The sequence below is a fragment of the Synchiropus splendidus genome, chromosome 6 (assembly GCF_027744825.2).
Source record: "Synchiropus splendidus isolate RoL2022-P1 chromosome 6, RoL_Sspl_1.0, whole genome shotgun sequence".
Taxonomy (NCBI): Eukaryota; Metazoa; Chordata; class Actinopteri; order Syngnathiformes; family Callionymidae; genus Synchiropus; species Synchiropus splendidus.
The window spans coordinates 15079266-15360804 of NC_071339.1; the positions used below are offsets into that span (position 1 = coordinate 15079266).

At 44.1% G+C, this 281539-nt stretch overlaps 20 protein-coding genes and 1 long non-coding RNA gene across 54 annotated transcripts in view; 10 read left to right on the plus strand and 11 right to left on the minus strand.

The window, feature by feature from the left end:
* Window positions 1-9854: 9854 nt before the first annotated feature.
* Window positions 9855-87093, minus strand: slc2a9l2 (solute carrier family 2 member 9, like 2). Of its 7 annotated transcripts, none has more exons than XM_053867242.1 (13): window positions 86943-87093; window positions 72463-72539; window positions 64395-64493; window positions 63797-63957; window positions 61347-61471; window positions 59611-59756; window positions 54104-54236; window positions 49881-50068; window positions 49001-49111; window positions 42181-42282; window positions 41865-41940; window positions 24895-25022; window positions 9855-10946 (listed from the first exon to the last, which is right to left on the minus strand). In XM_053867242.1, exons 2-13 carry the CDS (start codon window positions 72520-72522, stop codon window positions 10704-10706), a joined length of 1572 nt encoding a protein of 523 aa, XP_053723217.1. In that variant the 5' UTR covers window positions 72523-72539; window positions 86943-87093; the 3' UTR covers window positions 9855-10703. The 7 variants fall into 7 exon arrangements, with proteins under 7 accessions (XP_053723217.1, XP_053723214.1, XP_053723215.1 ...); XM_053867239.1 differs by having other exon boundaries at window positions 64395-64496; window positions 86943-87092; XM_053867240.1 differs by lacking the exon at window positions 86943-87093 and adding an exon at window positions 84159-84179 and having other exon boundaries at window positions 64395-64496.
* Window positions 87094-87467: 374 nt separating this feature from the next.
* wdr1 (WD repeat domain 1) lies at window positions 87468-94813 on the minus strand. The gene is made up of 15 exons (XM_053868229.1): window positions 94676-94813; window positions 92128-92249; window positions 91574-91664; window positions 91156-91303; window positions 90851-91031; window positions 90450-90527; window positions 90298-90378; window positions 89789-90022; window positions 89591-89680; window positions 89332-89483; window positions 89143-89227; window positions 88951-89061; window positions 88652-88822; window positions 88431-88575; window positions 87468-88082 (listed from the first exon to the last, which is right to left on the minus strand). Exons 1-15 carry the CDS (start codon window positions 94695-94697, stop codon window positions 87976-87978), a joined length of 1818 nt encoding a protein of 605 aa, XP_053724204.1. The 5' UTR covers window positions 94698-94813; the 3' UTR covers window positions 87468-87975.
* A 1111-nt stretch (window positions 94814-95924) lies between these two features.
* On the plus strand, window positions 95925-101702 carry idh3b (isocitrate dehydrogenase (NAD(+)) 3 non-catalytic subunit beta). Of its 2 annotated transcripts, none has more exons than XM_053867840.1 (11): window positions 95925-96043; window positions 97125-97298; window positions 97388-97508; window positions 97586-97646; window positions 97719-97851; window positions 98544-98677; window positions 98758-98860; window positions 99013-99159; window positions 99249-99343; window positions 99423-99483; window positions 101299-101702. In XM_053867840.1, exons 1-11 carry the CDS (start codon window positions 96002-96004, stop codon window positions 101374-101376), a joined length of 1149 nt encoding a protein of 382 aa, XP_053723815.1. In that variant the 5' UTR covers window positions 95925-96001; the 3' UTR covers window positions 101377-101702. The 2 variants fall into 2 exon arrangements, with proteins under 2 accessions (XP_053723815.1, XP_053723814.1); XM_053867839.1 differs by lacking the exon at window positions 101299-101702 and adding an exon at window positions 99880-101263.
* A 1398-nt stretch (window positions 101703-103100) lies between these two features.
* On the plus strand, window positions 103101-130362 carry ptpra (protein tyrosine phosphatase receptor type A). 2 transcript variants are annotated; one of them, XM_053867398.1, is made up of 22 exons: window positions 103101-103473; window positions 117497-117543; window positions 117934-118015; window positions 118090-118512; window positions 123062-123161; window positions 123240-123313; window positions 123618-123754; window positions 123916-124006; window positions 125101-125177; window positions 125256-125292; window positions 125366-125463; window positions 125577-125696; window positions 126188-126354; window positions 126426-126561; window positions 126636-126782; window positions 126849-126942; window positions 127005-127081; window positions 127149-127283; window positions 127751-127876; window positions 127947-128098; window positions 128169-128304; window positions 128948-130362. In XM_053867398.1, the coding sequence occupies exons 2-22, from the start codon at window positions 117523-117525 to the stop codon at window positions 129020-129022; spliced, it is 2505 nt and encodes an 834-aa protein (XP_053723373.1). In that variant the 5' UTR covers window positions 103101-103473; window positions 117497-117522; the 3' UTR covers window positions 129023-130362. The 2 variants fall into 2 exon arrangements, with proteins under 2 accessions (XP_053723373.1, XP_053723374.1); XM_053867399.1 differs by lacking the exon at window positions 103101-103473 and adding an exon at window positions 103689-103950.
* Window positions 130363-132259: 1897 nt separating this feature from the next.
* Window positions 132260-133161, plus strand: gnrh2 (gonadotropin-releasing hormone 2). The gene is made up of 3 exons (XM_053867401.1): window positions 132260-132433; window positions 132501-132584; window positions 132646-133161. The coding sequence occupies exons 1-3, from the start codon at window positions 132299-132301 to the stop codon at window positions 132682-132684; spliced, it is 258 nt and encodes an 85-aa protein (XP_053723376.1). The 5' UTR covers window positions 132260-132298; the 3' UTR covers window positions 132685-133161.
* A 192-nt stretch (window positions 133162-133353) lies between these two features.
* zmat1 (zinc finger matrin-type 1) lies at window positions 133354-137036 on the plus strand. Its single transcript, XM_053867866.1, has 7 exons — window positions 133354-133387; window positions 134544-134644; window positions 134722-134783; window positions 134848-134993; window positions 135070-135291; window positions 136175-136261; window positions 136861-137036. The coding sequence occupies exons 1-7, from the start codon at window positions 133354-133356 to the stop codon at window positions 137034-137036; spliced, it is 828 nt and encodes a 275-aa protein (XP_053723841.1).
* Window positions 137037-138483: 1447 nt separating this feature from the next.
* Window positions 138484-143266, plus strand: cd8b (cd8 beta). Its single transcript, XM_053868525.1, has 6 exons — window positions 138484-138688; window positions 140537-140887; window positions 142259-142345; window positions 142455-142544; window positions 142964-142997; window positions 143063-143266. Exons 1-6 carry the CDS (start codon window positions 138640-138642, stop codon window positions 143079-143081), a joined length of 630 nt encoding a protein of 209 aa, XP_053724500.1. The 5' UTR covers window positions 138484-138639; the 3' UTR covers window positions 143082-143266.
* Window positions 143267-150535: 7269 nt separating this feature from the next.
* LOC128760273 (uncharacterized) lies at window positions 150536-154914 on the minus strand. The gene is made up of 3 exons (XR_008414823.1): window positions 154852-154914; window positions 154150-154222; window positions 150536-151869 (listed from the first exon to the last, which is right to left on the minus strand). It is a non-coding gene; the product is annotated as an uncharacterized LOC128760273 (long non-coding RNA).
* On the plus strand, window positions 150604-152667 carry cd8a (CD8a molecule). Of its 3 annotated transcripts, none has more exons than XM_053867517.1 (6): window positions 150604-151012; window positions 151209-151507; window positions 151603-151704; window positions 151770-151877; window positions 152075-152114; window positions 152417-152667. In XM_053867517.1, exons 1-6 carry the CDS (start codon window positions 150723-150725, stop codon window positions 152445-152447), a joined length of 870 nt encoding a protein of 289 aa, XP_053723492.1. In that variant the 5' UTR covers window positions 150604-150722; the 3' UTR covers window positions 152448-152667. The 3 variants fall into 3 exon arrangements, with proteins under 3 accessions (XP_053723492.1, XP_053723493.1, XP_053723495.1); XM_053867518.1 differs by having other exon boundaries at window positions 150701-151012; window positions 151209-151526; XM_053867520.1 differs by having other exon boundaries at window positions 150710-151146; window positions 151209-151526.
* A 644-nt stretch (window positions 154915-155558) lies between the features above and the next one.
* ubap2a (ubiquitin associated protein 2a) lies at window positions 155559-167994 on the minus strand. Of its 3 annotated transcripts, none has more exons than XM_053867515.1 (27): window positions 167979-167994; window positions 166318-166455; window positions 166133-166210; window positions 165898-166008; window positions 165618-165780; window positions 165456-165536; window positions 164436-164499; window positions 163361-163458; window positions 163187-163245; window positions 163042-163112; window positions 162598-162778; window positions 162171-162441; window positions 161792-162096; window positions 161493-161704; window positions 161145-161427; window positions 160997-161036; window positions 160733-160907; window positions 160296-160341; window positions 159875-160175; window positions 159715-159806; window positions 158022-158072; window positions 157857-157950; window positions 157386-157796; window positions 156873-156977; window positions 156745-156812; window positions 156478-156669; window positions 155559-156288 (listed from the first exon to the last, which is right to left on the minus strand). In XM_053867515.1, exons 1-27 carry the CDS (start codon window positions 167991-167993, stop codon window positions 156193-156195), a joined length of 3801 nt encoding a protein of 1266 aa, XP_053723490.1. In that variant the 5' UTR covers window position 167994; the 3' UTR covers window positions 155559-156192. The 3 variants fall into 3 exon arrangements, with proteins under 3 accessions (XP_053723490.1, XP_053723491.1, XP_053723489.1); XM_053867516.1 differs by having other exon boundaries at window positions 158022-158069; window positions 164415-164499; XM_053867514.1 differs by having other exon boundaries at window positions 164415-164499.
* Window positions 167995-169605: 1611 nt separating this feature from the next.
* dcaf12 (DDB1 and CUL4 associated factor 12) lies at window positions 169606-175985 on the minus strand. Its single transcript, XM_053867887.1, has 9 exons — window positions 175597-175985; window positions 174469-174741; window positions 174074-174352; window positions 173909-173969; window positions 173639-173832; window positions 173340-173405; window positions 172144-172306; window positions 171462-171640; window positions 169606-171372 (listed from the first exon to the last, which is right to left on the minus strand). The coding sequence occupies exons 1-9, from the start codon at window positions 175651-175653 to the stop codon at window positions 171214-171216; spliced, it is 1431 nt and encodes a 476-aa protein (XP_053723862.1). The 5' UTR covers window positions 175654-175985; the 3' UTR covers window positions 169606-171213.
* Window positions 175986-176605: 620 nt separating this feature from the next.
* On the minus strand, window positions 176606-183724 carry ubap1 (ubiquitin associated protein 1). Of its 2 annotated transcripts, none has more exons than XM_053868465.1 (7): window positions 183563-183724; window positions 181631-181679; window positions 181347-181471; window positions 179609-180421; window positions 179048-179206; window positions 178594-178695; window positions 176606-178510 (listed from the first exon to the last, which is right to left on the minus strand). In XM_053868465.1, the coding sequence occupies exons 2-7, from the start codon at window positions 181668-181670 to the stop codon at window positions 178370-178372; spliced, it is 1380 nt and encodes a 459-aa protein (XP_053724440.1). In that variant the 5' UTR covers window positions 181671-181679; window positions 183563-183724; the 3' UTR covers window positions 176606-178369. The 2 variants fall into 2 exon arrangements, with proteins under 2 accessions (XP_053724440.1, XP_053724439.1); XM_053868464.1 differs by lacking the exon at window positions 183563-183724 and adding an exon at window positions 182910-183070.
* ube2r2 (ubiquitin-conjugating enzyme E2R 2) lies at window positions 183120-190111 on the plus strand. 3 transcript variants are annotated; one of them, XM_053868468.1, is made up of 8 exons: window positions 183120-183243; window positions 183416-184136; window positions 184463-184476; window positions 184631-184813; window positions 186328-186414; window positions 186666-186763; window positions 187207-187341; window positions 187404-190111. In XM_053868468.1, the coding sequence occupies exons 4-8, from the start codon at window positions 184637-184639 to the stop codon at window positions 187687-187689; spliced, it is 783 nt and encodes a 260-aa protein (XP_053724443.1). In that variant the 5' UTR covers window positions 183120-183243; window positions 183416-184136; window positions 184463-184476; window positions 184631-184636; the 3' UTR covers window positions 187690-190111. The 3 variants fall into 3 exon arrangements, with proteins under 3 accessions (XP_053724443.1, XP_053724441.1, XP_053724442.1); XM_053868466.1 differs by having other exon boundaries at window positions 183416-184476; XM_053868467.1 differs by having other exon boundaries at window positions 183416-183619; window positions 184463-184813.
* An 899-nt stretch (window positions 190112-191010) lies between these two features.
* Window positions 191011-192193, minus strand: nudt2 (nudix (nucleoside diphosphate linked moiety X)-type motif 2). Of its 2 annotated transcripts, none has more exons than XM_053868555.1 (3): window positions 192147-192193; window positions 191947-192077; window positions 191011-191533 (listed from the first exon to the last, which is right to left on the minus strand). In XM_053868555.1, the coding sequence occupies exons 2-3, from the start codon at window positions 192071-192073 to the stop codon at window positions 191211-191213; spliced, it is 450 nt and encodes a 149-aa protein (XP_053724530.1). In that variant the 5' UTR covers window positions 192074-192077; window positions 192147-192193; the 3' UTR covers window positions 191011-191210. The 2 variants fall into 2 exon arrangements, with proteins under 2 accessions (XP_053724530.1, XP_053724529.1); XM_053868554.1 differs by having other exon boundaries at window positions 192143-192187.
* Window positions 191800-195856, plus strand: rfesd (Rieske (Fe-S) domain containing). Its single transcript, XM_053868553.1, has 6 exons — window positions 191800-191854; window positions 193270-193371; window positions 193618-193762; window positions 194456-194610; window positions 195363-195397; window positions 195468-195856. Exons 4-6 carry the CDS (start codon window positions 194466-194468, stop codon window positions 195753-195755), a joined length of 468 nt encoding a protein of 155 aa, XP_053724528.1. The 5' UTR covers window positions 191800-191854; window positions 193270-193371; window positions 193618-193762; window positions 194456-194465; the 3' UTR covers window positions 195756-195856.
* A 2906-nt stretch (window positions 195857-198762) lies between these two features.
* rhobtb3 (Rho related BTB domain containing 3) lies at window positions 198763-223601 on the plus strand. Of its 2 annotated transcripts, XM_053868066.1 has the most exons (13): window positions 198766-199360; window positions 199491-199722; window positions 201226-201418; window positions 204256-204413; window positions 206523-206631; window positions 209589-209784; window positions 210135-210331; window positions 215119-215228; window positions 217040-217145; window positions 217636-217809; window positions 220058-220224; window positions 220304-220400; window positions 221548-223601. In XM_053868066.1, coding segments are annotated over exons 1-13 (1860 nt in total). In that variant the 5' UTR covers window positions 198766-199358; the 3' UTR covers window positions 221667-223601. The 2 variants fall into 2 exon arrangements, with proteins under 2 accessions (XP_053724042.1, XP_053724041.1); XM_053868067.1 differs by lacking the exons at window positions 220058-220224; window positions 220304-220400; window positions 221548-223601 and adding an exon at window positions 217989-220020 and having other exon boundaries at window positions 198763-199360.
* Window positions 221016-225531, minus strand: glrx (glutaredoxin (thioltransferase)). Its single transcript, XM_053868068.1, has 3 exons — window positions 224962-225531; window positions 224232-224355; window positions 221016-221678 (listed from the first exon to the last, which is right to left on the minus strand). Exons 1-2 carry the CDS (start codon window positions 225166-225168, stop codon window positions 224242-224244), a joined length of 321 nt encoding a protein of 106 aa, XP_053724043.1. The 5' UTR covers window positions 225169-225531; the 3' UTR covers window positions 221016-221678; window positions 224232-224241.
* Window positions 225532-225946: 415 nt separating this feature from the next.
* ell2 (elongation factor for RNA polymerase II 2) lies at window positions 225947-239215 on the minus strand. The gene is made up of 12 exons (XM_053868959.1): window positions 238963-239215; window positions 235234-235281; window positions 232798-232922; window positions 232548-232711; window positions 230557-230816; window positions 230340-230464; window positions 229737-229809; window positions 229035-229668; window positions 228631-228694; window positions 228264-228435; window positions 227795-227839; window positions 225947-227733 (listed from the first exon to the last, which is right to left on the minus strand). Exons 1-12 carry the CDS (start codon window positions 239128-239130, stop codon window positions 227617-227619), a joined length of 1995 nt encoding a protein of 664 aa, XP_053724934.1. The 5' UTR covers window positions 239131-239215; the 3' UTR covers window positions 225947-227616.
* A 4280-nt stretch (window positions 239216-243495) lies between these two features.
* LOC128760970 (globoside alpha-1,3-N-acetylgalactosaminyltransferase 1-like) lies at window positions 243496-246761 on the minus strand. Its single transcript, XM_053868774.1, has 3 exons — window positions 246674-246761; window positions 245167-245229; window positions 243496-244896 (listed from the first exon to the last, which is right to left on the minus strand). Exons 1-3 carry the CDS (start codon window positions 246705-246707, stop codon window positions 243971-243973), a joined length of 1023 nt encoding a protein of 340 aa, XP_053724749.1. The 5' UTR covers window positions 246708-246761; the 3' UTR covers window positions 243496-243970.
* Window positions 246762-246981: 220 nt separating this feature from the next.
* Window positions 246982-257623, minus strand: pcsk1 (proprotein convertase subtilisin/kexin type 1). The gene is made up of 14 exons (XM_053867776.1): window positions 256804-257623; window positions 255787-255891; window positions 255586-255708; window positions 252524-252670; window positions 251885-251961; window positions 251728-251816; window positions 251397-251569; window positions 251047-251259; window positions 250878-250978; window positions 250576-250809; window positions 249591-249748; window positions 249395-249528; window positions 249156-249317; window positions 246982-248683 (listed from the first exon to the last, which is right to left on the minus strand). Exons 1-14 carry the CDS (start codon window positions 256990-256992, stop codon window positions 248279-248281), a joined length of 2310 nt encoding a protein of 769 aa, XP_053723751.1. The 5' UTR covers window positions 256993-257623; the 3' UTR covers window positions 246982-248278.
* Window positions 257624-260956: 3333 nt separating this feature from the next.
* The window catches only part of cast (calpastatin), a 32696-nt gene continuing 12113 nt past the window's right edge, over window positions 260957-281539 (plus strand). For 7 of the 17 annotated variants that reach the window (XM_053867738.1, XM_053867739.1, XM_053867744.1 and 4 more), the window contains exons 1-2: window positions 267638-267804; window positions 280951-281019. In XM_053867738.1, coding sequence (XP_053723713.1) covers window positions 267730-267804; window positions 280951-281019 — 144 coding nt within the window. In that variant the 5' untranslated portion in view covers window positions 267638-267729. Of the gene's footprint in view, window positions 261058-261570; window positions 261703-261926; window positions 262103-267637; window positions 267805-274758; window positions 274926-280950; window positions 281020-281539 lie in introns of those variants that run through there. The other 10 variants (XM_053867746.1, XM_053867750.1, XM_053867755.1 and 7 more) reach the window with 5 other exon arrangements.

Genomic DNA, 281539 nt, shown 5'->3' on the forward strand with positions numbered 1-281539 from the left:
GTTGAAGAGCTGAACAGACCGAACCTCGTCTGACACACACATTGAGTACACACAGCCTGTACTCAGCTTTTCTGCCGAGTGTCACCTCACATCATATTCTCACGACTAAATCTTGGATTTGATTTGGGATTAACGCCCAAAAGACTCATTTTGAAGAAGATGCTGACTCGTGCAACTCTTTAAGCAGCTCAGTGTCTGTGGTGAATGTCATCCGGGCCGGAGGAAGAGCACGACACCACAACACACGAGTGAGAGAAAGTGCTGAGGATACACCACACGCTTTTGTGAGCAGAGTGCTGGGTTCTTGTGATCGGGTCCTTCCTGAGGTGCCTGTGGGTCTGTCGAATCGATCCAGAGAAGAGTCCTGATGAGACGCTCACGCTTGTGTAGCATTGTTCACGTCACAACAGGCAAGGTTTCAGTTACTTCATTTCAGGGTTAGGGTTAGGTTTCATTCAAGGAGTTCGGAAGTGGTAGTTGACTCACAATTGATCTGCTCACAACAATGTTTTTAAACCATCCAGTCACTCAAGAAGACACAAACCCAGGCTCTGTTTTCTTGAGGAATGTTTTGGTTTTTTTTCCTAATTTATTTATCATGCCAAAAGGGGGACTTGTTTTTGTTGTTCCTTATAGGATCTGGAATTTGACCTCCTGCTTAAAATCAATGAAATCTCTGAACCGTCACCTTCCAGCACATGTTTGGATCATGTTTGTCTTGTAGATGACATGAGTCAATTTCAAAAGTTTCAAAAACGTTTCAAAAGTGTCTGGTCTGTGAGTTGGTGGTCTCTTATATAATTCTAAAAACTGAGACTAATAATGGAGAGAATCCTGTGGGGTTGAGCAACATCTCAGGACGAGTTACAAAATGTACTTGGATAAAAGGGAAAAAACGTGTGAACAATCTTTACTTGGCATTTACATCTGTGGTGCTGTCGTGGGGGCAGCAAAAACACTTCTGAGGATACCTAGCCTTCCTGAGCTAAAGGTGTCACTAAAGTATTCACACACACAGGTTTGTTGCACCACCTTTCTGTGGTCCGGTCTTTGCCATAAACCTTTCTCCAGCTTCTCACCCTAAACCTAACCATCCAAAACAAATGGCTAACCAGAACCAAACTGAAACCCAATTATATTGACCCTCTTATTTTGAAGTCTTCATCCTCAAATTGAGGCTTCATTTTGTGGGGTCCCACCAAATGTCCTCACAATGTCATATGGTGTATATGATGCCATATAGTGTTTTGTCAAGAACCCAAACACACACACACACACACACACACACACACACACACACACACACACAGTCCTCCAAATAAGTTTTGTCAACAATCTTTAGTTGTTTAAAAACTTAGCAGTGCCGTCATTTTGTGCCAACTACTAACCACAAAATGAATTGCTTTGTTTTTATGAGCACAGAATATTGAAAGCTAAGTAGCACCCTACCTGATGTTCTCTTTATGTGCGGGAAAACTTTTGGCTGAAAGGTTTCACTCATTAATTTTTAAAGGCCAGCGCTGAAACCCGACGCCCCAGAGCGGCTATATTCGTGTAAGAGCCCAAAATAATGCCCCACGCTGAACATTTGTCTGGAGAAGAAAACCGATAACCCAGCCTGTGTGTTGTCTGTACAACAATGCTTCTAATTGTGAATGCTTATTCCTGAGCATTTTGGGAGACACAAAACTGACTGTTGGAGAACAAAGAATTTATTTACATACTTACACCAATTATCCTCAGAGAAAGACAGAACCCGCTGAGGCTCATCTCTTCTGAATGTTTGTTTCTGTTATCTTTTCTGGACTGTTTGGGGGATCAGCGGGGGGTTCAGTAGAAGCAGTATCACCTAAACCAGCTGGCAGAGCACTCAGAGAGTGCAGACCTCCATCAATCTCCTTCAACTCATGTTGTGATTTTATCCTCACATTGTTCTGCATTCATCTGCTAGTGGTCACCCGGGGTTCGAGTTAGGTCATAAATGGTTTCCTATTGGTTTAGCCACTCCAAGCCCGGCTTGCTGCCTGAGATTTGATTTAGTTAGTGCTCCACCTAGTTAAGCTCCAGCCTCCCAATAAAACCCTGTCTGGTGAACAGAGGGCTTCACAAGTATTCATAGAACCAAAGTTATATTTAGGTAACTACGAGAACAGGTTGCAGAAGGACAATTGCATTTCAAGTGATAACAGACAGACAATAGTTACTTGCCGTACAAGGGTGCTGGAGCTGGAGGACAGGTCACCACTCAACCGCAGGGCGCACACATCAACCACCCACACTTGTGGACACCTCACAGCCGCTGCAGGACATGAACTCCCACAGATGCAAAGACAGAACTCCACAGCTGAACTGACCCAGGTTTGCTTCTAACATCGCCAGACAAAATACCTTCCTGCTGGGATGCTCCAGCATTAATTCTGAGTGCACTCACTTTTGTGACCATTTCTCCCACCAATCGAGAAGCCAACATCCCCTTGCTTTCCTCTTTTTCCTGCTTGTTTGACCTGAAACCTCTCTGGTTTGCTTGATCGGTAGGAACAGAAACCCACAGGCCTTTGAGGAACGGTTTGCCCACCCCTGAATTAGACTGGGAGAAAGTGAGCATAGGAAACCCATATAAAACAGTATTTTTCTAGCTGTAAAAGCAGAGGTAGTAGTGCTGCGAGTATTCTCCGTAGTGCTGTAATTGACAGGGAATATTGGTTGTTTGCGGAGAATATGTTTTCAATTTCACTGCCAGTTCTCCTGCCACCAGAAGGGCAAAGATTGCTTCCAAATCCTCCAGCGGTCAGTTCTTCTCCTGCCCTGCCACACTGATGCCACACTAACATCCACATTCAGTGCATCGTGCTTGCAATGCAAACCAGTGTGCCGATCAAGTGGCGCGGCTGTGACAGTTAATTGATTCCCACTGTATTGTGAAGCTCATCTCCTCTGGCCTTTGCTGCACTTTTCTAAACTGCTCATCCCGCTGGTTCCCTCCCCTGGACATCGAGGTGACCAGATGTCAGTTAATTTGATCTGTAGCGATAAAATCCAATTCATTTGCATGACTAATGGATGCGCTGGCGTCAGTGTTGAATTCCTGACATCACAGACCTTTCAGAGCCCAAACCGCCTCCCTTCCTCGATAGTTTCCAGATCAGACCGCAGCGGAGGGAAATGAATATGCAGTGACAGTGAGGGGAACATGGGAATGTGAAGGTGAACAGCGGCGTGTTACATGCAGGGGAATGAAACACAACCGCACTCAGTTTATGTCGCACAGAATAGAAAGTCCTCCTCCTCACCTTGAACATAGCGGGACAAAAGCTACTGCGGGTGTAGTGATTTCCAGCTCCTGTCTGTGACTTGGTGGTTTGAGTCGTTTTGGCTATTGAGGTCTCAGGTGAGTGGACAGACCAAGGATGGGTCAGAACCACGGATTACCCAACAGGTGACGGTGAAGGTCTGGTACTACTTTTTGAACTGTATGTTGTGGGGTCAAATGTGTGGAGGGAGGGGATGGTGAACTTGGATATTTTTCTTGTTTTTGTTGTTTGTTTTAAGCAGAGAAATCTAAATAACTAAATGGCACAAGCAAAACCGCTGCTCACGGATTGACAGTAAAAATACAGACAGACCAGGTGAAGACTTCGGAGTCGTTCTGCTGGTCAGCGGCACTCTCACACATTTGCTCACACGCCACCTGACCTTTACTGCCGCCAGCATAGCACGCTTTTGTAATATGAGATGAGCAGCAGACGTAACTCTGTCAGAGCACAGGAAGCAGGGATGGAATGTCCCCGCAACCCTGCGCTGACCTGCGTGATGGAGATTCGAGGAGACCAAAAATAACTCCTTTGATTGTTGTCCATCAGACCAGAGCCTCAGCGACAGACAGACACAGACAGACAGACAGACAGATAGAAACTGTGCTCTGATTTTGTGGTTGCGAGTTGAAGAGCCACTCTTCAAAGCGGAAGCATATAAGAGTGTGCACCACTGATGAAACAAAGAGCCAGCACTTGTTAGCTTTCGAGGCTTTCCCTCTCAGAATTGCAGAGCTGTAGAGTCATCAGGTCCAGTGATGTTGTCTGTCGATGATAACATCATCGGAAGCTGCAGCCTCCAACCTAAAATCAGATCCTGACATGACTTGGGAAGCAGCCTGTGACTGACGGTTTTAGTAAACAGAGTAAGAAAAGTAAACAGAAGTCACGCACAGGCTGTGTAGCCGAGAAACAGTGAGCGATGACAGGACAGTTTTTGCTTTGTTTCACACTCACCTTTACATCTTTATCCACTCAGAGTCTTACAGCAGCCCCAAGCTTGTCTCAGATCAGCAAGGGGGACTCTGCCGTGGATCCAGGGTGAAGCTCAATTGATCATCTGGAATGTCAGTCGCCTCTGTTTATCTTTTTGTGTTGCTTCCTCACTTAAGACATGAATGTGAGCAAATCTCTCAATGCCCTTCTAGTCTCACGAACGGAAGACATCAGAGAAAAATACTATGCAAGAATGTGAAAGTGAAGTGCCATCAAGCTAATTCTGAAGGCCTTGGCTCGAACAAGCAACGCCAGGAAGTCGTTTCTGCTTCAACACATTCATCAAGTGCCGGTGACAGACTCGGAAGCCAGTGTCTCTGGCGGTTCTATCTTTGTGTGTCATCAAGAAACACCTTCATCATTTGAAGGCTTGTTGAAACAGTTCATTTGAATATCAGACAGAGTTCCATTTGGCACTCAATTCCCTCTGTCAAGAAAACGTTTTCCTCGGCTCCGCCTGAAATCGTTGTGGAAAAGGCAGAGCGAGGTGTTGATCTCTTCTGTCAATAAGTGTCTCTGCTGGTAAATTACAGCAGCGAGCTCCAACTTCATTTTAACATCAGATCGGTGAGACATTCAGCATTGTCAATTAAATCAACCGATCCTTCCTGGAAAATGTTACGTGGCCGTGTGTGATGAAACCAGAGCTGTAAGTGTAGTCACACACTCTGTGTGGGGATGTGAGGTCACAGCAGCTGCACAGAGGTGAAGCTCCCTACTCTGGTCCCTGAAGCTGAAGGGTCCGGTAATGAGGAGGGATGTTTATCGTAGCGCTGCAGGGAACTCATCCCAGGTCAGCTTTTCTTCACTGAAACTATTGGATTTTTAAGCCTCCTGGAGATCCAGTTGGAGCTGAGGTGGAGTCTAAGTGACTTGGGGAAGGATGGAGACAGACACATGGGTCCATGCAGCGTCTTCAGTTATGAGGATTCAAGAGGATGGATACAAGCAGAGGAAATTAGTTTTCTTCACAGGCTGTCTGGACTGTCTTTTAGAGAAAAGGTGAGGAGCTCAGCAATCTTTGACAAGTCCTTGATCTTCTCAGTCAAAATGATATATTTACATGTATGATATGACTGCGCTCAATAATGCCAACTCTGCCCTGGCTGCCCACACCTGCACCTTGATGGTGTAATGCAGTGGACTAACATTAGCAGCTCACTGAAATCAGCTGAGCACTCCAGAGATCTTCAGCAGGAACACACGGAAGTCCTCACTCAACTCTCACGTCCTGCAGGCCGTCAGAGGTCGTCGTGTGAAGGAACAAGTGAACAAGTGGACAAACCAGAGATTCAAACAAAAGACAGTGACCTTCCTGAAGTTCATTTCAAAGAGTTAATTTTGATGAAATGGTTTTTATTTTATCCCCCTACCAGGTAAGCTGCGAGGCCGTTTGAGAGTTAAAAAAAAAAAAAAAAAGAGATTCCAGGTACCGCTATACAGATGGATACATTGCGGGGTGCTCCAGTGTTTTGGATCCAGGACATCCGTGGTCTCGCGGTTTTCCATGTCCACACATAGCTGTGTCTCTCTGAATGCTTTTCTGCTTGTTGTTTGGTGGTGGGGTCAGAACTGCAGACTCCCAATCTTGGACAATCGGAGCAGAGGAGTTCTCCGTTTGGTTTTCTTTCCTCCTACTTTCTTTCATGAGGTATTCTTATTTCCCCGCAACTGAAGAGGGCTTCAGTGGAGATATAGATTATTTTTTTTAATATATTCTCAAGGGCATTTTTTTCTTTATCTTTTTGTCAACATTTATTTTCTATTTAATTTGACTAAATACACATTCATCATTCTTTTATTTTACATTATTGTTAAGGAGTTGTTTAAGCAGTTTTTATATTTTTATTATCTTCTTACACCAAGCATGTTCCTGATTTTATTTTATTTTTGTTACACAATATTGTCAGGAAAGGCCAGAATAACTGAGGTGAGGTTCTTTTACCTGTGCAACACCGTGGAGGCTGCTGTAGAAGAGGCCTAGACATCCTTCAGCCTGGTCTTAGTTTTTTTTTGGTTTTTAGTTGGAACCTTGAGAACTGTCAAGGAGCCGCTGCTCTGCTCTCAGTCTCTGTTGCTTAGAACCAAAGCCTTGTTCTTTCGGTCCTGACCCAAGGCTCGTAACTACCGGCACAGTTGGGGCATGAGAGTCCAGAGAGTCAGGAGGTTTGAGGTGAGGGTTTCAGATGGCTGCACAGCACCGCAGGCCGACTATCCTGGACACACTCAGACGCAGATATAGTCAGAGTTTGCTTCAATCCAACTTCACAGCTCACATACAAGAACAGCTTCACTAATAAATTGAATTGAAAAGGATCACAGAGAAGATAAATAATGTATGATATCTGTCCCCTTTTCCTGTATTTTCTTTTCCCATAAACACTTTCCGCTGTATTTTGTTGTTGTCCAATCTGCTTCCGGAGTCCTGTCAGTTACAATGAGGCGGGTGAGATGCCCTCACTAAGCCGAGTTCGATTTTCAATTTCTTGTTGCCTAAAGAATATTTCAGTCTTTATCAATGGCTTTTTTGACTGAAATTCATACAGTTCATAGAGTGTCAGTGAGTCAATTCAAGATCTCCTTCATGTCCACTCTTCAGTAGAACCTCTTCGCTCCTAAAATGTGCCACATTCTGGTCATGTTCCGCTCCTGTGAACTCATTATGATGCTCAGCAGAAATCTGTGGTCTGCCGGGCTCATTTGCGTCCCCTCTCTCAGAATTTGCTCTCAGAATGGATAGAGTCACCCAAAATTATATTAAAATGAAGCAGTCTTCTTCAACCTGAGGAGTGTTCGGAACCAAGAGTTGGATCAGGATAAGGAACTGCCGTGGTTTCATTGATCAACAGCGTGATGTCTCAGTGGTGACGTCTCAGTCATCCTTCAGTGGTGTGAAGGCAAAAGTCAGACTGACCAGCAGCAGCGGCCTCCGTCTCCCCAGGATTTAAGCGGCCAACTTTCATTAACCGTGTCATGAGAAATGGAGCCTCCGCACGACATGGCAGGAGCATTGCAAATTGCCTTTGAATGGACTTGCGAACCCGGTCAGCCGGCCGGCGGTGACACAAGACGAGATGCCCAGTTTGGTGTCAAGAAGAGACAATGAGGAGTGAAAACCACTTGACCAGGGGTCAGCTATTTTTAGTGTTTCTACCAGCACGTCTTCTGCGCAGCCTCTGCTGCCCCTGGTGGCCCCCAGGAGCACAGACTCAAAATTTGATTTGACAGACTGAGATGCTGTGAACGGGTGGAAGGACGTCAGGAGTCAGAATTAGTCAGAGATCTCTTCCTTCATGATGATACCGGCCTAAACCTTTGAGCCTGAAACAGAACACAGAGCTCCGACATATTTTTCTATATTTCTCTTGAGTTTTCTTGACCAGATGAGAGCTTTATCGGACATGAGTATGTCTCCTGTAGGAATGCTTAGATACATAAAAAGACCCACGTTCAAGAGAGAGGCAAGTTCCTCAGAGGAAGGCCCTCTTTCATGTTGGAAGGAATCAGAGAGAGAAGCCCAGAACACTTTGCAGAGGGCGATAAAGCAGGTGAGGTGAGGTGAACAGTGGGAATATTTGAGAACAATAATGTGATCATGAAGAATGAAGAAATTATACAGCAAAAACATAAGAAGGTAGACAATTAGTAACTTGTTTTTGGCAGAAATGTAGCAACTCAATCAGCTTCTTCCTGAAGAAGATACAGCTGTTGATACTGGGCATGGTTTGACTGAAACATTGACTGAAACAGCAGCAAGGGACGAAGGGATGAAATCCCAGCCTTAATCCTCCATTCTCTATTTTGAAAAGAAACAGCCTCTAAGTCTCTTTAATAGGGTTCTCTTTTGAAGAACAAACAGGATCTCCTCAGATGTCTGCAGCAGAGCCTGTCTTTGCTTATTTGTTAACATTATTACCATCATTCTTTATCGCCGTTTTGTTTTCATGGTCAGGACTCTGGGAAAGTGGAACAGAGGGGTGTCATGCGGCTCAGGATGGTGTGTTAGTCTTTGAAAATAAAATAGGAGTGATGTGAATCTGGATTCTTTCATTCTAATAAACCATGCACACAGCATGGTGAGATCTAGTTTTAATAATGCTGGCAGAGTTTTTCTTTTTTTTTCTCAAATTGAGAAATTTCTGTCTCCTCTGTTGTCTGGAGATGTTATTACCCTGCATGAGTGAAGAACTGTAGGTGCTGAATCAGCAAGAAACTTCATCGTGACAGCGAGATCTTTTATCTTGTCAACAAAAGTGATGCCTGCCTGACAAACCCACCAATGAAGGATGAGGATCCTGAAGTGCTTTCCAAGACTCCATCAACAACAGGGCTAAAGCTAGATCAAAGCTAGCATGTGCAGTAGACACAGATGCAGACTGAATACAGAAGGTGTCCTGGTTAACACAGTTCCTGCAGATCTCGTGAGGCAACATGAGAACGGAGGTTATTCACAAAACTATTTACATGCAAATGTGTTCAGAGCGTGTTTTTCCATATTTGAATGTTGTTGTATTGCCATGATAAACATGTCCTCAGGGTCTCAAAAGCAGTCCAGGTCTGGTCCAAGTGCTTACCTTTCTGTGGGAGAGAGCAGACATGTTGACTGGCTGTGCTCTTGTTCTTTGGGTCGGTGCTGGTGACCAGGTGAAAGAAGAAATCAATCCTCTGGACAGTGGAGAGCTTTGTCTTGTGGCTCAGCTCTTTCTTCACCTCAGGACGGAAGACTTCTGTCCATCTCCACCCTCCTCGAGGATACTTCAACTCCTCCTTGGAGAAGACACCTTTTTTTTCCAAGTAATTCACATAACTTTATCCTGCTTGACAGCAACGATCCTGTGAAAAACCACTGACTCACTCTCAGCTTCGCCGGCATAAACTTGAGCTACAAGAATGAGGCTAAAGATGGAAGCAAGAAAATAGACTCCAATTAAAAACCAATATTGCTTGCGGAATGCAGCGTAGTTTTCTTCATCTTTGTCCATTCTGAATGTTCTTTTTTCTTCCAACACCCAAACTTGTGAGGCCCCAGTGATGGCCACCCACTTTGAGAGCCACTGCAGCAGGCTCTTCCATTCCTCTGTCGTGAACAAGAACCCACGACGGTGGAAGCTTTAGGAGGGAGAACTGACCATCATCGTGGCTCCCACCAACAGGAACATTGACAAACTGACCAGAACAGTTTCCACACACAGCATCCTGCTGCTGCACAGCTCAGGTGGATCTATGGAACTGTGAAATGACCGTCTCAAAGTAAGGGAAGTGAGAGATCCATGGAGGAGCACGGCATGTGCTCCCTGGCTCCCCACTGAGTTGACCTCTGTCCAATGCCACGCTTGTCTGCCTTCATCACGCTGCTGCCACCAGTGAAGATGGCTCGGAGGAAGTTCAACACTTCCCAGCTCATGAAAGCACTTGCCACTTCTGTGACAGTCAAGCGCAACCCTGGAGTCTCATGTGCATCGAAAATTCATTTGCGCCGTCACCCACGTGCAACACCTGGACAGCGATTGATACACACTCTGGACGAAGGGAAATTCAATGTTATTTAATACATTTCTCATCTTCTATTGGAACATATGCAAAGAACCAAATCACAAACAACATTTGAAATATTTTGACTGTTGATTTTCACAAATAAAACAATAATTTATACACAAATGAAACATTATCACTAAAAATTGTGCTGAAGTTTGTCATCTCAACATTAGTGCCACTAAATGAAGGATGAAGTTTCTGATGAGAGGAAGATGCAGAGCAATGAAAAAAAAAAATTCACCACTCCTCATGTTGTTCTCGTGTCTGCATTCTCTGTGAGTACACATTTTAGAGGTTATTGTTTAAAGTACAACACTGTCGTAAATCGGTCCGATGGTATCCAGTGGAGCAACTTCTGTAGTACCAGAAACACTTTATCAAAAGCAAAAACAAAACCGCAAACACACTTCAATAAAATTACTATCAACACACTGAAATGCCACAAAGGTGTTTTTTAACACTTAAAATGTTTTCAGAAAGTAATTAAGAAAATCGAACCTTGAGCACAACCTAAAAGGTTGGTTCAGATCTTTTTGGCACAGAGCACCTCTACTTTAACACTGGCTCACAATTTAATGTGAGAACAAAGTTGCCTGACAGTAGCTGTGAGTAAATGCATTTGTATCTGATCGGAAAAACCACATACGAATGTCTCATGTTAAAGCCTCATGTGCCGTTCAAAGATCTGATGCAGCTGTATGACAGGCACCTAGTGACATGGAGAGTCCCTCAGGAACAGAGGAATGGCGATGTCAGAATACACGTCACTGTAGACATAGTTGTACAAAGAATATTTACATTCACATAAATACATTCAAACAACATTGCGGTAGAGGTTTTCAACACCGGCTCGGGCTCTGCTCAGAAGGAGCTCTCCAGCCGACACGCGTCCTGAACATTGCCGTTGGCATGAGGCTTGATGGACAGAACCATCTCCATCTCCTGGCTTGGAGTCGGCACCTGGATCTTGTTGATTTTGGCAAAACTCTGGCTGATGTCCACGAAGGTTTTGTTTTTGGTTTCAGGGAGGACAAAATAGAGATAGGTGGCGCCCAAGAGACAGACCACCACAAACACCAGGAAGGCATAGGTCTGCAGGGATTGCTGTAACGAAACAAAGATGGGTGATGAGTTCTTTCAGTTCTCACCAAGTCAGACCATGACCTCCTTAAACAGCAAGCTCTCTCTTCTCTCTCTCTCTCTCTCTCTCTCTCTCTCAGTAGCAATTTTGAGGACAGTAACTGGTTCGACCACTGTATGGAAGCGCTTACACTCAGAAGTGAGTGGGTCTTCGTCGTCAGGCCTATTATTTAAAGTTCAGCAGGTCCCAGTGAATGACAGAGAGGGAGCTGTCCACCTTAAAATGGAGTGTGCTTTGCTGATTTCCCAAGTGTGATGACGGTGTCTCACATGTCAACGTATTTGTGTTTCAACACTGATGCCTGGAAAAACGACGAGAGTTTGATTCACACGCCTCACTTGAGGGCTCTCTGACGATTTGTAAAAGGGACATTAACTTTATTATTTTTATTTATTTGCGCCCCCTCAGGAAGAGGTAAACGTTCCAACTCTCCACCGCCTCTGTAAATAATATCATTTGTATATAAAATTATTATAAGAACACCACTGCATAACATTGTATCCTGATGAAAGTGGAGGAAAAAAAGTAATATAGATGAACTAGAATAACTTTATTAACATTGCTTTTGTCTGTAACAGAAAAGACTTAAAGTGTGCCAATTTGTCTAAAATAAAAAAAAAAAATCATGAGTACAGTAAATGCTCCCGTATGCTCCCCGAGGTCACATGCGCCCACACTGGCGTCGCCCGCCCCACTACTTGAGAAGGACTGACTTAAACATAATGTGAAGTACCCTGTCCATCGACACTTCTGCAGTCATCAATGTGAGCGCCACCATGAGGATTCAGAAGGTTGTGACAGTATTGAATTACATGTGTGTTCTTGATATTATCTTGGCAGTAAAGAATGGCTTTTAGTTGCCATGGTGACCCAGTTCCAGAAACAGACTCTTGTCCCACTTCTATAAGCCCAAATCCGCCCCACTGAACAGGAGCCAACTTCAGAACGTCGTCCCCTGCGCGTGCGGGTCACGCAGAGGACGACATGACATCAACAAGTCAAAAGGCCAAGTGGGTTTCTGCTCGGGGCGACGGGTCCACCTGAGAGTTATTGACCATATTTATCCGATGTACATCAACAATGGAGCTGGGCCGGCGAGGGATGCCAATAATGGAGATTAGAGGCAGATTTAAAAATACACAGACTGATTACTCAGAGAACTGGAGCATGTGTGTGTGTGTTTTGCTAGAATATATAACCTGATTTTAGGAAGGCAGTCCTGTGGAAGCTCGACTCCCTCTTGGCTTTTAGCTCTCACGGCCCAGCTGGCCCTCTCATTCTGTGTTTTTTGTAAAAAAAAAAAAATAGAGCGAGGTCTGAAGAGCCTGACCCATTTTGATGCTGTGTCCATGATGTAACGGTAGAGTTGACATCCTGTGTGTGTGTGTGTGTGTGTGAGTGTGTGTGTGGCTCCCCTCCTCAACAATCGGCAATTGAAAAAGACGGGACATCTCTGCTTCGTCAGTTTGTCAATAATCTGATTTCCACAAGCGTGGTGGACCGCTGGGAACAAGGCGGTCATTTTGGAAGTCAGGAGGGGGCGACGGGGGCAGATGGGGGAGAGAGACGGGCCCTGAGCAGATCTGACATGATGGAGAGGAGGCGGCGTGATGAACACTCGACAAGACGGGACCTGATATGGGCGTTATTGATCGGCTCAGACAGATAGAGAGTGACTGCAGCGATACGCTCGTGATCCGAAAGAGAGGAACACCGAGGTATTGCTGGGAAATCACCCTGGCTGGCGTCTCACTGAGCAAGGATGATTAGCATGCGCGAGGGAGGACACTGAGATTCTCATGAAGCTGGTTAGAGATTCCATGCATCACCTATATGTCAACGCTCCCAGGCTACTCTGGTCAGACAGTAATGAAGCGTCGCTGCTATTGATTCCATCTCAGATCATTTAAAGTCTGAACAATGTGTAACGAGTAAATTAGCATACCCTGTGGTGCGGCCCAACAACAATGAGTTATGAACATCCTGGGACAATTGAGTGCACCGCCCAGTGTTTCAAAGACAAATAGAAACATGAAAATAAAAGTACAGTATAAGCAATGAAACCTGGAGTGAGTGCTACAGCCGAGCAGTAGATCAGAGAATAAACCGTCCCTGTTTACATGACATGGAAAGGTAGTCTCCGATGTTCATGCATCACATGTTCAGTCTGAACTGCTCTGACATGCATAGTGTTGCACTAAGATGGCCGAATGTGTAGATGAGGAGAATCTTCCGCTTCCAACAATCTGCCACCTGTAGCATCACACTCCCAGAGAAGGTTCAGATCTGTATTTTGCTCGGGCATCACTATACAGGGAAACAGTGGCACTGAGGAAAAGACAGGAGGCAGAGCTGGAGGTAGCAGAGATGAAGATGCTGAGCTTCTCTCTGGGAGTGAGCAGGATGGAGAGGATCAGGAAGCAGTAGATCAGAGGGACAGTACATGTCAGGTGTTTAGGAGTCAAAGTCAGAGAGGCTAGATGGAGATGGTTTGGACATGTACAGAGGAGAGAGAGAGCCAGTACATTGGTAGGAAGATGTTGAGGTTGGAACTGCCAGGCAGACGGTGGAGAAGATTTATGGAGGTGGTGAAGGAGGACATGAGGTTTGAGAGAAGAGGAAGCAGAGGACAGGGGGAGATGGAGGAGGATGATCTGCTGTGGCGACCCCTGAAGGGAGAAGCCGAAAGGAAAAGAAGAAGATCACTATACAAGGATGTGCATCCAGTGCTGAGAGCAGCCATGTTTGTGGAGCTGCTGAGGGACGTGCTGGAGGACTCTTGGTGTTAGGATTCAGTCTAGCATCCATGTCACGTGGCGCTAACAAGCACAGCGATACAAGGATCCGCCCAGAGAGAAACGACAGGATCAGGCGTGTACACGGACGCCAGCCCACCCTCTCAAACCAAACAGAATTTCATTTGGAATGTTGCGGATCGGATTCCGATCTAAAAGTATTTTCATTCCATGTAAATGCAGTTAATGACAATGACACAATGATGTTGACAATTTTTAAAAAATAATTTCCCAGTCATTCTGGGGGTAAATCAATTCAATATCCAAGTCCAGTGAGTTAAAAGGAGGAGAAACAGACTTGCTCCCAGATGCTCAGAGTTTGGGTGTATTCCACAGCAGGGCCACCATGAAATCGATCCAACGTAGACTCACCACCCCTCAGAGAAGTAAGGTCTTAGTTGGGATCAGGGGACCACACTATGGAAGCTGTTGAAGTGCACGACAGCACTCAATAAAGGGCAAAGAGTAGCCACACACCAGAAAGAGCAAATGACTTGGAACACCACCGTGAGTCACAGAACACACAGAAGTTCAATATCTTGGTCCCGGCTAGTCTAAAAATAACCGTACCTTCAGAGTTATTCCCTCCGTCTGCTCATTTCTCATCTGGTGTTTCCCCCTCACGCGGCAGTGGGCCTCTTTGTTGTATTGATTCCTCATCACTGTGTACTTTACAGTCAGCTTAACTGTTTGTCACCAGTCACAAGGCAAACCTTTCAACAGAACCCCATCCTTTAAACAGCAACACCTCAGCTGTCTTTGAAGTGTGGGACACAGCCGGCTTAATCTTAAACAAATAAGATATTTCCGGTCAGGTCTCTGAATGTTGAGAGAGTCATGGATGCAGTATATAACAGCTGAAGAAGAACAATGAACACTGAATACACGATTACACGTGACAAATTTCCTGACACAGTTTCTCTTCCAGCAATAATAACCAGCAGTTTACAATGACTCACAAACAGGTTCATGTGACTGTGAGCAAATGTTTGGAAGTCTTGAAGAGCAGAGTCAGTATTCAACAGAGATGGATCGATCCGATCCAACAACATTTTTTGCCTGCTGACATTTCTGCGCTACTGGCTCACTGCCAGCTGTGGAATGGATTTGCTGAACATTGGCAGGTCTCTATGAGACCCAGAGCACTGTACATGCCTGCAAATCCATCCCACAGTTTGCAGATATTTAGCACGCAAGCATCAGCAGCACTGGCACCTACTATATAGGTACCTTCCAGTTTGGCTCAGAACTGGGAAATTCCTAGTTACTGTACACGCCCCCATGACATCATCTGACATTGCTGGTTGGAAAGTCATGTACACAATCCAAGACGGCTTCCCCAAAGTTAAACAGGATGTAGGAATAAGAAATTTAAAAATGCAACAAAAACATTTGGTGAATTTGTAATTCCTCTTCATCCGGCGGCTTGACAAGAAGCAATGCGTATTTATCAAGGAGTTGCTTCTAACCAGACAAGGCACGTGTGAGAATAGCTATCTTGTTGTCCAACTTCAATGACTGGAACGCAGAGATACTGAACTCAGCTGTGACATCATTCCCTACTCCGACTTCCGACTTCCCAGGCAACTGGGGCACAGCATGAACAAACATGGCCACTGTGTGGAATTGCCTTAGTTCTATTTACGGTGTATGTGAGTCAGACTGGACCCAAAGCACACGTAAATAAAGCTCAGGAATCAGATCAGAGTCACATTGTGTCAACAGATTTCCCAACTCAGGGATCGAAAGCTAACATTGGATTGGTGTATTTCTAGCATTCAAATCTTTTTTTTCTAAGTCACGCATTGTTATAAGGCATCCTGGCATGTTCCTGGGTGTCAGTGGGCCGTACACAGAGCATTTGCCCCAGTAACATGGGTCAGTTGGTCCTGACAGAGCTGGTGCCAGAGCTGGGTCGTCATTGCCAGTAATAAGTCAGACCCATCCCCAGTGACGGCTGGAAAAAGGCCTGGCCTCTGTCCTTGCCTCTGTTCATGGCTCTCATTGACTAGACTGAAGGTTGTTTTGGGTTGAGCGGCCCCACATTCTCATCTCACCAGCCAGCAGTCATCACCACAACAGCTAGCAGCCGACTGAGCTCATCCTGTGGGCTTTTAGAAGAATATTATAGGACCCCAGTGGAGCACTACAGTACGCGGCTTTCATAAAACACTAATATATTATTAACAGAAGAAAACTGCAGACTGAAACTCTTTTCTGGAGTTTGGTTCCGTCCATTTTTGGTCAATCAATACTGATTTCCTTTGATCCAAGAGACGCGCAGTCGGGCTGAAAACACCACAGCAGCAGCAGCTAATGGTCATTTAACACCAAGCTTGTTCTTGTGAGACCGAAGAGGAGGAGGTGGTCAGACAGAGAATCCTAACATTAAGTGTTAACTGGTGGATCCAAAGATAAAGAGAAGGGTGACAACGCGCAAAGACACGTGGAGGTCATGGGCAGGGTGTAATTGACACATGGACCGGGATGTATGAAGCATGAACGACATTTTTAACAGGTCCATACGTGAGTCCTGGAGTCACTCGGAGCATCCACAAAACACACAAACAGGCTGGTGACAAACATCTGGAGACATCACCCTCATAAATGTCTCTCTCTCAACGACGTGATCTGGTGGAGACGGATTGGATGAACTCCAGATCATCAATCTAAACTAGGCTTTTATGGCAGATAAAGATGAGCTCAGGTGACGGGTGAGAGGATGAAAACTGACTGTTCACCATGGCTGATGGGACTGTCCATGGTTCAGATGGAAAGAAAAGTAACAACACATTCTGAAGCCAACCATAATACAGTGCAGTAATATGAATCCACTTATCTGAGGCCAGACCTCGGGGCCAACAGCTTGGAGAGACCTGAACTTCATCGGGGAAAAACAGTAGACATTGATCCAGCTTCATCACGATTGGTAAGCTGACCTTCTGATACTTCCCAGTGTTCCCATTTCTCGCCTCTCGCACAACACAATGGTGGCCTGACTGAAAAGGACAGAGTTTATCTGCGGGGGCTGCAGACAGGCGGAAGGTGAAACTGACGTCAGCACCACATTTGGTCTGCCAACGGCAAAGCTTTATTTCCATACTTGGGATTTTGTTGCTTGACATTTAAGGTTCAACACAGTCAGCCCACACCGTATCAATGAGAAGTTACACAAGAGAACAAACAGTTCAGAAAGTGTTAATATGTTGTTGCTACATTAACAATAGATGCATTTTCATTACATTTATCATTTTTGAGCATCATGTCATTTTTGGGCTAGGGCCATTCACAGCAGTCTGAATGACTGTTGGATATGAATGGAATATTGCTTGAATTGCAGCTTATTTAAGCTGAGCAAAAAGAATTCAGTTGGTGATGGACCCGTATGAGGACAGTGAGACAGTGGGCGCAGGACTAAGTTAGCCACGATGTTTGTCGATGAGATGAGATGAGGTGGAGGAGAAGCTGGAGAGAGGAGGAATGAAAGTTGAGACAGAATACGTCTGTGTGAATAAGACAGGCAGGAGGAAGACTGAAGGTGCATGGAAACGGTTCCACGATCCAGGCACATTTATCCAGAGTGATGGGCAGAGATGAAGGATCTGAAGTCAGAGCTTCACAGGACAGTCGTGGCCATAATGTTTAGAGACTGAGGGGTCAGAGTCAGGAGAGTCACAGATGAAGATACTGAGACTCTTAGTGGTAGAAAGGAGAAGATCAGACATGTTGCACTAAGAATGTTGGAGATGGAAAGCAGGATTACAGTGAAGGTGTGACAAGAGGAGGATGAAGATGGTGAAGGTGAAATGATTGGACCTTGGCAAAGAACACAAAAAGAGGTGACATGGGATTTTACAGGGAAGATGTTTCACCTGCTATCCAACTAACCAACCAACTAACCCAACAAGCTGAACTAACCAACTATCCAACTAGCTGTTAGAGTAGATATCCTTCATTTGTCCAACAGTGGGGACCAAAGTGGTGCAACACTGCTGATTGAACTCGACAGTACATCAAAAAAGACGACTGCATTTAGCACTGGGACATTTAGAGATACTGGTCATGTATCCTCCACAACGATTCTGAATCACTCAGCATCATGTAATATTTATGACCAACCAGATAAGAGCAGCACTAGGTGTCTGTGCTGAGCATGTGTGTCGGGCTTGACTACATCAATTCCAACTTGAACAGCCACGCAGCAGAGGCTGCAGTCGACTCCCATTACATTATGTAAATGTCTCCTACAGCACAATGATATGGTCATTTACTCCTAAATCTTTGTTAAGATGTTTCCAGACGTGCATGACACAGCCTGCTGTGGCAGAGTATGAAAGCCAGCAGAGGCTTTAATGTTTAATGTGGGGCTCAAAGGGTGACAACAGTAGAGGTCACCTGCCTCTCAGAAGTACACAGAACGTGATGTGTAAATTGTAATTTTCAGGCAAATAGATGATCATTCTCTGAAAATTGCTTCGTGCCTGAAATGGTTTTCAGAAGATATGAGTTCATATTCCAGCTTGACAGGTTTCAACAGGGAGTTCATGAATTGTGGTTTCACCTATGACTCATACTGAGGGATCCAAGACACACCAGAGTCAGACTTGACCAGAAAACAGACTTCGGTATTATGAAGTAGGAAAAGGAGAAAATGTATTTCTAGCACGAGATTTGGAAAAATAAACAAATACAAATCTAGGAAAAGATTTTCGAAATTGCAAATAAAATGATTATAGTCAGTTTCGCCCTCACACAAAGTCAGATAAACACAGCCTTTTCTGCTCATGACTTCCAAAATCTCTTAAGGTTGTTATTATTAACTACTACCTTTGAGCTATTGCAACTTGAATGAAGACAAAGAAAGCTTCAGGTGATAACGCAAAATGACGGCAGTGATTTCTCCACTTGCATCAAAAACTCATTCAGGATGAAGCCTGCTGCAGACCAAACATCCCACACCTTTCTTTAGCAGCCTTGCTCAACGCTTCATTTCTTTAAACAAGCATTTGTTGGAAACCACTGCTCTACACTACTGACTGAAACAGGACGCTGACGGATCACTGCGCCGCAACACTGGGATTTTTCTCGCCATGTATCCGCTCAGGAATGAAAATCACATTGCTTTAATCTCTCCTGCTGCATATGTTCAAATATATTCTAATTTAAAAGCTGAAAGGCAGAAGCCAAACATTGCAACAGGCACACATATGTATTAGCAGTAAATTGCTGAGGAAGCGTCGACACAGCGCAACTGTTCAGTAGGCTGCCGGCGTGTAACAATAAGTTTTAATGAAGCTGTTGGCACGACAGAATCTCTATCTGGGTGCGCAGCGTGACCTCACACTGTCCAAATGACACGGGAAATGTCAAATACCATTAGTCTATAATGAGGGACAAACGGACCATCGTGTCCACAGGCAGCGCGCTATAATAAGCAGAATGTGACTCGTGTTCCATGACCTTAGTGTCAACGCAAAAGTGGAGGACGCACAGACGCTGTCCATGAAAACATGTTAATGCAGTTATTGGTCCTGCAGTTGAACTTGTCGATTCAACTGATGACCGTAACGTCACATGAATGGAAACAACTCAAAAAACTATGTCAAATTCAAAACCTCACGTTACACCGCTTTCGACAAGATATAGATACTTGCAACTCTGACTTTAAGACGTGATGAGAACATTAAGTTTTAAAGTAAACAAACCAATCTCGAGCCTTTGTTACAGTATGGTAGATTAAAAATCACTGTACAATTGTTGAAACAGGCTACTGCTACTGGATCCATGGTCCATCATTTCCAACCAAAGCGCTTTACACTAAGTCCATTCACCCACACACACATTCAAACACTGACGGCAGTAGGCTGCAACGCAATACGCCATCTGAACCGTCAGGAGCAAACCAGGGTTAAGTGTCTTGCTCAGGGACACAATGACACAAACATGTCACAAACCGAACCGGCCACCTCTTACTCACAGGCGGACCACGCTACCATCTGAACTAGACTTAGACTTGGACATAGACTTAGACTTTCTTTATTATCATGGCACAAAAACATATCACTATATGATGGCAACGAAATTTCGGTCTGTGGCCTCCGGTTTCCAAAAACAAAACTATACGTCCAAAAATAAATAAATAGATAGATAAATAATAATATAATAATAATAGATAAGTACTAGTCTAGAAGATGTACAAATAAACAGTATTGTAGCTACTGTAACATTCAGCAGCCTAACTATGTCGCCCCACATTAGAAACGGTTGTGAGGGGCCTTCATGCCAAAAGAAAGAGCGATGACTACAAAACATGATGGAAAAATATCCAAAACATATATTGAACGTACGATGAAATGTAATTAAGGATATTAAGTGTAAATATGACACAAAAAGTATTGAAATATTTCATTTTATATGCACTTCATTTCAACATAAATCAACTATAGACGTAAAAAGGCAATTTATTTCACGATATATTTTCTGTATTCCTTAAATGTATTTTGAGGAACCAGAAAAACACAAAAATGGCCAATGAAAAGAAAAAAAAATTCTTAAAATAAGAACATGCTATATTTACTGCTGAAGTGGTGGTGGTGACTAAAAGAGAAAGAACAAAAAAAAGGCAGAAAAATTAGGACATATTGGTTTTAGTTTTGGTCTGACGTCAAACGGGCCTAGAAAATGCAGGCATCGGGCAGCATATGGCCCCCGGGCCGCACTTTGCCCAGGTCTGTATATGATAAATATCATGTTGGGCGGTGCTACAGGACGGTTGAGAGAAGCACGCTACCTAAAGTGCTGGATTGAATGAGCGAAGTCACTATATTGTGGATCGCTTTGCTTTTTTCACACTGGATCAAGGACTGGACAGTGAGTATAACTGGGGTGACTAATCTACATTCATAAACACTACCGTGATCACGTGCTGGAAGATTCACCGCGCACTTGCTGAGAAGTTACTTCATTCATTATAGTTAGTGTTGGATCTAATGCCAATAGCGGAGTTCATTTGGGATTGAGTTGGATATTTGAGGGTTGAATACAAACATTTATCGAGGGGGTGTCGTACAGTACGCATCCAGTCTGTCTCTGTGACTTTTTAGTTGAACTGCTATTGTCAGACAGCGGAACGCTTTGTTTTGACTGGGCCAAAGACACTTTTGCGACTCTTTTTCTGATGCCTCATGCATATCTTTGTGTGAGATGTATGAATGAACCTGATTCACTTATTTCAACTGACTTGCCCCATGAAAATATGTTGGCACAACATCCCCTTTTATATGTTCATGGTGGTTTGTCACAAGTCAACACTGGGTTAAACTTTACTAACTGTATTGCAAAGACTAGAACATTAAACTCCTTCATTACAGTAGAATCCAGGATCTCCACAGTATTGCTGTCTAAACACTGAACACAGTGTCAACCATTCTGTCATCTTCTCCACGTGTTTGAGTCATGAAAAGATGCTTCTCAAATCTTGGCAATCTAAAATCATTTTGGGGACAAAGCAATTGTGAAGGCATGATAGACGTTATTTCACACAGTTACAGATACAGAACACACTGAAATGTACAATGTACTATACAAAGGTTGGATCACTCGGGCAGTGGGCCGAGACTATAAGAATCTGCTTGTTCTGGTGTGACATCCGTTTTATAAATCCCTCTCCACACACTGTCAGTTGAATCTAGCTAGAGACAACCTTGGTTTGGAGTGGTCCTAAACTGCCAACCGGTCCTGAGCTGAGGGGATCAGCTCCACTCTGAGACTTAGACCACATATTGTGCACAAGCAGAATCAAGGGATCGACTAAAAAGAAAGAGTTACATCCCACCGACTGACTGACAAACTGCTTGAACACCAAGGTTAGGAGTACAGGCTGCCTCAGTCTCTGGGTCTCCTGGGCAGAATGCAGGATAAATAAAGACACGCTCAAATTTAAATGACTTGTCAATGGAAGAAACAAGGATCGACTGTGAAGTTGTTAACAAGAAGACGTTCGACCGCGCAAGGCTTGCTTTAATTAAGGTAACCACACAGTTTGGAATTAATCATCTAAAAAATAAAAATCAGTAAAAACATTAGCATAAGAAAAGGATTCCCAGGGCTCACGTCCTAATTGTGTTCTGCCCGCTGAATCACAACAACCCCGGGACAAAGATGTGGGAGACTGCTGCTGACGCACTCTTCTGTTTCGCGGTAAATGAAAAACATTGGCTGGAAAAATAAATCTTAAATTGCTGTTTGCATGCAGATCATTTAGAAGGGCAGAGCGTTGGCCACAAACTGTCAATGCAACACAGAGATACAAAGACACACAGATTCACGTCCCAGAGTAGCCATTTAGGTACGGTGTCAGCTGTGACATTTCAAAGAATAAATACTTGTTTTGCAGATTATTTATTAGTGGAACTCAGAAGGTCTACATACAGCATTTGATGATTCAAAAGAAAACTGCATATGGTTTGGGCAGACTTTTCTACACTCATGAAGGTTAGTATCTTCACCAGTTTTAATTAACTTTAGCTGTCCATTTCTTTCCAAAGATAAATTTAAAATGAATTAGTTTTCAGTTTGTCTTGCAGTTATTAGTTCCAAACTTGTGTCACCTCCTTTGAACCAGACTTTTAATTCGCACACATCCATCCTCACTCACAAGTGGACCTTCAGCAACACGAGGCGTGGGGACATGTGGCACTCAGAAAGACACCGTGACTGAGACGCACAGTGATGCGCTGTCAACGGCGTGCAGTGCAGTGCAAACAAGCCCACACAGACGGGTGTTTGTCTTCATATCTTAGTGGCAAAACTGAACTTTTATGCCGACTAAAACCCGATTGTATATGCAAGCTATTTTGTAGTTTTCACCCTCAAAATGAGTCTTGACAAAGTGATGACCGGCCAAAATGTCCTCACAAGGCAAAATGTAAAGAAGGTGACATGTCAAGACTCGGTACTAACAAGTATGGCAAAACATGCTCGCACACGAGTCATTCATGTCATGTCAGTCAAACACATGTCCTGTGGGTTCATATCCGGGGCCTACAGGTGAGGGGCCGTCAAATGGAACGGCAGAAGCAATGGATGACATGAAATAGAAAAAGGATCGAATATCAATAACAATATAAAATGTGAGGACTCAAATCAACAGTAATGCTGCGGCACAGATTGAGAGTGAGAAGTCATTTTGGAAAAGTGATCATTTCGCTGCTGCGACCCATAATCACAGACACTTGAGTCCTCCAGAAACTACTTTGTTAACCTCAAACTTTCAGAAGTTATTCCTGCAATTAAGAAGAAGGATGAACTTGAGGTGGACTTGTGGAGAAATGTGAGCCAACAATACATCAGAGAAGAAAGTAGGACAGAGAGAAGTCAATTGGTGCGGCTGTTTCCAGACTCCACGTGGATTCACGTGCAGTAGCCCAAACAACAAGCATCACAGGCAAGGAAGCGACTGACGGAGAGGTTTTCTTTGGCCGTTGAGCGTCATTTCCACAGTGTTGAAATGGAAGAGCAGCATGGATGATGTCTAGTGCTCTAGTCTGTGTAGAATTAACATCCATACAAATGACTGTGATTTTCTGCTCTGAAGTTGGCGGAGGACAATTTCCCGCAGTATATTAAACAGCTTCACAACAAATGACTGGCTGGGCAAATGTTGGGGGTGTTCAGGGTGCAATGACACAAATCTGTCTGGACAAAAGTTGATGATAATGCCGCAAACACAGGTTTGGACTGAAATGGACGCCACCAGTCAGAGTTCAGGGCTGTGGAAGGTATTTTGTAATACAATACGCGACGCAGAAGTGGTGATATAAAACATTGTGATACTGTAATATTATATATATATATATATTGAAACCATATTTTAAGGGGGAAACATCAGATACTGCAGTACAATATCATGTCCAGTTAGACTTTCAGTTCAATTTCTCAGTCCAACAGAGGAAAGAATCGCCCCCTTAGTCAACAAAATGACTCCAGTGTGCAAAAGCAAAATGCTAGTATAAAACAAATGGAGCAGCATATCCAAGTCCACAGTATGTGTTAAATATCGATGTAGACAACTTAAAATATCAAGACAAATCAATTACAGTACAATCAAGTACTGTAATATCTCAGCAAAAATATAAATACAACATTACGGATTCAGGTATTGCAATGATTTTTCACTTTTAATTCCGGCTCTCAAACCTAGTGGGTGCCACATAATAATATATGGAAACATTGGATGAATATATTAACATACACACCAAAGAGTGTATAGCCGACAACACAGATTTCAAAAAGTTGAGGTGGAGGAATGTCGACCTGTGCAGACACGACTGAATGACCCCTAGCTTCCCGTGAAGACAGTAAGTCAGACAAAACTCAAAAAGCAATCGCAACTGCTCCAACAGAGAGCCTGAAACGACCAATATTATTTTCTGTGATTCACAACTTTTCTTCTTTTTCTTTTTAACTCACCCGTACAGCAGCAGTGCAGTAACACACATCGTAGATGCATACAAGTGGCTTTTTTCTATTTGTGTTGGGAGGCTTCAAGCAATGATCGTGACAATGTGAAAGAACCTGACTGCATTACAACTGCAGCAATAAAAATAAATGTGGCATGAAATACATGTTGCATCTGTGCTGCAGAGTTGATTTTGGTAGTGACTCAACCTTACAGTATATGTCTGTATTGTATTGATTTCATTCAGACGGGGTGGGGAGTCTTTCATGTGGGAAAAGTTTTTCTTTAAAAGTCAAAAGCAGGGAAAACAATCAGTAATGGGATTTTCTATAATGGCCACCACATCGCCCTCCTCCTCATCCAGGAGATATCACCACAATTGTCTTCTCTTGGAGGAGTAAAGGTGCGACTGAGTCCCTACTGTATGACTGAGCATCTCTTCCTCAGAAAGAGTGCAGACAGAGATGGGAGTAGAAATCCATGACAGCTTGTCTTTTGGTGACACAGAGTCCCTGTGAATGAAGAAGCTGCACTGATCTGATCACTTGTGAACAACGCTGAAAGATTCTTTCACTTCTCTTGCAACATACTGTAATATACAATCTTAGCGACCACTACAGTAAACTGAAGCCCCGGCTAGGTTACGCTCAAACTCACCTGGATGAACGGGAACAGCAGCCCCAATGTGAAGTTGGACAGCCAGTTGACGATGCCAGCGATCATGAAGGCAGCAGGCCTGTAGGACTGTTCGAAGAGTTCGCCCGTCAAGACAAAAGGGATGCCCCCTGGGAACCAGGACCAGGACAGTTAATAAAGTGTTCAGCTGCAAGAGGCACGCTTCTTCCTCCCCTCTCATTCATGTTGCCAAACACAGGGAATCAAAACAAGAAAGACTAACACACCGACAGTCACACACCAAAAAAAAAGACCTCACACAGACACAATTTCACACACAGTCACATTCAACCACAAGTGGGGATCAGGGGCAGAAAAGATTTGAACTGTTCTTCACTCTGCTCTTTTAAAACCAATGTGATGCAATAGTCAGATGTCATGTAATTGTTGAAATGTGTTAGAGGAGTTTGAAATAAACATTCATCAATCACGAGGTCAAAAACAAAACAAGGTGTTGATGTTGGTGGCAGAGCTTCAGGGGAGCTGAAGGAGGCTGCCTGGGGACACAACAGTGCACTGACTGCTCTTCATCTTCACGCTGCCAAGGCAACCTTGGCTGGAGCACACTTGTGCCTTGTCCAAATCATCGGAGATCCCTTCTATTTTGAGAAAATTTGCAGCTACAGCCACTGGAGGATGATGGGAAGCCGAAAATAATTTGTTCTCAAGATTTCCAAATTGATTCTGTGAAATTGGATAATATTCGCTGGCACACCTCACGGCCTCTCTCAACAGACTGGATGAAAAACCCTGGTTCTGGGTCAGTCATGACTCTTAACAAGCTGACATGACTCAGGTAAATAGGTTCAAAATATTAAATAAAACGTTACACCTCAGGATCGGCTTCTTTCCCTCCGTTTACTTTCCACTCGTCCCTCAGGTGCATTCTCAGGACAAACTGTCCTGTCAGTCATGCCATCACCAACTGTGAGAATGACTTTCCCTGATGTGGCAGCCTCCAATGCAGCGCACAAAGATAGTAACAAAGGAGAGGAGGGAGCAAGACAAGGGAAGAAGATTTGGGCATATATTTTGTTTGTTTCAGTATTGAGACCCGCCAACCCTGACAAGAACCACAGACAAACGCAATCACTACACTCCAGTGTGCGAGTCTAAACTGCTGAAATGGTGGTGATTGTAATTTCCCAGCCTCTCTTAGAGTCTCAGTTGAGTAGAGTCACAGCAGCTATGATGACAGGGACTTGGCAGCTCCACGCCAGGCAGTACGTAGCTGATGATTATGACGGCCTGCCAGCCATCCATCTTCTCGCGTCCACTTTACAAGGCTTCCCCAGACTCTGCCTTACTATTTATTAGTATATGTCAGTTCTTTTGTCGTCAACTGCCATGTTGGACGAGGCATGGCCTTGATTCACACACATTATGAACTCTCAATTTATGAAGATCACTGAAAAGTATAGTTACTGTGCTACAGATATCATCGTAGTTCCTTGTGAAGTAGTCACTCTGCAGTTGAAGGAGAACCCTTCGAGGTCGGATTCCTCGCAGTTTTCCAGTTATGTGCTCGTGTTTTGAGGAGGTTGGACGGGACTAGCTGGAGGCTGGAGTCTTTAGGAGCGATGAATAGCTTTATGGACTCGTCTTTTTCGATTATTCTGCTATTAGACACTCTGAACCATCCAAAGAAAGACTTTAATTTCCGCACTTGGGTGGACCGTGATGCGCAGTGTTGCAGTAAACAACATCAGCATCAAATCAAAATGCGACGGACACTTCCCCAGACAACGCAGAGGTGCAGGCATTTCACTTGAATAAGGGCAGGGTCACAAGAATGAGGCACAACAGAAGCAATTTACGTGTGTCTGATCTGGAACCACGTGTGAAGTCTTGTTTCCACAGTCTCATTTCAGAGTGACAGCTGTTGATGCCATTTGCTTGGGAGCATCAATGGCAGGGATAATTGAACCGCAGAGGTTGACACCACGAAAGACGACCCAGGCACTGTGGGGGGAATTGACTCCACGTGTGGCTGTCATGTCGCACGAGTATTTCATTCTGAGGTATTTTACAAAAAACAAAAACTCATTAATCACCAAGCCGACGTGTCCTCGATTATGACATGACTATAAACCTGTTGCTGCACAAAACAAAATCGATGAAAGCAATATCCTGCGAGTCTGTCATTAAAGAGTGAGGAGTCCCTTCAGTCCCTTCAGTAGAGGCGAGAGATTTATAGCAGGGAATGTTTAATGCATTGTCAACCAAGTACCTGTTCATGTGTTTCTACCACACGATCAGAAACCTTTCTCTCCAGAAACCTCCGGCTCTTCTCGGGTATACCGACTGAAAAGGCTGTTTTTTGCTTTGGGCAATGTGGCCAACCACCCAGGGAGGGCAAGGACCACCTCTGCCGATTGATGTGGGCTGCATTTTACAACAGGGTTCCAGGCAAAAACATTCCAAAACCAGAAACCTGAACAGAACTTTAAAATTCTGCCGCAACAAAACACAAGGGGTTGGTGTTACAAGCTGGTTTGGGCTGGTCAGAACTGGCAACCCTAATCCATACTCAATACCTGAACCATCTCAACTGCCTTCTCTCACTGTCGAGAAGTAGTGGTTCTACTCTGAGCTTCTGCCAGCTGCCTCAGTGGTTCACCCCGTCTTCAAGAGAGTTCAGACACCCAGCTTGTCTTTGTCATGCGATGTATCAAGGACATGAAAAGTGAACAGCAATCTGACCAAGGGATTAATGGCGTCTGCAGAAAGCACATTACGGGAAAAATAACCTTTCAATTCCAGCACAATTCATGATAAATGTACAACTCTGTTGCAGACATGCATGAGAGTTTCACATGTGTATTGATGACAAGGGTCTGAACTGCACAAAGTAATTCATACATGCTGTTTTATCAGTTATTACCAGAGAAAGCCACTTGGCAAACCATGACTGAATAAAATGAAAGTATTTCCAGCTCCGATGAGAGCAGCTTTAAGTTTTCAAATGGAGTCACACACAATCTCCACACAACTGGCTCGATCTTTGACCTCAAAACAGAAGAGCTTTCAGATGAAGGAACGCATGAAAGGATTCTTTTCAAGGTCCTTCCTTGTTTGTTGATTTAAAAAAATCATCTGAAGTGACGGTGTGAGATCTGTAAACACACACAGTTGCCTATCTTGTTACTTATTCCACAGAGGTGCAATGAGCTCGAAACGCAGGGGCGCCGTGGGATCTTAACGCTAATGGCTTGTGGAAATGAACACATCATTTGTTATAAGACGGTGAGAGCAGACTAACACAGAAGCACTTTTCAAATTAGTCATTCTCCATTTGCTATATATTTAACCCTCCAGCAAATAGATAGTTTGGGAATGTAATGACTCAAGAAAAACATGATCCGTCGCACAGAAGAAACAAGCACCCAACACCGGTGCGTAAGGACAGAAACCTCAGGGGATCAGAGAGGAGTTGCATTTTACCCCACAGACTTTCTCAGTGGAGTGGAACAGAAGCCAGTTAGTGGCGAATAAGATATTCTGTAGCAATGGTTTGGACCCTGCACCGGCGTAGGAGAAACTTTCATTTGAAGAGAATCATTTTCATGCATCAATTCAACCAGTTACCTTGAACCTTAATAAAGTTACACACTGGAAACAAGAACGACATGTAGTCAGGATACAGTTAAGAAGCGAAATTGCCCAGGTTCTATTTTTTTGAGAGAACTTGAGCACTTCGTCTCAACGTTCAGGGTCGTCTCTGACTCCGCACTATTTAATGGGCAATTTGAAAACCAACTCTTCATCTGGCTGTTAATTAACAGATGAAAAAGGCTGGAACGAACAGTTCTGCTAACCATCAGTGGTCGGACATTATGAGTGATGGGTTTTTTTAATTCAAGGTTACTTCACTCTCATTTGCCTCCTTCAAACTGAGAGAAATCCATAAAGTAAAACACTATATAATAACTTCAATAACTGTAAATGTTTAACGGTTAGGCATAAAAAAACAAACAGCTGCACACTTCAATAGGGAGGAGTCCAAGAGACACCATGACAAGACTCCTGAGTCAATCCAACCATCCCCACTTGATACACAGGAGCAATAGTTTAAGTCTCCAGGAAGACTTGAAGCTCTCTCTGGAGGAGAGTCCTGCCATCCAGCTGCTCTCAAACCGACCACTTTTTAGTCTGAGTTTTCTTCCAACAGCGACACTCCTTCCTTCTGACTCATGAACAAAACCAGACGATGTTTGACCTCTGCGGCTCAGCCAATGACAGCAATGTGATGATCAACTTCATGTACGATCCTCAAGGCATCAAAACAAAGATCTATTGGAATTCAGGCCATGTAGAGATCGACAGTCATAACCTTGTATTTACCTTGGTAGCAAGAGCTGATGCTTGTACAAGGGTGGATCGAAGGCACAATGGGGAGCAGATGGTACAGAGGCACTTGAGCTCCATTATCATTTTAGTTCCGATTCACTCCCTAAAGTTTGCCTTCTGTCTTGCTCAAGGAGAGTCATTGACTAAAACCACAGATCACAACAAGAACCACTCAGGGAGGAGTCAATAAATCAATTAGTCAAACAACAGCGTGACTGAGTCGGAGTTGAAAGCAAACAATCTCACAGCGGCACATTGTCCGTCAGCTTTCACGAGAGGGGCCTTGTGGGTCAACGAGTCTGAACAGCATGTTCTGAACAGCATGTTCTGAAGCATAGAGCGGCACTGTCATCCCACCAGTGTCTGCTGCCATCCACTCATGAACAAGAAACTAATGAGTCCATTTTTACAATGTAATTATGGGTAACATGAGCATAATGCCATGCTTGCATGCTTTCTTCCTGGCATTCAGTTTTCTTACAACATACAGAGGTAAATTGAGGTCTGTGTCTGTGTTGCCTGTGGGCTTGTTTATACTGCCTCGTGGGGACCAATTCCTGACAAAACGCTATGATCTTTTGCCGGTCCCCACAGGTCCAAACCTTGATTTGAGGATGAAGACTTCAAAATAACTGGGTCATTATAGGTCTAAGTTTGGTACAGAGTCCTGGTTAAGGTGAGCCATGTGTTTCGGATGGTTAGGTTTAGAGAGAGAGGCTGGGGAAGGGGTTATGTCAATGTGTGTGTGTAGGCATGTTTTGCCATACTTGTGAGAACCAAGGCTTCGCAAGCCACCTTTTCCTTTGAGCGGACATTTTGGACTGTCCTCACAAGGTCAGAGGGTTAAAATCTCAGTAACATTAGTCCATTACAATCGAGCACAAGTTTGGTTCAGGGTCCTGGTTAAGGTGAGCCATGTGTTTTTGGGATGTATACGTCAAGGGTGAGAGGCTGGGGAAAGGGTTATGGCAATGAGAGGTCCTCACAAAAACAGCAAAACAAACGTGTCTACTTCTATTCTTGTATTCTAGAACCTGAGTTTTTAATCAACAGAGTGAAGACATTTCCAGGGTTAAAACTACTACATAATAGTTTGGTCATCACAACCGTGTTTTAGTTTGGTTCAGAGTAAAGGTTAAGTTTAGCAGATTGTATTAGATGGTGAGGTCGAGAGGCTGCGGTAAGCATTGTGTTACTGACGGTCCTCACAAAGATAGGAAGACAAACGTGTGTGCGTGGGTGTTTGTGTGTGAGCGTGTTCACTCAGAGCCCCAAGTTTTAAAAGCACAGACAGAAAAAACCTAGTTTTAATTAACTTTCTTGAACCATTAAAGAAGACCTTGTTGATAATGGCTTAATGACAGGTTTCATTACCTGCAGATCTCAGGTCTTCAACATTAGAGCAGCAATTCATGAACACACTTCACGACTGAGATAAGCACAGTAATTGCAAATATATAAATTGGTTCCAACAAATAGCGATTTTACCAGTTTAAGAGTCTTTAACATTATACATTCCTAAAATCTTGATCAGAAAAATGGGCTGCTTTAAGGATGCCTCAAGGCCACATCACACCAGGAGGACTGAGCTAGCCAGTGCTGAGGAGTGAAGACTTTGGTAGGTGTGCTGATGTACATTAATAAGTTATCAGTTATGGCTCAGCAGTGACGACAAACCCTTTTCACAGATGAAAACTAAACACAGATTAAATAACAACAACAGTGATGGCGACGACGGCCGAAATACTAAGGCTCACAAATAGAAACAGGATGGAAATATAAGGATGGGAGAATAACCAGATTCCACCTTTTACATCCGTACGGATGAACAGGTCCAAGTGACGACAAAGTGACTTCAGCTCACGCAGTCCTGCAGCAAATGATCAAAAAAAAAAAAAAATGTGTTCCTGCTCACTTGTGTTTACCGTTTCTGTTTCTATCATTCGCAGAGGGGTTTGTATGCTATGAAAATAAATCCAAAACGTGCCTCCATAATAGAGTTTGTTTGTTTCCCTTCAATTTTAGCGCAGCCACACTTCATTTACGGATAACACTTTGGAGAGTGTCAGTTCATTTTCTTAATAGACTGCCATTTGTACTGACAGAGCGAAATAATGAAAGAAATTACATGCTGCCCAAAACAACAGTCTCTGTGCTGTGCATGTAATGCAAAAATTAGACTGTTGTGGGGTTTATTTTTGTTTTCTGGCCATCGGTCCGTCGTGTAAGTTGTCTATAAGTCATCGGATTGCTCTGTAAAAGCTTATGAATGAGTCCAACTCGGAAAAAAACTAGTATGCAGTACTGAATAAAAGTGAGTATTTGTACTTCGGCATATTTTTCTGTGTGAGCTCATTTCAGCTCATTTCAGCAGTGCACGAGAAACAGACCAACCAGTAAACAAGGGGTGTCAAACTAGTCTTCAAAGAGCTGCAGAGGTGCAGGTTTTCGTTCCAACAAACCAAGGACACCTCCTCACCATTAGGTGGATCATCCCCGCATTAAGCAAAATAGCTTTGTCTTTTCGCTCCATCGATCCTCGCGGCTGAAGATGCTGCACCAAACACTCCAGGATCTAATCATGCTGGAAAGCGCTGCACAGATAAACCTCAAATAATTGTGTTTCATTTCCTCAGGGTGACTGCTATAGTACAAAGTCTTGACTTCGTACAAAGACGTGAGGCAAGGGACAATAGTGATGTGTAAAGGAGATTACCCGACTATTCAGTTAAGCTGTTCCGACATGGTGTTCATGGAGATTAAGGTTCTGAATTGGCTCCTTGAACAGCAGGATACCATGCCCCCTCACCCACATTGATATTTTTTTCTCTTAACTCAAGTGTAGGTGGTAAGAGATTGTGTCCATACATGAGGAAATGAAAGTGTGAAAGTATTTATAGCTGGGCTCCATCAGCAGGAATAGAAATACAGCGTGATGAGCAGAGTCACATTGTATTTTCATGTGACAGTTGGCGATAAGCAGATGAAGACAGCTTCAACACAACAATGATAAGAAGGATGTAGATAAAGGTGATAGATTGCTGACAACCAGCCCAGGTGGGGAACAGGAGAGTGATGATTCCCAGGAAACAGCTTGGGGAGCTCAACAAATGTGGCGCCTCTCTGTCCCAGGATTGGTTTCATGGGCATTTAGCAGAGTCGGCAGATGAGGTTATCCGTTTGATCAGAGTCACTCCTGCCAGTGATTTTGCTCTCACAGAGACTGTGTGTGAGTTGGAGGACTTGCAGTATGTTTTTAGGGAGGAAACATCCCAATAGCCTGAGGGCTGAAACCCTCCTGTGGTTCCTCCAGCTCCCTCATGTGGACAGTTGCTTTGGCAGAACCTCAGCAGTCTGAATATCCAAGTTGTTCCTCGTGATGTCCTGTCTCTCATCCTTCAGGTGAGACAGGATTGTGATGCAACTATGTGTTCCCTGACAATGAACCTGTCAGGTTGCTGTCTGTAGAGCCAAACAAGGAGACTCTCAAGATGGATCAGGAGGCCTTGAGATCTAGACGTGCCAAAGCAGTGGAGCAGTGGAGGACGGTATCTTAGGTAGCTATCACAGCCACGTTGAGATATTCACACGGCTGATACCATTTCATATCAGGTTCTTCGACAGAAAGCAGCAAAAGTCAGGCAGGTCATAGATGGAAGTCAGCATCAGTGTTGTATTGAGAGAATCTTTTCTTTTCTCTTGACTCCTTTATTTCTGTGTAGGGTGGAGCTTTTGGTTGTGAAGAAAGTTACACAACCAACAAGCCAACCTTTCTGTTTTTCTTTTTCTCATGAACATCACTGTTATTCAGTCCTTCACCTCCAACCTTCTTGGTCCAACTCTGTCTCCATCTTCAACCACTTATCCGTTGCCAGGTTGTGGGGGCAGCAGCTTCAGAAGGTAACACCAAATGCTCTTCTTCCCGGCAACATTGACCAGCTCTGACTGGGGGATACCGAGGTGCTCCCAGGCCAGTGAAGAGATATAATCCCTCCACCTGGTCCTGGGGCGACCAGGCTGCGCCTGTAACAGAGGCGTCCAGGGGCATCCTCGTGAGATTCCCGAACCACCTCAAGTGAATTACTCCGAGTCTCTCCCTAGTGACAGAACCCCTCACCTTATCTCTAAGGGAGACGCCAGCCACCCGTCAGAGAAACAGCCGCTTGTATCGAGGATCAGGGACAAATAGAGAGCATTGGCTTTTGGCTCAGCTCTCTCTTACACACAACAGTGGGGTAGAGACTGCAATATCTACTGCACTGATTCGCCGACCAGTCTCCAAGTACCTTACCCCCCGACTCGTGCACAAGACCCCAAGATACTTAGACTTCTCCACCTCAGTCAGGAACTCATTCCTCCCCCAGAGAGAGAAATCTGTCCTTTTCCTGTGGAGAACCATGGCCTCGGAGTAAGAGGTGCTGATCCTCCTCCCAGCTGCTTCACACCCAGATGCAAACCGATGTTTATTGACCAAAGCTAACCTACTTGAAAGTAAATCATGTAGTGCATCATGATAGATCAAGTACATCATGCCTTACATGTGATCCTAAACTGAAGGAAATACAAGCATGGAAATCCACTGCACTCACAAGTCAACGGCAGAGTTAGACAGAATTATGCAAGCTTAATGAATCTGCTGGCATTTGAGCAGTCAATAGAATGGTTATCTATTCACAGTCTGATCAATCAACTTGGAGAGAAACTCTGCCCAAATGGGACCCACTCACTCAGAAGCACCTCTGAAGAAGATCTTTATTCATGAGCTGGATTTGCCAAATTTGCCTGCTTGGGTAAAAGAAAGCCGCAGTTCCCTCTCTCTGGCTGCTCCTGACAACCTGCTCGGCTGCTGGGACACAGGCTTCGCCCGAGTCTCTCCTAAAACCACTTCCATATTCCCAGGAAGCAGTGACAGGACACCGCAGCGCCGAACTCACTTTCTGCCCAGTGGAGCAAAATAACAAGTACAACGTCGCTGCAGAGAACTCCGGCTCATTCAATGACCTTTCATTACATGACACGCATTGATCCTAAAATTCACACACAGCCCAACAGGCACACACCAATAAATGCGAGGCAGCAGAAGGACAAATACAATTACAAACTTGACAATTAAATCCAGTTAACTGGAGAAATATCCTGTTTGGAAAGGGCAACTACCACCTGGAGAGGGATTTACTGTGTAGCAAGAGAACCAAGTCCCAGAAGACTTGAGCGTCTGTCGTGATGAAGCCAAAAGGAATAAAACTGTTTTCTGTCCTCCTGCCTGACTTTCTGTGACTCGGTACACAGTAGCTCAAGTGTTTACAGAGCTGAGCGCAGACTTATGAATATTGATGGCACACACAGTCTCAGGCTTAAATTATTAACGTCTACTTGACTCCAATAAAAATTCATTAGATTTTAATCAAATGTCAAAGGGAAGAACGGATCGCGACGTGACAGCTGTTTCTGCTCTTTTTTTTTTTTGAGGTTCAGATTTACACGCAGGCGACAAACTGCAAAGCATCAGAACTCAGCGGGAGAGAGCTAAGCACATCGATTGATTGAAGAAAAGATGCATTATTCCGGCATTAAGAGGGTCTTGGTGTAAGTCCTGGAGTGAGTAGGTCTGGACCACAAATCGCAGGGCACATTTTGAAGGACACACGGACCAAAACAAACAAACGTCTTCTGATTTCAACGGATCTACGGCATGAAAACAAAATTGTTGCTCTGCTGTTGCACAACAATATGATCTGCTTTATCAAACTAAATAATACGGTTTTAAATGTTACATAACTCTTAGCAGACAGACATTTCCCATCTGCTGTCTGTGTTTGAGCAAAACAAATCACTCTAATGACTGCTATATATGCGCAAGTATAAATACCTGCGAGGTGAAGAGGGATCAGGGAGTCAAAAGCCGAACAAGGACCGTCCTGGCCAAGCACAGATCTCACTTCCATTGCAACACCGTTGGGAATGTCAATGACACCTCTTTTTTGGGCCTTTGTTTGGCAAAAGTATACTTCTTTTTATCAGTTTTTTTATCAACATGCATTGAAAGTCGGTGCTGCACAGTTACCATCAGGCTCAAATGTGTTGCATCATCAATGTGAGATCTGAAACCATTTTGTTGAGGCCCATAGAGTCCACCATACAGATCTATATAGCCAATGCTTATCTGAGGGCCAGAAATTTAGGGGACCCTAACCCAGGACTGCCAGGCTTTCATATTGCCTGAAAACCTCAGACTGGAAAGCAGAGCCACCTCGCCCTTTGCTCAATGTAGCCAGCCACGAGAAAAGTGAGAGCCCAGAGACCCTTCAGAGCATGGAGGAGAAAGAAGCGCACACACTTGTGTCGGTCCCGGTTGTTGCCAGCAGATGATTCAGAGGTAGGCTTAGATCTCCGAGGCAGACTGGAAGAAGCCTTGTCTAATTTAATAAAAGGGTCCTTAAAAGAAAGTCGTTTTGGTTCTTTGGTTTCATGCTGGGATACTGGAAAACGTTTGGTCAGTTTAGGACCGGACCTTCAGGAAATAAGACACCCTATTGCTTCTCTTGTTTATATTTAAAAGCTTATCCTCCAACGCATCACAGGACTGGCCGTTCCAGAGGTGTCAGTGACTGAGGTCTGTCATGGACTGAAATCAGAATAATCGCAGCAGAAACAAAGCGTGACTGCACCGATGATCCACTTCAGGGGTGATGGAATTACCTTGTTGTCAATGCAAATGCTGGTGCTCCATAGAGATCAGCTTCAGCCTCCAACCGAAACCCGGGAATATATCAGCAAGTTACAGCTCCTCAAGTCAGTACATGGCCGCTACAGACGTCATGGACAATATATCTTGGCTCAGTGAACAACATGTTCGCAGAGGATCACAGCAGTGTGTGGGTGCTGTCTGGTCAGCACCTCTCAGGGGAGGGAGCTTGTAGGGCGCTCTTTTTCAGAAAATATATTCAGTGCAGCACTCTAAGAGATGAGTCTTGGGACCGAAGATTGAACGTATACACTGTAGAAATGAATGAACTGGAGGAACATTACGGTGAATCAGTTCCCCGTTACAGTAACAATATAAATGGCTTATGATAATGGCTTATATTTATGTAGCACCAAGCATGAGACCCAAAGTGCTTCACAAAAACCATTATTCGCACGGCAGTCGCACCGTAGCCACAGCTGCCATGATGATCACTGATACACACACATACTGGCAGGGCGGGAAAGTGTCACCTGAGTCCCTCTACAAAGATTAAACCAACAACATAAATAAGGGAGGGCTACATCTATTGCTTTAAATCTCACAGTCACTTAAAATGACCACCTCAGCAAACAATGAAATCTCATATTACACATCCTAGTGGTGCTTGCAGACAATCAACCACCATTCACCCACATCCTTTTTTTGTGATGTGATCTGACACCTTCAACCTGGGACACAGCTGAGTCAAACATCCGCACACTGAAGGAACTTTTTTTTTTAAACTTATTTCAGGAGTAGATTTGTCCTCTCAGCACAGTTGACTCGGACAGAAGAGGGTCTGGTCATACATACTCAACAAACAGATACATTTTACCAAGATGTCTCAACTATGTACATTAATAGTACATTCATGAGACATTTATGACAAGATGTGAATTTTTATAACCAAGTATAAGAAGGTTCACAATATGAGAATAGTGTTACATGTGATAACACTCCTGTGTGGTTAGGTGTAAGGTCAGTGTAATGGGGTCCTTAAGTCTTCATAACAAGACTAAGCTAAGTCTACAACTTATGATGTCTTATGAATGTACTGAGTAATAATGCATTATGAATGAGCAATGTTACCCAGACAAACTAGTGAGCGAGGAGTGTGTGTGTTGAGGCGAAAAAGTTCAATGAATCAAACAACAAACACAATGTGTTACGATGTGACAGACCCAAGAAACTGATGTTAAGTCATGTTGATCACTGATCAGATCCAAGTCAGACCACTCGTCTGAAAACTCATCTACACAGCTCAGTGTAATAAACCACCAGACTCGGATTCCCAGTGCCTTCTAACATCACCATTGAGCTAAAAGATGTTTAAATCCAGGAAACTGTTCTTGAATCCAAAATAGTATCAACATAGCGAAAACAGCTCATTTTACTTAACCTCAACAATGTATGAGCTAGTAGCGAGAGTGATGCTTCTTCATCACCTTGAAAGAACTTCAAACACGTCCCATAAGTGTCACTTTTCCATGTTTTAGTCAAGCTCACACACATCAGAATAAGCTGTGGCCAGCGTAATGACTTGAGAGGTCGTGACAGACCAAGACAGAAGAGGAGCAGCAGTGAGGTTTTTCCTCTGTGTTCATTATCGAAGCAGAGAATTGATTCAATCCACAACACATTAACCAACATTTCCACTGGAAAAAAGCTTTAATAATTTATCCATTGACAGGTAAGAAGGCGGCTTGAGGTCCGATCTCTCCTTGCTCATCAATCTCTGCTGCTCATAAGGCTCAGATTATTGTCACACTGCTGTCTGGGCCAGTTCCTCCTGTTATTATAATGCATCGAAATATGCTGGAAATGCCAGCTGTCAGTCTTCTCTCCACTTAAGATGCTGAAACACAGTCATTACAAGATGCAAGGTGTTTGTGGTGTCAGCGCTTGTGAGTTACAGCAGTGAAACAAGAACCCTCACTCTTTTTCTTCTTGTACTTTGACAGGAGGACAAGTGGTTGCACACATTCATGAGCCCAGCAGAGAAGTCTATTGACTAAACCCGAGAGAACCAGGTGAATGCGAGGCGGCAATTTAACTTCCTGCCAGTGCCAATATCAGCAGGCTTGAAGCTCTAATTACAGAAGGACTGAATGTTTCAAAGCACAACAAATCTCTCCATCCAGGTCCAGATCGCAGCTGGGCATGTCAGGTGGAAAATCAACATTAGCCTCAGAAGATCAACGGCTTCAACCGGCTCCTCTTATACTACAAATCGTAGCTTTGCTCCAAGTCTACCATCCCATAATTGTAATGGCTTCAAACATAAAGCTAAAACTACCAATTATTCACAGCGCTGTTACATACTGAGTCTGAGAATTAGGATGAGATATGGAAAGATATCAAAACCACACAGATACCATGAACCATAACATGAATAACCTGATTTCAATGCTGATCATCTGCATGTTGAGAATACTCAGAGCCTCCCAGCTTTTCTGCTACCAAACTAAATAAATGAGCTCGACTGCCGGAAGGCAAGCCAAGGGGGATGATGTCTGCGAACATTAGGTAACTTCAGTCTGGACCACAGGAGGCTGTTACAGAACTCTGACAACCCAATGATGTAAAGAGTGAATAACCTTTGGCTACAGATCATTTTAATTGAGGTACAAATCCATTCATGCAAAGAGAGTGCACCCAAATACTGACTCTCTGTTGTCAAATTAGAAGCAGAGTTGCAGTCATGTAATTTTCAGTTGTGTGTATCAGTGAAAAAGGCCCACCCACATGTGACTCTGAGTTACTGGAGCCATCTCTGTGGTGACAGCTGAACAAACGGCAGTCCCCGGGGTTCTGTGTGCGAGGACTGCCGAAGCCTCCAGCACAGAAAGGACCTGATTAAAAAACAAAGGAAGATCTGTGCACCACAGGTTCGACCACCATCGACTCGGTGGCACAACAATATATTCGTTTTCGCAATCTGCAGCTCCGTGTGTCAATCATGTGAGGAGACACATGAAAATACATCAACTTGAGAGGAGGGTTGTTTGCCACTGCGAGCCGCATTCTTTTGGTCAGCCCCAGGGTTTGTCTCCAAAATGCTACATGTTCAATCAAAGAATAGAATGGAAAGAATAGTTTAATGTTGAACTGATGGAACATTGCATGAGAGTGTTCATGCTGAAAAGCAAACCCTACTATCATTATGACCAGCAGACTGAACCAAATCTGCTCTGCATTAAGTACTTATGCCGTTTACTAACTTTGAAAGCCTGTATTCTTTCTTTCTTTCTTTCTTTCAGTGGCCTCTTTCCATGCGCTGGTGGATTCCAGCATAACAAAAAGGCACATTTAAATGAATTGGCGGTCGAAACAGCGGCAGCAAGCCAAGACCAAGAGGTTGGTGAACAAAAGCGAAGATACCTGACTGAGAGCAGCATCTCCGTTCACAAAAAATTGTTGCCAGTCTGAGGAACATATTTTAGGTTCTTGTTCTCACTGTGCCCTCACGCTGGTGACCACGGTCCCCTCTATCCCATCTATCGTGATTTCAGAGTGAAAGCTCAGCACCACCCAGACTAGCTAAAACACCAGGTTATGATATACCAGGAATTCTGGTTCAGGAAATCCCTACATTTATCTATATATATACATTTACAATAAGTGTTCTCCAAGTTTCTGTCATGATCCACTTTTATTTTGTTCCCTTGACTCCTGTTTGCTTCTCTCTCCTTCCTTCCTGTTTGTGTGGCACACGGCTGGAGCCAATGATCCCAATTACCTGTGTATAAGAACACCTGAACACCAGCAGCGTGTGCCAGATTGTCTCCTAGATTTCTGTGGTAAAGTGGCTCTCCAAGTTCGTTCTCTCTCTGCGCTCTAGTTAGCGCGTTTTTTACTACTCACTCTGAGACACTGGTGCCTGAGTTAGTGTTTCATTCCTTCCTCTGTTGGCGCGCGTTTCCTGGTTTGTTCTATGATTTACTATTTCTGTTCATTGTGTTTTTGTCCCCGTGTTTGCAGATTTAAGTTGGTTTGACTCTCCCGGGTTGGGTGACGCTTTCTGTTTGGACTCTTATTCGTACCTGTGGACTTCTGTTCTGGTTTTATTGTTTAATGATTTTCTCATCACTGCACTTGGGTCCCACTCCGTGTCTCGACTCATAACAGTTTCCATGTATGAGATAGCTCTGGGAAGTTTCAACAAAAACAGTGAATGGGAACAAAACAATATTGTTTGTCAGTGAGGAGGTTTCTGATAATGAAAGGGAATCCATGCAGCTCTCTTGGACAGTTGCTCATTAATCTGACCAAACTGGGCCACTCGTTCCAGGGAGGGAACCTTGAACGGGGCTTCTCTTACCATCCAACTAACTGGAATCACAGAGGTCATCCCTCATGTGTATTTAGCTCTCGCCTCCTCACAGCTCTCTGTCCTCTGAAAGCAGTGATTCACTGCATGCTGGTCATTAATCACAACTGTTAACGGCAAACAAATGAGGAAGGATCACGCCGCTGTTGTCAGCGAGGTGGACTCCAGTTAGAGCCAGAGGCTTCTGAGCAAAACCTAGTGGCACACAGGAACCTCTTCACGTAATTGATGACAGGAGAAGCTGCTGTTTCTCGACACCACGTAATGTGCAGGCGATGATTGGACAGTTGAAGCCTCCCGCTGGACGCTCCACTTTCCAGGAGAACATCCATATTCAAAAGGTATTAACAGAGCAAAACGGTGTCACCTTGATGTCAACCTCCCACGAAGAAGCAAAGCCACATGACTCTGTGGCTGCTCACACACCAGTTATTGACCCCCCACTGAAAAGTGCGTCTTTCCCCAGAATGAAACAATCTATCACTTCACTTGCAACTGTTGCAAACAAAATTCCACCAATGAATCGAACATTTAAAATTATAAGTAGACCTCAGCCTTTTTGGTTTTCTTCCCATGCCCGACACAACCACAACCAAGGTGCTGTGCATCAACAGGAAGCTGCTTCTCAGAATTTGTAGTTCACTTAGTATTGTTTTTCATAATCTTGCACCACAACTGCTACCTAGGCATTTTTAAATTTCACTTTCAAACAAAGACGGTTTGTAGGTTGCAGCAACCCTTGATATTCATAAAGCTGAGATGTGGGTGAAGAAAAAATCTGACTTTTAACCACTCAGAGTGAAAAGAAAACCTCTGTCATTGTTTCTTTTCAAGTAAAAAGAGAATGAAGAAGCATTTAGAGATAAAAGCGTACTTATCAGACTCACTAAACGTCACAGTATTGTCATCTCAAATATGCTTTGTCCCTTGGCTCACTAGTGACTTTGACCCGGCACATGGTGAGTCAGCTCTGTCCACCTAAGTTAATGAAAGCCTCATTCAAAACATCCCTGGAACCCATGTTTCCCATGTCCACATTTGCCCTCATGGCTCTGAACCACAATTCAGACTTGGGTGATCAGAAAAGAGCTGAGATACCAGTCACTCTTGTAACTCGGCTGTCACTTGCTCCTCACTTCCCCCAGACTTTTAAAGAACAATACGAAAATGGAAGCGCCAACTTGGGACCAGCATTTCAAAGGTGGCACAGTGGAAGATGACGTAAAAGATATTTTGTCAATGTACACATTCAAAGAATGTTTAAGCACACATTTATTTTATTCATTCATTTTTCTCCCTCTAAAAATATAATTTCACTTCCTGTAACACTAGTTTTGTGCAAAAATATATCCACAAAAAAAACATTGGTCTCGATGATTGACAACTGTGGTCTGAGTCAATACCACCATTAAAGGCTGAAAAAGTAAAACTACTACCAACTGGCCAATTCACATGGGCTCTAAACTATATATGTTAGCATTCATATGTATGAACATGAGTCCGAGCAGGATGCAGCAGCGAGATAAGAGAACAGCCGGGTATTACCTGGACCAGAACAGAAGGAGGCGATCACAGCCAGAATACAGATGTAGCTAAGGTAGGGCATCCACGACACTCGGTCCTGAGAGGAGGCAAAAAACACAGCAAAAAAAACATTACACTGTGACTGCTGACATTTACTTCCTACTACTTATTTGGTTGATGGTTAGTATTTAGTGACACGGATTTGATCCACCATAACCTTGACATACTGTCCTAAATACAGCAGACTCTCGGCCATTCAACCACTTCCAAACTGGCCCACATGTGAGCTCTGGGACGACTCTGGACTCAAATGAGGTCACCAGGAATGGGGGCTCACCTGGAAATTGAGGAAGACTGTCAGCAGGCTGAAGAACACAGCCATGGCTGTGAAACCAAATATGAGGAGAGGTTTCCTCCCGATCCGTTCTATCACTAAACCCTGGAGACAAGAAGATGAAAACAGTGTAAAAGGAGCGAAAAAGAAGGTCATTCATATTCATAGCACACAGCAGGTGAATCATAGCAATTAGCTCGGCCTAAACACCTTTTTTTTTAACTTAACCACAGCTGGTAATTTATTACAATTCTTCACATTAATTATGTAGATTTTTCTTCTCTCAACAGTCTAATAGATGAAATAAAGTTTGTGCCTCTTTTACCATCACGACTGGTTTTAAATAATGCCAATGGTCGGAGCGCCACAGGTGCCCAGTCTACATCCTGATTTACATAATACACGACACAAAACACATTTCTCTCTTATGTACAGTGGAACCTCGGTTCTCGACCTCAATCCCTTCCAGATGGCCGTTCGAGAAGCAATTTGTTCAAAATCTGAATCGATTTTTCCCATTACAATGAATGGAAAAAGAAACAATGCGTTCCAAGCCTTAAAATAGGCTTTTGTAGGAGTGAATGTAGAGCGTCTGCTGCAGGTGCGCTGTTCCTCTATGTGTGTGGCCGCTGCATGTGGGAGGGGTTGCCGAGTGAGTGACGTCTCTCCAGAAGGGAAGAGGTGCCCGGTGCGTGTCCAGCTCTGAATGTGCGCTTCTGTGCAGTTTGGCTGTGACAAAGTCATAAACCAAGTAACGCTCTGTCTCAGACTCGCGCTCAGACAGCGCTCCAGCCTCGGAGGTGTGGAGAGCGAGCACCTCCCCTGTGACACTCTACCACGGTCCAGTGCGGAGACAGGAAAGGTTTACACCGCAATATGAAGAACAAACAGTCAGTAAATGTAGCTAACAGGACACGTCTGCATACAGAGGCTGCGTTATACACAATAACAAAGCATGTCGTGGGTCAGCTGATCGGCCTGTGCACGTTATGTTTTTTTGGTTGGAACTCCAATATGTTCGAAGTCCGCGAAAACCGATGTACCACTGTATATTAAAGTAATGACACATAATCCAGGAACATGTATTAACTCTGTGAAGCATGAAGCATAAAACAATTGACAGAGAGCTCCAGTTCTTAAAAACTGAGGTCTTTATTGGTCCTTGAGAAGAATTTAAAATCATCACTATACACGTGTGTCCCATATAAAATATCTGATCAACATCAAAAGGTCTTGTTTGAATAATAATCTAAAACGATGTGTTCAACATAGCTCCCTAGTTCAGTTCCAGTTATTATTATTAGGAGGAGAGACACTGAGGACACTTCACTACATGGCTGTAAAAAAAAAATCACTCTATTATTGCGGATGTGACATGTGTGACATCATTAAAAACAGATCAATCTCCTCTTACAAGTTAGCGCCGTGCTAACCAACACATGCTAGCTGTTAGCTCGATGACGTCAATTAATCGTTGCAGCCCTATTGAAAACCACATGTGCACTATTAACATTTCTAACAATCCCAGCCCTGAGTAATTTTCCACTTTGTAAAACAAGGCAGTTACACTTGTTGAGCTCAAAAATGAAGCCACGCAAGACAAACCACACATGATTCTTCTTCGGGACCAAAGTGTGAGCACCTCCTTCTGCCTCGGTGAATTCTACAAGTATATCCTATTTACAGTTAACTATTTCATTTTTTTATTTAAATAACAAACACAGACGTTTAATCCTGGAAATATCTCACATTGAACAGCAATCTGTGTTTGGAAAAACTTCTGGATTTCCTCCTCATTTATCAAACCTGTTGGTTTGACTGAATCGTGAATTAAACTGGCTTGTTTTTTTGTTCGTGTCCATTTCGAACAAACATCCATGTCTAAACAAATAAAGCCCGAGCTTCTCCAGTGTCAAAGACCCTCCTTGAAAATCCTTCCTTCAATCCTGATTGAATGATCATGTGAGATAGAACCTTCAAAATGCTTGTTTTCCTGACACATCCAAATCCAACCATTATCACAGCCTGCACGACAAGTCCTGTGAACATTAAGTATTCATGGCGCTGCACTCGGCACTCGAAGCAACTGGGATTTCACACGGCTGTCGAAAAGGTCACTTGTATTTGCGGGCGTATTTCCCTATACCAATGTACGTCTCAGAGGAGCGCTGCGTAGGAAAGATAGGGAGAGGTGGTCCCCTTCATGACTGCGGGTGTCAGGTTATTTCTGGACCTCGGTGGTGCAACTAAAAATATATGACGAGTGTTTGCCAAATTTTCCACTTGGCTGCAGCTTCCAGAAATTCCACAAATTGTCTGCATGTTTGTATCTCCACACGTCCAGCCGGCCCCTGAAGGCAGAGGGCATTCCCGCCAAGACACAACCCACACCGTGGAGCAGACGTACAGCACACACACGGCTGCAGACACCAACAACCACCCCACCAGGATCTGAGGTGATGTCAGTGAGTGTATACTTATGTGTTCATATTTCTGTTCACGACACCGCATGATGTGCATTATTCAAACGCAGCATGATCTTCTGGGTCATATCATCGACCTGAAGGACTGTTCATGTATTAAGACACTTCCCACGAGCATTAATTCGACAAGGGAGGTTTTAATTCCACTCACACACTTTGACTGCGACAACTCTCATTCCTTATTATTTCCGACACAAACGGCACATGAGTGTGATTCCTCATGCCACTTACAAACAGAACATGTCACAGGTGGAGGTGCTAACCTGCTATCCTGAAACAGTAAACCATTACGGTGGTGCGTCTGGTCATGCAGGCGATGACTAGTCACCGTCCATTTGTTGAGAAATCCGTCATGATGGAAAGCCACCTGGTGTTTCCCCAAAAGATTATAGAAGCTTTTCATTTGGGTTGTGCTAACTGTTGTCATGGACACAGTCATGGCCCAGAGGATGTTGGACCAGCGCGGAAGAGGAGGAAAATGATCTGTATTACTGTTGTTTTGGGCTCACACTGTCACAGCTTTGACTCGGTGGGGTGCACTGGAGTGGTTTAGTCTGTTCTGAAGTCTACTTCATGAGTCCTGGTAATCTGTTCCTCCACTGACTCAGAAGAAATTCTAGACACACGGATCAGGGTAGCCAGGTCGTGGGGTACTAGTGTGGACCCTAGCAACGGGACACTGTGTGGATGAGGATCAGTTCCTCCTACTCCAGGTTAAGGGTGACATTTCTTGGGTTCTTCAGAATCAGCTTTATTACCATGGTCAGTGGGATCCCACCAACAATAAAATAAAATAAGAAGTAACTAATAAATAAATAACCCACTAACAACAAGGGCTGATTCTCATGATCAAATATGAAGCCTGGGATCACTGCAGTGTGTTCATTCATCCAGACTCAGAGGTAAAGAAAGAGCTGAGCCAGAAGACAAAGCTCTTCACGGACCGGTGGGTTTCTCCTCTCACCTGTGGTCACAAACTTTGCAGCAACTCAAAGAACATGGTCTGGACTCTCTTAGAGAGAGAAGTTGGATCTGGGAGTGGCTCAGAGTAGAACCACTGTTCCACCAAACCTAAAGAAGGGCTCTCAGGGCGTCTCCTGGTTGCATCCCTGGTGAGTAGTACCCTTTATAAAAATCATCAAGCTCCACCTGTTAACTGCATTTTCAGTTAATGGGAGCCAGGGAGGGGCTGTAAAGGCACCCCAGGAGGTGCCCCCTTTGGCTCTTCTAGAGGGGACATAAAGAAGGTAAACTAACTACAACAAATGTATAGAAATTTGGGAAAACTAATACTTGTCACCTCTTTTTGTCTTTACTTCAGGACTGGCTACAAAACAGCGGTTTTGTTCCTCCTGAATGATGGATTCAGCTTGAGGTAGAGAATTCCAAATGAACTTGCACATCAGAAGTCATGAGATGAGAATAGATCCAGACAGTTCGATGTTAGCCTCCGGCGCAACGAGTCACATGAAACTCAAATTTGCCTGAGATGAAATCAGTGTGAGGGTCAGCTGGTAAAAACAGTCCGAGACGTCAGAACTTAATAGAAGCACACAGTACCAGTAACAGTACCCTCGGGGGGAAGTAACACAACATTGATTTGAGTTTTGTGAGGATAATCTTCAGCCATGCTCTTGAAACAGAACTTCTTTACAAACAAAGGAGCACAGTAAAGCGTCTTATTTGCTGGAGGACTGACATTTATATAAAGATTTTAACGGGTGAGGGACGAAATATAACTCTCTCAGCTACAATCAATTCTTACATGGTCAGGCAGTCAGATTTTTTTTTCTCACAGGTCTTTCAATTTCAAGTCATCCGTCTGAATTTTACACCCTGAAAAGACCTCCACGAATGACTTTCATTTTCTGGCATACAGTTTATAAAATGTTCCTCATTTTCCAGAACTGCTCAAGAGGCTGTTAAAATCCCCAAATTATCATTTACCTTCCATGATAAAGTACAATAAAAATGGCATGAAACTATTAAACTGAGGAGAATATATACCAATTCTTAACTCATTATAACGGAGAGTGGAGTCAGGAGGAAAGGGGGAAAGTCGTCCTCTCAAATTATTCATCATGAAAAATTTTTTGAAAATTAAAAAAAAAAAAACAACTTAATAGCACTCACTTATGTGCAGGTCATAAATAGCTTCCTTACACAAACACAAGAGTCAAAACTGAATTCTAATTTAATGCAGCTTCTTTTTCGAATCTTCAGTCATGAAGAGAATCTTAATTTCCCCCAACAGCAAGGCTAATAAATGACACTGCTGCCAAGGTTCCCACGACGTATTGACACATCGCTCGTGAACTCACCGAGAAGCGTTTAAAAAAAACATATTGCAGATGTACGGCAGCTTATTGGATCCGCCGAGGCGGGGTTTTCACCTGCGTCAATCGGTTCCCATAATAACTTGGGAAGTCATGAACAGATTGCAATGAAATTCTCAGGAAGGCGTCGCCATCTTGCCCACACCATCAGGCAAGAACAACTGACTTTTATGCAAACAAATGCTCATGTCCAACTTGAAATAAGGGATATCAAAGCAGGAGAATAAGAGCTTTTATTTAGCTTTCATTTACTTCTTCAAAGACAAAATGATCTACGACAGAACATTTTCATTTATCAAACCAAGCTAAATATTTTGAAGTAAAAAGCCTGACTGACTAACTGTTGCCAGCAGAGGCACAGCTCATGGGAAGGATCCAGAAATATCTTTTTTCATCATTTTCTTCATTCATCCTGAGGCAAAACATCACTGCTGGGGCTAAATTGATAAGAAACGTGGCAGCAGACACGCTGCTCTGCCCTGAAAGTTGCAGCAGATTGAAGCCATTTCTTTTCAATAAGGCCAATTTACTCAGCAAGATTTCCCTCCGAGACTGATCAAAGATCCGCTCTAATCTTCTGCAGCATTCAGAGGAAAATCCCACCAAAATGAGCGCGTCCAGACTGAAGTGAGGAGCCAGGGTTCACGTCAGCAGGGTTTAGATGATTCCTCTCTTAAGCACTGAATAACATAACTTTCCACTCCTCTTTTGTCCCGACGGAACTTATGAGAAGACAATAATGTAGCAATAATTATAGCCATCGCGAACCGCTGTCAGTCTTTTGAAGCTGCAGCACAGTCAATATCTGCACAGTCTGCATCAAGCTCATCTGGATGAAACCTCAGTTCTGTCTACCAAGTAAAGCACCTTAAAGACAGACGGCAGTTGTGCTCACACGATCACGGACAACATTCAGCTTCCTTATCCAGAAGTCGGTGAAACAAAGTAAGGAAGATGTGAAGGTTAGGGTCCTGAGGCTGGGGTACCACTGGCATGTAGCCCAGCCAGTCACCATCATATGGTCTGGGTCAGACCCTGCCCTGACAGCAAAATGTGCCTAGCCTGGATGTGCACTTACTAATGAACCACAACACAAATAAAACAGGGTATTTCTAACTCAGCAGCAAACACACCTTTCACTTTCTTCCTCGACAACTTATCATGTAAAATTAGAACACCTTACAGCTTTTAGCCTCATTTCTAGTGTTGTAGTCAAGACCACGTCGAGACCAGCGACCAAAACCGAGACCAAACTGAACACAGAAGAAACAAGTAGTTCCAGTGAAAGCATTTCAATTCTTGATTTTTTTTCGGAAAAAAAAGTTTCTTTTGCAGTCAGAAATAAATGTGTCCACATGACTAATAGACATGTGCTACTATATTCTGGATTCAGCTTAGTCTTATATGATCTACCCTCGACTCGGTTTTGACTAAAACATTACTGATTTCTATGAAATCTTTTCCTCATCCACTGTTAGCAATTTGTCCACCAACAGTCCATTTTCTTTTTCCAAGTTACTGCACTGATTTAAAGCTCAACCTGGAAATGTTTGCGGCATATATAGATGAGTTTAGGTGCAGTGTTCAGACAGAATCTCCTGGAAGGAGCAGAGTACTGTACAAACGAAACAAGAGAAAGATGATAAAGTCATAAGTGTGCAGACATTTTTCTTCTGGTGAAACACACTCAATTCAGAAACATGAACTGCCACGAGACAGATTCACAAAATAATTATGTGAATCCTTATGTGACCTTTACTCTGCCAAGTAAATGAAAAGGAAATAAATAGAAAAGTAGACCTCATCAAACCTGGACCACCATGGCATTTTTTATTGATAAATAGAAAAGAAAATCTGGCACAATAGATAGAGCTGAGCTGACCATGAGGAAGATCTAGAAATGTGACCTCTCATACTTCCATTATGACAGCAGACACCGCGAGCAAAGCAAACGGCTGCCACAGAAGTGCGAGGTGACTGTTGAGCAGCAGCTCAGATACTCACAGAGACGATGGCTGCCAGAGTCTCAATGGCTCCAGTGCTCAACGTGATGTACGGGAGAATCGACGGAGCGAAACCAGCTTCTGTCAGAATCCCATTAGTGTAGTACCAAATCTGAAACCCAAACGCAGATCATTTGCACAACACTTGGCCAATATTTCACACAGCATTAGCACAGGAGGGAACGTTGCCCCGAACATTCCATCCAGTCAGTTTCAAAAGATGGCGCCCTGTTAAATCGGATTAAACATCTGATTCAGAGTCGAACATAGGCACACAATAAAAGCACAACAGCTGGCGAGCACAGACGAGCCGATTTAGCCGACACATCAAGGTGCGTTCGGCTTTTCAGGGCGTACAGCGAAACATAGTAAGCAAGTGCGGTGAGGCAGAATCATTGGTGACATGAACAAGACGGCTGCAACAGATGGCGCGAACCCCACAGAGCCTGAATCTCACCATCATCGCCCTTTATTGATGTGACAGAAACAAGCGAGAGATAAAATCCAGAGGGGCGAGAACATACAGAGGAGGAAACACGCAGCATGTTGGGCGGTCTCGTTCATCACCGGAGCGATCTCACCATCGAGGTTTTTACCACGTTTTCCCCAGTTCTGCACTCATGCAGCGGTCGATATGAAGTGGTCTAGAGCTGAAACTGTAATGTCACACTAACTGGGTGTTTAAAATCAGTCTTCTTTCAGCAGATGACATTGGCATATTCCACTCTTCCTTTAGTGCTTCCGATCAGGAATTAGGAAATGCAGAGACAAAGGTAACTCATTTCCCTCTTCCACCTCTCCTTATCATCTTCCTTCACACACTCATCAGTTCAGATTTTGAGCGGCATTACTGAGACCTTTCAATAAGAAAAGACGCTCACAGCATTGAGTCCACAGAGCTGGTAGCAGGCCATGGTGATGATGACGGTGATGAGCTGCCAGCGAACCGCTGGCGTCCTCAGCAGCTGCAGGACAGAGATGGTGTTCAGGTTCTCCTGAGCGCGGGCCTCAGCGTGCACCTCTTCCAGCTCCTGAGACACATCCTTCTTTCCCAGGAACCTCTGGAAAGCTGAAGACAGAAACCAGATTGAGAAAAGAAAGCCACTTCAAGACAAGAGGTTCCTCTGCGGCCCGGAGATGAAACAGCCACTATAGATGGTAATGAAGGACATTTGGGGAAGCCATTATTATTATTTACATGTATTTCAGAAACAGCGGAAGAGGACAAGACTTTTAGAGTTCATCAGTTACACTGAGTCTGTCCAGTGAAGAGGGTGAAGCCAGGGTGGAAGAGGTGGAGACGTGGAAGAGCGAAAGGCAAACTTAGTGGAACAGTGATGTCCAAACATGTTTTTTCCTGACTCACAATAAGACAGTGAGACAAACAATTCCTCGCAATATAATATTCATATGTTTGGGATCTCCAAGAGCAGAGGAGTCAAACTCAACCAGGCATGGGACCAAACTGTTTACACAGTTGTGAGCTGGAAAGTGTTTTGATTTATTTAGTTAGTTAGTTTTTGTGGCACAAATATCTATGTTGGACACCAATTTGAGCGTATTCTCAACTACGATGTTTAACATGATTAACTTCTTGGCTATTGATCTTATACCAGCATTTTTTACACAGCATTGTGAGTAGAAATATGGGGTCTTTCCAGCTTGTTAATTCTCAGCTGCTCTCATCCCTCCATCAGTCTTTCCCCACCCTCAGTGCTCCTTCACGTCCGGAGTCCAATAAGTGCAGCACTTTTTATGAATCCCACTGAAATGTGGATTTCATCACAAGCAAATTAAAAACAGAGAATAATGTCAAACAGCAATGAAAGCCTTATTAAATGAAGCGGGTGTCATCTGTCATGCTGTCAACCTCCAGTCCTGAAGTAACTGGTCCAGTCCTAAATATGTTTTCTCACCACCCCACATGACCACAGAGGTGGAAGTCAGTTATCTGTGGGATATAAGGGTCATAAATGACCGACAAAACTAGCACATAACCAAAGTGGCAACGATGCATTGTGAGTCAGCCTGGACCCACGTTTTAATGCCCGACAATGTGTCGACCCATACCGATCCAATGCCGACACCAATCTGATACCTCCTTCCTGCACCTCCGAGAATAATTTTCTAAAAACTGAAAATGTAAAAAACAAAAACACACATTCAACACGAAACATCAACAGCATCCTGGGGAAGAGTGTTGAAATAACTGACAATCTTTCTGCAGATTATTATGCGGTCAATCACAGTGTGCTTTATTTACCAGCAAAACAAACAATGTGACTTCTAGACAGGCCACTGGCTTTATCATATTACTAGCAGCATCGTCATGTGACAAAAAAACGTGCCTTTCGCAAATTTCCACACATTTATTATCTCCTCAGCTGCCAGTATTTTTTCTCCAAGGGAGAGACACAGCCGCGTGTAGCCTGCAGCACAGCTGTTTACAAACCAAAACTGGAATTACCAACTGCGCTGTCAAACAACGGACAAGCTAATGAGCTTCAGCTTCAGTTCAAAGAACTGTGCTCCTGGGCTGGGCGCACAGGACCTGGGTCTGGAGCCATCAGAGATGTGACATTATAAACTGGACCTAATGTGATGGTAGCTGAGCCCAACAGCAGAATTACCGAATGGGGTGGGGGTGTAGTTGGAGACGTGGGTGGCCTTGAACTGTGAGGAATGAGGAGCTAGGAGGTTAATGAACGATGCCCTGATGAGTTTTGAGCAAACTGGAGAGTGAGACTGGAGACTAGTTCCGGCAAGAGCAAATTCATGAGTGTGTTTGAGCAGGATGTACCTCAACGCATCACTTGGCCGCAATAGCATGAACATAAGAGGGATGACTTTGCTTTCACCTCCCGATGGAACAAATCAGAGATTATCTGTTGAGCGCCTGAGAAGGAACTGCAGAGTTTGCATCCACAATGCCAATGATACGTTCAAGAGAATCCCTCCCTCAGCAAGTCAACTCCATTCACTGCTGAGGTGCCACAACATGAGAGCAATTAAATATTCAACACACGAATATAACATGCCATCCGTCATCCGGAGTCAGGCAATGTCAGACGGATGATATTGTATTAATATTCATGTGCAAGGAGAGATGAAGCGGAATTGTATTTTCCCAACAGGGGTCAAGCAGACGACTGCTTTGTCCATCGTCCGTGGATGAGCGGGGATGGCTTCATCTCTGAGGATCCTTCTTCTTCTTTGACTCGCAGGAATGAAAACTGACCAGCCACTTTGGAATCACTCATTCATAAGTGCTACACGGGCGACTCCACAGTTTGCTGGTCCCATATTCGTAAATGATGCTGTGCTGTGTGTGTGGGCTTGTTTATCCTACTTTGTAGGGACCAATTCATGACAAAACACTACCCTTGTGAGGACTATATGACATTGTGGGGACATTTGGCTGGATCCCACGAGGTTAAGCCTCATTTTGAGGATGTAGACAAAATAACTTGGATGGTTAGGTTTAGAGTCAGAGGCTGGGGAAAGGGTTATGTCTATGAGAAACCTCACCCTCACAAGGATAGAAAAACAAACATGTGTGTGTGTACTTGTTCATGCTGCCTTGTGGGGACTAATTACTTCTTGACAAAACACTAGTCGCTGTATGTCCATGGGGATAGTTCAACCGGACCCACCAAGGTCGAGAATGCAGACTGAAAACATCAAGATCTTGATAATTGGGTTTAAATTTGGTTCAGAGTCCTGGTGAAGGTTAGCCATTTGTTTTGGATGGTTAGGTTTAGAGTCAGAGGCTGGGGAAAGGGTTATGTCTACCAGTGGTCCCCACAAAGACAGCGTGAGTGTGTAAAGCATTGCAACAGAGTGCGTCAGCGAGAGCTGGAGAATGAGGAAACAAGCTCCTGACTTCCCCAAAAGATTCTGAAAATTACATGTTTATGGACAAAAGGTTATATTGCCACGCAGAACAATTGCAGGACTATTAAAAATAGCAACAGTCAACTGAAGACAAGCAATGTTCACAGCTGCCACACAGCTGCTGGGGCACAGATTTGTTATTGTTTGTTTTTCACTGCACCAATTGAGACATTGAGTTATCAAACTTCCTGAGTAATGGACAGAGATGAAGGAGGTGAAGAAGAGAGTGCAGCAGACTGGAGATGCTTAGTCAGGAGAGGCAGAGATGAAGATACTGAGGTCGTCGTTGAGAGAAAGGAGCAGATCAGAAATGAGTATTTGAGGGACATGTGGGGAAGTTTGGAGACAAAGTTAGGGAAGATAAATGGTTTGAGGAGATGGTGGAATGGTCATGTGGAATATCAAGACAGATGGATGATATTCTAGTGAGCAGAGCCTTGTTTTAATGGCATTAGCACAGAGCAATGAAAAAGTTCAGAAAACATCTGTCAAACTTTTATGGGAAGAGTCCATAAACCATGTAAGCAGCAGGTACGTGCTGCTCGGCACATCTGTAAGATTCTCATGTTCATCTGAGATATCAAATCCCAGGTGGGACGACAGCGGCGAGCATCAGGTCACAGTCTAGTTAAGCTTCTGTCGGTCGGCACTAAAACACCATCGCTGAACAGGTGCAGAGAGAAAATAATTCCTCCGCTACTGAAACAAGATTTAGGTTTCCAGACCTCACCAGGATTGATTTTCTTCTGCTATGTGTTATAAGTTTTATAGTCGAAAATTTAGAACACAACTAAAGCTGCTGTGAGAAGCTGGCTGTTTGGTTTGTGTCAACAGAAGAATTAACTGGTTTGTTTATTAAAAGTACTGTTTCAAAAGTCACTGGCAAAGGTGAGGTGAATGTGGCACTGGCCTAAATGAAAAATGGAGAAGACAGTCAAGGGTGGATGGGTGATGAAGTCCAAAAGAGGTTCTCAGGAAAAGAAGGCATAAAGCAAGACAGGTAGTATGAAAACTGCCACTAAACTAAAAAAAATGAATGATCAAACATGCAGTTCTCTGCATCATGATTGTAGCATGGCACTTGCTCCACCACCTCACGTGTTAAACAGTGATTGAATTAAAGGTGTTGCATAAAACTCATTCAGTGCAGCAATTTCACTCTGGTTCAGCTCTCTGGTCGACACACGCCACCGCTGCTGAAGGTTTGTACCTTTTTCTGCCGCCGTCTCGTCTCTTTTCTCGATCAGAAGGTAGCGAGGACTTTCAGGAAGGAAGGGAAGTACGCACATCTGCAGCAACGCCGGGAACGCCAAGAAGCTGAAAAGGTAGTTCCAGCGGGACTCCTGGGAGCAAAGCAAAACATTTTGACTCGCAGATTTCAACATGAAGCTGAGCTGCAGAGGTGGAGAGGAGAAAATCATCAGAGCCGCTTCCTGTGTGACACATAACAGATACAGTAGGTGTTTTCTCGCAGCTGCTGGATGTGTGCATTGCATTGTAGTACGTGTACAATCTTTCCAACCAACCTGTGTGTTTACATTGACAGTGTGACATGTGTCTCAGCTGTGGCCAGTCGAAGTGGATACATGTAACTACTTTTTTTATACGGTATTTAGCTCCTCGGTTACTAAGGAGGAAGTGGCGGGGCAACGGCTGTTTATCTAGGTAAACTCAGAATTAAAAAAACATCACATGCCAGAGCAACGATATGCAGTTGTTATGTTTTTAGCAACAAACCAAAACGCCATGGAGGCCCTTATCCTCGAGAGTATCCGCTCCATTAGGTGATCAAATAAAAGCTGACTGACAGCAAGATGTTTGTGTTCAGCAAAGCAAATGCAAGAAAGGACCAACACAACACAAATTCGACTGCCAATGCGATGAAGCGTCTCCCTCAGAAATCCAGGTACAACTTGGGAGGCCACAGAGATTATATCCAGCCTCCGCCCCCATCCTGGGTCCTGACTGCTCTTTGGGGCATAGTTTATGGTTCATTGTTTTCTTCCACTAACTCGAGGTGGGAGACATCTTGACAAGAGTCACCGCACCATCTTCACTGAAATCTGGTGAGAGCATTTCAAGTCACAACAGAGAGGTAAAATTCCACTGCTGTGTGAGGCAGTAAATACAGTATTTTTGCAGCCGTTTGACTCAATCAATCAAATCCAATATCCAATATGGATTAGGCACGTACAGGTTTGGGTGAATTAAATTCAGCGTGTGCTTTGTGAGTGAGTCAATACTGCGCAGGCTGACCCGTGCGACACCCCAGTGGGGGGCCACAGTGGGTGAGCAGATTAAAAACGCACACAGATGTTCTTAGAAATTAGGCTGAACATTGTGAATGGCATTTAAATAGCCTGTTTATATAGGGAGAGAGAGAGACAGAGAGAACCATCAATCGGGAATTAATAGAAATGCTGTTTTCCACCTGGCAGCAGTTAAGACAGGGAATTCACTTGTTACATGATGATGAATGCTGGTATTCAATCAGCGGCAGAACGTGCACTTCCTCTTCATTACTGTGATGATTTCATTTACTGTCACATTTTTGGACGCGCACCAACATGAGTGGGGGTAACCACCTGAGGGGGTGAGAACATCTTTGTCTTCATATCAAACCTCACAGCACATTCTGGTCAGGGCTGTGTGGTAAACTCCTGGGAAATAGCAGGTGATCTGGTGAGAAGCCAGGGAAAAGCCCTTCATCCCGGAGCTGCCGGCTGCACGCCAGGAAAGTCACCTTTGCTGTCCGCCCATTTTCCCCAGACTTTCAGATGTGATGTCTGCAGAGGTCTTATTAGAGTGTTGGGAAATATCCCATTACAGAGTCAACTTAACTTTCCGTGAGCATGACAGTTCTGAGGGGTGCGTCATTTAAAGACAATTCTTTTTTTTTGTCTCCTTCACCTTTCTCTTCCTCTTGTCACACCTCCATCCATGACCCTGATCATTGTCTTCCTCATCTTCATCTCCAGCACTCTTGGTCTAAGTCTGTCACCGCTCTTCACAAGCCATCTGTCCTTTCGTTCAACTCATTCCTCCCAGTAACAACCTCAATATCTTCATCTCAGTCTCTCCTGGATGTGACTCCTGAGTCTCCAAACATCATTTCACAGCGGTCGCCACCGTGCGGCACTCTTTTCTTCACCTCTTTCATCTCTATCCATTACTCTGATGGCTGACCCCAAATACTTAATTCGTTTTCACTCGTGCACCTTCTTTCTCCTCTCCCTTCTTCGCACATGAGTTTCATTCCTCCACCTCACCAGCTTCCTCTCCTCAGTCTCAACCAAACATCATAGTCCATACACTGACACTAACACCATCAGTCAACCTCTGGGAAGAAACAAAAGGTACTCGCAACAACACACAAACACAGATAGCTGCCTCTGGAATGGAACCTGCAACCTTTCTAGCTGTGAGACTACTGCACTAACCATGGCAGCACTGTGCCACTACACATGAAACCGAACTCAGTCATTATAAATTCATGTAATTTCATGTCTTTGATATCAAGCATGTGGACTTGAATTACTGATTTAAAAAAACGCAGCAGCCTTTATTACGCTTTGTCCTCCTAAAGGACTGAAATATTGACACGAGAGTTTGAATCATCCACAAGAGGCGCATGTCGGTTAATTAGAAAAAGTGGGATTCCATCATGATAACCACTTTAATTTAATGGCCTTCAAGTATCCATCCACGCAAGGATTGATTTCTGAGCAGCCTCCACAAGCCACACTGGGCCAGGCTCATTAAAGGGAGGCTGGAGTACATATGTAGAGGGTCATTTCTTCCATCACAGCAGTGGTGGAGGCTGCGTTTGAGAAATACTGATGACCGCGGTGTCCGGGAGAATTTGGCTGTGAGATTGGCTGCTGTGGGCTGGAGTCCTGGAATAATAAACATGCTTCCCAACCTGGGATAAATGTTGAAGGTGAGAGTCATTATCTTCTGCATGGGCTCACTGCCACATGTCACCCCAGATAAGGTACAGCTCTAACTGTTTCACTTCCAGCCCACACGGGCCAATACGCAAAAGTGATAGCAATCCATTCTCACACTCCTGAGATGCTCTCCGTGACATGGAAGCGTGTTTTCTTAAATGGTAGCTCGGGACAAGGACTGAAAATAAAGCACACGTCCTGTGATATTCATGAAGGGGGCTGAAATACAAGAGAGCAACACTTATGAATGAAAAATGAGCTTGTGATTTGATAAAAGCCAACACTCCGGTGTTCAAATGCCAGAGCAAAGAGGTGACAGCAGGAATCGATCTCCAATTTACACTCCGGCCAGCATATATAATTGAAGAATATTTGAAAGGATATAGTGGCAAACCCGCAAATCAATGGCAGCCATCACTGTCATTGATTGTTGCTTCACTTCAACCACGTCAGAAACGTGACGTGAGATTAGAAAAGAGGCTGCTAACAGCTGCGTCTCTGGGATTCTACCCAGCAGCTGCAGTCCAGAGACTGTCAAGAAGGAAGGTAGCTTCCCTGAATTCAAAATCAAACATAATGTTCAAAGAAATGTACATCATGTACACGTCCTGTTTTTAACGTCCGCTTCCTGATGTTCTCATGTCAGAACCCTATTTTATAAGGTGATCACGGGAGTTTGTCCTTAAGCTTGTTAACTCCAAAAAGGATTTCAACAAATCGTTCCGTAAATGTTGATCAAGGAAGAAGAAATTGGGGAATGAAATTCCATGTCCTGAATATCAATCAAATATTGGTCACCATTATGTAAAGCAGGGGTCTCAAAACAGTCCTCAACATGTCTCAGTGGGTTTTTGTTCCAGCCACACAAGCAGACGTGAGTGAACCGTTAGCAGCACCAGACTGACATGTCAACTTATTTCACTGTTAACACACCTGATTGGTGGAAATGCGTCCCCTTGACTGGCTGGAACAAAAACCAGCCCCACTGTAGCTCTGAGTGGATCAGTTTGAAACCACTGAGGTTCTTCTTCCTTTGACTGGTCATGTGCAAGTTCCTGAATGCTACTGCCACCTGCTGTTCCACCGCGTTGTATATCACTTCTGTTCTTTGCCTTTTCCCAGACTCTGGGTCTAAAAGTCACTACCAGGTCTTCTTACATTTACCTCATTTCCTGTGTGTAGAAAGGTGGTCCAACTAACATCTATATATCAACTGTGCTTTGGTATGAACTAGCCTAGTTATAACACGTTTATAACAGCTGTTATTAACATGTGTGTATCTTTTCGGGGATAAGAAACATGGGCAGCAGAGAAGTTTTATTCATGACTCAAAAAAGACTTTATTTAAGATTTAGTTGCTGAAAGGTGACGGACCTATTTGGTTGTCGATACTCGCTTGGTCCACCGTCTGCTCCTTCTGTGATCTCAGGAGCCCCATTAGGATGAGACCTTGACTGACTCCAACAGCTTATTTGGAAGAAACTGCAGGCATAAGTTTTTAAAAAAAAGGTTGACTGAGCCATGCAAGATGGAATATTTGATTTAAAGTTCTGAGCCCAGGCGCCCAGCAGAGAAAATACTTGTACAAAGAATGGGCGGCTCTGTCTTTTCGCTCACACTGTTGGAGTCACTCTCCAGCACGTTTCCCACCCCAATCCTCGCCTCCCAGCCTGTTTGATGCTGATGCGTGGACCTTCCAGTGGAAACACATCAACTCCACATCAAAAGGACCAATGAGCTGCAGCACTAACCACTTCACCACAGTGCTGCCATGTTTATGTAAGACAACAGTTCCTTTATATCTACCAAATGTATTTGAAAAAACAGCCATAAAAAAAACTAATGAAGTCAAGTCTGGAGTCTCCATTTACCAGCCATTTAAACTTTAAAACTTTAAACTTCAGTTCACCTTGTTTTAATGGAAATGCCATTTTTAGACTCTGAAAGAATCTAAACTGAATTACCCTTCTTTGACAAGCAGAGAGCTCTTAAACTTATAGTGTGTGCGCGTGTCTGTGAGGTAAACAACAGCAAACCCTTGCCCAAAAAGAACCTCCGGCTCCCTGTTAGTTGTTGAAAAGGGAGAGCGCTGCATCCACGATACTGAGAAAGAGATAAGCTAGAATGTTCTGACTTTAGGAGGCCATTCAAGATTACATGCATTTGGAATCATTTCTTATAAAGTGCCAGACAATGAAGCGTAAGCAGAAGAAAGTGCCAGGAGGAAAAAGTTCTGCATCACTGGCCTCCTGACAGCAGAACACAACTAATCTTAGTGTAAAAAAATGAACAAGCCCGAGGCTAATGGCACTGTTGGGCTCTGAATATGAAACTGGAAACGAAATTTCTGTTGAAAGTGTGGGCACACTGAGGTAACATCAATTGGCCGATTCAACAGGAATTTCTGCGCCATTGAAATCAAGAGCTTTATGGGTCACAACATTTTGCACACAGACGACATGTGTGGACGACATGTGTGGACGACATGCGTCAACTTCTGGGACGGTCACAGTCAGAGAAGATAAAATCGCTGCGTGGCAACAAAGTGTGGCCTGGACTTCCTTCAGAGGACCAAAGTATGTCACCCTTTCCGGTCATTGTGAAATGTAAAGTGTCAGAGTAATCATTTTCAGTGATACTTGAAAGCAACTGAACATTGATTACGACTGAGGGCCTGAGCGCTCTGGCAGCAGCGGGAAAAACACGGTCGTCCTCTGCCATCGATCCAGTAATGACTCAGAAGTGGTGAAGGCTGGAGAGTACTTACGTGGCCCAGCAGCTGTGGCAGCCCCAGCACCTGTCCGGTGAACACCCCGGTGCAGATCAGGATGGAGTTGAACTGGCCGATGGAGCCACGGATGTGTCTCGGGGAAATCTCTCCCAGGTACATGGGCAGGGCACTGAGGGCGATTCCTGTCCAGCGGAGGAGCAGAAATGAGCTGTATTAGATTAGCATTCTAACATACTGGCATTTAACACGTTTTAAAGTCAAGGAACAAGTGGCAGAAATCAGTGGATTTTATTAATTATTTTCGCAGCTCAGCTGGTTTCCATGAAATGTCATTGGATCTGTTCACAGAATGTGAAGCAGTACCTTCATGGTTCTGAATCCCACGGTACTAATGTGGAGTAACAGGGCAGTGAGACTTGGAGACAGAGAGAATTGGGGCTTATAAAAACCCAACCCTCAGGGATCAGAAGATGAAGTGTCATGAAGCAGTGTCTTGAATTTCACAGCTCACTAGATGGCAGTCTCTGATCATCACACAATGACCCACAATTCAGCGCCACCTACAGAAATCACTTCCGCTCATCTGCAAAATAGAGATGTAGTTTCGCTTATTGCAGGTGAATATATTAAGATTGTTTAACACATTGACTGAGAGAAAATGTATGTGCAAAGGCTCCATTTTTTTCTCTTGGTCATGTGGAATAGACATTTAGTTGGTTGGTTGTTATTTTATATTGTAACGAAATTTCATTCATTCATTCATGACAACTTCTAAAAAAAAAGTTCCACATCCATGTGGACACGTTTTACCCTGCTACCCAGATAGTCACCACTTAAAATGATTTTATATTGAGAGGCTGTCTTTAAAATGAAGGGGTACATAATCAAACAACACACTTTAAGCATAGAACATTACAGCATCAATCCACTTCATCCCATTTTCTTCTTGTTTACAAACATTTTCCACTTTTTTGGATCGATGGCACCTCTCAGCAGTCACAGTGGGAACGTCGTCCCCACGGAAAAGGAACCACCCACCCACGCCCTCGGGAATGTACATGCAACTGGAGTGAGGAAAGGTGTACTCTTACGAATACAAACTTGTGGACAACATATGCTCATATTTACACTCATCATGACAAGATGGCACCTTTCCAAAACACTTGCTTACTTCCTATCCAGGACTAGAGGCCTGACGTTGAGTGCTGAACACCTAAAACACAACTCATAACAATGGATGGGCTGTAGTTTGCTTGCGAGAAGACTGAATTACTCTACATTAATCTGGAGTCTTTTATTTGGGGATGTGATTATCAAAGTAGATGAGCAGGAGTTGCGGAGCACAAAGGGGATTTACAATATATTTTCTGGGTGAAGAGAAGATCTAATGAACCACGGTCGCTTTGCACTGCTCTTCAGCTCTGAGATTATTAACCGCAGATAAGGTGGTCTTCAATAATGCAGCACAGATTCTTCAGAAAGTGCAGCACAGGTCAAAAGTAAAGACAAAAAGAAAATGGAATTTCTTTTTTTTTTCGTACATCGTTTATGAAACGGCTTCAGGAGCTCACAGTGAACGACCTTAATGTTGTCAGGAGTATTTCCAACTGAAGAAGTCGGAAAATAACATTCCCTCACTCAGAAGTACATAATCAGAACAACACATACTGATGTGTTCATGAGGTTTTGAAGCGCATGAATGAGAGACATGCAACTCAAAGTAAGGAAGACTGTTGGATTTTGCAGATTAAGAAGTGAAAGAATGTGTTTACCGGAGTCCACTCCCATGATGAAGCGGCCGATGATGAGCATCTCGAATGACGTAGCCGTCTCCCCCAGCGACAGCAGCAAAGCAGCGACCACAGCAAAGCTGTTGTTGAGCAGCAGAGTTCCTTTCCTGAAGTTTGAAGAGGCCATATGAAACACCGTCTCAGACAATGTCAGTGGCGACACTCACTAATGTCTCGCAGGATCAGTACAAGTTAGTGACATACATGCATCAAACACAGAAGGAAACATGGCCACCATCGTGCACCTGATGCTCAGGTGACTGTGATGGAAAGTTCTCGCTCCGACTTCTGTACATTGTGGAGCTGGGATTAGAAAGAGCCGGCCCATAAAATGACGACATACAGCCAGCAACAACAATTCACAAAGTGTAATATTAATGGGCTGCGGCTGACACGACAGGTCTCATAATGCACTGCAACAAATGAAGCTCTTAGTCATCCTGCACACAGCAAAATAAATTATTTCATCAGGAAGAAAACCAATTTCCTTGCAAACTAATGAGAGGAAGTGAATTTCTCAGCAGTGGACTTCATCGCTGATCATTTCTGTACACGCTGCACACATCTGCACTCGTCCTTGAAACAGAATGTTGTTAACTCTTCTAAAATTCAGTCAGGTCCGCTGCAGGGCAACATTTGAGGAGGAGAAGCCTTCTTTACTTTGAATCAGCTTGAATTATCACGGTATGTGAGGGGGGCTCGTGACAAGAAGGCAATGATCACAACAAGTCCTAATGATCCCCAGTGGAACCAGACCCAAACCTCCAACTCCTGACAACTTCTCAAGAGGCACAGGCGTCTTATATGGCTTTTAGGTTTCATGTTTTTCAGTGGCACATATGTCCTCTCTCATTGTGTTGGGGGTCGTGTGGGTGCTGTGGGAGTCTCAGGTGATGTTGTTCCATTGACTGTGGAGATGAACCTGCTTAGACTTCTGTTAGGATGGAGTTATCCTTCATTCAGACCAGATTCTTGTTTGGAGTTGCTCTACAGTACTTCAGCTTTCCAAGTCATGCTATATCTTCTTTTTTCAGCACTTCTCCTGCCTCCTACCTTCTCCTGCCCCTCCAGTCACACCATCATCACAACCCTAACTTTTCTCCTCATCTCCTTCATCTCCAACATTCCTGGTATGTCTCTGCCTCTACTCTACACACGCCTAAACATCTGTCCTCCCTTTGTATCCAAACTGATAGACTCACTTTCTCCCGATGTCAACCTCTTTATCTTCATCTCTGACCTTTCTGACTCTGACTCCTGAGTCACAAAACATACATTATGGCAGTGACCACTACTGTTCAGTAAAACTGCTGCTCTGTGTCACCACCCTGCTTCACTCTCTTCTTCACCCCTTCATCTCTGTCCACAGCCAAACCAGGCAGCTAAACAAACGTGTCGCTTTGGAAGCTCTAAAACATTATTAAAAAGAAGGAACATGAGAACAAAATGGCATCACACAAAAGCCAGTTCAGAGAAATGCACTTTTGACACAGACCCGAAAAGAGACGGTCTCATGACCTCTGACTCTTCTCACTCTACTACTCCTGTGATGTCCAGTTCGACCTCGCTACAGAACTCTGCTGTGTTGTCTGAGTAAATGTTGTCCCAGTGACAGCTAAATTATTTTATCAAGTTGGTGAAGGAGGACAGTGAGTCAGGCAGACAATTGGGAGGAAAATTGCTGTTTCATCTCCGCTGCAGAGCACACTCAGGAGCTGAATCAGCATAAATCTGTGTTTCCAATGAGAGAGAATATTTCCATTAACATTTAGGATGTCAATGTAAATCCTATTTGAACCATTAAAACAGTGACATTTTCTGATGAATACTTAAGAGAGCTTGTCACTAAGGGGCGTCGCCTCCCTGAGAATTAAATCAAAAATGCTGTAATGCGCCAACTCATTGTAAACAACACTGGCTGCATAGGTCACGTTGTTCTGCAGTGTAAAGTTCCACAGGCAGGGGCCACTACACTCTTGACAAACATGGTACCATGCTGCTCTCTTTGGTTTCCTGACTAAGCAGAAGTGACCTCAAGGCCAGCCCCACTAGAGGAGCCCAAGTTAAAGAGAGTAGAGATGTGGTCAGAGGAAAGGGGAAATGTATGTCTGAGCTTTCGACCTAAGGAGTGTTACAGTGTTGGCAGGAATACAGTCTTCAGTTCTGACTAACAAGGATTGCTATTTCAAGATCCCTCCTTCGGTCGATCTACAAATTCTGTTCTGTTCTTCAGTCTGCAATGACTATCAAAGCTACACAACCTTCACCATGACGAGGGTGATCGAATTTAATATTGCAGATTGACAATGTAGCTGTATGTATTGTATGCGAGGAGAGGCAACTGCTTGTGTGTTGCAGATGTTTCAAGGACAGCCTGAGGCAGCAAAGCTCTCACCCACGCTTGAGGATCACCAGGAGCACAGATCTCTCACCTCCCAAGTATTTTGATGAAGAAGGAGACGGACAGTGCCCCGCAGAGCCCCCCGATAGCGAAGATGGACACAGTGACGGACCAGAGCAGAGTTGTTGTTTCCGATCCGATGGGTTCCCCGTATCGATCGAACCATGTCTTGTTGTAGAATTTTTTTATGTACTGTGGAAGGGAAACAAAATTCACAATGCTGACGGATGGCAATTAAAAAGACTTTGTTTCTGTCACTTCCTCCTGCTCAGGGAAAACACTGTCATCAGTATCGCTGGGGTTTGGACTCCAGATATTGAACACAGTGAAAATCTAATTAAAGACACTGAGCTTCCTTTCAGTGACACTATTGATCTGGATTGGCTCCACTGAGTAAACACCCACACATAAGGAGAGCCCCTTGTTTGTCCATGAGCACTAAAAGCTGCTTAGACAAAGAGGCTAACAATACTAGACATGTATTCTAGTCTTGTTACCACGACATGTTTGTGTACTTTAAAAGCACCAGTGCAGCAAGTGAAAGAGAATCTAATTCATTGACTGCTTATGGATGCTCATCGGATATGAGACGGCGATGAAAGGAGCCAATGATTCTCGGAGGCACTGACCTGAGAGGGGGCGTTGACAACGGACAGGTTGTATCCGTAGAGGAATGATGACCCCAGGGCCCCAAAGAAGGCTGCGCTCAACAGGCAGGCAGTGATTGGCTGCTGAGGAGGGAACACAAACGTCACATATGCTGGTGAAACACGCACAGTATGGGTCATTCTAATACAACCCCTGACAACAACACTATCAAAGCCAAACACAGGGAGGTCTTTCATCTGGTGGCGCGTATGTAGGGTGGAAAAGTGGGTTATTCACCCGGTGGTGTCCTTGAACACATTTCCACAAGATAAAGCTGAAGAGCCGTGGTTGTGAAAAAGGTTCAACCGATTGGCTGAAACTCCACTGCGTTCCATGACACTTCACTGACAGGAATATTGACATAAAGAGGGGAGAGGCAGTAAAGTAAGAAGTGCCTCACGGTTGGTTTGGGGCTCACTATAGTATTGCCCCGCCTGCTTGGTCTTGGTCTCTGTTGGCTCTAGTCACGGTTGTAAATACAACACCCAAGACAGTTATAACTGAACAGGCAATCCAATATTGTTGACAAATAAAAATACGACTAAAAGCGGTTTACAAAGTGAAAGCTGATAAAATGCCATGCTTTTCCTTAACTAAAAGAGGTTCCATCTCACTTGTTCCAGACAGTAAACCGACCTCAAGGCTTTGTTTAGACGACGCAACTGCACTTCAGAAGTGTTTAGTGAGAATTGAAAGTTTTTTTCAGAGTCCATTTTCAGAGTCCATTTTCAGAGTCCATTTTCAGCGTCGAGCCATGTTAACATAGCCCAAATAAATATGACAGTTTGACATAGAAACTTACAGAGTGTCTTTTAAAACAAAGAACATAGGACGCATGTACTGATGACAATGGAAGTAAGTAAATATTTCGGTGGAAAACCAGCCAATTAATAAATCCTTGACAAAATAATGGAATTTTGTCATTTTCAGATGGCAAAATAAAAACGTGAGTTACATAGATTTTCTATTTTACCTTCCTTGCCGACAACCTAACAGACCACTAGATACTATATTGACAGCACTAGCTACTATTTCCTTCCTAAAATGGGACAAAAATGCACAGATTCTTTGTCAGCTGAAGCTGTACTAAAACATGGACGCCTTCTTCAACTTAACAAAGACTGTATGGACCGCAATTTCATATTTCTTTCTTTTGACACTTTTGGCTTCCCACATGTTCCAATCTTCAATGGTACATCACTCCCCCAAACATGAAATGTAAAAACGATAATTCCTCCTGTGCTCAAGAAGTTACAACCAAGGACATATTCTCTTCCTCTTTGATGACACTTTGCTGTGTAACCATGCTTGGCAACTGCTGTGGTCAGCAGAAACTCCCACAATCAATTGAAAAGCAGCAGTAGATTAGTGAGTCAAGGTTTTATCCCGATACCTGCTTGCGACGGGGCGGAAATGAAAATGTGATTTCAAGTGCTTCTTTTGCACACATAAATACTGTGAAGGTAGACATGGAAAAAGAAGGCCTTGATTTATGAATGAATTATTTTAATTTCATGCTTCTCTGCCGCATGAAATCTCTGGAACGCTGTGCCTGAACGTGCTGTCTGGTGTTGCTCAGAGGACAAAAAGCTCCCGGTCAAGGGCCCGACAAACTCAAACCATTGCAGCCGGAGCAGCATCAGACGTGAGAGGAAGGATTATTGAGCGCAAGCTCAAATGTAACTGGGGCAATGTTGCACAATCCACGCTCGGCGTCTAGAGAAAAGGCGACTGCCCGGGACGTCCAGCCGCTCCACTCTCCTGATCCAAAGCTTAGGTAAGTCACAAAGCGCTGTCATTGAGAAAAGAAATTGGGGCCATATAAGCGCATCTGTTTTCCCATCATATAGATAATAGATAATTTGCTTTAATCTGATTAGATTGTTACACATTGACAAGAAGTGTGAGGACACCCTGCTCATGTCATGTCCAGAGTGTCCTTCACCTGCTGCACACTGCTTCGACTGCGTGTCCCTTCTGGACGGCTTTGTTTCCCACAGACTTGTTCATGCAATCCCTACCCAAAGATGGTGACCTTATGTAGGTGAGCCAGCAAATGGAGAGCATTGCCTTTTGGTTGAGCTCTTATTTCACCACGATTCCTTCTCTCTACTCTTCCACTCGAGTAACCCAAGCAGGACAATCCTGTACCAGCTCATTACCTCAGTCAGGCTTCGCCAACAGCACCACATCGTCGGCAAATCTCTGAGGTCACCATCCCGTCAACCCATATGTGGGAGGTTCAAAAAAAAAAATTCCATAATGGATTTAAGTCAGGCCTGAAGCCCCAGCTCTGACAACTGTGCAACACAATCGCATATATAAAAGCATGTAGTCAGTTTGAAAAAAATCCAGCTGAAAACATCCCAGATATATGACAGTATTAAAATGCCTGAAGCATGTCTGTTGAACACCTCACATTTGACTTTTATTCACCTAACTTCGGTGTTTACTTTGACCATCATTTAAGGCACATTATGTAAGATGTTTTACCACTCCATGGAGTGAATCCCAAACTAATATTGGCAATCACAGCTTGAACACACATTGCATCAGAGGCCAAAGCCAGACATGAAGGACCGAGATAAGAGAGAGGACGAGAGATGGAGGCCACAAATTTCTGCCCCAATACCAGATGCAATCGAGTGAAATAATGAGATCATTTGAAGTCAAATATAAAACTCTTTGATCAATCTGTTTGAATCGATGCCAAATTAAAAAAAAACAGGCAGGTCTTGCCCAGTTTGTGGAAGAGGTGGAGGTCTTGTTCACGAGTGAGGGAAGGATAAAGCGTGACATCTTTGACGGATCGGAGCAGAGCAGGCCCAAAAGACAAAGCCCTCCATCCTAATCTTTCTGACTCTCACAAGATCAAGAGTTCTGGTATGAGCCACTGAAATAGAGGGTTTTTTTTATTTTAACAGTCAAGTAGCAATGTTTACAGAGAGCAAGAGCCGCCCTGGATCACACCTCCTCAACAGTGTGTTTTGGATTTGGTGCTGGTTAAATTAAAATGAAAAGCACGAGACACTGCATGTCTCTATGCTTAGTGACGTCCATAAGAAAATGCTTCATTTCTTGAGCGACTGCTGTCTGGAGAGTGAGAGTGAAGACACTTTACCGAAACCACCAGGAGCAAACTGGAACCTGCATATCTTGCAGTCTAGACAGGGTGTGTGACATACAAAAAGCGGGAGACAAAACATACCTCCCTAACAGCAAGGCTTCTGAAACGGGGCCGAACAGAAACCCTGGCTGTCAGGTAGCAAAGACGGCTAATCCCCTTTGTTCTGAGCTTTTACATGCAAACTGGAGGCGTTCATGCATAATCCGGAACTGATTCATGTGTGGCCATACGTAACAGCTCTCTGTGACATTGATGAGAGAGGATGAGCTGTGTATGGACAGGGACGGGGCTGAGGGCAATGACATGGGGTCATTTTTGTGTTCGAGGTCAGAGGAGTTGGCTTGATGTCTGACGTTAAACAAACTTTGTGGCGAGCACCGCTTGTAGCAGCATTTTCCAACCAATGTGGCGTGAGAGCCTGTCACATGTGCCGTGGAAATGATCCAGTTTCGCTTTATTTGATAGAGGTGGGCAATAAGATAACATTAAATCGTGAACAACAAGACCATATTGACAAGCTACCAATGTGAGAAGATTATGTGGATTGGGCCATATTCTTTCTATGCACTACAAATCTATGCTGATGCGTTGTTTCATTCATCACTGGCGGAGTCACTGTGTGGCCGCAGCACTGGTTGTCCTCTTCCCACACACACCCACAGCGAAGAAACCTGTCAAATGCGCAAAGTTGGGTTGTTCTTAAACCTGATATGCCTCTAACTTGACCACCCACCTTCACAACGGAATGATGGAGCGTTCCTTGTCAGAACCGCAACACCAAAGACTGTCTGCAACGCAGTGCAAACAGAGTGAACTACTAACGTGATGTCTCATTTCAAAACTTTAGTGACACTCGTAGACCATCACCAAGTTTCTCTGTGGTTTAAAAGTTGGCTGAATACTAAATGCAGAACCAAACAAAGGCCCGCCAACAAGTGAAGAGAGAAAGAATTATTGTAGTTATGAAGCAAGCTGAGACAAAGAATGTAAGATTTGTCTGGAAATTCTAGAAATATCAAGAAGTTATTTGCAAAAAATTTTCAGAAGCATGTAAGTTAGTTTCAAATATGACAGATACATGCAAATACATGCGAGATTAAATTACATCAAAACAGAGATTTAAAATGAATTAATAATAATACATTAATAAAGTTTGCCCACCATTTTCTTTTTAAACAAATACATTTTTTGCAATTTGTTTCCACAAAAAGCAGCGTCAAAGATTTTCACCAATTAACGGGGATTTTCAAGGTTCCTTTGCTGGTCAGCCTCTGGACTTTTTCAATAAATGTGAAGTGTGCCATGGCCGAAAAAAGACTGAAAAACACTGGCTTACAGAATGGGCAGACCACATAGAGTGGGAGCATCTCAACCCATCCTCTCATCCTGAAGACACTAGAAACCATCCTGTCCGCACAGTGAGGGGACGAGCTCAGGACGCTGAAGTGAACCTGTATGAAGTGACGTCAGTGAAGCTGCCGTTATCTTCAACATCTCACACGATGAACTGATCACCTTTCCAGGGTGTCCCTGCAACTCAACCTAACTGGGGCATCACTCAACTGTCAACATCTACAGAGCCATTGAAAACATTTTCTTTACTCCAGACAAAAATAAACCCTTTGAATAGTCATTTAAAATTCAACTAGTTATCAAAGAAGAAAGCCATGTTTACAAGCAGCGGAAAACAAGATGCAGATGAAGGTTGCACTGGACCAATCCGCCGCAAGATTCCCAGTGGCATTCCCACGGGGAGCAATTTACCAGCCTCTCGTGTTGCGTGCTCCCACTCGGGCAGATCAGACATTAGCAGCAGCATCTCCCACCACAGCTGACGCTAGAATCCAATTAACAACGACCACTACACGCTACTGAGGCGGTTTGAAAACGTGGCGTATAGAACAGGTCATTAACTGGAACTAATAAACACTCACACTCGCGACACTCAATAATGAATATTTACAAATGTCAGAACATAGAAAGATGTTCTCATCATCGCCCCAAGACTTCAGCACGTTCAACACCTCCAGTGGTTGAGAGCAGGAAAATGGGTTATCTTGAAGTCCGGGTTCAGGAATGAGCTACAGTGCTGGCTAAATAAAATGGGTCACTGACTGAGGTGCACATGGGAGGCGTGTCGAGTAGGGTTCACGAGGCCAACGGCAGAGAGGGAGAAACCTGTCTTAGTGTGGGAGGTTTTTCCTTTAATGATCTTGGATGGGTGGGCTCGGCTGGAACTGTTGCGTCGAGTCCTGCAGGTGCACAGGTCGGGGAGGGAAGGCGAGAAACCAGTCGTCTTCTCTGCAGATGTTTGTGAGAGGGCGCAGATATCTGGGTCATCACACAGCAAAAGGTTTGAGGGTTCTCTGCAGATGATCTACAGCAGCCGGTGTCACAGTCATAAATAGGAGCAGCCCAATACCACACAGTAAAGGAGAAGGTGATGACGGCCTCTAGTGTGGAGTTCTGAGAGCCGATCTCACTTAGGTCTCAGGTGAGAAGCTATCAGTTCAACTCCATAACCTCAGAGTGTCTCAGGGAAACGGCTATTATCAGTCGCCATGGTCTTTGAAGTGGCTTTCCCTCTGTCAGGCTACTAAACTTAGATATTTTATCATAGTTCTTCATTTACAAACTCACGTTTTGTTTTTTTTTTTATAATCACTAAACTATATACGACTCATTGACAGATTCCGTGAGTGAAAGCAACAATACTTCGGCGCTCTAGGACGTTCTAGCTCAGGGGTCACCAGCAGGTACCAGGTAATAATAATTTACATTTTCATGCACTGACCATCGTATTATGCTTCATTTTGTTAGCCCATTGGTAATTGTTGTCACAACTCACTCGCAATGAGACCAGAATTTCAGGTGAATATCATTTATCGTCCATTATATATCGTGATTTCAGAAGTGTTTACTGAACAGATGGCAGCCCTCCGGGTTGGTGACCCCTGTTCTAGCTGCACTAAGTCACCAGTCATTCCACAACCCTCAAATGCTTAGCATGTCTGAATCTGAGTCTGGGCACTCTCCTTCCTAGTCATCCACCTCCACCACTAACCTTCTTATTGTACAGACTAGTTAGCATTCCCTCCAGCCACCTGCTGCCCGACATAGCAACTGTACAAAGCCTCTGCAGCCTCATAAACACCAACCTCATTTTAATGGTATGCTCTTGTCTTTTCCCCTTATTCACCTGCTGCAGCCTCCCATATCACAGTCAGCTCCACCACGAACAGGAATGTTTATGAGCTTGGCATCAGCTGCTGCAGCTTCAAGCAGTAGTATCAGCACTAGTAAACAACATGGTGGTAAACTGAAGAACTCACTTCAGTCATCCAGCCTTCAGAGTCCTCATGTCACCCATGAACTACAGATTACACATTAGCCATTACTGCTTTATTGAGTCGTGCTGAAGCGATAAAGAAGGGACAATAAAAGGGATGTCAGTTGGACACAAGCAAGGGTCCCATGTGGCACTTTGATCGGCTGACAGAGAACATGTACCGGGATTCGAGAGGAACTGCCCAGCTGATGATGTAGCCTCGGAGGTGAAAAGGGAAATCTGTCTTCTTCTAACAATGTGGCATGTCCCCTAGTGGTCAGCAATCACAAAGTATAGATCTTTTATGCATTTTATCAGTGGCTTCGAACAGCCTGCAACCTCTTTCCAGAAAATATTCTCAGCAGAGTCTATGATGAATTAGTCCATCCATTGTCCGCCCAGAGAGGAGGCATCTTGACAGCCATTGCTATGGCTTGCATCAGAGATCCAGCTAGAGGCATCAGCCTCTTCCGAGTTTATTCGCATTTAATTGGACTCATTAACGACAAATGTTAAATAGAAAATGGAATTGTTGGGGAAAAAAGGGTCAAGATATCATGCATCACACATTTGAACGGGACCGCACTCGAGAGAGGTGGGGGGACACCCTGGACAGGTCTCCCATGCACCTGTGTCTGTTAACCTGTTGTATGTTTTTGGACTGTAGAGGAAACCAGAGTGCTGGAGGAAACCCTGAGTTGTCATATTCCAACTTTAGAATCACAAACCAACAGCTGTCTCAAGCTTGAAGTTAGTTCCATTAGCACAACTGGAACACAACGGAAACAAGCAGAGGAGCTGAAGGGTGTGCAGTAAGAGCAAAGAAAATCTAACCCAAGACCCTCCAGAGCAGTTTGCGATCCCCAGTACCTCAAGAAGCTATCGTGAGTTGCACACGAGAAGCCCATTCTGTGTGGCAGGTGAGCACTAAACATGATGAACGCATTGTGATAGAAATGATTTGACATTGTAGCTCTGTTAACTGGATTTCTATTATTTATATAACTAGTTCTGTTAAAAAAAAAAAAAACAAGTTGGCAAACAGATGCTCCTCTGACTTGACCACATTCACCTGCAGAAAGTTCTCTGCACCAATGACTACAGACCGTCTGCAGAGCTAACTGCTACCTCAATACTTAATTTTAAACCACTTCTAGGGCATCGTAGGGCATCAAGGATGACCACATTCACAAGGACAAAGACATGAAAGAGGCACAAGCCAGTAAAATAATGTTAGTCCCTTCACCTCATCCCAAAGTCGAGACACAGTGCCAAATACTGGCCCCGCAGAGGTCATGTCATTAGGCTCACAAAATCTTCAGTATTCGAGTTGGCTTAAAACTAGATGCTGTACCAAAAATCTGTATACATATAGATAATGGTTATTGGACTGGTCTGAAAAATCCCCAAAACACACGTGCACTTGCCACTCGACTAAACTCACTAAACTTTGGTTTATTTATATCAGTTTGCCGTATCTCTAGTAGAAAGCTTGGCCACCTCCGCTTAAGAGGGATAGGCTTGTTTAGAGCATTAAAGAGCATTTTAAAGAGTCACTTCCACTGCAACATCAACACAAGCATTTGCCACTGACCTTTTGAGGGGGTTTCTCCAAGCCACTCATCTTGTTGTCGCCACTCTTCTGTTTGTCCATCTGACGTTTCGGCGAGCCTGCAAGCACAAGGGTTACCTCATTTTTGACAGAGCCGTGAGCACGCTGCACATTTCACAAGAGCCAGAAGAGGAAGTGTTTTTGTGAATGAAACAATGTCGCTGACAATGCACAGAGCATGTCACATGACTGAGATTTGCCTCACAGCCATCGGTCCCAAGGGAAGGGAGAATGCTTAGTTGCTTCTCGTAATGACATTCCAGTTACAGTTTGACCCCTTGTAGTTCTCTCAAATGTCAGATGACAGTTCTAAACTTTCCCTTTCCCTCAATTCAAACATTCCAGGTTGATGACTTCCACATGCTGGGACAGAGTGAGCCTGCCCCCTGCTGTCGTCTGTGGTAACTACAGCCAACTACCTCACCAACACTGTTATATTTAAATAGTGAATATTATCATTTGGAGCAGCATTCAGTCATCAGTCATATTGAATCTTGAGAGAACAGGATTGCTGATATCAAATTGACATAAAAAATCAGAGCAGCTGCATACTGTGTCGTTTCCTCAGAGAAGAACAAAGTTGAGATGATTTAAAGAAATGATGAAAGAAGGCAACAAGCCTCCAGTGAGCCCTCATTCTGTCATACTCGCCCAAGGCCTGTGTGCTCCACTACCTCAGTTGTGTACAGTTGTTGACTGCTAGATGTCATTGTTAGCTTTCAGTTGTATTTTATTTGTCCCTCCCTTCCCTGTCTTCTCTGACTTCACAGTCAAAGGCACCAAACCACACAGCAAGCAACACACACTGTCCGGGTTTTCCGAAAAAAAAAATATATAAAAACTATATATTTTAGATCAGACGAAAACAGCTCACTCAAACTTTTGAAAAACAAAGTGGAGATTCCAGAGACGGTGTTTGAGCTTCTCAAACATAACAGTATGCACTAGAAAATGTGTGACCATTTGTGCGCCTATAGCATGTTCACGGTTTGTTTGGCTGCTGATCATGTTAGCACTGCTCCCCACATCAGTGTGTGTTTACAGACGTCACCGCAGCGCTGAGACACACAAACAACAAACTGATGGTGAGCAATGTTCTCTGCAGCGCTGGAATCAGCCTCTAAAATGAATGACACCTATGTTTAAATGCTGGCAATAGCAGTGAGGGATGGCTCCGATCATTTCACGTGATCCTCTGGTTTTGTTTCACCTCTACTTCACAGAAATTGGACCAAGAGAAAAACGCTTAGAACCTTCGCTCCTCTGCTGTTTCTGTCTGATCATCTGTGAATACTAACTAGCACTGTTGCTGCATCTGTCTGGTGCCCATTGAAAGTCATAACCTTTCGTCTTTATCCAAACATCAAACTGTGAGGGGGGGCAGTTTTAAGGGCAGCAGGTTGCATCTTCAGGTTGTGAACACAAGATAACCCGCAGCAGAGAGGAAGGCCACTGCGACCCAATGACCTTTTCTCACTTCTCGACAGGTAAAAACAAGAAAACCTGAGTCCATAAACAAGTGCCAGAGCAATTCAGTTACGAAATATTTTCAGCCCTTTCAAGCGTCACATTCAAGTTGCCAGGTAACAAGGGTCAGAGCCATCAGAAACAACAAGCCGGATCTGACAGCTTAGGACCACCTGCTATTGAACGCAGCACATCTTCAAATTAACATAAAAGTCATAAAATAAAGTGAAAATTACAGCAAGAAAGGGCGACACTAGCATCACTCAGTATATAAAAATATAAATTCATTTAGTAAAACAAATAAATGACAACTGATGTGACATATTGTCATTAGTGTTTTAGCATTCAATATTCTGGAGAAAAACATGCATGACTTCAAAGCCGACCAGCAGCAAGAGCACTGACCCAACACCAGCAGACAGCCCCAGGTTTACATACTCCCGCCGGAGCGCACACTCACCAGCAGTGTGTGAAGACTCTGAGCAGAGAGGCTTCCCATCACGGCCACTTGTGTGCAATTACGACCATGAGAAATGATTAACTTCCAGTTCCTCCCTCCTTTCCTCCTCCCTCCTGGTGATCCCGCCGCTCCAGCTCCTCTCATACTTCATTATGTAACTCCAGGTCAGTCCCACTAGTGAGACCAAAGAACGTGCGATATGGCTTTTATTTGTGTCTCTGCCAAAGAAGTTTGGATTCAAGATGCACCTCTGCTAACACTGCAAACTGAAATGAGCACAGAACTTAGTGAACCTCAGAAATGAGACTTTTATATAAGCAAATAAATAATTTTTTAAAAAGTGGCTGAGGTCAGGAAATAAAACAGATTTAACAGATTTAACCTGAAGCCAGTAGCTTCGAGTAATGGAGAGAATTAAAAAGCACCAGGGGAGGGAGTCGTCATGAAGGAAAGTGGAAGACAAACGAACATGACTCATTCACTGTTGAGTCTTCAGAGATTGGTTACATGACTTGAAGCAAGAATAGCTTGACGTCATTTTCAATGTGATTCAAAAAGTGAAAGCTAAGATGGATCATCTATAGGTGGGACAGAGACATCATTTATCCACAAGTCTGCTTCCCTCTGCAGAGGTACTTGTTTTTTTTCTTGGACTTATCAGAGCACCTACACCTTCATCATCCTCCAGTCAAACATTCACGCCCTCCTTCATCATGGCCAACACCCTGCTCTTCTTCAACTCCAAAATCCTTGGACCAACTTCTCTCTTCTACACAGGTGCTGTCTTCCTTGACTTTGTCTGCAAACCGTTCCTCATCTCCCTCTGTAAGACTCTTGTCTGACCTTGACCTTTCTCCCAATGACAACGTCAGTATCTTCTTCACTGACTCTTCCGAAGGAATCTTCACACTGAAAACAACGTGGGGACATTTGTCACTCTAGGTGCACCCAGGCAGATGCTAGTTCCCAGCCACCAAAGCGACTCCCCCAGTACTCATGTTGTGCTAAAAAAGTAGGTCAGACTGTCGGGGGGCAGGGCTTAAGTGAGTGAAAAGTCAACATGGCCGAGCAGAGAGACAGAATTGTAACCCTTCATCGACTGTTTAAGTCTGTAAAAGCAACAAAAGATTTGAATCCATCAGAACCTTCAGAGGCACTGTCAACTCCATGAGTCGATGAGCCTCTCCTCCATTTCCCTTCTCTTAATGCACCGCATCTTGCCAACAGGTTTCATCTTCTGCATTGGCGGCTGCTGTGTTTCATCCCCAGCTTCCATATTGAGACGCCACAGTATATCGAGTGTAAGAGCACCTTCCCACTGACTTTGTGTTTGGTGTGAGCTCACTTCAACTCAAGGGGTGGGCGGTTGGATTTCTTTTGGGGCCACGGTTGTGAGGGGCCATCACACCAAGGCTTCCTGAGACAGCTCAGGTTCACATGCAGGGAGGGAGGCTCAAATAAAATATCACACCAGTGAACTCTTTTAGGAAAACTCTTCGACTTAAGAGGGACACCTGTGAACTTGTGAACGCTAGAAGACTTTCACATGATGTGTTGAAGTTTCACTTCAACCCCCAACACCACGAGGGCTGCATAATCACGAGCACACTTTGCTCAGGTCGGCCCAAAACTGTGCATCATGGCAGTGACCGCTCTTGACCTGCCTTCATTCTGCTCTGACATCACTGTCGTCTTCAAACGTTACACTGACGTTCAGGAGAAGCAGGGAGGTTCAGTCTATTTTCACTCATAATTCGAGGCATTCTGATGTCATGTGGACATAAATGAGCTTAAATGAAACAGCGTGTCACTGATTTAGCCACTTAGCTGGAGCTCAGTAGCAACAAAGCTGGTTTATCAGAGATAAACTTCAAGAGTGACGCAGTGTGGGTGCAGAGGAAGGTGGAACAGGTGCCCTCACTGTTGGACCAGGAATGTTGGGGTTGAAGGAGAGAACCAGTGACGAAGATGTGACGTGAGGATGATGATGGATGATGGTGACCACTGCTGGGAAATGACCAAAGCAGACAAATAAAAAGGTTGGAATATCACAGCCACAAATAAACAATTTTAGAAAAGATTAAAAATGTGTTTTTGGAAGGTTCAGTAACACATCAATAAATATTACATTGTGTTGCCTCACTTCAGAGACGAAAGGAATTTCGGAATATCAAAGGACACACGTGTCTTCGAACTAGAGCGGGAAAATAAAGCAACACGTAGGCAGCCAATGAATGAGTCAAAGGCGAGCATGAGTTATGAAGCTTTTCCCAAAGGCAGGGGCACAACCGTCAGCTGAAATCTACCCACTCAGAGGACGCAGCAGGACAGAAGAGTTAGCGTTTCTCATCAACACTGACAGGTGAACGTGACTTCTGGAAACACAAGTGAGAAGGTGGCTGCCTGCCAAGCCTGGTACAGAGGTGAGAGACCGTGGGAAGAAAATCTACAGCCACAGAGGAGACAGAAGAAAATGAATCATAGAAGAGAATGGAACAGACTTTATCTGTCATTGTACCAGGAGGGACAACGAAATTGAGGGCGATCACTAGAGCCACATATACGCAAAAGAAAAGAAAAAAAAACAAACACAAGGAAAACAAACAACCGCAGGCAGCACAAATAGCTAAGTAAGTACATAGTGTATAGAAAAAGTATGTACATTAAATATCAATATTTGTATCAAATATTTAAATGCAGACAGCGAGATCAAATTGGCTTTATTTGCTATTTACAATTCACAATCTACTAGACATATTAGTAGACAAACACAGAACAAGTGAAATAATAAAGTGCATAAAGAGCATGAAGATAATCTGCAGAACAAGAGTCACAAACTGAATCAACTCGAAAGAAAAGACCAAAAAAAGATCAACCTCAGGAAGTTAGGGAATCAGGGGAAACAGGGTCAATGCCTGGCAAAACAACCGAACTGAACCTTAAAAGCAAAACCAGGAAAAGAAAGACAACACGATTTCAAAAACACACATGAAAAATAACCAGAGTCACCATAAATTATTCAGCTAACAATGGGCAACATCAAAATGCTGCCACAAAAGAAAAGTGGACTGTGGCAAAAAGAGAGACGCTGACTTGTATGTGGCAAGAATGAAAGACTGCGGGTTCAAGGTTTGTCATAAAAATAGTCAAGCACAAAAAGTGTGACCACCGTGGAGAGAAGTAACCAACAGTAAATCAGCCATTCTAGAAAGGCCAAAGAGGAAATAATCTGGAAAACCAGAAAATTGGTGTTCATTCGACAAATAGAACCACAGAAACAAAAGCCTACTGATTACATCTGGTTGTCATGGTGATCCACCACCTCCACGCACACCGCGATTTTCTATTTAACATTGTCTGTTTTAAAGGGTGAAAAAGCATTTCATGTTTTCATTTCCCACCAACTGCGATGAGTCGACAAAATCTCAATGTTTTTTGTGCCATAAATAAATGATTCAAATGCTGCTGTTAATGTATTGTTAACGGTGTGTAAGGTTGGCGACACCAAAATTATCCTGTGCATGACATTCATGCTTCTCATCAGTGACAGAATAGCAACGAACACTCATCTATGAGACTAAAATTGAACAGAAGCTCCCCTCGAAACGCTGCAGCACCTACAGCACCTCACCAGCCGTTTCATTTCTCTATCCCCTCAGTGAAGAAACATCCGCTCACGTCTTGGAGTGGAGTCGAGGGACCCCCAGTCGCCCCAAAACACGTTTAAAAAGAAGAGATAAATCTCCAGATCACTGAGGAGCCTTTTAGTTTTGGGTCGGCAACAGTTTTATCCTCTGGCTGCATCAATAGCAGCACTATTCCTCATCTCCTTGACTCTATTTCTGTTCTCAGACGGCTTCTTGAACCTCACAACAAAGCCCATAACTGCGTGCTTTTTCAGGAAGGGTGGAAAGACACCACGCTAATTTGACTGGAAACACTCCATCTCATGTACCACCCAACAGTCTTAGTAACACAAGCAAGTTGGTTCCCTGCAGGGCGAGCAGCTATGTGAGCATTCCTTACCTTACAAGACACACTTACCTTTGTTACTCTTACTCTGCGCATCCAGAATTATCCAGTGTTTTTAATAATGGCCCAGAGTCATGTTCAGTTCAAAGGGTCTGACACGTACACTGCTACCACCAACAACATCTGCTCTGGGGAGGAAAGACAAAGAGCACTCACCAGAGTCCACAGCCAAAGTGTTGCCCATCTGGACCCAAACCCTTATCACATGCGATCTGATCGGGCTTAATTCACTTAGAGGAGCAGACAAGTCCGGAGGAGGACTTGTTAGAGGCAGCACATGATACACACAACCACACGATAGACTTGCCGCGTGCATGTTGGGTGATATAGCCCAAAGGCTCCAAGGCAGAGGAGCTCCAAACAGCCTTGTGAGTCAGCACACTGGCAACACAATAACGGGGCCAAACACCATACACAGATCAGATCCCCAAGTCATCCAGGACTCTGACCGCTGCGACCTCAGGCAACAGTCATGTGAACTGCTCTAAAGAAGATTGTGAAAATCTTCGATGTAGTAAGTGACTACAAAGGCAGCTCGGTCACCTGTAGCAGTCTGAAAGACTCATGCCATGGCAAAGGGAAATATAGCCACTAAGCACCTTTCACTCAGCTAGGAAAAAAACAGAACTGTCAGGGGTCAGTATGAGTTTTCAAGGGTCAAGATCATTCTACTAACTTGGAGACACAACACAAGACTTTCAGGGCACCAGACCAAGACACCTAGAGGTGTCTATATGTGGTTGAGGATGAATCAAATGCAGAAAAATACTGACTTCAAAAGAAAACTAAGGCTTGCTTTGCTATGCAATACATATACACCGCTTATGTATGTGTGCACAGCTTATTCATCTTCATCACCTTCATCAACATCACCAGCGAAGTCAGTTCTCTTTAGGTGACAGACGATGTTTGTAGGATGTTAACATGTCTCCATCAAAACTGCGCATCAGAACTCTATAAAAACCATTTCTGCACACGACAGTCAACATGCATGCTGTTCAACACAAGCAAGGGCACGGCTCGGAAAAAGAAGTAACAAATAAGGAATTTAAACATGTTTTTGTGTGTGTGTGTGTGTGTGTGTGTGTGTGTGTTTTTCAACATTAGCATACAGCGCCTCTGTAGAGTGAAAAGACAAAACTTCTACATCATTGTTATTGTTAGAAGTATAGAAATCCAGCCACTACCACACAGTGCCCTCCCATCTCCACACTCCACATCAAACAGCCTGGTATTGCATCAGTGTTAGGTGAACTTTATGCTTCATACTTTTGTATTTATGTGGCTTGTGACCCAGATAAAACGACCCCTGGACCTTGAGTTTGACTCAAGAGTTGTCACGTCCAGTTTGATCATTTTGAACAAATAAGGGCCTTGGATTTACACCTGCTACCTGCATGCTATGGTGCAGCAAGGTACAGAAGATATAATACATTCAAATGTGTTATAATAAAAAGGCATAAAACGTGAGGGAGTCAAAATTAACCTTTTAAGATGCTCCATGTTCCTACAAAGAAATCCCTGAATCCTAATTTAGACTTCAGAGAAAGACTAGATCCATAAATATAAACATGGACACTAAAAGACAATGGGTGGAATATTTCAATAGTTCACCTTTCATTTGTTCTATTTTTATCAATCTGCATTCACTCTACTGACTTCTCTGGCGAGAGAAAAACATCAGACACACACACGGATGTTGCTAAGCACTCAACACTGTGGATGGAAAATGTATGGGCCAGATCACCGAAAAATACACCCCATCCTCCATCGCTCTTGTTGCATTGGTCTCTAAACTGGACCGGTTTATAAAACTCTGTCAGTTACCGTTCACCAAAAGACCTAGATTTCATATGCATCATATGATAAGAAGGGAAATCTCAAATAAAAGCCCTGGCTAGAGCTCAACAGCCAGGAGCTACGACTTCCTTCCTGGCTGCCACAAACAATTTGCTTGAAGAACTCAGTTTTTAACGAAATCTGAACTCACCTCTCTCCTCAGATCTGAGCCATAGAACGTACTTGGTCATTCTCAAGTGAAAAAACATCCACTTTTCCATCGTCCGAGTGAGTCTGCAGTGGAGTGGGAGTTTTTGTTTGGACAGGAGTGTCCGGGGGGATGAATGTGCTGCTGGTGAATTATTGCCTGACTGTGAAGAAACATTGAGAAGGAAATAAGAGCCGGCTCTGTGACGCACCACGACAATTTCTCTGGCTGTCTGCCCATCAGGTGAGAAGAAGTATTTGGAGAAGAAGGTAATCCAAAACAAGTTTGGAGTTTTCTTGACTACTAACGCAGTGAAACAAAGAGTTCCCTCAAAGTCAATTCCAACATAGACACTGCAAAAAGAAGGACAGTGTTTGTGTTGGGTCAGTTGAAGACAACTCTGGCTTGTGTGAGCTTGATCAGCCCCATGGAGTTCAGCCTTCCATCCTGAAGGAACCTTCCAGCAGTGAATATCCCACTCAAGTGCTCCCGGGCAACAGGCTACCATGTTAACTGACTCGAGGCATTGAACGACTAGAGCGTTGAGAGACCTTGCATTTCAATGGACCACGTGTTTTTACAGAACAGGCAGTATTCTTGCACAAATTCCAGTACATCTATGAGCATATTCAATATTTCAATACTGCAAGTACAGTGATATTGTAATTTTAGTAAAGTTAATATTTTGTTGTTGTTCCAAGTTAGCCGTGGTTCATTGTGATCCATGGGTATTTGACTCCGGTGTGGTACGTCTTACAAACAACATGACTCTGTCTGTGCTACCCTTAGAGTGTGTAATGTGGCTGCCTTAGCCTGTCAGAATCTGTAAACACTGACGTTTAAACCGAGGCTAGAACTAGATCTTGAAGTGTTTTATAAGGTCCTGGAGGGAGAGGATGTATTACCCGCTGCCAAAGTGATGGAAAGGTGACAACAGCAAGGACTTTTACGCACAGAAAAACACCCCACAGAACAAAAGAAAATCACATCAAGAAAGTTCTTCCAGCAAGGGTGAGATGTTGCCAGACGTGGTGTGCCTATATCTAATGGCTCTTTTCCACTGTCCGCATTCCATGAGGTTCTAACCCACTTTTGAGATAAGATTCTTTGTAGTCCGATTACGGTAGCGACATCTGATGGGTTCTTCAGCGCAGGCTGATGCAATCTATGACATCACTGCCCTCTCATTGGCCAGTGGCCAAGTTCATAAGTTTTCGCGCCCCCCCCCGGGGTCATCTCTGGACATGAGCTTAAAGAGTGACACTCCAGCTTTGAGCTCCAGATCAAGACAAAAGATTATCTGATAAGTACTGATCAGAGGAGGAACTGTGCAGCTGCCAGGTTAAAGAGTAACCGCGGGAAAATCATTGCTTGAAGTCGTCAAAAGTGCTTCACCAGCGTTAACCTCGTGTGCCATGTTCCAGCTGTAATTCTGCACATGTTCGCGAAAGCAGGAGGAAAAAGCTGACATGCTAGATTTCATTTGTAAATACACCAGCAGCTCTTCGGGCTGGAAGTCAGCGATCGGTTAGTTTAAATTGCTTATCCATGACAGTTATGGAAGAGCTAAAATTATATAACCATCTATGTTCCTTTAGAGGACACAGGACTCGTATATATGGACAATAAAAAGCATATATGTGAAGATGGAGGGTGAACAAAAACTTGTAATTGTTCATTTCTTCATATCATTCTGGAGTAAACTCAAATACACGAGTCCTAACAATTCACTCAAAAATGACCCCACTTAGATGATTTACATTACACACAACAAGTAGTGATTTCTATAAGAAGTACAACAGTACAAAAATTCCATTTGCATTTGTTGGCATGAAATATTGATGGGGCAGCCGTGGATTCTTCAACAAAAGAAATAAGCCACTTTGATTTTTTTTTATTATTATTTTCTTGACCTCTTTGTTTTTGTAGATCACAGATACTGTGCCCTCTGGTTTGTTCACATGCCCTGCTGTCTCACTTGACTCTGTTGATGGCCAGACTATCCTCTCACATTGACCATCTGAGTTTGCTGTGACTAAGATAAGCCGTCAGCACAGCCCATACCGAGTGTGCAGATAAGTCATCAATGATCTACATTCAATAGTTTCTTCCAAGTAGCAGAAACACGTGAATGTTTAACGCTGTCGCACGATACCGTCGACCTTGGTGACCTCCGTCCCGGGTCATGGAAGGTGAGGCAAGCGGTACTACAAGGAACCACAAGCACAGCAAAGGGATGCCAGTGGAGGGGAAGTCCAAATTATGTTGGGAAGGAAATTAAATTTAGAAGCTTCCATCACAAGTCTTACGTTTCCACCCAGACTGAGACTGGTATTCTCTACTCTCGACGAGAAGGTGTCAGGAGTAGGATGCTGCCATGATGCCATCTGAAACTTTCCCAGCTTTTAATGTGTGAAAAGGTGTCAAGCCTCTGTGAAGGACCCAACACCCGGTGAAGCAAAAGAATGTATTGGATTAGATCCGATAGGCTTCATTCTTCCCACACTGGGGAAATTCAACTGTTACAGGAAAAAGAAATAAACCGACTCTTAAACTTCAGCCAGCACCCATCATTGATGAGACACTACCTGCTGTAAGTTGCACCACAAGAACGTTGGTGGTTTTCATGTGTGAGAAACAGCCTGTCTGGCATGCAACAATGTGAAAAGGTAAAATGAGTGTGTCACACGCTGAATGCATAGCTGTCCTGGAGAGGTTGGGACAAGTTTATCAGTGTAAAGGTAGGTTTCCTGAATGACCACAGACCCCTATCACCAGGCTGGTCTTCACAGAGAAACAGCTCTTTGTCCTGTATGAGCAGGTTTTACCCACAGACGACCAGAAGGTCAAGAAACTTTCTGCAGGACTCGACCTTATCAGACTTAAACTTCATGCAACCATGAGCATCAGTCCACCCAAGTCCTTGGTTAATGGGTACGAAATCGAGAAACACTGGACATGACAGTAAACTGACCATGTATTGCCATTGTGCTGGGACACGTCATCAGTAGTGTACCTTTAAATCACAGTCGTTCACCCTCCTCAGAGGTGGCCAACTCCACAGGCTAGTGTCTACTGCCAACACACCTGGTTGTGAAGGATGCAGGACTATCATCATCACCCCTGAGTCCAGCTTGGAGCTGACTGCACACTGTGTTCCTCTTCATCCTGGGGGCTCCACTGGCCGTATCATCCAGAAACTGACCCGATGGGCCGTCTCATGGCCTGTCAACGCATAGCAAGGAGTTCCACTGATATAGACTACAGTCAGCCATCCTGTCTGGTCAAATCCAAGACAGGCTTTCCTTCCTTCCAACACACCCACAATTTAACCTCAAAATAACGTGGACCAAATTAAGAACACAACAGAGCTCAACCCTCCTCTTCGTTCGTACTACTGCGTTTTCAACCTCTCTGAAGTTAATGCACTTTGACTGCTTTATCTGTCACATAAAGTAGAAAGGTGCGTGCATATCAGTCGAACCAAACCTCTCTTCTACCTGCTAGGCCATCACCTGGAGTAATGGATGTCCCGAAGGAAACCCAGCGAGATTTTTTGAAAGTAAGTCCATGAAAGGCAGTCTCGCACGTGTCGGCCATCTTGTAACCACCTGGCTCAGTACAGCAGAGGCGACGTGGGAGTCAGGGGTCATGGGAAAGCAAGCAGTAGTCCTCAACAACAAACATTGTAAGATGTAAGATGGATAAGATGTCTCTGAGAAGACTCCTTACATTTGAGAGCTTTGGCTGTTTCATCATGACAGTATTCTCTGAAACAGACGAGCCTTCCCTCATGAAGTCCGTGAATTATCTCTATGGCTTTTCAGTTTTCAAGCACCCCTGAAAGGCTTGGCAGGATCATGATTGGACCTCAGGTCTTCTCTCAACATCAGACTGCTCAGTTGACTTTGAACTTTGAAGTTGAGGTAAAGACAAAAGAAGGTGGTGCTCATCGACTGCAGCACAAACCGATCGAGGACATCTATATTGCTTGTTTTCCTTAATTCCATCGAGGTCTCCTCACAGTCACGAACACAATCTGCTGCCGAAGCCTTTCTTTGCTCTCAGCAAGGATTAACCCAGGAATGGATTGATCAAATCAATGAGAAATCATTGATCTGTTGCATCACTTAAAAAAACTGGTCTGAGTTTCCGTACAATGGGAACTGCCTGACGCAGTGTCGTGAGGAGTTCTGTTTCATGAATATCTGTGTCCTGAGGTATGAAAATGCAACATGAAGAAGCACTTCAGATTTCACTGCAACTCATCCAGAGACGCTCCAGAGACACACAGCCTTGGGAAGGAGATAACTCCAAAACCAACGATCCATCTTCACTAAAGTGATGACGAAGGCCAGAGCTGGAACCGAAGCATCACTGACCAAAGGTCCATAAAAGCCATTCTGAAGATGGTGCTGTTCGGGTGAGAGCAGAGTGAATGTAATTTAAAGGAAAGGCAAGTACTTCATAGGCACAGCCGTGCAGAAATGCAGCAGCTAGCTCACTGAAGATTAAAGGTTGGAAACCTCTGGGTTGAAGAGTAACCACATCTCAGACGTGTCAGCGCACAAGTCACTTCAGGATAACGCAGCTTCCACGGCAGATTACCAGTGCACTTCTGGAAGTAGCTGAAGCCGCTTCCTCAACAGGTCGACAAAATAGAGTCAAAAGCATGTTAGTGATCAGTATGTGTCCATCAACAAAGCCTCCTGTGGTTCACGACAGTCCCACACATCATCAGATCAAGTACACAAACAAGAGCACACACACACAAAGAAGAAGATCATGATCATTTAAATAGTCCTGCCTCTGCATGTCTGATGCTCGCCATCTCCATCTGGTTGCAAAATGAACTCAGGAGCTAAATCCGGATTGTGCCTCTCTGTTCAAACTCACTTAGGCCTGCCACATGGAGAAGAGGACGATAAAAGAGCCAGCATGAGATCACTGCAGAGGAGGTTTAAAAAAACTGGGGCTTGCACATCCATCCAAGCTGGTTATGTTTTGACTCAAAGTACTGAGAGGTTTTTACCAGAAATAATGGATCTGCGTGGTACATAGACTGAGCAATATATCAGTAAGGGGCTTTCCTCTTCCACAAAGAGGTCAGCTCTCCCAAGTCCAAGTGATTCTTCAGAACAGACAACGGCCTTCTTAGTCGTGTCAAAGACCATATGCCGAAAACAACTTCAAGCTGATGTACAGAATGAATACCAAACTGGTCTAGTATTGAGACTCATAATGTTACAACTGAAACACTTTTTTTGTTTTTTACTTCCAAACAAGCACACATTGGTGAAGCAATGAGGTGACAGCTGAAACTGGTGGCACCAGCCTGACAATCAACTGGTCACCGTCTTGGGACACCATCTGATCACTGTCCTCTTGATTGGTTGGAACAAAAACCTGCACCCATGGCAGACTGTTTAGAGACCCCTAATATTGAAGGATTTTTTTGTAGTATTCTTCCTTTAAGTTTTAAAGTCACCTCCTTCACCTTCGTCTGCCGCTTATCCGGGGTCGGGTCGCGGAAGCAGCATACGGAGCAAGGAAGCCCAAACTTCCCGATCCGCACAAACCTCCTCCAGCTCCTCCCGGGTGATCCCAAGGCGTTCCCAGGCCAGACCGGAGACATAATCTCTCCAGCGAGTCCTGGGACTTCCCTGGGGTCTCCTCCCGGTAGGACATGCCCGGAACACCTCCCCAGGAAGGTGTCCACGGGGCATCCGGATCAGATGCCCGAGCCACCTCAACCGGTTCCTCTCGATGTGGAGGAGCAGCACCTCCACCCCGAGCTCCTCCTGGATGACCGAACTCCTCACCCTATCTCTAAGGGTGCGCCCAGCCACCCTGCGGAGGAAACTCTTCTCAGCCGCGTGTATCCGCGATCTCATCCTTTCGGTCACTACCCAAAGCTCATGACCATAGGTGAGGGTGGGAACGTAGATCGATCGGTAAATCGAAAGCTTTGTCTTGTGACTCAGCTCCCTCTTCACCACGACGGTCCGAGACAGTGACTGCATCACTGCTGCCTCCTGCTGCACCAACCCGTCTATCAATCTCACGCTCCCCTTTTCCCTCACTCGAGAACAAGACCCTGAGATACTTACACTCCACCACTTGGGGCAAGAACTCTCCACTCGGTGGAGAGTTTCAAAGTCATTCAAAATTATTCACAACATGAGTCTTCTTCATATACATAAAACATAAAAAATATTGTACATTTCGAGGCGCTTAATAGAGCAACACACTCGCACGTGACATGCATCCAACATTATTGCAATGAATTAATTCATTAAATATTTTTTACTGTAAAGCCTTTGCTTTGCAGGTCATTTGCAGACGATCCCTTACTTGACACCAAGCATACGTTTTTTATCGTTTATAAGTTCGATATGCCAATTCCCTTAACATGGACGCCATCGTAGACATTTCACACAAACCTTACACATAAATCCAGCAATAAATAGTACGCCAGTGGAGCAAACTAAAAATAGATCATGGGTAACAACGAACCTGTCAGCTTGCTGAAGATTGACACCCTCGTCTGTGGTTGTTCTTCATCGCTGTCAAAATGTTTCACCCGAAAACTAGCTGGGCTCGTATTCGCTTCAACATTTTTTGTGGGACGATTATCGTGTTTGCCCCGAACGCTCTTCGGGAGCCGCGGACTCCCCGCAAAATTTCCCCTTTGACCTCCGGCTTGACGTCATCACGGCGGTCGAATGTCAGCGAGACGAACCACAAATACAGTCTCATTTTCACCATTTGCATCCTAAATTCTAAAGTTAGAGCGAAGATTTTTTTTTTAAACTTTAACACTAAAATATAGTTTTGTATGAACTAACAATAACCATCTTAAGCGTCCAGTAGATGGCGCGCTTTCTCTACATGGCTATTCTGGCCAACTGATTATTAAGGAAAGAGCGCCATCTACTGGGCTGTAGCTCCAGGGCGCCGGCTCTGTTTTAGCTTCAATGCTAAATTGTCTCATATTCAGATAAGGCAACAAAGATCAGATCAGAAGGAAGGGGTGCGTAAAAAGTACTTTATTGGTAATGAATGCATAAAGACACAAAGTGAAAACACAGCCACGATACAACTGAATAGACAGCAATTCTGATTGTTGTTAACTTCGACCTTATTGTTGCTCCCTGGCCGGCTGTAAGTGCTATGATGTTTCAAAACTAACCATGAGAAACAAGGAAGGAAAGGAAGAAGCGACAGGCCAACTCGTTTCAGGAATGCAACCGTTAGATTTACACCTAAAAATGCAACTGACGCCCGGATGCATCCGGGTTTTAGTCAGCGAGGATCTCAGTGAAGCCTGTTACGAATGGAATGTTGTGCACGGTCCGTGACACACAGATGGAAAAGCACTTTTTTTTCTTATTTTAGCTTTGTTGCCTCGGTATCATTCATCCAGGCGCTTCGATCACACCCATGTACAATTTGGACTTATACAGACAACATGGAAAACCGAAAGAAAAAAAAAATCATTCATCTTCTACAGTAGTCCTTGTCCTGGAAGATATAAAGGGTTGTCAGCTCAATATTTAATCGTCCACTGCTTGACAAACGCGTCATGGGAGGTTGTGACCAGAGTGTTCTCATCTATCCAGGCCAAGCCAGTGGTGTGGTGCAACCGATGAGCGTCTGCAGACAAAAGGAGAAACATCACACCAAACCGTTCACTTTTCAACAAAACAGTAGTTTTTTGAAATATTCAAAACCGAAAGGTTAAGAATGCAGATTGAAGCTGCCGAGGCTAAAAGAAGAACTGTGGCTCCACTGCACTGAGAGGAGACAGGGGAGGAGGAGGAGCTAGTGGAAGTGACTGGGGAGAGGGGTTAAAAGGTTAACCACACCTCAATTTTTGGATGACTGGATGAATCCCGATAAGTCAACTCCACATTCCACAATTCACATTTCCATATATTGAAAAATGGGACACAAGTAGTATAATTTAAGTCAACATTTTGAAATCACAGACATAATGTGTACCTTGAAGTCTAATCCTGCTGTCACTGTCACCAACGGTCCAGATATAAACCATCATGTCCATCCCACCGGTGGCAAGGTGCTCATTGTCAGGCGACCAAGCCAGGCAGACAGGTTTTGCATGGTGTCCGTAAAAGTTATTGAGGACCTGAAACCGACAATGTCAGGTCAGCATTTGCAGTGTCATGGTGACATCATGAACGGCATCAGAAAGGCGTGCTTACATTGTAGTCATCTGCAACACTGAAGACTCTGGCCACTTTCCTGTCATCGGTGGCTGCCAGGTAGGCACCATTATCAGAGTAGGCCATGTCTGTGATGGCCCCGTCCATCGCCAGAGTCTTATCCTCCTTCAGACTGGTGCCCTGAATGGAGTAGAGACGAATGATCCCGTCCTGCGTAGAGAGCAGCACAAACAAACACGATTAAATCAGCAGCCTATTGTTACAAAGCTCAAAAGCATCAGAGTCCTGAGTGAGCAGCAAGGCGGCACCAAACCACCCCAGACCCAGTAGCCACTTACTGCTCCTCCCACTGCAGCAGTGCTTCCTCCAGGTTGAATGGCACCAACCTCGGGTACATAGCCCAACTTGTCCAGCGTGAACACTTTCTTCTTGTCCTTCAGCAGGACAACCTGAGAGCAGAAAGGCTCAGCATCACTCGGAAAAGTCAAAGATCAAATGGAGATTAAACAAAACCAGACGGAACAGAATACCTGCTCAAGACAGACAGCCAGAGAGAGACCTCCGGAAGCAGAAACATGTTTAGGAACGGAGTCCATTTTCACCACATCAGAGGCACTGAAATCAACAGTCATTTCTTACACGGACTGATCGGCAGAAAGAAGCAGCCTCAACAAAATCTCCGTCAGGTACAGTGGGTTGATATGAAAAGGGCTCAGTACCTGTATTCCTTTTTGTGCAAGTTGGTGAATCGCACGGTGTCATCCATTCCACAGGTCACCAGTTCGTCACCCACCACAGCCATCTTGCTCACCTGGTTGCTGTGACCTTTCCCTGAGAAGCCATCATTCTCTCCACCGTCTTGACTCCAGCGATGTGAGCCACAGTTAAGGAAGAAGACGATCGCTTCCTGAATTTTCAGACACTTGGCCATTTGTTTCATAGATGCAGTGTTGCTGAGTCAGCAATCACAAAAAGGATATTAATGTGCCCGTCGTGACTCCCAGAATAGAGCATTGACTGGCCTTCACTCCTGTGAACCGTCACACACTGGATCGACTTAGCGTGACCCTGAAAAAGAGACGTGCATTTGGATGTGATGGCTCATCTGTGCAGAAGAGGAAAGAGTGGCTGGCCAAACAAGAAGTGTGGACTCCACAGCAGCAAATATTCACCAACCTTAATGACACGGATGGGTCGGTCTGGGTTGTTCTTGTCCAGGTAGTTAATGTGTCCTGACAAGGAGATGCTGAGAAGGTGATCCTGCTGCCATAGGCAGCCCAGCTGCTGGTCTGACACGTCATTCCCCAAAGTGAAGGTGGTGACGGCCGCACCAGCCTCCACGTCCCAGAGCTTGACGGTTTTGTCGCCCGAGGCGGAGATCAGCTGCGAGCCGTCTGGGCTCCAGCTAACCTGAGCGGGTGACACATAAGGATTTGGTGAAAAGAGCGTGCTGATTCAGAAGTCATGTGTCTTGACGCAGCGTCTGAACATTATTGTATATTTGTCGTTCTTAATATGTCATATCAAAATTCAGATACAGAATTTTCATTTACATGAAACACCATATGGTAATTTCAGACACACCACACAACTTAACTGATGACTCCTGATCCACACAAGTGTATTGGAATCAAGTGTCAAGCGTCATGTCTAGAGCTTGAAGTTCTCTTTCAAAGCCAACTTACAGCATAGATTCCTCCTTTGTGGGCCTTCTCTCCACCCAGTGAAGAAACCTTGCTGCCAGTGGCGCCATCAAACACCACAATCTGCCACAGTGACACCAGTTACTGAAATCACTTACTTAAATGTTTCAAGTTTCAACCTGACAGTGGCTCACCTGTCCATCAGCTCCTGCGGTGACAAAGTGAGTTCCATTGGGAGAGAATCGCACAGAGTTGACAAACTGGCTGTGATCCTGATGAGCGGATAGAACAGGCGACGGGGGATACAGAGGTTACAAAAACGCAATTTTAGTCATTTCACTCAGCTCACTCTTGAGTCAGAAAGCCAAATCATCTCTGCAAAACTCTAACCGTGTCCGTGAGGCCAAACGTTTTTCCATTCAGCTCTCAAACTGAAGAATTTACAGAGAACGTCTTGTTATGTAATGAGACAACTGGTCGAACAAGGCCACACTGTCAAAGACCAGCGCAGTGTGACAGCCTCAAAAAGAGACCCCGCTTTGTTCAGCTGATTCAGATTTCATTCATCAGAGCCTCAATCCTCTCATATACTCACATTCATTGTGAACTTGAACTTGAACGGTGGACCCTCGAAGAAAGAAGTGGTGGTGTCGTCGCTCCCCGTGACAAGGCGGTAGGGCCGTTTCTGGCGAATGTCTACGCTGTTGATTACTTTAGCGTGTCCGGAAAGTTCTCCTACTGACGATCCAGTGTCCCACAGGAAGACAGCACCAAACCTTTCACACAAGATAAAGACTGGCACTGAAACTACTGTCACAAAGTTTTCATGGAAAGTGTCTGGTCAGTATGTGTAGAAGGATGAGCTCACGCAACGTGGTCAGTCAAAACAGAGATACGCACTTCTCCCGTCCATCGCCCACCACAGCCAGTCTCTTGCTGTCCTCAGTCCAAGCGATGTCCTTCACCTTGCCAGAGAGTGGGCTGTATTCATACTTGAGCAGGTGGGTTTCTTGGGTGGTGTCCCAGATGCGAATCTTTCCCGTGACATCTTAAGTGAGAATAATTTGAATTATTCATTTGAATAATTAATACACCACATATGAGAGGCAGTAAACAGGCAACAAAGGGTGACATGTCCGCGACATAAAAGGAAATGTATTAATTCTTTCAGCCATTTTTTTTTCTTTTCCCATTACGTCTTCCATCATATCCTTTAAGCAGATGCCACGGTTACATTTACTCTAGACGTCATATATCATACTAGAAATGGAAGCCATAGTTCAGTTTTCCTGCGGAGTCATGTGTTATAGTAACTCACCTCCAGATGCGATGTAGAAACCACTTGGAGCATACTTGGCGACTGTCACTTGATGAGCATGCTCAGTGTAAACATCAGCAATCGCAGGGTTCTTCACGGGACAAGAAGAAAAGTTGTGAGCGTCAAGTTGATATTTCTAGTATGGAGAAACACTTTTGTACCAAAGAACGTTTAAAAAACATAAACATCAAAAATGGAAATAAACTGTCACAGTGAATTTATTTATGGATTTAATCCAGCCGGAATATTCATCCAGCCGAACAATTTGTTTCTTTATGCAGAACTGCTCAACTGGAGCAGTTTGAATAGTATTTAAGAAGCATTGAAATATCTATTAACAATTACGTGCAAAAGAATTCTGTCAAAAAAAAGAAGAAAAAAAGAGGCTTTGTTGTATTCGTGCTGAACAGTCAACAGAATTCAGTGTATGGATGTATGATAGTGTGAGAAGCCTCTTCCACACAACAATACTTGACAGTCCAAAAACAGAACTATATGGTGCCTGTAGATCAATGAGCAGCCTATAAATCATTCTAGCGCAGAAAGAACCTCACTTTGATGTTCCTGATGATGACACATTTCCCGTTGGTGTAGAGAAAGTTGTTGCCTTTGGGATCCCCACCTATGACCTTAGCAACTCCCCTCTCCATTTGCGGGAGACTGGCAAAAGCATGCTCTGCAAGGAAACATGACACAGCACGTGAAAAAATGTTACAAATGTTCAGAACATAAAATATATTTTGAGTCATATGCGGCGGTTTGAACAACATCTTGAGTCGAAGTAGCTCAAACATATTGTTCTCTCGATCATCTTATGAATACTTGACTCACCACAAGCCATTTACTGCTTGTGATGGTGAGTGCATATGAATTAACCTCTGTACAACAGATTGTGCCTCAGATGATAAAGTAGTTATCTTAGCCATTTAATAAACTTGTGTAAATGAGCACGAGCTAGCCAAACGCATACATGCAGCATTTCACTCTGTGAACCTGTCAAGATACATGTTTAAATGTTTTATAATCTTCAGGATTGAATTACTACAATAAGCTCCGCCTACTGAGTAATTACTTAGTAATATGAATCCTCTACAAAGACAGGTCTATCAACCTTCTCACTTAGCAGGTCTTGATATACAATAAATGAGTGTGAACTGCCTCAGCGTACAGAAATGATCAGTCAGTCAAGTCGTGCTTTTAAACATTTTTGCTGACTCTATGGAAGTAAGGAATGAAAATAGCTCACCACACCCACCTCGTAATAGATTTTGAGATTATTTTTCTTAAATAATCCTCCACATGTTTTTGACCTGACCAACCACTGCAGCCGAAATGAGGCTTCAATTCCTTATCACTGTTGACATCTATAGAACAGCCTCCATTTGAATACTTTTCTTGTGACTTTTCACTGAGTACCAGTGGCTACCTTCCGGCTGGAGACAACCCCATGATGCTATTGTTGAAGTACTTTCATGTGTGGAAACACAACAGGAGGACTGTAAATCCTCCGCCTGTGTTTCTGGAGAGAGTGTATCCTAATTTACTGGGTTTATTTACATCAGAGTAAATAAGGTATCAGTCATTTGATTAACAAATGGGTGCAGGTCCGTGTAATGAGAAGGTCTTCTCTGTGTAACTGTTATTTGAAATGTCACTTGACAGACTGCACGTCACCTGTAATGTGTTGATAAATAAAGAAGAATCAAGTCCACGGTGTGTGTGTGTGTGTTATACTTCTATTATTCATTTTTGAATTGCTTTATTGAGCTTAAGTGCCTATTTGAGACAGCATTATTTTATTTCAGAATTTTATTTATTTAACTGAATCGCTGTATTTGTATTACATTTTTTAAAACAGCCTTATTTTATTTATTTAACTGTATTGCTGTTCGTTTTACGTTTTTGAAGAGAAGACAGCTTTATTTTATTTATTTCACTGTATTGCTGTATTTGTTTTACATTTTTGAAGACAGCTTTATTTTATTTATTTAACTGTAATGCTGTATTTGTTTTACATTTTTGAAGACAGCTTTATTTTATTTATTTAACTGTATTGCTGTTCGTTTTATGTTTTTGAAGACAGCTTTATTTTATTTATTTCACTGTATTGCTGTATTTGTTTTACATTTTTGAAGACACTTTATTTTATTTATTTAACTGTAATGCTGTTTGTTTTACATTTTTGAAGACAGCTATATTTTATTTATTTAACTGTATTTGTTTTACATTTTTGAAGACAGCTTTATATTTTTTATTTCACTGTATTGCTGTATTTGTTTTACATTTTTGAATAATGCACCTGGCCTAACTGGTTTGCGGATGTGCTTGACCTTTACTTTTGGATTTTCATGAAGCACAGTTCACCAATAAAAAAAAATTGGATTTCAAATCTTCTCTTCTTACGGTATTTAATTGATTAGTCATGCACTGCTTTTTTTTTTATATCCGAGAACTCAAATTCTTTATCAGGAGACCTTTAGCAGACATGACATAAAAATGCGATTAATTCGATTAATTAATTACAAAATCATATATATATATATATATATATATATATATATATATATATATATATATATATATATATATATCACATTACAAACAGTATAAATAATGGCGAAAATATTTTCTACACTATAAAAGCGCCATGAATGTTAATGTTAAATAAATGTTAATCAATAAAAGGAGCACTATCTTTCAACTGTGGGATATAGATTCGACTGTGCGACTCTATATCCCACGAGCACAGCAGAGTTCTGACATGTTCCACTTCCTTTCTGTAGCTCGTCTGTCTGGACATGTCATAACAAAGCGAACCGAGTGAAACTATTTCTGGCAGCTGGTTAATTCCAACGTCTCACTTGAAACGTACGATACGAGAATAGATTGCAGATACACAACAAAGCATGTGGAACAGAGAAAACTCGGATATACGTTCAGATCAATCCACTCGTATTTTCACATGGAGAAATGTCACATCGCAACGCTATGGGCGAGGCTAGTTAGCATGTTAGCTGGCAGCTAAGTAGGCGACTATATGTAAGACACTATGTCGTCCACCAAATCGGAAAACACCACCTCGTGAATGGTCGTGATACTCACTCAGGGTCGCGTCACCAGGCATTTCTCCGGCTGCTCACGAGACGGTTTGAGCTGAATGAATGAGGCGATGGAGACAGCTGAGGAGCACTGCCGGAGCACACAAACACGGAAGCAGGTAGCGCTCTCGCTCTGTCTGGCCATTCCCATATATGGTCATCTCAGCAAGCGCTGTGGAACGTGGGGGATTTTTCCCTGAGTGCGACTTTCAGGCTCAGAGCCCGGTGACAGCCTCGTGATCCCATGATTGATGGAGAAGGTTGTTGAACCATATTTCGGTGATCGGGGAGTAAGCAAATGAAAGAGCAGTTGCTCAGTCATTGCTTGTTTAAGTCTGAAATCCAGGATGAACAACCCTCAAACTCAATGTCACATACACTGCCTTATTAAATCCCATAAACCTCTAATAACGTTACTATTATGGTTCCAATTGATTACACTATCAGGCCAAGTACTGTTGTTACTTTAACCCCGATGACTCATACAAGCGACACTTCATGTCTCTATATGGTGTTTTCTTTTGATTTTATTGCCCGTTACTGAAGTCCATTACCATAAAAGAATGAAGCTGATGTTGATGCATGTCATGTTTCCCAATTGTTCGCATGTGGACCACAAGTGTAGGTAATTCAGCATGGCCAGCAAAAGCTTTACATGTGGACAGCTTAAAATCGAGTACTGCCGTCTTCTTCTTTCAGCAAATGTCATCAGGGTTCGGCACAACCAAGTCTCCCCCTCACATATATCCTCATCAAGCCCTCCTTCACCATGAAGTGGTTGTCTTCCTCTTCTTCCATCTCCAACATTATTGGGCAAACAATGACTCCCCTCCCAACCAAACATACCAAGGGTGGGCAAATACAGTTCCAAAGTGGCCATCAACCACAAAGAAAGAAGTACAAAAGAAAAAGTCTTAAACTTAAGTCAAAACTTAAATGTGTTTCTCAGGTAATATAAAACAAGGAGAAAATAGGGAAAAGCCAAATTATGACATGACATTGTATCCTCAAATATGCTGTTCGATTATATATACTTTTATTTAATGTACATTTTGTTTAAAGGTTGTGACTATAAATCATAAATATTACTTTTCACGTGATCTCGGTAACATAAAAAAAATTATAATAATCACATAAGAGTTTTTTTATGGCTTTTCCCAATACTTTTAATAGCTTGTCAATTTGCGTAACTAACATTTGTAGATTTGCGCTGACATCACGAGACCGTAAAAATACATGCCTCTGGAAGGCGTGCTACACCTTCTAGCCACTGGATGTCCCTCTACCATATTTGTCAGCGCCACCACAGAAGAAGAAACCACATCTCACCATGGCGGCTGTCATCCGAGGAGGCTTGGTAACATTGGCCAAGGTGAGTTCAGAGCTCGTTGGTTTTCACACGTATAGTCGCATTTATTTTGAATATAGGTTGTCGAGTTACTGTCACCTTACGGGAACCGATTTGTTAGCTCATACTGTTGTAGACGACGCATTTTCCTGCTTCTCACAAAACGAGGCACACATTCACTGACAGTGCTCAAACACATCACGTTGAAATAATAGTTAGTTATATTGGTATTTATTTATTTATGTTTTTACAGCGTGTGGTTTACAGTTATTTTATATGTAAGTTCAGTATTAATTCACACCACTTGTCATGTGTTTATCTTGTTAAGATATGTTAGCATACCACAAAATCTTGGGCCTTAGCAGGTATTCACGTCTGTTTAGCGAGTGTCCTTGCTTGTCGGTAAATACTACTGTTAAATCTTCCTCTGAGACATTTAGCTTGCCACTTGAGCGTAGCAATATAACAGTAGCAGCTGTGTTTTACTCTCAAATGTCAACACCTTTGAGGTCACAGTTCTACAATACAAGAAGCAAACAGAAGGCTTAATCCAAGCAAGACACAGTTCCAAAGATATTTAATATCATAATAAATCATTAAGTGACCGGACAGTGGTCCATCAATCAGTTATGCTGCAGTTATCTTTAGACAAATATATGTCCTTTCTCTTCCCTTAACGTGAGGTTAGGTCGAGTGGGCAGCAGCCTAAGTAAACAAGCCTATACCTCCCTCTCTTCAGAAATCTCCCAGGATTATGTCGGTAGTCCCGTACCACTGGTATATACTTGACAGTCATCCAGGAGCCACCTCAACTGGCTTCTCCTGATGCAGAGGAGCAGGAGCTAGACTTTGAGCCTCTCTTAGATGGACATGAGAAGCGCAACACTCTGCTGAGACGTCAAATTTACTTTGAATTTTTAGTTGCTTCCCAACACTGCACCAATCGCTCATTCAATACCAAATTTGTCAAATACTTTCATCCATTATATTTGCTTCACAAAACCCAAATGCATACCAGAGTAACATGTTTACTTTACACTGGACTTCACTGTTGCTGGGTACAGCTGGTGCTCCAATGTTGTCAAGTTATCCTATCTGTCCTCAGGGCCTGAGTGGCCCCCGGTGGCAGCAGCTGGCCTCGCGACCATTCAGTGCTACTGCAAGTTTGTGTGGCATTGATACCTCCCCCGCCCGTGCTGATGCAACCTTTAAGGTCACTATGGTACCAGGTGATGGAGTTGGACCTGAACTGATGTCTGCTGTTAAGGATGTGTTCAAGGTGACTCAAGAACTGACCAAAGAGTTCATATAAACACATCTATAATTTAACAACACTAATCCATATCCTGTGTGCTGCCTGACTAACAGGCTGCAGATGTTCCAGTAGAATTTGAGGAGTTTCACCTGAGTGAAGTTCAGAACATGGCAAGCGAGGAGAAATTGGAGCAAGTCTTGACTTCGTTGAAGAACAACAAAGTGGCCATTAAAGGTCAGTGTTTTTTCTGGGTGACTGCTATCATCTGATGCAAAAGTTAAGTAAAAAATTAAAATAAAATGACATTTCAGGAAAGATTCACACTCCCATGGAGTTCAAAGGAGAATTGGCTTCATATGAGATGAGACTGAGGTACAAATCTAATCTGTGTGAAGGTCACCTTTCATCATAGATCTAAGAATGAATTTACTTCATTATCCACAGACGTAAACTGGACCTCTTTGCCAATGTGGTTCATGTGAACAGCCTCCCAGGTTACAATACTCGCCACAACAACCTGGATCTGGTGATCATTCGTGAGCAGACTGAGGGAGAGTATAGCTCCCTGGAGCATGAGGTAGGCGAAAGATTTCAGTGTCGTGCCTCCATTCGTGCATAACATTTGACTTTGTGATGAATTTATCTATCTCAAAACCAGCTCTCTCACTTGATGGGGGTGTTGATATCACTCAATGACATCCAGTTGATATTGGGTGAATTCCTTCTACTCCCTAACCCGCAAGCCCACAAAACCAAATATGAAGGGTGTGTGACTTAGAAATGGGGCACACCGTCAATGCAGATACGTCCTCAGACTGTGGAGGCAGCATTATGCAAAGGCAGAAAAGACCTGAACTGACACCCTTTGAACCTAAAAGTGAATCCCACCACATGCTTGTTATTGTTTTTTATGACTTTAATTGTGATCTTATTATTTTCACCACTGCTTTTTCTGAGCCTACCCATATGCAAAAAATAGGGTCTTTTGAAACCAATAGACTGTTATTTTATACGTTTGGCAATGATTATTTTATTTTAACAGTATATATATATATATATATATATATATATATATATATATATATATATATATATATATATACACACACGCCGGAGGCTCCACCGAACCCCTGAGAACGACTCACCGAACCCCTAGGGTTCGATCGAACCCAGGTTAAGAACCACTGCTCTAATGCTTTAAGTGACCAGAGAGATGTGCATTTACGGCCCAGCTCCAGTCTGTACAAACACCTTCTATTTTCTCTCCAGAGTGTGAGTGGTGTGATTGAATGTTTGAAGATCATCACACGAGAGAACTCGAGACGCATCGCCAAGTTTGCATTCGACTATGCCACAAAAAAAGGCCGGAGCAAGGTCACTGCAGTTCACAAGGCCAACATCATGTACAACCCTCTTTTTTACTTTTTCTCTTGTGCGATCTAATCTGGACTTTCTGACTAACTGTCATTTCATGTGATCCCAGGAAACTGGCTGATGGCTTGTTCCTGCAGAGCTGTGCTGAGGTGGCGCAGCTGTATCCAAAGATCAAATATGAGAACATCATCATCGATAACTGCTGCATGCAGGTATTGACTTGACTCGATTTGAAATGAAGAAACTAAAAACTTGGCTGACAAACCAACCTCTATCTGCTCTAGTGATTGACAGATCTGCTGTATAAGTGAAGCTTTTCATTGGTGTATTAACACTGTAACAACATTGCTATCGTTTGTTGTAGCTGGTCCAGAACCCGTACCAATTTGATGTCCTGGTGATGCCAAATCTCTACGGAAACATTATTGACAACTTAGCCGCAGGGCTGGTGGGAGGAGCCGGCGTCGTCCCCGGTGAAAGTTACAGTGCAGAATACGCCGTATTCGAGACTGTACGTTTACTATATTCTCTGTTCTATAGCTCTCAGGAATTGTGTTAATGGTGTTGTTTTCCTGAGCCCTTGTTTCCATTTCTTTTTAGGGTGCCCGTCATCCGTTTGCTCAGGCAGTTGGTCGGAACATTGCCAACCCCACTGCTATGTTGCTGAGTGCTGCTAACATGCTCAGACACCTAAAGTGAGTCCCTCTGATAAGCGCACATGAATGAACTGAACTCTGCTGAATTGAAATGTTCATGCCGAATGTTTGGTTTCAGCTTGGAATATCACTCCCAGATGGTGTCAGACGCTGTCAAGAGGGTCATCAAACAGGGCAAGGTAAGAGTGTCGATGTCTGCTGCATGCTCTTGTGGAACATTCATGTGGAACATTTGTAACACTATTGTGCTGATTCAGTCATTCGTAAGATCCCTGTTAAATCTGGAAATTGATCACAACTAACTAACTTTTACGTTTATGGTTTGTTTGTATAGACAACTTTGTGAACCAGAAATGTCTTTATTTTCAAACTAAAACCCGAAAATATGCTGTGAGTTTGGTCTTCATGTCTGTGTCTTTTTCTCACACTTTCATGTGTGTTTAAGATGAAATGAATTTTCCTTAAAATATTGAATTGTCTGCTGGAAGTCTGAAGTGGCCTTCCTCTCCCTGTTTCCTTCACTTTAATCCCCCCTTGTCTCCCCTTTACCCCGTGTGTGTGTGTACACATCCCAGGTGCGGACACGAGATCTCGGCGGTTACTGTACCACTGGCGATTTTATGCGTGCTGTTGTGGAAAATCTGCGCCACCGCCCCGTCTAATAATTCCATCCCCTTGACTATTTGACCTTGAACATGTATTCTCTCCTCACTGTGCCTTTTGCTGTCAAATCTCATTAAACTTGAATGATTCATTCATGTTTTGTTTGCTGACAAAGTCTCTCATGCCTTCTGGAGAACACCACTGTTACTTTTGTGTTTACATCTCGTCTCACCATGTATCAAGTGATTCTTGTATACATGAGTCAGCGGATGCTCCTCTGTTGACACAAATAAAAGTGCTTACACTCACAACCTAAAACTGTGTCTAGCTAAATATGAAAGTGTGTGTCAATGCTATCCTTGTCCTTTGGTGCTGTTCCTAGGTCAGTCAATATAGACAATGTTTGAAGCATGTCCCCTTTTACCTTACCCTTGTTACAATTATGAAAGAAAACAAACACCTTTTAGTGATCAGTGGTGAAGTCCATATTTCCATCTTTCATTTTACTTTTACTGCTTTAGTGCTACTCCAGACAAGCATAAGAAGTTTATTTGATATGAGATGGATTGTATTTTTTTATCAATTGTTTTCTGCTTATCTAAGGTCTGATTGTGGGGGCAACAGGGGAAGTAAAGACTTCCCTCTCCCCAAAACCCCCCTTCAGCTCTTCACTGAATTTCCTTGTCAAGCGAGAGGCCTCATATCTCCAGTGTGTCCAGGGTCTGCCATGAGGTGACTCTTGTCAGGAAACATCCCGACATGAGTCACAGTCTCTGTGGAGGAGCAGAGGCTCTGCTCTGACTCTCTCTGAGATGACCCTCTAAGAGAGTGCCCAACAGAGAAAACTCTTGTTTGGTCTAACAAGCTGGTGACCACAGGTGAAATGTGAAATCCACTGGTCAGTGGAGAGCTTTGTCTTCTGGCTCAGCTCTGTCTTCACCTTGATGGAGTCCTTCAGACTGAAGATGCTAAACTGATCTGTCTATCTCCATCCTCACTCCAGCTGGGGAAGATCTCGTCTCCAGGCTGGGCTTGACAGTCCTCCCTTTCCATTATTTTGTTCTCATTGTGGAGAGTGGCTTGCATTTCATCGATGTGCTAGTGAAACCTTGTCTAGATGGTGCTCTGTTGAAAAAGTCTTCTTGAACTGATCAGGGTGCTGTTGTTGATGAGATTTGTGCAGATAAAAACTTTAATTCAGCTGACGCAGGTCTGGTGATGCAATTAATATGCTGGTGTATTGTGTGTGCTTGACCCTCACCATGATTGAAATATTTTCCTGTCTGCATATTTAAAGGGCAGATGACTTCCTGCTGCCAGCGACACTGCCTGATGACAAGTGTTGCAGCAGCTGCTCACACACTGACACACTGTTCTTGTGTTTGCAACAGGTGCGTACTGGAGACCTGGGGGGCTACGCCACCAGCGACGAGTTCACCAGGGCTGTCATTGCCAACCTGCCACTTTAATTATTGTGTTTGCATGTCTGTCGGCCGCAAAGACGCACACGCTTTGTGTTTCCTGTGTTACTTGATCTCTTGACAGTACACAACGGGAAGCGTATATCCACAACAGTTATGAGATGATTCTTTTCTTTTTCTGGCATCATGTTTGCTAGATGCACCGATCACATCAAGGCTTTACCATCAAATAATGCTTGGAAACTTCCTCGTTATTTATTTTCCTGAAGCTCTGGTTTTTATTTTGGTGACATATTTAATAAATAATCATGTGACCTCATGTGTGGGACCAGATTCAGTTTACTTTTGATTGGGGTTTGGACAATAAGAGATGATGTTTGAATTTATGTGAACAGATTCCACTGATATTTGATCATTCTTGTGTCAAATATTATACTTATTGTATTGTTATTATTTTTATTATATTTAATGAACTTTTCTTTGTCAAGTCTCACCTCTACTTTGTAAAAATATTTTCCATTCACCATCGCTGTACCAGCGAACTCTGTCGTGTTCTGGGTGGAGATCAGAGCTGGACGACCCACACACTCTTATTCACTCACACCCTCATCTGGGAACACTAGGAAATCTGGACCATTCAGTAGGAGCTGTCCCATCTACTCAGGGGACGTGGGGGAGAGGCAGGGACCCTCTGGACAAGTCACCAGTCGGTCTCACTAAAAGACAATCAACTGCTCACACATGAACTCAGACAACAGACAAGGCATCAAACTTGCAAAATTGGCCCATCAAGTCATGTTATGCTGCCCACCAGATCTTTAAATAAATAGAGAAAACCGGAATATGCTTCAGGAGGCGGACAAATCACAAAGAGTTTGGAGTCATTTTCCCATCAAAACTAATGTGAATTGATTTCTTCCTGATGGCAGAAGATGGATGGGTTTTGCTGTCACATGTAAGCTGACAGCTTTTTCGTAACATTTACAACATAAAATAAAGGTTATCTTAAATATGTAAGATGCCGTATGTCTTTAAAACTATAGCATGAGTGGATAGTTAGTGTTAGTTACCATGACGTTACACTGACTGTTACACTGTTTCACTGTCCATTTTTAGCGACTTCAGAATGTTTGGTAGGTTTCCACATTACCATCTTGGAACTGAACTCTCATGAGGGAAAACAATGTTTCTCCCTTTATTTCCACAAATTTATTTCCTATTGCCAGTGGTTGGTAACAAAAACTCTAGACTAAAGAAGTCATACTTGACAGAATGAGTATCACGCAACTGACCACATGATCATTTTAGGCGTTTCCCAGTGGCTCTGTGTCATCCCAAGGAGCAATCGGGTTGAGACGATTTCCTCGAGTTCCTGTCTGAATAAGTTTGACAAAGACACAATGCAATCTCATATTTAAATCTGACACTCAAAGAGTTCGACTTTGTGAGTGTGAGAGTTCAGAGTTCACATGCACATGAACATAACAGTTCGTTGGGAAATATGCTTAATCTGGAAAGCTCTAAAAACTACTGATGCAGATCAATTCAGAAATTAATTTAAATTAGCCTCCAATTATTAAAACGGAGTAAAAAAAATCCATACGTGAGGCCTCCTGTGTTAATGTGCTTAGAACCCCCTGAGTTTGAGTCACCAACTGTGTTGGAGTGAGAGAGGGCACCGTGGTGAGGGTGTAATCCTGACCAGCGGGTGTCGCTGTGGGCCGCGTGGCCTCGCCTGGGAATTCTCTGTTTCCCATTCTTCCCGTGTAGACAGACACACAACATGGCGGACTAGAGCGGTCGGCTGACGCGCCCGGATACAGCGGATAAACTGTGGAATTTACCATCCAGAAAGGCCGGGAAGGCACCACTGGAACCCGCGGCACAGCCACCCGAGCGAAGGATTACTCGGTGGAGGCTCCATAGCTTCTTGGAATCGGCGGCTAAAGTGACAGCCAAGTGTTGGCAGTGTGTCCCGAATCGAGCTTCCCTCCTCGGCTATCACCCACCCCGCTCACGCTCTCGGCTCCAGGGGTGTGGAGAGTGGGGCTAGGGGCTGAAAAACGTGGACGCGAGACAACTGAACCCCGGCTGGTGGACCTTTCTTCCTGCTGGGTCCCCCCCATCTACGCTCCAGGAGCCTCGGTGAGTTTGAACACTTGTTACTAGCCTGAATGTTTCTCACTCCGTCAACCCACAAACTATCGCTTTGTCCGTCTCATGCGGGGCTCTCTCGCGCTCTCTCACTCTCTCTCTCACACACACACACTGATCAGCAAGGTTTATAAAGTTGTGAAGTCCCCTTCAGTCGGGGGGAACATAATGGTAGTAGCTCGGAGGCAGGGAGGGGGTTCCTGGAGAAAAAAAAGGGTCTGGGAGAAGACATTTTAGAAGTGTGTTACCAGTATGCTATTAGAGACAACGTGTTAGTCCCTGAATCGCTGGAAACTACACAGGAATATTTGTTATTACACGTCCACGGAGGGTGAGGTGACGGGGGAGGAGCAGGGGGTTCCATGCCACCCACAACTGGAAATGGGTCGCCTAACTCTGATCTCGAAGGATCTGTCAGGCAGCGGTGGGTGTTTCTTCTCCCAGCCGCTGACATAACGTGTCATGAATGTGAGTACCCCTTGAGCAACCTCTCCCCAACTTGCTTTCCAGCCGTGAGGAAATATCAGGCTGAAATGTGGGTGTTGTCGGTAACAAGTGTTGGCTTAGGCGGAGAGACACCGGGCGCTGACACAGGTTTACTTCAGTCCCACTGGGATTCTACCTCCCGATCAGAGGGTCAGATTTAGACAGCTATCTCCGGTGTTATCACGGAAATTCGTTTTAAAGAGAGTTTGGAATGGAACACCTCACAAACTGGTCAGTGGAAGAAGCGTAGGACTAAAACACACGTGTCTAGGAAGTTTTAACTGGGGGGCTCTTGTTGCTAACTGAAATGCATTTGTGTACACACACATACATTTGAAATAGAGCCTCGTGAACATACAGACTTTCACTGTCTGAAGACATTGGCGTGGAATCTTGGGCCTTATACAGATGCAAGTAGAAACTATTTTTTGTTAAGAGTTAAGTCATTCATGAAGGGGCCCTTTGAAGGATCTCAATGTCAGTGTGTGTTTGTTCCTGTGAGGGAGAGGAACATGGATTTGTCCCACTATCCAACTATCAGATCGTGTAATAGCCTCCAGGTTTATGTAAGGTGTTGTGAAGAGAGCGTTTTAAACGCTGATGTGAGGACCTCAGTTAGCAGTCCCTGTATTAATGACACATTTTAAATCTATAATGCTGCACTTTGTTACCTCCTCAGCACTGTTATATGACTGTAGAAAAACAAAGATTAGCAGCAGAGATAAGAGAAGGTATGGATTTTTCTGAAACATTTACAGTGGGTGGAATATCCAGAATCAATGTTGACTTGAATTACATTGATTGTGGAGATAATGTATGTGGTGATGTGCTCGTTTTGCTTCAATATGGCTTTGTTGTCTATGAATGTCAAATAAAAAATAAAATAGAAAGACATGCTACATATTTCTCTAGTGTCTAAGACATTCTCACCTCAAGACACGTAGCGCTGTTGAGAAAAACTTCAATGGACTTCAGTAGCTCAAGAGAATCTTGCATTGTTTCATCATTTTTAAGTGACCTGGTCGCGGACCAGAGGACTATGTGGTGTGATTGCGGATCCACTCGGACCTAGGCTCTCATCTCCCTCAGCTGAATTGGTCTGTGTGTGAGGAAGTCAACCTTTGTCTGTGATGCATGGCGACATTGTCTTTAATGAAGCTCAGTAAAGAGGCAATAACAAGGTGCCTTTGTCGATGCAGGCAGATGTGAGGTACTTTTTTTTATTTTAAGAAGAAACATCCTTCAGGCTGAGACGGCTTGTTAGCCTCAGCTTGTAGTATTCGACATCTGGAACGCTTCAGTGAGCTGCAGCACACACTCACCACTCCTTAATAAGGTTTCCTCTTCAAGTGTCATGTCATGTTAGCTCCATCCAGGCGCAAAACTCAAGCCTCAACCCTTGCAACTGGTGAGATGCCTCTGCCTGTGGGTCGACAGACCCGGCCTGACCTCCATCTGTCAGGTTCGGACAAGTCCACATGTACAACTTTCACCCTCACTTGTCAAGAGCTTCTCGTGATTCAAGCGTCAGGCCTGCTGCAGATATAGGAGAGACTCTCTTGATTTTGGGTCTGCTCTTATCTCCTCCGACCTATTTTGGGAAAAAAGGAGTTATTTTTATCTCGGGATAGCAAAAGGTTTTTTCAGAAGAAGCCCAACACAACTGCCCTCAATATGGAATATGAAAAGGAAGTATCTCTTGACAGGGCCGGAGGGGCTTTTGGATTTCATTTCCAAAAATCTATATTTCAGCTTGCTACTGCTGACACAGTGTTATGAGTCGACTGGCTGGGTGGGGCCGGAGTTGTATTTTTGTTTCCACCTGTAGACCCACATGTTTTACTTTGGAGGGGCTCCGTAATTCTCTATCAGACAGGATCAACACAGCTACATTTAGAGGATTAGCCCAAACAGAGAGCGTGATTATCAAGGCTGCTGATGTGTCACCCGACCATGTTGACATATATTTAGCAATACAGGAAATGAGCGTTAAATCAGTCAGGATTCATGAATCAGCTCTTCTATTTCTAGAACCAGATGCGGAGGTTGACAGTGAGGTGGCAAGTATTTGATAGACAAAGCACATTCTTCATTTAGTACAAGTAACACTGATTTACATCAAGTGGCAATTTGAAGTGCTTTCTTTATGAATCTTAAGAGTAATGCAATTTCTTCCCAAAAATCACCTGAGGAACTTGTAAACACACACACGCACACACACACACACACACACACACACACACACACACACACACACACACACACACACACATATATATAACACAATATTACGCATGTTCGGCATTGTTTTATTTTTGCTTTAAAAATTGCAATTTTTTCCATTCAGTGTTTTCCATTCAGGTGTTATTGTTGTTTAATACGTTATGAATAAAACAGGGACTTTTGAGTTTGATTTTGTTGTGAAAAAAAGAAAAGAATAGGAAAAACATTGCCACCTGCCTGTTGTGACTTTCAAAAAATTGGCAATCAGTAATGGCCAAAAAAAATGACCACCCCTATTTTAGAGTTCAGCGATTCAAAGCAGGAAAAAAAGTAGTTTAGTTTTTCTAACTTATAGTTCCTGTCACTGTTAATCATTTGGAGACTGGTTCTGTATAAAGGTAGTCATGGGTGCACTTGTGTTGTGATTGTGTCTACTCTGCTCACTGTCAAGCCTCAGTACAAATATCCTTTTCAGGAATAGCAGCACACGGCGTCTCCTTGGAAACATTTTGATGTGGATAACAAATCACTCGGTATTGTTTACGTCTTACGACTCCTGGAGGTCTCTATATAGTGGAGTGATGTCTCCAAAGGTTGAAACTGTTGCTAAAAGTACTGTATGTTGAGGAAAACGTAGAGTACCAACACTCCCCTACATGAAAACATGACACTTAACCATCAACCACTAAAGTAATGTTTACATAACTTTGGAACTACTTTACTACCAGCGATAAGTATGTGTTTTTTTGGCATTGATTTGTTAAACTCCACTTTCCACTGGTGGAAACATGATGAACAATGATACTAGAGAAAGGGGTGTGTCTTTCTTGGCGGCAGTTCAAAAGGGATAAGGCGATAAAATTAGATTTTTGGAGAACCATCATGGTCGCTGACTTGAAGGTAATTGTCCCTTATCGAGGATGAGCTTCTAATCTCTCACAGGAAGAGGAGTGGAGGGCTGCACTAGGATGGTCACTTCAGATACCAGGAGTTTGGGTTTCCATTCTAACAAAATCCAAGAAAGTGATACTGCTTGTTTTACAGATGCCTTAAAATAGAGCTATCTGAGCTTTCCCCTGGAATTGTTACCATTATTTAAATAATTATTGTAGCATAGATAATGCCTTTTAATTGATAACTGAGTTGACTATGCTTCTGGAGGTTCCTCATTCATCCAGGTCATTGAAACCTCCTAGAGTCCTGTTTACATCCTCTAAAATAAGTTGATTGGTTTACTGATCGACTCATATCTTTTGTTATAGCATTACTAAACACTGGTTGGAATTAAGAAGAGAATTAAGAAGATGGTTAGTGGTCATAATACATATCACACAATTATTACATCAATTATTACAGGACAGTAGCGGTCACTGCCATGATGTATGTTCGAAGAGTCTGCACTAATAGGATATGCTCAAATGCTTTTATTTTGGAAACTATTTCCTGCTGCTGCTCCAGATGGGGATCTTAAATATTCCAGACTGAATGTACTGTATATTTCCAGATCTGAGCCGGCGTCTCCTGTAGTGTCAGCTAAAGTTGACGTGTCTGCCAGGGGCACACCAGCCGTGTGGGCTACATCCTGTGCATGAGATTAACTTTCTGTCCCACCAGTAATGCCTTCACAACAGGGTGCACAAAGAGGGCCTATCTGACAGAACTCTCTGGGCCATTTATGTTGCTGTCAAGACCTCAGTGAAAGTCTTGTACTTTGACTCAACTCTATAGCCATAACGCTTCCATTAAATATTCAGATTTCATACATTTCAAAGAAACAATAGTTGAGCTTTAAACGGCTCAATTAATCTGTTGTGTGCATGTGTGTCATCGCTTATTGGACGTGGTAATCTGTTTGCATGTCTGCAATTCAAATTGCACAAAGCTGTAATCTCTTTTGGCTTTTCTGCAGGCCATTTGGACCCTGAGCCACGCTCCAGGGTCAGCGTGGCTTCTGTGGGAAGCCTATGCTTTTCGCCTCTACGTCCTCCCTGTGTCCATTGTGGGTAGTCAGGCCCCTGGCGTGTTGCATGAAAACCTCCACAATGCTTTCGAGCAGAGCGACCGTGACTCACTCAAACAAGTGCCATCGCTTTTAAATGTTCCCTCGGGACTTAATAACAGACAGAGGTCACCCATAACTGTGATGAGTCGTGAGGGCACGCTGAAGCTTGGTCTTTTTCATCAACTTGCCAGATCATAAATAAAGCCAACAGGGACATAAACCGCACCAGCGAAAAGTAGTATCCCTCAGAAAGGGAAGTCCGGAGGATTGTGGCTGTTATGTGTGGCACAGAGGACGTATAATCTGTGGTCTGTTCCTGAGCAGGAGTCCTAGCAGCCACGGTTTGGTCCGACTGCAGACTCCCGTCAAGCGAAGCATTCAGAGTATTCCTGGTCCCCTGGCCCCCTTCCTCTCCCGCCCTCTTAAGACATAGAACAGTATTAATATGCCATGAATGGAGACAGACAGACAGCTATTATCTTGCTCTGCAGCCTCTGGACCAACAGGAAGACTTATGGAAGACAAATTTAAATATTTCTCTCTCTCTCGCCAGTCAGCTGCGCCTGCTGTGCTCTATATTTTGCTTCCATGAATCGTCAAGGAATTATGAATGAGCTTTGTTGAAAATAAACTTTTGCTGTTGCATTTTTTTTGTCCTCTGATCAGTTCAAACTATTTCCTGCTGGACATAATGAACTTGCGGAACACGAGCAGCCGCTGTGTAGCCAGCTCTCCTTGCTTTAGTTCAGCCAGAAAAGACTTGGATAAGGTCTTGGAATTCAAGCCTCCGGTCTTGAGTGGGAACTCTCCATATTAAATGGGCACCTTGTGTCAAGCTCCCATTTTGTCTGTAGTTGTCATGGTAATGTAATTGGGCTACTTTTATATTGCACCTTCAAGTGTCTGAGCAGAATGGCCCAACGCCTTTCGCAGCTCTGTTACAGGGCAGCATAGGTCTCAACTTGATCGCTGGCTGACACATCTCATCTCTAAAACATGCCCATTATGAATCCTTCATCAACAAGGAACATAAGATGATTGAAACAAGGTTGTACACCTGGAATAAAATTAGCAAAATATGCAGTAATAGCTGTTCGAGAGTGACTTTACCAGAGTGAGACACTTAAACATTCTGCAGCCATTATTTTTAAACTTGATATTAAACTTGAATCAAACTTGATATTGTTCTCAAATACCTTTTGCTAAGACAGCATTGCTTTCACGATTTCTTCTTCTGCACCTAAATTAGCTAGCTAGTACAAATCGTCCTTCAGATGGGGTTACTGACATGCGGTAGGGCTAAGACTGAAGAAGTTGTGGCTGGGGTTACTAGTGTAGGAATACTGTTTGTATTGTATGGAGTGTGTGTTTGATCCCTTCATCAGACTAGTTGCAGTACCTTTGTCTCAAATACTCACTTTTGACCTGTGCACAAAATGTAGTTTCACTAGTTTACTGGTTACGGATGGGTGATGATAAATTGGACATTCTGATGGCAACAATAAAAATTATAGTTAATCATTTTCTGTTCTATTACATGTGTACATCTCTTGCAAGTCCAGTTGTTTTATCAGTACTACTATTTTTTTGCTGATCCAGTGGGAGTACTGATATTTGAGTACATCATTTCAGTTTCAAATTGTGTTTTTATGTATTTATTTTAAATAAAAAATCCCAGCGCATTTCCTGAGCAGACATGACATGATTTCACAGATTTCACTTAACATTTTAGCTTAACATTTAGCATGGGCTATATATTAAAGTAGTATATAAGGTCCTATTACTACATGCTGGTTTATGTATGCAATGTATACAATAGTTGAAAATCCACTGAAGTACCCTAATGTAATTAAAACTACAATTATGAATACAATAATGAAGTCCTCCAGACTCACACTGCTCTGTTTAGTCGGTGTCCACTGTCAAATGCAGTAGAGGTGTATAGTCTGTGCACCAATTGAGAAAAGTAACTTCCCAGGGATATTCAGTTCTCATCGTTGTTATTGTTTTCAGCGGTAAATCATGTACAATGAGTTACCTGTCATATTCGCCATGTTGATGAGGGAGACATCCAGTGGTTGATAGTGAACTTTGTTTCTCAACCAAATGAAAAGCTTAGGAGCATGTAGCTGTTGGCTGAGTAGCACCAACAAAGGCTAAGAGTGGAAGAGTGGAATTTCAGTCGTGTTGTGTCAAGTTCCTCCTTACTTTTATTAAATATACCTGGACAAGAAGTGGTGGTTTGGGCCTCCCTTTCTCTCTTTCATATCAGATCTTGTTCTCAAGCTTCAGTATTGTACCCTGTTTCAGTAAGACGGTCTATGAACAAGTTATTTCATTGTGATAATTGCATATGGGTTGGTCATATCTTTAGTTCCGCTATAATAAGGATCATCTGATCCAACTAAAGTCACTTGCAACTCTTTCCAAGTAAAGTAGAACCTCAGGTGAGGCTGATTTAGTCTTCTATACAATAGCTTTATGGTGGAAGAGAACACGTTGTGTGATGTTGCTTGTGTGAGTAAGAGCCTATGATCCTTGCGTTGCTTCAGAATCAAAGACACAACTGTGCTAATGTGTGGATGCCTGCTGTGATGTCATCTCCATCAGAAGGATCAATATAGCTTTCCAAACAAGCCAGGAAGATTTTACAACCCCAGATTTTAAGATGTGATGTGCGTCAGTGTGGCTACATACATTTTAACAGCAAGTGGTCATCTCAGCCGTGTCTTGATGTTGTGGCGAGTGGCGAGGATGCTGCAGTGCTCCAGCCAAAATATTGATTTTTGCCCTCCATGGTGCGATTGCTGTCTGTCTCAGGGTTCCATCTTGAGTGCTCTGGCTACTCCCCAAAAATGCTCACTTCCCTATGCAGTCGGCCCAAATAGAAAAAGGGGGCTGCACATCTGCTCTTGGATGGACGAGTCTTCCTGTGGTGGGAATAGAATGAAGGAATGGCTGGAAAGATGTTAATTCTTTCCTGACGTTTGCCTTCTTCTCAGCCCAGCTCAGGAGAGTGGTACCACAGAGAACAGATGGAATGTCAGTTGTCATTTTAATGTTTTCTGGAAACGTACGCTCAATCAATAAAAGTGGGTTTTCTGGCTTTTCATTGTTCTTTTCAAAGCAAAGCCCAGCCGGCAGAGAGAGTGTGCAAACAGCAGTCTTTGAGCAGGTTGGTGTTTGCCTGCCAGAGAAACAGGTTGGTGGTGGCTTGGTGTTTGATGTGTATGGTGCACTTATAGGAATGTGCTCAGGGATGTTTTGAATTATACTATTTCACTTGGATTTTTTGAAGACACTGGTCTCTGTTGTCCGACGGCCATCAGCCATTGTTATTTCATTAATCGTTTCAGAATCACATTAGAAAACTATCACTATGACGGAAAAGAGTGGATAAGGTGCAGGAATAGTAAATAATAAGTTTCTCTATGGACTAGATGTTACATGTTTACATACTCTTAACAGTCATGGTGTGTATTTTGATTGTATTAAGTCTGTGTCGTAGATTAAATTCATTTTGTTTATCCAATTTCCCTGTTTATCGTATTTGAAAAATGTCCCCATTTTCGGAAAAATAAAGGATATACATGAGTGAGTCACAAGGGAGGAATGTGTGCTGACCCCTTGCCACTGTGCAGCAGGGCGACATATTAGTGGGAATCTGGCAACACAATACTCACTGTGAGATAAGGGGGGCAATATGATAAACTGTGATGCTGTACGTTCACGATTGAGCTGTAAGTTTCAGAAATTTGAAAGGAAAAAAAGAGCCATACAAAAGATTTATGATAACTGTGCAAAAAAACATCTTTGTTTTTTGTGCAATATTCCTAAAAACAGCTGTACCTGTCTATTTCAAGGTTCCTGGAATATGGGCAATAGTTGTGTTGTTGATTTTTATAATCAGAACTTCCCTGCAACACCCACCCTTGCTGCAAAGTTTTCACTTCACTAACAGGACATGGTTGAAGAATCAAGTGGAGATTTTAGACAGGTGGTTTAGAGTTGTATATTCTGGTCAGTAAATGCAGCTTGTCGACGGCTGCGTATAAATATTACATACCACTCAAATACACACTCTGATAAATGGGTCACATTGTAAGTGTGAATTTCAGCAGGCTGCACTTTTAAACAGAAATGCTGACAGTAGACGGCGCAAATAGAAGCAGTGCTCGCTCCGCATCAATAAATAATGTCGTGGACCAACACACACGTCAGTTAGAGAGGAACTGCACAACTTCACAGACGCATCACACATCTCTGCGTTAACTGGCTCCAAGATGAAAGTGGGCGCCCGTGGGAAGTGACGGAGAGCGAGAGAGAGAGTCCAGCTGATATCACTTACACCGACCGAACAATGAGTCATGCTTCATTAGGAACTTTTGGGGACTTGTGTTGGAGAGAAGCAAACAATAGACAGAGAGCTGACAAGTATGAAATGAAAAATCATTTATTCATTGAGAGTATATCAGTCGTGTCAAACCTGATTAGTTTAAGATCAGCTGTTCATTTCAATGCTGAATAATGTATGCCACATTTCTTTTCTGTGAACTGAGTTTCCAGGCACAGCTGACCACACCCACCTGGCGAGCTGATAGTGGGTTAAACTCCTGTGTTGTAGGTTTGGTGTGTTTGTTTTTGAACTCATTAGGCCTGGCAGAAAGACTGCATCAGTGGTTGTCAATATAGTTCTTTTTTGTAAAATGTTCTATTATATAATATTATTTACATTGGAACTGCTTTAATCACATACACTTTTGGTATAAATTTCACACAAGAATTAGCTTCCATACATATCAACCTGGAATTTGGGCTTCAAGTGTAGGCGAAAAAAGATCACTTTTTTCCCCATATTATTTAATATTCATTAGTTTATGCTGTGAATGCGCTGGGTGAGATTTGGGCGAGAACCCTATTGTTAAATGAGTCTGGGACTGCGTGTAGACGGCGACCCAGCTAACCGTGGTTCAGATGAGCAGACTGGCTCTCCAAAGTGGCTTGTAAATGTCAGTGAATGTCAGCCAGTGACCTGCGATGACAAAGCGCTTGAAGATGAGCCTTTAGTTGCACTGTCTACATCGAACATGGTTGTACTTTAGCCGCATGCTCATCACCACACAGTATAATCTGTGAAATATTTTACAGATTTGCCAGAAATGGTGAATGTCTGGTGTTCTTACACATCTCTGCTACTGTTTTTTGTCAGACACCTTCAATGAGTGGAATCATTTGTGACCCTTTTGTCTCTTTTGGCTTCTGTTTCCACTTTTCAAAGACAACCTCCTTGTTGCAGAAAAGAATCCTTAATTTAATCTACTGTGACTCCAATCCACATTCTGACTGGTCTTTCTGTCCATGAAACACAGAAGTAGGACAGTAGAGTCCTGCTGATCCGCTTACTCCTTCCAAGTTCACTTGCAGCTCAAACCAATATGTACCCCTCCGAGAGAAAAACTAGCTGGAGGTGAAAGTCGAGCGTTTGCTGCTGAACAGCTTAAATATTTGTGGAATGTGCAACAAGGTTAGATTTATGCTGCAGGTGAAAGGTGCTGAAGCAAATGGTTAGCAATTATAGTTCCACAAAGTTTTCCTCATCCTAAATTATGCCCAATCACTAATTAGTTCAATTTCACATAAGTCGCATAGTTTTTTGGGCTTTTTTTTTCTACCTTGCCAATCCTCTTTACTACTTAACAAGCAGTTGAGAAGCGACTGAACAGTTGTGATGTGGCTTTTGGGGCGGTTTGAAGATCGTGGATTAGAAAGCTACTGACAACAGTGGGAGCTTTGATTTCTGCTTTTACCAAGCTTGATGCTCCAAGTCAAGCTGTGTGGCGTTCACTTACACAGTGGAAACATTTGATCATGTGGTGGAGGGGAGCTTGGCGTGAGTCAACACTGTTTGATCTCACAGTCTGATCCAATCACTTTTGCCATAAAGCTTTTTTTTTTATATTGTTTGTTAAACTGAGCGGCTTTTGCGTAAACTTAGTGCAGGGTTTGATAATGTACCTAAACTACCCTCTGAACTCTAAAAAGACTGTCATGTATTAATAAACATTTTTTTAAAATAACAGTTCATGTGTCAGATTCAAAGTTAAAAAAAAAACAATAAAAGCAAATGAAAGACCCAAAAGCAAGCACGACAATAGTGGTATGTATCATCATAGTATCATATCAAGTGGTAGCACAGAGAGAGTTCTTTCCCATGATCACACTACAGAAGAGCTCTCCTGAGTACGCTGCCAGGTATTCCTGGAACCTGCACATGATAGAAGACACTAGAATGGTAAAAGTACTCAAACCGTCCCTATTTTGTTATACAGACTACTTTGTAATACGGATAGTCCGGTCGGCACGCAGACTAATCGAGTGCCAATCGAGTACACACACAAGACTTTGCTTTAATACAGGGCCCGCATGTTATTATGTTTGCTTTTGTTACTTTTCTTGCTATACCATTGGTAATTATTGTGTCATTGGTTATTGATAATCCATTAGTTTATTCGAGGAAAATAGTTTATCATCCACAATTATATACAGTAAGTTATTTTAGTGTGCCAAATTGTAGGGTTGACAATACTGAAATTTCAAACTTGATATCGACACACAGGAAAATACTCAAATGGTTATAAACCATTGTCATTGCTTATCAGACAAATGCTAATAAGGCGCAGCCCTGGAAGTGACATGTGTTTATTTTTTTTGGATGTGACATGCATGACTTTAAGTTTTTTATCCCGAGATAACACTTATCTCGTGATAATTAGTATCTCAAAATAATTTTTATCTCAAGATACAATAGTAAATGTCAGCGCATGCGTAACTGCCTCTCTATGTCAATATCTCCCATGTCTTTGTAACTGTTTGTCGATGTTGTCATTCACTGTCTGCAAGTCTGTGCGCTTTTAACACTCGGATCAAGTGCCTTCTACTGAAAACAATACCGCATGTAGCTAAGCTATACGTATTGGAATTGGCAGGCATGACTTTATTTTTTTATCTCGAGATAACAGTTATGATAATTTGTATCTCGAGATAATTTTTATCTTGTTATAAAAAAATAAAGTCATGCATGTCGCTTCCAGGGTCGCGTAATACGTATAGATTAGCCACATGTGGTATTGTTTTCAGTAGAAGGCACTTGATCCGAGTGTTAAAAGCGCACAGACTTGCAGACAGTGAATGACAACGTTGACGAACAGTAACGAAGCCATGGGAGACATAGTGGCTCCAGGAGCATGTATACAAAATGATGTGCCAGCGAGGCAGTTACGCATGCGCTGACATTTACGAATTACGATTGTATCTTGACATAAAAATTATCTCGGGATAACTGTTATCCATATTTACATTTGCATTGTAGGGATCTTTAGTTTAATACCAACCCACTGTGGGACAAATAAAACATATTGAACCTAATCAAATCCTCCCCGCAGAGTATATGTTTACTTGGAAAGAGTGCTGTCATCACTCTACAACCAGTGCACTAGGAGACACTTATAACTTATAATAGTGGGAGAGGAGGCAGCTGTGATTTTGTTCTCTGGATTACTGGAGTCAGTCTCTAAAATAAAATGACAATAAAAAAAATTTGGTCAAAGAAAATGTTTTGGTTAAAGTTTGCTGCATTATTCTAATTTACTTCATGATTCTTCAAATAGAATGTTGTAGTTCCATAAGACATGATATTTCCAGCCCAACGTCAGATTCCTCATATGACCTTGCTTTAGTCGACAATTGTTGAAGCCTTATTAGGGATGCATTTTCATGAAATGCTTTTATTGCAGTCTGCATATTCAATTTTTTTGTTGTACTGTCAGCATTCCAAGTAGATGGCACTCTTTTTTGAAGTCCAGGTTTTTGTTGCAGAGCCCATTTTGAATTTGTCCATACGGTTTGTATCGTCTACATTGGCGGCACAAAGCCCAGTGTGTTGGTACCATCCTTTACCTTGTTTTTAAGGGCGTAGATTTTGTTTTGATTTGTGGGCATCACAGTGACCCAGATTTGATCAAGCTTTGAGAAAGCTTTTAGGTTTCTTTGTGTTGTTGTTTAACCTCACAGACAGGGGTGAAGCTTCCTGCCATTCTGCTTTCATGTTTCAAAAACGTGCTGCCTGGACTCGTGGACAGATGTTTCATTTACAAACCTGCACTTGTTGCAGGAATAGATGCTCTTCTGTCAATATGATTTGTAGGTTAATAGTGTCCTCATTGACCACATAAGCGCTTATCATGCTCCATTTCAGGCTGCAGCAGGGGCTCAAGTGTGAGCACTGCAATGAATGGGCCCCGTTCAAAACATCAGGTTGGCAACTGGCTCCACGAGTGCTTTTAGCACCCAATTTATCCTCTACCCACTGATGCAATAATCCCCGATTTAAAGCATTTTTTTGTGGCAGCACTCGGGTGCTTGGCCAGGGTCGGAGCTATAGAGTTGCTGTCAGCAGATGGGCTGGATTATTCCACGTTCAAGGCCATAGGATTACGTCCTGAGATTATCACAGCTCCGTCAGAGAGACAACAGCTTTGTTAGCTGTAAGATTGGATGAAAGACAGATCGTCCCCGTCATGCTTTCTTCCAGCCTCGTCACGCTCGGAGCCTGAGTCACTCTCACTGCTGACACATGGCATGTTGCGATTACTGCCCAGCTTTAGACACCTCACACATACACTGTGTGACGGGGTCAAACAGCCATCCATTTATTATGTCGCAGTAATTGAAAACGACTACATCGCATGTGGAGTCACAAAAGATACAGTAAGTTGGATGGCTGCTTACGGGGCAGGAGTGTTCTGAAGTACCCACTTGAAGTGCATTTAAAAGCTCGGCAGTCAAACAGTTGTTAACTCAGATCAGAGTGAGAGCTGGCGATTGTTGTTGGTTCTGACATCCTGCCGAACAAAATCAAACCGTCTGACTACGTGGATTGACTGTCATCTGTGTGGGACCGTGGAGACATCACCTCCTCCACAGTCACATCTCCTTCAAAACTTTCTGCCAATAAGAGCTTCAGTTCAGTGACACGAGCTCAGTCCATGTCATTTTGATGAAAAAGTTTTGCAAGTGTCACGGCTCATTCTAAGAGTTACTTCCATTTCTAAGTGAAAACAGAGACAGGGATATCTAAAATAATTTAGTCTCATAAATATCAAGAAGCTTGACGTCTTGATATTTATTTTTGCTTGTTATGATGAAATAACCATGCTGACATGATCACTCGCCCAAAATCCTCATCTGTCAGGATTATCTTTTCATGGCAGAATTAACCCCATTAATCCTGTCTTTTCTTTTCAGATCTGCGGTGTGCGAATGAGTGACTGATGTCAACATCCCTCCTTCAGGTAGACACATCAAACACACTTTCAAACTTTTTTTTACCTCAGTAACACATTGGTGGGAAAAAGGTATCGGGCACCCCATGCATTCTGCTGTGTGCTAATGACAGGTCTGCTAAATATGAATTTGATGATTTATATATTTTGTTTGCAGTTTTGAACACGATCTCAGATATTTGTTGACTTTGATGCTGGCAATGTTGAGAATGGACATATTGAAACAGTTTCTCGTATAAACAGTAAACAAAATGAAAATATCATTTGTATTTGTTTGCATCGGCATAATACTGCCATATCTTTTGAAACACAAAAAATGTTTTTCATGATAATATTTGAGATTGGAAGCCCAATATTGTGCATTTACAGACTTAAATATTGAGCTTTCTTCTGCCACAGGGCAGAATGGGTGTGTGTCCCCTGGTCCTGCTGCTCACGCTCGCCCTTGGGGCCTCAGCCCAGGATGACAAACCCGTTACAAGTAAGACTAAAATCACAGTCCATCACTCTTCTTCTGAAAAGATGAAAAGCATATCTTCGTCTTCTCTCACTCAGATCCACCAAACCTTGCACCCAAACCTACAGACCCACCGGCGGCACCCTCAGTCACCATTACGGCGGTACCCACAAATGCTCCCGCGGCGCCCCCCATGACTCCCCAACCCACTGTTGGCCTGTTGACGACTCTTAAAACCAAAGCAGGGGCGACTCTCGACCCAGCCAGTGGTGACAGCGGTGAACCGGCTGGACCCAACGGCACCGTCAGGCTGCTGCCTGGCCCTGAACCACCGCCTTCATCTGGTGCCCCGCCAGTGCAACCAAGCCAGGAGAGTCCATCCGCTTCTCCTGTACCAGGACATGAGAACATGACCAACTTCATAGCTCCGGACACCACAACACCATTTTCACACTTGGACTACTACGATGAGAGCGAGACCACCACAGAACCTGCCGACGACGACAACACCAGCCCAAATGGTGAGTAGCTGCGCTTGCCTGAGAGACAGCTACAGCGCCTCCTGTGAGTCTGGTTCAACTGTGTCAACAATAGCTGCCAGACATGAAGCCCCTATCTTGACTTGTGGGTTTGGATGGTCAGCTGCTCAGAGAAGAGTCACATGGCAGTGTCTGGTTCTGTTTTCAATGATAGCTTCTATCGTAACGACAGAAGGTTCTGATCAACTTGTTGTGGTTACCAGCCCAAACCCTGAACTTCAGGTTTCCCTGCTGACGTTGTTACGCATAAAGTCCTGCATCTGAACAGAGCATGAAAGCATTGTGTCAGACTGTCAGGGATATTTCTCAGTGCAGGGGTCTCTCCACTCCACATGGGAGTACCACAAGGAGTGGACTCGCTATTCAGTGTGAAAGAGGTGGAGGACTGGAACAAAGAAGCTCCTCTTCCTCCAGCTGCAGTGAACTGAGGATGCTCCTGGAGGTGCTGGGAATGATAATCTGGAAGGTGAACAGGGGTCAGTTCTGATCAGATTCCTTTAGAAGAGAAACTTGAAGATTGAGGACTGGTTTATATAAAAGTGTAGTCTGATCTGAAATCATCTGGAGTTGTTTGTTCATTATCTTGAGCTTGCTTCTTAAGAAAGTTGTGATGGTCTGTGGTCACCCCTGATCTCCAGTCCATCACAGGTCACATGTCCATGAACGATGATATTTCAGCCAAACAGCCTTTGTTACCGAGACGAAGTCCATCGTGTAAAAGCCCCCTCAGAGTCAGCTATCATCCTGTTTATTTATAGCCAGTGGGAAGAAGTCTTGCAAGAGTGATCGGAGAACGGTGGAAAACATAAAATTGAGAAAACATTGAAATGTGACAAAATATCTAAAGTTTAAGACACTTCTTCACATCTTTAGAAGGCGTCAAACCTTTGCTTTAAAAACATAGTCTGCACTCAACACAAGGTGTTAGTAGTGAAGTATTAAATGTCGACACTTTCATTTGACTGACAGCATCATGTCAAAAAGAGCTGACGTAAGGTGAAACACGGAGATACTGTGTTTGTTTATGGTGCTGGAGAGCCGGTGCCAGATGGCCCCCAGGCCAGACCTTGGACCCGGTTTAAAGACGACTACAATTCTGGCTGAACTGTGATCTCTCTAAACAGTGGCGCCTCTAGGAAGCGTCTCCTGATGGATTCAGGCGAAACATACCAGAGTTTGAGAGCTTCCTTTTCCGAGTCTCCGCGTTCCATCAGATCTGTGCGGCATGACATTAAAAATATCTCACACTCTTACAGAAGATCACTTCTCCAAAACCAGATTTCTGCTTCAGTGGCCATGTCACTTCAGTGCCAGTCAGGTTTGGTTGCAGCACTGCAGTTTTAACTTTAATGCAGCGGATGAGAGGAACAACAGAGTGAGCTTTCTGGTCAAGAGACGACCTTTAATATTTAATACTGATAGTTGAACACTTCTATGCTTTTAGACGTCGTTGTAGCAGCCCAGGGAAGATCCTGGCGTGACAAGGATCCATTTGCCTGGAAAAGTACCGGAATAGCTGAAGCACAGACAAAGAAGACGCCTCAAATTTTAATTTTGGGAGAAAAGTGATGGAATATCAGATAAAAAGAAAGTTTTGACAAGATAGAAGTGTTAATCTGCGCCTCACTTCCTCAGCTGCTGTCCGCTATCATTTCATATTCTGGGGGAGATGATTTGGTGTTGGACACATGTCAACATAATGAGACCGTGACGGCGCGCCGCAGCCGACAGCGGCGTGTGACAGTTGTGGAAAGTGTGGTGGACTTTGATTCACGATCATAGTTTTAAACTTATTTTTAATACAGGGAACCTCTGATAATGACGCTGGTCGACTCTGAGTCTCTGGATCCCTGTTTCTTTTATTAGATGGAGTGGTCCTCATAGGTTCTCTGACATGGTCGTCTGCCTTGGTTCACATCAACACATGCAGGTATCCCGCTGCAGTACCCTCTGCGAAACACCCTGCTGAAAATAGTTGGATATTGGATGGAGCTCCTCTCCGGTATTGGCGGCGGCGTCCTCTTCCGCGTAAAGTATGAGCGAAATCTTTAATAAGGCAATGGAAAATAGCCATTTTAGGAGAGAGAATTGTGAAAAGGTTTTTCATCACACAAGAGAAAGGACTGACAGTTTGTATCATGATTCAGAGAAAAGAACATGACTAAATTCACGTTATTTCGAATATTTCTTCAGTAGCATCTAGGAAATGTGTCCAGACTGGTCCATAGTCAAAGTCAACTGTTAAGAGACATGAGATACTGCAGACAGACGTCTCAATTTAACCCCTAAATAAAACTGGCAGAGCAGTCTGTCAGACACGTCTGGATTCTACCAGAGACGTGAAACATTGACTTTCTCATCTCTACACTTGACTCTTACTGTATATTTGAACATTAACAAATAATGATGTTGGAGACAAACTCCACTAATATCTTTCATCATAAAAAGAGAGACTGTAGTGTGTCCAACACATGGAATACAACAAAATTTGATTTATCACGAGTATTATCGTTATTGCAGAAATTACAACATTTAACGCGATAACTTTTTTTGTCCATATTGCCCATCCCTAGTAGATGGATAGATGTCCTTTAGTTGTCCCACATGGGGTAGTGAACAAAACGAACCGTGGAGCAACAAATGGACTTAAGAGCGAGTACTAGTCTGTAGTTACCGGGGTCATAGGGTTAGGAGGGCGGAGCTATGATGTCAACAGCCATGGTGACAGACCCACGGATCTGTGTTTAAGAATGAGAGAAACTTGTGTAGATACATGGACTCTGTCCCTGTGTGGCGGTGCCGGAGATGTTTGTTAAGACTTTAGGTGAAACATCCTCAAAGCATCTCTTTCTTTAAAGATAAACTGAGGCTCACATGTGTGTGGTTCTATCCGTTTATTGCGTGACTGATGAGGTTTGTGTAGCTAAATCAGCCATTGACAATGTCAGTGTGTAACTCTCATAGAGGAGGACTACAGCAGCTGAGTGTGCTGTTGATGCTGAGCTCTGCTGCTGCTCGACATAAACACATGGGGCCTTCTTCTATTATATAAGACGATGAGCATGAGTTGATCAGCGTTATATAATTGGCCGATTGTTTCCCTCCGGCTGCCTATTGAGCAGGTTCGGATGCCGTCTAATCCATCCGGAGCGCGTCACTTCCACATGACACCGGCTGCAAGCTGTGCCGCCGCGGCGCTTCTCAATCTACACATTGTTCTGAGGGGGAACTTCTTAATGCAACATTACTGGGCCTCTGTCTAACCCTCTCCTCAGAGAAAAGACTCAGGTCATGGGGTCGCACCAGGTCGTCCCTCTGCATGTTTGTCCACAGAGCTCTCTTGAATTCGGAGGTACCGCGTGCAACAGCTGATTTGGACAGAGCATTGTTAGCTCCATGTGTCTAGAGAAGTCTCTTTTGTTGGGCTCTAATGTGTCTTACAGACCGGTCGTCAGCGCACAAATGGTTCACACACTCCTGGCTTTTGTGTGGCACTGAAAGGTCACAAGTGTGTGCACTTACTCATGCGAGCCAGTCGACCATTTCTGTCCTGTCAGTGTTGTGTTACTGCAGAGGAGCTGTTGACAGCTTCACAGTGAAACAACAACGATGCCGTGGATGCTTTTTCATGCTGAATATTCAAACTCTGAATTATTCAGCTAAATCTGCCTCGCGTGTCACTGTTTTAATATTTAGCGGGTTAGGTGTTTCCAGAACACACAAATGGTTAAGCTGCTGTTAAACTGTGATTTATTTGCCAGAGGGAACGAGCTGTCGCTGAAATATTAACACCGAAGTCGTAGACTGAGAAGTTTGGTCTACGGTTGAACTGCTGTGGTGAGAGAATCATGTCGTCCAAGGGTGTCCAAGGTCAGGCCTGGGGGCCATCTTGGGCCTTAAATCGAATGACTTGGCCATAAATAAGCAGCAGGAGCAACCATAAAAAGTGTCTCCAGAGGAACCTGCTGTAGAAACATTCTCAGGCTCAGCTGCCCTTCTAAAGCGAGAGATGCAGCAACGCGATAACGCTGTAAAATGAAAAGACACGTAACTGAGTTTTCCAACTCAACATCAGGACACACTGGTGGGCCACAGTCATGCAACAGCATGTACCATTTCAGGGTTTATATTCCACAGACAACAAGATTTTCCTCGCTGGAACAGTTCTCATCCAAGTGAGTGAGTGTCAGACGGACTTTCAGGTGTGTAGAAGACTTAATGTCCTCACACAGTGGAGTGCACGCTGCGGTCAGAGACTCGGAGTGGAGCCGCAGCTCCGGAGCAGGATCGATTCATTTAGGATCGAGCTTGAGCTGCTCTGTTCCTTCCCAAGTAACATTCATCAGAGGGAATAATTCAGGAGTGTTTGGATGCCTGTGAAGCCACTCGCTGAAAGTGTAGTGACTCTGGAACAGCCAGCTCGACATCACAGCTGTAACAGCGCTGTAATCGCTGGAGAATTTGGCAAAGGTTTCCACGCACAGCTCTGACTCACACCGACAGCTCCTCTTTGTTCTTTACACTCTCACAGATGACGACCATTCAGATGACATGCCTGTCATCGCCGTGATGGTGGCGCTGTCCTCGCTGCTGGTCATCATCTTCATCGTCATCGTGCTCTACATGCTCAGGTGAGCGCTGCGTTACGAGGCAGCGGTGCGGCCTTCAGGTGCTCTGTGTTTCTTCCTCACTGTCTCTCTGTTTCTCAGGTTTAAAAGGTACAAGCAGGCAGGAAGCCACTCCAACTCCTTCAGACTGACCAACGGACGATCCGACGACACAGGTGAGTGTCCTGCAGCACCAAACGTCTCTCAGAGCGGGTAGTGGTTAGACATCACTGTTCCCTCACTGTCTGTGCTTGTTTTTTTTTCTGAGAGCTTTCTTTCCCCCTTTATTACCCAACCACCAATTATCTGGAACCACGCCGCCCTCTGGTGGTCCTGTAATGTAACGACAGTGACAACTGCAATTCCTATCTGGCGCCCCCGAACATTTTCACTGGCATGATTTATATAATTGAAGTTGGATATTCCCGCTGTTTTCCACTGTCAACTGCCGTGTCACATCTTCCCTCGCTCTTCCTGCAGAACTCCAAAGTGTGCCGCTCTTGGCCCGCTCACCCAGCACCAACAGGAAGTACCCGCCGCTTCCTGTCGATAAACTGGAGGAAGAAATGAACCGCCGCATGGCTGATGACAACAAGCTGTTCCGGGAAGAGTTCAACGTAAGGCCCTCACAGAACAGCGCCCCCTGATGATACACACAGCTGAGAACCTTCATAAACTTGAGGACTCATCTGGAGAGCGGAGATGTTGCATATTAGGATGATAGAGACCAGTGGTCCAGGTGGCGGTGTTGTCCTTCTGATCATGTTTCTCTCTGTAGGCTCTCCCGGTGTGTCCCATCCAGGCGTCATGTGACGCTGCAGCCAAAGAGGAGAATAAAGAGAAGAACAGATACGTCAACATCCTGCCATGTGAGTGAGGCTGCTGGCCTGACGCTAGCTAGCTGACAAAAGATGCCTTTGTGCTGACAAGACTCTGTGTTACTCACCGTACAGAAGATGAATAATCTGAACACGAGGCTCCTGAATTCCAGTGTTATGGATTTTGAGCAGATTCACTGGAGGTTTTTGCTTGGACTGCAGGTCATAATGTATTTGGGATCACACTCGGATTCTAATGGAGAACGCAAGTGAGATTTTCTGGTCTCAGAACATGGACTTGTTCTCAGACCGGGACACTATCAAGACCAGAGAGTGTCCAGACTGGGTCAAGAACAGGACAGAAAAAATGTACTGTGATAGGCGTATAATTGCAGTGTAACTTTACTACAGTCTATTGGGTTCAAGTAGCCTTGGCTTGTCTGATCTCACGGAAGTCTTCACAGATCAACTGTGTGGCAGTTTCTCTGTGGTTATTACTGTGCTATCAGACCGGTAGCACCACCATCAACCCATCACAGCTGAACAAACAGGGACGTGTAACTGCTTTAAAACGCACCTCATATTTGTAACGTCAAGTTTAACACTCACCAAAGTTAAAGCCAAATGAACTGAAACATTTTTGACCTGATGACCACAGTCAAGTATTTTGACAGAACTTATGACAGCTGACCTCATCACTTGGTTCCGGTCCGTGTTCGCCATCACACACACCTTAAGTGGAACTCCGCTTGCTTCCCATACCAGCGTTATTTAGCTTAAAAAAGGGCTGAGGTTGAATGTACGTTAGCATGATGCATGCCATTTGCTGGAGAAACGCACCGTGAACACGACTTCCCTCAACCTCAGCTACATCAGTGACATCAGCTTCGATCACAAACATAAACAGTTTGGTGACTCTTTGATGACAAGGTTAACTTCTTTTTTTTGTTGCAAAGTGAAGGTCATAAGTGAAGAATACACACACCTTGTTTATGATGAGTAAAATATTAAAATGTACTAATATCCTGTGTCTATTCATTCATTCTCATGAATTAAAGTCTCATTCAGACTGGTGAAATCAAAAGTCAGTGATCTGCTGCTCTGGTTTGAGTTTCTCTTCACGTGTCCTGCGTGTCTCTCCTCAGATGATCATTCGAGGGTTCACCTCTCGTCCCTGGAGGGAGTCCCGGACTCGGACTTCATCAATGCCTCCTTCATAAACGTACGTACTCCTTCAGCTATAAGGTTACCGAACAAACAAACCCGTGCTCACGTCAGGCCTCGGGCCTGCTCTCTGCAGGGGTACCAGGAGAAAAACAAGTTCATCGCGGCTCAAGGTACTTTTCCACTCCAGGACCACGTCATTGTCATGTTGCAATCTCGTGCTTCACATTTGTGCTGCGCTTCCAGGCCCGAAGGAGGAAACTGTGAACGACTACTGGAGGATGATCTGGGAGCAGAACACGGCCACGATCGTCATGGTGACCAACCTGAAGGAGAGGAAAGAGGTAGCAGAGATTATAGATGTGTTTTATGAGTGCTGAACGTGAGCGGAGTGAAAAGTGTGATACGTGTGGAGGAGTGATGCAAGTCCCTGATGTCCCTCATCTCCCCGCTGCAGTGTAAGTGTGCTCAGTACTGGCCGGACCAGGGCTGCTGGACTTATGGGAACATCCGTGTATCAGTGGAGGACACCATGGTGCTCGTGGACTACACCATCCGCAAGTTCTGCATCCAGCAGGTAACCAGACAGGAGGTCCTGACCCGTCTGTGGGTCGTGACCCCAGTCCGTAGAGTCCTCTGAACCCATGGCTAAAAGGAGGATGCATCACTGGGGCAGCAGCCATTGGGATACTCAGATGTTCACAGATCGACATGGGGACATTGTTTCTCCAGTCTGTCCCATGGCCTCCTCGCAGTTAGACATGCTCCGAGCAGAGAAATTCATGAGGAGTCTACCTCAACCCATGTGTTGGAGCAGTGGCTCTGATCTGAATTTCTCCTGGATGACTGAGCTTGTCACTCTGGGAGGGAGAGTCTATTCACCCCACACAGGACACCGTCCACCATACTGAGTAATGGAGCCTTATGGCTCAGGTCTCTCTTCTCCACGACATGCTTAGTCATCATGACTGAGGACGCAGCACTGACCTGCCTCCCAGCCTCTTGCTCCATCTTTCCCTCGCGGAGACCTCGAGAACACAGCTGTCATGTGTCCACTGTGCCTCTCAGGTTGGAGATGTCTCGGGGAAAAAGCCTCAAAGACTCGTCACCCAGTTTCACTTCACCAGTTGGCCAGATTTCGGGGTTCCCTTCACGCCGATCGGGATGCTGAAGTTCCTCAAGAAAGTGAAGACGTGCAACCCTCCGTACGCAGGACCCATCGTCGTCCACTGCAGGTGACTACAGGACCACCCTCTGCTCCACTCTCATCCGCCTCTGTGGTCACTAACAATGGTCTCCGTCAAAGCGCCGGAGTGGGTCGGACCGGTACCTTTATAGTCATCGACGCCATGTTGGACATGATGATCGCGGAGAGGAAGGTGGATGTGTTCGGCTTCGTCACCAGGATCCGAGCGCAGCGCTGTCAGATGGTGCAGACAGATGTAAGACTTGCTCCTCAGGTCCATGGAAGCTTGAGGACTAGCTCCATTGTTCATTCATCCGTCTCTCTCCGCAGATGCAGTACGTGTTCATCTTCCAGGCGTTGTTGGAGCATTACCTGTATGGAGACACAGAGCTGGAAGTGACCTCGCTGGAGTCCCACCTAGCCAAACTCTACACACCCTCACCAGGAGCAGGCAGCGGTCTGGAGGCTGAGTTCAAGGTGTGTGGAGACACTCGTGTGTATTGCAGAACATTCCTCTCGACTGAAAAGTCTCCGTCCGTCCAGAAACTGACGTCCATCAAAATCCAAAATGACAAGATGAGAACAGGCAACCTGCCAGCGAACATGAAGAAGAACCGAGTCCTGCAGATCATTCCATGTGAGTGTTCTGCTCAGAAACCCCAGGTGTGGTTGTGGTGCTGATCCTCCTCTCCTGCACAGACGAGTTCAACAGAGTCATCATCCCGGTCAAGCGAGGCGAGGAGAACACGGACTACGTCAACGCCTCCTTCATTGACGTGAGCGTCGCCAGGGCTTGGTGCGTTTGGTGATCGTCTGCTGAACACAGTCGTCATGTGACCGCAGGGCTACCGTCAGAAGGACTCCTACATGGCAAGCCAGGGGCCGCTGCAGCACACCATCGAGGACTTCTGGAGGATGATCTGGGAGTGGAGGAGCTGCTCTATCGTCATGCTGACGGAGCTGGAGGAGAGAGGCCAGGTGCGTGTTCGGACCCATCTGCTTGGGCGACTTTTACTGTTGTTCCACGATCAGCAGATGTGTTGGGCTGTTGGTTATTAGAATTTTTCTTTTGTGATTTTTCCGTAAAACACCCGTGACCACCATCAGCCCGTCTGCGTTTTCCAGTTGTGCTCATGCTTCTTCTTTGCTGTGTCAAGTGTGCGCGCTGGAGATTTCTGGCTTGGACAACATGCTTCCGGATCAGTGCTGGGACAGACTCTTGATGTGTGTTGTGGTTATTTTGGCCCATTGCAAGAATCAGTGTCTGATTTTGAGCTTCATTTTTGGGGAACTTGACTGATAAAAAAAATTCTGTTAACATTTAGAATATCCTGCTTAAGAATAAAGGATGAAAATCACTGGTGATAGATTCTGGTGATATGAGTTGGGATTCTCAACACTCTCCTGCAACAACTGTGCTGCTCACGTCATCGTCCGTCCCTCAGGAGAAGTGTGCCCAGTACTGGCCCAGCGATGGAGTGGTGGTCTACGGGGACATCTCCATCGAGATCAAAAGGGAGGAGGAGAGTGAAAGCTACACAGTCCGTGACCTCCTGGTCACCAACGTCAGGGTAGGAGCCGTGTCGGGAGCAGCTCTCTGGTGGTGTCAGCAGCTGCCTCACGTGTCCGATCCACCCGCAGGAAAACAAGCCCCGAGCCGTACGTCAGTTCCACTTCCACGGCTGGCCGGAGGTGGGCATCCCCACAGACGGGAAGGGCATGATCAACATCATCGCCGCGGTGCAGAAACAGCAGCAGCAGTCGGGGAACCATCCCATCACTGTGCACTGCAGGTGAGAGCCTCACTCCAGAGGCGCTGATGTCAGCAGAAAACCAGAGGTTGATGCTCGCATGTGTGTCCAGTGCTGGCGCGGGCCGGACGGGGACCTTCTGTGCGCTGAGCACGGTCCTGGAGAGAGTGAAGGCAGAGGGGATCTTGGACGTGTTCCAGACGGTCAAGAGCCTCCGACTGCAGAGACCCCACATGGTGCAGACACTGGTGAGCACGAGCACTGATGGCGTTCCTACTGTTCTGAGACGCGCTACGGTGGCGCCCTCTAGAGGCAGCAAGGTGACACAGGAAAACAATTTCTCACTGCCGTTAGTCTATGTTGGACGATTATTAATATGATCCGTTTCCTGGGGAAGATATTCGGGTTCAAGGTGGAAGACAGAGATTTCCACTGCAACAGAAGCATCCGCTCAGACATTTCTTGATTTCTTGACACGTGCCTGTTTCTCACAGCACAAACTAACAAGCACCAACCAAACCTGGTTGTTTGACCTCAGTGGACCAAAGTCTCTTTCCTTTGACAGCAATCTTAGCTCAGCTCTCTTGACCTTTGGTGTTGAAAGGTCACATAGGGCTGCACGGTCACGCTCTCCATCACCATCATTTTTATTGATATTCAGCAATATCATTGCCATTATTACGTTTGTTTATCTGGCAAAAAGAAAAAAGAGCATCGATAGCTTTCAGTGCGAAATTACACTTGGAAAATGAATACTTTATAATCAATAAAAAAGACACGGGTCTCATGTCAATGATTGACAGGTTTGAGTCAGACGCCTCAGGGAACCTCAGGGAACCTCAGGGAGTCACGGTCTGAAACCTGTAAGTTAAATGTCCTCTTCCTCCTCAGGAGCAGTACGAGTTCTGCTACAAGGTGGTCCAGGAATACATCGATGCCTTCTCCGACTACGCCAATTTCAAGTAGAGAACTGTCCGGCTCGCTCGCACGAACGCACTCGTAAGACTGGTCTCCTGCAGAGTTTGGTGAGAGAAGCGGTCTGAAGGGAAAAGGGAAGCGACCGGCGGACTTGCTTTGGAGCGCACAACTGAGATGCCTTCTGACTATTTTGTGATACTCTGCCATCCACTCCTTCGCTGCGTGTAAATAGATATAAATACTGATTGTGTTGCATCTTATGACTTTGGTTTTACTCAAAGTTTTGAGTTTTGGCTGCATTTTCAGGTGGCTCCTGTATTCTATTGCTCTATACCTATAACTATATAAGGAGTTTGTGCGTGAGCACCACGGAGACGACTCGGGTGGTGACCTCCATGACTCGGCCTTTAGTTCACCGGAGTGACTGAATCGTTGGCGTCCAGTGCCATATTCCTCCTGGGTGGCACCGCTGTGATCCAGCGCAACACTTTCCTCCTGTCAAAGTTTTTATACTGTTACCGCCGCCACCAACACCGAGAATGTTTGGTTTTAACAAGACGGAAGCGTGCAGCGTTTGCTTTTCTCCTGTCATCCAGATGGGGTCACGCGGGGCCGAGCCCCATGATTGTAATGAAAGATGAATGATGTCATTAAACAAGGGGCGCCGGGTCGTTTTCCGCACAGGAAATGAGTGACGCGGCTGGAAGGTTCTTAAACACTCGAAAACAGAAGACATTCCTTTGTTCCGGTGCGCCCTCGGCTTGAGTTGCCTCAAACCAGAGCGGGAAAAGGTGCACGCGCCCTCCTGAGCTCGCTGCGCTGTTGCACCTAAAGACAAGCCCTTAAATCGAACAAAACCAAACTGCAGACAGTGGCACCAGAATGACTGTAGAACGTGTGAGACACGACCAACAGCCGGCGTCACTGAGCGGACTGAAGTGCCTCGTGGGATTTGAACTGAACTGTAGTCAAACTGCAAATATCAGGTGTAGCTGGCTTCACATTCCCGTCAGATGAACTCTCAATCCTGTGGCGTCCATCACCCAAAGCGACGGAGCCCCAATCGTTCGCAGTGTTACTCGCTCTACTCTGTCCTCTTGACCGGCCGCGCTCCTTTTGTACATACTGTCAGGTTATTTATATTTCATTCCTGTCGGCTCCACTCTTCCCTCAGACGTGTATGAAAACTGTATCGGGACCATTTCAACTCTTCTTTTGCTACTTTTCATTTGTCTTAAAAATAATCCTATTTTTTAAGTTGCCTGTTTGTTTTTAGTGTTTTGTTATTCAACATTTGAATATATGTATATATAATTATATATATGATCAAATTATATATAATTATATAATGCCAGACGGCCTTTTTAAGCAAGTTGGAAACTAATAAAAAGTGCTTGAGATTTTTTCTGGGTGTCTTCATTGCCGCTCACCGACTGCCTGCCGCGGTGATGGAGACTGATGGATGCTGGTTGTGGAATAATTGCCAATCATCTGCGCCGGGCTATAGATCTCCCCTGCAGCACTGACGGCTCCTCAGTCACTGTTAAGCCTGAGGAGCCCAATGAGACGTCCACCCTTGGCGGTCATCAATTATGTCCCTCCTCAGCTGTCGTCGGCCGGATCCAGGAGCCTCGCTGTTGTGGACAGAGCACCTCCAAAACAGAGGAACATATTTCAGTAAAGCAAGTTGGTTGTCAAAAACGACTGGCTGGTTTCTTCAGTGGTGCTCCTACAACAGCTACAATGTAGCCCTCATCTTTGAGGAAATACTTTAAATTCTTAGTCTAAAAACAGCGTTGTGGAGATGAGAGGGAGCAAGAGGTGGAGGAGAGAGTGCAGCCGTATGGAGACAACAGTAACGTCAGAGTTTCTCATGACGGTAGATGTCACTGCCATGATGTATGTTCAGAGAGATGAAGATACTGAGGTTGTCAATCGGAGAAAGGACCAGATCAGAAAGGAGTCTATCAAAGGAACATGAGGAGTTTGGAGACAAGGAGAGACTGAGTTGGACTAAGGATGAATGAGAGGAGGACCACAGTGAGGCTCATGATGGATGATGAAGGTGGAGAATGTGCTGCGCCACTTGTGTGAGTGACTACTGTTGCACCTCGTCTCCATGATCAAAGTCTTCTGTGTCTGAAGAATCAGACCAGTCCCTCAAATTTCAAACCTCACACCTGCACCCTGAAGTTGTCTTGAATGAAAAGCAAATGCAAGAAGAAGACTCACGTCTGTAGCTCACGACATCGGCCCTCACCCACGTCTGATGTGGCGTCACGGTGGACCTCCAGCCGCAAAGGTCCCGGTGCTGTTTGCGTGTGATAATTGGTAACACGCAGGTCTTTGCTCCCCGAGGAGAATTCAATTCACCTGTGAAGACCTGAGGGCAGAGGTCAGAGGTGGGTGGGGCAGAAGTAAAGGAGGAGGGTGTTGGATGTTACACGGAGACTATATAATCAGAACGAGAAGATCAGGACCATCTTCTCAGAAGCTCATCTGCTGAAGGACGTCCGCTCGACTGACTCAGGTAGGAACATCTGATGCTGCCTCTTCTGATACAAGCTCACCATCATTTGTCTTCTAAACTGAACGGATAAGAACATGTAGTGAAATGCATCGCCTTGTGAGCGTCACTGAGCTGAGAAGATCTGGGGAACTTTCTCCTGCTCCAGTACAGTTCACAGCTTCACTCTACTGCGTGTAGACAGCTTGTTTTTGGATACGCCTCACTGGAAATCGAGAAAACAAACTGACAACTGACCGGTTTCGCGCTGATATGAAGTGGATTTTCACTAAGAAAACGTTTGTGTTCAAGTCGTTTCATTCAGAAACCAGTGAGATTATCTGGCAGGTCACGTGTGGAACTTGAGGTCTGCCAAACCATGTGGCACCATATCAAACTTACCTTAAAGTGCACTGAGCGTGAGATTGTTGACTTAGGTGCAGTTGGAAACAGAGATTCCAAATTCATCTAGAAAAATTCTGAAGCGAATCTTGTGTTGTATCGAACGTGAAGGAGGAGGATCTGTGTTTAAAAACAGAGAGTGATGTTCTGCTGCTGTTCAGTGAGGAGACGTTTTGACTCTGTGAGTCTGCGACTTTAATCTCCAAACATGGATAACTGAAGTGGCACCGTCTCACTGCTCTTGAAGGTTCACCATGTTCTGTGTTCTTCCAAACATAGAGGACTTTTTTCAGAGGCTTAAAATTAATGCTGCACCTTGCTTCACTGTTCTGATATTTTGTACTTCTATATGATGTGTTGTGTGTTTGCAGAGACAAAGTAGAGCAAAAGACAAAGCTCAGCACCTGCGTGTCGACATGAGCATGTCCAGACTGGTTCTGCTGCTCGGGCTGCTGCTCTGTATCGGGGCGCAGCTGTCTCACAGCCAGCACTGGTCACATGGCTGGTACCCCGGAGGCAAGAGGGAGCTGGACTCATTCGGCCCATCAGAGGTCAGAGAGGTTTGGTTCTCGGGCGACCCTGGACCATGGGGATCCTAACCACCGTAACCCTCTCCAGGTTTCTGAGGAGATCAAGCTGTGTGAGGCGGGGGAGTGCAGCTACCTTCGGCCCCAGCGGAGGAACTTCCTGAGGAACCTCCTGGTGAGTGTTGCATCCACGTCTGGGTTGTGACCTTCTGACCCCGATGTCTCTGTCCTGGCAGCTGGACACTTTAGCTCGGGAGCTGCAGAAGAGGAAGTGACGCTGCGTCCACCTGTCTCGCTGCATCTGTTCCACAATAAAGGAAGAATTTTGATAGAATTCCTTTTCTGTCAACTGGCGTCGGCACAAGTGGGACCCATGAGTTACACAACGCATCACACGCACACCCAACATTTGTTTCCTCTTCCATGTTGTTTACTTTTGATCTGATAAACGTTTGGTCATTTCATTCCCATTTACAGTTCATTTTGATTTCCTTGTGTTCACTAACACATACAGATCAACATCAACACAACTCTGAGTAACATCGCGCCCAGCTGCACAGCAGCACATGAACATGAAGCCTGTTCACAAATCAGTGAACAGCACTTCAGTTCTGCCAATAGTTTTTGTGTATGTGTGTGGAAGTTTGAGAGTTTCTCTTTTCTTTAGCCAAACAAAGTTTTGCAACTTAAGAGCAACAAAAAATACTGAGATACTACTATGATATGTTTATGTTAGTCGTCACAATACAAATGCTGGGAATATAGTCGTCGTTTCAATGTAAAACTGACACAAGACGTGGGTTAAGTATTGCTATTCTTTCAGTGTATCCCAGTATTGATTGACAGTTTGTACTGAATAAAATAGTTACTTGGAACAATCAAGCCTGTTTTACACTGGTGTGCATGCGCGCCGCAGGCGCCAACATGGCCGACTGACACACCAGATGCTCAAACTCAAAACGCCACACAAACCGTGTGGTAGGTCTCCGACAAACCAATAAACAATAAAAAAGAATGAAGTTCCCATGTCCGAGCTGAGTTTTGCCACAAATATCACGCAGCATTGGTTCGCATCGTTGTTAAAGCTCTGCTAATTCCTCACCTGGCTACAGAGAAAATACTTACGTCATTCTTTTGACCCGGTGTTTCTCCCAAATATGGCTGTAGCACCCTTCGAACACACAGTGTTTTCAGTTTAACCGCCTGCTGCTCTCGTCTATGTAAAACAGAGTGTGACGTCACTACAACATCTTTTCTATTTACGTTGAACTTTTTTTAAATTTTTTAACTGGTGAAAGCCTGATTTAGGTTTCAAAGTAACAGTTATTTTATTCTTTTTTATCGCCATCTACCATTATCGCAGTTTAACCTGCTTCATTTTTGGAGTCACTGTATCATCGTAATAAACACAATAATAATCATTGGGTTATTTGAGTGTTGTTTCGTCTGCGTGCTGAAGGTCGATGGAGAGGAAGCTCACTTCTTAATAAAGGGAGTCCAGAAGTGAGACCACATTGCTGCTGCAAATGTCTCAAGAACAAAAGAAAAGTGTGTATAAGAAGAGCCAGGAGAAAACAAACAAAGAAAGAAAGGTAGTCTCCATTTCATTGCACCTTACATGCAATACTATATAGCTGTTAATGTAATGGAGCGAAGTATTACACGCGCAACCGAAAAATGAGCAAAAACTAGACACATTTATTTGGAAAATGACCAAACGCTGAAGAGAGACAGGAATAATAAGGTTTGTTTTTGAGGTCTTTCCACCCTGTCCTGGTCATCTAACTGCTCCTCCCATGTTGTGAGTGAAATGAGAAGTTAACACTCAAGTAGCACAGGGTCATCAGCTTTACTTTAGATTACACAACACATTCATCACAAAATACGCTGCTTCATTGGCAGTTCCTGCTGGCCGTCTCTTTACTCAGAGTAAACGTGACAGCATACAGGTTTCTGACAGTGTCATGTGACTGAATTCAACTGTCATGTTTGCTGCTTTTTGCCATCAGTTTACTGGTCACAGCAGTATATAGCAGCAGTACATGTGTTTGATTCATTTATATCCACACTGTGTGCCAACATTCGACGTCGTAACGTCTTTGAGTCTGACGTGAAGCGTGTTCTTGTCACACAGGAGGCACCACGCAGCACCCGGATCAATTCTGCACTGATGACTACTGCTACTTGTGCAGTGCCGGGCTCCAATTTGAATCTCAGCGACAATCCCATTATGGGGTTCGTGTCACTATCTGAGGCAAATGTGTTTGACACCCGACAGTGTAGGCATCCATCTCATGTTCCTCCCACCGCAGGGAAAGAAACATGCCCAGAAGCTGAAGTTACACCTGCACAACAAGGCGGCAGCAACTTCAAAGCAGGTGAGCACTTCCTCTCCCCTTTTTTCCTGCAGCACATCATCCACCTGCTAATAGCCACAGTGGTCCACAGCAAACCACGATGACAGACAAGGATCAGTTCTGTCAGCTGTGTAACATGGTGTTCAGCTCCCCTGTGGTGGCAAAGTCTCATTACGAGGGCAAAGTTCAATCCATAAACCTTCGTAAATACAATCTTGGAAACTCAGGTCAGTGAATTTTGGGGAGTAGAAGCATTAAAAAATATGAAGAAATGAACTAAAATGTTGTCCACTGTTCTGACAGACTCTATCGGGAAGGTGTTGCCATCTGTGGTGGCAGAATCATCTGTTGATAACAGCGAGGGGACAGAAGAACCTAGGTCAGAGCTGGACCTGAAGGACCCCAACAACTACTGCGCTCTGTGTTCCGCCTCCTTCAACACCCCTCAAATGGCTTCTCAGCACTATAACAGATGCAAACACCAGAAGAACGAGGCCCGGCTGAAGCAGCTCCAAGACCCACAAGGTAACACCAAAGTGAAGTCCTGCTGGTCGCTCCTGGACTCCACCATGTTCAGAAGGAATGAAACACTTTTAATTCTAATTTTTTCATGCACAAGCTGTGCAAAGCAGGACTCATTCAGGTTAGTGTTTTCATCATGGTTTTGGTGGCCAGGCGACTGTGTAGTTCTACTGCTAGTACCAAACCATTCAGTGCAGGAACCTGCAGACCATGACTCTGCTGTTACTGCACAAGCCTCCGCTCCACGAGCTATGGCATTGAAGAGGGTTTGTCTGATGTAGAGGGTTTGTCTGAATAGTGTTAAGAATTAGGGATATGACCTTTGACCTTTGCTAGATTGTTATTTTCTAGTTACAGTGGGTGTTTGTCAATAACTTATTTTGTTAAGTTGTTGGTGATGGACTTACCCTGAGCGCATCACTCCTGATGTGGGCGAGTGGAGGAGTGGCAGTGAGGGCTGTCAAGCAAGCAAAAGTTAGAGTGACTCAAACAAGTACAAGTACAAATTCTTACCATTCTAAATAAGTGAGTGGAATTAAAATGAGGCATTATTTATTTATGAAAGGGAGTCAATGGGAATGATTGGAAAGGACCAGATCAGAAAATGAGTCTCGCAGAGGGACAAGTTTGGAGACAAAGTTGGAGAGGATGTGATCATCTGGACAGGTGGAGAGGAGAGACAGAGTTGGAAAAAGAAGGTTGGAAATGAGGAAGAGGAAAAGCACAGTGATGCTCATGGTGATGATAGTGAGGACCAAACGGTGTGCGTCCTTTACATTGTTGAACCATTCAAATTCACATGGTGTGAAGTCCTGAAGGACTTGCTGGGGGAAGTGTTTGAACTGTTTGTCGCCTCACTCACTTCCTTTGTCATGCTTGTTTCTAGCCACCATCCATGTGGCGTGCAAGACGTGCAGCTTGCAGTTCAACCCTGTGGAGAGATGTCAGACACACATACAGGAAATCGAGCATGGTGATTGGTAAGAGATGAAGCTGCTGCGTTCTCTGTACCGTCTGAGTGTTTCTCAGGAGGCACCCTCAGGTCACAAACCTCTGGGTTCTCTTCACAAGGAGACCAAACCTCTGCAGAGGCAATACAGCACGCCGATTATATTCAGGTCCAGAGGGCCGCGGGGTCACGGCTGTCGCTGGCCACTTTTCTTCAGAGACAGCTGGAGAGCAGCCAGCAGAAGGCTGGCACCCCTGCTTTCTGTCCGGCTGATCAGGGCACCTCCTGGGTCCTTCAGGGCTGGGGACACCTTTCATCAGCTCCTCCTGACTCAGCAGGTTTCCTGTCAATATCTGAAAAGGAAGAGACGCAGAAGACAGTCAAGCTCCTCTGACTCCTCGTCCTCACTCGACAGCAGCAGCAGCAGCACAGGTGACACGAACAAATGGCAGAAGGGAGAGGAAAAGACAGGATCCAGGAGGTCGAGAGAGTCTTGCGAGGCGAGATGGAAGAAGCACCAAAAGAAGGATGTGGAGGTCAAGGAAGAGAGGTGTAAAAAGCAGAAGAAACACAGCAAGCAGAAAAGACAAGGAAAACCTATGCAGCGCTCCTTGGAGGAGCAGGTAGCTGTGAAGAAGACTTCAAAGACATGGTGAGGGAGGAGAGAGTGAAGCAGCTGGAGGACAAGCAGAGGGACGGGTTGGTGATGAGGCGGGAGAGGAAGAAAACCAAAGAGAGAGTGGACACGCGTACAGAGGAGGAGGAGAGGCTGTGGGACGACTCCATCCTCGGGTGTTAAAATGACTCAGACTCCTAAACTCTTGTCACATGAACTTTGCCTCTCAAGCAAGTTGGTCCAGCTGGCTGGTCACTTGGTCGCTGGAGCTCATGCTTGGTTCTATTCTGAGCGATTTCTTTTCAAACTGACACGATAAGATCATGTCACAATAATGACAATTATGTCCACATGTCGTTCTTCTATCAGCCAGTAGAGGGCGCTGGTGAGTCATGTAAAGGTTGCAGCCAGCTGAGTTGTCTCGAGTACCACACTTACAGACCAAAGTCATCTGATCACAAATGGAACCATTGAGCTCCTGCAAGACTGTTTTTGGGGGTTGAGCTAGATCAGTACAGCACTTCTGAAGTTCACCTGCTGCAGGGGTTCGATGTGAATGTCTTGGGTTAAGTGAACAGCAACAATGGGGGGAAAGTATTGGCACAAACACCCAAAACAAGACGCCCACGCTCCGGAGCCGTCTGAGCACAGAGTGGTACTTCACACACATGATCTTCTCTGAAGCCCCCTGACTTCTCCTGTTTTCAAAGAATCGTGTGGTCTGGTTCCCTGTGTCGCTCGTGTTCGAATCGAGATCCCACATCCTCTCAGATGAAAAGTCCCCCGATCCAATCTGACGCCGAGAAGACAGGGCCTCACGTCTCTAATCATATCGAGTTCACATGGACGTCTCTTCGAGGTTTTCGTACGAGTTTCTTGTGTAAACTCACGACTGATTTGGAGTCAGCTGTCGGCCCCGATCACGTTGACTGTGGTCTGAATCAAACTGTATGTAGCACTGGTACAGCTGTAGCGACCACAGCTGCAGCACATCTGTCTTTAATTGGTGCACTAGACACAAAAACAGTGCAGTTCTGCGGGCGCTCCTGGATTAAAGAGAGCACAAACAACTGCGTCGTACGTCTCCTCCCAAGTTCAAAACAAGAGCTTCATGGATTCATCTCCAGTAGTCTGTGATGGACAGGGAGTCAGTGTCCCCGCATCATCTCTATACATTATTTTTAAAGAAAACATAATTCTACTGAAATAACAAACTATGAGATTACATTTTCATGTACTTACTATTAAGATGTTCACATTTGTTTTTAATTCAAACACTCCACAAACTTTGTCGAAACAGAAAGTAAATAAAATTCGGTAAATATTTTTTTAAATTTCTTTGACAAAAACGTAAGACAGGCCATGCCATCTACTGTTCTAACTCTAGAGCAGTAGTGTTCTAGTTCTCTGCGATGCCTCTTCTGGCAGCTGTGCTCTTCTTCTGATTCTTGCTCTGATCACGCAGTAGTTTTATTTTGGGGACAGCACGGAGGCAGTTCTTGAGTTCGTCCAAAGAATCTTTCGTCTACTTTTTCCGGCTTGATTACTTTCTGTTGTCAGCGTTTCCCTTGTTTTTCTGTTCTCATGTCATGTGACCTGATGTGGCGGCGAACTGTTGATTTTGCAACACGTGGAAGATCAAACCTGACTGTCGGAGGCCGCTCAGTCCCTCCCATCACCTCTGGAGTGACAGCAGAAGAAGAAGCTGTCAGTGAGTCTGAGCTTTCTCTCCTCTCTCTCTCACACAAACACATACACGGACGGACGCAAAGCAAAGACGGACAGAATGACCCTGCCGCCTCTCATCTGGACGCTGATACTCATGTGGATGCCAGGTGATTCTTTACTGTATTTCAAAGCTGAAGAGTAAGAGCCGCTGCTCCGGCCTCAGCTGAGCCGTGTTGACTTGAGTGTCACCGATGATCCCCAAATGTGTTGCTTAGCTATCAGCTCTTTAGAACTAGGTGGACCTTCGATTATGGAGGGGACAAAACAATCAGTTCACTTCTGAATTCACTAAAAACATCCTCTGAACCACTCAACGCTTGTTTCAATCCACTCGTTCTTCTCTCGAATTTAGCTTTTGATTTTCTGCTTCATCATCGCCACACGAGACATGACACCCACTTTAGTTTACGCTTCTCCATAATCTGGACCTGCTGAAGCCTCCATGTCTCACGTCTCATTTTCATTCAATGGATTTTAGAATGGTGTTGGAAACTCAAGCCAGACGTTGAAAGAAAGAAAGATAAGAAGAAGTATTCAAACAGAAAACCTTGTTGCAAATATTTAACAGCAAAAAAATGCATCAAAGTAAAAAAAAAAAGTTATTTTTGGATTCTGTAATTGTTTATGGCCTCGCCGTCTTTGCGATGCAGAGTTCGTCAGGATTTCTTTTGGATATTACATTTTCATCTTCATCCAGGCGCCAAGTTTATTTTACGTAAACTTGTTTGAGTTTCACAAGTATAATGACTTAATACACCACAAATAAAGCCAGTCACTTGCTCAGCAGTACCCTTGACAGGTGCCCTGGTTAATGCAATAAGCATGTTTATTTATTTGAATATCCTCATGTTTCATTTTTTAAAATTTATTTTTGTGTCACTTTGACCGGTGAGTTGACAACTAATTTGACCTCATGTTTTCATAAATAACTGGGCACATTTAACTTAAATTTCTAATGAAACAGGGGTCCAGAACCACAACACACACAATGATCCCACACAATATTTCAGAATAAAGCTTGAATATCATTTCATCACTCAATGTTTCATCATGATTGATGATCTATTAAAACTTTTAATGGTTGGACTTCTGTCCCGTTACATCCCAAGTTTTGACGCTATCGAATAAATGTTTTGTCCTCGGCAGGAGGCGATGCGTGTCGCATGTCGCGCGCTGACGGACTTGTTGTCACATAGCAACCGACGTCTTCAAATATAAATATTCATCTGAAAACAATAGCCATACAATATTTTGTCTGTGAAGTTAGTCTCCAAAAATGGTTTAGTAAACAAAGCGATCGCAGTGTTACAATTGGACTTCAGACTTTGTCAGTCAGTGGTACATCTTTTGGTTCACCGTTCACTGCCATGTCCAGTCTTGCTAGGGTCAGAGGTCAAGAGCGAGACACGGGACTTGTCCGCAGTGCAGTTTGGTTCGGCCCGCGTCTCCAAACGTAACCCCGCATGACTCCGATGATGAACTCTAGTTCAATGATTTAAAAATTTCATCTGTAGAAAGAGCTCACGACCCAACACCCAGTTAAGAAATGTTGCACCGGACCATACAGATAATTCAGTTGGTTTGCAGCACATGACACAAGACCCTAAAATCACAGCTTAGAGGAGCGGCATGAATTCACCAGTAAATCAAAAAGATCTGCCTCCAAACATGAGAAGTGGCGCTCGTACATCTGTTCTGTGCGCGTGGCAGTAAGAGAAGACATCAGTGTCTATTTTTCTGCAGACTTTAGCCATGTTTAAAGCTCAGTTTCTCAGATGAAGACACACATATGCGGTTCATTTTACGATTGACGGGCACTTTGCCATGGTAAGTCTGTGAGCTTGTACCTTCACTGTCACAGACATGCTGTGGATCTACCTATGGGACCAGAAATGTGCAGGCAAGTTCAGAATCGACCATGTTTTTCATGTCTCAACCACAACTGTCCTCTGCAGTTCCGTCACAGGCCCAGGGACAAGACCCACCCCACGTCCTCTATCCTGAGATTCTCTCTTCGGTGTCCATCGAGTGCGACGGCAGCAAAAATTCAGACTCCGTCTACTGGTTCCACACATCGACCCATCAAAGAAGAGTCCAGTTTCTGGTTAAATCTAACAACGCCAACCGAGGGTCCTATGGAGATAAGGTCGACAAGAGTCGCTACAAGATCAACAAGAGAGGAAGCGCCTTCACGCTGCGGATCATCAACGTGACGGAAGACGACGCTGGAGTCTACTCGTGCGTCCTGAAAGACCTGCAGAATGAGGAGGTCTGGAGGCCTGGAGGAACTCTGCTGCGGCCTGGAGGTTTGAATCCGTCCGTCCACCAGCACGACAGACACATGGCCAGCCTCTTCACACGTGTGTGGGAGAGCGACCTTCTTCATCCACTCTGGTGGTCATGAGCTGACACACTGATGTCGGATGAAATGGCCTGGCTCTCAGCACAGTTCACACCCAGACAGGCGGAGAATCTTTCTCCACTGCTGCAGAGTAGAGCAGCGTCCAGCTTAACACCACTGCTCGCTCCAAGACATTCTCTCCAACGACAGCCACGTCAGAGGTCATCAATCACCAGCTGGTGACCTCTGACCTGAGTGCGCCTCAACACAAGCTCACCCCTCTTTCATGCACTAGTTTGGATCACTTCCAATTCCTATCGCATTTCTTAAGAGCACGGAACTCAGCAGCGAGGCTTCTCACTGACAACACTCCAGTGTCAGGACGCATTAGAATACACCCTACGCTTCAACTGATCACTTTTAAAGCCGACTTGGCCTGGCCTCTGAGAAGAAATGCTGACACGGATGGGCAATAAAATTTCACTTAACTGAGGGGCCGTCGAGCCATAAGACAGAGACACATGAAACTTGTAACTTCTCAAAATAAATAATAAATAAATAATGGGGTAAGAGGAAATAAAAGACGTCAAACGCAAATATATTTCCTTTATTCTGAGGGGCCAAAATGATGTCCAAATGACCTCATAAAAGATTCTAATTCAGAAAGAAAAAAGAACTAATAAGAAATAATTTAAATTCAAATCACAATAGTTCTGTCGCTCTGACCCCACGAGGGCCACGACAATACAGGGAAAGAGCCGCACTTTCGTCACCTCTGCACTACATGCCAGTCAGGACCCTCAGATCCTCCAGTGGGTCGCCCCAAAGTCAAGACTTGAATCGCAGGATGACAGAGCCTTCTCCATCAGGGCCTCTCTCTGCCAGAGGGGATCAGTGGTACAGTGTTCCTCCACCTTTAAAAGCACTTTCAAAAACTTGTATTTATGGACCTGAATTCACATGATGATGTACTGCTTACATCCAGTCAAGCTGCCATCTATACACGTCTATGTGTCGACACAATTCCTCTCATCTACCTGTTCAAGTTCCGTCTGTGAAGCCCTTGAAAGGTGCTGTATAAATAGAGTTCTATTTTATTATTATTTTAATTTTAATTTTCTACAAAATATCAGCCAAATTTTTCACATGAAACCCCTTTTTCACTGATTTGTCAAAACTATTTTGGACAAATGGTCTTTTAGTAAAGTCCCTCACTCCCATGCATGTCCTCAGCTCAGATCTACTCCAGTTCACTTCAACAAACGTATCAGAACCAGACCATTTCTTCTTCTCTAATGTTGTCAAATCACGTTGTCACTATGTTGTCTCCTGACAGTGGATCCTCCGGTTCCAACCACTTTGCCCAAACCCAAACCAGAGGTGAAAAAAGACAAGTGCAAGTGTGAGCAACCAAAGTCGCCTGGTACGTCACTTGACTTCCACGGGTGCTCAAACCTGTGGTGCATCCACAAAGGACAATACATTACGACCACCTGACGCTCCTCCTTTAACCAGTTTGACTGTGTTTCCAGGCGGCTGTTCGTCACTGATTCTCAACGTGCTGGTCGCACTCCTGTCGGTTCTGACTCTAGCCATTATCGGCACTCTCTACTACTTCAGCCGTGAGTTCTGACTCCTATAATCCACCCGTGAAGTTGACTCCGAGTGTGGGGGCTGTGCTGACACTTATGATGTTTCTCAGTTATTTAAGTCTTAACACATCTCAGCGGGCAGTTCGGATTTCCACCCTTGTGGGAACATTGTGAGGTTTCTCATGCCATAACCCTTTCCCCAGCCTCTCACCCTAAACCTAAACATCCAAAACACACGGCTTACCTTAACCAGGACTCTGAACAATGCTAAACTATTTATAATGACACTGTTATTTTGATGTTTTAACCCTTTCCCAGAATAGATAGACCAATCCAGACACACACACACACTACTGCAGTGAACTATTGGGTTAAACCCCTCACATTCTCAGCTACACACTCCTCCCTCTGGTGTTTCCGTGCGCTCCTAATCACGTCTGTTCTCTCAGGGCTGCCCAAGAAATGCAGGCACCACTTTGTCAAGTAAGTGCTGAACGAATGCACCATGTTTTGATGTGCAGCGCTCAACGTTTCTTTGTCTATTGAAGGAAGAAGTTCGGGAGCTGAGCGCCTCCAGGTCTCGTGATGTTCCGCTTGTCGTGCTTCAAACTGACGTGCAAATCTTTGGACACAACAGGAGCTCAGAGTCGAGACGGGGAGCTGCTCCAGAGCTTTTGTGTAGATGAATGTTGTTAACAAGATTCTCAAGTACAAGTAAAAATTGTCGATGTGCATGTGTCAATAAAGTTGTGTTTTCACCCATTCTGTTCATTTAAACAGCTGGAGGAACCCGTCTCTGCTACATGTCTGACCTTAACTTTGGATCTCCCTATACTTCTAGTGCAACTTGCTCCACTTGAGTCTGCTTCTCTCAAAGGTTCTCCCGCTCTGGATGAGACACCGAAGCTTCAGTGCATGTGAAAAACAAGCATACAAATTTTAACTGACGTACATGGACATTCACATCAGCCATTAGCCCCTATCTTGTGACAGATGTGACGAAAGCCCGGCCCAGGAACACACGGTCACCTGGTACTTCGCCAGCACTGACTACCGGAGAAACTGTGGAAAGGTGCGACTGCAGGGAAAAACACCAGCTCACATTAACAAGAGCAAGATTGGTCAAACAAAGTAGATAGGACAAACTAAAATCTGCAGAATTTCAGATTCCAGGATGCACTTTTGTGAACTCCTGGTATGGAGGCTCTAAAAAGTTTAACCACGATTTATGTGTCCAAAACCAAGCAGAGATATAAAACTATCTCTGCTTTACCTCCATAGTTGGATGAGCCTCAGACTTTCCTCCCTTTGTACCAGTGGATTTGAAGATGTATTTGCAGTGAAATTCAAGTCACTGGCAGAAGAGCTCCAGCAAGGTGGAGCTTATAGGGTTGTATTTTCTCCTTCTTCTTTCAGCTTCAACTACTATGGTCTGGCACATCGCAGGAGGAAACACAGACGTGGGTTGAGATGGTGAACGTTGGAGGAAATCGAGAATCAACCGTTTGATTTCCTCTCACTTGTTTAACACACGCACACACATACACACACTCCTGGGTCCTCAGTATTAGTGAGTTCACCTTCCAACTGAGCTGAAGGCTTCATCTCACACACACACACCTGTGTGAAGGAGCTGCGAAGGAGTGGTGGTTTCTCAGGTCTGAGGGAGTGTGCGCGACCCTTTCCTGTCAGTGCGAGAAGAAACAGCCGTGCGCACTGCGATCTTATCGCCGCGCTTGTCTTCATCTGCTCTCTGAAACAAAACCACCACAGAAAAACCTCAGACACGACCACAAGCTCACAGAGACGCAGCGAAGAAATGAAAACAAGAATTCTTTCATTAAAAGTTGAGAACTTTTATGATCCAGTCTGAAACAAGAGGGAGTTTAACAATCGATCTGTTGTTCTTCCACTTCAATCACAGTCACACAGAATTTTCATTTGACACAGACTTTCAGGACAGCAAAGGGTTACGTAGCTTCCTGTTTCTAGGAGACAAGAGGAAGAGGTTCATGACGAAATTGAAGGATTAAGAGCGCTTCGAGTGAACAATTGCAATCGTCATAACAAAATGCCTTTCATTAACAATAATAATAAAAAAACAATCACAATTTCAAACCAAAATAGAAAGATGATAAATACAATTAAGCTGATGTTAATAGAAACATTCCGACGAATAAGTCAGATTCATTAAATCAGACAACAGGAAGAGAGTGGTCACTGCAGAGGCAACAGGAGTGTTCGGATGTTCAATAAATAAAATAAAATATTACAATATTTATGAGCTGTCAATTACTACTGAGGCAACAAGGACTGTAGACAGGAATGTTATAGACATTTTTTGTCTCACAAAGTTTTTATTAATTATTGACAGCATGTTTACATCACAGCAGTCCATACACAAACAACTGATGATGATGAACACAGACAGGGAAAAACAATCCCCCAACTACCCTCCCTCCCACCCCATGAATTCTATGACTAAAAAATACATCGGACTAACTTTACAACAAAGTAACAAAAATAACGTCGCTTGTGAAATCTAGATTTTACATTTAAAACAATAAAACATGAAATCATGAAACACTGAAAAAAAAATTTAAAAAAAAATTATCGCTTGGAAAAAGGCTGCTCAGCAATGACAAATAAAAAGTTAAATAAAATATAGAAGTTCTAAATAAGCACAAGGAAAATTGACAGAACTAACTAGTGATATCACTAATATTATACTTCAGGTATTAACTACTACATGAAGATGGGAAGTTTCACCGATATACTTTGCAGAGACGGTAAGAATGAAGCTAGATGTTTGAGCACAGACCTGACAAGAGAACAGTGAGCAGGACGTGAACTGAGACACCATGATCGAAGGAAAGAAGAAGATGACTTTTGGCTGCTGAGCCTCATGGTATGAACAAAACTTTTTGGACAAGCTTATTAATCATTATTAGACTCGACCTCACAAGTGTCTTCTCAGCCTCTCACCCCGGGAAGCGGGGACAGACTCCTGTCATAGGAATAAGCTGTAGCTTGATGGTACAATTTAGCCGACATCATTTTTCACTATCTGGATTCAACTACGTTTTTTTTTAGTTTTTTTTTTTTTTTTTAAGTATAATTGATCACTACAAATGTTAATTGACTAAACCTAGAAAAAAACTTTAAAAGCGTCTCATGTCTTCCATCAAACAAGGAAGACCTGGAAAAGAATTTAAATATCTTCACCAACTTAAATATCACAATTCAGAAAAAAGGCCAAACTATTCCTGGTTGTATTAATGTTTTAAGCTTAGTCAGTGTTTAAAAGTACAGCACAATAAATTATTAACCACACACACGTGTGTCATACGCACACTCCCCACACACACTCTGTTTTTGTCATCACAATGAAGACAATTTTAGTTTTATACTCCTGAACTTTAACACAGATAAAATGCCTGCAAGATTTTTTTTTTCTTTTTTAAATAAATGCTGAACCTTTTCTGCAACAAACCAAAGTAGGGTATTAAAGCGTCACAGTGAGTTTGGTGTCAACAGGATGTGTTCCTTCAAGTGAAGTGGATGTTCCGACCCTAATACAGTTGTTCAATAAAGGTCAAGGAAGCCTGCTGAGTTGTCACTATCAAGCTCATTTCCTATCATGCGACGGCGATACAAACTACAGAGCACTCTGTCTGTTCCACTCACATCCTGTCAGTGATAAAAATCAACATTTCAACCTTTTATTGTGATCCAAATATCAACTGGTTGATTTCAAATTGACATGTAGTTGAATGAAAGACACTACTCAGTGCAGACAAGATTGTGTGATAGTCTCAATAGAGAAGACTGTGGCAGGGTCATCGAAATGTTGGAATGGAGTTTCATTCCAAATATTATTCAAAAATATAAAAAAATCGAAACCTGATTTAAATCTACAATATAGAACATTAGAGATGAATAGCATCACATTTTATCGTTTATCAGCGAAAGAAAATGTTCATTTTCATATTTCATATAAGTACTGACTTCTGACATCAACTAAATAAAAATCTTATTATAGTAATGACAATATTTTTAGATATCATCAAGCATTAAAAAAAAAAATCATTATTGCATACAGATGCATTAAAAATGATAAAAAATCCTCTGCAATAAATAAAAATGACTCAGTCCACTGCAGGTCAATTACAGTCTTGATGGCACATGAGCAAACACTGGGAAAGGAGGCAAATGTAACTGTGACTGAAGAAGAAACCAAATATGGCCGACCTGATCTCCAGCAAGGAACACAAAGGACCGAGAAAGAAAACTCCAAACTTCTAAAAATATTTTAGATGCTTTTATATGTGTTTTCAAATTGTTCAAAAACAAAGAAACTGCCATTCTTTTTAGCTTGTAAAACTGTCAAGTGAAATAGTTGATTTCAATAATAAATCTAAATGCATTATAATAATAGAATAGTCTTTTCTAATTCTCAAAAGGAGAATAAAATAATTTAAGGAAAAACAAAACAACTCTCATTTTTGTTTTGGCTCTCAAATGAACTTCAGAAGAAGAAACACTAAAAAAGAATCAGAGCCAGGAGTCTAAGAAAACATAAACTGAATGAATCAGCACACCCATCTATGAAGAAGCAGAGTGTCTCTTTAGAGGATTTGTTGTAGAAGTTCTGTAGACCAGCAAAGACAGATTACTACGAGTCAAAGCAGAGTCCCATCATCTTCACCTGTCGTCACCTCGGCTCCCCAAATGTCCGTCCACTCTCCACTCTACTGTCCCATCATGAACATGAGTGAACCAAACGTGAGCCAAAGGACTCTTATGAGAGGTTCTTTTTCCAAGAGTGGAAGGTCATCCCCCGTGTTTGTGGGCAGAAGGGTTTCTCTTCAGGTCGGACTCCCCCCGTGTGACTCAGACAGGGAAGCCTCTGACTGAGAGAAGAATCCCCTGAGAGGTTTCCATCACAGTGGTTCAGGTGAGAGCAGAGCGTTCTGAGTCGGGAACATGTGGAGGCAGCAGTTTCATTTTGAGGAAGCCTTCCGTTGTGCGGGTCCAACTCGGAGTCTCCTTCCAGCTGAGGCTTCATCATGATCTTCCAAAACAAGAAGGACCGGAGGAATTCCTCACTGTAGCTGGTAAGGACACTTTCAACAAACTCGGGTGCTTGGCTAGTTTTCAACTTAGTTCAGAAGAACTAGCAGGAACTGCTCGGGTCAATTGAAGATACTTCTACTGTGAAACAAGTGACGCATGACTTTGGTTTGCGCAGCCCGACAGATGAGACATTGGTTAGGAGTTTATCAGCACGATGTCATCAACACAGGGTGGCTGTGAAAACACATCAGTGTGTGTTGCCTGTCACTTCTGCACATCCGCACACCGGTTAGGATTTTAATATGCAATCCAGAAGGTTTGTGCGGTCACCTGCTCAGGCAGACATGATAAATTTACTTCCGTCACATTTAGGAGGCTCTGGCTTGTCAGGAATATTTATTTCTGTCTTCCTATTTCCAATGACATTTACATAAATTGTTGACATACATTGTTTATAACCCTCATAGGTAGAGACACTTCAGAGTGAGGAAAAGTTGCCTCTTATTCCCATGTTACCATATTTATTCCTGAACAGTGCACATGTTGCTGTGTATAATGCCATGTCTGACACATTTTAGCCTGATGTTATTTAGGAATTTCTTTTGTCCCTATAACAGTGTACATTCTTCTGCAGTGGTTCTAGCACATGGTTGGGAGAAGTTCTCCTCTGCTCCTCCTCATCCGGAGCCAGATTAAATAGTCTTTGTAGATCAGTCCTGGGTGAAGCAGGATCACATGCAGCTCTTTGACTATGTTCAGGCAGCAATCATGAGATCACAGTAAAATAAACTATAAATACTTTCTGTTATATGATGTGGAAATGTTACTGATAGCCACCATTTTTAAAAAATCACTATTCTACTTTTATTACAAACTAAACTCTAAATATATCTTGGTAAAGACTTTTTCTTTTTTTCTCTCCTTCACACTGTCCCCAAATAAGTCTCAATAAAATAAAAACAGATATATTTGGGAAAAAATGCCTTTAGAAATTTATAAAAATGTTTTCTAAATTTCCACGTTTTGTAACATGTCAATGGGCTTCACTCTTGGAACCTCTCATTCACCCAGAGTTCAGACTTAGTAAAGCAATAACTTTAAAATGCAGCAATATCATGATGGGAGACTGCATCACGGACAGGAGGACTTCAACGTTTTTCAAGTTGGATTTGGAGGATTAGCTGCACTTAAAGTGTTTTCCTTTTTAGCCTTCATCATATTATCATATCGTTTATCATTTGAACACTGCGTATACTCAGGTCATTTCAGTACTCATTCAGTTACACGGCAGCCTTCACTTCTCGCCAGAGTTATTTCAATATTTTTTCAGTTTTTTTTTTTCCAAATATTTCACTTTGATATCACTATTTTGAGAGGGTATAGCTTGGATACTGCCGGAGACAAAGGTATGCTGGAAAAGAGGAGACTCTTCAGTGAGACCCATAACTGAGGAGTTCACTCAGCTAACGTATACACTATGACATTACCGTGCTTTACTTTGCTACATTGCCTTTACAGGTGTTAACCTCATGCACTCCACTCCACTGCTATGCACACTGTAATTTCTCTGTCACCAATTTGTGGCTTTGCTGCACAAACGGTCACTGCTCCTCAGCTGTTTGATAACCGGTGTCAGGTTTATGTTTTTATTTATTTATTTTTTAGTGAGAGTTGATGTCACACAAATTCACTGTTTTTCATGGTTGTTTAAAAAAACATTCAAACCCGAGGATGAAGTTCACGCTAACCTCATGTGGAGGTGTTTGAGTTGCTGAATCTAACCACAGCCTTCTGTGTGTGAGTGCGAGTGTGTGTGTGTGTCCTCCCACTAATGGAACACATAAAACGTCCCAGCAGGATCACAATGAAACTAATTTTGTTGTTTTTCTTTCCTATGACCAAATCAGAGTATTCACTTTCCACAGAGAACAGGAAGCGTGACGAGTGCTGAGTTGCGACATCGTCACTCCATCTCTGCTTCTGCTGCCTCAAGTGGAAATGTCGGTTTAAAAATGGATGCTGTTTAGACTCGGGGCACTTTTCATGTCAGTGTCGTTCGCAAACTTATCTCATGTTAAAGTTGTGTAATTCGGGCTGGTGGGAGCAACTTTCCACACAAAGTTGAGTAACACGATGGAATATTAACGTTCACCACTTCATTGTTACATTTGTCTGAAAAGGTGAGAACCTTTGGTTGGTTTTCAAGAGTTTTATCATCATAACTACACAGCTGCTCAACACCCAAAACTAAAGGAAGAACAGTTCATATCCTGTAATATCCACAATATAATAATCATAATAATTTTTATGACAAGACGATTTCTTTATCACAAATATGGGAACTTAGTTATGAACTTTAAAGCTCTGTCACCTAAAAATATACAACTATACTTGTGTTCAGCAGGGTGATTCGTTTTACTAGCCAAATAAATAAATGAATAATAATGGCTTTCCACTGACTTAACACATGACACGAACCTTCTCCAAGACAGTCCACTTCTCAGAGTCCTCACCTCCACATAGCGACTCTGTCCGTCCATCAATGTTGATTGTGTTAAAATGAAAATTCAAAACGATTTAATAAAAATGGTATGTGTGATATTTTCTTGGTCTTATAGTAATTGACTTGAACTGCTTTTTAAATAGACGACCAGCTGTTGACTGTAGTGTCATGATGTTGCAGTGTGACAGCCCCAGGGGTGAAACTGAACCCACACCACGATCAGCAGCACTTACACTTCATATCTCAGGCCCCTGACTTCTGCTGCCTCCCAGTGAGAAGAGACACAACAGCACACGGAGGTGTTGTGTGGCCTGTTGTAAGTTATGGTTTAAGTTATTGTTCCATCCAGAATCATTATATATATATATATATATATATATATATATATATATATATATATATATATATATATATATATATACTGAAGGTATATGTGGTTAAATTACAAAATTAGCATGATATTTACTGTGCTTTTCGTTGTGTTTTCATTTGTCATTTGTTTACAACAGTGTTTTAAGTGTTTTTTGTGACGTAGGTTGGCTTGAAAATGATTTCTTGATTGATGATTTTTCCTGTCATCGATAGATAATTCCTCTGGACATACAACAACTTCACAAACTCAAAGCCGAATGCTTGTTGAGTCTTGTGTAACCGGTGTGTTTCAGCGCCCCCTTCATGTACAAGTGAAAGTCACGTTTTGTATGAAGTCAAGATCATTGGTTTCTTCAGCACCCATGAGCTCCTTCTCCACTTCCTGCCTCATCCTACCTCAGCCTACATACCAACACATGCTGCTTGGTTCTCACCAAAAAAAAAAGAGGAGTGCGAACGGGTGGGCCGTACTTCAAACACTCGTAGACCACCGTCATGCTGCAGGAGGCCTCTGCACTCCCTCCGAGTGCAAAGATGCAATTCGACGGTAAGGAAGCAGGTGGGGCGGGGCTTGATAGCTCTGACAATCATTTTGTCAGCAAGCGGGTTCGAGAGTGATCGCTGGCTCCAAAATGGCCCATCATTTCATTCCTCTTCTGGTGATTTTGGCCTCACAGATTTGTAAGTCTGGGTGAGCTTTCATCATCAAACAGGTTGAGAGATTTACCTCTTCTGCTTGGCAGGTCCGTCCGTGAGAGCTTCACAACCCGTCGTCCTCAGCCCCAAGGAAGGAGAGCAAGTGCAAATTCAATGCAAACCAAGCATTGGCACTTTGGTGATGTGGTTTCGCGTGCTCGACGGCAGCACGATGGAATTCATCGGATCCTTCTCCAACAACGGGGTACTAAAGGGAGCCCTGCCCTCTATCTTCACTCATACGCCAGGGAAAGATGCTATCACCTTAAATTCATTCAAGTCCAGTCGAGACAGCGGCCTCTACACCTGCGGCTCTCTGAAGAACAATCAAGTGAACTTTGGTCAGGTGACGTCTCTGGTCGGGGGTGAGATGTTTGACCTTTCAAGAAGAGTGAAACCTAGACCAACTATACTAACCTCTGGGCTTTTTTTTCCTCTCAGAGAAAATTGTTAACAGGCCTCCTCCTACGACCGTCCCGAGCAAAATAAATCCTCCAGCGACGAAGGCCCGGCCGTGCACTTGCCCGACCCTTCCAAAGCAAGGTGAGAACGCACCCCTATCTGCTGAGGCCTTCACAGAAACCCATTACCTGCTTCTCCATCTTCAGTGGAAACCAGCAGCCGAACCATTTGTGAGCCGTTCATCCTGGGCGGGCTCGCCGGAGGCTGCGGCCTTCTTCTTCTGCTCCTCATCGTCGTCATCGTGTACTGCAATCGTAAGTCAGAAAAACTGTAAACCGTGTTCCCTGTTTTACCCTGTTCTGGTATTAAAATGACATTTTTAACGGTACAGCTTCTGCACCATAGTCATACTTGATTGTTGTGTCAAACCACAAACATAGTATAAGAAACTGAACTGGTAGTGTGTAAATGTAGCATCATGTTTTCTTACTTCTGTACTTCATTGTCTCAGACACCCGGACACGCAGATGCCCACATCATTACAGGAAAAGGTACGTTTCTTTGACATTATCAGTTTAGATATTTCAGACACAGTTGCTGAACAACTCAATTTGTTTTATTTAAGAAAGAGCAATTTAACAGAACGATTTACAACAATGTTCAGGTGATGAAATGGTGACACGTTGTTTTTCAATTCATGAAATTGTGATTGAAGGATTATCGGTTTTCACGATCGCTTTAACAAAGTTCAAATTCATAACTTAATTATTAGCATGTTTTGCACAGCTTTTCGATGTCCAATACAAATGAAGCAGCTTGATCTTTTATCATTTTTTTTTTATATGTAATTTAGGCCACAGATGAAGCCTCCTGGAAACAAATGAGGATCCGCCGGCATTGTTTTATTTCTCTTCTTTTTCTCTTTTTAACTTTGTCTGTGATTTTATTGAAATTATTGTCACCAAGAAACTCAGAAAAAGAAAAGAAATGAGCCATTATTTCCTTTTTTGTTTCTTTCTCTGTAATAACTTTTGAAAAAAATACGCAGCGTTCTTTGTTTCATGCTCATCCACCAACAATAAAGCTTGTATTTCAATAAGCAAAGATTTATTCAAATGATTTCCGTGTCTTTCATGAAAACCAAAATTTTCAGCATGCTTTAATAAAATTATTTTTGAACTGTGAAAGAAAGTGGGCGATAGTGGGACCAGAGAAGAGCGTCTAAAACCACAGAGAAATAATTCTTTTCTTGTATATCAATTTTCTGCTGGTGTTTTTGCACACAAACTAAAACATTTAAAATGTTAATCTAAAAAAACAAACAGGCTGGAATTAGGGTCGTAGTCAAGACCATATCGGGACTAGAGCACACAGAGAGCAAGTGCGAGACCAAACAGAAACAGACCAAAATACTAGTCTGTTCCAATGAAAGCATTTCACTACTTACTTATTTTTTTTTTTTTAAATGCAACGCTTTCTTTTTAAGTAAGAAATAAAGGTGTGTGTCTATATGACCAATAGACTTGTTCTCTTTGTATTCAGTCTGGTCTTGGTCTCTGTATGCTCTGGTTTTGACACAGTCGTAAGAGAAATATAGAAAGAGTTTTGAAAAACTTCATCTCTAAACATGGACCAAACACATTCATGAAGTTCGGCTATGAGTTCCTCACTCTTAAGACGTTCATTTGCAGAACACATTTTTGCACGCAGCACAGGTGCTGCGTGCACACACAGCTCATAGCGTGTTTCAGTGTCATCTCTGAGGGATTTGTCTGTGCGGTGGCCTCAAACATGTTGCCCAGGTGCTGGGCATTTTATCAGACAAACTAAGTGGTGAATATATGTGTTCTGTGCATCATTTGAGCCTATGAATTATTTGAGGTAACCCTGTGAATCATTCATACACACGTGCATGAGGCAAAGTCTTTCCCAGTGACACTATGAAAGCAAGCGAAGGAACCACTGGGCTGTCAATTTACTGTTCAACGAAAAAAAAGAGTCTTTCTGTTGGTACATTCACTAGCATTTCTGTTCATAACATCTAGTAGCCATTGAAAGTGTCCAATTCAAATAAGACTCAAGTGATTCCTTAAAGTGATTCGTCATTTTTATCCCATATTTTGGTTTTATGAGTCGACAAGAAAGTTTAAGGAGTCCACACATCATACTGAAATTTTTAATCTGTTTCTGTCAGAATTAAATGATGCTTTGTGTCACAACATACATGGGTCAGCATGACTGAAGAGAAAGCCGCAAGTGAGACGCTTCACAGGACAGTGGAGGCCACTGCTGTGATGGATGTTTAAAGACAGAAAGAGAACATTAGAAAGCAGCGTATCAGAGGGACATGTGGAGAAGTGTGTAGACAAAGTCAGGGAGGACCGATGGTTTGGAGAGGAGAGACAGAGGTGGACTGTAGGAGATGAAGGAGAGGAGGAGGGCAACAGTGAGGTTCACGGGGGATGATGTAGGTGTGAATAGAGGAAGGACGATAAAGGTAAAGGTGGAGGACGTGCAGTGGAGACCTTGGATGGTTAAACAACCAAAGAAGAGCAGAATTCACTGCTTTTAAATTCACCCACTCACCTGAGCAGCAGTGAGGATCCCGACTGGGCTTTTATGAATTTGGACGTAGCTGGATGCTTTTAGAGAAATATACCTGAAACAATAAATCAGCAATAAATATGGAGTATTTTTTTAAACATTTTAATGTGTTACTGGTGCTGGCAAATTTTGGTAATTTTAGTACATTTCCTTTTGTAGCAGATAATTCATGCATCTGCTACAAAGCAGTTGTCAACAGTAGGTGACGTATTCATTAAAGCAGGTCAATAGACAGGATCACCGGGCATCCATTTACAACCTTATATATAAAAACATAAGTAAATAAACAACAGTCACAAATGATTTGAGGAGATTCACAAATAAGGACGATTATTCACAGGTCTTATTTAGTCGAATTTTCATGTATACTCCCGAATATTATTATATTAATATTATAATATGCTTTTTTGACAGCTATAAGCTACACGCGTTTACTCCAGTGAAACTTAAGATATTATGTTGACAAAATATTACCCGAAAATAATTTCGAAAGTAAAACATGAAATATTCACATTAAAGAAAGGTAAAGCCACTTTTAGCTGAGTGGCGCACCGTAGTAGCTTGCTAGCATATACGCGGTAATTGCGGGCAGCAGTGAAACACGGACATGAAACTGAAGCAAATTATAAGTCACTTCAAACAATGACGTTTGCAAAATCATGTTTAAACGGGCGAAATAATAACCTCGCTGCGACTTATGGTGCCAGGAGATCCCTGCCGTATGCGTTTCTGGAAGATTGTATAACAGCGCCCCCTAGAGAGCAGGAAGAGCGAAAAAAAGAGGGACGAACCAAGTTATTTATTTTTCTTAATGGATTTTTTTTTAAATATGGTCTTTAGAAATTGAATTTCGTCAGATCAAAATGAAAGCCGAAAGCACGTGCTTCTGAGTCGAAATAGAATTATGTACAGCAGAAAATATGTTAAAACTGAGAGAATTAACTACTGTATTGATATGTAAATTTGACAAATATTGGAAAATTATTTCCTGGCCAAACAGACGAAATTACGAGTAAACAAATAATAGAAATATATAAAACGCTTAACTAAATTTCCATTTTCACCAAATATTTTATCACTCAAAATGAAATTTAATAGATTTTTATTTAAATTCAACAATATTCTTAACTGTATTTATTTTCTATGAGGCCTCCATTTAATATTTGAACATATTTTAAGGTTTCTACGAGCAAATTTGAAAAGGCAAATATTTTGGTAAATAAATCTTAATATCTGAAGATAAAAACTGCATGGGAGCAGCGTCCATTATATGCAAATAATTATGCCTACTACCACTACTACTTTTGTACTCATTAAAAAAAAATAGTACCCCAAATGTGAATATGCGGTCAATATTTGATCACACATGAATTACAGAAGAAAAAACAACAGACTGTTCATAACTTTTAATTTGGACAACAAGGTTCAAACCAATGTTAAGATGACATCAAGGCCTGACTGGTGACACCAGCCTACTAGTAAATGGAGGTAAAGAGACGGATGAAAATGGGGCAGGGCAAAGAAAATGATCAACTCAAGTCACCCTCGATAAAAGGATTCACAGATGTGGGAGACCAAAGTTACAAAAACTTCTAAAATAAAAAAAGGCCTTTGCCATGAAAATGATGTGTAAAATCTAAGATCACCATTCTCAGTTCAGGTATGAATAAAAAAAATATTCACATCACATGATGCTTGTGTTCAAGTATATTCACCAACTTCATCGCCATGATTTAGCATTCCATTTTTCCATGTGAGTTTTTTTTTTTTTTAAATAAAATGCCCTTCAAAGAAAACGTATGCAGAAAACCACATCTCATGTCCTACTAATACATATATACTGTATAAATACATACATAAATATATTTTACATACAACAGCCATAAATTTGAAAAGGGGGATGTACAGTAAAGGGGGTGGGTGGTAGTGTGTTTTCATGGTTTAGCTTTGCTTGAAAAACTGTCAGTCAGATGCAAATGTTTGCTGTTGGTGGCCCAACAAATACACGTGGTGCACGTGGCCTTCTCAGTTAGCCCAGTAGGGGGAGCTGCCGTAGCTCGACTTGTTGACTTGGCTCTTCTGCTGCAGGCTGCTGGACTGGCCGCGCTGGTTCGGACCACCCTGGTCACATGCACACAAGGCCAAAAACACATCAGACGAACCTAAAACAACTTTTGTTTTAAACATCTACTATGGTTTCCTAAAGGACGACAACTCTCACACAAACAAGACAGCGGTGTTCTTGGTCTCCTGCATGAGTGACCACCGATAAGTGGATAAGTGGATCAGAAACCCATCTCAGCAGCTCACCTGTCCGTCCTGAGCAAGATGGTGGTGCAGCAGCTGTGAGTGTGGTTGCTGGTGAGGCAGGATGTGGAGGAACGGCGCCGGTGCATAACCTCCAGGAGCCGCTCCAGGGTTCAGAGGCCCCGGACCCCCCAGTGCTGAGGGCAGGTTGAAGGGAGGCGGGGTCCCTGCATGGAAACCCTGCTTATCAAAAGACTGCAGTGCCAGAAACAGAGGACGGTTAGTTCAGGAATTGAAGATTTAAAGAACCCAGACGCAGAAGAGACTCACCTGGGTCTTATTGTAAACACTTCCACTGATGTCTGGCACGCCGGAATTACTGGAGGTCACAGAGACACCTGCAGGTACGACCCAAACTGTAATACCAGCTTACACACTGTAGATGAGTGCTGACATACCTTTCCCTGGCCCTGCCGCTGCAGACTTGGCTTGTGCCTGAGAGGAGGAGTTGTAGCCTTTACTGTAGTCCACTCCAGCTGGACCCGCTGTCAGCTCTTCATAACCTGGAGCCACCAAAGTGAGAGGAGGAGGAAGAGCTGGTGTCAACATTGCGTGAAGATCAAAAAAAAAACACAGGTCGGTGTGTGAAGAATCTCTATGTCAGTGTTGTAATGAGGCTGTGCAGCGTTTCCAGAACACTGTGGAACGTTTGGAGCATCATCTTCATGTTCATAAATTTTCAGTTTTAATTTCAAGGAAATGTATGTTTTGGCATTAGATCACTTGAGAGTTGTGAGTAACTAAAACTAAAATCAGACGTACAGAAGTCAACATTTAATAAACTTATGAACGCTTCACTTCTAAAAATAATTCACAGCGCATTTGGATTTATTTCAGTGGTAGACACATCAAACACAGAACAACACATCAGATAATAAATTGTGCGATGCAAAACAGGTTTGTTGCGTTACCTGAGCTGAAAGTGTGCTGGCCGTAACCACTGGGCTGCTGCTGTGTCTGTTGCTGGAACGGGCTTGCAGACGGGTTTCCAAGCCCGAGGCCCATGCTGTGCTGTTTGGCTGAGGCTGGTCCCGGCGCCCCTGGTGGGACGAACATGGTTGGGCCATACTGGAATGCGGCTGCGCTTGGTACAGCTCCTGGTACCCCAGCGTAGTAGGGAAGACCAGTATAGCTGTAGCCCGGAGGCAGATAGGCCTGCTGACTGCCGTGGTGCTGAGGCTGGCCCTGCGGTTGGGGCTGGGGGGGCTGCGGCTGGGCCTGGTTCTGTCCTTGGCTCTGGCCCTGTGGTGGCTGCTGAGCTGCCAGACTCGTGGGAGGGGCAGGGGAGGTGGAGTCATTCCTACCAAACTTTGTGACTTCACCTACAACAGGAGGACGGTGAGATGGCAGGTCGCAGGTGGCGTAAGCAGCAGGGTAGTTACCTGAATAAGGGTTGTTGGCTAGGCTCCCATCTCTGCCGGAGAGAGTTGCAGCGGGGCCTGGGAATGTGATTCCATAGTAATCCTGTAAGGAGGGCTGTAGGACACATGACTGAGTCAAAACAGAGAATCTCAAGTTAGGTGTTGGGCTGACTCAAAGGTACTCACCATTGGCAGTCTGGACTGGAGCATGTGGAGGTCCTCGTAACCATAGATCTGCTGTGAGCAACAAAAAGTTTCATCATCATACCAACTTCAGAACAGGGCGGCATCCCTTTTTAGCAGGACTGCCATGATTTCTGTCACACCAGATCTACTTATTCAACAGCAAAAAAATGTAATGTTTGAAACATGTTATGGAAAAACAATGTTTTTTGGCCTCTTTTTAATTCTTTGTTTTAATGGCTTTCCAAATGTTAACATACATAAAGACACTATGTCAAAAGGTTTTTCCTGCCCAAAGTGGAGCACTTTTCAACCACCAACAACTATGACATGGAAATTAAAAATTAATACAAAAACGCAAAAAAGGAACTTAAAACACACAGTTGGGGTACAAGTTCACTTGACATTCACACTCCACTGACACACACGTGAATAATTTGACTATTCACAAAAACCGCAGATTACACTTACAGTGGTACCTCGGTTTTCGAACGTCCCGGACTTCGAACAAATCGGAGTTCGAACAAAAATTTCGAGATTTTTTTTGCTTCTGATTTCGAACGAAAATCCAGAACTCAAATGCCAAAAAAATACATAACGTGCACGGACCGATCAGCTGACCCACGACGCACTTTGTTATTGTGTATAACGCAGCCTCTGTATGCAGTCGTGTCCTGTTAGCTACATTTACTGACTGTTTTTTCTTCATATTGAGGTGTAAAACCTTTCCTGTCTCCGCACTGGACCGTGGTAGAGTGTCACAGGGGAGGTGCTGGAGCGCGCACTCCAGGGTTTGATGTCCTGTTGTCGGCTGGAGCTGGGACAGGGATGAGGCGAGTCTGGGACAGAGCGTTACTTGGTTTATGACTTTGTCACAGCCAAACTGCACAGAAGCGCACATTCAGAGCTGGACACGCACCGGGCACCTCTTCACTTCTGGAGAGACGTCACTCACTCGGCAACCCCTCCCACATGCAGCGGCCACACACATAGACGAACAGCGCACCTGCAGCAGACACTCTACATTCACTCCTACAAAAGACTATTTTAAGGCTTGGAACGCATTATTTCTTTTTCCATTCATTGTAATGGGAAAAATCGATTCAGATTTCAAACAAATCGCTTCTCAAACGGCCGCCTGGAATGGATTGTGGACGAAAAATGAGGTACCACTGTTCTTAATAAATCAGCGCTGGGTTATTTTAATATATGAAAAAATGTCTGTGTGCTCAATACCTAATGAAGGGACCCCAGATGTCATGTCAAAAACACGTTTACCTCTAATTGCATGAGTAATCTTTTAACTTTAGATAACTTTTTGCCATTTTGAGACAAGGTTCATGGTAGTGAATACATTTTTGAATAAACTAATACATGGCAACGATTTGCAGGACAAACTAACATACAGGAACCCTGTTTTGGTTGGTTTGCAAAAAAGATTCACAAATGGAGAAGCTTTGAGGACAAAAAGGTAAAACATGTCACTTGTCAGTAATTTTCAAATACATCAGGACTTTATGAGAATCAAGAGGGCAGCTAGGTGAGGTCTTTAGAAGCTTTAGCTTTGGTTACAAATGCCCTACACTCATTAGAGTGATGTATTGCTTCATTTAAGGCCCTTCCACGGATTACTACCCATCACTTGTTTACACCAGGGGTGCCATCCAAAAAGGAGCAACAGACAGAGTGAACTTACTGGATATGCAGGCAGCAGCCCCCCAGGGCCCATGATATACTGATTGGGTAGTAAAGGAGGGACTCCCTGGGACAAGTTTGGAGGAGCTTTACCTATCAGAAAGACATGCATGTTATTCAGGTCTCCACATCACCACCTGGGCTAAAGCTTTTTTTGGTACCGGTGGAGGAGGAGAGCAGCGGGGCGGTCCTGGGAGCAGACAGGTTGGACGTGGCAGTAGCTCCATTGGAGCCAATTCCCAGGGTGGTACTTGTAGCGGCGTTGACAGCTGAGTGAAGAACACTGTTGCCGGCGATGCCACCAACTGAGCTGCTCATGTTGTTGGCCATGTTGGTCAGGTGACTGATGCTGCTGCTACTGTTGTTGCTGCTGTGAGTGGAGTGGAGCGGCGGAGGCTGCGATAACGTATACGAGCCAGACGAGGGTGCTAAAGAGCTGACACTATTTTCAACACTGGTGTACTGTGGAAGCAAACAGAAACAAGGTTGGATCGTCAGTCTTTCACACTGCTGCACGATGACTGACGACAAAATCCAAATGACTTTCAGCCACCACACTTAATGCCTAAAATGTATACTTACAGCAAGAGAGCTGGAGCCCAGAGCTGAGGAATGACTGCTGGCATGGCTGCGAGTGCAAAGCAGAGCAAGGAGAGGGAGGTAATCATCAGTGTTCACGCAGAGGTTATCAGCCAGTGTGTCATCAGTAGTTAAACGTAACTATGGATCAGAAAAATCCAGGGTGACATGTTCTCAGATTAAAAAGCAGGTCTAACCAATAAAAGGGGTGTCTCTATTGAATGCGGCCGTTCTGAACGGCACACTGATAAATTATTTTATTTCTCATGAGCCTTAGTGAGAAAACAAACATGGCGCAAATAAACAAACATTTCTATGTCAAATGAATATCAGATTTATTTTTACATCAGCGTGTAGGTGTGGTGAATAAGATGTGACACAGGAGAAAGCCCAGCAGCAACATGCAACTCCTTGAACCCAGGCATGTGGCAAGATCGTACCTGTTGATGGAGTTGAGCTGGCTTGCTGAAGGAAGGTCTGGTGCCAAGCTGGAGAGTGCTGAGGAGCTGTGTGAGGGCAGGCTGGAGGGCAAGTGGGCCGATGGCGCTGGAGTGCCGTTGGTGTTGATGTTCAAAGACGGCGAATCTGGTTTAGGTGTCGAGGAGGCTGACGATGCTTAAAAGACAAACATGCCAAATTAAAATCACATGACGTCCACTGGACTGAAGGAAGAAAACGTCATGTTCGTAATCACAGGTACTTACTGTCTAACGCAGCAGAAGTCCGGATTCCATTCAGCCCGTTCTGATGGGAGAAAAAATAATGTCAAACACCTGAATTACCATTTGCTCATCATCTAAAGATCAGACGGTTTTTGGTGACATCTCTCTCCGTCCCAGCTGCCATGCTCACCATAACGGGTCCCGAGGACTCTTTGCTTTGGGAGAACGCCAGCCGTGTGTGAGGAGGTATCGTTCCCTCGTAGCTGCTGCCCACTGTCGAGAAGTGGGATGAGGAGGGCACAGAGGCCGAGGTCGAGGTGGTGAGAGAAGACGAGGGGGGACTGGTGGAGCTGGCGCCCCCTAAAGATGACGTGGGTAAACTGGGTAATGTCACTGAAGAGGAGTGATAGACTGGCTCTGATGAGGAGATGGGCAAGGGGAGAGTGACTGAGAGCGGGCCACTCAGCGACTCGCTGCAAGAGAAGGCACCAATTCATGTGATGTCAGTAGAGATGCTTAAAAGAGTAGCGCTGTCTACCTGAGAGGTTTGGAGTACATGCTTGTATGGCTCTGTGTGCCCGGTGTTGGGACGGAGGCCTGTGAGGACTCACGGGACACAGCACTCACACACTTGTCCACCACCCCAAACTCTGGTAAGGCCGACTCTGAGCCAAAGTCCAGAGCACCAAACTGAAGGTTGAGACCAGGAATGTCAGCAGAGCCAGGCATCTCGACAGCAGTGGAGGGAATCTAAGGGAGGAACATTGTCAGCTGTGAATTATGGAGGCCACACCTACTTTTCGATTAAGATGAAAACCAGTTAAGTCGCAATAATACCTTGGATGTTGGAGGTATCCTTCGTTTCTGTCCTTTCAGTTGAGCCCGCTGCTGTTGTGAAGTGCCTCCAGCCTGAGGGTCCAGCCCTGAACTGGGGGCAGGAGGTTTGGCTCCGGCAGCGGCCAAAACTGGGCCAGTCTGTGCTGTCGTACTGGCGAGGGGTGGAGCAGACGAGACCGAAGCCTGAGCCAGCGGCTGCTGTGATGGAGGGCTGGGCTGACGTGCCAGAGGCAACGAAGGGCTGGTGTGTCTTTGGACCAGCTGGCTGAGCACAAGCGACGGTTCCGGCTGAAGCCCAAACTCGCCTGAAAGCATGCACAGACCCATTGAAGCAACTCTGCTCGCCTTCTGACTCAGAATGCTTGACTGTCACACTTACGGCTAAACTGCGACGACAGTGAGGAGGTGTTGGATTCTGAAACCTTCATATCCCAGCTAGAAGATGAGGGTGGAGCAATAGAAGCACCAAGGCCAGGCAGACGGCCAATAGAGGTGTTGCTTCCTTGAGTGCTTGCAGGGGGTGCAGCCTGAGATGAGGGCAGCTGTCCCAGGCCAGGGCCCTTCAGCTGCTCCAGTATCTGAGCACCAGCATTTGGCGGAATCCTCTTAGCTTGACCCAGGTCTCCAAAACCAGCTCCCAGCACAGACGACTAACATAAAGAGGAAACATTTTTTTAACCTCTCGTCTTCTCATGAAGCCCTCTCAGCCCTAACATTCACTTTAGGAAATAAAACTGCAGTATTACAGTATTTATTTGACTTTGAAGTATGAACTCTGCGCCAAAAAATGGCAATGAATATCTCACCAGTGCAGCATGTGCGTAGCTTGTGCCACTGGTGGTGCCGCGGCTGGGTGGCAGGGGCTGTTGCTGCTGAGGGGACTGCGTCTGGTGGGAGTTAGTGAAGACCAGGCTCGGAGGGGTTGAAGAGGTGGGTGCTTCTCTGCCTCCACCAACAGGCTTTTGCAACAAAGTGGAGAGCTCCAGACTACAAGAAAAAACAGTCAATATAGTAAATTTTGATGACCCCCATCAGAAAGTTGAAGCAAAAAAAAAAAAAATGGAAATCTGCCTTAGTTTTATTCCCACCGTTTTTACATTCTTTTGAAACAAACATTATCATGAGCTTCTGGTGTTATAGTTTTTGTGACTTATGTTTTCATATTCTTCTTCTTCTTTAAGAATAAAAAAAAAAATCGCATTACGGACCACACAAATCGCATTTTCTTCAAACCGTGGCCCAGTTCTCACCTTTGCCCAGGTGTGATGTGATTCTCAACAGCAGGTGCACAAGAAGGAGTGAAAACCTTCGTCTCTGAGAGCTGCAGGGACACAAACCGTAAAACTCAAAACAAATCTTTCACAAATCCTGAAGAGAATGTTCATGTGCACTCACACTAACGTCCTCACTCCACTCCTCTGCTGCCCAGTCTTCCAGGGTGTTCCTCCAGGCCACTAACAAAAAAATACAAAATACATACTCAATCGGAAGTAGCTTTTTTTAAAGAAATTAAACAGTTCATTCAATCATTCAATTCAATCCAAACCTACAGCAGACGCATCAGCTCACCTGTGCCATCGGTACTGTTGTTGGCAACTGCATCCCAGGTTTCATTCTGTGTATTCCCAGTCCCCGAATCTGAGGTGTAGTCTGCAGGATTGAAGGTCCTGGAAAAGAACAGATTCAGAAAAATACTTTTAAAAAAAACACAATTCATGCACATCTAAACAAACAGGTGATAAATACGTTCCATCCTGCTGGTACACTACACTCAACAGTAGCAGACCACACATCATCTCTGCAGCGACCATCAGTAAACCACAAAAAGGAAATAGAGGAGTTGAGTTGAGTTGAGAGCACAACAGGTAAATAAGACAATGGAATTAAAGAAACTTCACAGCGGAGGGATATCTTTACCCTGCCTTAAAATGTAATACTATGCGGCTCAACTCAGTCCTTTATTATATTGATGTTGTGAAGAATATAAAGCAAGATGGAAAGAGATAGAATTTTGTATATCATCAAAATTTCCTCTCCAAAGCAACTATAGGGGACAGAAATCTGGCAAAGCAATTAGAGGGGATTAAAAACCCCTGTTTACAAGTAACAATAAAAACATGGCAAACTGCAGTTAAATTATGCAGCTTAGTTAAAATGTTAAAAATCTTCACATGGATGGCTTGTGACAGAGATTTTGCTCCAAATCAAGTCGATAATACTTTTAAAATGTGGACGGAGAATGGACACCGCTTATTGGTCATGTACACATAAAGTAATACTACAAAGCTTTAAAAGATAAGTGTGGACTAAAACAGTAATTTCTTCCAGCACCTTGAGTTAAGACATTATTTTAACCAAGAATGCAACACTTCCTTCTCAAGAAACTGTTTTCTTTATCAGGTAATAGTATTATCTTTTAAGGAGGTACCAAGTTAAAACAATCTCAAATCAAGCTGTTTGTTTAATATGCAGCTTCTAAATAAAAGAAAATGTAAAAAAAAGAAACTGCACAGGTAAAAAAAATCTACTTTTGAGGATGCTGTTTTGAGATGATTAAAAATATACATTTTCTTCAGTCATGAAATCAGCAATGAAATGAATACTCTATTTGAGTGTGTATTACATTGTCAGGTTTTCACCATACCCCATGCCCTGGGCTGAAAACCTGCTCCCAGGTGGCGCTCTGCCCCGGCCTCGACTTCCAGTTCCTGAAAGGATAAAAAATAGTTAAGAGACAGAACAAGGGATGTCACAGTACCACTTTTTTGCCGACCGAGCACAAGTACTGACATTTGCCGATGCAAATTACTGATGCGAGAAATTATTAATACCACAGCAGACATTTAAATTTGTTTGTTCCTTGAACAAAAATGACACCAAGGTCACAGATTTCCCTAAAATCATCTCATATTTAGCCCAGGGAAGCTCACCACTTGCTGGTATATCATATTTATGATCCTAGTGCTGCCTACGAGTTTAGATATGCAGTGTTGCCTCGTTTATTGTGGGGGTTTTGCTATACAAGTAACATCTGACTTACGACCTGCTCGACTTATGTCCACCCGTACTTACGACCACAGCCAGCAGATGCGTTTTTTTTTTTTTTTATTCAATGTCTGGCACCGCAGCGTACGACAGTTACGGCAGCACAGTATCCAGGCATCTCACTCTCACACAGTGATCTACCACTACAGTAGTACCTATAACCCTCACGTCGGCTATTCTGAATGGCATTCGACTTACATCCAATCTGACTTACGACTAGTTGGTCGGAACCGATCCCGGTCATAAGTCGGATATTACTTGTAGTCGAAAATCATATTGTAACCCAGATGTAACTCAGTCTCTGTTTAAATTCAACATGTTTAAAACGACGATCGTGAAAATAAATCCACCAGTATCTGAGCAGTTTCTCTCGCAGCGCAGCTGGAGTGGGGAATAAATCAGCACCCACCCTCATTTGCAAAAGAGTTGACAGCGCTGTAAAAACCTGTGATGCACTGAAACTGAGGACATGAATACTGCGAGGGAACACTGTAGTTGGTATGTGATGAGGGAGTACTTCACGAGTATGAGTACAGTGAAATAGACCAGTGTAAGCACCAGCACAAATGTTACTTGGACATCCCTACACAGAATAATAAGAAATTCTATGGCTGCTCACCTCGACCACCTTTACCTCTTCGACCTCGGTCCGAACCTCGACCCACCGGGGCAACCTCCACGCCATTCTCTTCGGGGCGCACTGAACAAACATTACCGGTTTTTCATTTCCAGTGAACGTCACCCAGCTTGATGCGGCTGATTACAAGAAAAGGTTTTATACCCTGCCGGCTGCGAGGGGCACCTTTTCCCTTGCGGTTGGCCACAGCGCGACCCTTGCTCGCCTCCCTCTCTCCTCTCTTCTCCCTGTTCTCCTTGTTTTCCTTACTTTCTGAGGGTCCCTCCTTCACCAGCGGCTTCTTCTTCCCCACAGTTTCCCATGAAGTCTGCAGTTAAAACAGAAGGAATCAAAATATGAATATACTTACACCTTTACATTTCACCAGCTTTGTATGAGCCTTTTCTTTAATCGTTCTCGACTAAATAGCCGGCAAACTGTTTACCATGTCTGAGGTGCTCTCCAGGAGGAAGTTGATGGCTCTGCTAACATCCTCATTGCAGTCATGAAGTGCTACCATACATTCATCCTGGTTCTTGCCAGTCACTTCCATCAACTGAGAAAAGAGAAAACGATACACCACTTTTATCGTATACAGTATGACAGCTTAAATACTTGTGAAATATTCAAGGAATGGTTGACTTGAAAGAAAAAAAAATCTTCAGTAGTGCATTGCTCACCTGGTTAACTTTGTCTTCAAAGTCAGCATCATTCTTGTCATAGATCATCTGTGCCAGCCTGATCTGCTCAGCGGTCGCCTGCAATGCAACAAAAACTCCATGTTTACAAACCCTGAAAACCCCCACGATTCTTCATGGCTCATTAAAGCCTTGTAAATGCTCCTGAACAGTTGTCTTTTTGTTACCTGTATCTGTTTCTGTGGCTGTGATGTCTGAGTGGCAGCAGGCAGCGCTTTTTCCCGAGGGCCCCGGGCCTTGTCGCTGCCCAGCGAGCTCATCCTATACAGTATATACAAAACTCTGTATGTACAAAATAGAAAAATCTGCAAAGAAAGATGGAGGAGCTGTTAAAACAAATATTGATAAATACATTCAGAAATTCAACAGAACGCATGTACTTCATCGTGTATCTAAACACTGAGTGTATGAGTTAAACATGTTGTGTAACGATTGTGAATACAGAGGCCTTATGGAGATACCAAGACACAGTTGGACTGGTGATGCAACAGCTTTGCAGGAAATCTAGGTCGAGGAGGTAGCACGACCTCATGTCCACTCATAAATGGAAAAACAAAGCAACACCAGACATTCTGACCGAAGTTTGCTCGAGCGATACTTATCAGATGACCAATATTGCTTGGTTAATATGTCATTACGAAATAAATACATTTTGATCAAAATATGGAAATATAGGGTAGAGCACATCATGAAATGAAGCAGGACAAGGTAAAGTCAGACTTGCTTAGACAAAAACACACAAGTCAACTGGAGTTTTCGGTGAAAATCCTCTAACTAAAAGTTGCTGAAGTACTGCTCCAGGACTGTAGACAATGGAGGGACTGACATACAAAAAATTAGCTAGGAAAACTCTCCATGCTCCGTCAAGTGCTTTACATGGCGTGTTTAACTTGATGGCGCTTCCCTGCATAGCATTGTCTCGTGCAGCTTTACATGACAGATTGAAAGAACTTTCACAGCAGACACGCAGCTGCCCAATGAGCAGCGAGTAGGCAGGAGCGGACGCATCACAACCGGTGGGTTTCATCAGAGCGCCGACTGTCACACGTGATCGGTTGTTGCGCTCGGCAATGGCAGGCAGTGAGCTGCATTCACTGAACACGCTGACATGGGCCGATCGATCAGAGCATCCCTATATGTAACTATTATATAGCATGGCTTCATTAATGTTACATTGAATGGATGAATTACGGTTTGCTACAATATATTGTCTCGTGTTGGGGTGAGTGAATGTGGTGCTACTCCTTGTCATTTGTGTCACTGACAGTCTTTCTTGTTTGCTTATTTTTCCGATCATTTCTGTGTTACAATGTTTGTGTTTTGTGTAGGTTTGGGTGTTAGTCCTTTGTGTGCTGTGCGATTCTTCAAAGTTTCTTCACCAGCAAGTAATTTCTATGTCAGATACATTGTATACAAGTCAGTAAGAATTACTTCTAAGATTTCACAGAGGTTGTAAAGGAACAGAGTGAGGCACAGTTCTTATAATATCCACCATGTAATCCCACTTTTCCAAACAGTGGTTGTGTGTAACTGTGTAAGATGGTGTCTGTGTGAGGTTCTAGTGCCAATCTTATTTGTTGCTGTCAATCAGTTCCGTCTCACTGCGGAACTGAAATCCTCAAAGTAGCTGGAGCAGACCACTAAAATAGTTGAAACATGAAAATAAAATAGTTAAAATATGCAAACAGATGACAACAAAGAAACCATGAAGATTAGTAACATTAAATGATACATTAATTTACATTCTGAGGACTGTATGAGATAGTTAAAATTATATGAGCATTGCAAATAGACAAATATCTAATATTCCAATTCATCAGTGACAAACCGACAATAGCTCCATCTTGAAACCACAAGTGTGATGCCAGAGAACAAAAGCAGACAGTTTACATCCCGTGCGTGACGTATACAAAAGCTCTGCTCCCATTGGCTGGTACACGGAACAAAGCTAACATGAAAGGGCAAACAGTCTGCAGAATTTTCTTTTATTGAAATTCTTGTCCTATTCTGCAACACACGGCACAGATTTGTGTTTGTAAATCCCATTTCAGTGTTTAACTTATGCAATACATCGCTGGCTTCCATCACAGACATGGACGGCCTTGGAGACGACAACAACAACAACAAAGCAATAATTCATCAAAACTGGGTCAAATTGAAATACTGGCGAATGTTAGTCATCTGATGACACGATGGGGATCACGACGTCGTTTATCGTGCAGGCTGCAGATCTCACTTTCGACTGCTCAGTGTTGACGCTATTGTTTTCGGCAGCGGTGTGAAGAGGCAATGCTAACATTAGCAACGCTTGCCAAAACACGGCCCACTTCCTCATGAAACACAGTGAACACAGTTAAAGTAGCTGCATGCAGCTTAATGAAAAACCTGGGTCATATATGAGACGTGTTGTTAGTAGAGACTCCTTTGTCTTGTTCGTCGTTAACTCCTGTTAGCTTGCTAGCATGCTAATGCCGACATCACCGGGGAATTGGAGAAACTGAAACGGCACATGCAAATAACCCAAATGAATCGGGCCGTATAAATTCCGGCATTGAATTTACAGGCAAGTCCAAGTAGCTGGCGTGAATGCTGCGCACACATCGCGGTGATCTGAAGCAAAGGCCTCAGCATCCGACACAGCTCACCGGGAGTCAAGAGTCGAGCAAAAATACCAAGCCACACCGTCGCCGCGCGATCGCAGAGAACAGCCGTGCTGCTCCCCACGGCATTCACCGACAACGACATTCTGTCCGCTGCACGCGTACTTGGGGAAAGCTCTATAAAATAGTCGTCTTTTATTACCTGCTAACACGCTTCACTCCAGCCAGCAGCAGACGAGGTGGTCACGTGACTGACGTTGCCGCGGCGGGCGGGCGAGCGCTCTCTCTCTATCGCTCGCTCTCCCCTCACCGCCTGCCTGTGACGATACAGGCTGTGTTTTTCCTCATCATGAAGTCAAATTCCAAACCACCAACTGAAAGTATTCAGTCATCTGTGAACACATTCTAACGAAGTGACCTTCACCTGTTAATCTGTTGCACGGCATCTCCCCTCCTGCTCCTGGGTCTCCCCCCCACGGGAGGCGTCCTGATAAGGTGTCTGGACCACCACAACTGGCTCCATGTGCAGTGGAGCTGCAGCTCCAGAGGGAAATCCTTGTGGCACCTTGTATTCTGGATCTGATTTGTCTGGGCCAAGAACTCTGTGTCATTGGTAAATCAAACTGACCAGTGACCTTTGGCCTGTTTGGTTGCAGAACCCCACCAGATCCAACTCATAACACTTACAAGTTCCCTCCCCTCAGACAAGTGACAGTCCCAGAGCCTGCCTGTGTAACCAATAGTCCAGTGTCACCCATTTGGTTTGGCACCTGACTCCAATGGTGGTGAGCCCACCCAAGTGTGAACGTACCCGATGCAAACGTGTCAACTAGGCACTGACAGGCCCCAAAATCCAGGCCTGGCCACGGTTTGTCTGTTGGTGCCGGCCATCCTCACCCCTGACGCAACTTTGCCTGACCAGGTGCGCAGGGTTCCAAACCACACCAGTACGGTGATGACTCACCGGTGGTCACTTTGCAATGACGCAGCCTGAAAACAAAAGACTTGAATATACATTTTGTCTTTATTTTTTACTCTTTAAAGATTTAATAGCTTGTTTTCAGATCTTATGTTAGATCTTACATTAACATCGGATTCAGTCGTTTGTAAAAACATTCATGAGGTGTGTGTATAAAAAAAACCACATCACTGAGTTGACGTCACTTCCTCAGACATGTACATAAAAAATGTATGTAACTGTCCCTATGAATGTTACACATACATATATACACACACATATGAATATAGAAAACACACTTTGAAAGTGTTGGTTTAGTTTTTCAATTCCCAGTTTTCATTTTTTTTTTTTTTTAGGATCAGTCACCATGAAAACTGGAGAAAAATTCCATGTAGAAAAGGAAAATCCATGATCGCTCACAACTGTCTTTCACAGAAAGACAGACGACGCCAAAAAACAAAACAAAACAAAAAACAAAAAAAAAACAGCTGGCACCAACTGTGCCTCCATAAAACAAGGAGCAGCAGATCTCACTCCTTGATACTCAGAGGAAAAGCAACATCTTAAAACTATGTTCCCACAGTATCAAACCGCAGGTGCTAAAATGTTCTATGTCCTTCCTCGTGGACAGTCGAGAAGGTGGAGGCCTTTGGACGATGAGGTGCACTGTCGCGTGGAAATCAATTTACTTATCCCTCGAAGTATGCTGACAACGTATTTAATAAACCGCAGCCCAAATGAAAGCGATCGCTTAGTGACAAAGAATTAAGATGCAGTGAATGTATGAAGTGAAAAACAAGACACCCTTGGAAAAAAAACAAAAACAAATCCATATATATTAAAAAAATCACCCAAAGAGCAGGCCAAATAAATACAGAAAAAAATAGAATATAAGCAGCAGTATGCTTGATATTAAGGATTATTTTAAAGCAAACACTGCATTTAGCAATTTCTTTACATCGTCTCAGTTGGATTTGATTGAATTCTTCATTTTACTCTTCATGGAAAAATATATTTTCTTTTAGCTCCAAGTGGGGCCAGACAGACTGATGGCATAAATGTCAGGAAATATCCAAAAGTCAAACAGCTGTACAAGTCCTTCCAAATTGTTCTAGAGACGGTCTGTGACACGGACGGAGCGCAGAGAAATAGTTCCCTTAAATACACAACAAATGAATATTTAAATCGTGAGCAATAAAATCGTGTGAAATGACTTTTTTTCTTAAAATCTCTGACTTTTTAGTGGCAGACTTTGCAGCCCTTTAAACTCAAAGTTCACATCAGTGGCGCAAACTAATATTTGTAAAGTCCAAGGTGGACACAACAGAAAGAGAGATGGAGAGAATCGAGGCAGTGAAACAGTCAAGCTCCTGAGTCCATGTAGGGGCAGCACACAACAGCAGTAATGCAGTGAGCAAGGAGGACAATAGTGTGAGTGGACTTGAGAGGAACTGGTTAAAATAGAGGAGCGATCGTAACGGTGGAGGAAGGAGACGTGCGAGAAGCTAGCTCCACAGCCCCGCGTAGTTCCCGTGCAGGCCAGAACACAACGGTCCCCCCGCTACGAAGAGCTTGGTGCCGGACTCGTCGTAGCAGTGTGTGTAGACCGCGTTAGGGAACGTCTGGATGTCTGAGAAGTAACTCCTCCAGGTTTCATCATGGTTCTGAAAAGAAGGGATGTTCACAGACACGAGTTAACATTCACCAATGTGCCTATGTGAGGAGAAGTGGAGTCGTTGCAAAGCGGATTTACCAGCCAGCCTCTCCCCGTGGTGAACTTCAGAGTGCCGTCTCCTGGGTACTTCCGGTACCCCACTGTTGGATGGAATGGGTCCTCCAAGAATCTCTGGGCTCGGATATCGTAGAACAGAAGTGACCCCTGACCCGTTCCTACTGTCACAATATGTTCGTAGAAGCTGACAGAACGGATCCCTGCGAAGAGGAGACATGGAGAACTGTACTGATGTCGGGTGCTTCTGCAGCCCAATGCGTTCTTTCCTCTGGTGCACCGTTCTCATAGAAAGACAGCCAGATTCGATGACATGAAAGAGTATCAACGCCAAGTGTTCTACTCAATATTGGAACAAGAATCATGACATACTTAAATGTATATAATGATCCAATAATGATGTTTCTCTAGGGTAAGGGTTTCAATACTTGCCATCTAGACTTCCATGCCAAAATATTTATAGGTAAGTGCTTTAATAGATGGATTTGAACCAAACTGAGTGGAACGTGTATCTGACAATAGGCGAAGGAGGTTACACCTTTAATTTCAGAAACTGAAGACCAGACAAATGATATCTTTGGAAAACAGAGTGGAGAATTCCATTTTCTGTTTCTGTTCTGAACAACCAATAGAATGTTTGTCAAGATATTAAGCATCGACAACTAAATGCATCCACGCCCAGCACAGTCAAACCCCTTCGACTCACCACTTCCTCTCTCTCTGGAGCTGACAGACTTGATGTTGTGTGCTGGCTGCCGGGGATCCAGAAAGGAGACGTGGGCCTGAGAACCGACAGCATACACAGACCACTCTTGTCCGTACGCCAGACACACGTTCTCTTTGCAATGAGGCAACTTGGTCGACAGTAGCTGCGGAGAACAATCAGGAGATTCAAGCAGTCGTCCAGAGAATGATCACTGCTTTGGAATGTCAGCTCAACCCATAAGTCTAGTAAAAGTTGACACTGATCCTCATGTCGATGAACTTAATTCAAAAGGAAACTGAACAGGACCACTGAATACCGACTCAAAACCTCCCACCATGCTAGTAGGTTCTTCTAAGCACATAGATGGCTCCCTGTACTGTCATTTTTTTCCCTGATTCAAAATGAATATACATCCCTGCCACTGTTGCCACTGAGCAGCGTCCCGCAGGGTTAAGCATTTTGACAGAGAATGAGCAGAATTTTCTCAGATCCATTCTTCAACCTACTATTACGTAATACACACATGAACGTGACCGGACTAGGAGGGAACTGCATCTGTCAACAGCGACGGAAGTATCAAGGGTAAATACGATGCTTTCAGATCAGAGCCGAATACATATGAAGGACAAACATTATTATTTTTTTTTTTTTCATCTTTTATTGCTCCACCCCCTTCACAGACTGAGGGTTTGCCAGGCATCAGAATTCTGATTTATCTATCCATCAGCTCTGATGTACATAAGACATACAAAAGCCTTTCTTCCGTATTTCATCCATCTCCAAAACAACAGCCTTGTAATCCCGGGTCAGTCATGTAAGCACACTGACACAGAGCTCACTGTTTACAGTTATTCTCGCTTTATTGAACACATTTATTAATTTTATTTACCTAGTTACACATGCTCTGTACACCACTTCTACTCAGGAATTCATATGTTGAGATGAATAAAGTAAGTCTCCATAACTGCTCACAGTGAGAGGAATAACAGCAGTGGAGGTGAGACAGTACTTCCTTTCTGGTGCCCCTTTAATGAGCTCGGTTGGCATATACTGGCAAATCTCTCTCATCGTGGCTCCCGCCTTCCCAGAGTGCCATCACGTTTCAAACACCTCTGAATAAGTAGATGGCGACCCGCTTGCCTGTGATCAAACTCTAGTGTCTGCTATGACTACCTCCACAGCACAAGATAATTTACCTTGCACAAGTTGTGCTCAGCTTTCCAGAGGTGGAAATAGCCATCCAAGGACACAGCTCCCAGCTCCTGTGGGACCAATGACAAGACAGCATTTAACAGACGTTCTGGAACTGCTATTAGAAAACAACTGCATGAAAATCAGGAAAAAAAATCTGACAATATTATATAAAAAAATTATATATATATATATATATAATTTACTTCAGACACTGATCAGTCAAAAAGCATCATAATTGGAGATGAGCCGGTGTGATATTAAGCCAAAATATCATGCGTGTTCGTAACCAGGCCATTCCTACTTTGTGGTTGTTGTTGAAGGCCAGAGCACGAACTTTGCAGTTGTAAGGGTTGGTATATTCCTTTGGGATGTCTTTGAGTGCGCGGTGAGATATGTGGGCATACGCAGGCACTGACTCTTCATTTCGACTGCGCTGTGCTTGACTCAACACATCATCTGTCACCTCCCACAGACCCATGGATCCATCTCGAGAGCCTGTCCGTTTCAAACAGTGAGACATTGAGGACGGTGAACTGGCTTTGCGCAACAGCAAAGATGAATATTGGCCTACCAGACACTGCCATGCTGTCACTGATCCAAGCTATGGAGAAGATCCAGTCGTTGTGGCCGTCCTAAAACAACAACATTCTCATCTAAACATGTGAGGGCCAAAATGTTTGAAAATCTATATAATACAACCACCAGGAATCTGGTCACACCAGTAGAGCCCACTCACATCTCCAACACACACAGGGTCCAGTGTGGGCAGTTGATAGACAGCAAGACTGTTGGGATTATCTCCCCCTGTGGCGAGCAGAGACTTGGAGGGGTTGAGTTCGATGGCGTGGATGCCGCAGCCTTGATGGTCAATTCGAGAGCGAGAACTAGCTCTGTGGAGTAAATTCTGGTCTCCTCCCACTGAACTGTCCAGCGGAGCACCTTCCCCGTTACACTCCCTGTCCTTCAGCATGGGAATTCTGGTAATCTGCCCGGTGAGGACATCTGCTACAAACAGCTGCCAAGAGAAGAGCATTTTGAGCTGAGAACAAATTCTACCGACACTTTGCCCCACAAAGTTTAGTTTTGGGCTCATCTCACAAACCAACAAACACAGAGGAAGCCAAATCTCACCGTGTTACACTTCGTCCCACAGACGACCTGTTGATGGTTGAGCCACTGCGAAGCAAAGACCTTATTGAGTCGGCCGAGGGAGAACTCCCTCTCCTTGAGTATGCTGGGAAGCCTGCCAGCGGCGAAGCCTCGCATGTGCTGCTGCAACTTGGATTCATGTTGCTGCTGAGGTCTGAACTCGCGGCCTCGGAGGGCATGCACCACAGAGAGCCGGCTGGACCAACACTGGGCATGGCGTGATGAACAAGACACACGGCACCGCTTGTGTGATGCCTGACACCAGAGAAGAAATGAGTCAAACTTGAGTCTATTCATTTATTCAGTACAAAATGAATTGATGTTTACTTCAACAATGTAAGAAGCAATAGAAACTGATTTGTGTGGAATGCAACAATTATGAAGGCACGTGGTATAACGGTTATACAAACGGCATATAACCGCTCATGCGAGACATTTATAATGTATTCGTGTTGGCAATGTAAACTCCTCCGTGACAAGCTGTTTTTCGAACCAGCTGACCTTCAGTCATCTCACTGGGAATTAATAACTGGGCTTGTACTTGTGCTTTTGTTCTTGCATGTGACTTCATGCACAATAGGGTTCTGCTTCAATCGAATGAGGCTGACCACAACAGCGAAACTTCATACAGAACAACAACGACGAGAAAATGAATGCGCTACGGAGACGGTACATAAGCGAACTCTCGCGATGTTTCAAACGTCATCCCGACTCAGAGCTTGTTTTCATTCATGACCCATATTAGTTATTACCTTGTACTGGTATCTACGGCTTGTTACTAGACGACCTAGCAGTTAGTTGCCATCGCCATAAAACTTGAACGTAAATGAAGAGAAGGAGCAGCACAACAGAACAGAGCAACATAATTTGAACGAGTAGCTACTTGCTATTAGCTTTGAGCCAGACGGACGTTAGCGGACGTTGTAGAGATCCATGTACACAACATCAAATGACAATCGGTCGGTTCTTGATGGTTTGTCACTGAATACTGGTTCGCTGTCAGCTGTGAAATCACTTCACCCGAATAGTAATCGCCAAGGGTTCCCAGCCAGTTAGCATGCTAGCCAGTTAGCTTGGTTAAGCAGTTAGATCCCACCGGTTTCCGCCTACCTGTTGTTGGTCCTTGAGCTCTCCGGCCTTCCTTTTCCTGCTAACTGTTCTCGCCATAGTCAGACACACACAGTTCCCTCACCCACATGGAGGGTAGCAGCGACTCTGGGTACTGGATCATATAATGGCGATAATCGGTGTTATTCCTCGGCCCTGTCGAGCGGTGCCCGAAGCCCAGCAAGGGCGATCACATACAGGAGAGGCAGGCTCGTTGATCGACGCTCAGCTTTGCTCGTCGGCCTGTTTCCTAAGGTCGGAAACTGTCGTCGCCGCCGCACTAAACCCCATCCAGAGAGAGGCGACGTTCACTACAGCGACAATCTCACTCGTTTTTGTACCCGAGTGGCGTCAGCAGCGGCGGAAGCGTTGAACGACTGCGCCTGCGCATTCAAATAAAACATCAACAACAAGGTCGTTCGGGAACGCGAACGTGAGACGTGCGCGTTCACGTGTATCGCATGACTCAATTGATAAAGCTCGCGCACTATATTTACCAAAAACTGATCCATGACCCAATATGACAAAGTAGAAATTAACACCGGACATTAATAATCGTTCTAAACCGCATGTTAACTTCAGCGAACCTTTATTATTATTATTACTAACAACAGGGTAATATTTAAAAGCGCCGCAAAAGAACGTATGGAACCGATCATTTTAAAACGATGGCGACTGTTTGACCATTTTACTTATCTATAAATTACGTAATTACTCATGAACACCGACCACAGTGACCTCAGATCGTGAGAACATGATGGGCCCTAAAAACTATTCAGATGAAGTGGTCAGCACTGCAGTTTGACCACTACATGTCAATAGTTTTTCATCATGTTCCCACTATCTGCTGACCAGGTCGGGTGAGAACTTTCTAGCCAGCATAGGCAACACCCGCAGCGACAATCGGGTTTGTTTTGTCTTATTATAGAACGGAGAATGAAAAGACAAAAAAAAACCAAGGGTCACCATTGTCGACCGGACATCCAACAATGCCCATTTCAAATGAAACGTGCGACACAAAGTCTGTCACAGTCACGAGTCTCACCATTGGAAAAGATGAGAGCACATTTAATCACGAGGAATCCTCAAGTCATGAAAAGAGAAAACATCCTGTAAGTCACATTTCAGGAAGCTGGAAAGAAAGCGAGAGCACACCTACATCCAGCTATTAGCAGTCAGTGATCCCCTTGTTTTGTGAGATATCACCACAACATCAATGGTTGTTTTCTAACCTTGTGCAACAAAGGTGTGACCAAAAATAAAAGTAGGACCAGGTGAGCTGAACTAACATCTCATCTGTTTAAGGTTGCAGGTTTTATGATGTACAACAAGAGTGCATTTCGTAATCTGTATACAGAGAGATCAGTACACAGAGCTATCTCATACAGATATACACAACAGACAAACTGGACTCCAGACTGCCATTGTTTACTCACTCAATCAAAGAAACAAGTGCTGCTATGTAGGCATAAATGCAACAGGTTTAATCATATTGAGTTTTGTCTCACAAGTCTAAAACACATCTTTGATAACAACAAAAATAATCAATTTCTCCTCAGAGTTAGGCACTGAAAACCTGATCACATGGGTAGAACAAATTTGGAAGAAATACAATTATAGTTTCATCGGAAATAATAAGGTTTTGTGTCAGCGCTGCCCTTTAAATGAACTTTAAAATAGTACACCTTTAGTTGGTGCATTTAGACAACCTCCAAAAGAAAAGCACATTATTTTGGACCTTCTCTGTAACAACTGAGTTGGGGAGATGTGTTATGACAAGATCATAGAAAGAATAATATTATTTAAAGTGGAATTCAAAGAATACAGTAAAAGCAACCAACCCGAGCTACTGTATTTTGGTAAATCCAGCAAAAAGAGGACCACCATCTTGGAAAATTGTGACAAAATCTGGAGCTCAAAAGTGCCATTCGAACAATCACGTAAAACAAAACATCTCTATTGCACTGTAATGTGGCTCATTTACCCATTCACACATCAAACTTCCAGTCTATATTTGTATCATATCATACAAATGCCATCTTTTGAATCAGAATGAAAAGATAAAAGTCAATTGCTAGCTCACTTTGTGATCATTTTAAGATTTTACTGCAGGGGACACCGAGCCTCCAAAGAAAAGGGTCGTTCAGTGCAGAAAAACAAAACAGCAGAGTGTTCAGAGTTAGAATGACAAAGAAGATAAAACAATACCTTTTGAGAAAGTTAAAAGTGCTGTGTTAGACAGAAACAGACATGAACAAAAGCTTACACCAGAGGAGGTCCAGGGCACTTCTTGAGTCAGGCCTCCACTGTCTATCTGTGCCTCTCTGATCCGACTCGAAATGTTTCTTTGGGAAGGCCCACTATCCCTTACAACAGACTCGTCCAGCTCTTTGAAAAATTGGAAGATGGCAGCAAAGTCAATACATTTAAGAAAGCTGAAAGAGTTCACCACTCACACCCGCAGCTTGAACATGGGCCGAGTGCACTCCTGAGAACCTTCTGCAAACCCTGGGCGCCTAGCAGCAGGATTTATTTGAGGGAAAACAGAACGCCCTCGCAGAGAATCATTACACGTGGATGCCCTTTGATCTTGGCACACACTCTTAAATGTAAGAGATGCCAGCACAGTGTGTTGAAGCGCAGAGAAACAGAACCTTCTCCAAGTTGATCCCTCCACTGCTGAGGCAGGGGCTTTGTGTGACAGGGTGGGCAGAAAGAAATGGTGGCAGCGAGAGGTTTGCCTTAAATCAGGCTTGAGTCAGCAGGTCACTCTGGTTCAACTAGTGGCAGCACGAGCCATCAGGTCCTCAAGAGCCTTGTCCTGATCATTGTTATGGACCAACAGCACCTCCTTGATGGCCTCACGCTCAAATCCCATCTCCCCAAATCTTGACATTAACTCAAGGAACTGCAATGCCTGAAGGAGACGAAACCATCATTAGAGAGGATGTGAGTTGACTAGAGAATGTGGTTCGGTGGTCCGACCCGAAGCCTACAAACCTTCTCTTCTGAGCACTGGTACATCTCTAAACATTCTTCCACTGCACTTGCATCAAATCCCCGCTCACAAAGCCGACCGTGGACAAACAGATAGTCCAGTACCTTTAAAAACACAAGTACATGTTTATTACCTGCAAATTAAGTGTAAAACAGTAGGTCAGGTTCTCAGGTTCTACTGAGGTGTCAATGGGACTGGGCCGGGTTTGATGCACGGCTTATGATACAATATCTATACAATCTGCCTCATTTACTTCCAAAACTCGTTTAAAAAAAAAAAAAACAATTGTATCACTGCATGTTAATAATCAGAGAGCGACAGGAGTCAAATATTTTTATTTTACTTCAATGTCTTTATTTCCTGATAAACAGTGTAATCTACTGGTGCTCCTTCACGCTGCGTCACAAGCTGCTAGGAATCCAAATTCCTGCGCACTGGTATGAATGGATGTCGCACCTGCTCCACGTTCTGCCCTTGTCTCTGCATGGCTCGCAGCACACCCTCATACGAGTAGCCCATGCCCACAAGAGTCTCCGCACACTGACGCTCACTGGGGGTCATGCTGAGCAGGGCGCCCCCACATGGAAGGCCTGCAGATCCCGACCCTGGATTGACCTGTCACAGTAACACAATAGATTGGAAAAGGAAAGCATCAGTAAGGGTCCCAGATTAAAATGCTTTCAAACACAACCGCCTTGATTTTAAGATCTCAAACCTGAACACAGTGACTTTGGGTTCCACAGAAACTTCACAGAAAAGTTTCACAGAAACTTTGTTCAGCCTGTAGCTTTATCAAAATTCAACTTTCGTAAGTGTAGGACACAAAATTTTAAACATGCAGCCAGTTGGCCAAATTGGCAGTGTGTGTAATCTATAAACTAATGATTGACAGTGCAATGCCAGATTTCCTGCAGCAAGATTATGTTAAGGGTTAAAATATTCAAAACAAATATCAACATGCAGCAGGAGGAGAGCCTCCCATTCTTTACCAAAGAGACAGAGTGATGCCACGCTAACCTGTTTGGGCGCCACACTCTTGCTGGGAGGTTCAGAGGCGACGATAACTGGGGCGTTGCTTATCGTCAACGGGCTGCCGTTGCGCATGTTCGGTCTAGTAGGTGGATGAGTGGGTTGAGGGAGCTGACAATATCTTCCTGGAACTGGGTCAACAGAGTCAGAAAGTTTTGGAAAAGAAAGAGAGCGAATGTTGCAGGGTCGATCGTCAGAATCGAACCCTCCTCTCGCTGGGTGTCCAACTCTGTCCATGTCCAGAAAGGTGATCACACCGTTGGGCTTGTGGGACATGCCAGGCTTTACTGAGAGGCTGGTGTTGGTGCAGGGTGGAGTTGGGCTGCTTCCACGCGAAGACGCCGACGCTAGCTGACTGACTTCTGGTGGGGACACCGAGGGAGGAGGCTGTGGCTGACTCTGAAGAATGTTTTTCAGCTCCTCCTTATCGTCCAAAGTTTTGAGCTCCAGTTTGTCAAAGGGGTCCTCTTCACGCTCAAAGTCAGCTAAATTGAGGCTGTGCAGCTGAGGAGTGCTAGGTTGGATTTTCCGGGGACCGAGGCTAGGAGCGGGCAGTGGGGTGAGGATTGCGTTATGGCTCAGTCCAGCAAGAACTGGGTTCATGGCTGGAGGTGGCGGGTCCTCAGCTGACGGCCTTGAAGATGTCCCATCTCCGCCATTACTGTCCTGAGCCTTCGTCAAAGACTCCCTGTTCTCGGCCTCCTGTTTCGCTGCGGCCTCCTCTGCTCTGGCTTCTGCTGCTCTGGCCTCAGCCAGCTCAACCGCCCTGCGCAAGCTCTGCTTTTCCAGAGAAAAGTCATACTGTGGAGAGCATAAATGAGATGCCATCAGGTGGGACCTTAAGAATCTACGTAAAACACCTCAAGATTACAAAATTGGCACATGATAGATTTGCCTGTTTAACTGGCATCACATGAGACTAATGTAACGTTAAAGTGCTGGGGACACATTCTTGAAACTCATTAGTATGTTTTGAGAAACAAAAAAATGCTATGTCTGGGTGCTTTGTAGCGGCAGTTTCATTTTGAGATTCAATTCCTGTCGGACAAATATTAAGACTGCAAATAATAGTCAGACTGGAACCCAAAAATACATATAACGTACAAATACGTGAATTAAGAGTTTTCCCAGAGCATCAAATGTGGGGGAGAAAAGGTCGAACGAGGCTCCAGTGTATTTAAATGATGTTTAGCGAGACACTAGAACAGTCTTCCAGCTTCTCAAGTGTATTATTACCATCATTAAATCAGTAAAGTATATGATTTTGAGACAACACTAAAAGCAACTGTTTTTAGAGCACACATTCACAACGCGATTCAAGTGTTTAAAGGAGACGATTCTCCGCTCAGCATGGTTTCCGAGCCCTTCTGACGTGACAGTGAGCCGAGCACACAGCCTTCTGCCACTGACGTTGCAACATGACCCGGGGTTTACCAGTCACTGTGCCATTTTAAAATAGAGGTTTTAAAAAGAAAACAATCTGTGTAACCTTTAACCACACAGACATACAAATTTTCAGTATAACGCAAAATTAAAAGCAGCTTTTTAAGTTGCTGAATGGAGCTGTAGGATCACATGACCCCATACATTATTACTAACACCTAATCAATTCACGGAAAACAACAGTTCGGTTTTACATTTCATTATTGATGTTTCAGTTCACCATGGCAGATTGCAAAACTCCAGCACAGTCTGAACAGCGGCGACAGGACAGATTACTTCTCACCTGTGTGTCCAACAACAAAGAGCCGCAGTCAGGCAGACAAAAGCCGACAGGAAGCCCCACTTTGGCTGGGCAGCGGAACTTGTCATTGATCTTGAAAGGAACATCCTCAAGGTAGCTGATGGGCCCTGTGTGAAGAAAATATCACAATAACAAAACATCTCAAGACTGTCAATTCAACTGGTTAAAAAGTAATGAGTAACTCAACCAGGGTCGAGGCTAACACAGACATCATCATCAAATTATTATTATTAAGTATTCATAAAGGGGTAACCAACATGACTTACCATTGTTATATGCATCAGATCCTGACTTCCTCGCAGCCATTTAGAGACTCTAAAGAGCAATGCAACAGTAATTAGAACAAAGACGATCAGTGGGAAACTTCATAGCTACAATAGCTGAATATACACGATTGTTCACTGTTGTTTAATCTTTGCCGCATCAGTCACAGAATTGGGTCATGCCACGCAACGCATGACCAACACAGAGGAGTTAGTGTTCTGCAGAAATGATCTTTGAGTGGGGGAAGGCTTTCTTTCAGTGCCCCTGTGAATAGATTCTTCGATCAACAAGAAATACTGTGGACAATTTCTCACTTGGATAGGGCAGAATAGTGACTACAGAGTTGTAGAATGAACCAATAATCAGAAAATAATGAGGAACTTCATCTTATGAACGGAAGTTTGTGGTTTCCAGAAGTCTATGTCTGTAAATATGTGTTATTAACACAGTACTTCCTTCACCAGATTAGGTTTATTATGGCAGAAAAGGTCATTAAGTAGTCCAAAGTACACTGTATTATTATTTTTCTAGTTCGTGGCTCATATCCAATATCCTTTTGCACAAGGAGTAGATTAGAATTGTAAAATGATACAACACAATTCAAACAATTATCAGGTAAATCTTATAAACCGTTGTTTCCAGGTTAATGTCAACGGTCTCAATCCAGTTTCAGATTCAGGTTTCAGACGTGTGACACGACTGAGATCCATCACGAATCCCATGGCTATGAAGTGAAAAAACAGGGAGACGAGTACGTTTTTTTTTAAGATATATGACATATGTTTCATTAGTATTGCACGTACTGGAGTGACGCGTCATGAACGTTAACCCAAGTCCCAACCAAAACAACTCACAGCTAGCCGGGCTAACTAGCTAGCTAGCTAGCTAGCTACTTTCCTATATTAATATGACAGCACAGGAATTAAGCATGTCGTTTTCGCGTCATAAAAAGAAATAAAAATTGACACACAACGGCGATGATAGCTCTGACTGAACCAAGTTGAGGAATAAAAGTTATAATAGTGTAATAGCAACAAGCTAAGCAAAAGCCGCCTATCAGTAGCTTCACAAAACTGAACAATCCTCTCATATGCGGAGAAACAACAATCACCCAAGAGCATGTAAGACAACCGACTGTTCTAAACGATGAGGATTTGAGACGTACGCCAGAAAAACTGCAGTTGTTAAGTGTTTTTGACACCAGGCTTGACCAGTGGCCCGATACACCGCTGCCACCGCCCCGACACACCGACCGGGCCGAGAACAAGCAACTCTCCTCACCGAGATCCGCTCCGTACTGCTCCGGCAAAATGATAACCACGTCTCGTACAGCCGTTGCCCGTCTTCCAACAGAAAACAATGACTTTTATTTACACTGAAACCCCTTTCCTGCTTCGGCGTGGAACGCCATCTTGAGTTTATAAGGCTCCACTGGTTCCTATATGACGTCACCGCCACCTTACGTCAACGTCGTCTACTTCCAGGTCTGACAAACCAACGCTCACATATATCAACATATAGTTTGAATTATTTTGTGCCTTTGAAAATATAGAAACAGAAAAAAGCGCTTGAATAATTAAATATTGAGGACAAAATGGGCGGACGATTATTTAGGGTAAGTATCCTACATATACAATAATAATAATTAAAAATATATATTATTTTAATAATAAAACTTAACCAAAACAAGAATTGATTGGTGGCGCAAAATGCTATCAATCCGAATTAATGAATTTTAAACAGCATTAAAAACGTAATATATTGACGCCGCTGTATGTGTTCAATAGTATTGTCAACATCAACTGGATCAGGAAGCTCCCGACAACCGACGCTGATGAAGACTTGATCAAAAACTTCGTTGATATCGGTGGACATTATCGATCAAGATCAAACTGTTGGACTTGGTGGAGAAGATTTGGAAACCCAGTTCCTACCTGGACCAAGTGACGCAGGCGCGCTCCAACATTTTTGCGTCTATGACTGGACTCCAGGTGAGAGGAGTATCAAGCTCCACACCGGGCCCGCTCCGAGTTTGTTCTGTAAATAGTCGCCATGGGTTATATGTGCAGTTGATCTGAGCGACATGGACATAAATAGACATGGTCGCGCATGTCAAACAAAGGCGTTTGATCAAAGTAGATAAAGAGGAATTAAAGGTGACGGCTGGAGCAGGGAGGCAGACATGCCCAGGTGTCCTCTTTAACTTCCGTAACATACACACAAGGCTGGGAATTCAAGTGTAACGTTTGTGACTGTCTTGAACGTTTGGCATGTTTATGCTCGTGGGTTAGCGTCGGGGGCGCGCACGCAAGCACGTCAGCTACGTTCCCCACCACGCGCAGCGATAGCCGGAAGCATCGATGGGAGGAAAATAAAAATCGATCAAAACCTCTGTAGATCGTGAGTGTGGACCGCTCTCTGGACCGTGGGCTCTGGTTTGGCGCCTTCAGCACTGCCGCGGGGCCGACAGCAAGCAGGGGAGCCGCCACATTCGGACCAAGTTGCTCGGTAAGGGGGGTTTTAGCTGACGTGTGGAGAAGTTGAGACTGCAGATCAACAAACATAAACAAGCTGGGATCAGCTGCCCGAACCGAACCCGCGGCGCAGACACGTCAAGTGTCCCCGTTTGAGTCCAGGAAAGAGCCAGAGGAGACGTGGACTTTCCAGAGGCTGTCTGTAGCTCCATGTCAACTGTCAACAGTGGAACACAAAGAATTTGGAAACGACGAGGATCAGCCGTAGACAGCTCTGCTCCTGTCTCACAGTGTCAACACCAGGCCAGGCAACCATGGACCAGCAATAGGCGCTCATCTGTTCTTCATTCCTATTTGCAGTGCGAGAAACCGAGGTAAACACGCCATTAACTGGGATTGTTCGAGGAAAAGGCCTGCCAACTCTCCACTCACTGCGTGTCTCCAGTCATATGATGAGCACTTACTTTTGATTTTGAAGTAGCCACTGCTGGATTTCAAGTGTTGCTGACCTCTGGCCTTTGGTGTCAGATTGACATGGCCCACCAGGCGACCCCGAGCTCCCAGAAGGCCCTGATGATGGAGTGGAAGTCTCTGCAGGAGCAACCGGTGGAGGGCTTCCGCATCACACTGGTGGAGGAGTCGGACCTCTACAACTGGGAGGTGGCCATCTTTGGTCCTCCGAACACCTTGTACGAGGGCGGTTACTTCAAGGTGAGCTAGGATTTGTTCTGTGTGCTCTCCATCAAAGACCGTCCTGGTTGCAGCACAGACAGAACTGAGCTGATGTTATTCAACAAGATTTGAAGTGTTTATTACTGTGTATATAAAAGAAGCGTGTTTCCTATTCCACGGAATGATTCATAGAAAAATGAATATACCATGCAAATACTGTGCAAAATATAGTAATGGAAAACTGGGTGAAAAAACGAGAAAAGTGTGCGTTACATTTAATGTCCTTGAGGTCTGAGTGTTGGATGGGACACTAGTGAACCGCCGGCAGAAGGGAAGAACAGTCCATCTACATGCACTCTGTCCATGTTACTCAAGCCCAAGGCTCGTGGGCCAGGTCCGGCCCGCCAAGTCATTTCATGTGGCCTGTGAGAGTTTTATATTCAAACAGTTGGTGCACAAGCAAATAAAGTAATAACTTAAAGTGCATGTTGATATCATGACGGACAACGAGCGTGGTGTTTCAAGTTTTGCCGTCTGAGTAATTGTTTTGTTGCTGTCTGGGAGATTATAACTTGCTGTTGAGAACCATTTTAGGGGAATGAAATTGTTCTAGTTTTTGCACAGCAGGATCAAATTGAGTGGTCGAGTAGAACCTTTTTATATCTTTACAATAGTCCTCACGATAGTATCCACCTCAGCAACGTGTGAAAGCTGAAACCAAAACAAAGCTAGAGGAGTCTGGAGGACTTCCACTCATGATCGTAGTTTTAACATACCTCGGTAAGGATGGTGGTAGTCTCTCAGAGTCAGCTTGTTTATTAGCGTGAGCCATGCAGATTCAGGAGAGTTGTCTGACTAGGATCAGATCAACACAAGTTCAAGTTAGTCTGTCTTTCATGTTGATATGTGGTGCATTATTTGCATTGAAGTCATATTAAGCCTCTCACCCAAAACGTGACCTTCCAAAACAAATGACTGACCGTAACCAGGACTTTTAACCAAACTTAAACCCAATTCCAATGACCAAGTTATTTTGAAACAACATACGACATAATGGATCTAGCTGGGCAAGTTGATAGAAACAGGTTGTCATGTGTACAGCGTCGATCCTGAACATGACAGTGTCATCATATTACCGATGATGTCGCCTGAAGTAGCCAACCTTCCACTTCTGCTGACACAGCGTAACAAATTGAATGGCAAAGTTTGATGCTACTTTTGAGTGTTTGTTTGATCATTTGCACAGAATCTTGTCACAACACGTGTGTGGTTTCGGCTGGTTTAGTAATGATATCTTATCTCACTGAGAGCTCTCTGGCGCACACTCGCACACACACACACCTTTCACCAGGCAGGTCTTGCAGAAACTTTGGGGCGTTTCAAACCTGGGGTTTGTTGTCATCGTACCAGAAAAACAAAATGCATTTTATCATTGTCAAAACAGATAGAAACGGAAAAATACTTTTATTTTTGAAATGCATTCCCAAATGTGATAATGATAACACATTTTAAATTGTATTCGAGTCACATGCTCTAATCCTAATCTCTTGCAGGCTCACATCAAATTCCCTGTCGATTATCCGTACTCTCCACCATCCTTCCGCTTCCTCACCAAGATGTGGCACCCCAACATCTACGAGGTAACGTCTGTGTTTCTATTTCATTACAAAGCTTGAGAGGCGACCAGCCATTTGGGCTTTTACCAGTGCATCTGTGGCTGTGTTCTGGCAACAGTGTCACACATACGGCATGAGAAGCTTCTGGAAGTTGTGCAGGTCCCATATTTGTAGTAAATAATGAGACTTGTGGATGGCTGCACTTTCAGTTGTCTCCTCTAGAAATGTATACTCTCATGTTGAAAATGAGAGTCCCTCTATTGTCTCCCTTCTAGAACGGAGATGTTTGCATCTCCATCCTTCACCCTCCAGTGGACGACCCCCAGAGTGGAGAACTCCCCTCTGAGAGATGGAACCCCACCCAGAATGTCAGGTCAGTCTGTCAGCATGGGCAGCCTCATGACCTGGTGACTGTTGGTGCAGAGTGAAAGAAAAATGGTTGCTGTATAAAGAACAGGCCTGTAGCGTGTAGCATGTATGAAGCCAATGCGTTTTGGTACAGACCTGTTGGGTATGGTGCACCACTGCACTGGGCAGTGGGTTGAAAAAAAGAAGGAAGAACAAGGAAGAGGCCGGCAGTTCAATGTGGGATCTCGTTTTTTTAGACAGCTTTAGTGATCATCATTTTTTATATTACTTTTAATGCATAACTTGAATCTCCACTGTTTGAGTTATTTGTTTGTCAGAACAATGTTAAACATTGTTGCGAACCGTTACAGGCCGAGTGCTAAGCAATAGCTGCGACATAGAATCTTAATGTTTTTGCTGAATTCAGTCTTTCACTCAATCTGTGACTATTTTTGAAACATGTTTCAGGACAATCCTGCTCAGCGTCATCTCTCTCCTGAACGAACCCAACACTTTCTCTCCCGCTAACGTGGACGCCTCCGTCATGTTCCGGAAGTGGAGGGACAGCAAAGGGAAGGACAAGGAATACGCCGAGATCATCAGGTAGAGCGGCGGCGAGCACGTCGGGACGCAGGACGACACTCAGATGTCTCGCTCCTCCGCAGGAAACAGGTGCTGTCGACGGCCGCCGAGGCCGATCGCGACGGCGTCAAAGTGCCGACCACGTTGGCGGAGTACTGCATCCAGACCCGGGTCCCCTCTCAGGACAACAGCACGGACCTCCTCTACGATGACATTTACGATGACGACATGGAGGAGGAGGAGGACGAGGATGAGGAGAGCGAGATGGAGTCGATAGGTGAGGCGGGTGCCATCAGTCACCTGGAGCAAGGCGGGACGTCCAGCAGACATTACGACAACCAGGACGACTCGGGCAACGAAGACTCGTGATGAGTCTTGCAACTTGATGCCAACTCCCCTCCGTCCCTCCATCATCCCCTTCCTCTTTTTCTGTTACAAGGTTTGTGTTTGTCAGTGCACATGGGGTCACACATCGACTGCCAAAACTTTTCATCATCTATTAAACCGTTTGTGAAGTCCGTTAGACCCGGGTTGCTCCGGGAGTCACATTTCGATGTTTTCACCTGTTGCCTTAATTACAGCTTGCACTCTGTCCTGCACAAATGACTTCACAAGCTAGGGAAACTCAAATATTTGGTCATCTGGAGGAGCCTCTCCGCTTGGTTCTTGGCCGGAATATCAGAAGCATTTTGTCTCTCTGTGGATTTAATTGTGTTCCAAACACCTCACCCACACACTGACCTCTGTTACGTACGGCAGGTTCTCAGTCGAATAAATCCAATCACAACACGCTCCTTCCTCTTTCCCTTCTGCAGCAGAATGGCTTGATTCAGACTAAATTGACAGCAGATACACAGATGTCACATTCACACACACAAAAAAGGGTTCATTCTCCAGGAGCCTATTTTAAATGCAGAAAATATGTTTCAATATTTCCCTCTAAAGCACAAGCAAGTATTGAGAGAGAGACATTATATGCTAAAGATGGATTTGTTTTAGATTCAACTCAGTAGGGTTCAAAGGTCATATCCAGCTTGTGGCAAGTAAACTGGCGCCCTTTGGATGCTCTGATTTCCTCCCGTCCTACAGGGCAAAACATGGAACCTTAAAAACGATAGGTGTGTTTGTCCCTGACTCCTATTTCCACACAGAGGGGCGAGATCACAATCTGATCACCTTCAGATGTCATTGAAGATCCAATCGGGATTAGTCCTGTTTGCTGATCCTGATTGGATCAGAGAGAAACGCTTGCTGTGATGAGGTCAGACTCCTGAACGAAACACCTGAGAGTTAACATGATGAGGCGACATCAAAACATTTGATAACTCTGAATTGCTAATGTGTTGCGTTCACTGTCTGCAGTGGAGTAGGAATTGTTGAGGTTTTCCATTTCGAGGCCACGCTGGTCCCCTGTGGCCCACAGGCCTCCACTTGAACAAACCTGTCGTCACTATCAGGCCGTTTTTGAAAGCACTTTCTTGAGCGTGACGTCGACATGTTAGAGTTGGGTTGGGAAAATTGAAATCTGGTGCCGGATGTTTGCCTCGTAAACCTCAGGGCCTCGACACAGATTGGTGGGTCAGAGCAGAAATATTTGCATCCTTTTCGTGTTAACAAAATAAAGTGCAGCTGTGGGATCGCTTGTGGAAAGGATATCAACATTTGCGGAATCTTGTCCAATCGATTTCCCCAGCCAGGACACAACCGCAGCTGTATGACACGCTTGCTGTTGAATCACACGGATTGCGGTCCGAGTCTTCACTTTTGATATTTACTGGAAAAGCAGAGTGATTCTGACAGACAAACCTTTTGAACAGTCAGAGCTGCTTGTACAGCTGGCTGGAAAAAACACGCCTCTGAGCCATGGACCCAAGATGGACATCAAGCCACGGGCGAGGTTTTAAACTCTGTGCTGTCAGACTTTCAAGAACTCTACAGGAGGAAAAAATTGCAGAGGGGCAACGTTCCTCAAATGGATTTCCAGGGACAAAAATCTGCTGTGTTTTTAGGGCTTTTCACATGTCACTATGTAGAACATTAGATCATTGTAACTCATTTAATCGTGTGTATCTCTGGATGGTGCTCCAACGAGCAGCTCTTTATTTTGGACAATGTGTTAAAATTGTATCATTGGAAGGGTGAAATAGCAAATATAAGATGGTCTTAAACACATCGCTCATGCAATGAATCGGAAAACCAACATATATTCTTCCTTTTTCACCGTGGGTCCTCCACCTTCACCATCATCGTTCATCATCATGAACCTCATCTTGATCATTCTTGGTCCAACTCTTGGTCTCTCCTCCCCACGCATCCAAACCATCTGTCCTCCCAAACTTCTCCCCTATGATAGACTCATTTCTGATCTTCTCCTTTCTCTCAATGACAACCTCAGTATCTTCATCTCTGAATCGCCTGACCCTCTGCACATCATGGCAGTGACCACTACTGTCCTGTGAAGCTGCTGCTCTGACGCCTCAGTCGTCTTTACCCTGCTGCACTCTGCTCTTCACCTCTTTCACCTCTGTCCAACACTCTGATGATTGACCCCAAAATAAACCCCCAAATTTCCTCCATGAATCCATTAGAATCTGTGATGTGACTTGTGTCAATCTTCCACACTTCATCACTGATGCTGTTCTTGGTTTCTTCTTTACGTTTGTGAGGATGCTCGCGTTATCATTGATACGCTTGTTTGTTCAATAGCTTTAAAATCTTTCATCTACGACCATCATTTTTGGAAGGTGATAAGCAGACTCGTACAGATATTGTGTTTCAAATAAAACCATAAACGATCGCTTCTTAGTTTGTTTCTTTTTTCCGTTGAGCCTAATTTGTTTTTGTCTCCACCTCTCAGCGGCGTGAAGCAACCACATCTTATTTATGCCCAAGCAGTTCTATTTTTATTCTGGAGGAAATATGAGCTCTTCTGCTAGTACAGTATCTAATTTCTCTAACTGTTGCAGACCCAGTATTGCTTAAATAATGAACAATACATGGACCACCAAACCTGCCTCTTCTTGCCTTTGTACAGACCGGTCAATGAATGTAGATGAAAAACAGCCTTAATATAACAATGTGGAAAAAGTATATATATATAAATTTTATGTTCCATTTCAGTCTCATTAGCTGGTTAGAGACCAAAAATGATTTTTCTTTTTAAACTTTCAGGTGTTACAGTGTACATATTTTTTTGTTTCAATCATTTCAAATATGATATATTTTCAATTATAATAATTTATTTTCATTCCATTTTATTAGCGTTTGGTTTTGTGTGCCTCAATTTGAAAGTTAATCTAAAAATATATTTTTTTTCATTTGTAAACATACATTTTATTAATATTTTATAAACCCAAGTACAAATTCTGTTTAAAACGTTTTATAATAAAAAAAAAATACTATACTTTATTTCTCTGAAACCTCATGGATTGAACAGAATTGTAGCCCCATCCATGCGATCTTTGCTGCTCATTTCAGCGGTTCCTTAATGTGTTGACATTTTAAATGTATATTTTATTGCCACACCTCATTTAATCTTGAGCGACAGCCCTTGTTACTGAAATGACAAAGAGCAACAATTTGACTATGACCACCAGGGGGCGATGGCGCCACATGTAACACAGGCACACGAACGAATTTCTGTATGTATAAATTGCGATTAAGATCATATTTATCTGGTATTAAGCCTTTATTTTCAAACATTTTCAATTTAATTAAGTTCATAATTCCCTCATTCTACAGAGTTTAATTCAATGGTTCAAAAAGACAAATCACATAGGGTTTGAGTTCTATAGTATAAGACCAGTACACAGTCATCTCAGTCAGCAAATATCTCCGGCACTTGACGGAGCATTCATGATTAAACGTCAATTAAAAACAGATCCTTTATTCTAAGCAGACGTCTGCTCCGTTTCCAAGTGTCTCTGTGCAGCTCGCAGCGTGTCCTGCAGGTCCTTGTACTGAGCCAGCTTGCAGGCTTCCTCCAGTTGGGCCCAGCGGAAGCTCTGGTGCTCCTCAGACAGAGTCACAGCCGTCTCTGGGTCGCTCAGCTCAGCCAGCCAGTACAGAACCAGCTTGGGTTTGCCTCTCACCTCGTAGTGAAGCTCCTGTAAGAAGCCGTCCACCACCCTCAGGTGCTCTGCCCCAAGACCGGCCTCTTCTTTAGTTTCTCTCAGAGCAGTGGTGAGGTCGTCTTCCCCAGGGTCCACGTGACCTGAGGGGGAACAAGTCATAACAGTGTGAGTCAGAAGAATGAAACTGATTCAGTGGGCAACATGACTGACCTGAACCTTGACAACTCCACATAAACTCATAAACTTTCTATGAGCATTAATGACCATCACTAACTCTCAGTTTCACAATCAGTGCCATAATGAATACATTGACTGATTAACTTTCTTGTTTCAGAATTATGAATGAAACACAGACAGGCTGTTCTGATGTAATGTTTTGAAAAATATGTTCTACATGGATGATGAAACATCACAAGAAAGAACAGTCTTCAACCACTATTAGGTCACAGCAACAGCTAAAGGTATTTTGAAAGTCAGATTTAGTTATTGCAATTAAACACATGTATGTATGTTTATTATTTTTAAGGTATATCTGTAAGTGTTTGGGTCGAACCTTTCGGGGGTGTCCAGTGGTGCTCTCCATATGAAGTCTGCAGGAGGAGATACTCGATGTTGTTTTGGGGAGAAATACAATTCAAAAGGCGACGAAACACAATGAAGCCACAAGCACGGAGGGTCATAGTTCTTTTTGAAAAAGTAAAGCGATTAAGTCACAGTGACATTATCTCTTAAAAAAATGATCTACGCACCTACAGAGTGACTGGACTGAGATGTTAGGTGCACGTCGGCGGGGATTAGGGAGCACACAGTGCAACGAATAATTCGTCCGGTCGGGGATTACACCGGAAGATATAGTTCCGCTGTTACAGTTACTTATTCCTTGCGAGACTTTGCTTTTAAAATAATCATTTAAGAAACTCCTTTTTTGTCGACTAGCCTTTATATTTGTAACCCACAACCAACAACAGCTACTAAAAAAAGTTGCTTTCTTAGTGAAGTGAATACACAATGAAGAATTTTATTACATTACAGTTACATTTTAACTAAATAAAGTTATTTCCGAAAGGACAAAATATTTACATTTTTCTCTTGGCAAAACAAAATTTGTTAAATTGCGATCGCAATACAATGGAATTAGTTATTTTGTTCGCAACCTAGAAACAAGGGCAAGGAAAGTGCAACACGTTTAGTTTTAAGTTTAAGTTTGTTTCCTTGTTTTTATGAGTTTGTAATAATAGTATAAAAATTGGAATGTAAGTTAAAGTTTATTTGACAAAGGATTTTATTGAAAGAATTCATATTTATTTTGATCCCACATCAAATGTACATGCAATAACAATTATTTTGTCATCAACTTAATCTGAGGATCAAAAAGGTGCAGAGAGAAGAACTGTTCTGCCCCTTTTTTAATATTTTCCCAGACAGATTTAGCTGTTTTTTTATTGTGTCCATTTTGATTCCCATAGGTTTGTACGTAAACATAAGTGTGGATTGATGATTCAATAAGAGCACAGCTGCTGATCACTTTTATGTGTCTGAACCATAAATGCTTTCAACCGTGCTGTTACACTTCCTTGAGTATTGTTTATGATTTCAGAAGTCATTTTATTGTAGAGATATTTATGGTTTTGAATTGAGTTTATGGTAGAACAACTTACATAATTTATTCTTGGATTTCTGGGAATTTGTTTTAAGATTAATTTATGCTGTTAAAATGGAGCACTGGAATGTGGTAAATTTGGTACAGGGACAAAGAGAAGAACAAACAAAACTAAATTTTTTTTTTTCAATTAGTTTATGTTTGTGATAATGTTTTATATAATTTCAAACCTTTCTCTTAAAAACCTCTGACCATGTCCAGCCTGTCTTCATTCAGAAACAAACATGAACAGAAGCTCCACTAAAGTCCCAAGCAGTTGGTGAAGAACCTTTTCAAACCGATGGACTGACTGACCAAGCTCCCGTGAGCCTGCGGAGGGTGAGGAACTGAAGACCACACGTGAATGCATGGTTGTATCATAGGTCAGTCTATTATGAAGTAATGATCATAATTGACTGAATAAATCATTATGTGCCCAAACTAAACTGCTGGGTCCATGTGAACATGTGTCTCACTGTACTTGCCAAAACTCCCCTCAACTGTTCCATTGTAAAGGTCCCCATTTAAGAATGGGCCCTAGTGCTGGAGGTGCTGATAACGCTTCCTTGTGTGTGCGCTCTGTAGATAAGAGGTGCACCTCGCGCGGCTCGGGCCAACTGTGAACACAGCCTTTGGCTGAAGATGATAGATACCGGACCTCCTTCCCACATAACCCTTTCCGTAAGCAGAAGTTTGCTGGACAAAGAAGACGCTGCAGCTGAATCTCCAGGTAAAACCAAAAATAGAGCTTCTCTCTTCCTATTTTCAAGACAACTAAAAATACATGTTTGAAAAGCTGAGGTAGGTTCGGGGTACAGAGCTTGCTCTCTTTGTTCCGTTTCCAGATGATCACCAGAGACATGTCTGCTACTTCCACTGAAAGAGGGATCAATATTTTCAATGTATTTGCACCAGAGATAGTGAGCTGGCTGCGCGCCTCCTGACATGTGACTTTCTGTTCTTGGTGCTTACTCAGGCGTCACTAACAGCTCATTATTCCACTCTGCCTTACGTGACTCACACGGAGGTCAGGATCCCTGCAGGAAGATATTTTTGGACTCTTCTGCCACAGACGTTAAACGTCTCCTGTCATATTCGCTCACGTGTGTCTTCAAATGTGGCGGGTGATTGACAGGCCTGTACGTCTCTCTCAAGATCTCAAGTCCTTGGGTTGGTCTCTGTGTGTTTCCAGAGCAGCTGATCAGAGTCATAGCATCGTTCACTTCCTTAAGTCCGGATCCCCCGGAGGTGATGGGGACTTAATTTAAGCTGACAACTGTGATGGCAAGTGGCAACAAAATAATCCCACTGTCATAAAAATACACACTAATGTGAAGCAAGGTTTGCAAGCAGGGTGAAAAAAATCTTGAGTTGAAGACTGTGCTCTTAAATGTTGGTGTTCACAGAACTTTCCACCCCTCAGATCCCAGACCATGGAAGAAATGGAGGGTCTGTATTTTGTAGGGAAGAGGGAAGACGTGATGGAAGCAAGGCGTGTTTTCACAACAGTCAATGACCGAGACGTTCTCATCATCTACCATGAGGGAGAGTTCTACGCCATGGACTCGTACTGCTACCGTGAGTGCTCCTCCTGAGTGGTCAGTGCAACTCGACACCACACAAAAATACCTCTTCTCTGTTTCCTATACGCCGCTTTGTCTCTGACGTATCTTTATCCAACATCATTGGAAAGTTTTAAAACAAAAAAATAGGTTCTTGTAATAATAATAATAATACATTTTGGGGGGTGATGGATGGAAAATGTAAGTTCAAAAACCATAAATCATAATAAATATAAATATAATAAAAAAAATCATAGAAGCACAGTTATGCACATTATTTGCAGCAAAGAGTTCTGGAGCACATGTTTTCAGAATCATCTTGAATTTGATCACTGTCTTGTCAAATATTAATATTGTAATACAGCACTCTTAATAAATTGTAAAGACTCGATTGGTTTAAAGTGAGGTCTCACTGCAGGACATGAAGGATTGGCCAGGAACCTCTGGGTGGGTTGATGTGGAGCCAGTGCAGGAGGTCAGAGTCACTGGTTTGCATCTCTTAAAGAGGGACAGATTTGACAGCATTTTCAGCTAAAGCGTTTGGTGCAGTTCAGGCCACCAAAACAGATCAACTAAAGCTGAATGTGGAATTTAATCGTAGACGCCACTGGCTCGCAGACCTGACCCTAGACACCATGGTTCACTTGATCTGGGTCAAATTTCAATCATCTGCATGACATAGATGAGAAAACGTAGAACTCGTTGTCCTGGAATAGTTAAGCTCTGCCACCATCTCTTGCAAGACTCTGATCTCCACTCTCCCGGCAGACGCCGCAGGGAAGCTGCAGGATGGAGACATTGAGGTGAGACTCGCTCATGACAAAGACATCACCTGGTGCTCTGTTGAATATGAGTTCTGAATATTTCCCGCAGGAGTGCGGCGGCAAGATGTGCATCATTTGTCCGAACCACAAGTACAAGATCGCTCTGGTGGGAGGGGAGAGCTTGTACAAGGCCACTGACCCCACGGAGAGGCAGCCGGTGCCCAGATGGTACTCGAAGGGCGTGAAGCAGCGAACACACCGGGTCGTGGAATCTAACGGGGATGTTTACGTCAGGCTGTCGGAGGAGCCCGGCTGGATCGAGTCCGACTTCTTCCAGGGAGAAAAGGGGAAAGTGGAGAGAGCCAAAGCTGAAGCAGCTGAGAAGAAGAAACGATGATGTTCCGCTTCATAGTCTTTGTTTATGAACCAGTGTGTTCTGCCTTCATAAAGAGGAGACAATGTGTCAAACCAAAGTGACTTCATGGTTCTGTTCCTTTAACAAGCATGTGCTCAACAATAACGACAGCGAGACTCCTTGATGTGACAGTGCGAAGAGGCTGCGCCGCATGCTAATGCCGCTCATGTTTAATGCATGCCGTGTGTGAATCAATGGCACAATGAATTAAACAAATCGACAGACTCACTAATATCTCCACGTCTATTCCTCGGTGCAGGTTGAAGCGTTGCCGAATTGTGTTGTGAGAACGCAGCTCGCAATGGAGACGGAAGAGAAGAAAAAGGGGGATCTGTAAAGACACTCTGGAGACACGTTCTGAAGAACAGGCTGGATTTAAAGCAGCGTGACTTGTCGCAGCCGAAGGTCTTTGTCTGGGTGGTTGTGCAACAACAATCGATAGAGCGTTTGTGCGACCTCATGTGACCTGGCGCTGTTAACACACAGATCACAGACGTGATGAGAGGAAAAGGAGGAAATTAAACTTTCATGTGTTGAGTCTCCGTGTCCTCTGGTGCATTTCGACTGACCGGGTCGGTTCCGATATATTTGCACCTCCACTTTCACCATCCTGACATCAGGTTGGAGATTAAAGCAATTCCTTCTTTCGCGCGGGAGGAAAGATCCACAGACGACTGTAGAGACACTCACTGTGGTTTCTCTTCCATCCACCAGAGGTGCTGGACTCAGTTGCTGTCTCACCTAAGTAACAAGGCTGTTTCTCTCTTCTACTTACTGAAGCCAACAAACCAGAACGACCAGATTCAGAACAACTTTCATCCCTGTGGCTATTAGATGCCTGAACCAGTGACGATTGCAAGAATAAATTACTCCATTTAAATTTTTACGTGTGTGGACACACGGATGAAAATATGGAGTGTGTGTGTGGAGAGCCTTTCTACTTAGTTAACAATAATAATTCTGACTATAATTATTGTAATTATTATCATTAGAATTTGATTTTCAGATTTAACTTTATTTTTTATGTATTCTTAATAATCACATTTTAATGAATTAAGAATTTACTGTATCATTTTACAAAGATAAAATACATAAAATATATATAATATATTTCACAGTAAATTCATATACATATATTACTTATTATTATTTATCATTTAAGACTGTGGCATTAAGATATTCATTTTTATTTATCAAATACAGACAAAATATTTAATCCAAATAACGTGGCTATGAAATGATTTAAAAAAAATGTCAGGATAGAAAAACAAAACAATTATTGACTCCCACCTATAATTTCTAAATGGTCATGTAAATAACTTTCTTAAAATCTTAATCCATGACTTATCAAATAATTTTGGGGAACAGAATTATAATTGAAAAAAGCTAAATAATAATAATATGAATGAAACAAATAATAAAACAGCATTAGCTTTGATATCATGATATTGCCACTAAAATGAAGATGAGGCTCAAGTGGCTGTTAAGCAGGTGATGGACTGGCTGAAGGTGTTGGCTTTACTCCAATGCCAGCTGAGATGGACGTCCCCTCCCCCAACAACCCTGACCTGTCAAGGTCGACCAGCAGACGAGCGATTACATAAAAGATTGGAAAATAAATTGCGAGCAGTTCCTTGTCTCGTCCATCCTCCCTGTTGACTGTCCACATTAGTCGACCCGTTAACCAGGTAATGAACACTCCGCAAAAGAGCAGACAAATGGAGTAAAGCCTGGGTTCTGTTCGGGTGCTGACCCCCGGATCACGAACACGAGGTCATGCAAAGGGAGGGGTGGAGCCTTGGCGTAAATTACTGCTCATTATGTATTAAAATAGGATTATGTATTGAGCATTGAGGCGATCCCATCTGGTCAAGGGGGACCTTCAAGTGGAGGTCAAGTGGAGGTCAAGTGGAGGGCTGTTAGTCAAGATAAAGAGGCGACCGTCAGCAGAGCAGCGTCTCGCTGTCCATGCTGTCAATCCGTCATGTGACATACAGACGTCACGTTCATGTTGAACCCTCGTGCGCGGTCAGTCCGCCTCTCCTGTGGTGTCACACTGCCCCCCGCCCCCATCCCCCGGCTCTGTGCTCATCCATGTGAACGAGTCCAGTCTTTGTGAGGCAGAGATGGGAGGGCTGCAGTTCGATTACACATCTCCACCGTTGCGGAATCCTCCTCTTCTGATGTTGAGATCTCAGTCTAACTTTTTCCCTGAAAACACACCATGGCAGGTTCTGTTGTAGCTCGTGATCAGCTCCAGTGAGGACGAGACTCAGCTGGTGTGTGGAGACTCACCGACACAACAAAAGAGACTCTCCTACTCGTCTCCCTCCACCTTTCTCCACCTCCTTCATCTTTCTCTCCTCTCATACCATCCTTTCTTCATTTCCCTTTTCCCATATCTCATTCTTTTCATCTGTCTCACTTTTCCTGAGCAGACGCCTCTTTCTTTGCTTCTTCCTACAGTCTTCCTCAGCAGTGTTTAACTAGTTCCTCTGTCTGTTTAACCTCCTTTTTTGACTTCCCAATCTCTGCACTTATTCTCCCTCCCTTATGCTCCCCCATGTTGACCTCATATATCACTCCATCTCCTCCCGTTCTTGTCTCTATCATCACTCCGTTCCCCATTTCTCTCCTCTCATTCTCATTCCCATCTTTATTCCACTCCCACCTCTAGCCACTCTCTCTCCCCTTCTCGATAACTTCACATTCCATTTCCATTTCCCCCACTTTGCTCCTCCACCCCTCTCTTTATTCCCATTTCTATTTCATTTTTCTCTCCATCTTGCACCTCTTTTTCATCCTTCCATCTTCAACCTCTCACCTTTCTCTCTTCCTCATCAACCCCCACCACCACTCTCCCCGATCACTTTCTCTCTCACCTGCTCTCTTCTGTTCACTTTTCACACCTTCTAATTTTCCTACCTCCATTCCCATCTTTTCCTTCTCCCTCCTCTTCTCATCCTTTGAGTCCATCCTATCCCACTCCCTTCTGCTGCTGCCTAACCTGATCATCATTTCATCCCATTCTGCTATTTGTCTTTGCTTTTTCATCATCTTCTGGCTTCTCACTATCTTTTCTTCAGCTGCCACTCTCCTCGCATGTTTTACTCCTCTTGTCTCTCTTCACCTCTCTCTGCTCTATCATTTCCCACCCCCCTTTTCTCCCTCTCAAACTCTTCCCTCTCTCACTCTATCTCATCCATACACGCTCTCTCTCTCTGCGCTTCTCCCTCTCTCTCGGTAACTTTGAACACAGTGGAGCGAGCTGCTGCCCTCTCCTCCTCCTCCTCTTCTTCTTTCGCTCCCTCCTCCTCCACATCATTCCGTCGCCTGCACGATCGTGGACGCAGGTCCGGGTCGGAGCCGCGGTGGGTTCTTGTGAATGAATAACGCACCGGGACGATGCGAGCCAGTGTCAGCCCTGCCAGCAGCTGCAGCAGGGCTCCGCGGGGACCAGCCGCCGGTGAGACGGACTGTTAGCGGAGAGGAGCGGAGGCTCACTGCGGTAAAGCCGAGTCTGACTGCAGCCTGGACGGAGGACGCACCGTGACGGCAGCGCCGAGCCGCGGGACCCCAGCCACCATGTAAGTCCTGCGACGAGGGGGGGTTTCTCCTCTCATGCTCCGAGCGAGGGGACGTCAGTGATGGGCATTAAGATCAAGAGCTGCTCCTCAAAGCTCGCTCACCCTCAACCAACTGTTGTCTGGCTCGCAGGTCCATTCACATCGTGGCCCTTGGTAGCGAGTGTCCCGGAGGTGTGGGCTCCGGGGACGAGCTCATCGGTCAGGGGCAGCTGCAGGGCGGCCTGCTGTGGAGCTACCTGGGGCACGGGGCCGTGGTGGGGCCATGTGACCTGGAGAGCAGCCTGCACAACCCGGCCTTCATGGAGTACACCTCCCGAGTGTTCGGTGACGTCACCGTGGTGGTCCGGGACTGTCCCAGCTGGGTGAGCGACTCCTGCTTCACACTTGTGGACTTCCATAGAAACACGTTTCGGACAGGTCCCATGTTGACGCAGGAGGGTTCAGCTTTGCATGTTGACGCATCAGGCTTTCAATTGAAGCACGTTCAGTCTTCCACGGAGTAGTGAAAGAAAGATGGTTGTGGTTAAACATGGGATGACGCTGCTTTCTCTCTATATAATCCGATATGCCACTTGGTATATAAAGCAACCTCTAACAGGGTCACTTCTACGGCACTGTCAGTGAGGGCGCCGCATAAAGTGCTATATTTACCATGTGACAGCATAGTGAAGAAGCGATGGAAACTATCGCTCTATACCCCCCATGTGTGTCCTATCCACTGTCTTTTTGGAACATCGCACGGTGAAGGACAACAATGAAGTGTTGAAAAGGCTGACTTCAGCTTCAACATAGCACACAAAAGTCACTTGATAGTTACTACTTGATGTCTCAGGAGGATGGATTTTTGAAGGCCCCACCAGCAAGTGTTGTGTGTTGCTTGACACCCCCAATTCAGTGCTGTTAGAGAGACAGCTTTGTTGAGCCACTTGCTCTGAACACTGTTCATTTGGAGGATTTTACAATTGTGAGGACCAACAGGAGCTTTGTTTTAGTGCCCTCCTTATGGCTGTCTTTAAGACATTGCTTAGTTCACTTGTAGGGATGGACCGCTCACTGTTGCCCGATTCGTTCATAGCTCTGGTTACCTTTACTCCCTCCATTCGCAAGAAAATAATTTTGAATTCTAAGATGAGCGACAGCAGTCTCGCTTCTTTCATTTCAGACAAAAGATCATTTGTTCTGAACAGAATACACAGTTATGGAGATTTTTGGATTGTGCAACAGCGCTGTGAGTGCCCTTTTATCCGGCTGTCATCAACACATTCAGGCTTCCGGAATTGTCAGTTTAATTTCATGTCCTTTTTATTCAGATTTCTCCGCTCTTTCTCTGCACTGTTTCGCGGTTCCTCTGGGGTGAAAGTCCCAGCAGCCGCTCTGAGGTATTTATAATCAGGGTGGAAGTGGGGGGTTATCTGCAGTCAAACATGTGAGGCAGGTCAGGTGAGAGCAAGTGCTGCAGGTAAATAACGGTTGCCTTGGAGCTGAGGTGTCACCCTCAATCCCAGAGCGGGATTAATTTTTGTTGGATTATGTGAAACTGTTTAATCAGGAAAAATAATGTACTCAAATCTTTGACTCTTGCTGGATTAACTGTTGCAGTGCAATATACACCGTGGGATAATAGTAAGCTGCATAAGATACAGTTGAATTCAGATTGGTTAAATGTCTAAGATAGTTTCCTCTCTGAGAGTTGTCTTTAAGGAGAGTGCTTCAACTGTTGCAGTGCATTATGGGACTGGACATAATGTTTGCTATGTCACCAACAGTTGTGTTTGTTTGGGGATGTTTGACCTCAGTGTAAAAAGTCTTTCTGATGGCAACCTGAGCTCCATTTGTGAAGCTGTCTTTGCTCTCATCTCCTCCAGGACTTGTTGGACAGCGACTGGGCCAGTGTGCGGAAGGTTCTGGAGCAAGCGGACATACTGGTTATCAAATACTCGGTCACAGATAAGGTAGCATTCCAGCAGGTCAGGAACGGATACGCGCCGAGACTGCGGCCGCTACTGAGGCACTGGGGTGTGCCAGTCATCCTGGTGGCTGTGGGAGCGCGGCTGAACGGTGAGGAGCTCTTCCTGCTGTTGGTGTGACCGTGTGTGATGTCCTGACCTGCGTCGCTCACCTCACTGGAGTATTAGTTGGTCTGCAGTGTTTGATACCTTACCTTGTATGATACCTTAAGTTATATCAAATCGAGGAGACACCATAGGGACGTAACAATCAAAAACTTCAAACAAAAACAAAATATGTATCGCGACAGATTTTTCCACTGACCTGTGGTGGTTTCATGGGTGCAGCACATGAAGCCCATGAAACCACCACAGGTCAGTGGTGGTTTCATGGGCTTCATGAAACCACCACTGACTTCTGGGGAGAGGGAGACTTCCCTCTCCCCAGAATCCTTCTCCTGTCACTGTTGGAACACACAAGGAGGGAGGAGTCCAAGACACCAGAAGGTCCAGACTGAAATGTACGAATAATCCCAAATTCCACACGCGAGAGGAAACCAAAACAGAGTCTGCATGGGCTTTTGATCATCTGTCACCGGCTGCTCTGAAATACACAAACAAAATACACATGGTGGTGTATGAACATCCATACACACTGAAGAAACGAGTTGCCGAAGTTAGCCAAAAGGACTACATACTGACGAGTAGGAGAAATGAAAACTTGATGACTAAATACCTTCAGGAGATGTAGGTGTTGACATCCAGACGTGGTTCTCAGTGGCAAGTTCGATCTAGTTATGGAAACTAAATTGGAAGCAGAGTGATACCTCCAACTCTTCTGGGGAGCGACTGGGGTCCCAGGTCAGCTGACAGTCATCAGCATATCCTCCTCACTAGTCCGGGAATTTTCCTCACAACATTCCTGATCGCGCTGTCAAAAAACTACAGTTTTTAATCTTGATCAATCGCACATAACCTGAATTAACTCAAGCTCAAGCAGACGTCGTTTTCACAATGTTTTTGAGCCCTTTCAGTGCCCCGAAGGTTGTTCTAAAGAATGTTCTCGACAGTGTCTGTCTGTTGGGTTGTTGTCAATGGAAGACCTATGTCTTTTGGCTCCGCTTGTTCTTCACTGAATGACACCTCATACTGTTCCATCTGTCCATCCTGAGCTTCCTCACCGGGCGACTAGAACTCCTGCTGTGGAAGCTTCTCTCCTCTTCTGTGGCTTCTCGTGGTGCTCCCATCTTCTCTCCTCTGTCTGAGCAGAAAGCCACAGGAGTGCATGGAAAGCTGACAGTGGAAGGTTCATTGTGGCCTGCAGCGATGTGACATGTGTAAATAAGAATGCGGTATTTAATTAACACCTGAGAAAGGAAAGGACAGTCTCACAAAGCAGGAGCCAGTCGACTCATCTGATCTCATGATTGAATACAGGGCCTCAGGCTTTTGGCAGAGACGCTGTAAATCTCGACATGGGTTCGAAGATGAAGGGACACTCGTGGTGCCTCCTAGTCCTGTAGCGGTGACGTCCTGCTGGGCTCACTGATGGAAGCCGACACACTGACCTGGGTTCATCCCCGGTCCCATAAACAAGCCTGTCTAACTCTGTATTTTTAGCTCCTCAACTTTGTGCTGTCAGAGGAGCAGCGATCAGAGAGCTGCTCACTTGTGCCGCGAGGACAAGCAGACTGAGGGTCGCTGTTCGCCAGAGCTTGGTTTGTTTACGTGAGCAGCTCCTTTGTTTCCCCTCGTGGCTCCAACAAGCTCCCGGCTCCTCCTGCTGCTCGACTCACGACACCCAAAGCTGTCGGCAGCTGTGTTCCGAGTGTTTCCGTACCGCCGTTGAGCTCACAGAGAATCCTCAATGGCACACAAACACATTCTTCATTACCCCTTAATACAAAACTAAATCATCTGTCAGCCACTCTGTAGCGCTCGCTCACACACCAACGTGTCCAATGCCTGAAGGTTATTTGCAGGAGAATTTATCACGCCTCTTCTCTTAGCTTTACCTCTCGGCACACTTGCTGTCTCTCCAAGCCTTTTCTCTTCTGCTGCGAGCTAATCGCTCTCATTTTCTGTGAGCTTCTGTCTCTCCAGTCTCTCTGCACACACTGCAGAACCTCATGTACACATGGCTGCAGATCCTTCGGAACGCTCAGAAATACGGGTGCAATGATTTCACCCATTTTCCTGGTCGATACCGATCTTTGCTTACTTCTGCTTGGCAACTAAACACACACTGCAAAAGTGACTGTCCCTAAAAATAAAAAAAAATCGCTCACTAGCAAGACAAGCTCATGGAGCGGAGAAGTAGTTTCAAGGCAAGGTTCACTTATTCATTAGTCTGCGTGGCCTTATCTGGAATGAGGTCTGACAGCACCAAGTCAGGACCTCATCCAGCTGCTACAATGTTTTCTCCTCAGTTGCGAGTCAGAACCTGCAAAAGAATGATCCGGAATAATGACAATAAAGAATCTTGAGATGTGTTTCATGGGACGGCTGCCCGTCCTGTCTGAACCTGTTAAACCTATCCGAAGCCGTCTACTGCATCAGAGTTCAATCCCCGTCACTGGGTTAAACTTGTGATCTAATCCTGTCACATGACCGACAAGCCAATTAGCCTTGACCTTACTCAGGGTCATGGAGGCTTCTCTCAGATTGTGTGTGCTCAGTAATTGTGTTTTGTGGTGCAGAACGCACAAGTCTTGACATTACATGTACCCATCCCAGCACTAGTACAGTTAATGCACCTTTGAAAGATGCGAACATTTGTGAGCTCTCTTGGTTCCTCGCGCTGTATGTTGTTCACATGTGCTCTAGGCTGCATACACTTCCAGTAAGTGTGTTGCCTGAAAGTGTTGCAGCTTGTGCCAACGTGGAACATCTATTGAGCGGCTCCTGTTAGCTTAGCTGCAGCTGAGTTGTGTGTCTTCTCTCACTCAGACGAGGGTCCCCCATGCACATGCCCCCTGTGTGCGTCCGACTGGAGCAGCTGTGTTCCCCACAGTGAGGGTCTGCAACTGTCCCGGGACCTGGGGGCCACCTACCTGGAGCTGCCCTCTCTCAACCACGTGTTTGTGGGACGCTACTTTGGAAGTGTGGTGAGCGAAAATCCTCTAACAGAGAATAGTGTGTCATGCTTACTTGTCAGGGTGCAACCAGTATCTGCTCCATGAGATTTACAGGTTTGACAGTTTTTGGTTTAGGTGTAGCGGAAGACAATGACTGGATATGCCGTTCAGAATGTACCGGGATATTTTATCGGGAAGGAGTAGACGAGCTACAGGATGTAGAGACAAAGTTGAAGCTAAGATACCAGTTTTATGATGTCCCAAAGCCTTTTGATCGTGCTCCAGGCGACTTTGAGGCTTCCCATCCAAATGGTTTGATTCATGGGCTAAAGCTTCATGAAGCTTCATGTAGCATCACTTGAGGTCATAGCACTAACAACTGAAACAGTTTTGATGCATGTTACCACAAACAACTTATACAATATAATATAATATTTATATATAATAATAATATTTCTGCTCTTTGTAAACTGTAGCTTTTCCATCGTGATTTCTCTTCCTCCGAAAAAATAATAAATAAAAACAACCTTCTACACGGCACAGTTAAAGGGCACACAAGTCACTCCCTGCAGGATTTCAGTTAAAAAAAAGAAATTTACAATGGCTAATATATTTACTGTTCCGTGATTCATTTCTGGGCTTACAGTGTGTAGTGAGCACTTTTTTTACAGAGGCTGAGGGGCGTTTGGATGGGCGGAGACTGGGAGTTGAAGGAGGCGAATGTTTGTGTGTGAGTCCGTAGCTGTTCAGCGGCTCATTAATACAGTGAATTAACAGTAACTGGTGATGTGTTACACAGTGTCAGGATGTAGTGTGTCAGAATAGCGTGGAGAGAGATGGATCTGGCGGTCAGCCATGTTTGTTTACATCCGCCCCATCAATTTTTCGCGTGACGGCATCACTAATAATTGTCTTCCTCGGGCGACTCTAGATCTGAGAACTGAGTCAGTGATTTTGGCAGCGTGTTTAGGCCTGTTCTTGCCAGCCATTAGCAATATTGTTCAATATTGAAAGAAAATGCAGAAGGATTCAAGATCAGGTGCCCATGAATACATTTAGGATTAAGAGGTTGTAACAAAATTACCTTTCACTTTTCTGTCCTCCAAAGTTTTATTCAAGCGAGATGGTCATTTTGTTGAAGCATGTTGTAGTTGTGTTTCATTTGTTATGCTTGAAAAAAAGTTGCATGTCATACATCTGGTGAATAAAACAGGTTGGGGAGGGCCCGACCTAGCTTTAACACAGTAAATGTCTGTAAACTATTTCCTCGGGCTGGGGCTACTCGGCATTTCTGCTGGCGACTAGTGATGTCTGATATGTGAAAATGAAAGAAATGAATGCAAGAAAGAAATGGTTAGTCGCCCCGTCCCTCGAAAAATTGAGTAGAGAAAGCTCGCACATCACTGACACAAAAGTGTGAATAAGTGGTTGGAATTTCATGACTTCTCCACATTTTCCACAACATCAAGACCTGGTAACAATTCCAGTTTCTTAAATGGAATGTATGTTTAACAGGGAAGAAATGGTCCAGCTTGACTGAGAAATAGATAATACTTAGATTAGTATATGAATAATGTTGAGTGATATTATTGATTTTTTAAAACACTTTTCTCTGCTCATGAGACAAGTGCTGAGAGGTTAACACTGCAATCACAATTGCTATTAAATTTAAAATAAAAACATGACTGACGTGGAAAATAACAAAAGAATCTTATGATGAAAATCCGTTTGTGAAATGAAAACAAAAGCTAAAAGAATGATGGAGTTGATCCATTTCTCAAAAGTGAATGAAGACCAGAGGTTTCCTGACAAACCGCTACACACTCGCTGTATTAAGTAACACTGGCAGACATTTTTAGGGATTATAAATGCAACAATCCATCTGCCAAACCTGACAGCGGAGAGGCATCAGAAGAGGGTTAAGTGATTGATGCCAATGAAAAGCCTCAGCCTGCCAAGAAAAGTGATGGAGTCTATTCAGGTTTGGGCTAAATGGGATGGCGGTGGCTGGAAGGCCACGGTTGCTGTGCCAGGATGAGACGAGTCAGGAGTCGATCGTCGGGTGACCTCTGGAACAGAAATAGGATGATGACGCTTCTGATGTGTGCAGATTCTGAATGAGAGTTGTGTGTCTTCCAGCTGGAGTACTTCATGATTCAGTGTCTGAAGCACAAAGCCAAAGAGAGACCGGAGAAGAGACGAGGGAACAAAGTCAACGACCTGCGGCCGCCTCATCTGGAACAGCCAGGTCAGAGGTGACCTGTGATACCAGACCTAGCTTCCGCTCCGCACTCCTTTATGCTTGAGATTGTGAGCAAGTCGTGACTCCATTTTTGGGGTCTTAAGCAAATGGGCTGTGCGAGTGTGTCCTCTGTGTGCGCTCACTCGAGCGTTTCAAGAGCTGAGCACTGTGTTTTTGAGCCGATCAATAAGCCCTGTTCTGACTGGAAAGTGGGCGCGAGACAAAGAGCGAGTCTCTTTTATTTGCCCCATTGATTTCCTGGACTGGACCATTTAAGTCCCGTAGTGACTCAAGACAGTCTTTGTCTTTTTGACCCTAAGTGATGAGCAGACGACAGATTGTTATTCAACTACTGGAATGATCTGTGATTATATTTCCTCTCACCTTTTTCCCTCCTCATAATCACTTTAATATTCGCTTTTGAATTTTGACACATTGAGTACAGCTACATGTTTTCTTTCTTCCTTCTGGGTTATATTTCTTTAAATCATTATTCATTTCTAAATAATTAAGCATCTGCATGTTTTTGTTTTCGCTTTTAAAATTCTTAGTGTATGCTGTAGCAATACCTTCCTCAGAACAAAATCTAAGTATAAAAAGCAATATATATACATATATATCTCCCTTATATATATATATATACTATTGCTTGTTCTTCTTTGTTTTTTATTTCACTCTTCAGCTCATTAGCGAATGTTTCTCGCTGTGCTCAAGCGTGACCTGTTAGAAGCTCATTAACATTCATAACTGTCTTTCATTTGCTTGTTCATGAGGCATTTTGCCGCACACAAGCCTTTACAGGTTAAAAGGAAGAGCAACAATCTTTTATGTGCTCATTTGCATTGATGCCAAGACCCTGATCTGGGAGAGACCAGACGTCGGTGGAGCGAGCTGCACCAGCAGGCCGCTCTATTTTCCCGAAATCAAGAGCCGCATCAATCTTCTCCTTTCCCTCTCGGCAACAGAGCCAATATTTTCTAAACAGTTTAGCTATTTAGCTGGAGACGTTCATCAGAGAGGGAGCAAAGGTCAAAGCTGAGCTTAATGAGCTGGCGGCAGAATTCACACCCGGCTGGCTGACGGGCGATTTCACCTGCTTACTCTGCTCAACTCAAGTCCTCATGTGTGCAACTCAAATGCTGGAGTAGATGTTGGAAGGAAGTGAAAATTTGGTGCGTCCTGACCTCCACTGATGCCGGTCAGATTTGTTCGACTGACTGCCGTCTGTCTCCTTCGATGTGCTGACCATGAGAAGGTCCTGAGCTGATGGTTGTTGACATGGTCATCAGAGTTGTCCAAGCAGAAGTGCACCTCCAGGATACAGGCTTGAATAGCCTCCTTCATAAAGACGAACTCCAGCGCTCAGCACCGACCAGGTTGGCCCGTCAGACAACCAAACTGGAAGTGAGACTTGAAATAGAACAAGCATGTCATTCTTCACAGCTTCACATGCTAGTTCTCGAGGGCCCTGTGTTTTTTACTCCTGCCATTTTGTGAGTCTCTTCCCCGTAAGACAAACTCGGTGGTCCTTGTCTTTGGAGAGCTGTCAAGACCTCTTCCAGACTCATAGCTGCTTGATGTTCTTCTTAGAAAGTCTTCACTTGAACCCCTCTTTTCCTCACATAAAATACTGTGTAATAATGTTTCTTTGGATTTACTGATGCAACTGTTTCTGGCAGCCACTTGGTCCTACGATACTGAGTGGCTCAGAAAATGAGTCCATGAGAGGGACATGTGGAGAAGTTAGGAAGGACAGATGGTTTGAGGAGAGGAGAGGCAGAGTTGGACCAACTATGGAGATGAGGAAGAGGTTCATGATGTAGCATGAAGGTGCAGTCCTTCCTGTGGAAACACCTGATTGGGAGAGTAACATTCATAGTGAGTAGAATCTGTTTCAGAGGCCCACATTTAGACTCTTAAAAGGATAGAGCATTAAAGTCATGGAGTATTTCTGCTGCTCTACCTCTCCTCTTCTCACACGAATGTTTCAGAGTCAGAAGTCAGTGGGAGATAATCCGTCCGACTGAGTCCACATCAGAAGCTCTGACCTGGAACTGGTTCTTCTGAAGGCAGTGCTGCAGCGTCTGACTGACGATCTGTTGCCCAAATCAGAGTCTTGGTTCTGGTCCAGCACCACTTACTTGTGATGTAGCGACATTAAATATTTAGCGACAGCAGATTTCTCGGAGCCAAACGAAGCGCTGGTGAGGAGCGGAGCGTCCAAGAGAGAGGGATTTGGGATTTATCACACCGGCGGCTCGTGAAGGCTTTTACGAGAAGATTAATTTCGTATGAAGCAGCTGAGGTTGACAATCTCTGAGTGTGAGCGGAGGAACTCATCCTCCGATAGTTCAGCTGTTAACCCAAGCCTGGTGAGTCTGTAGATCACTTGTTTCTCTGGTTCAAGCCAAAATTGTTTGCGGATGTTCGACTTTGATCTATTCTTGTCTGTGTGCTGTTTGAAAACAACGACTGGCCCAGAGCGACTTTGAGAATCTTCAGAAATATGAAGTTGAAATAGCTTCAAATCGAGGGAAGACATCCCTCCCAACAGAGCCCTCCTCCAGGTCCTGGGTGAAGGCTGAGGTGTTCAACTGAGAGACCAGAGTATCCTGGGTCTGCCCCAGGGCCTCCTCCCAGATGAACACCTCCATGGTCCAGAAGACGTCTTCAATGGCTTCTTCTGATGTGGAGGTCTTTAAGTCTCTCCCAGATGACTAAGCTCCTCTCCTGGTCTCTGGCACATCTTGCTCTTTGTTCTTCTGTGAGAGGAGAAATCCACCAGAGCTTTGTCTTCTGGCTCAGCTCTTTCTTCACAGCGAAGCAAAGACGTTGCTTTGATCCATTTGTCCATCTTCATCTGTCCACTCCTGAATAAGACACCAAGCACATTTACATGACTCTTCCAGAGCCAGGTTGTTGTTTCTTATGACTGAATCCCCTCTTCTTCTCCCTCCATCCAGCTCGCCTTCCTCCTATCCGGGTCGAAGAGTCGAGCTTCTCTCAGGACATGCAGTGGCTGCTGGAGCGTGGCGTGCAGTTTGCAGACGTGGCTTTTTACTCGGGGGACTCTGGGAAAGAGCTGGGCTGGGCTCACGCAGCTGTGCTGTGTGCCGTCAGTCCGTACTTCAGGCAGCTGCTCTTGGGTCCCAAAACCAGGTAGGTCTGCTGCTGCATCTGCAGAGCGTTGTCTCGAGACAGAACCCGCAGTGTGAAAGCGCCCTCACTGTGGACGCAGATCTAACTCAGCAGACTTTGATGTTCATGCAAGGTTGAACTATTTATGTCCTGAATTTACTCTTTTTTTCATTGAAATTTTGAGCATTAATCTGGGAATTTTTCACAAATAGTGAACAAATTTGATGTTAAAAAAAATTAAATCAGAAAAGGCAGTTGCAACATCCCAACAATGTCAGATGCTGAGGCAGTCTGATGCACACAGAAAATACATTTTGAATAATACATTTGACAACATTGAAGAAAAGTCAAACTGCTGTTTGCTTTCTCAGGGAGCGTCCGCAGTCTCGCTGTGCCTGCAGAGAGCGGGACGGGGGTCCGCACTCGCTGCTCTCCACGTGGGACGGTGGGATCATCGATGACCTCCCAAGATCAGAGGGTCACATGACGGGCAGGCTGTCTCGCCTGGTGGTGAAGGACCCCCTGCTGTGCATGTGTCTGTGGGAGACGCTGATGTTCATCTATAGAGGTAAGATTGCAGCGACACACGTGCACACAAGACAATGGAAGCTGTGCAACAATAACCAACAAGACAAAGCGCTGAAATTCAGTTGGTGCAATGAGGCAGGTTGCCGAGTGAGCTGGAGAACAAAAGAGTGACTCGGTTCATTGCTGTTGTCTTTCTGAAGCCACCACTGTTAAGATGTTGGCGTGTGCTTTGTCAAGACTAACCGTCGCCCCAGTTGGGGGCGCTCTGGATTTTTCTACCATGCTGTCCCTCCATCTTGACTTGTTCCTGACGTGAAGAAAAATCTACACTGTAGGATGGAGTTGGGCTGGCAAGGACTTGCTTCCTGAGTTCTTTGGAGACGTGTGGTGACTTGAGGTTCTTGGTTGGTTTCCTGAGAAAGGCCCCTCATGGTGGACCGGTCAGTTTAAATGGCTGGCCTGATCCAGAAGAAGGTTCCCCCTCGAGACAATTGTAGATTTACAGAAAAGACAATCAAATAGATGTGTTTCCTGGCTGCAGCGTGGCACAATTTCTGTGAGGTGGACGGGTCAGTCGGTTGAGTCGTCCAACTTTGTTTCCAGGGTCGGCCAGAACCTCTGCTCCATTGTCTAGAGTCGCTGCCTGATTTGGCTAGAGCAGGTGTGGAGCAGTGGTTCTCGAGTGAAGGGGTCACTCCACTGGAGCTGACTCTGTAGACAGAGGAAGGCTGAAACATGAAGAGGTTAATGTGTGTAGAAGTTTGCAGACTCATGTGACTTTTGTTCTGTAAACGCCAAACAGGCTTTATCATTGTGCTGTCCCACACAGAAGGGCGGCACACAGCAGACTGCAGGTTTTCCAAGTTTAACGTTCCAAACTTCCTGGCGGCGTGACCACAGGCGGCGCCAAGTGGAGATCAGAATCCTCCCGAGTCCGGATGATGACTTTACAATGGCTTCGTCAGTGTTCTCTAATAATCTCTCTCTCTTATTATCCCGCGCGATTAGTGGGATTATGTCTGTCGTGTACCACTAGATCTCTCGGTAAATAACTGACAGACCACACTTCCTGACTAAAGACTCCACAGCGTTGATGTCAAATGAGAAACATCTCCTGCAGTGACTAATAAGGGATTTGAAATCAGGTCTTAAACTGAGCTGATCAACTGTGGAGTCTCCTGCACTTCTGACCTTGCTCTCGGATTGGTTGGAGCAGCGGGTGCGCAGAATGAATCGGCTGCCTGGGCCTACGTTTTGGGAAATTTGGAAGTTATTTTTATTTCCTTTTTAAATACATGAAGTCTGTAGCATAATAGATGTAAGTACTCAAACAGGGTATGTCAAATATGTCTCAGTAGGACACGTCTGTGAGGGTGAAACGACGGCACATGGAGGAGAGTGCAAAAACAAGGCAGGCAGCCTGGTAAATTCGAAACCATTGGTGTTGGCCACTCAGTTCCTTTAGGTCAGTTCCTTCATGATACACTGGTCCACTGTGCCACTATATACACTATACCTAATGATGCTTTATTTCAATGTATTTAAAAAAAATACATATTTATTTTGGGGGAAGAGAAATGCTCCCCATTAAAATAAGGACTTTTTATACAAAGTAATTCATGATGAAAAACGTACTACAGTGGTACCTCGGTTTTTGAACGTCCCGCACTTCGAACAAATCGGAGTTCGAACAAAAATTTCGAGATTTATTTTTTTCGGATTTCGAACGAAAATCCAGAACTCGAATGCCCCCGAAAAAAGCCGACCCACGACGCGCTCTGTTATTGTGTATAACGCAGCCTCTGTATGCAGACGTGTCCCGTTAGCTACATTCACTGACTGTTTCTTCTTCATATTGAGGTGTAAAACCTTTCCTGTCTCCGCACTGGACCGTGGTAGAGTGTCACAGGGGAGGTGCTGGAGCGTGCACTCCAGGGTTTGATGTCCTGTTGTCGGCTGGAGCTGGGACAGGGATGAGGCGAGTCTGGGACAGAGCGTGACTTGGTTCATGACTTTGTCACAGCCAAACTGCACAGAAGCGCACATTCAGAGCTGGACACGCACCGGGCACCTCTTCGCTTCTGGAGAGACGTCACTCACTCGGCAACCCCTCCCACATGCAGCGGCCACACACATAGACGAACAGCGCACCTGCAGCAGACAGTTTGGAGGCAAAGTTGGTTTGGAGAAGGTTGGAGATGATGATGATGGAGTGGACTACAGTGAGGTTAATGGAGGAGGATGAAAACTGGCGAAGGTGGAGGACGTGCTGTGGAGACCACTGATCAGTGCGTCTGAAGGAAGATGATTAAAAGGGAAAGACGACAACAAAATGAGAAGAACAACATTCATCAATAATCTGGGCTGCACCGTTGCTCATCTCAGTCAAGGACGTTCCAAAATTAGAATTTCCACAGTGTCTCAGAAACATTTCTTCTCTTTGTCCCATTGTCTAGAAGCATTCATCATCACTCATTATGGCTTGTTTACACCCTGATCTCATTCTGCATCGTCTGAGGTCTCAGATTTGACCTTCACCATTGACCTTGGAGCAACAGTTGTTTTCGATTGAATTTGCTCTGCGAAGCGACCCCTGACCGTTTCATCTGCACGTGACCAGGCGCGCTCTGACTTTGGTTGAGGAGCTTGCATCTGCGCCGCTGCGCGTCGAGCGTGACTCCTCGTGGCAGGCGCGGTGCTCACGTCTGATTCACTGCCGCTAACGTGAGCCCCACTGATGGTTCGATTCCACAAACGCACTTGAGACGGGCGGCGAATGTGTGTGCGCTGCTGGAGTGTGAGCCGAGAAGGAAAGAAGATTATAGGTTTAGACTGCGAGTGACTGTATGAATAAGAATAAGAGAGCTGGGGGGAGAAGAGTGGAGGGAGCAGTGAGCGTTTGCCTCCCTGACGTGTCCTTGGCTGGACGTCTTTTAAGAGAAATCAGAAGATGTTTTTGAGGATGTGAGATGTCGCGTCAACACGGTGATGTGTCGAGGATGTGGGGCGCGGGAGATCTGTGTGGTGAGGGTCACGTGGTGCTGAGCCGTCATGTCTCTGTGAAGGACCCTGGGGAGGAGGGGCTCGTCGTCGTGAGAGCGACGTCTAAGCATTCAGAGCAGCTGATGCCATGCGTGCGGGAACGTCAGCGCAGATGTGGACTCCTGGCGGGAAAAAAAAAGCTGTGACTCCTCATCTGACTCAGCTGAGCTCCTTGCTCCTGACAGCATGTTGGTCCATCAAGCGAACATCCGTCTGTTTTGCTCTGCTAATCTGAGGTCAGACGTGGGAGCAGCAGTCTGAGAGAAGCTGGAGCCAAGACTTCAATACTCTGCTGTTACTCTGCTGGGAATGGATGCAGAACATTCAGATAACCCTGTGTGTGTGGCCATGTTTACTTGTGACAAGTCCCCTTTCTGTGAGGTTAGGTTGCCAGGTTTAGAGGGTTAAAACACTAGTGAAGTAGTTTATTATGCTTGGGTGCAAATTTGGTTCACAGTCCTGCCATTTTGTTTTCAAGTCAAAGGTGAGAGACTGGGGAAAACATTATGGCACCAAGAGGTCCTCACAGAAAATAGTAAAACATACATGTGAGTGTGTTTGCCTGTTTGTATGTGTGTTTATATGTTTGTGTCTTTGTATGTATTATCAGTTTTTGTCTATACATTTTTTGTTTGTCCTTGTTTCGTCGTATGTCTTGGCTTGTTGGTTTGTGCATGTGTGCGTGAGAGAATGTGTGTGCATGTTTTCTGCTTTGTTCTTTAATGTGTGTCTATCTGCATTTATGTGTTTGTGTGTGATAGTTTGAGAGCATGCGAGTGTGTTTACTGCTGACAGTTTGTGATGTCTTTGTTGGCAGCAGTTTCACCGTCGCATAGTAAAACCTCCCGACCCCCCAAAATAAAGATGGATGACCTGATGTTGTGTTACTGTCAGATAAAATATCACGGCCAGGCGGTGATGATGACGATGATCCATCAGCTTGGTCCTGGAGTGAGGAGGAGTGAGCCTCTGCAGTGATGTGCAGCTTATGTAAAGGCTCAGAGAGCATCAGAGCTGTTGAACTTGGTGTGTCCAAAGGCTGCAGCTGAGTAGACTGAGTCACAGCAGCGTTCAAGGAACCTGTTCAACGTCACACCAGGCCGACTATGACACGACTTTCTTGTGTGATTACTCTGCCTGGAGGTCCAAGTGGGGGCAGTGACATCATCACTTCTTTGATCCCGCAATTCAAGGTGACCACAGTTCTGCTGGTCAGCGGTTCTGTTAAACACACTATTAGCGCAGGCGTGACTCAATTGGAACAATTGTCTCTGTGAGAGTGTGAAGTGATGAAGCGTCTCACGCCTTCTGCTGGAGTCCGCTCAAACCGATGTTGCTCAAACGTCTCCGCGGCCGGGGAAGATTCATGCAGTCATTTAAAGAGCCGGCACGGATCAATACAGCTCATATAGAGCGAGGCGTGTGTGACACTTCAGAGGTCGATATTCAATAACATGTCCAGGCTGGAGATGAGATCAGTGCCCTGGTGGACAGATGGAGCTTCACTGGTGGAGAAAGAGTTGAGCCAGAAGACAAAGCTCCACTCACCTGTGGTCACCAGCTTTGTGTAGTGTCCCAAAGAACAAGAGTTCCTTTGTTTGGACTCACTTAGACAGTGAAGCTCAGTCATCCAGGAGAGACTCAGTGGTGAATCTGTGATTTGTGGCGCCTCAGTGTGATGTCCTGAGAACCAACTGCAGATGACAAAAATAAACTCCTCTGTCAGCCCCGCGTGTCTCACCCGGCTGTTGTGCAACTTGTGAATCGTCCTTTGTCTCTTTTTAGGAGCGTGGGAGTGGGAACACCTCCAGGAGGCGCTGGAAGAGAAGCTCAAGAACTCGCTGGCTGTGGCTCAGCTGATGGACCGCATACGGTCACTCATCGGCCGAGAGCGGGTGAGCGTCTGGAGCATCCTGTCACACCTCTCAGATCTTGTGGAAAGCTGGCATGAGAGATTACTATGCTCACCCTAAAAAAAGTTATGAGTGAATTCTTCTGATTTCTTCTGCTGACTTAAGATGAATAGCAGTGGACATGTGACATGACCTGTGTAGGTGGTTTTAAGATGCGTGTTAGACAGACCATTTATTTGTATCATCGCATATGTGATAATGGACACATCAGAAGTCTAGCCATCTTCCACCGCTTAACTAGTGTTGGGTCGTGGGGGCAGCAGCTGGAGCAAAGAGGCCCAGACTCTCCAGAAACTCTGGCTAATCTTAGTGAAGGTGAAGGTTCTACTCTGAGGCTCTCCTTTCTTTCTCCAAGAGACAGCCTTGTTCTTTGGGTCACTCCAAAGCTGATGGCCACAGGTATGCAGGAAAATCCTCTGGTCAGAGGAGAGCTTTGTCTTCTGGCTCAGCTCTTTCTTCACCACACATACATGCGTACATCGATCCTGTCCTAGACGGGATCCTCCACCTGGGCAGGATCTTGTGTCATCCACAGAGAAGCAAGTGGTCTCAGCCTGTTTGGTCTTTGGTGACTAACGTCCACCCCTCGTGTGTGAATGAGCCGGAGCTTCTCTACGTGCATCAGCACTTCATCTTTGGCTCGCGAAACAGCAGTTTTCCAGGACACGAATCAATAACGTCTTCTCAACCCAGTTAGGGCAATCGATTCTCCATTACAGGCTGTAACATCTGTGGGGAGTCGAGGTGTCATCAGTGGCAGGTTCTTATCGTGTCACCTGTCACACTCAGTGTCTCTGTCTGAGCACACAACCAGGAAGCAACGTCACTGCTGTGCCCTGGAGCCACTGAAGAGACACGGCTCTACAGTGAGTTTGTCATCCACATTTTCTTGCACAGTCAGGGTTGAGAGGGTCTTTGGTTTGGTGGGTCTTATCTCTGCCTTGTGGAGATGGTGCTGCTGGCCTCCTTGGATTATCGCTGGGAAGATTTGAAAGCGAAGCATAGCCTCTAATCCTGGGAGCCTCAGGGTCTCCATCAGAAAAGGGTGGAATATCCAGTCCAGGTTGGAGGAGAGAGATTCTTCCCTGGGTGGAAGAGGTCCTCCTGTTCACGACTGAGGGAAGGATGGACAGACGGATCAGTGCAGTGTTTTCAACTGTACGTGCTTGCATCAGTCTGAAGTGGTGAAGAAAGAGAAGTCCAAGTTCTGAATTCAGCAGACGCTCTATGGTCCTCACCTGTGAGAGAAGAGAAGAACAAGATCCTCAATGGAGAGACACAATAAAGTCGAGCTGCTGCTCCTACCTGAGAAGCCAGTTGACGTAGCTCAGGTGTTTTTTTGGACACCTCCTTGGTGAGGTTCTCTAAGTAAGTTAGTAAGTAGGTCCGACTGGGAGGAGGCCCCCAGGGCAGACCTTGGCCATGCTGGCAAGATGATCCCTTCAGCTTCACTCGTAAGAGGAGGAGGTTTCTGGAGAGACGAATGGCTCATGGCTCCAGCTGCTGCCCCTGCGACCTCAGATGAGCTGTGGACGATGGCTATTGATGTGGTCATCTGCTGGATCGAAGTAGGCCCACCTGAGAGTCAGAGCTCCTGTACATGGTGAGACCTTCTCCTCATGAGTGAGCCATCGTGTCGTTCTTGGCGGTGCAGTTCAGCGGTGTTTGGGACGGAGGCGGAGGGAGATTTGTATTCCACTGGGGACGTGGAGTGAATGCAGGGAATAGCAATGCTCCTGCAACTGACTGCTGCAGAGGTGTTAATCCAGCGTGGCCTTCTTCTCTCCGCACAGGGCCCCAGAGACACACCCAGCGTGCGGGCGGCTCAGCTCGGCCCCCTGACACTTGTCAACCTCTTTAATTCCCCTCTTTACTCGGATGTCATCTTCATGGTTCAAGGTAGGTCCTGACAGAGGGAACACATGCTGCCCAGGAAGGTCACTCTAGATTAGACTTGACTGACTGTCAGTGCCAGCGCCAGTCGTCCACTCGCTCACAAAATAAGATTAAATACCGCCTTCTTTTTCCATCTCGCTCTCCTCCAATGATTTTCCACTCCTGCAGGGGCTCAACACGGAGCGTCCTCCTCCCGACAGTCATGCGTTTACATCCAGACAGTGGAGCGCTCACTCACGTTCTGTCTGGTTAGAACCATTTAATCACGTTTGGCTGCAAATAAATTCACTTTTTTACTGAAAACCCTCTGGGAACATTAAAACTCCTGGATGTGCACACGCACACACACACTCTAGAAACATAATAATAAAAAGAAAAGTGAAGGCAATACCCTGAACTTAAAGACACAAAACAAAAAATACTTGTTGTTTGGTGTTGAATTTGCTTCTTTTCTGGACGCTACAGTGGATACAGTGATTGTTGTGTGTTGCAGGGAGTGTGTTGCCGGCACACAGAGCAGTGCTTGTGGCCCGCTGCGACGTCATGGCTGCCATGTTCAGTGGGAAGTACGCAGAGGCCCGCAGTCGAGTGGTTCCCATCCATGGTGTTTCCTCAGACACGTTCCTGTCCTTCCTGGAGTATCTCTACACAGACTCTTGTTGTCCCGGTGAGGAGCACCTTCATTGTGCACCCTGAACTTCACTGTAGTCCTCCTCTCCAACATCCTTGGTCCAACTCTGTCTCTCCTATCCACATTTTTAAACCTATCTTTGCCTCCAAACTTCTCGCCACGTCCCTCTGACTGACTCATTTCTGATCTCCTCCCCTCTCCCAACGGCACCTCAGTATCTTCATCTCTGACTCCTGAGTCCCTAAACATCCATCACAGCAGTGAGCTGTCCTGTGAAGCTCTGACATCACAGTCGTCTCCACCCGGCTGCACTCTTCTCTTCACCTGCTCCGTCTCTCTCCGTCAGTCTGTTCTATTCAGTGCTGACTCAGCCCAGATTTTTCTGGCTAAACATCTTATGATTATCATTTAGAGCGACACTGATGTATTCTTTCATTACAGTAGAAGCATCTGCCAAAATAAATAAAAACACTGCAGTATTTTCCTCAAGGCCTCGCTCAGGCCCAGACAACGCGTCCCATCAACCATTGTCAGGGGTCTCGCTGGCACAGAGCGTGAATTAAAAAGAGATGAAGTGCTCAACAAGATGGACCTTGCGTGTCGTCACTAGTGCTGGTGTAACAAGTGACGCTCTGATGTACTGGTTTTCATGGATCTTACTTTTCTTTCACTTCACCTTACAACACATATATCAGGGCTCTGTTTGGCAACACAACGACAAAATGCAATGCCTCTTGTAAGGTTGGCTGAGAACAAACTAACTGAGAAGTGGTAGATTCTGGTGTTGTTTTATGGGTTCATTTGGATTTACAAACATTCTGAACACGCTCCATTGATTTTCATTGGGCATTAAACCACGCACAACCATATAAACCAGTTTAGTGTGACTTGTGATGAAACATGTCTCGAAAGTTTCCTCCATCATCAGAAGGGTTGTCGCTGCTGGCCTCTTCTTCTTCTCTGTGTGTGTTTATGAAGGAGCTCCGTTACACCACTGCACCCTGCTGTCCGGTTGAGTTCATTGCAGTTGATCTGAGTAAATACAAATGATATCGATGAATTACATGGTGGGCAATAATATTGGGTGAGAAAATACCACTGTGGGTGGAAGTGAGCAGTTCTGTGAAATCACTACTACATACAGGTAAAATTAGAATTATAATGAACCATCCCAAACAACTATGATGAAATATGGTCCCAACCTTGGAGGGAGGAAATAAATAATTCAATACCACCATACCATTAAATCATGATGTAATTTGTCATAACATCTAAAAAAAAAAAGTATGAATGAAAGAAATATATATTTTTGTTTTATTGTGATATATCTTTAGGAGTTAAGACCAGCAAAGAGGAAATAGATGTGTACGGGAGTGTTGTGTTGGACAGCGAGCTAACTCCAGGAGAGGCGGGAGATCCCCCTGTCTCTTTGAAACTGAGGCCCTCCAGCTCACGTTCCTGCTGCTGTGATGTCACATGTGGAACATGTCGCGGAGCTGATGAAGGCTGGAGAAGGTCGAGCCTGACATCAGGCCCAATTTCTGTTGACATTTCAGCGTTGCGTAACGTTGTGACGGAGTGTGTTTGTTGCCTTGGCGGCAAGATGGACTCTGACAGGCGGGAAAGAGCAACAAAAAGGTTCTTCATGACGTTATGAATCTCAAGTTGACTGCAGCGTCTCTCCAACTTCTTCTGACCAAAATAACAAATCTTAATCCGACTCAAGATCATACGGTTTGAACTGAGCGCTTCATGCTTTTGTCATTTATTCATCCATTTGGCACTGTGGCACATGTGTATGTCAATGTGTAGAACCCTTAAAAGATAATGATAAAAAAAATTAAAAGTTGGAAGAGCATTTTCAAGCATAAAGGAACCAAGTGCATTGTATTGTTATGTACAAAACAATTGGATCTTAGTGCGAGGAGTGATGATTTCATGTATTTGTCAAAATATTTCTGGTGTCTCAACCAAAATAATTGGTTTCCTCCTTCTTTTTTTTTTTTTTTTGCATTTTATTTGGTTTTGAGCAGATTAAATAGAATTGTAAATTAATTATTCTTAATAATTGTACTTTATAATTTTCTCATATTTAAGACTAAAATAATTGTATTTTCCTCTCCTTCCATTTTATCTTCAGTAAACATTTTTTTTTCTATTTAGATTTGAAGCATTTTGTTTAAAAGTCCTTCTAAACTTTAGCATCAGTCAGTGTCGCACGTTGAACAACATGAAGTGAGGTGCGACTGGGACGCGCGCTGACTCAGCTCTTCCTCTGTTGCAGCCAGCGTGCTGCAGGCCATGGCCGTGCTGGTCTGCGCGGAGATGTACCAGGTGAAGCGGCTGCAGCACCTGTGCGAGGTGTGCGTGTGTGCGTACCTGCAGAGCATGCCCAGCCGAGAGCTGGCATCCACAGGCATCAGCGTGGTGCGGCTCCTGCGGCGAGCCAAGGTCAGGAGACGAGGGCGGACGGAGGGCGAGGGTGAAATCTCCAGCCCAACTCTGACAGTGTCTTCTCTCGTCCTCTCAGTGTCACAACGCCGAGCAGCTCTACGTCTGGCTCCTGCACTTCATCGCCAATAACTACCTGATCTTCAGTCACAAGCCCGACTTCCTGGAACTGTCAGGTCAGTCTGCCCGCCTGAACGCAAGCTGTTGTTGTTTTGTATGTAGGTTACACGGCGCTGAGAGAGAGAGAGAGACAGCTGTTTTCAGTCTGTGAGCCGGGAACTTCACTCATTAGTCAGCACGTCGCTGGAAGACAGAGCTTCGGGTTTATTTTCGTTTTGCTTCCTCAGTATGAAATAATAAGAATTATATTATTATTATTATTATTATATTGTTTGCATACACAAGTTAGAGATTGTTGATGATAATGAACACATTAGTGGCAAAGCATTATTACGGAAAATCTAAATAATCCAAGAAAAAAATATAAAAATATATGCAATTATAAAGTACATCTAACATAATAAAAACAACGGAAGTGAAAAATACAAGATGCAAAAGATAATGCTGTAATTATGCTATTATAAAACATAATTATATATTAAGATTATGTAATTGTAGATACAATTAAAATATTTTAGGAAAAAAATATGCAAAATAATCTAGTAATGTAAACTTATTTAGCAAAATCAATTCAATTTAATATTCATTCATTGAAAAGAAACAAACAAATGAAAAATGAAGAAACAAGAGGCATGACAAATAGAATTACAAACACAAATCTTGTGACATCATTTGTTATTAAAACAATTACAATATTAAATATTGTCTAAAAGTATGATTTGGATAATATTGTATGTAATATAATCAATAAACAATTTAATCATTTATGTAAATTTCTCGTTTTTTGTTATTTGAGAAAAACTAGATTGTATTTATATATTCATATTATAAATCAATAAAAATGTGTAAATATGTAGAACAAAAAAATAGAAAAGAAACAAAAAAATGCAGTAGTCAAGCATATGACACACATTTTAACGATATAAATGAAAATAAAAATAAAAAAGGAAATTACAATTATTAGTGAATAGATGAAAATGACAAATACAAAAATTTCAAAAAAGTGTATCGTCAGTAGTGTTAGCATAGATTCATGTCTGGACCTGCTGATGATCATGTGATCATTCGAAAGCTACATTTTTGAAACCAGGGAAAGAGGCAGGAGAAACATGGGTGAGCAGCAAGAGCAGCTTTTATTGGAACCGGGCCGGGCAGAAGCGGAAGCAGAAGTGTCTGTACAAGGGCCTCTGGTGTGTGTTGCAGACGAGGAGCGGGAGCAGGTGGAGCGGCTCCGCTGGCCCTCCAGAGGTTACCTGCAGGAGCTCAGCGAGTACCAGCAGCGGCGACGCAAGCTGCGCAAGTCGCGCTGCGCTGTCATGTAACGGCAGGCGCTCCTGCGGACCACAGACAACAGCAGTGAGCCCACACCCTCACAGGCAATAAACATTTGTGGGACTTCATAGACCAACTGTGCTGCCAGAGGAGGACAAGAGCTGCAGCGTCTGCTGGAGGGAGAGCAGGATCAGCTGTGACAGAAACCTCATTGTTTGACCACCGGAAAGACTCAAGAGGTCAGAGTTCACAATGGAAGAACACAGAACATTTGGAATGGATAACTATATTTTTGAAGCGTTCATGTCTTCTCCTGGGTCAGAGGTCGATAACTGTCTATAGGAGGCCCCACTCCACTTGAGGGTGACTGCAGTCCAGAGCTCCGAAGACCATGAACCTCTGCTGACATTTGGACTCATCATGTACCAAATGTCTCAAAAACACATCTGTGTTTGGAAGAGTCCGTCTCGCTCAGTGGTTCTGGCTCAGCTCTGGAGGCAGGGTCTGCAACGTCATGAATGGAGAGCCTACCAAATAATCCCATCTCCGAAAGGTGAAGCCCCACTGTCATGTGACTGTCAGACACCAATACGTTTGAGGTCTGGTCACGGGGGCAGCAGCTGGATTAAAAAGAGGTCCAGACTTCCGCTCCTGATATCTGGGAGCCGACTGGGTAGATGGTGTCTAGATCAGTCCACAAGCAACTCTGTGTTCCTCAAGAAGATCTGAGGAGGCTTCTGGAGAGAGGACGTCTGGGCGTCTTTGCTCATGCTGCTGCCCCCACCACCTGGGATAAGGAATCTGGATTCTACTGGTATAGACTGTTCCCATCATGCTCTTCATATTCTTCAACCTGAAACCTGAACAAGGACTTGGCGCCTCAGGTTGAGGTGGGACCATGGATCCTGCTCTCCTACAGATCAGTAGCATTCATCCGTTGCTTCTCCACCGGGAGCCGTTTTCCTCTTGAGTTTTGGATCATAATTTGGATCTGATTTACTGGTGCTGCAATTATTTTTCTAAATGTTTCTCCCTCTCATGGCGAGACGACAGCGGGTGGCTTACAGCCCAGCGTTGGACCACAGAAGATACCTGCTCTCCTCACGGAAGAGGAGGAGAAATGTTGGACTGTACAGATGAGGAATAAAAACACGTTTTAAAAGTGATTTGTCTGATATATATATATGTGTGTGTGAGAGAGAGGAAGAACACCAAATTTAGTTCTGATTTGCTTCAGTCACATTTAAAAGTATCAATTTCGACCAAAATAGTATGTTCTTAACTCGTTTTTAATTTCAATTTGTGTCGTTACCTGAAGCCGTTCTTTGTACTTTTGTCTATACTGACACCAAGTGGCGGTGTTGCTGCAACACATTTCTATTGTAAACGATGACGTCGGCCTCAGAGTTGCCAAACCCACAATTATAAAAGAGCTTCAAATATCGTTCTTGTTAAAGTTTTTGACCATCGTATGGAGTATCATTATCACGCCAAGTAGTTTCTAAATTCATGTTTTAGCTGCAGTGACTTACTACATTTATATCCAGGGGCAGGGAAATATCAAGCTACTTTCAAAGATTCTTCTTGCATCTAGAAGATCAGACAGGAGGCGATGTGGTCAAGCCTCAAGGTTACTACACAGGGAAACATCACCTTAGACTAATAAAAAACAAATCAATGTACAACCGTCCAGAAATCCACCTAGTGAGGTGTCGAGCTGTGTCAGTTCTTAATACAGTGGAACCTGGGTTCTCGACCGTTCGAGAAGTGATTTGTTTAAAATCTGAATGGATTTTTCCCATTATAATGAATGGAAAAAAAATAATGCGTTCCAAGCCTTAAAATAGTCTTTTGTAGGAGTGAATGTAGAGTGTCTGCTGCAGGTGCGCTGTTCCTCTATGTGTGTGGCCGCTGCATGTGGGAGGGGTTGCCGAGTGAGTGACGTCTCTCCAGAAGTGAAGAGGTGCCCGGTGCGTGTCCAGCTCTGAATGTGCGCTTCTGTGCAGTTTGGCTGTGACAAAGTCATAAACCAAGTCACGCTCTGTCCCAGACTCGCCTCATCCCTGTCCCAGCTCCAGCCGACAACAGGACATCAAACCCTGGAGTGAGCGCTCCAGCACCTCCCCTGTGACACTCTACCACGGTCCAGTGCGGAGACAGGAAAGGTTTTACACCTCAATATGAAGAAGAAACAGTCAGTAAATGTAGCTAACGGGACACGTCTGCATACAGAGGCTGCGTTATACACAATAACAGAGCACGTCGTGGGTCAGCTGATCGGTCCGCGCACGTTATGGTTTTCCGGATTTTTTCGGGGGCATTCGAGTTCTGGATTTTCGTTCGAAATCCGAAAAAAAAAATCTCGAAATTTTTGTTTGAACTCCAATTTGTTCAAATTCCGGGACGTTCAAAAACCGAGGTACCACTGTATTTCATTTCAGAGGAAACCTCTTGTTTCTGTGTCGCCCATCTGTTCTCATTAGAGGAGACAACCCGACGGCCCTCAGCTGAAGCTCGATCACCGTAGGCACTTTTGTTTTTCATTTATTATTCATGTCCCGACAAGACTCTTCATCCGTCATTGAGCTTCTATTTACGGTCCTCGCTGCCGTTACCTGGGAGTAGTTACTGAAGAGCTCCGATGGCCTGCAGCATCCCCTCGAGCTTACCGCTGGCGTGCAGAGCCTCCACGTCGCTGCCTCCCCCGACACACTCCTGGCCGATGAACACACGCGGGACCTGCAGGAAACACCACGACACACACAATCAGGTCTATTTCAGGAAGCAGGCAGCAAGATGGCATCTCCACTGAGGATCGGTGGGGTCCTCAGTCAGGTCGTGGTGAAGAAAGAGCTGAGCTAGAGGACAAAGCTCTTCAGGTGGATTCCTCCTCTCACCTGAGGTTCTAGTGACCCAACGCACATCAGCTGTGATATGTCTTAGAGACGAGAGAGAAGCTGAGTCATCCAGGAGAGACTCCGTCAGAACCAGTGCTCTGACTCAGCCAGAATCAGGAGAAGATGAGGGATGAGGAGGAGAGATGATGTCTCACCAGTCCCCAGGGGAGGGGGAGAGAGGGAAGTCTGGCACTGTCTCTGCTCACCACCACAAATAATATAATGGATATCTGAACACAACCACACCCTATGGTCAACAATTTGCTGCTAAATATACTCAAGTTCTCCTCAATAATCTAGTCGGGTTGGAAAGAGAAAAGTAGCACTGCACTTTAAAGAAGGCTGGCATCGTTGGAACATTCTTGTGAGACGTGTTTAATGACTAAATAAAAAATGTCACTTCTGAAATCGCGCCTGTTGGCCGTGTGTGTGCGTGGGGCAGACGCACCGTGCGAGCTCCGGTCAGTTCCAGGAAGTAGTCCTGCAGGCTGCCCATGTCTTCACGCGCGCTGATGTCCACGATCTGCAGGCGACCCGGCTTCAGCTTGTACTTGGACAGCACGTCTTTGGCCCGGATGCAGAAGGAGCAGGTGGGTTTGGAGAAGATCACCACTTTGTTCCCCTCGATCGTCGCTTTCACGAACTCCTGCGCCATCTTGAGAGAGGGAGTGGAGGACAGAGTGCGGGAAGAGGCGGAGCCGTGACTGCACAGAAGTCGGATCTCAACGCCTGCTGACGCGCGCTCGTGACAGCCAGGACAAATGTCGTCCCAAATCAAAACAGCGCCAGTCTGAAGTGAAAGTCCATAATGAAAATAGATCGCTTTAACATTCAGAATTCCAGTACAAGCTAATAGTTAACGCATATTTGGACATAATGGTCACCTTGCTAACACTCCTTGATGTTCTTCTCTCACTTCACTTAGCTCCTATTTTACCACTTATAACGTTAAAAGCGAATTCATATTTGATTTTAATATCCGAAATTGTGCCAATGTTAAATAGCTTCCGTCCGCGGCTCACTCTGGTTCGTCAACATCAACAGTCCGTGTAGCAACAACAGAAAGAACAGTTCCCAAACTCGCACATCAGTCCACCATAATTCAAAAAATAATCCCCGTTAATACATTACTGCCATTGCAGTTTCCAGGCACGACACCTGACATTCACTTCACTGTAGAATCCCTAGTCGTTGTGGCAAGACCAGAAGTCATGAACAAATACTCAAAAACAAAACAGCAACTGCCTCCACCAACCAAAAAAATAAGGAAATTAAAAGTTCTTAAATGCAGCCACTGCACCGTGGCAACTTCTCATGTCAAGCACTTCATAATTTATGACTAATATATGGAATTTTATATTTATGTTATGTATAATTGTCCAAACTGAGAAATATGAACATTAAATTTACATGGGGGAAAAACAAACACAGCAGGAAGCGGATATTCGGGTGAAACAAGGATTGTTTTATTGAAATGTTGTACATCTTCAACTGGGCAGAATCACATTCGACTCCACGTGGATGCTTGATCTAGTGGTTTTTAAAAACCAATACTGCTGGAACACTTTAAGACTCTTGATCACCCATCACTCACGAGCCGACCGGCCGGGCGTCAGCCACGACTGGGAGGCTGCAGGAGGGCAAAGGGGGGGCGACCCTGGAAGCTGTATCACTTCTCATCATTTGAGAACTCACAGGAAAAATAAAGACTGAACTGTTACAACACAAGTTCAGAAGTAAGAGACGGTGATCTTGGCCGGCGCGGGCCGGACCTCTGATCTGCTGCAGAGACCAGTGGTTTGACCCAGCTGACCAGGATTTGCTTGAAATTGCAAACCAAGAGGGGAGCGGCTGTTTCTCCTCCAGGTAAATCTGATGAAACACAGGTTTGTAAACAATTCTTCCCTTGTCAAAATTAAATAGTTTTCTTTTCTCATGGAATTGTCAGGATCCATGTTGGGGAAAAACAACTGAGACTGGAATAACTCAGCAGAGTGTGATGACATCAGTAAATGTGTCCCCAGGTGATGATGACCCTGGTTTTGATGAAAATAAGGAATCTTTTGAGTCCAGTCCGCTGGATTCCAGGACTCCGGCTGGTCGAACACTACAGCAGCATTTTTTTAAATCTTTTTTTTCAAGTTTTGCATGTGTCCATTGTTGATTTCTTTTCAACTCTCACTCCTCACATTGATCCACACACATACACTCTCTCACACATACTCACACACACACTTTGACCTTCCAGGATGAGCATCCCTCCTTTACTCAATCATTCCACCATGCTTGTCAACACAAGACGCACAACCTGTCGCCAGGCAGTTGTAGTTGCTCCGTCTCGCCCGCGGACTAATGTGACGAGTGTGAATGTCTTAGGCACCAGAGACTTGAAATACTTGCGGCGCGGGGGAGTTTGCATTGCTCGACCCAGCTTCCCCGCCCTGGACGAGGCCGCCACAATTACGCACACGTTTTTTTGCCACTTCTTTAGCACAGTAATTATTGGGTTTGTCTCACTTCAGTTTCACTTCGCTGAGGTCTTAGTGGCTCCATCGAGACGCTGAGACATTGTTGCCAAGTCGGTGGACAAATGGATCTTGTGTGCAAAATGGCTTCACAAAGTCAAAACACATAAGGCCCACGGTTAGTTCGTCATCGTTTTCAACAAAAAAGAATAAATCATCTGCGGACTCCTTTTTTCCACAAAAGTCCCAAAATAAATAGATATCCCTCTTTTTTTTAACTTAAATACACTTTTATATTTTCTCTGATGCTCAAAATACTTTTTTTTTTTTTAATCTTTTTTTGTCCTGCCTGATGAGTCCTTCAGAAGGTAAGACGAGTATTTCCTTCCAAACCTCTTCACAAATCGTCTTCCACTCGTCCAGTGGTTTGAAATATCACAGGAACTCGAGATGAAAAAAAGCAAAAAGGAAAAAAAAAGGGCAGAGTCAAGAGATAAGGTTTCAGGGCAGCGTTGAAACCTGCGGAATCACAGAGTGGAATTAAAGGGTCGAGGAAAGGGAGGCAGCAGTTGTGGTGAAGTCAATAACAAGAGCCGGCTGGACTCTCCTCTCGGTTCGGACACAATACTGACGTGCGCTCAGCACCAGGTCGGAGCTCTGCGCTGGTCGAAGTCAGCGATGAGACGCTTGATGTGCGCCAACTTGTTGTGCAGATACTCGCAACGTTGCTTCTCTACGTGGTAGTTTGGACTGTGCTGTTGGAAGATGTGGACGTCAGAACCTCTCAGGCTCCTCAGAATCAGCCAGACTACTTACCAGTTTCATCTTCTTGTACTCTTTCAGGACCTCCTCCTGCACCTTCTGTGGAACAAGATCAGGAAACCAGACGACCGTCAAGCTCACTTCATGACATAAATATACAAGCAACGAAAATCAAGAGGGATTTATACATTTAAAAAAACAATGTCTTTGTATTACTTGAATGTTTTAACTTTTAGAGAAAACCTGTTTCAAGAAGATACTTGAGTTAAGGAACTAAAAATGTTAAAAAATTACCATGTTGTCAGATGTTTAAAGCTAGACAGCATCTACTGCATCATGCATGGGATCCAGTTCTTTATGTTTGTCTGTCTAACCGGGACAGTTTTCACTTGATATCAGATTCGGGTTTTTTTTGTTTTAAGTCTCATGTTTTCCATTGAGGTGGCTGTGCCTCTGACTTTGACGACCTTTGTGAATGGCGCGACAGAACAGAGGCCATGCTGACCCCGTGTTAGACGATTACCTGATACTCCTTGGTGCCAGGCACCATCTTCCTGCACTGGTTATCCAGCTGGGTGAAGCGGCGGGTGATGCTCTCCACATGAGCGTGAAGACGACGGTACTCATCATACTCTGCATTGAAGTCGTTCTTGTAGCTCTGCCGTTGGTCCATGGACACCAACGGAGTGTACTTCCTGTCAGGAGGAGAGGTTGACTGTCACTGACGCAGTCATTGAGGTTCACCTTCAGCCAACACACGCGTCATATTCCACAGTCGTTTCACAGCTCCTCTTTATGTGGATCTGTCTCATGCCTTCACTTTCATTTAGCTGAATGGAAACTAGAATCAACAAAAAGACATCAGCTATATGCGACTTTGGTTCACTCACAATGTGTAGTCAGGGACCTCTGGAGTCGAAGAGAATTCACTGGATTGTAGAGGCTTTTCCTTTTCTGAAGAGAGAAATGTGTCATGAGTTTTCTGTTTTACAAGACACACAGAGTGTTAAATACGATTTAAATTTAAAGGCTAGTTTTTTTTCCTGACCGTCAAGAAATCATTTTCTGACTAAAGTAGTAGTAAAGTATATCAGAACAATCGGTCATCAATGGCCGATTTGCGAGCAATAATTACATCTTCACTAGAACAAGGTTGATTCCTTGTCTGTGCACTAGGGGGCAGCACAATTTTTAGTGAACTTCGATTGCAACTGCTTAAGATTTTTCTTTGAGACTATTCATAGGCTTGAAGAGATCAATCTATCCAAGTGAGGAGAGGGAGGAGTGAACAAACCTTGATTGACGATTTTCTGAGGATTCCTGTTGATCACTTCTCCTTCCTCTGGCCCATCCCTTCTTTTTTTGGCTTTATGACTGTCCTCCATCTTCTCCGCTGCAGACGGAGGACTGGTGCTGATTTCTACCGTCCGTTTGACTTTGTCTCTCTCTCGATCTTTCTCTTTGTGCTTTTTGGATTTCTTCTTGACCTTCTTGCTGATGCTGGACGTGGGAGGACTGGCGACCGCAGTAGAATTGCTGGGTGGAGGGCTGGGGGAGGCAGCTGGTTTGGGATAGTTCTCCTGCAGGGGCCGCTCAGAGAAGGGGCTGGGTGAGGAGTCCCTGCACGAGGAGCTCTGATCCACCGGCAGGTCCTGGGTGCCGCAGCCCTCTGGGGTGCTGGGGGAGTTGGAGTTAGAGGCTGGGCTTGGCTGCTGGTGAGAAGGGGCTGGGGGGTGGGAGGAAACGGGGAGGTGGGTAGGAGGGCCCGAGGTGGCAGAGGGGAGAGACGATCTTTTGGTACTCGGAGCGCCTTCATCCTCGCGGCGGTCCGAGGACAATGGCATAGCCGGGCCTCGGTTGTTCAGGTGGGAGATTCTAGCTTTTTTGGGAGCCAGGGGATCAATAAAGTCAAAGTCCGCCTGCCGCTTCTGCCGTGAAAACCAAAATCTCAGCAAATGCACAACCAGACAAGCTCACAGATTCTGCAGGCTCATACCAAGGGTGGAGACGGGATGTTGTCTTTGGGAGAACCATTTGACAAAGGCGCCTCCGTGGGAATACCAAACTTACTGTGAAGAGAGCAAAACCGTCTACAGCAAGAACTTACAAATATTCAGTCAAAAATGGTAAAAGTCCAAAATCTAGACTGCATGTTGCTCATCACAAGACAGACAATAGACAGAGTCTGGTCAGCTGCTTTTTGGGGTTGTTATAATTCCTGATTTATCCCACTACTGTCACATGACCAACAAAGAAAACGTCACAAGCGACCTTTAGCCAACTGACAGTGGGGATTCAACATTTTATCAGTCCGTTCTGGAGCAACAAAAACATGGAAATGTAAGATGAAATTGGTATTTGTGCAGCATGAGTCATGAGCGAGAAGAAGCAGAAGTGGAATTTGAGAGACAGGCTTAGAAGTCTAGAGACCTGCTATTGGTGGCTCTTAGGATTCACAGGAAACCCTCAGAGGACTTAAACACATTAATACTGAAACTTAAATGGCAGCAGGTGTCAGGCAAGACGACGACCTGCGCTCCTCAAGGGAGTTTAGCATCTGAAACTGACACAAATAAGCAGGAGCAGAAGAGTGACATACCGAGCCAGGATACGGTCCACCTGAGTCTTCTCGTCGTCGGAGTAGCCCGGCCAGTCCCGCTGGACATCACGGTAGATAAAGTCTTTCAAAGAATACGTGTTGTCTTTGGGATTAAGGTTCGCCACCTGTTACACAGACGCATAATGAGATGTCAAATATTTACATTTCAAACAGCTGCACTTCAATACACAGGAAGAAGCCAGACTCTCCACAGGACCTGCTGCAGAGTGGAGCCCAGAGAGTTCCTGTCCTTCTGGTTGATGCCATCGCGCTGCAGGCGGGCCAGAACCTCTAACTTTTTGTAGGACCTCAGCGCCAGCAGGTGGACGATGCGATCCCGAAAAGGCTTCTGAGATACAGGGTTGTTGGAAAGGCACTTGCGGATAGTGTTGGCAGGGTTGATGGGCGTCGACCTCTTCCTCTCAGGCACCACCTCCTGTGATGCTAGCAGCGGCTTACGAATTTGTACTTGCTTCCCTGCACAGAGAGTTTAACACTTTTACAATGCCTGAATTAAGCAACAAAATCATGAGTCACCACTTTTTTCACTCCACTGCAGGGCAACAGAGGTGTCTGGGTAAAAAGGCGTGGTCATCTGTCTATATGCAGCCAGGATTCCAGTGCTGCTTTGTTATTAGACAGCAATTTCCTTCTCAGTCTTCCCATTATGATCTCAAATTTAGTTTTAAGCCCCTTAAAAACGTTTTAGTTGTTTGAAAAAAAAATTTAAAAAACTACCACGTTTCCATACTTTTTATTGAACCTTCACGGCATTTTTTAATCATGTGTATTTATGCAATAATGATGCATATTATTAAACAAAATTTAAAAACTGGAGGGAGGAAAAGTATCTTAATACAAGGTGTGTCAAACAATTTGGTGGATTAAGGGTTTTTCAAAACCCTTAAATGTACATGATTTCAACACATTTTTCAAATGATCAAGCAACTTCAAGATATATACACATTTTCTGAGTTTTCAAAATCACTGGGAACTATTTCGCATGTTTCGCATGTTTCACATTCAGGTTGTTCTACTTTCCTTCAGCAATTTTTTTTAAACTGACAGTTTTTTCTTTTATTTATTTTCTAAAAATAAATACCAATAATACTAATAATCACACCACTAAACATTTTTTGTACACGTTTTTGTCAAACAATACCGATCAATTAAAAAACTGAATCAAATAACTGCAGCATTTGAACCAATCTCAGAAAAGAACTCGCATTAACCGGCGTCATGTTTGCTGAACCACGTGCTTAGTCATGGTGCCAGTGCCTCTTTTTACCCCGCAGCCATTATGAAATTCTAAAGCTCTTTAAAAGATTAGGGTTACAGACAGAAAGAATAGAAACACTCCGCCTAACTCCGGGTCAAAAAGTAGACAAGAAATTTAAGTCAATTAAACGCAACTTGTCTGCACAAATGAAACCTCACGTCAACAAATTCTTCTGTGTATGTCTGACTTGGAAAAAGAATTCACTTCAATGAGTCATCTCATCACGTCTGGACTCTATTAAAAACTAAATCAAGATAACAAATGCATCACATGACACTAACTAGGAAACAGAACAGGATTCCACTCCAAATTAGGCAACTTCCTAATGATGTCTACAGGTGGAAGGACCAAGGAACATTGTTTAGCTAGCACACCCTGATAACCACGAAGAAATGGACTTTGAAATTCATCCCTCTGAAAAGAGAACACAGATGAGGTCAGACCATATCAGCACTTGAGCACTTAGGGCAGTGGTGGAGGAGTACAGTGCTCACTTTTTTTAACATAATGCAGCTCTTGCAGCTTGCCTTGACCAAAGCTATACTCATATTCAACACTGATGTGTTTTGTCATTATCAATCAAGGCATAGGACCACAATATTGTAGTTATCCATAGCTGCAATTAATGTCTCTATGCGAGTCAGGGAGCAGCACAACGCTTGATATATTTTGTCTCTTTGAGGCACAACTAGATTTCTTCCTGCATGACTGAGTGAGCTTGTACATGCACTTACTCCAGGACCTTCACAGCATGGTCTGATGATACCACTTCTGTATTGTGTATTTGGCTGTTGTGGTGTGTAGTTACGATGACCTGCTCGATTACTCAGACTGACTGGACGTTCTGACAATAGTGGTATCAGCAGCCGCTAGGCCAAACAGGTCACAGGAAAAACATGTCAAACAGATTTGGACAATAAAAGCCTTGCCTCTGTACTGGCCGCCAGGCTTGATGACTTTGGTCCCACGTTCACGTGTGTCCTCCACAGCCTGGGTCATGCGATCGCGGGTCACCTGGTAGGAATCATTGGTGGCACAGACTGTGAGTTTGTCCTGCACGGCTGCCAACAATGCCAGGTGCGAGGCCCCCGAGCTGCAGACAAAGAGAGAGCAGCGTGAGGTAAAGTTCAATGACTTTCTAGCAATGAGTTGATTCAGCTGACCCATAGTGGCCATTACCTGGACACAAACTGACGGATGCAATCAAAGCTTCCCTGTGGGTTGTCCTTGCCCACGTTGGACAGGTAGAAATCAAAACTGTGTGACGTCTCTGATGAGGGATCTGTTTTGGGGATTTTAATACGCTAGAATGTTAAAGAGAGTGAGTGTGAGAGTGAGAGAGAGAGAGAGAGAGAGAGAGAGAGAGAGAGAGAGAGAGAGAGAGAGAGAGAGAGAAATACTTCAATTAATTAAATTAAATACACACTTTAATCACCTCTCACCACATATTCAGCAATGTTCTTGTTTTAATTTGTACAACACAAGCTGGAAGAGCTAATAGAGACCCATTTATTACAAAAATGAAACCCAGTACATGCCTTAGGCTGTCACTGGTAGTGCAAACATGACCCACTCTCTGATGTGTTTGCTGTTGACATAGAACTAACGTAAGACCTTAAAAAAGGCCTTCCATCTCCCATGCCTCACTTGAGCACTGTGTAAGTGTTAATGTATTTCTATTACCTCAGAAAATATAAATCATATTTTAATCATAATAACAGCACTCTTGGCCTGCAACAAGAAGGCTGTGGGTCCTATGCCCAGGTCAGTCCACCTTTCTGCATGGAGTTTGCATGTTCTCCCACGTGCTCGTGGGTTTTCTCTGGTTTCCTCCCGCAGCCCATAGACATGCTCACTAGGTTAATTGGACACTCTACAATTGCCCCTCAATGTGCCCGTGAACTGGCGAGCTGTGTATTCCTGCCTCCTGCCCAATGACTGCTGAGATAGACTCCAGCTCTCGCCACAAACCGTGAACAGGAATAAGTTGTGGTTAATTGACGATATATGTATGTATTTAACCATTATGCAGGTTAAATGTTTCTCCCTAGACACACCAATCTGTATGGTCTGGCTTTAGAGTTCAGTGGAGGCAGGAGACAATATTTTGAGCCTAGCAGGCTCTTGGCTGGGATGTTGAAAGCTGTGATTTCACAGTTTTCACATTCACCAGCTTTTTTATTCATTTTTCATGAGATCATGAAAGAAGAAGTTACTTTGATTGTAAAACTTATATAATTGAGCGCTCTCAGTCAGTAGCTAACAATGGCTAATAATGGCGTCCCCCCACAACGTGTAAACAGAGGCCTGAGCTCTCTCACTGACAGGCAGAGCTTCACACTGAGGGGCTCACTCTCTGTAGTGGGTTCACAGTGCTGTCCAGAGTAGCTTCCCACCGGGCAATTTTCACGGTAACAAGTCATGGTGCATCGGGACAGAATGAGAGAAAATGGGGAGACAGGCATTTGGCTAAATAATTGTTCGGCTCTTCGACTTGGCAATGTTCACTCATAGTCATAGACTCAGTAAAATGTATGCATGTACGGTGAAGGCCCATGACAGAGACAGTCATGAGTGAGATTGATAGGGCCAAGTCTATCCTCAAAGAAACCAGCACTAGTCCGAATGAGAGGTCATAGGACAGGCTCCATGCATAATTCGGGATGGGTAGGTTCTGCTCTCTGCATTACTCGAGTTTGGAGCATCAACTTTTTATGTGTAAATATAATGAACTAAGTGTAGAGAGGGGCTGCTCTGACAAGTTTTATTTTGGAGTTAAATGGTGTTCTCTGTTTGCTGTCTGCAATGATTGAATGACTGAATTTCATGGCTGTTAAACAGTTTAATATCACTTTTTTTCACAGTTACACAATGCTTTTAGACATGTACAATTATTTCGTTTCAACTTCAATGTTGAGCTACGCTGCAACTCCTAATTTCTGATGGTTGGTTCTAAAGGTTTATGGTCTTGCGCAAGCTACTAAGTGGAGTGGCAACACTCATTTGTGCGTAGAAACCCAATAATTCTTCAGCTAATCTAATAAACTTTAATTAAAATTGCAGGCCTATGTCTTCTTTTCCAGTTTGTTCTGGGACTTACCTTAGACTGATTCGTCAAATCAATAGCTAATGTGAAACCACATGCCTGATCTCACCATATTTGGAAACAGTGCTAGTTTGCCCTCTGGGATTTATTCATGTATTTATAGCAACCATCGCACAATTGTGTCAGACAGGACTTTCACCACTCGTGCCATTCATGACGTTTGTCATAATCTGGAGTTTGCGGGAAGTAGGCTAAAAGGAAACCCTGGCCCAGGTTACAGACACCATATTCAAAAATAATTACAAAAACAATCAGGGAAAAATTGCTAAATCACAAAATGTTCCCAGATGGGCCCCACTGCTTGTGCAGATCGAACCTGGGTGCTGCTGAAAATAGATTTGGCATGGGCTGGCAGCACACACACAGGTTTGAGATCAGCTATGCTCAATTGTTGATCTGTTCAGGAACCTTCAGATAAATATCCAACTTCCTTGTTATCCCATGACAGATTGGCTGGTTTGGATAAAAACTTACTTTCACCGTTTATGGCAAACCGACAGCAAACTTACCCCTTGGAGCCCCTTGAATTGTATCGTTGGCCGTGAGGAAGGTACATTCTGGAACAGGAATGAGAACAGCTTCAGTCATATGCAAACGTATATTATGTAAAGATGAGCAAGTCGTTTCTACTTGACAGTTTGGGGAAGGGCCAAATAAGCGTGTATATAGCTGACATGTTTGCTATTTGACTGACAATTCTAAGAACCCAAATGCGAGACATGTATCAACTAAAGGTTTCACACAACAATGAGCAACAGACACAACTCCACATCAAAAGCATTTCTGATTGTTCTTCTACTTTCTGTCTACCTAAATGAAGTATGTTGACCTTATACCTTCACTTATATTTACCTACTTATTCCTCTTTTCTTATCATTTTTCCTCCAACCAGTTCCAGGCACATAACACCAAATTGAAAATTTGTGGCCAAAGCTGGATACATTGGATACTTTGTATGTACACACGTTTGTTAAAGAAAGTTAATATTTAGATGATTTAATATTTTTGTCACGTTTATGTTTCAGACCTTACTTTTTTCAATAATAATAAAAATAATAATAAACATTTTAAAAGCACAACACAATTTCTGGCTGATGAGGCTGAATTTTATTTTTGCTCTTCAACATTAAAAGATCTGAAAACTTCACCACAGTATGCACACCTTGGATCACACTTCACCATGACAACAGTCGGAACCAGCCGGGCTAAATACTTTGACATCACGGGCAAGAAAGAAAAGACCAAATAAAGAGGAAATGTGTGTGTGTGGGGGGGGGTTGTAACGTGGTGCTGGCACTGCTAAAAGTGGAGGATTGTGTTGCCAGATTTTCATAGCGCTTCGAGAATGGGGGAGTGGGTTGCCAGAATTTTGTGGAGCGGTCTTGTAGAGTTCACCTCCGTGGATGGAAATATACACCCATGTTTTCTATCTTTGTGGGGTGACAGTCTGAGGTTACTCGTTGCAATAAAGCTTTCTCCAGCCTCTCAATCTAACCTAACCATCCAAAACACATGGCTCACCTTAACCGGGACTCTGAACTAAACTGAAACCCAATTATATTTGGAAGTCTTCATCCTCAAATTGAGGGTTGTGGGGTCCAAATCAATTCCCCAAAAACTTGTACAGTCCTCACAAGGATAGTGTTTTGTCAAGAATTGGGGCCTACATTTTTCTGTTTCAATGCAATTCCTTTTCCAAATGGTTGTGGCATCTAATGTACTCCACATGCTCACCTATTCCATGTCATCCAAATCTGACTCCGTGTTGCTCATTAGCTCAGTCATTATGTTGGCTGACTACTAGGAATATTTTTGCTAGCAGGGCAATCGCATTTTCAGCAATGATACAAACTAGTAAAAAGTAATTTATGGACATCACTTTGCAGTCATGTTCTTGAGATATTCAAGACTTAATGAGTAAATATGGCAGTAGGTGGTTGTATGTGGCAGTAGGAGAATGCTGAAGGTCCATCGCATCCTGCAGGGAAAATGGTTAACTATGACATCTCCAGATAATGACTTTTGGGATTGAGGTTAATAGCAGTCCACTTAACATTTAAATTAAGGAATTAAGAATTAAGGTGTGCTACCGTAAAACTTTGTTCACAGGAGTTGAAAAACTCGATGTTACAACGATGCTGCTTTCCAACATTATTTAAAATGAGTAAAGCACATCTTTATATGTTGCAGAAAATCCACAATTCTCAACACGACTGCCTTGTATTTGAATGGGAACTTTCACATGTCCCAAAAGAGCCCATACTCTATAAGGACTTCTTCAGATTCAAGAAATTTGCCTCCCACTTCTCTTGCTCTGGTGAATGAGTGAATGATTAGAAATCATACGATGACAGTCCCTTCATTCCCTTTAAAAATCAGCGCTAAAACACTACAGTACTTTCTAGTAAAAATCACCTTCAGTCATGGATTAAGAAAATATTACGCACAACTTCAACTATATAACTATAATATAACTATAACTCCAGCCTCGTAGTCAAGTCTATAAGTTTAACATCTGTTTGATTCATGCTGACTTAATTCAAGCATAGAAGCTTATAACATGGTCATTTATCCAAAAATGTCATCCTCTGTTGGTTCCCAGAAGCGTTTAAGATACTCAAACCGATACAAACATTTGAATACGCATTGGGTGCACAGCTGTTTTATGCAAGATATGAAACTTCTCTTGAACTCAGCATGATTAGATTGTTTAAGCATGGAAAACATGATTCATTTTATTTCACTCACGACAAAGCAACTCTCTCGTGTCTCTTGATGAGACTTTAAGGGACATACTTGTTAGAACTAGGTTACACTCAAGTGGCCGACTGTCTCCCTCCCCCCACCATCTCTCTTTCACACACAGTTCTGATCACATTTCACATCACCACAGAAAGACAAAGATAGCTAGCCTCCAGAGTTCGATGCCTTGTTCAGCCACAACACACATTACAGAGAGAGAGATAGACAAACAAAAAGCAGGCAGTTCTTTTTTTGGCTGCCCAGTCAGCAAGAGATGGCAGGCAGCCGTTCAATGCGGCACATTCACACCAACATTACCACATCCAATAAGGTATTAGCTCTGGCCGTCACAAAAGAATTAGCCTGAACTCAAAGATCCCAGAGTCTGATTTAAAAAAAAAAGTTTATAAACAACATGCCGCTCCCTTATATATATGAGCAGGGAGGATATTGGGACCATTTATAGCATGTGACATACATGCAGACAGCCAGGGCCATAAAAAGCAGACCTCTGAACAGGGAGTTCTATGCTGAACTGCTGGAGACCTGGGACCAGGCGGTGTTATGTAACGGTTGTTGTTGGCAGAGTTGAGGTCAGGTAACTTAAGTTTGAGGCCTCCTTTGCTCCAGACTTCATCAGAAATGCACCCAGATTAGCTCACCTGTGTAGCACCTTGACAAGATTACAGCAAGTTCAAGATTAACTGCCAATCTGAAAGTGAACGCAGTTCTATAATAGGGTGCTTCAAAGTTGAGGGGTATATTTAGCACCATGTACTGAACACACAAATGGCTCGTTTAAATGCATGGCATGAAGAAAAGTGACAGTAAATGATGAGGCACAATAGTAGTGTCAGCATCAACTTAAATGGAGTTAAATGGAGAATGGTCCGGGATAGCTTTAGAATTGCATTACGTTATCCGACATGGGGTTTGTTGAGACAAAAGAAAAGCGGTCACATAGCATCATTATTTAAATTACTCACAGTTATGATGCTAATTTGGTAGCAAAGTAGCAATCCGATCCAGCTGGACGTGTGGAACTCGAGTGCTAATGAATAGTCGGTGTAAAAGTTGTGAAAAGTGTTAAATTGTGGTTTAAAATTACAAGTACAGCGGACAAGGGAGGCTATGAAATTACCGGTGGCCAAGTTTGGTCAGAAAGCAAAGTTAGTTAGCTGGAAGAGCATAATGTCACCAACTGTGGCTAACAACCTAAACCTAAGTTACAAGCTGTATTTCTCGATAAAAAACACTTGTCAGTTCGCAGGCAGTGGGCGAACGTGAAATCTGAAGTCTAATTCACCCCATGTGACTGCTAAATCAGCAAAGTCGAGGCGTTTTTTATGAAAAAAAGAAGCCTAGACGAATTGCTAACAGCTAACAGCCTAGCTCACTTTTTAGCTTAGCTCTGCGTGGCAGTTCCCAGCAGACTTGTCGAGTTCAGTCTCCAGTTTGAGTCCTTTATTCACCTAATGTAGATGGCTTTTACTCACCGTGCAGTTTTGGTAGCTCTCAATGGCTCTTAGTGCTGTTTCGGTCAATTTGACGTGTAAAACGGTGACTCTGTCTGTGCTTTGTTGGCCACAATTTAATCCGTACCTCCCATCCTCAGAGAGCGCCGCCATGTTTACCAGCCCTCCACCATCGTCCCTCTGATGCATTTAGCAGCCCGAGCCCGCAGCTCTGTGGACCGGGGAGGGACTAAACCTGCAGCTGCGACGCACACTGAAAGCAGCACACGCCTCTCTGGGATTGGTCGTGACTTGCAAGCTTGACACTCGCTCAACCGCAGCGCGATGAAACTGCAGAAAGAACTTCACTTCAGTACAATTCCGTATCAAAGAGAATCCTTCTTCTGTCTTCCTTATCAGCTTGTTATTTAGATCACTGTAATTATCTTTTATTTAACGGGAACATAAGAAAGCTGGTCATTTTAAGATATAATTCAGTTTACCTCGCTTTGTTTCATCACAAATGTAAGAATTCCTCATGAAACCTTTGGGGGTTTTCTATGTATGCGCGCAGCATTTGCACATATATTATTTTGATTCTGCTGACCTCAGGTTCTCATCGCTGCAATTGTGGTATTACAGACTGTGCAACTAAAATTCAGCTTGCTCCTTTAGACATGAGACCATGGTCCCAACACCCATGTGGAGGAGTTCCAGTACTCTCAGGGTCTTGTTCTCGAGTGAGGGAAGCAGAGTATGTCATGAGTACTCCTGTCGAACTACGTTTGTAGTCTGACTCGCGGTCACAAGAGTCTGAAGTAAAGACTGCATGGAAATGTAAGGAAGATCTCCCTGTTAATCCAATGCAATATTGTTCATATAGTTTCATGATAGCAAGTGCACAGTGGTGAAGGAGCTCTTTAGATGTCACAGAACGAGTTCTGTCCACCTTGAATGCACAGCATTGTTTTGTCTTTTCCGTTAAAGTCAGCCCTCCAGCTGCTGCTCCCCTGTATCTGCAATTATGATGCTTAATACGTGAATTTAAAACAGTTATGCACTGGAGAAACTGTAATGAAGCATGGACTTCTTATGATGCAGCAGCTAACACGTGTTTTCCTGCTGCAGCTATGGACGGTACACAAATATCACACAATGCCCTGTTACAGTCAGAGATTTTGTCAAAATGTGTTCTTGATCCAACATCTTGATCCAGTTGCACATGTCTTCTCTGGGGATTCTTTCCTGTGTGTGCCTCACTACTATCAAACACAGAAGTACCTCGAGGCAAAACTGCTTCTGACATTTCTGCTGACATAGTGATATTGAGTCCACTCACATTCTTTAAACACCAGGAGGGAGTTAACTCATTCTTGGCCCAAGTTTTCATGGTGCATTTCACCACACTGCGAAGGGACTGTAAATATTATAGCTGTTATCTTCTTAAACACAAGACGGGCTGGCCCATTGTGGAGTGTCACACGGCTCCTCAAACAACAAGAGGCATAATGTGTGTTCATGCCTTGCCCCCGTCACTATCTCCCACCGTCAGTTCCCTTGACATGGTGATTAGAGTCGCATGTTTCGGTGTGGCTTAGCCTTGGGCAGGGTGTGGAAAAGCTTGTGTGAATCCAGCAGATTACCACAACTTTAACCCCACCCACATGCCCCCGACGAAAAGTCACACGCAAACAAACTGTGGCTTTGTAGGACAATGGCTCTCATTCATATCCCAACAGCAGTATTGGAGGCTTCATTTCATTCATTTGCTCTGGAGCAAATTGGACATAATGTTTGGATGGCCACGGACGCCAGAGTTTCCTCTCGAAAAAGAAATAAACTTAGGATGCCACCTCTCACAATCATGGCATGAAAGGTTATCATTTTGGTGTCGCCCAGGTCTTGAACTGCCTTTTTTGCAGATGAAGTGGGGCTCAATCAGCCTCTACTGCCCTCTGAAACAGGGGAACGGAATAAGTATAACGGTGAAACCTTCAATTTTTATCATCACCAGGGCACCTTCTCTAAGGTTGCCGTCCAAGGAAACGAAAGAGAGGGATGGATAATGTTTTGAATCTGAATAATAGCAAATATGAGAATTTTTTTTTGCTGTCCAACCACGCCATTGAGATCTCTCCATGACATACTCAAGCATGCACTTGTACGTTACTGACCATGACGTCAGTCGCTTGCTGGGGGCTGTGAGCTAAAGCAAGAGAAGACAAATTTAGTGTGTCTTAAAGATGAGCAGCAAATGCAGATCTTTACTTCTTTGTGTGTTTAATTCCAAGAGCTCAGCCTGACAGGTTTCCTGCTGTGCAAATAATCAGGAGGTAACTCAAAGCCACTGATAAATTGTTAACCTTTGCAGATGCTGTGTGTTCAACTGGAGGGGCTCAGCAGCACATCAGAATGATGCAGTCAGGTAGTCATGTGTGTTCGCACACAATGTTTCAGTCTGTCAGTTGGAGAGGAAGAGTGGAATGGCCTGCCCAGGCTGGTCTTGAGGTGGAGGTTCAAGTATTTGGGTGTCCTGTTCATGAGTGAGGGAAGGACGGAGACGGACAGACAGGTCAGAGCAGCGTTTCTAATCATGAGGACTCTGTATTTGTGGTGAGGACAGTGCTGAGCCAAAAGACAACGGTGAGACATTAAACTTGAAAAAAAGATATAACTTTCTATATTCCAAGTTTGTTGGGTAAGTTGAAGACAAATGCAGCACAAAGTCACAAGGAGTGAAGAAGATCATCCATGAAAAAGGGGAAGATGAGCAGTGGGTGAACAGGTTCGTTCAAATGAAAGAGTTCTGTTAGGCAAGATTGATCAAGGCAGAGGTTAAGGAGGACCGGAGGCCAAAGTCCATAAACAATGAGCAGCAAGTCCGTTTTACCAGGTCAGAGGGCAGAATCTGAGTCAAAGTTCAGGTACTCGGGTCACGTGGGATCAAAGTGGAAAGAGTTTCTCTAAGTGAAAGTGCATATTTTTGCAAAACACTTGATCAAGGACTGACAAGACGTGACGCTCTGGAGCCATACGAGACGACGCCACGTGCACACGGTGGTTCACAGAGGTTCCAATTTGAGTGACAGCATCTCTCACCACACTGTAATGCCTCCTGTATCCCAGCGATCTGTTCACACAACACACGCCTGAGGATAGTGTGGTTGGGGTTGGATGGTTTTTGGGTTGTCACCCATCTAAAGACAATTTCTCTGTGCCTCTGAATGCATTGGAGTGAATAAAAAAACAGCGTTGAGTCAGACAGCAGCCATTGGTGATTGCGAGCATCACTAAGTCTCTTCATAAACAAACCCGAAGGATGCTCGAGGCCTTGTCATTTCTAAACTCCCTACCATATACAGGTGCAATGAGAGTTGCATGATGTCTTCAATTAATCCACTCATTTCTGCACAGCACAAAATAGACTTTAGAGTGTGTAACGATATTTCCATCTCATATTAAATAATGTTAATGTTTCAAATTCACAGTTCAGTGTGTATTTTTCCACAAAATACTCCAACTGGAAGAAGAATAAATAAGATCTCTCTCTCTCTCTGACTCTCCAGCTGCAGCGATGCGCTCAGCATAAGTGACCTGTAATTGCCGCTAATCACAGGTCGGCTGGAGCGGCGGCGTGTTTGCTCGCACTGGTGCCATAAAGCAGCATCCTGGTTCGGTTTATATCCAGATGCTTTCAGTGTGACAGGTGAGCAGAAGAATCCCCTCGAGTAAAGAGACGTGTCGAGGAGACCTGACCTGCTCGTCCTGTTTGTGGAGTCAGGCGACGTCGTCTGTCTGTCTGTCAGTCAAAGCTCTGACTCTCACTTGCTGTGGGGGGGCCGTGGGCTGAGTGTTTCAGACAGCTGGGAGGAGGCCCTGGGCAGAACCAAGCTACTCTGTCTCGCCAATGACCTGGGAACACCTTGGTATTTCCCTAGATGAACAGAGGAACTCCGGGTCTCACTGATCTTAGAAATGTAAAATGCATTGATATATTTTGTGTAATATGATGGGCAGACACAAACTCAACAGGGCTTATACACAGAATTGTTACACGCGTAACTTGTTGGTCTGGTTCTGAGTTACAGACCAAGACGCGTGTCTGGCCCATACCACTGTACGTGGTTATCAGCACTTTATCTGAAGTTCACCGCTGGCTTCGCTCGACGTGGCGATCTGGCCCCGAGGACAGATTCTGCTGGCAGTGAGAAAGACCCATCTGCAGCTGTTTAGCCTCCTTTCATCCCCCTCCCTCCTGCTCCAGTAAAACTCAGCACAAGAGGGAGAAAATGTGTCTGTGCTTGTCGGTGGCAGAGAAAATACCTTCAGCTCATGAATTACTTTTATTCCGCTGAAATGACAGTGTGATAAAACAAAGTCTGCACACATACACACACGCACGTAGTCTCCTTTCAGGGGCGCACTGAAATCAGCTGCTCTCCAGTTAATAATTGGCCACTGTGGGGAAAATGTACACGTCCACTGTTGACTCTTATCGCCGTGGCCCATGGTGGCACAGGATCCGTGAGGTTAATGAAGTTGACATTGGTCCAGTTAAAGAGGCAGCTCACGTGGAGCACCTGGGGGGTGATGAACCAAGATTTGATCCAAATTCTGATGCGACTTAGTTTCAGAAAGGTAAAATACTGTCTATTCATGGACCCAAATATCTTCTATTTTCCTTTACGTGACATCCAAGCAGTTAAAAAAAAAATCAATATTATTTATTTTCTATATTACCCAGTGAACTTGTTGCATTTGAAATAGCAGTGAGAGCAGTAGGACAGCAGGTGGCAAAAGTGCTCCAGAACTTGCTTGCACGACACACACAGCAGACAAGGAAGAAAGAGGACTATTGCCAACAAGTGATGAATCGATCAGAAGATTTGTGGACCAAGATGGTGATCCAGAATACTTGTTCCATGATAAACATGCCCAAAACATTTTATTCAAATCTGTTTGGCCAAGTTATTTTGAGAACAGATAAATGGCAACAATCACATCACACATTCGCACAAACCCAGTATGCTCTCCAGGAAGTGTCCGTGTATCAACAGTTGAATTGCTCTCGCTTCTGTTCGCTGAACGCGGCACATTGTCGTCCCAGAGAGATGATCCTCTGAACCGTCACGTCCACCGCCAGACCCGAAGACCACCAGTTGTACTCGGGTGAGAGGACACGGGTTGGTCTGCGGTGAATCAGGTATCGGTTCAGGTAGCTCTCCTCCAGGCCTCTGGCTGTGACACCGTTAGCCTGGTCCTGCAAGAGGAGCACAGCACAAGCCCGGACTAGGCGGAACATCTCCGAAACAGACCCTCCGTAAAACTCTGAGGTGTAGTACAAGTCGCCTTCGTTGTCTCTCACGTACGCTGCTGAATCCTCTTCGGCCTCATACGGAAAAGAGGAACGGGGCATCTCGTAAAGCTCTGGGTGCAGAGTGGCCACGAGATCTCCAAAGATCTCCTCTCCAACAGGCGCCACAAACTCCTGGTCCACGTCAGCGCAGAAGAGGAACTCCACGTCTTTACTGATTGTCTGCTTGATGGCCTCAGAGATGAGGGACATGCGACGGTACGCCAGCCGCTTCCACCCTGGCAACTCCGTGACAGGAAGCACCTTCATCAGACGACCCGGTCCGAGCTTGATAGGAGGGTCCAGAGAACGAGGATTGTCCGCCAGGATGTAGTAGGTGACCGCCTGGCGCGGGAGAAAGTGCATCTCTGCCGAGGAAAGAAATCTTCGTGCAAACCGGGCGTACGTTCCAACCACCAGCACCACCAGGCCTGTACGTATTCCTTGATGCGCAAATTCCTTTCGACGTAAAGCTGATTTGTGACTGTCGCCCCAAACGATAGGAGCACCCCACGGTGTGGTCTGCTTTTGCAATGCCACTGCCTGGTCCTCCATCACACCTGATGCTTGTCTGTCTTCAGAGTGAAGACGAAGCGATGTTCCTTTCTGTGATCGTAGGACGTCTGCGGACAAAAGAGATTTGAAGTCATCACGACTGACCATGCCAGATGACGGCACGAGAACATGGTCAGTAGTGATGTCCTGTTGGGGTGGATGGGGATAGTGTCGTGACCTGAATCTAACCAAGACTCATGAGTCTGCAGTCAAACACAACCACTTTACCCCCAGCAATCACAGCGCAGCACCGGTCATGAAACTGAAGTAACAGGACTCATTTCTGATATCTTCTTGTGTTCCTGTTGGACACACATGAGCTTGCTGAGGTCACTCACAGATGATGAGGGCGAGCACGGCACAGTACAGGAGCAGCTGAATCCGGGTCACTCTGACACTTCCTGTGGAGACCACAAACAAGAAAGCAAATGTTACAGACAAATAAACATCCTGGTGGCTCAGAAGGTCGGGACAAGACATGCCCTCACAGATCACGTTTGGCAGCATGAGGAGAATGTTGAAGTTTTCAGGGACTGCCGTAAAAACTCTGACAAATCACAATCCGGACTAAACAGAATTTAGGTTGTGTTCTGTTGTTGTCTCTCTCAGTCAAGTGACACTGACCTCCTGGGTGCACAGTGACACAGAGCGTGAGCTGGCAAGGGCCGAACACCAAGAGATCATGACACAAGCAAGTGGAGCATATTATTGAACATCCAAAAAAGGGTCATGCTGTGCTCTTCACATCTACACCAGAGTGTAGTTTGTGTCTCATGACCAGTCATCGCTGTAGCCCACAGACTCCTCACGGAACCTGGACCAATTGCAAGTGCTGTGGCATCCAGCTAGGTGGGTTAGCAGCATGGCTTCCTCCCCTGCTTCTGGAAGCAAAGAGGAGTATTGACTCCTCTTCCTTTCCTATCCTGTCCTGTCCCAGGTGACAGTTAACCTTAGCAACGCCGCTTGTTGGACCTCAGCCTGTGGCCTGAGTGTGGTGGCTGTGATGATCTCTGGGGTCTATATGTGCCTGCCATGACCCAACGAAGAGCGTCTAGTCCCTTGTGGGATCTGGTGCTGACTGTGGCCTGCTGTGCTGATGCTCGTGTAGACAGAGGCCGCCACTGAGGATGGGCTCCAAGGACCCACTTTTCTGGTGTAGTTGTAGTATGTGGGACGTAGGTGATCAGGCGGGATGGACATGAGAGGTCACAACCAAGTTAGTTTTAACTACTATCGCTACTACTCTCCAACTCATTGTACTCTACTTGAATCGACTCCTCTGAACTCTGCTCTACTCAACACCACTTTGCAATGCTCTTCTGTAGTCTATTCCACTTGCTTAACTCGACCACATGAATGCAGTCCACTTCACTCTACTTTACTACTTTACTTTCGCAACTCCACTCCTCTTAACTCCACCTAATCATACTCTACAGTATTTGACTGCTCTACTTATCTTTAATCCACAACACTACTGCATGGAGCAATACCGAACTATTCCTAATAGTACTCAAACATCACAACATGACAATCACTACAGAACAATCGGATCAATCTAAATCTGTCAGGAGCAGAAGTGCGGCAACAGCATGGTCTCGGCAACAGACTGGAAGCACAGAGAGTATGACCTACTCTCGCTCACCGTCCTGTCCAGATGTGCATAGTTTCCTCTCAAACACATCACGTGCTTCAGCTAATCAGAGACTTGTGGACATACTCTCAACACTGGTCCATGTTTGCTCACAGATGGAGTCTCCCGCAGCTGGGAAGGCTCCACGTGATCACACACACCAGTCAGACTGACAGAAGGGACAGGAGAGGTGGAGCAGCTGGGGGTGAACTGACCTGAGGACATCTTGTGGAAGGGAAGAAGCGCCATCCTCAGTCCTTCAGCGGTTTCTTCTCCTAACTGTTTCTTCCCCACCCACCAGTCTTCTTCTCCCCTCTTTGCACGTTTTCCACTCCCTTCCCCCCCAAAAACCTCTCCTCCCACTTTTGCTTTCTCTGTGGCGCAGGACAACAGAAGAAGGATTCAGAGAATAACTTGGTCACACACACACAGGAAATAAGTTACATAGTTGCGTTTATAACTATATCAGATACACTTCTTCACTTAAGTATAACATGCTGAACAGTTTGTGCTCACTAGGGGGAGTCAGACTCCACGCAGGACTTGAACGTCATGAAACACAGCAAGACAAAAAGAATGAAAATGATGTCTGTGAATACAAGTTGCAGTTGTTGCACCTAACCCGGGCGTGAGACCACCAGGCAACCAAACTAAACACATACGCCTATCATTCATATAGACACACACATTTATTTCTTACTGCAAATGAGACTGAATAAACAACTGACAATGCTTTCATTGGAACAAACTAGTTGTTTGTTCTGGATTCAGTTTGGTCTTGGTCTCACCCCCTCACTGTATGCTCTGGCCTCCGTCATGACTTTGCCTCTGGTTGACAAGCTCTTGTGGGCCGCAGGGCACGACTGGATCCCGGGCCTCAGGTTTGACACACAAGCGAGACATTCAATTGGACTCCAGAGGTCACTTTGCAATTTATTTTGATAAATCTCTTTGATTCCTACATCGATACAGAACACAACGTGATGTAAACAACAGAAGATGTCACAGGCGATACTGAGGGACGGATGTCTACAGTGTGCATGTCAACCCCTCAGTCCATTTCCTGCTCGGCATTACACAGTATATTAAGGCGTCGAGATGAGTGTGCGGAGCCACTACTCTAGAGCATGACAGGTAATAGATAACACAGGAAATGACTGATGAACAGACGTTTATACATCCACCCGAATAGACTGAAGCCAAGCTGTTCATCATTTGGCAGTGGTTGTTGGTAGTGACGGGCAGGTGAAGCGTCATAGAGCCTCATGAAGCTTCCCAGTACTGGTCTATCACGAGGTTTTATGTTGATATATATATATATATATATATATATATATATATATATATATATATATATATTCATTAACTACGAGGATCCTTAGAAAAATATTTTCCTTTAATGCAGCATTCGGTTAAAAAACAAACAGCTTTGTTTGTCACTTGTTTGTGTGTGTCGCTACGCCACTTCTGGAGGTCTCTTGCCCGACACCCTGAGAACACTTCTCTGAGTTAGTGCTGAGACTCTTCCAGTGATGTGTTTGTTGGGTCATCAAAGTACAACTACTGAGAAGCGTTTACAATCATTGTCTTTATATAATGACGTCATCACTAATATTGGCATGCTGAACAGGCAGTGATACCACTTAGATGGTGGGAACAGCAGGGGGCGCCTCAACACAACTCACAAATTAACACGATTGAAGGAAGGGTTCTGATGAGGAGATAAATGCAGCATTTTTGTGAAGCAAATGAAGAATTTGGGCGCGCAACCATCTTCCCTCTCAGCCCCGTCGCACCGCCTCCCAACCAACCTCCTCTCCTTAATTCTGGTCCTCGTCGATCATCTGGAAGAGCGCCTGCAGCAGGCGGTCGTCTCTGTGCCGGTACGGCTTGCTGTAGAAGCCGTCGCTATAGTCACTGTAGATGCTGTCGTCGGGCTGCCGGTACTTGTTGATCAGGTCTAGGGCCTGGTAGAGCTTCTGAGGAGGGAGACGGGTCGCAGGTGGGGAGAAGCTTCTGCTAGGCTGCTGGTTCTTTACGGATGGGGACAACCTGGAGGAGCCCGGGGCCTGTTGGAAGACCGGCGTCTGCCTGTTGAATGCTGTTTGGAGAAGTCGCAGTAAGGCCTGGGTGGGAGACTTCCTAGGCTCCTCAACATCGTTCTCAGGACCACCAGGGTCCTGGTTTTGTGGAGACCTCTGAACTGTTTGGGCCTCAGTCGGCTCCTGTTGTAAAGAAGACAAAATGAAGATAAATTAAGTTGACCACAGCATCTCACAGTGAACTCTGAAGGATGCAGGATGATTTTTTTCTTGTGACTGCAGTTTAAGAGGAAAACCAAAGTTAATGCTTCTCAAACACACAAAAAATAAAGTAGCATACATTCATCAAGATATAATGTCACAAAATTATATTAACTTTATTGGACACAATGCATTTACATTTTTTTCATGTATTTAGCGCAAATGTGACAAAAATAATGAGCGAAAACCCTACTGAAGTGATGATAGACTAATATAATAACAGATTGTAAAAAGAGCACTGGAATTTCCTACAGTTCTGACAGCAACTGAATGCATCATTTCTTTTTTAAGAGTTTGTGGGAGAACAGCAGCTGAAGCGTGCAAAAAAGTGGGTGATTACATAAAGCAACGGCCGCAACTAGTGACGGAACCAGTCTGATATGACTTCTCTCACCTCCAACATGTCATCCATGTGCTCGACTCCACGTCTGTCGTTCTGCACGGCGTTGTATGGGATATACACACGTGGTTTCTTCATGTGCTCTGGCTTCTCAGATGTTCCATGAAGGATTAACTTCCAGTTCAGAATCCGACCCTGGTTCTCCATGCGGCCTGACTGAAGGTGAAAAACATCACAGAAGATAGTCACCAATATTTGAGAGGAACTCTATGCCGAACACAGATTGAGCTTACTGTGTCTGTGATCTTCAGCGTCCAGGTGCCGGCAGGATCTTCACCCCATGTGTGGACCGACATGAAGTCCCAGTTTCTGAATCCGTTGGCGGACGTGTCTCTCTCTCGCTCAGCCAGCAGCACGGTGGTGGTGCCTGAGGTGGAAAGATCTGTTACAGGACATCACTTCTGCTTCAACAGTGTGTCTGATTCTGACCTGCAGGAGACGTCAGTGTAATGTGCAGGTCTCCTCTCCGGGTGTACTCGATGCTGGCCTCCACTTGCACATGTTCCAAAGAGCGGACTGCATTCTGCTGCCCTGCGCAGGCCTTGGTAGGAATCTCTATAGTGATCTCCCCCGCTGCCTTCAGCTCCCTGGGGAGGAATTAAAATAGCATGAGACGATGTAAACAAACAACTCGCCATGACAAAGCCCATCTGCTCAGGTAGTCTCCTCATGGTTCCACTTCCTCACTGCAGAGAACAGTCGGTGATCTGTCCGCCTCAAAGCTTGTGATCACAGGTGAGAATCCAAAGCCGAAACACACCTGAAAGTCTTGATCACTCATTTGTGAAAACAGTTAATCCCAACTCAGGCCGATGGCTGGTGTAGAGCCACAGGGGGATGTTGACCGTTGTCAAAATTAAAATCCTTAGGATTAAATGGAGATGTGCGAAGGTAATGAGACATCTCACGTTGGTGCGATCGAGTCTCCTAATCCGAAGCAGAATTGGGCACGCAACAGGTAGAAGCAAATTCCACGAATGAGGTTGATTTTGGCCAAATCCGAAACCCCAAGCAGTCAGATTATGGGACATGTTCTACCGCACAGGAAGCGCCGAAGATTAAGACTTATCAACACGGCCACACTGGAACAGTGAGCAGATGCATCTTAAAAATAACCCAGATGTTAAGCTTTTTTAATGTTAAGACGATTGTCAACAAGCCTCAGATGAGATGGATGTTGATATTGAGGATTTAGAAAAAAAACAGAAATGACGTGAAGATATATTTGACTGCCTTTCGCTTATTCACTCTTCCTTACGTGTGATGTATTATAGTTCATCTGTCCACTTTCTATCTCATATAGACTGTGTCACGGGGCAGCAGCTGAATTATTCACAAGGACACAAGGAGTAACACAAGGAGGGGAGGCACCTCACTTGTGACGAAGATCACTCCCTCACCGGGGGACACGCACCTTGGTTGGAATGAGTCATCTCTGACGATACACTGCTTCTTCTCCGGTGCGTGCTTCCACGTGGCCGGGTCAGCCAGGTCAACCAGGGCTTTAGCATTGAGGAGGCCAAATCCAAAGCGGCTGTTGACCATCAGTCCTGCTCCGTTCCTCTTCCAGCCCGGATTGTTGGCCAAAGGGTCGTACTCTGATGTCCAGACCACGATGTGCTGTAGGTCTCTCCAGGTGAGGTCTGGGCTGAGAGGAGGAGATCAAGTTCTCTCATGAATCGTGAAGAGCTAAACCTTTAAATGTGTGACATTTACTTTTGTTCAAGAGCCAGGGCGAATATCCCAGCAGCCAGTGGCGCGGAGGCGGACGTCCCGGTGTGAGTTTGTGTGCACTCATTATGCAGGTCGGCACTCGTCTGAAAGTGAGTGCATGAGGTGAACATTGAGACTTTCAGCTCGCATCCCAACGTGGTTTATGACTTACGATCCTCTGGTCAGTGTAGTCCCCGCTGCTGTACGCCGTGGCCAGCGTGGAGGAACACTTCTCTGCGTACCACGGGGACAGACCCTGCTGGGAGGCACTGCTGATTGAGATGGTGTAGATGCTGTCAGTGTAGCCATCACAGTCACAGTTGTCCCCCTGGCGCCCGCCATTGCCTGATGCCCAAACAAAGATGGAGCCTTTTCCACCTCTGCCCTGCGGGACACAAGCAGGGAGGGATAAGTCGAGAAAAATGTATTGACCTTTGATGTTCTGTTACACTTGTCATTTATCTCATTTGACTTTGGCCTTCATTTGACTAGCCGACTGGTGCTGTTAGCTTGGTGATTTACCTTCTGTATTCCATACTCGAAGGCTTTTTGGGCCAGCCGCCCCGGACCCTCCACCGTCTTCCCGTCATCGTTGGGCCCCCAGCTGGCGCTGTATATGTCGACGTGGTCGGGATTGAATCCAATAGAGCTGGCCTCAATCGCATCCGTCACAATGCCGTCCAGCATCCGAATGCCTGAGTCAAAACAAGGACATGCTGTCATCATGGTGTACAGGCCAGAGAATAAGAGTAACATCAACTGTGAAGAAACATAAGTGATAAAGGTGACTTTGTTAAAAAAAAAGGCAGTAGCAGATGTTTTTTTTTCTTTTGAAAAGATACACATTTCTTACCTCCAACCTTGGAATTGAAGGCCACGCCAACTCCACACTTATTATTGTCTGCCTGCATAGCGATCTCACCAGCACACCGGGTCCCATGCCTTTGAGCAAACAGGTTCGATTTAGCAGCTGTAAATCGAATTTAGAAAAGATGAGATCGACAACTTACTTGTTTTCATTGGTGGAGTCATATCTAGGGAATGGGTCAGGGTCATTGTCATTGAAGTCATAGCTCGCTGCAGAGTCCTTTAAGACACAAAACAAGAGTGAACGTTCTATATTACCTTTAGGCATACCTGTGTGTTGAACAAAACATTTCTATACAACCGTTTTAATCTTTTAAGCTTATGTTTGGAATAATAAATCTTCACCAAAATGACTATGTGCAGAGTCGGTGTGCCAGGCTGGAGGAGGATGTGCAGACTGGTTAATTGGGCCTCATTGATGACACTATATTTACTTCATTATCGAGGGAGTCACTTCAGCAGCTCTGTTGTCACACAGAATTTCCTTCCTTCCCTCCCTAAGTGGCCCTCTTTTCTCCTTCTACAGAGCAGAAGGCAGACCGTCTTCCCCCTCAGAGCTGCGCTATGAAACCACAGAATAGTCGTCTAGAAGCTTCAACTTCCCCTCCACACTGACTCCTCATTAACTCCACCCTTATCAGTCCAGATGGATGGCTGAAGCAGCCATGTTGTTCTGTTTATTGGACCTCTTATGAGCCGTCTTGCAAGGTGTCGCCAATGGCGTTGCTATGGCAACCACAGGCCCACATGACAGGGCTGTCTCCATGGAAACAATGTCTTACGTAGTTGGAGTAGATGTCTGTGTGGTTCCACTCCAGCCCGTCGTCCAGGACTGTGATGACCACTCCTTTTCCAGTGATGCCTTTCTGCCACACCGGGATCACATGCAGGTCCAGCTTGGGCAGCGAGGACGAAGTCCGGGTGTCTTGCTGGAAATGAAAAGAAACAATTATGACGATATGGGAGCACTTCATGGAGGCAGGCTCTCTAAGTGCTAGAAAGGTTAGTCAGATCAGAGTCTCTCAGCGTCACTGCGACTGACCTTTCCCGGGGAATTGTCTACCTTGTGTGCCCACTCTATGTTTTTGTCTTTCTTCACCCCGTTGCTGCTTGTGAGCACTTCTGACCACTGATATATGTGGCAGGTGGGAGTGGGAGGAGAGCCAGTAAAAGTCATCAGAGATTGATGGAAAGTGATCAGAGATGAAGTTTGTCAGGCTCAGACTAAAAACAGAAGCCTCTTTGCTCTTTAACAGCAACACTGCAGAAGATGTGACTCATCCATACTCCCCTCCTTGAAATCTATACCATCCTGTTCCAGCCCTCTTGCCATCATTTCTCGCCAGCGCAGGACATAAAACATGCAGCAGATGTTTCAAACAATGACATTGTAATTTGCTAGAGTAGCTTCTGTTCATCTGCTCCCATGTGTTCTGGCAGATTATCAAACTGATGGTGCCGTTTAGTGCGTCTTTGATAGAACAATTCATAGAATTGAATGGTGTAAACATGCACACAAAGTAAACAGTCGCTCTGGATTCACACTCGCATCTCTTCCACGAAACGCAGGCGAGATGAATTTCAAGTTACCAGGATGACTCATGCCCTGATTAAATCATCAGGCAAGTAGATAGAGATTACCTCCCTCGCTCCCTGCCTTCTCTCGTCACACAGCGCAGCCAGAACCGAAGCAAACACTGCTTTCACAAATAACCCCAGAAAATCACCCGGCATCAAATCGCTGTCATTTCTCCTCCAATAATATGAGTGAATCACCTTCTTGTTCTGACAGTGACATTGTGGTGCTGAGGTCAATGTAAAATAGTGTTGTTGTCGAGACAACCTAGACCAAGACTGAGTTGAGACCAAGACAGATACCAAACCGAATATGGAAGCCTTAATGTATTAGACATATAGTGACCATATATCTACTTCTTAGTGCAAAAGAAACAGTGCTCATTATTCTAAAATAAATCTAAAACGGAAATGCTTTCTTTGGGACAAACTAGTGGTTTGTTCTGTGTTCAGTTTGGTCTCAGTCTTGATCTCAACCCTTAACGCAATCCTCAACGTCTTGGTCTTGACTTGGGTTGGTCTCCACTACAAGATACTCTCAAAGTAGTACGTTTCAACAATTCAAACACAAAAATACACACTCTCCCTGCACTCATTCCTCCAGCTGGATTAAATTCTGCGCGCCACTCTCATCTGCAGACAAAAGGCTTCCCCAATTAAGCAAATGGTTCGGATGACCACAGCTGTTGTGTCTGCGCTAATGAGTGATGTTTGCTTTTTCAGTATTTCTGCAGAAGTTTATTGTATTGAGATTCTTTCTTTGTGAGTCCTTTGACTTGGATCCTTAGTGAGGATGGTGTCATAACTCACGGGGGGAGCCGCACACTCCCGTGTCCGTTCTCCCATCTCTGACTGTTGTGAGTTGTCTTACGCATCAAGAGCAGACGCTGAGGTGTACATCTTTAGGAGATGCAGAACAGCATTTCAGTTCCAGCTCGCTTACATGCAAATGCTCTGGCGGATACTGCTCACGAAACTGTGGACAGAATCTTGCATCTTGTCTGTTTTCACTTCAACGATATTTTGCATGTTTATTCACACAAAACAACACAACCGTATTTCAATTCTATATATTGGTTTCCATAAATAAAAATGTCACATCTGGTCATGAATCTTAAAACGTAGAAGAAATGTAATGAGGTCGTATCCAAATCTATCCAATAGAAACTAGACCTCAACCACTGCAACACTAAATTAGGTTCATTGTCACAAATGTGTGACTTCTGAAGCACTTATCAGGAAGTAACATGATCATTGTCAGGAAATAATGTGACACTGATTCCAAAATATTTTTTTCCCTGCTGAGCTTCTGTATTACACACTTCAGGTGCCTTTGTTTATTTATATAGCACTGCTAGTATAAAAAGTTTCCATCAAACCTTTGTTCATTGGTGTTCTTTCATGTCTCGGATGGAGCTGAGCTTTGTTTAACACCCGTTGTTCTTTTCTAGTGAAGCTGCTGAACGAGGATGGTGCAAGAGACATACAGCTGCACTCATTTGGATGGAACACATAGAAGAGTCTCAAAAATCTCCCACAATTCAGGGGCTGCTACAGCAAGTCACTCTCTTCCAGCTTAACCAGTCTTCGTCACACCGGTCCTCTTCATGGTTGTCATTCTTAGTGGTTGTCTTCCTTTTTCCAGTACCCATCATTGTAAATCCCAGCAATAAATGCACGTGTCCATCTAGATTGTGCTAATCATAATTTAGACCTGTCACTGGAACGGTTCTCAGCCGGTTGTGAGGTGTCGCCGGAAGAAAGAATGTGTGTGATTGACAAACAACATAAAGTGACAGCTCTACTGGACAAAGCTGAGGAAAATGGTCACTTCCTACCTTCAGCTGAGGGGCATTAGGTAGTTAAAATGAATGTTTCTGTTACAATGGAAATGACCACAAAAACCGAGTTGAAGTAATTTGACTTTAAAAATACCATTCATTCAAGTTATCAACATAAAAATCCAAACTGATCAAAGTCATATTGTGGCAGTGGGAAGTCTTCTCTTGTTGCCTGATGATTCACATGAAGAATCAAACCCGTACATGTCCACAAGGGGAAGATTTCAGCTGTGAACTCTGCTCATGTTTGCCTCTGACAGAATGTCTTCAACAGTCTTGCTGTCGTTGAGCTTCACAGCATCTCAGACAACAACGGATCAGCTCCATACAAGCAGGCAGCCACAGACTTGTGAGCGACCCACACAATAAACTACCAGAAGTTGGCTTAAATACATGACACATTCAAGTGTGTTTGGGTTTTCACTCACCAAGTACCACTGCTGGTTCCACATGGGGTCATCAAAGAGCTTATCCACTGGGCAGTCCCTGCACTCCCCGAGGGACGCGCGCTTGCTGCGCCGTTTCTCATACTGCTGCTCAGCCCACAGCACCTAGACACACACGGTTAATGAATCACATGGATGCACCATCACGGTCAAGACCTCAACTACAATCAGCAGAGCACTCACTCGATCGTCCTCTGACAGTCGCCTGGTGATGTGTCCAGCGCTGCGTTTCATCCTGCTGGGGTGTTTCCGGTGTTTAAATAAGAAATGGTCTTGCAGGGCCCCAATCTGATCCAGCAGTGGAGAAAAGTGGTTGTATTATTCTGTGGCATGAATACTCCACATGACAAAACAAAACATGGATGACTTTAAATTATATCTTTACAGAGAAACACTTGAAATAACCTGTCTTCATTACTATTTTGAACAATTGTGTTTACTCTATTTACATTGTTGTTGTGATATCTCTGTTATGTAATGGTTTGTTTGTCATCATATTCATGAATACAGAATTAATTATGAAGTGTTTAGTTTCTATTCTTGACCAGTGACATCAGCAATATATTCCACTGAGGATATGGGGATGCAATAATCTTACACTGACATAAATAATGACAGATATAACTAGTTATAATTTTAAATCTGTAATGAACTGCGTTTCATTCATTGCTAACTATTTAGAAGGTTTTATTTGTGTGTGAAAAAGGGATTAAATTTCTTTGATAAAAATAACAGAGCAGGCGAGAAACAGTATTTAGCTGGGATAGATCCAGGCCAGTTGTGTAATGAATAAATTATTATTCCAGTAATATTTCACAACACATAACAAATTGAAAAATGCATACTCTAAATAGGAAATATTTTGTGAGCTAATGAGCTCAAACTAACCAAAAAACAAAAGGAGTGTATTTGTATACATACAGTAAATTCTCAACTTAAGCTAAAACAGGTAAACAGTAGGATTTTACCGTCTGTTCTTAAAGAAATGTAAATGATATGAAATAACTGTACATCGGCGTCAAAAAGCAACTAGCTCCCTGGATAATAAGGAGCTAACCTGGGCGTTAAGAAATAAAATTATTCAAAAAAGACTGTTTCCATGGAGACGCAGAGGGGGATAAAACACTGCTTTCCAATGTTTCTCGTTAACCGTATAGATGGAAGTATATATGCCGGCTCCCTGGTCAGAGTCGAACCTACCTGTCGGACCAGCTGGTAGTCCAACTCCCGAGCGATCGCCTCGGCAGCATCCAGCCCTCCCGGGATCTCCACGGCCCACTCGTTCAGGTACTGCCTGTCCCCGTAGAGGGAGCACTCGGAGCGGGGCAGAGCTGAGCAGAGGAGGGCGAGCACACAACACATCACCGCCGGGCGACATCTCACTTCCATCTCAGAGAAAAAGCAACCGGAGGGGGAAAAAAGGATTTGGGAGGAGATCAAGAATGCTCCCGTGACTTAGGAAATAAATCAAATATCGGGTGTAAACTGAAGCGACGCTGATCCTCCTGTCTCGTGATGGAGCAGCAGTGGAAGGAGGAAAGCTCGTCAATGAAAGCGACGCTCTCGCTCCACTCGTGTTTGTGTGTGTGAGCCCGGTCCACACGTCAAATTACGAGCTCTGACGTCAGTCTGGCGTCTACCTTCGAGGAGCTGTGAGTTCAGGGCCCTCGGGGAGCTGAGACTAAAAATATCCTCGCGGAGATGGAGGAGTGAATTACAGCGATCCGAGCTCGAGTGAAAGCACGACTGCGATCACTGAGACCCGCATCCCAGCTCGTCTCGTCAGAACCAAACTCTTCAATCTGGTCCTGCCATTAGTGCTGCTGGTGGGATGCATGAGTGATGAGGGTCTCCATCTTCATCATCCTCGGTGCGTCATCAGGAGGAGGTGGTAGACTTTTCAGCACCGCGGACAGATCCACGTCCACACCGGAGGAGGAGCTTCACTCCATTCCCTTTCTCCTTCTTCCCTCCTCAGTTGCCTTCTTTCCCTCCTTCATGCTCCTATTTGTTTATCATACACATTCATTCCTTTCAACCCTCCCGTCCGTCCTTAGCCCCTCTCTCCTTACCTTTCTGATTCCAACTCCCTACTTTCCTCCTTCTATTGCTTCGTTCCAACCATGTAATATTCAAATACAAGCATTTCTTTTTTACTCTCCTTTTGTCTCTTCCCTATTCCACGTTTCATCCCATTTGGCATTCATTCCATCCACCCTTTCTTGCCATCCATTTCCTCCTTCCTTTCTTTCATCAGTTTTATCACACATACTTTTTTTATTTTTTTAAGCCACTTATCTCTCCATCTCTTTTCATTCACCGATTTGTTTTTATTCACAAATTGTCACATGATTCATACTTCCTTCCCTTTTTCATTATCTTCTTCATTTTATCCATAAACATTCCTACATGACTTTTCTTTAAATCTTCCAATAATGACTTTGGTGTTTCGGAGCAACAAAGAAGCTTGTTTCAGTTCCACAGATGTCTGGTGAGTCTGGATGCTCTGGACTCGTATTGACGGACAGCTTTGGTCATCTGCTCATGAGCAAACACTCGTGGCACTGTTCAGCACTGTAATCCACCTTTACCTAGCAACAGCTTTCATCTAGGCTCCCTGTCACATTCACCGAAAAGCCACAGTAATAAATGGAGGACAGTTACGTGGCATGAGTCACATGATCACATCGTTGATTTCCTCGTCATTTCGCGACCTCATCCGTCTCCATGTTGGCATTACGTGGGTGTAAAGCTGGATCGCTCAGGAAGCCTTCTTTATTGTGGGAAGAACACACACACACACACACACAAAGCCAACGCACAGAGCGGTTGTGTCACAGGAGGTCAGATGTCAAATTGTGTGTCGCCAGTTAATTATTTTTCCAGCTCAAGAGAGGCTGATGCTTTTAACAGCGAGATGACGCAGGAGAAGCTGCGGAGAGTGACGAGCGACCTCAACAGACAGTAATTGAACTGAAATCAATAAGGTGTGGCTAATACATGTGAACATCCTGTTGATACAGCATTACTTGTGTGATTCAACCGTTCGAAATGCACTCACGTGACCGTGATGAATTGAGCTCAACTGGAGATTTATCATTTCACTGAAACAGTGTTTCTTCTGTCTCACTGGTACTGTTCACAGGAGGAGGTGGGATGATCAGCTCCTCTCAATCTGAGACCATTGTCCTCAGAAAGGGAAGGGTTTCATGCCCAGGAAGTATATTGGGGTCTTGCTCATGAGTGAGTGTCTTCAATCATGAGAAGGTGAAGAAAGGGCAGAGCCAAAAGGCGAACCAGTGGATTTCCACTCCCACCTGTGGGTACCAGTTTGGACTGCAGATACTGGTTGCTGGTATTAGTTCCATCACAGCTCAGCCACCTGGGAGAGACTCAGAGTAGAGCCTCTGTGCCTCGTCATCCAGAGAGGTCGGGGCGGGGGGTTCAGTCAGGCCTGTTTCCACGATGCCTCACAGGTAAGGTATTCTCTGAGGAGGCCTAAAAGACACATGAATGGTGTCCTAAGATGAGCCTATTCCTATCTGCTGCTGCCTCCTCGACCTGCCTTGTTTGAGGCTAAAAAATACATGCACATGAGTGTAAAAAACATTGGTTTATAAGGTGGTTGTTACAGGTGTTCTCAGATTTATTGTATTTTCAAGCATCACAGAATCAATTTTAAATTGAGTCAAATCAATAAACAGTACCAGAGCCGAGACCATTACAAATCAGCCATCATTTCTATCATATCGAACCAAAGTCTATCTAACTGATGCTCTTTATTTAAAGTCTGACCCTGCGCGACCCCCCTTATCTTCCACTCCTGTCACGCTTCCCGTCTTTAAATCAAGTCGGGCCTTCCTCTGTGTAATAATGGACGACTGCGGTTTAATCATCTACGCCACCTCATTGCAACGTGCTGCCTGTCTGAGCCCACATGGTTGTCATGACAACATCCTTTGTCTTCTTTATTGTCACTGTGGGTGGAACCATGGAGCAAATACTCTCCCACCTGTCTCTGTATTGATCAAGATCCTGCACTGTTCAGGGTGGGTGTCAGGGATAGAGATGACACACTAGTCTGGTGACCTTGAGAGCATAGTTCTGTTTAGTTCACATGTACACATTTGTTGCCAAACTGGAACAAAGCAAAGTCAGTTGTAACACTCACCTTCTAATAGCATTAAACGTTTCAGTCAAATACGGAGTTCTGACTAGTTTTCTGCTACAGTGCAAATCTTTGCCTCCTTGTAACAGTGGAAAGATAGGAAAAGATTCACGCTGTCAACAAATGTCATCTTTTATCAGGGAGAGCTACAAAATGTCTTGAGATCCGGGTCTGGCTGTGAATGGAATCTCCTCGCGTTTGATACGGCATAAATGTTAGGAGGGTCACTCTTATCAGGCTTGGAGAAGGTCAGAGGGACGACAGCGTACAGAGCTGCTCGCCTTTTCACTTCAGCTCTTTGTTTGTGGCGCCATGGAGATCTCGAAAGAAACATGACATGTGATTCAAAGGAGGTTAACTGGAGAGAGGAGAGAGGTCAGGAATGCGTTTTGTTGCATTTGTTTGCTAGATACCCATTAAATTCATTTTCTCAGGCTTGCAAAATGTTGTTGTTCACCAACTAGAGAGTCACTTTTATGGAACTCATTTCATAAAAGTGACATGGAAATACCGCTTGCTTTTCTTTACTTGAACTCTTCCACAAAATTATCAGCAAGAATGAAAATATATTATTTTCATAGTTTTCTGTGTTGTTTTTCATTTGGGGACCAATCCCGATGAATAAATAAACACACACAAAAAAACAAAAACAGCAACTAATATAAATATTTAGAAAATGTCCCTGCTAATTAATATTCCAAGTCCAAAGATAGGCTTTCTTCTCTCGTGAAACATTATCAATCTTTGAGAACATTGGCTCATCAGAAAGACATCATCTCTGCAGCATGTCCTGGGTCTGCACAGGGCCTCCTCCCAGGTGGACACAATCAAAGCATCTCAAACTAGGAAGCATCTGGTGATGATGCCACCTAAACATGGAGGTGAAGGGGTTGGACTGCAAGTTTCTCCTGGATGACTGAGAGTTCTTTGGGTCACTCCAAAGCTGGTGACCACAGGTGAGAGGAGAAACCCAGTGGTCAGTGAAAAGCTTTGTCTCCTGGCACAGGGTCCTCCCAAGTGAAGATATTTGTAAAAACAAATGTACCTTAACATGCTAAAGCATTTTTTAAAAATGAATAGAATAAACAATTGAACATTTCAAATGTAAATGGTACGTGTGATTTGGCGGACGTCAGGACTGCCGTGTTGTTTCGACACGGACTCTATTTCCTGTTGCACCCGAGTCAGGGCCGAAAGAGTAACGTATTTATTACTGACTTTTTTTTATATGAAATAACTGTTCTTCGTTTGGAACTAAGGCGGAACTGACGCAATGTGGCACATATGTAAGCATGTTTCTGGAATTCTTGTTGCTGTTAGATGTCATTTTTTTTCTTTCTTTCTGTTTCTCATCATACAATGGGCCTCGTATTAAGAGAGTGAAGTTAAAAATTAATTCATTTTAACAGACCGAACCCTTAGCTATCTTGTAAATATGAAATGATTCCAAAAATGTGTGATTAACAGTCTAGTTGTCGTGACACCAGGGGGCAGCATTTCACAAACACCACCCACAGTGGAAAACATCCGTCAGCCCTCTCGGCGGGGCGTGTCCGGCCATGCAAAAAAATCCAAACTTTGGGCAAAAAGTGGTCGCTTTAAGTATTTTTAACACGTGTAAAGACTTGTAAGGAAATAACAAGAGTTGAAAAACGCTTTTGGTGCAACTTCGAATGCCTTGAAAACGCGTCTCAGCCTTCAGATGTGCCTCAGAAACCAGTTGTTGCACATACACACTTAACATTTCCCGTGTGCCAACTTCTTTGATGAGACCGCTGCCAGAAAACTTTCCTCAACAGGAGGAGCAAGTTCTTTTGCTGCGATCCGCACCACAGTTGCTCCGAGAGCCCTGACCCAGCCGAGTTCGAGCGAAGATGCCCCACAAAAGAAGAGGACACGGACATCACAAGCAGAAAAAGGAGGCAGATGAGGTGAGTAGATGACTTCTTGCTGATAGGAGACTGTCAGTGTTACAGCCTTGCGCGAGTAGTTTCTCCCACGTAGGCAGCTGGTGAGTGATCATCATGCAGCAGCTCCAAACAATAGAACTCAGGTTCTTTCCTCAAAGACGAGTCCGTCTGTCACTGTGGGAGGGACACTCAAACACCCTCGTTATAGCCTGGTAATTGTTCAGAGTTCATTGGCAGGGACAGTTTAGTCATCTCCCAGAAACAGGGATGATTGTGTGAAGGGTGGGGAGTGGCACACTATCTGAGAAGGCATGAGCGGGCTCCTGCAGTGAGGACTGTCTGGCGTAACCTTCAAATCCCAGGACAGCATTTGACTTCCTAATCCCTCATCATGGCGTTCGCAGCTTACTGGGTGTACATGGTAAGTGCTCTCGCCTCAGTTCCCCTGCACCCCCAGCCCTACCCTGAGGCGAAGCGTTTTCATTACTCAGAAATGAAGTTTTGGCACTTGTTGGGACGCTTCATTTCAAGGTTGTACTTCAGTATCTGACTGGAGAAATGTCAGCGGTGTTGAATCAAAGTGAAAGTATGCACTTTGTTTGAGGCCGGGACTTTATGTTTTGGATTATGGCTGGTTATTTATTAAGCTCACTTATCGGATACTTGTGAAAGCTATGCTGAGTGCCGTTGTTGGTTTAAAGTCAGGATTTATATCAGCGTAATAGAGAAAAAGTTGTACAATTTAGAGAGAATGGGCTCTGTTGGCTACGTCCCAATGAGAATGTTTTTCTTAAATCCTTTCAACCACATGACTTTATCTTGGACCAGAGATCCAGTGAGGACACTTCTGGAGAAATTTGTTTGACCTGAATCTGGTTGTGTTTCATTGCCAAAGTTTGTGGTGTCTTTTAAGTTGACACAGATTCAGTGTTAATCCTACGCCATTGTCTGAGTATGAGTTTGCAAGTCTAGCCTCAGGTGTGGTTCAAGTTAAAGTCCAAGAGCAGCGCCGGTCTCGCTCTCTCAGGAGATTAAAGTCGTGCCCTGGCGTTGTCTGTATTTGACTGTGAGGAAGGGGGTTTTGGTTTGTGTCCCAGCATGCTGAAACTTCCAGTGGACTGAAACGTAGATGTGAGAAATTGTTCAACCCGGAATCAGAAACTATTTTTGATGCCAAATTCAGATATCAGAGAAAGAATCCACAGTTCCTCTTAAATTCTCATTGTACATTATGGTTTGGTTTTATTTTGGAGAAGGGATGCAACATAGTATGATGGAAAGTGCTCTTTGTGATTCATCAAATAAGGATGGATGAGCCTCTTTATGTTCCATATAATTACTGAAAACATTTCATTAAAACTGATTTTTCATTGACTTCCAATCCTAGAAGATTTTATATTTGTGACACAAAAACTATATGAATAAGATAAACGTTGAAATATCAGCTGGGCTGAATAATAATTTAAATACAGATTTCTTACTCTAAATGTGTGAGTGAAACTCTTGTACCAGAAGTGGATAAACAAGTTAACTATTTGAGAATTGAACGTTTAAATAAATAAAAAATAACAATGAGTTGGAGTGTAGATTTAGAGTATGTATTTCTAAAAAAGATGATTATTAAAATAAATCTAGCTTAAGTTCAGTGTGCTACTGTACATTTCACTCTCAGGCCGTAGTAATACATTTATATTACTCAGGATTTCTTCACCACCTTCCTGGTGTTCACTGCGTCACGCTATTATCTCTTTTCACTTAATGCCTTCTAACCATGTTAGCATTCATGTCTGGGCCTGTGTTTGCCTTGGCACAAACTCTATTCAGGCCTGCTGCCAGGCGAGATTGGGGGACACCCTGGAGAGGATTGTTGTCTGTCACAGGACTCATGAAGACGCGCCTAGAGTCAGATGAATGACTTATCTGAGGGTCGTTGATTTGGTATTCTTTAATGGCGGAGAACATAGTTTCTTCCTATTGTTTTTCTCGTCTATATTCTGCCTGAAAAAGACATTTCGAGCCTCAGTCTGTGTTTGCTGGCAACTTTTAGGTAAATAATATCAACAAATAAGTCACTGATATTATTGATGGTTGTTGGGTTTTTGTTCCATTAATGTGTGTTCTGGGTGGCAGAATTCAGCGGCTGCACCCTTCAAGAGCTTTTTTTAGGATGCTGATGCGCACCCTTGGAACAATGGACGGATGAGTTGTTCATCGGTACACAAACAAGTTCTTACTAGATTTGACACTGTGCTAATATGATGAGTGTGTCTGTGCTGCACCTTTATTCCAAATTCTACACTCTGATATGTCGTCAGTGCTGTGGTGGGTAACTGAGACAGCAGATCCATAATAGTCAGATGAGATGAGGATAAGGAATAGTCAGGGTTTGTCTCCCTCTGCTGAGCACTGTGGTGAAATATTTAACCGTCTGGATTGCAGGAGTTTAGTGCAACCATTAATGTCTTTTAATTGACTTTTGTGTGCAAATTGTCATCATTTTTGGTTCACCAGTGAGGCCATTCAGGTGCCTGATCAACTTGTCTGAGATCTGTCGGTCACAGTGTGTAGCTAAATATACAGTGAAGTGACGTGCGGCTCAGAGTGGTCGCGCTCGCAGTCATGTAGGCTCTGAAAAATCTGACAACATTCCCTGTAATTTCGACAAAGCATGATTGTTTTGGTGCTCCAGCGAGTTCGACAGGCTGAGTTAGTCTCGCCCAGTATGAGAACCAAACTGTGCAGACGAAGGTGTGTCAGCCAAACAGGGAGTGGGAATGAGCAAATACAGCGAGTGCATGCAGAGGAACAGCACGGGCATGTGTGTACTTCTGTTTGGTGACATACCTCCATGACATCATCAGGACGTCTCAGACTCTAGAAATACATTTGGATAGATATTCAGTAGTCCTACAAAGCAACGTCCTAAATAGCTAAGTTGAGATGTGATGACCTGCACAATCACCACTTCACATGACTCCACGTCTAGAGCTGGAGGTCAATTCCAGGTTGGAACTGTCATCATGGACGTTCCTAGTTAGATCCATGCATGAGGAGTACTTCAGCACAGGTAAACGAAACTGTTGAAACTCCAAATATGTTCAGATTGACTTTAGAGACTGAAAAATGAAGTGAAAGTTGAGTTTAGTTTTGGAGAACCATGTCAGGGAGATACTCAAGACATAACTTCTTTCAGCCAAAGGAGGGCGGGGCAGCATCCCTGCATCCTAATAAAGGACCAGGGCGAGGGGGTCAAAGAAAGACTGCCTGCTTATCGTTCTCTGCTGGTTCCCAAAAGAACTGACATGGGTTTGGTTCAGCGTTGTTGTTAGTGACAGCTGAGGAAGTTTGAGACCAGAGCAAAAATTAAGAGAATTACACAACTGACTTATTGTTTGTGCTGCACTAAAGAGAACAAGTTGAGTCAACCGTTACCTGACAAGCAGTCTTTGTATAAAGGCATGGTGTGCTTGGACAGGTCAATCATTATCTTAGGATTCATCTTGGATTCTTCCATGTCTTAAAGCCTCTGCTCTGGTTGCATGTTTCCAGTCTGCAGTGATACAGTTCACCACAAGGCTAGTAGAGGATGTTATAGATCTGAGATTTTGATATGCAGAAGAGATATCCTTGTTTTGGTGTCTGTCTCGCCACACTCCAAAGTTGGGGCAGATCTGCACTAGAAGAATTGAAGGATCAAAATGTCTGCCCCTCCTAGGTCAAAGTTTAGAGCCAAATAGAATATATTTTCATTAAACAGAATATAAATTACGCCGCTTTAAGATGAGTGTCAGCAGAGTTTGAAATCTGGAGTCTGTTGGTGGCGTAACTAACTGTTATTACCCTCAGTCGCCACCAGAGGCACTAGAGAAAAAAATGCTGCTTTCTTCCGTTGAATCCCTGCTGTCTTTGGTTTGTGGTTTAATTGTTGACAAAAACACTGTTACAGCACAGACATATTTGTGGATGGCAATATCGACAGTCTTTTCCTGTGTGGAGCGCATCACACGTTTTGACTTAAAACACTGGCTGCCTCTGAGTTTTAAGACTGTCATGTTTATTTTACAAGCCCCCTCGGGTTTTAGTGTATTTAACCCAGATTTTTAATCACTTATTTTGTCATTTTTCTATACATTCTGGTGTGAGTTGTTTACAACTTCAGGTCAGCTATAGAAGTCTCAATCTCTGCTGGGCCTCGTGATGAAATGGCAGGCCGAATTTGGCCCCCTGGCCTTCAGTTTGACACATTTTATGTGAAGCGTTTGGATGTGTGATGGATGGACGGGTCTTCGACTGATTCAGGAGCTGACGTGTCTGTCATTATAAAACTCAAAGATGTAATTAATCCTCATTATGTTGACAATGCAAACTGGTTTTTAAACTACAATAAGAAAGGTGTTATTTTCCTTTGCAGTTCATAAGCTTGCCAGTAGATGTCACTAGAAAACCACCTGAATAGCAACAAGTTAATTGCATGCTAGTTAATTAAGCACCTCCATTATTCTTGAATGTTCTCAATTGGACCTGTGTATGATTCACCTGCTGTGATTTAAAACACAATATTGAGTCCTAAAAATGCTGAGCTGTATTTCCTTGATCGAAAGCTTTGTCCGACTGTGACTCACCCTTGGGTGAGGTGAACAGTGTGTGACAAGACAATGAAGAAACATCTCCAAACCTCTTGTGTTGTTTTGTGGTCTCAGCTTGTGGTGTGCAGGAGAGCTCCTGTTTTGGAAAATATTTCCTCTTTAGCTGAAGAGCTGAATTCCTCACATGCAGCTGCGAAGTCAGGTGTGTTGCACAAGTCAGGGATTTCTGCTGCGACACAACAATTGAGCGCTCGCTGTCACTTTAAATCAGGGTGTGTCACGCTTGACGGGATAAGGTTTGCCTTCCAGAACATTTTCATTACTGCCGCCAGAAGACACAGACAGGTGGAAGTAGTTAAATATCTGACGTGCCAGAAGAACAAGTCTATTTTTTATTTTATTTTTTTGGACAACTTTTTTTGAAAGGAGGCCAAAAAAAGAAGATAAAATATCTGTAAAAGATTAGGTTGTGTAAGGAAAAGACACCCATGTAACGGGCGTCACTGTGGAATGATTAAAGAGTGGAAAGAAAGGAGTCAATCACTTGGAATATTTAATTTGTTTTTATTGTTTATTTTATATAATATTGAACATATTTTTACTTAACATATTTTATGTGTGATTTACATTGGCAAGGTAATTTTTGCTTTTATTTTGTCTGCATATATATATAATAAATAAATACATTACATTACAAAACATTACAGATACATTACAAAATTATTAAGAATGATGCCCAAACTTTTTGCATTTTGCACACATCTTTCAATGAGTCATTATTGGGGAAAAAGTATAAAAGAAGACATTATTCAGATCTTTTCAAAGTAGGAGATGAGAGATCGCCATTGTCGACAGAATTTTTGGGTTGAACCATGTACTTTCACTTTCTCGAACTTCAGGACAACATTAGGTCTCTTAACCACTTTTCCCGGGAGATTACATTATTTTGCTCTTTAGTCAATTTGGTATCTGCTTCAAGGACACCAAAGATGGCAACGAGAAGTGAGATGGTCATATTGTGGCACCCAGAATTTTGGGTATGTGTTTGAGAATGTGTTTCTTAACAGTTCCTGTACCATCGTTCTTCTGTTCTTTTTTTCTTGTACCAAATTTGGTATAGTGAAACAGACCACACAGTAGGGCTCGCTGGGGTGGATCTTCTTGGCTGCTCTGGTATGTCCGAGTGTGTGCTGGTGTCCGTTTCCCCGGAGGTGAAGCTCGGGTTTGGCTCCTGGTCAGGTGGGGGTAGGCTCTTTTTAGCCCCAGAGAGTTTGAGCCTCCAGTGGCTCACCCACATGTGAGGCTCCCCTCCTTTCCTTTCTGCTCCATGACCACACCTCCCTGTCCTCCCCCCGCCCTCCCCCTATGCTGTTCCCTCCCACGAGTGGTGGAAACATGCTACAAGCCGACAGTCAGGGCAGTGCCTGCGAGGCAAGAACACACTGGGAACTTTTGGGCCAACATGGGGCAGATACTGAGCTGGATCCGAGGACCCCGGGATACTCCGGACCTCCAGGATGTGTCAGTGGAGGAGCAGGTGTGTGCACTTCTCTCTCTGTGTGTGTCTGTGATTGTGGAGTACTTTGATGGTTCACCAAGTCTTTTATTGTGTTAAGCGCTACAAACTTCTCCAGAAGTAAAGTGCCTGAACCAGGCTTGACCATTGAACCAATATCTTTCAGTGAAAACGCTCACTGGGAAACTGTCTTGGCTTTAATCCAACTCAGACTGCTGGAATGTGAATCTGAGTTCTGCCACTGCGAGTGGACTGTGTGTGTTTGTATTGCACTAGTCAGATCTTCAACAGCACAGTGCGTGAATTGTTACCAGCAGCAAACTTAAAGTCCTTCAAACTGAAATGTCTTGCTCTTTTATGATGTTTCCTAACCTGTCTCTCCCAAATACTTCTGTGATTGAGCAGCGGTGGAGCAATCTGGAAGGGTGTGTTTGCTGGAAGACGCTCAAGTGTGTACTTTTATGTTCTGTAAACCTATTCAGGCCATATTTTCCACCATTACGACTTATCTCATGTCTGACACTCAACCTGTCTTCTGGACTTTGCTATCAGGGCCGGGCCCATTGGCTGTGGAGCCATGAAATGTGTGAAAGGTTAAAATGATGGCTGATCATTTCTAAGTGCCGAGATGGGATGGGAGGAAGCGGCCACTGGGAAACAAAGGCGCATATTTCCTTGTTGTCGATCATGAAGTTGTGTTTGTTGTGGTAACTTCCTCTGCTGGATTGCTTCTGATGACAGCTGAAGGGTGGCAGAGCTGTGGATTGTTGCCCTGCAGAGATGCTGCATGGCAGCAACTTCATTAAAAAAAAAAAAAAAAAAACTCCTTCCAAGTATGAGAGAAGTCGATCCTCATGAAAAGTCTAATGTTTGCAAGAAGGAAACTGTTGGCAAATACAAATACAGGAGGAAATGGAATGGCAAATCCATCAAATGTACCAAAGTTTTTCTGCAAAAAAAGGAGCGTGTGAAAAGCACAATGAGAGCACAGACCTCTGCCAAGCTGCTCAATTCCCCAGGTGGAGTAGGGTGGGTTACTGACTGTGTCGTGGTCAAATTGTAGGTTTTTCATGATGGGAACGAGAGCATATGTATGCGTGTACCTCAACAGTTTTCCTGCACTCAAGTCAGGGAGCAGTTCTTATCAAGGAGGCTGCCTTCAGGATATAGTGCAGCAGGAATCCCTGAATTCAACTCTCTTTTAGCATTTGAAGTATGATTTGATATGTACTGATCTGCCGAATAACAGCAGGCGGCCGTGGCATACTGGAACTTGGTTATAAAACACACACACAGTGAGGGCATTGCAGAAAGGAAGCTTGAAACATTTTTCTGTGGGTCCTGAACTCTAAAATTCAATTATCTGTTCTTTGTCCTGTTATCATTGTTTATCATCATCCATTTTTTTAGTCATTTTTATTAAAGCTAGGCAGACGCAGCTCTGACAAAATGTGTATTTGTCAGCCTCATGGTGACACCTGGCTGAAGCTTGAAGGAGAGCAGATGCTGCTAAGAGTACAGATGTTCAGTGGAGAATGGCGATAAGGAAAGTAATTTGGTTGGCAGCACTTGTCATACCTGGAAGGTCAAATTCCTCCCATGTGAAAATGATCCCTTGAGATAAATGCAAAGGACTTTGCTACTGTATTGTCCCTTTACGTGATAGTCAAAGTCGTTTTCCGGAGACTTGGAGTAGAGTCACTCCTACTCCTTGTTGTTACTAATGTTGCCCTCTATAGCACTTTTTCATGTGTCCCAAGGCCTGTATGGAAAGTGGACTTGTCCACTTACACCAGGACTATCTCAGAGGGTACACTGAGAACTAACTAAAAATGCCATTCCTGCCGTGATTTTCATTAGAAGACAGCCCTGTCTTGGATCATCCTTAACTCTTTTACTGCATCCACATGGGCAGTAACCTTTGATGTGCATCACGTAACCTGAATCATGTGACGTAGATGACTGTCTGACATAACAGTGTTGTTCAATAAAACTCAAATCTCATCTTGAACCGGGGTTAGTTTGGCTTGTGTGAGAATTTGTCTAAGTGACACTTGCCTTTTTTGTGTTTTTCTTTTTGGGCCCTGACCAGCTGGGCGTGTTACCAGCTGATGTCAAGTCACAAGGTGTTGGACAACACGTGTTACCACAACCTGTTTCTATGCACGCATTTTGTGTAATTACTGAAAGCTGATGTATAAATCGAAGGGCGAGAGTCTCTATTGATGAGTCACTTCAGCACATGTGACGCAGCAACAAACCCCCAGGCTCTCTCTCTCTCTCTCACTCTCACACTCTCTCTCTGTCTCTCTCTCGCGCTCACTCTGTTTTCAGGGCCGAGTGTGTGTGTGCTTGAACCGCAGATCTTTTTCTTCTCATTTCCTTTCTAGGGAAGAAACATTTTCATCCCATTTCCTGTTTAATGTGTTACCAGGAGTCTGACCTTATCTACCCAGCATGCATCAGTGATATCCTGATTTGAGTGCTAATGTAACCTGACTGATCTGAAACCTCATGGCCTCTCTGGCATGTCTGTTGTATAAAAGTTTGGGGAGTGTTTAGTGTCTCACCTGAAAATCTGCTCCTGCAAGATTCAGTTTTGTACAAACTTGTTTCTCATTGGGCTCACTTGTTTATATCACCTGGTGTTCGGCGCCGCGTGATGTGATGTAAGTTGAGGTAATGAAGACGTCCCAGCATCTGCACCCTTACTGGGAACTGCAATGTGATATAATGATTGAAATTCCCAGAAACAGACTCCAGTGAAGACATGACATCAGCCATCTGAGTGCCTTTAAATATTTCAAAGGCCTGAAAGATTTGAACGTCTTATGCCTGTGGTGTTTGGTTGATGATATGCAGTGCAGGTCAACGTGAGGGAAAGTTAAAATTAGTGCCAGGAGAGCAAAGGACATTGACGTTGGGGGAGCAGGGATGAGGAGACGAAACTAGAGAGGCAGGGTCAGACTCTGGTCACCACAGCGCCACCAGTCTAGTTATTGGAGAGGTTATGCTGAGATGGGTTTTGCTAGTGATGTGTTCACCTCAGGTTATTGACTGTCCTTTGGAGTGGCCACATATTAGTCACTTCACTACACTTCAAGTCTGCATCAGATTCATTCATCTGGAATACACTTGGCAAAACAGGAAGTAGGCTACTGACCTAGTTAACTAGGATGTAAGAACTTGACCAGGAGAAACAATGAAGTCGGAAATTTACACTTGGAAGTCCAAAGATGAGTTGGTGAACCATGAGCATGAAATACTGTAGACCTGGTTGACCGAAAGACCCAAAATTGACAGGGCAAACTGCAGTCTTCTTTGAAAACTAGATTGCCCTAAATGGACTTGGTAGACTAGACAGTCTCTCCAAATGTAACTTGGTCAAGTAGGAAGTCAGAGGTGGACCTGACAACTAATAAGTTAAAAAAAATACTGGGATGTCTGGGTATGTGGGATTTCAAAAGACTTGTTTAACTAGATGACCCCAAATCGACTTGGTGGACTAGGTAGTGTGCAGCAGTTTTGGTATGCTTGGAGGTCTAAAACAGACTTTAACCATAAACTAAGAGGTTGGCAACCTTGGTAGTCGATTAGTAGATGAGTCAGTCTAAAGTAGACTTGGTTAACTAGACAGCCAGAAAATGGTAAACTAAGTTTCAGGAACAAAACAAAAATGGCTTGGGAAACTAATAGGCACCTGATAAAATCGGCCACACATATTCTCTCCTTACGCAGACGTTATTATTTTTCATAAACCAGTCTCAAAGACAAGCTGTTTTTGCTCTGCAGCCTGAGCTGGTTCTTACCTGTGCCTCCTTTCTGTCCTTTATTACATTTCCAAAACCTCCTCCTTTCTACTTCTCCTTTCTTCCCTGGTGCTTCCAACATGTTGGCCATGGTGACCTTTGTGATGAAAGTCTGCTGTCCACATAAGGAGTTTGTTTCTTCACTCACTGATGACTCACACACAGACTTCACAGTCAGTATATGTCAGTGCAGTGAATGTTGTTTCATTTGACTTGTCATGTCGACTACAGCTTTGCTGTTGTTGGTTTACAGTATTAAAAACCTGCTTGTTAGCAAGTGTTAATGTGGAATTGTTTTACAGATCCAACACTTGATGATAGTCATGATCCCATGATGGTGACTGTTCAGATTAATCATGCCTCTTTCAGTAGAGGATGTGTAGCAAAATACAGAACTCTCAGTATTATTTTTGTCAATATTAACGCAAGTAAGTAATTGGCCCACTATGACTGATAAGTCTTGTTCGTAATTTTCATCGTACTAAGAGGTGAGTTTTGGTACCGCAGTCAAATGATGTGTGTCGCGGGAGAAGTGAGCAGCGGTGCAAGGTGAACCGTGTTTATATTACACAATATGTTATTGATTTCTGCTGTTCACCTTCTGGCTTATCTTGTTCTAGACAAAGTAAAAAGTAGAAATGTAAATATGTAAATGTAAATGTTATATATAAGTAAATATCATGTTATAGATTATTGTATTCTTACAGTAAGTTTTGCTCATTGTGCTTTTTTATTTTAACTGTCGTGAGCATTTTCACTACATAAAATCAAGAGTCTGAAAGTAAACCTGCTGCTGGTAAGACATTTTAACACAAGTAAAAGAAAAGAAAGAAAAGTAGGACCAGACAGCCGGTCCCAAACTGAAGACAATGAAGCTGTTAATTTTCCACATTGTGAGCTGAATATTTTCATGATTTCAAGAGTCTGCTTCTCTTTCAGTCAACCTGCTTCTCAGTTACACTTTTACATTTTAACAAGCAGCTGAGTTTGCGTGTCACATAGTTGATGTTTTCCCACAGTCAGGATGCGTGCTATAATTTATCCTCCCACTTGTGCTTATCTCTGTGGGAGGGGCTGTGTTAGCTCATTAGCTGTTGGCACACAAGTGTTACTGAGGTGAAAGTATTTGTGTCCAGGGTGAGCGTGTTGAACTATCTGAGGCATTCGTGTCCCCTGTCACCGACGGTGATGACTCCAGGCAAAGTAAATCTTTGTTGTTGTTGCTTCCTAAGTGGATGTATCACAAAGGAACAGCAGCAAAAACTAGTGGACGGACTCTGGTAGCTATGTTTGCTTCATTTAATGAGTCACTCGACAAGTTCTCTCAGGTTCTTCTGCACTTTTATAGAAGTAAGGCTCTATAAAACACAGATCCGATCACAATTCAATTATTTCATTTTTAAAGCCTCTTTATTTGGGGATTTATGTGTTGAATGGATCATGATAGGACAAGTGTATCAGAGGGACATGTGGAGGAGACAGAGATAGACCAAGAATGTTGGAGATGAAGGAGGGGTCGACAATGAAGTGCATGATAAAGGTGCAACTGGAGGAGGATGGAGGTGGAGAACATGCAGTAGCAACAGGTTTGTTTTGTTTTCTGAAGAGCTACTTTTTAACTATCAACATGTGCTGGAGACACTTTTCGCTACAGTTATTTTCACTAATATTTTAAAACTTATTTTTGGTGCCCTTTATGTGGACAAAAGTACTTCTTCATATTTCTGAAGCACAGAGACAGTAGTTTACAGTTTTGCAGTAAGAGCAATGGACACAAGGGGGCGCTGATCTCTTAAACCCTTGATCATACACATTCATGGGTGGAGTAGTAACCTGGATGTGGCTTTCAGATTAAGATCTTTGATAACGGCTCATCTGATTATTAAACTGGGGACAAACAAGCTGAGAAACTACATGTTCACTTTATACATCATATTGTTCCTATAAAAACCTTTACAAACTTAACCCTCTCGAGGCTTGTTTTTCGACACAGAGAGAAATAATGTTATGATAATTCCATGACAACAACTGTGCTTTTGTTTCTCATCTCATGATATTTTGCTGAAGTGTATAATCTGTTTGACTTTGATTTTATTCACAATGTGGAAGCTAAACAAATTATAGTACTGATAATACAAGCAGTTGAAGTAGCACTGGAATGTAGGGTTTTTTCTTTGTGCTGTCTGTTACACACGTATGCGAAGAAGTGGTGTGGTGTGAAAGTTTTGTTGTGAAAGAGCTTTCCAGAATAAACAGGACTTAAGTGAGATGCTGTCTACACAAGAGCCTGTATAAATGGAATGCACATCTTCATAGCAGAAATATTCATGCCAGAGATATCTAAGCACAATAATAATAATAAAAATAATAATATTTTCTGTTTCCCCCTCTCCATTCAAGAGCATAAAACAAGGGTATAAATCCAAACTGAAGGAAATTATTCTTGGAAATCGTGAATCTTTGTTTTTCTGTCGTGGAAGCAGCAGTCAAAGTAAAGAAGTCCAGACTTCCCTGTCTCTAGAAACCCTCCCAGGTCATCTCTCTTCAGTGTGTCCTGCTTCATCCACCTGGGAAACAACTTAACTAGGGACCTGAGACGAGGTTTACTCTCAGTCACTCCTGGATGACCAGTCTGTTGTCACCTGCTGCAAATCAGCCTCAGGATGACATGAAAGTTTGTTATGTGCAGCACCAACTTGGGGGCTGTTGCATCTGGGGCATGACATCTGCTTCCTCTCCATTTACTTGTTAATCTTGGTAACTACCACAACGGTTTACTCTATTGTTGGATGATCATTGAGGTAATGTGGATAATGCATATCTCTTTGGTGCAGCCGTCTCCGGCTTCCTTCAACTGTGGCCTGCTGGTTGGGAGCCCCGCCCCTCCCACTCCTCCTCTTTCCTTTCCAACCACACAGACTCTGCTGCTCATAGATTCCAGAGCTGTGAGTGTGTCAGACACACCCAGACTCTCCTGAGAACACCAGTCCAGCAGATAGAAAGAAGTGACCATACAGGACCTGCGTGCACATGGGGCACCCCTCTTTACAAAACCTGCCCCTCCCTGCAGCTGATGTATTTATTTAATCTTGCCAGGGAGCAGTGGGCGTGGCCCGTGACGGAGCCTGCTCAGCTGGCTGCTGGCAGAAGAGGAGGAGCCTGATCAGCTCAGGCTTGTTGTGCAGATTCTGAGAGGTGGAGACACAAGTTGTCCAGTGCTGGGTGTGTGTTTGTGTTTGCATGAATGCTTTGATAGAAGTCCAGTGAGATAACCTCCAGAGAGCTCCAGGGTGTCACACACATAGAGGATACACACTGACCAGCAGACACATGGTACGTACTCTGTACACGTCCGTGCCAGTAGCTTCCTGTTTGACTCCTGTTGGTCTAATCACTTTTGAAGTACGTTGTGTAATCTGGTTTTGGGGCCTAGCCGGAGGAGGTTGTGACTTTTTGAGTTTGTGTGTCACATACAGTTGACAAAATGCTCACAAAGACTGTTGCCACGATGGAAAAACAAACAGGGTTGTGAATCAACACACAACAATCTGCTGCCGATTTGTGGCGAGGAAATCGACGCTCTGCTCTATTAATATGCTGCGTGCCATTTGGGTCTCCATAAAGTCATGTTGTTCTCTCACAGTGTGGTTCTGCTCACACCGGATTTAGAAAACTAAAATTGTGACTCAGACAGAAGGGGCATGTTTGTGTATATTGTATGTACCAAAGGTTTCCTGGCTTGTTTGAGGGCTCATCAACGTTTTTAGGAGTAAAACCTGCTTCCCAAGCTCTTTATAACTGCATCAGACAGCCAGTTTTTACCCCCAACTGAAATGCTCTTCCATCATAACTGCTGCGTCTTCATCGCTGTCAGGGTCAAAACTATTTTGAAGTTCTTTGGCTGAGCTGTTCTTTCCAGTGAGTGTGTCAGGTGAGACTCAGCGGGTATCATTAGTTTTGAAAACAGTGTTGGGTAAGGACCTGATCCTCTGCATTGTTTCTTCACATGACATGAATTGAAAGGGTGCACTTTGGGTGCTATGCAAAAGGACTGCTCCAAGGGTTTATTCGGGCATGATGATTCACCTTCATCAGCATTCATCTGCTGCATGCTGCCTTCTGTTTTACACCCATGAATGTAAATACAGTCTCCACCCAGGCAGGGAAGAAGTTTTTGCAGTGACAACGTCCCTGAAGTATCAGTAGATCATGCACCAAGTAATAATTAGAAATTAAATAGGACATGATTGCAAAAAATAGATTGATTTTTTCCCATTACTATTAATGAAAAAAGAAATAATGCGTTCCAAGCCTTAAAATAGTCTTTTGTGGGAGTGAATGTAGAGTGTCTGCTGCAGGTGGCTGTTCCTCTATGTGTGTGGCCGCTGCATGTGGGAGGGGTTGCCGAGTGAGTGACGTCTCTCCAGAAGTGAAGAGGTGCCCGGTGCGTGTCCAGCTCTGAATGTGCGCTTCTGTGCAGTTTGGCTGTGACAAAGTCATAAACCAAGTCACGCTCTGTCCCAGACTCGCCTCATCCCTGTCCCAGCTCCAGCCCACAACAGGACATCAAACCCTGGAGTGAGAGCTCCAGCCTCGGAGGTGTGGAGAGCGAGCACCTCCCCTGTAACACTCTACCACGGTCCAGTGCGGAGACAGGAAAGGTTTTACACCTCAATATGAAGAAGAAACAGTCAGTAAATGTAGCTAACGGGACACGTCTGCATACAGAGGCTGCGCTATACACAATAACAAAGCGCGTCGTGGGTCAGCTGATCGGTCCGCGCACGTTATGTTTTTTCCGGCTTTTTTCGGGGGCATTCGAGTTCTGGATTTTCATTTGAAATCCGAAACAAAGAAATTCGTGAAATTTTTGTTCGACCTCCAATTTGTTTGAAGTCCGAAACGTTCGAAAACCGAAGTACCACTGTATATCATTTAACTCTGGAATTAACGCAACTATGTGGCAAAACTGGCAGCTGAGATGCTGCTTTCATTGTGGAAAATTAAGTTCATACATATTGTTGGTTTCTCTCCAAGGGGAATTTACTTTTTTGTTTTAAATTTTACAGCGTGCATCATACATACATGACATTCTTCCAAGTTATCTTTGAAGCAAATCTTGAACTTGAAGAGTGACTCTGGGCTTCTCAAACTGATTTGGGGAGGAAGTAAAAATGATTCTGGTGAGTTGCAAAAAAGAATATTGAGTTTTTCAGAGAATGGAACCATCTCCTTGTTCTTGATATGTTGTCTTCGGGCCTTCCCACCCTCCGTCTGGAGTCACTGCATGTTTCATTCATTTGATGTTGAATAATTCTTTTAACATAAACAAAGAGGTTGACTGTTTTGTTTAGCGATAACTGTTTCTGATGAGAGAGTGACTCTCTTGCCGTCCTTTCTCCCCTCCAAAGGATGAACGCAGTTTCTCTCTCAGTGGAAACAGAAATTACTAGTTTGGTTCACTGAAAGTTTGAGTCTGCACATCACAGGTCACTTGTTCTTCCTGGTGAAGGAAGTTCTGAACTGAATAAAACCAACGGTGAGTTGTTTGAAATTCAGTTTTAACTTTTGCGGTCACTTCCTGCATGTTTGAAAACAGATCTTGGTTGTTTCTCCATGCAGTGTGAAGTTTCTGTTTAGGATTCTGTCCCTTCATTCCACGCCCACCGCCCCCACAATGCACTTTCATATTTCCTTCTTTGTACAGATGTATGGAATCTATCGACCTCTTCCAGTGGCAAGAGAAAATGTGGAGCAGGTAGTTGATGCATTTTCTGTGCGTGCACAGGTGGCAAACTAGCTGGAGCATGACCAACTTAGAAAAAAACAACAGAATCATTTGCTTCTCAATACGCTAAATGTTCCAGTTATTTTGTCCCCAGTTATGTTGAAAACTAATGAATTTGGTTAACATTTTATTCTCATTTGTTCTTCAAGATTTTATCTCTTGGTTGTGTATTATAGGGTTGTTGTGTTTTGCTGTAGTTCCATTGTGACTTGATTGTAGAGCACATACTGTATGAAGATAGGAAGTATGCCAAAGCCCCAAAATTCAGCCTAACCTGGGTCCACGCTGAGAGTGTGGTTTTTCCTTGACTATGCATCCAACTTGAAAGATTTTTCGCCACTATTAACTCAACATTTTAGGTCGCCAATGAGGCAAATTTTACTGGAAGTGATTCATTCATGGCCAGAAACCTAACAGAAAGTGATGTAAATCTCTCTATACGGCTGACTGCTCATTTTATTTTACAATAAAGCTTTTTTATGTTCACTTTCCCAATACGTGTTTCACCAGCAGCCCATCACCAACACACGAACCATTCATTGACGTGCCAAACCTCCTCCATTCGTAATATTTTTTTTTTAGCTTTTGGAAGTTTGCAGATAAATTATTGATCCATGATCTCTGCCTGCTAGAAAGAGCAATACCTGATCACAGTTTTATCTTTGACAGTCATTATATTGACATGCTACTGAAGTGATCTCAATTTTGAACCACTATGCCAAATTAAAGCTCTTAAAATCACTTGGCAGACTGGACATAACTACATTTAGAATGTACTTTTATTAAAGTGTTGTTCAGATCTTTCCCTTTCACAGATATTGAATCCAGTGTAAACAATAGGGAATGGTTACAGACATTTAATATTTGGTTAATGAATTAAGTTTTAATTGCATGTCAGTGAAGGATGATTATCTTTTATAAGTGTTTACATGTGCACAGCGATGAGACAGTAGATACTGCTTAAAATACTAAAATACTGAGTGAATGTTTTTATTTTTAGTTTGTGAATTGCAACACTGGAAATAAAAGTTATATTTAAGTCTGTTTGCTGCTGCAGTGAGCAATTAAAATCTTTTAGGGGCCCCATTATTTACTGAGACTTGTGTGATGGGCCGTCAGTATTCTACAATGGAAGTGTATAATAATACTTGACAGTAAAAGTATAAAGTAAAACATGAATAGAAAAGCACTTTTTCAAGGTGTTTTTAAGCTGTTGCATTCAAGTATTTTATCTTTGCTGAAAAACAAAATACATTTCAATAAGCATCATTTCCTCTTGTTTTGCTCGTGAGGGCCACATAGATACTAGCATATCTGATCACAACTGTTCAGTCAAATCCTTCATCGTGCGTGTTTCACATTATCGCCAGAATTATGCGGACTATTTCTTTACCGGTTGAGACGCACCTGGGTGAGTCTGTGAGTCCTCTTTCTCACTCGGACTCTGCAGTGAGAACCAGCGTGGTGTCATTATGTTTCGGTGATATCTGATGTGTAGTAAACTTTTGCTTGTTTAATGTTTGTCTGCTCTCTCTTCCTCCTCCCTGGTGAGTGTAAAAGTGAGAGCTACAAGTACACACTCTTTTGTTAGGAAGCTCATGACAGAAGACGACATGACTCAGCCGCACTGTGCGCTTTTTGGAAATGCCATCTGTAGGAACTTGAACTTGAGTTCACACAGTATCTCCTGCAAATTAACTTATACCCATAAATCATGTCACATTGCATTCAGATCAGACTCCCTGATAAAGCGGCTCCTTTGCAATAATAATGAAACAGTAAGAGGGTGTGTCATATATGTATATACATATATGTTTGAAATGATTAGTTCTGGCTGTTGTTGGCATGATGTTTACTGTTACTTAGGAACAGTTTTCTGCCACTTCCTGAGTTTTTTTTGAGCGCAATGCTGCTGCCGAACAAACCTTTCGTTCCCTCGGCGAAAAGCTGTGACCACATATGTGTAAAATGCACCACAAGGATGTGAAATATTGTGCACGTCCCCACCAGGTCCGGCTCAATGGAGCTTAGAGGGGGGGTTATGATATTTTTGTCCTCTTTTATCTTTGTAGCGGCAGTGCCATCTTACACCTGATTGTTGGGGTACACAGCGCACATATTGCATGACCCGCTGACCAGCTAAGTCTTTTCTAAAAATTCTCCCGTGCATCTAGTCCCTGACACATGGCTGACATATTTTGATGACATACTTTTTCCGGCTCCGTTTTGCGCTGATGTCAGGTCAGTCTTTATAATGCATTCTGCTTTCAAAATTAAATGTGGATTTAAGGGTTAAGTCTTAAGTTGGTCTCTAAGGGTTATTTAAGTATGGCCATCAGGTTTGTGTGTATATTTGGTATGATCCTTTGAAGTGGTCCCCCTGGAAATGTGGTCAGGGCTGGATTAGAGGGAAACTTTACACGAGCCATTTTGGAATACATCCGAGAAGACATTGTTATTTGGTGAAATAAGATGTGTGCTAGAGAGTGATGTAGAGTACGGAGCTTCAATGTTTCGTAAGGAGTTCTGCTGCAGAATATGGCACAAGTTAAAACTAGAAAAGCACTCTGAGAGTGCAAACCAAGCACGTTGAAGTATCCTACAAAAAAAAATAAATCCTGATCAAAATGGTTTTTGCTTGGATATACAGCAACTCGGACATGATTGTAACTATTGTTGTCTTGTTAAAAAGTTTTTGTTTGATGAGTGTGTATTCACGTTAGAAGCCAACAAGACAGTCTTTGTTCCTGCCTCACTAACATGCTTACATAATAGACAGCTGAGCAATTTTGCTCTGTGTGTTCAGTGCAAAGTCGTTGTGCAGTGATCCTCAAAATGAGTCCATCTGCAAACTGACCGGTGCTGATGTGATTCCTTCTCCCTTGCTTTGAGGTTAGCAAGGTTTGGCAAGTTAGCTGCTGGACAGTAGCAGTCCAACATATCAGGTCAGAAATTAAAGTCTTTTAAACAGCGTGAAACAATAAATTAGATAAGTAGAACAGAAAACTTGCTGTACATTTTCTGCATTTGCTAGTTGCTATTTATTACAGGCGTATTGTGAACAGGTGTCTCAAACATGACGCATGTATGGAGTTCAGTGTGTGATTTGCTTTTTTAAAATGTGTTTAGATGAACCAGTAAAGACTTTGGTTTTAAAGAATTTTGTCCATGATTTAATCATTCAGCCATTAAAGGGTTAATAAACACACAGACGGCTCTTGTTATTCCAAAGCAGCTGAAGTTCTAAACCTCGCCCACGGTGTATTCATGGAGCAGATGCCACCTATATGTGCGTGTATAAGCGAGTGCTCCTAAACTAAGTACAGGTCCACCTCACCGGATTCTTGCTACCTCACCCTGATGACGTCAGCTGCTGAAGTAACTTGAAATACTCTTCGTGTTTCCAGGGTTACCTCAGCAATAAACAATAACAACCAGCCACACTGCTGAACATGTTGCACCCTTTTGTGCAGTACTTTAAATATTGCCGCAGCACAAGTGTACGAATGAATATTTAAGGAATGTGTTTGTTATAATTCAACTCTTATCTCGACCTCTCTGTCGTTTTAGTCGCAGTCGAGCCAGGACACACCCAAACCGGCAGCCCAGGTCACCACAGTGAAGCCAGCTGAGTTTGAGGTACTGAACATTCCTCCATAATAAAACTGTGTCTCTTGTCTGTCCAACGCATTCCTTCCCTACAGTTCTGCGCTGCTGTCAGGAAAACCCTGCTGCTTGTGAAATCATGATGTATTTGTTGCTGCTTTTCCTGTTTCTGCTGCGACGGGTATCACAGAATGAAAGTTTGATCTGAGCCACACAGAAGCCCTTCACTTTCCTATTCCCTCCCCCGAAGCAGAGAGAGAGAGAGAGAGAAAACGCCCAGATTAACCCATTAATGTTGGAACAGGAAGTAGTTTTTCTAAGGTTTTTAAGTCATCCATCTTTCAATTTTTTATGCCACAAAAACTTCTGAGCAGCTTACAAGAACTTAATGAGACTTCCTAGAGATCTTGTGAATTTATAAGTCACCATCACCTTGGCTTTAGACAACAACAAGCGGCGGTGAGGAAGGTAGGTTAGACAATTCTCAACTTGCCCCTGAAGCTTTCACTAATACACCCGTGATATGGATGTAACTCTCAGTGCATGACAATGT

Excerpts from the sequence above, each read along its gene's own strand:
- slc2a9l2 (XM_053867237.1), bottom strand. The coding sequence starts at position 80,487 with ATGTTTTTTCACTTGAGAATGACCAAGTACGTTCTATGGCTCAGATCT. Across the intron at positions 72,540-80,429 it reads GCTCAGATCTGAGGAGAGAG|GCTCGCCGAAACGTCAGATG; the intron begins GTGAGTTCAGAT and ends TTGTGCTTGCAG. Across the intron at positions 59,757-61,346 it reads CATCATGGGAGTGGACTCCG|GAATCGCCCTCAGTGCCCTG; the intron begins GTAAACACATTC and ends TCCGCTGGACAG.
- glrx (XM_053868068.1), bottom strand. The coding sequence starts at position 225,168 with ATGGCGCAGGAGTTCGTGAAAGCGACGATCGAGGGGAACAAAGTGGTG. Across the intron at positions 224,356-224,961 it reads AACTGACCGGAGCTCGCACG|GTCCCGCGTGTGTTCATCGG; the intron begins GTGCGTCTGCCC and ends TGTTTCCTGCAG.
- rhobtb3 (XM_053868066.1), top strand. Across the intron at positions 204,414-206,522 it reads GACGCTACTTTGGAAGTGTG|CTGGAGTACTTCATGATTCA; the intron begins GTGAGCGAAAAT and ends TGTGTCTTCCAG. Across the intron at positions 210,332-215,118 it reads GCTGATGTTCATCTATAGAG|GAGCGTGGGAGTGGGAACAC; the intron begins GTAAGATTGCAG and ends GTCTCTTTTTAG.
- wdr1 (XM_053868229.1), bottom strand. The coding sequence starts at position 94,697 with ATGCCTGGTGACGCGACCCTGA. Across the intron at positions 92,250-94,675 it reads GCCTGGTGACGCGACCCTGA|AGCATGCTTTTGCCAGTCTC; the intron begins GTGAGTATCACG and ends GTTTCCTTGCAG. Across the intron at positions 89,484-89,590 it reads GTCACGACGGGCACATTAAT|CGCTGGAGTCAAGACGGTGG; the intron begins ATCCTTTTTGTG and ends TGTGGCTCACAT.
- cd8a (XM_053867517.1), top strand. The coding sequence starts at position 150,723 with ATGCTTGTTGAGTCTTGTGTAACCGGTGTGTTTCAGCGCCCCCTTCAT. Across the intron at positions 151,705-151,769 it reads CCCGACCCTTCCAAAGCAAG|TGGAAACCAGCAGCCGAACC; the intron begins GTGAGAACGCAC and ends CTCCATCTTCAG. Across the intron at positions 152,115-152,416 it reads CCACATCATTACAGGAAAAG|GCCACAGATGAAGCCTCCTG; the intron begins GTACGTTTCTTT and ends TATGTAATTTAG.
- zmat1 (XM_053867866.1), top strand. The coding sequence starts at position 133,354 with ATGCTCAAACTCAAAACGCCACACAAACCGTGTG. Across the intron at positions 134,645-134,721 it reads AGCGACAATCCCATTATGGG|GGAAAGAAACATGCCCAGAA; the intron begins GTTCGTGTCACT and ends CTCCCACCGCAG. Across the intron at positions 134,784-134,847 it reads AAGGCGGCAGCAACTTCAAA|TGGTCCACAGCAAACCACGA; the intron begins GCAGGTGAGCAC and ends TAATAGCCACAG.
- idh3b (XM_053867839.1), top strand. The coding sequence starts at position 96,002 with ATGGCGGCTGTCATCCGAGGAGGCTTGGTAACATTGGCCAAG. Across the intron at positions 98,678-98,757 it reads GTTCACAAGGCCAACATCAT|GAAACTGGCTGATGGCTTGT; the intron begins GTACAACCCTCT and ends ATGTGATCCCAG. Across the intron at positions 99,484-99,879 it reads GGGTCATCAAACAGGGCAAG|GTGCGGACACGAGATCTCGG; the intron begins GTAAGAGTGTCG and ends TACACATCCCAG.
- ube2r2 (XM_053868466.1), top strand. The coding sequence starts at position 184,637 with ATGGCCCACCAGGCGACCCCGAGCTCCCAGAAGGCCCTGATGATGGAG. Across the intron at positions 186,764-187,206 it reads AACCCCACCCAGAATGTCAG|GACAATCCTGCTCAGCGTCA; the intron begins GTCAGTCTGTCA and ends AACATGTTTCAG. Across the intron at positions 187,342-187,403 it reads GAATACGCCGAGATCATCAG|GAAACAGGTGCTGTCGACGG; the intron begins GTAGAGCGGCGG and ends GCTCCTCCGCAG.
- pcsk1 (XM_053867776.1), bottom strand. The coding sequence starts at position 256,992 with ATGGAAGTGAGATGTCGCCCGGCGGTGATGTGTTGTGTGCTCGCCCTC. Across the intron at positions 251,817-251,884 it reads GACTCCACCAATGAAAACAA|GCATGGGACCCGGTGTGCTG; the intron begins GTAAGTTGTCGA and ends GTTTGCTCAAAG. Across the intron at positions 249,318-249,394 it reads CGCTGAAGATCACAGACACA|TCAGGCCGCATGGAGAACCA; the intron begins GTAAGCTCAATC and ends TTTCACCTTCAG.
- LOC128760970 (XM_053868774.1), bottom strand. The coding sequence starts at position 246,707 with ATGGCGCTTCTTCCCTTCCACAAGATGTCCTCAG. Across the intron at positions 245,230-246,673 it reads CTTCCACAAGATGTCCTCAG|GAAGTGTCAGAGTGACCCGG; the intron begins GTCAGTTCACCC and ends TGGTCTCCACAG. Across the intron at positions 244,897-245,166 it reads CGTGCTCGCCCTCATCATCT|ACGTCCTACGATCACAGAAA; the intron begins GTGAGTGACCTC and ends TTTTGTCCGCAG.
- ubap2a (XM_053867514.1), bottom strand. Across the intron at positions 164,500-165,455 it reads AAGAGGTAAAGGTGGTCGAG|GAACTGGAAGTCGAGGCCGG; the intron begins GTGAGCAGCCAT and ends TTATCCTTTCAG. Across the intron at positions 156,978-157,385 it reads CCAGCACACTTTCAGCTCAG|GTTATGAAGAGCTGACAGCG; the intron begins GTAACGCAACAA and ends TGGTGGCTCCAG.
- dcaf12 (XM_053867887.1), bottom strand. The coding sequence starts at position 175,653 with ATGGCGAGAACAGTTAGCAGGAAAAGGAAGGCCGGAGAGCTCAAGGAC. Across the intron at positions 173,406-173,638 it reads CCTTCAACAACAACCACAAA|GAGCTGGGAGCTGTGTCCTT; the intron begins GTAGGAATGGCC and ends TTGGTCCCACAG. Across the intron at positions 171,641-172,143 it reads CTCCAGAGAGAGAGGAAGTG|GGATCCGTTCTGTCAGCTTC; the intron begins GTGAGTCGAAGG and ends TCCTCTTCGCAG.
- rfesd (XM_053868553.1), top strand. The coding sequence starts at position 194,466 with ATGGAAGAAATGGAGGGTCTGTATTTTGTAGGGAAGAGGGAAGACGTG. Across the intron at positions 194,611-195,362 it reads CATGGACTCGTACTGCTACC|ACGCCGCAGGGAAGCTGCAG; the intron begins GTGAGTGCTCCT and ends CTCTCCCGGCAG. Across the intron at positions 195,398-195,467 it reads TGCAGGATGGAGACATTGAG|GAGTGCGGCGGCAAGATGTG; the intron begins GTGAGACTCGCT and ends TATTTCCCGCAG.
- cd8b (XM_053868525.1), top strand. The coding sequence starts at position 138,640 with ATGACCCTGCCGCCTCTCATCTGGACGCTGATACTCATGTGGATGCCA. Across the intron at positions 142,346-142,454 it reads TGAGCAACCAAAGTCGCCTG|GCGGCTGTTCGTCACTGATT; the intron begins GTACGTCACTTG and ends CTGTGTTTCCAG. Across the intron at positions 142,545-142,963 it reads CACTCTCTACTACTTCAGCC|GGCTGCCCAAGAAATGCAGG; the intron begins GTGAGTTCTGAC and ends CTGTTCTCTCAG.
- nudt2 (XM_053868555.1), bottom strand. The coding sequence starts at position 192,073 with ATGACCCTCCGTGCTTGTGGCTTCATTGTGTTTCGTCGCCTTTTGAAT. Across the intron at positions 191,534-191,946 it reads CCACTGGACACCCCCGAAAG|GTCACGTGGACCCTGGGGAA; the intron begins GTTCGACCCAAA and ends GTTCCCCCTCAG.
- ubap1 (XM_053868465.1), bottom strand. The coding sequence starts at position 181,670 with ATGGCTGCGAGGAAGTCAGGATCTGATGCATATAACAATG. Across the intron at positions 178,696-179,047 it reads AAGGGCAGAACGTGGAGCAG|GTACTGGACTATCTGTTTGT; the intron begins GTGCGACATCCA and ends GTGTTTTTAAAG. Across the intron at positions 178,511-178,593 it reads ACCAGTGCTCAGAAGAGAAG|GCATTGCAGTTCCTTGAGTT; the intron begins GTTTGTAGGCTT and ends CGTCTCCTTCAG.
- ptpra (XM_053867398.1), top strand. The coding sequence starts at position 117,523 with ATGTCAACATCCCTCCTTCAG. Across the intron at positions 123,755-123,915 it reads TGTTCCGGGAAGAGTTCAAC|GCTCTCCCGGTGTGTCCCAT; the intron begins GTAAGGCCCTCA and ends TTCTCTCTGTAG. Across the intron at positions 128,305-128,947 it reads CCCACATGGTGCAGACACTG|GAGCAGTACGAGTTCTGCTA; the intron begins GTGAGCACGAGC and ends CTTCCTCCTCAG.
- ell2 (XM_053868959.1), bottom strand. The coding sequence starts at position 239,130 with ATGCATCAGAGGGACGATGGTGGAGGGCTGGTAAACATGGCGGCGCTC. Across the intron at positions 232,923-235,233 it reads AATTCAAGGGGCTCCAAGGG|CGTATTAAAATCCCCAAAAC; the intron begins GTAAGTTTGCTG and ends TTAACATTCTAG. Across the intron at positions 229,810-230,339 it reads GTGGACCGTATCCTGGCTCG|TAAGTTTGGTATTCCCACGG; the intron begins GTATGTCACTCT and ends CTCTCTTCACAG.
- gnrh2 (XM_053867401.1), top strand. The coding sequence starts at position 132,299 with ATGAGCATGTCCAGACTGGTTCTGCTGCTCGGGCTGCTGCTCTGTATC. Across the intron at positions 132,434-132,500 it reads ACTCATTCGGCCCATCAGAG|GTTTCTGAGGAGATCAAGCT; the intron begins GTCAGAGAGGTT and ends AACCCTCTCCAG. Across the intron at positions 132,585-132,645 it reads ACTTCCTGAGGAACCTCCTG|CTGGACACTTTAGCTCGGGA; the intron begins GTGAGTGTTGCA and ends CTGTCCTGGCAG.